This window comes from Malaclemys terrapin, chromosome 16 (genome assembly GCF_027887155.1).
Source record: "Malaclemys terrapin pileata isolate rMalTer1 chromosome 16, rMalTer1.hap1, whole genome shotgun sequence".
In the NCBI taxonomy this organism is placed as follows: Eukaryota; Metazoa; Chordata; order Testudines; family Emydidae; genus Malaclemys; species Malaclemys terrapin.
Genome location: NC_071520.1, coordinates 29,300,827 through 29,569,910, shown reverse-complemented (window position 1 = coordinate 29,569,910; position 269,084 = coordinate 29,300,827). Strand labels below are relative to the sequence as shown.

The window sequence follows — 269,084 nt, the reverse complement described above, 5'->3', positions numbered from 1 at the left end:
CTGCCTGGACAAACTGACTTGTGTGCATTACAATTAAAGTTACTCGTTGTTGTTTATATGACTGCACCTAGTTAGTATCCTAAACACATTAGGGCCTCATTGTGCTAATCATTATACAGACCCTGCCAGCTCTGAGTTTACACTCTAAATAGAGGAAAGTGACTTACCCAAGATCACCCAGCAAGTCAGTGGCAGAGCTAAGAATAGGCCCTACACCTTCTGAGTCCCAGTCTATCTCCTTATGCAGTAACCATGCTGCCTCTTAAGTTGTGCCCAAGACACTAGGGGCCCAGAACACCATGGCCCTGTCAGTACAACTGTGAATAGCACTTGCACCTGTTTCACTCTATGCATGCCCCTCTTACCCTCCTCTCCCCTGTCCCCCTTCCCTTTGCATTTTGCCAATTCCCTCCTAAATACATCTACACCAAAAATAAATATAATTTTTTTTTAAATGTGGTACTAACATGGCATTTGCTATCATTCCATCATTCACTCTGCTGTTGTGTTCTACCCCTTCCCCACCCTGGATCTATCTGGTCTGTTTAGATTGTAAGGTTTCTGGCATAGGGACTGTCTACTATTCTGTGTTTGTACTGCACCTGCCTATGGGGCCCCATTCTTGATTGGCCCTCAGGCACAACATTAATAAAAATGATTAATAATATAACTGATGTGAGATAAAGCCCTCATTTGTTCATTTTGTTGGCAAAGGAGTGAACATGCACCTGTGACATGGATCCTGGAATGCATGCATGAAATCCAGCCTTAAATTTGCTAGGCCAGAACATTAGGAGCTAAATGCTGTAATGAGTGTTTACTAAGCTATGAACATTAGGATAAAAGTGCCCTAATTGAGTGCCTGATTGCTTGCCTTATATGAAGCCCTCAAAGCCATACAAAATAAATAACATTGTTTGGCACAGTCACCTGTTAAACAGGACTTATGATGCATATAAATGTGGTGGATTCAGTAATCAGGCTGCTAGTGGTTTCTAGTCATTTATAAATGCTTCTAAGAAGATCCAGTAGGTGGTGCCAGGGGACCTTGCTACAAGCCTTACAGAGCAAAACAATCCGCTTGGGTGGGAGGGCTGAGCAAGGGTGGAACATTTGGCTCTGTGTCTCAGACAGGAAGTGGTGGGAGGGAAGTAGCTATTGCTGCTGGAAATGAGGCCTGCAGGAGCTGTTTCTGTAGCCCAGATGCCTTTAGTGAGCTGATAGCCAGGCCAGTTTCAGTGGAGTCCTAAGTAACGATCTGTCTGGCGCTAGGAGCATTGCCCAGACTCTGAGGATGACCCTGGAATGACTGAGTGCGTTGGAGCCGGTACTCCATTCCACAGAGGTGCAGCGATCCCCCATCTGTTAGGAGTCATATTAAGGTAGTTTTAAGTCTCTGTTGCTTGGGAGCAAGGATTTTACAGGTGTTCAACGAGGCATTTAAAATTTCCCAGGCCACTGTAGTTCCACGCAGCCCAGAATCTAACAAGAGTGAAATCCCATCAGGCCTTTTAGTTGCAGGCTGATGACTGTTTCTTAGGGGCAGCTAGGAATGGATAAGTTCTTGGTCAAAAGGCCTTCCCCAGGCAAGAACAAACAAGAACCCTTAGAGATGAAGGGAGGAGGGCTGGATTGCATGAGAGATGGGGGAGAGAAGAAAAGGCCCCGGTCAGAAATGCCAGGTGCAGATGAGTCCTTGGTGCATTCTCCATGGAAGCAAATCCGGGCTGAGGGTCTGAACTGCGATTACAAGATCCTGTTCGGCAACACTGAGGCTGACAAGATTTTCCAGGAGCTGGAAAAGGAAGTGGAATATTTTGAAGGTAAACAGACGAACAGACCTAATGTCTCTCCATCTCTAATTGGCATGACACATTCTGCCTTATGACTTCAGTGCAGGATTGGATAGGTGGGAGGAAGTTTTTACGCAGAAGGCCCAATCCTACATACAGTCTGCACACTCAGACTCTTACTTCTACGTGGATTCCCATTGGCTTTAATGGGATTAAAGGTCCCAATGGGTAGATGTGTTTGCATGATCAGGCCCATAGTGGGTAAGTGGCAAACTTAGGCTTAGATCCTTCAAATATGCATATGCGTAACATTAAGCACATTAATTCAGTGGGCTCACTCACATTCTTAAGTTTATGCATGATCAAGGCCACAGCATGAAACATGCAAAACACATGAAAGGTGAAAGGATTCAAGTTTTAGTTCTGTTATTTTACAGTTATCCCCGCCCATTCAATAACGGAGTGATGTGGGAGAAGCCCAGAGCACGGTGCTATTTCCATCCCTCATGAGGAGTCTCATACATGTAGATCTCTAGTGTTAGTCAGCTTCCTGTCATTGTTTTTGGACAGCAACACTTTTAAAATGGACAGGTTTTTAAGCTAAGATGTGCAGCACCATTTAGTGGCATTGTCATTCTAAGTCACACTCAGAGCGGCTGCACAGCAAGGAATATGTTATACTCTGCTCTGCAGTGGGAATGATTGATAATTGCACTTGACCTAACTCTAAACTTTAAAAAAAAAAAACACTGCTACTTATCTGTCTAAAAGGAGGGCAAATCGGTCTTGACTTTCCCAAACTCTTATTCAAACAGGTGATCTTACCAAAGTGCAAGTGTTTGGCAAATGGCACAACATCCCAAGGAAGCAGGTGACATATGGAGATCCTGAGTTAACATACACTTACTCAGGTGTTACCTTTTCTCCTAAGCTATGGATTCCAGTTCTCAACTGTATCAGAGAGCGCATCACCCTGGCCACTGGACACACTTTTAATTTTGTTCTTATTAACAGGTAACATTTGATTTCTGATGGCAGTAAGCATCTCTGTTCAAACAACAGTTTGATTGTAGGACATTTTACTAGTCAGGTATCATTAAGCAGTTATTCGCCACTTCATTTTACTCTTGAAAAGGGATTTGTGGATACGCAACTTCCAATGTGGAGTTAACTAGCTAATAGAGTACTGGAAAGCATTCAAAAAGCTAAGCTCTTTCTTTAGTGCCTCTCGTAGTTTTGGCTGAGGGGTGAAAACATTATCTAAATGGAGATAGTTCTGTTACTGCTGAATGATTAAACACCAGGGACCCAATCCTATGATCCTTGCACACCTGTTGAGACAAGGAGTAAGCTCAGCTGAGTGGCATCCCAGTGATTGCAAACCAAGCACAGAATTGGTGTTTGAACTGGGTCATTTTTGAGGAGGAGAGAGAGAGAAGTTAGGGACGAACCTCTCCCCAAGATGCGCGTTAGTCTGGAACACACTATGTGGCACATTTTCAGTGTGTTCTGCAGAAGTATAACGAAGTCACAGGAAACTCTCTTCCATTCAAGCCCTGCACAAAATGCAGATTTGTCTACGAGGCTAAGGTGGTTAAATTTCAAGCGAGCCCCTCCGTCTTTCTCATCCAGATAACCAACTCGCAAGTGTGTGTGTCAGTTTTGTGTGGTAGAAAATCATCCACGAGGGTGAGAATGCTAGACTCATTTGTGACTAAATTAAGATTTGATTTCCCGTAATAGTCTCTGGATGTGTATAAAAAATAAATATGCTGCAGTAAAGCAGTGTCTTGGCATATGCTTGTACAGTGGATGGAAGAGCTAATTTAATCCTCCCCCTCACAGATATAAAGATGGCTGTGATCACATGGGTGAACATCGAGATGACGAGAGAGAATTGGTTCCACGGAGTCCCATCGCATCAGTGTCCTTTGGAGCCTGCAGGGACTTTTTCTTCAGGCACGGTGCTTCCCGAGGGAAAAACGCCTCATGCCACATTGAGCCAGTCAAGCTACAGCTGGCCCATGGCAGTTTACTAATGATGAACTACCCCACCAATGTGTACTGGTATCACAGCCTGCCCACCCGCAAGAAGGTGCTAGCCCCAAGAATCAACCTGACGTTTCGGAAAGTAATGGCTTTACCAAAAAAATGAAGTTATTTAACAACCTAAGGTCTAGCTTGAACAGCTCCTTTTACCTCTGAAAATGAGAACTTTCTTTCCATGTCATAAGTCAATTTCTCTTTCAAACACTGCCTTTTCCTTTGCATATATAGCAAGAGATAGGAACCTTGCTGTGGTGCAAGCTTTGTCACATGAGTGTATTTAAATTAGGAAAGCAAACGGGGAATAACATGCAGTTGTTTAGATACAAATACGGCAACCATTTGATCTTGGATGTCAAAATTATTTTCCTACAGCCAAGCGCTCTTGTAGCCTGATGGTATATTTTTCTACAGCTATTCTCCTTGGTTCAGAAGGGAGGTTTATTTTTAAGTCTGTGGTAGTCCTATCAGTGAGTATGCCTTGTTTTTTGTTTTTAAGTCTCTACTAAATACTAACGTAGCATAGAATCTAATAATTCAGTAAGTCTGCAATGTATGGGAGCGCATGACTGCTCTACAAATGAGTCATGTATATTTTTTTAAATAAAACAAGATTCTTCTACGAGAAGGGTATGCTAATTGTTTAAATGACAAACTTCCCCTTCATCATTTACAATGTGATTGTAACTGGTGCAGGTTTGGAAACAGGACTACACAGTTCTGGAGCGTCTGAAGATATATACCAACAAAGCAATAAGAACTATTACTTATCTTACAGTAACTATGATTCTTGGAGATGTATTGCCCAGATGGATTCCACTGTTGTTGCGTATGTGCCCGAGATTGAATTCTTTTGGCCAGCAGTGTCCACTGGGATTGCACCTACTCCATAGATAATCTCACCCACCCACCACTTGAGGGCATAAGGGGCTAAGCAGGCCTTCCTCAGTTCCTTCACCAGTACAGAATCCAGGCAGTATAGGACTAATCATCATGAAGCCCTGCACATCAGTGGCAGTAGTCATTGAATATGCTGCCATATTAGATAGGTCTAGAGCTGCCTGAAGAGATGTTTGGCCCATTAACTACCCCTCAGACAGTAGGGGACTGTGCTGTGGAAGCTTCTCTATGAATTGAGGCACTTTGAGAGCAGTGCCTGATACCTGGAAATGTGCATCTGGAGACTAGCTGAGGAGTTAGACCTTCCTGCTGAATAAGTCAAGCTTTGTAGGAGTCTTTTTCCTACATTGTGTCTTTGGCTGCCCCTGTTGCTTAGATCTTTCATCTATCGCCGCCGCCATCATTAGTGATCAGGGAGGGAGAGGGGGGTATTGTAAACATATTCTAATCTAAGGGGGTACCTGATAGCACTTGTCAGCTCTTTTGGAAGTGGATGCCACTGATGCTAGGATCTGTCACAACTCCTTAGCTGGTTCTAACAAGTAATGTACATGACAAACCTACCAGGCAGGGAGGAGTGCAGGAGGCCTAGTAATGTGTGACTTTTCTTGTATCACCTCCACTAGAATCTCTGAAGTATCTACCATGCATCTTGGAAGGCCTTGAATTATCTGGCTGGCTAGGAGGAGGAGGAGGAGTGACTGCCTCATCTGGTGAGGAGGAAGAAATTTCTGTTGGGAACAACTGATCTTTCTTATCCTGCTGCTATTCTTCCTCACTGCTCTGTTCTTGTTGTAGGCTGTGGGTTTGCGCCAGCTAACCCTGTTGAGTAGATATCTCTTGTCTTGAAGGGGAGGGAGATTAACTCTAGAGGGAGTAGTAGAAGGTGATCCTAGGTTACATATGCTAGGGAGCCCAAAATGGCCAAGATTGCATGCTGTTATGATACAGGGTTGGACACCACGTGGGTGGAAACCATAATGAATGTTCTCTATGAGATCCCAGGGGCCTGTGCTTATTAGGGTGATCGATGACTTTCTATCAGACCAGTGATGCTCAGAAGTGTAAAATTGAGGTGCAGGGGGAGACCATCTTCCTTACTATGTGAAGGAGAGAAAGAAAATGAATACTCTTCCTCATGCAGGGGAGCTACCCTGTTAGGTGTCATAGAATCCTCCTGCAACCCAGACTTAACGGGGGAGTTTATAGGTACCGTGTCACATTAGAAGTCGGTACCAAGACAGAAGCACCTCTACTGGCCAATGAGGATAGTAGGGGTGAGTCTCGTTGCATGGTTAGCATAAGATCACTTGGGACTGAGAATGTCTTCAGAGCCCAGTAAATCTGTGCTGGAAACATCTGCACCATGGAGTCTGGTGTCAGAAGCAGGCGCACCCAGGTTATCCGTACTGAGGAGTTGGTAGCTGGGAAAGTACAGACCAGCATTTCAGGTGCCATCTCTAGTACCTGATGATCAGCTAGTGCTGAGGTGTCAGAAGGACCCAGTCCGGGCTGTGAACTGCCTTTTGGCTGAAGGCATGAGCTGATTCAAAACCATGGTGGGTTTTGTGTCTCTTACTGCGTACGGGGGTGGGTGACCCTTGCCTGTGCTTGTCCCTGGAGCAATGCTTCTTCCTACCCGTTTCAGACAACGGCTGGGTGGAGGAGTGCTTGTCTGCTCTGCCATACCCCCTAGCAGAGGGGGACTGACTCTTGGACAAAGAATGTGCCTGGGAGCTCAACAGGGCACTTCTCAAAAGAGACAGAGGAGGCTTAACAGGATTTTTAAGCCCAGGCTCTGAAGAGGCCCTCCTTGAGCATTCTAAAAGGAAGAGCTAGGAGACTTCCCTGGTTTTGTTATACTCTTGGAAAAAGAGCGGCAGATGGAACCTTTATCAGAGAAATATACCTGAGACAGAAGTCTTCAAGAGTGTCAATCATTGAGCTGTACAGCTTCACAAGAGGGACACATTTTAAATCCTGAGGATTTAGTCTCAGCCACAGTGGCTATGTACCGTGGTAGCTCCTAAGCATACGTATAGATGTATTGCCAAAAGGTGTAACAAAAACAACTATTAACTACACTAACTAATGAATTATACTAACCTCACAACCATTGCTCAGTGTGCAGAGTATGTGGATGCTACGGGGGTTCTGTTCCACTGCCATGGACGGTAAGGAACTGGTTGGGCCTCAGGTTGTAGCTGCAGGCATGTCCCCAAGAGACAATGCTGGCCAAAAGAATCCAAACTCATGCTTAGGGGGTCTACACACACAAACACTTCAAGGACTGGTTGTCTTTACATGTGTGCTGGTGTAGCCCTCACGTTGATATTTTACTGTGCGTATAGAGGATCTGTTACACTAACTAAAAACTCATCCTTTGAGTACTACAGCCTTGTCAGTGTCCTGTGTTCAACCATGGAACAGAGAAAATCAGGAGCTCACAATGGCCGGTATTGCAGGCCATTGCATTAGAAAAGGAAAGACATCACTGCTGCCGCTCACTTGTCTTTTGTTTCAATCCATCACCACATGCATCCAGATACCTTTTCTAATAAGTTGGTTCTTTTATTGCTACTGAACAGGACAGGTACAAAAACTCCCATAAGGAAATAGGCAGTTCAAAGACAGCAGTGTTGGAAATGAAGTGCAGTGGTTTGGACTCTAACATCATACCTTTTTATTAACATGTGCATTAAAACAAGAATAATTCAATTAAAGAGCTGTTATCTTAGTTCTACCAGAGTAAGCAGAGGTCAGTTTTCTATATCGTTAATGTTTCATATCATTCCTTTATTCCATTCATAAGCACCTTTTCAACAACTTTAGCCTTTGAGAAATTAAAATGCTGATATTGGCTGACAGAGACTAGCCCCCCAATCCCACAAGCTGGCTGAGCCATTTGGGTGTACCCCTCCGCCTGAATAGAGACGTATTGCTTTCAGAAGGTATCTGCCCATGAGGCTCAGCTGGCCAGACTGTGTCCAGGGTCTGATCGTGAGGGGTGCCAACCATCTGCACGTCTCTGAAACCAATGTAAGTTGTGGGTGCTCAGCACTTCTCAGCATCACGACCGAGATGCTGACACTTCTCCACAACCAGGGCTAAGAAAAGAACTCCTGTTCCTTTCTTGCACTGAAGCTAGGAAGAGCTTCTGCCCAACACTCATTCCTACTGCCCTTTGCTGAAGATGCCACATGAAACTTCCAGTTCAGTGGCAGTATGGCAAACAAGTACCTTAGTGATGTGTGACCGTGAGCAGCCTTTCCCTCACCCCAAACTGGCACAGAGAAATGTCGCTAGTGAAGAGCAGGTTTATACAAAAGGAAATTTTCAGAAAACATTACACACACACACACACACACAACTTGCAACAGCGTGTGGCTTCACGCAATCATATAGAGGCTGATGAGTCCTAAAGCCTACAGTCCTCCTAGTGGGTAGTATCTGACACACCACACATTACTGCATAATAAAGTGACTTGTTCAAATACTATCAATGAGCAGACGCTCCCACAAAATCAAAGGAGTGAAAATTTCAAAGCACACCCTGTTGAGCCTCGCTATGGCAGCATATGCACTAATGTCAGATGGAAATGGTTTGAAGGTCAGAGGTACAACTGGCAGGATTTCTGTAGACAGATGCTTTGCATGCATTTCTTGCCCCGCTGACAACCAGCACTGCTTTGCAAAGCCCATATTGCTCACTTGTATCTATCTACAATAGAGAAGCTCCAGCCTCAGGTATTCTTTTTTTGCTTTTGTGGGTCACATGCTGAGTTTAGATCTTATTTCAATGGTCACAAAGTTCATTGGTATTACATATGTTTTTAAATAGTAATAAAATTAGTAAGGTAAAAAAAGGGCTTCTAACACAGAAGCCAAGGGTTCTTTGGACCAGACAGGTCAATGGATTTATACAGATTTCTCTGGGTTATGAGCATTATTCTGAGTAGGGATCATGATTCCACACTCTGGAATGACTTCGGCTAAGTGTTATATACATTCATAGCCTATGATCTTCTGGCTGTTTTTTTCAGTCTCCTATTAAAAAGCTCCGAATGCATATGAACAACATTGGGCAGTTGAATGATATGGATCCAAAATGTACAAAGTTACAATTAAAAAAACTTTTTGGAAAAAAAGCTACTTTAGAGAGGCAGTAGATATTGTCTGAAAAGTCAGTCACTGTTTTACACTGAAAAGACCTAGTCTGACATTCAGACTTCCTCCCTCACAGACACTCACCCCGAAGTACATAAATAGAAAAGAACGCCCACGTCTGTCCATTTTATCCCCATTAATTTAAAAACAGCCAAAAGGATTTCTTGCCTCTTTCCCCATCTCTTTTTTTACACACCAAAGAGCCCAGAGCAGCAATATACGGTTAATATCAAACTCTTTAAAAATAGCACTATCTAGTGCAGTGATACCAATCTGTTCAGGCTACTGGACAAAGTCCCAATCACTGCCCATGCAACTGTGTGTATTCTAACCCACCATGACACATGTTGCTTCAAGTCCCAGGCTCACAATCCCAACCGGTTCAAGCGCCATTGCAGATCAGAAGGCATTCATTAGAAGGGATGATAGGGAATGGCAGTGTTCATTGTTAAGGTAGGAAAGGTGAGTTTAGAGTACCAATCAGTCACCTTTAAGATCAGCACTGAGAGGCACAGTCTACCTGATGATCTAATGCAACAGTATTGAATTGTTTTATAGAGACAGACGACATTACCATAGCGATTGCTAGCAGATACTGTTCTCTCTTAACATCTCTTATAGTATGATGATATGGAGCAACAAATCAGCGTCTCAGTTCTAATTGATCAACTATTTGAGTATTTCCCTGAAACAGAAAACTGCAGTTTGTATTGACATAAGTACTTCTATGATGTACAAAGAAATGAAATATTAGGGAAAAAAAGATACAAATAGGAAAGGGCTTTTTTGGATCAAGCATGTTGGGTAGAGACAACTTGTTTTAGTTGCTTAGCTGGGGTTATGACAAAAAATGTGATTCAGTTAATAGTTCTTCATATCACTTTGATATAGATGTTTACCAGAATGTAATCCACAGATTGTAGATGTAGACAATGGTAATTTAACCATTTAAATAATCTCAAGGCACTTCATTTTTTTAAATCATTGCCTTTGATCACAGTAATTTCTCATCAATCACTTCTAGGGCTCCCCAGCTAAGAAATATCTTAAGGTGACACTAAGCAGCTCCATCTGAAAACATGCATACAGGTCAGAATAAAAAGATGTGGCCCTAGGAAGTCCCTGTTTTAAATTCCCTGTTTCAAATCTGTGATGCAGAGAGAATATTATCTGAACAGCAAACATGCTTCTCTAATGCAGACACACTCTGGAGTGCCCAGCACTAGCAGACCAACTTTGGACAACATCGTTTTGGTATGAAACACTAGCTCCCTGCAGTAGCCAGGCACCATTGCCAGGAAGGAATGGAATATCAAAGGGCATGTAGTGGGCTATTTGCATAACAGTCAGGAGGTGCAATGTACATCTCACAAGAGCAGTTTTCTCAAGTTTTATCCTTCTCCAGAGGTCCAAGTTATTCTTCAGCCCTGAAATCCTGAGTTTGGTGCTGCATTCTTGAGTGAACACGCTCATAAAAGAGCAGGTAAGCACTAGATGAAAGCACTTCTTGCAAACTAGCTTTGCGCACAGTGTCATCTGAAATCCACAACCACTGGTTACTAACCGAGAGTGCGGTCTTGGGAGAAGGCGGAGAGCGGCGATATGTCACAAAGTGTCCAGAATGCATGTCCCCATGATGAACTACAACAGCCATCAGACGGTAGAGGTACACTGGGGAACTGAAGGGCAAATGAGAGAAAGGAAGGGGTCAGCAGCACTTGTGTATCAAACACGTACCTGGAGAATCCCCAGTCACTTTATTTTCAGTAGCTAGTTCATTTTAAAGCATGTTTTTCATTCCATGGACCCCCTTCATAAGAGATGCACTCTCACAGCAGCACATTCCCTCATAACACCCCAGACCTTCACTGCAATTGTCAAAATCAGTGGTCCCCAACCTTTTTCGTCTGGCAGGCGCCAGACGACGAGCCACAGAGGACCGTGGCGGCGGACGAGCACCTGCCGAAATGCCGCCAACATGCGGCAACGTCAATAGGCGATTTTCGGTGGCGACACCTCTGGATGACGCTGCTTCTCGGCGGCATTTTGGTGGATGCTCGTCCGCCGGCCAGTAAGCGGGCACACTTAGACGCCATGGCGCCCGCGGGCACCGCGTTGGGGACCCCTGGTCAAAATGCTTCACTCTTCTCCAATCAGGAGAATAGAACTGCTGCTCTGAGTAATAATGAAAACAGTTTCTGGAATGTATTCTAGAGAGGGCCACTGCATACTGTGCAGCACACTGGCTCTGAATTTTGCAGTGAGGCCCCCCCACCTGTTTCCTTTAGTATGTGAATGCTAAGTTCTACAGCAGTGTTAATGGTAAAAGTTATCCCAGGACACATTATAGGAACTGACAAATGTATTAGAGCATAAGCTTTCGTGGACTCCACGAAAGCTTATGCTCTAATACATTTGTTAGTCTCTAAGGTGCCACAAGTACTCCTGTTCTTCTTTTTATTATAGGAACTATATATCAGCCACATGGGAAAAGTGAATATTCTCAAACTAGGAGTGCTCTGGGGAAAATATTTAACAGGACAAGTACTAGGCCTGATCATCACAAGAGCGAAGTGTCCACTGCTCCAACAGAAGTTGCAGGGAGCAGTGAGCACACAGCTCCTCTGAAAAACAGGCTTGTACAAAGTCTACAAGAAATGACAAACACTCGTTTGTTCTCAAAAGTCAAGAGAAAAGAAAAGGGAGATATCAGCGAAGAGGCAGCAGTTATAAGTTGATGGCTCTGCAATAAGAAGCTTGCTGCACTCCTGATTTTTTTCCTGCAGCAGCCATCAGAGCAAAAACAACCAGAGAAAGGAGATTTTGAACTCTTCACTTATAATTCACACAAGTCCTTTTACTAGCTGCGGACACAGGGAGCAGAGTAGACCTGCCAAATCACCCAAACAGAAAGGGACAGAAATCCTTTGCTAACGAGGAGGACACTTGCAGTAGCTGGGATAAATGGTAAATTCTGTGGCTACCGAATCACAGTAAAGATGGAATAAAGGAAACTATCATCTACATCAGTTTTAAGCACGGGTAGAAATTATGAAATAACTTCAAAAGTCTGACTTACCTGCAATCGGAAACCACTGCAAGTGGGAAAGTTATCGGGGATGTTAATAATGAAGGAGAGCAGGTGCCATTCATAAAGAATGATTTAGTGCTACATGTCTGCTCCAGATCTGCCAGAGAAATTATACATTCAGTGATTTAACTGATCTGCAGCTTAACTATTCATATTACAAATAATAGTCCTGTGCTCTCTATGGCACCTTTCATTAGAGAAGCTGAAAGCACTTTACCAACATTAATTAATTAAACCTCACAATCCCCTAATGAGGAAGGGGAGCATTATATCCAAGGACACCGTTAACAGCTCATAGTAGAATGTGGCTGCAAGAGCCCTGCTCAGTTTGGGTTATTTGAAGTAGTAGTTAGCCGTCGATTCAAGTAATTATTTGAAGACTTGGGACCAGCAGCAACAAAGGAATTAAGCTCTAATGATGTGATACAATATAGCCATATAGACTGGGAACAGTTTACTCGAGTTTGTGAAGATTTTGTTTATTTCTTTAGGCAAAAAGTTGTGGCGTTATCAAGCAAGGGCACAGTTTGCATGCCTAACACCTCCTCAATGGCTGTTCCTGCCAACAAAAGACTTCTTTAGAGCTGAATTCTGACTTTAATGGGCACCCTGCACACTGAAGGCTGACTGGATCCAGGGCCATTTTCCCTAATGCACAGTTTTTGACACATGAGCCTATAAACTCTTGCCTATGTGAACAGGCCTCCTGAACGCAATGGGATTCCTCGCATAAATAAGGGTTTGTAGGATCAGGCCCTTTTTGTTAAACACTGTATAATTTACACCTCGAACTGCCCTGCAATTTCAACATTAGTTTTGACACAGGGTCTGATTGTGACCACATTACATGAGCGCTCCAGGGTCTGCACTCGCCTTGCAATACAGCCATAGTTGGAGCTCCCTTCGTTTAAAAGTGGTGGTCTACTAATGAGACATTCTCTGTGAGGGCCTATCGACTTCAGAACTCACCCATCCTTTGGGGCTAACGCAGCCCAGTTCTCCACAGCCCACCTATGCTCCAAGTATTTTGGAATGGGAGTGAACAGTAAATTTGTAAGAACTGTATTTTAAATATATGTCAAGGGGCCAAAGCCTGCTGGGAAAGGGGATCTTTCTAGGTTTTAGTATAATTCAAAATAAATATATTTTTTCTTATACACTGACAAACTACCTGATATTTTTTATTTTCAGATCAAATACCTGAGGCTTTTACTGCTGACCCAGCCTTTGTTTCAGACGACACCCATGGATTGCCTTTCTGGTTTAGATCATGCTGGCTTGATTTATGGACAGGGAGGTGGTATTTGTAGATGTCCATGATCAGGAACTCATTGAACTGCACATGTTCATGACGTTTCAGAGGCATGCCTTGGTCTGACCAGCTCAGCCTTTGCAGATGGATACACAGACACTGAGGGAGCTTCAAGCACATTCCACAGAAATACAATGTCAACAGACATATTAAAAATAGGAAGAAACGACTGCTTGATTTAAAAGTATATTCTTGGAACTAGAATTAAAGTCCAAGAGAGTGAATGGGGAAGTGGATTACTAAACTGGCTTCTCATCTGCTACTATATCCACATTAGAAGTAATACCTACGGGTACGTCCAGACTACCCGCCGGATCGGCGGGTAGTGATCGATCGATATATTGCGTCTCATCTAGATGCAATATATCAATCCCTAAACGCGCTCCCGTCGACTCCGGAACTCCACCAGGGCGAGCGGCGGTAGCAGAGTCGACGGGGGAGCCGCGGCCATCGATCCCGCGCCATGAGGACAGGAGGTAAGTCGAAATAAGATACGTCGACTTCAGCTACGCTATTCCCATAGCTGAAGTTGCGTATCTTACATCGACTCCCCGCCCCCGCCCCCGGTGTAGACCAGGCCTAAAATACAAAGTATAAAGCCTGACAGTCAGAAGAGAGGTTTCTAATAACACTACCATAATTTATTAGGTAGATGGACAAAATTAACAGGGTTTGCCACAGGTGGGAAAAGTCAATAAAAACACATGCATGTTTCTAAAAGACTCATCTAAAATCTTTTTAAACTTGTCCAGCGCAGACCAAAGATTCTGATCAATATAATCCCTTGGGGACAGAGGATCCGGGTCCCTGGCAGTTAGTGCTACTATACTGTAACCAGAGCTAAGTTTCCATGTGCAATGTTTTTGTGGCTGGTCAGAGTGAATCCAGCAAGCGCCATAGAAACCGGAGTCAAACAGTTACATTGTTTTACACCCAAAGTGCAGCACAAGGTTTTACTGTCTCTTTCAATTAAGTTATTAGTATAACTGTCGTGCCTAGGAGCTCTAGTCATAGACTCAGATCCAATTGTGCTGTGTGCTACACAAACACAGAACAATCTAAGTTGTTTCAGCCGTTTATTACCATGTTCACCCACCCAATCACCTGCATTCAGAATGGGGCTTATTTATTTATTTTAAGAACATGCCATTGCTTAGGGATGGCAAAGTGTTTAACAAAATATATATAGGAATTACTTAATTCACCACTGAAATACGGAATCACATATTTTTATTGCTGAATCTCAAGGGACACATAAGCCACAACTCAGCAATACATATGTTTACACACACTGTAGAATTAAGGTGAGATTATTCATGTGTTTAACGTTAAGCATAGGCTTAAGTGCTTTGCTGAGTCAAGGTGTTATGGCATACAAAACTGCCAAATGAGTTCACATTTAAGTACAAAATAGAATACGAATGGTCTCCAAGCTCAGTGCCAAGAAGTGGGTATCAAAATAACAGACTGAAGAGATAAGTCACTGGATTGTTTTAGAAGACACTACTGTAGAGGCTTTAAAAATAAATTTACCATATCAATTTGTCTCACCTTCCCTAGCTTTAATTGTTTAACAAACGTTGTTCTCTGGTTTTCTGTGGTTTGCCCATTCAGTGTTCCTTCTGCCTGAATCTGAAATCAAAGGAAACATAATTATAGCCATTTAATTATCCATAATATTAAATTACACAAACTAATACTAGGTGTGTGCATATGCCAAAAAATAGTAGTTTCTTATCGAGGGCTATACGCAGGTTTAAACAGTTTGTTTAGGTTTAACCATTTCCCAGCTGTTTGTAACCTCAGAAGTGCAGAACTATATCAGTGCATGAGAATTAAGAAGTGAAACTAAATAGAAACATTTCTAGAAAGTGCCGCACTCCGGTGGATCAAAGCAAGTTCGATATAACGCGGTTTCACCTATAACACGGTAAGATTTTTTGGCTCCCGAGGACAGTGTTCTATCGGGGTAGAGGTGTAGTTGTAAAACAGTGTTTAAAGATCAGAAAAAACCAACCCACCAGGATATTATAAGATTTAATACTTGGCAATCACTGAGTATTCCAGGATCTGTAAAGTGCTTTACAAACTACTCAGAATTTCAGACTCCTAACACTCTGTGAGGTAGTACCCTCACTTCAGAGGTGAGGAAACCGAGGGTTCAGCAAGTCAGCAGCAGTGCAAGGAGTAGAACCGAGGAGTCCTGACTCTGAGTCACTTGATCTAGAAACTGGGCTGGAAGAGTATATAAATTAAAAGTACATACTTTAGTGCAATTGTCACATACAACATCCTTTACTGATTCAGAAGAGATGAAATGGTGGAGGCAGTGGTCCAGTGTCATAGGACGACCCTGAGGGTGAGAAAAAACAACTTTGCACTGATTTTATGATGCACACAATTAAATTCTGTTAAAGGATTTTAGTTATCTATTTAATAGGAATTAATACATTCTGAGCTAAATCCTGGCTCCTCCACAAAGCTAGAGTAGAAGGGCTTTGAGCAGAGAACATACACAAGGTTGGTGGGGGCATGGAAGCCTCCTCCTTCCACCCAGTTCATCCTTGGGAGCTGTTATAGTCTATGTGCAGGAGTAGTAGCCATAGGATCATAACACTGGAAGGGACCTCAAGAGGTCATTTAGTCCAGTCCCCTGCACTAAGGCAGGACTAAGTATTACCTAGACCAGTGTTTCCCAAACCTGGGACACCGTTTGTTTAGGGAAAGCCCCTGGTGGGCCCGGCCAGTTTGTTTATTTGCCACGTCCACAGGTCCGTCCGATCGTAGCTCCCACTGGCCGCGATTCGCTGCTCCAGGCCAATGGGAGCTGCTGGAAGCAGTGGCCAGTAAGTCCTTCGGCCCGCACCGCTTCCAGCAGCTCCCATTGGCCTGGAGCAGCGAACCGCGGCCAGTGGGAGCCGTGATCGGCTGGACCTGCAGACGTGGCAGGTAAACAGTCTAACAGCAGGTAAACAGGGGCTTTCCCTACACAAGCGGCGTCCCAAGTTTGGGAAACACTGATCTAGACCATCCCTGACAGGTTTGTCTAAAATCTGTTCTTAAAAACCTCAAGTGACAGCGATTCCATTACCTCCCTCGGTAATTTGTTCCATTACACTTCCTGTGTCACCTTCTTAGTGGGGTTTTGAACCAATGGATCCCCGGCCCTCTTACAATACTTCCCTCCACAATTACACAGTGCCCCATGAAACAGCTTCTGCAGCCTGACCCCTTGCCCAGCAGGAATGTGGCTTTCTGGCTGTATTTTACGTCTCATGCATTAGTTGCTTTCTTGCTATTTTTAGCCATCTTTTCGATGGCAAAATCTATACTGCTGGTGAGCTGGGGTCATCTTCAACTTAGGTATAAAAATAGGAAACTAGCACAGAAAAAGTGTCAAAAGCCTGGTTCTGTTCTCCCCTAGGCACTGGCCCAAAACTATGAATGCAAATGGCTGTTCCATGAACACACAAAGGGGATAACAGTTAGACCCCTTGTCTGGAGACACAAACTAATAACACACAGTATATGAGGGGCCCAAACTTTGCAATACTAAGGACCACGCAAATTTTGCATACAGGTGGACTATTTGTAATCTAATAATAACTTTGCAAACAACCATAATATTTGTCCGGACTTGTATCTCCTTTAGAGCAGTGTTTCTCGACAACTGCTACGTGGACCGGCACTGGTCCCCGAGTCTACCTGACAGAGTTTAGGAAGGCAGCAAGCTGGTCCCTTGTATCAAAAAGGTTGAGAAACACGGCTTTAGAGATTAACAGAAATGGCTTCTTTATTGAAATCACCGGCTCTAAAAGTCTACAATTTGGCACCTTTGTCCTCATTCTAATCATCGGGAGAAAGCAAGCAGAAGCACATACTAGGACTTTGCAGGAAACACACAGCCCTCAGGTTGCACTTTGGTATCTCTAGATATGCAGACAGGGCCAAATTTATTACTGGTGTAGGCAGACAACTCCATTGATATCAATGAAGTTACACTTGGTTAGCTAAGCTAGAAATTTGCCCCACTGTGTTCAGAGTAAGATACTGAATCAGGAAAATCTACTAAAACAACAAAAATTAATAAAATGTAATAAAATTAATTCTAAATGACTGATTTACAATTTCACCCCATCATTTTAAATTCAGGCACAAGACTCGAGTCTAGAATAAAGCTTTGACCATAAGGCAGCATGTAGTACAGAATGGATCATGCTTCAGCAGAAACCACATACCCACATGGCTGCTGGAATACTCAGCGAAAGACTGTCAAATGTATCACACCTCACAGGACTCTGAAAGAAAACATTTCACATGTCCACAGGGTTACAGTCCACCTTCAGCCTAATGAAAACAGGCCCGAGCACTCTCTACTCCTATGGTCCTACGTGGTAGTTAAGGGTACTAACACCTAACAGGACTGGACTCTAACTAGATATAATCTGATCTGGATTTGTAGTTCTAAATACAGCAAAATTAGTTACAAACAATTCAAAGATCTGGTCAAAATATCTTCTGGTTAGTTTACTGGAGGGCAGGTTTATTTTTTTCTGCAAAGAAAGAGTTTTGGAAATTGTTCTGTAAATATTTGAGTAGAATTTTTCCATGGCAGCAGAAGATATTCTGTAAGCATTAGATACTGTTTCCTCTGTCCAGCACAGAAGTCAACACTCCCGGCCCAATCCCACATTTACTGCACAAGAATTAACAGGAACATTGGCTGTTTGAAGACTGAATGACCAAGTCTTAAAATGCTATCTGTGCTACTGGATTTCTCTTATAACACGAATGTGTCTGCAAGTGAAAGTCAAATACTAAAAGCAATATTTAAGTTACAATCACCACACTTATAAAACAAAGCATGGTCACAATTTTGTATTTTTCATTATTAATTATTATTATCACATATTTGTACAGCACCAATGCTGTCCTAGGCACTTTACAGACAAATATGAAAACAAAGTTCTTGCCCTGGTTTGCTTACAATATAAGGCCCCAATCCTGCAAATTTTCAGGATTGCACAAAATAAAACAAAAGATGGTTCTTGTCATTAAAGAATCCCCTTTGATTAAGCTTTCCTTTTTTATTTGTTTATAATTAATCTCAAACACACAAATTCTGGTACCTGCTGTTTGCAGTGTTTGCAAAGCATGTTACTGGTCAGCCTTCCATGAAAAGGATGTTGAGACTTCCAGTGACTCAACATGGGGTGAAGTGACCCTAAAATACGAAGTTGGAACTGTCTTTAATATTTAGTACTTCCACGTTCATCATGATCATTATAATGCCCGGATTTTTTATTTCTTTGGGGTTGTTGCTTTTTTACAGATGTTAAAACCCAGTTTTTTTAAGAACACTTCACTTTCTGTTTACAAATCTTTAATTAACATGGTCTTTGGAGACATTTAAAGATGCATTCCTGGTCACTAGAAACAGATGAAATAATAGGAATATTACCTCCGTGAGTAAAACAACTACTGTTGCCATGTCTGTAAGTAAATATGCACATTTCACATGTTTTCAAGGGAGAAAATGTTACCTCTTGTCCTGCAGCTTATTTGCTTTTGGGTTATTTCTGGCTGCTACACAGGAGGGAAAAAGATTGTATTAAATCTCACCTTACAAAATACAAAATCTTAAATATGCTCTTATTTGAGTCTAAAAATTGTACCTTTAAAAAAATGAATATATAGGGACAACCAATGAAACTAAAAAGCAATGAATTTAAAATAGATAAAAGAAGTGTTTTTTATATAATGCACCATGAACGCTGGAACTTGGAGCAACAAGATACTGAGCGCTTACAACAATTGATAAAAGCTTAATAGACAGAACATCCAGTTATATTAGATAGAATAAAAATGTATAAGAGATTTAAACCTTCATGTTTCAGAGAATAAGTCAACTGCTAATTGTGGAAGGTTAGAAGTTTATTCCATAATTGTCCATTATATAGTTTCTTGTATCTCCCTCTGAAGCACTTGGTGTATTGACAACTGTTAGATACCTGATTAGATGGACCAATGGTCTGGGTCATTATGGCAATTCCTATAGTCCATCCATACAGTATACTGAGATTCTCAAATGGATGGTGCTGTGGGCCCAATCCCATGGGATGCTGAGTGCCCTCAACTCCCACTAATGTTTATGGGCATTGAGGACGCTCAGCTCCTTGAATGACTGAGTCAATATAAATGCAAAGTCCTAAAATATTACATTGCTTTGAAAAGTTCTCTTTTTCAATTTGCTAGTTTTATTAATTCATTTTTATCCAAAGATGGAAGAACAGCATTGCATATTTAGTATCTAAACAGGCTCTATCACTTTAAAGGAAAGGGAAATAACATTTTTATACAGTTTTACCTCTAATGAATGCACATCAAACAAATGTGTGATCCGGGGCTGACGATCTCGCTCATCTTCCAACGAAGATGTAAGGACATGGAATAGTTCATGAGCATCCTGTTAAAGGGGGATATGCAACTTAGAGGGGAATCAAACAAGACAGCATCAAGAAATATACCAAGAGCGTGTGTGCACATAGGAATCTGTCATGGCAAAATAAGGTGTTCATTTTTCCATTAAAAAGAAATTATTACACTTTTAAGACCCAGTTAATTTAATAATAACCACTTAGGCTGAGAGGAGATATAATTGCTCTCTCTAAATACATTTGAGAGTAAACACAAGAGAGGAAGAAGAGATATTTAAGCAAAAGGACAATGTTGGCACAAGAACAAATGAGTATAAATTGGCCGTGAATACATTCAGGCAGGAAATGAGAAGATTTTCTAACCATTAGAGTAATTTCAGAGTGGTAGCCATGTTAGTCTGTATCAGCAAAAAGAACAAGGAGTACTTGTGGCACCTTAGAGACTAACAAATTTATTTGGGCATAAGCTTTCGTGAGCATTCGATGAAGTGGGGTTTAGCCCACGAAAGCTTATGCCCAAATAAATGTGTTAGTCTCTAAAGTGCCATTAGAGGAGTGAGGTTCTGGAACAGCCTCCCAATACGAGTAGTGGGAGCAAACTCTCTTACTCATTTTAAGATGGAGCTAGATAAATTTATAAATAGGATTATAAGATGGGGTTCCCTGCAATTGCAGGGGACTGGACTTGATGATCCACGAGGTCCCTTCCAGTCCTATATCCCTATGCTTGTGCTACAATTTTGCCAACAATCTTTTCTGCAAAGCTAAGCCCACAACAATGTATAACATTTTTTTTAAATGTATTTGTGGCATATAACACTGAAAGAATACTGAAGAGTGTACACACACACACAAAATATACTCACAATAATGACCTGTAGTGAGTCGGTGTGGCTCCCCTCCTGCCCGGAAGAGGGAGCCCACGTGCAGGCACCAGAGTGGGTGGGACCACCACCGCCTGTCCCCGCCCCCCGGAAGTCAAGGGGCGGGACAGGAAGTATAAAGGCCGGCCGCCAGAGCTCAGTCGGCAGCCAGCCACCGGAGGGAGCAGACGTGCGGCCGGGAGCTCCCGGCCAGGAGACCGTCGAAGACTGAGGCCTGGACCCTAGCTGGCCTGAGCTACCCCGGGCCCGCTACGAGGAGGAGCCGCCGGAGCCCGTTCACGCCCGCTACTGGGAGAATCCCTGGGAACCGCACCCCACTAACCCTGAGGGTGAGACTGGACCCGAACCCCTTCGCCCCTGCTGCTATCCAGAGGAGCCGCCTGAGGACCATTGGCCGGACTTCCCGGCAGAGCTACCAGACTTGCCGCCGAGCCCGGGCAGAGAGGAGCCCATGCAGGTGGACTGGCCCGATCCCGGCGCAACGAACGAGGTAGGCTTTGAGGGGGATCACGGAAGTAGCCCGGGGGTAGCCGACCCCGGTCCGGCTGCAACTGAGTGTGAGCCTATGTCAGTGTGTTGCGGTCTGGATACCCCACTGACCAGCAGCGGCAGCAACCGCTGTTAGGGCCCCGGGCTGGAACGCAGTGGAGTGGGTGGGCCTGCGTTCCCCCCTGCCACCCTCCGCACGGGTGGCAGGCTTCCCCCTCACCCAACGCTCGGCTACAGAAGCCTAGGCGTACCTTATTGGAACTATTTGCTCGCTCAGCCCCTGCAACAAGGGCCTGAGCCTAACTGTGTTTGCCCTGCCCTGATCCAGGGCCTGGGCTTTGAACTATTTGCTCGCTCAGCCCCTGCAACAAGGGCCTGAGCCTAACTGTGTTTGCCCCGCCCTGATCCAGGGCCTGGGCTTTGAACTATTTGCTCGCTCAGCCCCTGCAGTCAAGGGCCCGAGCTTTAACTGTGGTTGCTCCGACTCTGCACTAAAGAGCCGGAGTTTCGGGACTAACTGACTGCTTGTTCCCACAGTAGTGAGTCGGTGTGGCTCCCCTCCTGTCCGGAAGGGTCGAGCCCCGGCTAGGACCTACTACATGACCCCAAAGCCTGCTTTCCACTGAGGTCAATGGTGAAATTGACTGACTTCATTGAGAGCAGAACTGAACCCTTAGGTCATTTGTTTTGGATATGAAGTATAAAATATACAGCCATGTGTATAGAAGAGACAACTGAACCAATTTACTGACCCCAAACTTCACACACTTAGGAGCAGAAAACATTTTTCAAATACAATAGATTCTGCTTATTCTCCGCAGTTGCCATGAAAAAGTTGCCCTTATCCAGCAGTTGCTAACAAGGAGAAGGCATGTTGGTGAGGCTACAGCGAGGAAAGGAAGTGCTGGGATATGCCTTCCCTGGCTGCCCCCCTGCAAACCAGCAGGATGATGGAGTTTCTATTGGGAGCTGGGGGCTCATGGGACTGCATCATATGCTTCCCTGTGCTCTCTGGGGGTCAGAGCTTAGCATGTGCCACCACTTCCTTCCCTGGGTGCAGCCCCCCAGCAGGGTACAGCCTGGAGAGTGCAGGGAAAAGTGCCATGCAGCTCTGGCATGTGGGCTGCAGCCCCCTTCCCCACTACTGCCCTGTCCACAGCCTCTTACCTCCTGTGCCATCCCTGTGTGGCAACAGGTTTGTGAGCCTGCAACCCCAGAAGGAAGCCCTGGGATGGGCTGAGCACCAGCCGCAGGCAGGTTTGTAGGGCTGCGGCCAGGGTAGGCACTCCCCAGCACTTCCTTCCCTGGCTGCATCCTCACAAAGCTGCCGACAGCTGGGGCCTTTCGTCCAAGACTCAAAGAAATGGTGTTATTAAGCAGCATGCCGTTGCCAATATCCGCATCCCATTAACATTAACGTCAATGTGATGGGATTGGTTCCTGGCAAAATTCTGCTTTTAACAGGAAGTTGTCAATACCTATATTGCTATTAAGCAGAATCTACTGTGTTGGGTTTGTCTGCACAGCTTGCGCTTGTACACATTTGTGCTGTGTACAAGATCTAGAAGCCCCATCGGTTACGTGTAACTAAATCTGGGAGCCTTAAGAAAACACAGGGAACTTCCTTAGAAACAGAAACCAGGGCATTTTATCATGGCCCTGTTAAAGTCAATGGCAAAACTTGCAATGACTTTAATGGGACTAGAATTTTACCCCCCGGGACCTTGTCACTCCTGGCAGCGTCAGACCAAACGCTGACAGTTGAAAGGCATTAGAGTCTGAATCAGGCGTCTCTAAAACAAACTGAAGATGTCATGTATTAATCACATTGCTGCTTTCTTTTAGTTACTAAAGATAACGTTTCACCATGCTGAAGAGGATTCAGATTTGATATTCAGATCTATAAATACCTTATATCACATAAGGCACCTATCGTCACAGTATCCAAGCTCAAACATATACTATAATCTAGTTCGAATTTTGTAATCACCTGCTCTTCAAATGACGAGATCTGCCACCTGTACAGCCTTAACACTTCTAACAAACAGCTGGCATCCAGGACATCATCTTCTGTGACCTCTTGGCAGGATAAAGCTGGAGGTATTAAATTCAAAATGATAAATGGAGCCACTGAGATTGGTTAGATCACAAAACCTGGATATACTGGGCCTAATTTCTTTTCGCTTACAACGGTGGAATGACTTGTTAACACTGCTTAAGCACAAGAAGCTGGCCCAGCCAGTCTGGGCGCAGGGACGTTTTAAACCCACTGATCCACAGCTGTGCAGTTATTTCTTAGTTATGTCTGAGAGGAACGATTTGCAGAATGCCTTTTTTCCCCCTTCCTCAACAGCTGCACATGTTTGTAAATCCTTGTTCTCAGGGCCGGCTCCAGGGTTTTGGCCGCCCCAAGCAGCCAAAACACACACACACACACAAAAAAAAGCCGTGTTCATGATCGCAATCGCGATCTGTGGCGGCAATTCGGCGGGAGGTCCTTTGCTCCCAGCGGGAGTGAGGGACCATTCGCCGAATTGCCGCCGAATACCTGGACGTGCCGCCCCTCTCCGGAGCGGCCGCCCCAAGCATCTGCTTGAGAAGTTGGTGCCTGGAGCCGGCCCTGCTTGTTCTGCAGTTATATTTATTTTAAAACCTCGCCCTCTGACCTCTCCTTCAGCTTCCATAACAACAATGTAGGTGGGGGCAGGGAAAGGGGCAAGACCCTGGCACCTCATTCACCTTTACAACAACTTGGAATGGAAAAATCCTTTTTCAAGGAAAGAGGAGAGTAGAGGGGACTTGGAAAATGAATGTAAACTAATATTACGTATCGTGGAACTAATCCTTCCTTCAGCAGTAGAGGTTTGAGAGATTCCTTGGTGGGACTTAGGAAGCACACTAATAACCTGAGGGTGCTGCATTGACTGTAATGAAAACCTGGGCAAATAAAAAACCCTCAGCTTTCAGCGGAGTTAATGGACCCAAGCTACAGTCATTTCTTTGTACACAGAGAACACCATCAAGTCAGCTAATTAAGTTTACCTATTCGATCCCCCAACCTTCATTAACGTAATAAGAAATTTAGTTTTCTGCTCTTTTTAACAAACATCACATATGCTCTCTCATGCATTTATTTGAGAAATTTCCACCTTAAATGATAGGAAATGAAATGTATTTCTGATTGAATTCTGAGCGTGACAACAGCTGGGAGACATCTTTGTGAGATTAAAAATAAAAGATTTCTCAACTTTCTCATTTAGACTAAGCACCGTGCAAATTAATTCCTTAAAACCAGTAACACATTAGGGTTTATTAATTAATGTAATCTAACCCCTTAGAAGTTTAACAACGTGATACCTTTCAGAAGGCACAGCAAAGTAAGGGACAAATATTGGTGCTCCGATGATTCATTCTGGGCTGTCTTGTATTGGGCTGTAAACTCCTCCAGCCACTTGATGAAAGACGGACAAGCAGATAAGCCTTGCAGCAAAGAGTTCATGAAACAGGTGTTTCCTAAGTTGAGAAGGCCAGGCACAAGCCCTAGAAATATGCATGAACAATTTACATTCTAGAGCCTAGGACAGTTTTTTTTTTACTGAAAGTGATATGATGCATGTGATTTGGATTTCGAGCTTCTATCTTTTATTTAGTGTTTACAACTGTTGTTTAAGAAATCAGAAGACACTCAAACATGCAATAGTGTTATGGTCTCTAAGGATCATGCCCTTGTAAAAAAAAAAAAAAAAAAAAAAAAAAAAGTAAACTTCCTCTGAAAAATGTTCTTGACTGAATTTCAGAAAGCTATACTTTAACACTATCAAGCATGGATTACTGTGGGATTATCTGCACATTACCATATAAACTGGAATTAACAACTGTAATGTATTTAATTTTCAATTTGTGACTTGTAATACTATCTGCAAGGTTGAAGGCCCTGATTCTGGGGTCCTGCCTCATGACTGCAACTCCTAGGTACTACAATAATACATATAATAAGTAGCAATAATAAATAATAATAATCCTAACATTTACATATGTGCTTAATTTTTACACATCCGAATAGCTTGTATGAGTCTATTCAGATGTGTGAAGTTAAACACATTCAAAAGCATTTCCAGGATGGGGGCCTAAAGTATGTGCCTTTGCACACCTGGTCTCAATTTAGTGAGATCTCCTTCCCTGAGATTAGTATTGTATTAGGGATGCTCTCCAGTTTTCAAAGATTTGTGTAATATATTTCTTTATTCTAGCTATTTTTAGTATGAATATTTACTTTCCAAAGCAGAAGACATTCACTTATCCTGTGCTTATGTTCAATCAGAAGGTGTTTATTTTGTGTATTTGTTTAAGTTTTATTGAATTTCCGTAGGTAATACAAACATATTACAAAACACATACAAAAGCATGCCTAATATATATTATAATACTTTTTAAATTTTTAAACTAACATAACTAGTATATATAAAGATCAAATCTACATAGGAAATAAAAATCTTTTATTGATACAGACTAATTCATATAGGAGGCAACATGATTCACTGACCAAAATTTATATTTTGCTATATAACAAAAGGTTTTACAAAATCTAACGATTAAAAGAAAAGTGGCAACATTTCTAATATCCAAAGTCTTAGCTCAAAAGAAATTCAAACCCACAATAAAATGGAAATTTTACTATTCTCTCATCCTTTCTAGAGAACATTATGAGAATTCATTCATCATTAGCACACATTTTTCTGTTACTGGATATGGATAATGTTGGTCAATTTAAAACTTTCCCCACCTTTCCTGCGTTTCTTTCTTTCAGTGATGGGACCCCAGAGAACATATATGCCAGCTGCCAGAGCAGCAGCAATTCCACCAACAACACCCCAGTTCTTCATTACTTTATGCCTAAAAAAGTAAGGGGAAAAGTCTGCTTGCTGTTTTCTACTGGAAAACCAGTAATAACATTAACACGTCATATAGGACTGATAGGCAAGACACTGTAATACACAGAACACCGATATTTTTGTCCGGTACGATCCTATTTTTGTGTGTTTTTATCCCCAATCATGTCTTTGGCAATTGTTACACCATCAATACATCTCTCATGTAAACAAAGGAGCCGAAGTTTGCAAATCATAGGACTAGCCTTCAGCACAAGCTGCTAACATATGGTCCTTCTGAGTGGGGTGCCGAGCTCAGTCCGGTCGCTCTTGGGCTGGCAGCATTATAGACACAATGCCGGCTGTTCCCTGGGGGGGGGGGGGGGAGGATCTCTCTAGATACATGGTAACATGCAAGAAATAAATCCTGGCGCATGGTTAAAGGAAACCCGTCATATGACAAGTCAGTACATTCAAGTTCAGAATAATGCCAGGCAATCGCATTCCACATGTACACACAGCCCCCTCCTTAGCTCCGAGTGGGGTGACCAGACAGCAAGTGTGAAACATCAGGACAGGGAGTGGGGGGGTAATAGGCGCCTATACAAGAAAAAGACCCAAAAACCGGGCCTGTCCCTACACAATCGGGACATCTGGTCACCCTAGCTCCGAGGCCAATTATTGTCTGGATGTGGAACAATGGACAGTTACCCGGGGCAGGGATCTTTACGGCATTCATCACCCGGGAAGGGTTTCAGACTGTCCAGGCCCAGTTCACAGGCGGGCTTCCTGCTGGGGCGACCATCTCCCCCCCTCCCAGGCCCACACTGCCCCGTGACCGACTCCCCCCAGCCTCCCCTCCGGGCCTGCTCTCCCCTTGGCCCCCGCCCCGCCCCGCCCCTCCGCTCGTCCTGCCCAACCCCATGTTTCCTTCCCGCCCCCGCCGTTCCTGACCTGACCGCGCCTCCGGCCCGCAGGAGCCGCCTGACCGCCCTGTCCGTCTCCCCGGCCAGCATGCCCCGAGCCCTTCCGGCCGCCCGCCGGGCGGAACCAAAGACACCCAGAAGCGCGGGGTCCAGGGGGCGGGTGATGGAGCGGACCGGAAGTAGCCGGGTCGGACCGGGTTAGCGCACGGACCCCCCTAGCAACGGGCTCCTGGGGAGTGGCTGGTTGCTACGGCCTGGAGGCGGGCGACAGGATTCCTCCCCTCCCCCCGCCCCAGCAGCGCTCGGCGGAGCCGGGTGTGTAGTGGAGGCAGCTGCCCTGAGCGGATTGTCGCTGAGCCGGTGGGAGGTGTGCTCCTGGGGCGAGACTCCCAGCTGGCACTAAGCGAAGAGCCAAGCGGCTGGCTGGCTGGAGAAGAGCGGGAAAGCACAACCCGGGAGGCCAACAAAGAGCCCGTAGTTACTGCTGTCAGAATGGACAGTTACCATTAGTCTCACCATTTTAGGGGGCCTGGGTCAGGCTTTTGAATGCTTGGGGTGACTTCTAACCACGCTGCAGCAGCCACTCAAAACCGCCTTGCAGCCTCGCGAAATGTTGCCAGACAATGTCTCTGCGGTGCCACAAAGTGTCACCAGGAAATGTCACGGTGGTGCCTCAAAACGTTGCCCCGAAATATCTCCGTGGCACTGTAAATGTCTCTGCATTGCCACCTGCTCTGGCCACCTTTCCTCTCATACAGCAGCGAGACTGTGGTGGCCCTGGCATGACTCTGTTTGTGTTCCCCAAGCTGATGGGTGGATTTCACTCTGAATACATTTCAGAGCCAGCTGACTTAATTTACAAGTTAAAAGGTGAGTTTTCTAGCTACCATTGCTGGAAGCTACTCAACTGGGATCTGAAGACAAGCTGGGTTCTGTCTATCTCATGCATCATTGCTAGTAGTAAAGATGTTACAGTTGGAAATTACCTGTCCGTGTTGATTAATGGCCTCCAGAATAGAGGTTCCAGCTCATTGTCCTGTAATGTGATTGGCTCCAAAGAGCTGACGAGCAAAAATTAAAAGTCACATCCGCTCACCTTCCTCCTATGAGTAGTTCCACTGATTTTAAGAGTGAGTGCCCTGGAACAGAGTTACTCAAGTGAGTAAAGTGAACATGATTTGGCTTTTGATTTTATCGATACTGTAAGTGGATGTGACAAAGTATAGGCCAATTTAACGAGTAAATGGTTTTTTTAAACTAAATCTTGAAAACACGAGTTACTGAAACATTAATAGAATATTTCTGAACAGTTAAAAATCACAGAAGGGCATACACTTGTTCACAGACTTCAGTGTTTGTCTTGCAAGTCAGGGATGTCACAAATGTCTAAAGCAGGGCAGGAGTTACTTTCCTTAGGCTGCTTTAGGGGTACATGATGTTTATCATCCACTTTAGCAAAGGTAAAATAGAACTCTGGGCTCAACAAATCAGCCAGAGAGAAACTGATACAGAACACTTTTCTTTCAATACATATTTATTGATGATTTTGAAATCTTCACGTGTATTCAGTTTAGGGTTGCCAGTTTTGGTTGGATGTATTCCTGGAGATTTCATCACATGATATTAATTAAAGATTAATCTTTAATTCCTGGAGACTCCTGGACAATCCTGGAGGGTTGGCAACCGTAATTCAGTTAGGCCCAAATCCTCTCTGCTGTGCAAAGCCAGAATAAACAAGCATGCCTGGCACAGCAGCCGTAGGAGAGAAGATAGGGGAAGAATCCTCCCAAGCTGTGGAAAGGCAGTGGATCTGTTCAGGAAATGCTATTGCAGTCTTGAGACTATTCCTGTCCAATTTATCTCCCCAGGGTCAGGGACTTATGCTGTGCTCATCAGCACAGTGTTCCAAGTGCCACTAGTATCTCCTGCTCCCCAGCTTTGCCAAGGACAACAACTGGTAGCCTACCATTCCACCTCCAAGCCCATAAGTATGGGGATGCTGGAGAGGGTAGAAAACTAGAAATTCCTGCCTCCCTTGCAACTGCACCCTACTGCACATCTACTAGTGAAGATGACAGGTTTCAGAGTAACAGCCGTGTTAGTCTGTATCCGCAAAAAGAAGAACAGGAGTACTTGTGGCACCTTAGAGACTAACAAATTTATTAGAGCATAAGCTTTTGTGGACTACTTCTCAAGTGGGCTGTAGTCCACGAAAGCTTATGCTCTAATAAATTTGTTAGTCTCTAAGGTGCCACAAGTACTCCTGTTCTTCTTTTTTCAGTGAAGATGATTCACTTCACTGCTATGAAAGAAGGTAGCTGGATGGCGCCTGTGACTTTTGAGAGCACCTCAAGACGGCAGCTGCCACTCATTATTAGGGGCCTTGGCAGTTAACAGTCCTTTTCATTTTCAACTAATTACTAAATTGATTCTAAGGGCTTTTGGTAGCCAAATGTCTGGCATATTAGGTGTCTTTCTGGCTGAGCCCCTGTTTGCCTGAGATCATTCCGTGCATGGCAGAATGACAGAGGAACAGCTGTTAGAGAGAAGGAGAGCAGCTGGAAGGGTAGGGGGACTAGACAGCAGGGGTTTGATAGAACCAGGGGAGCATTAGAGAGAAAATGGAAAGAAATTTAAAAAAAGAAACAAACCTAGGCCTGGCAGCTGTAGGACACATACTGAATGTATCATTCTCATAAATGTCTAATGCCTATTAAATGCTTAGTGCAGGAGGAGAGGGACAGTGTAGGGAACCTTATATTGCTATTTTAGACCTTTAATTTATTGCATAATTTGTCTTATCAAAAGGCACCTGGCTTAGTAAAGAAGTAGTGTAGTCACTGTATTGTTAAAAAAAAAAAAAAAGTTATCTGCTACAGAATGACCTTTTTCAAATAGGACATTAGTTTAAAATGCCATTTGCTACCAAGATCTTGGAAGAAGCTGTAGCTACATACAGTTGCTGTGATCTCATCTTGTCAGAGACAATTTTGTGGATAAATTTCACTCTGGGATTAGGTCAGTCTGCCCTGCTGAGCCCATTCTGGTTAAGGGCTGTAATGTAACTGCTTTCCCTTAGCAGTTTCAGTTCAATAACTCCCCTCATTGTAGTGGATTTATCTGCAGCATTTTACTCTGTGGAACATAGCAGCCTTCTTGAATCATTTAATGAATCAAACTGTTTGCCTTAACCTGGATTTTCTGAAGAGAAGACACAAATCTTCTTGAAATTTATGATTAAATTTTGTTGGGTTGTCAAGGTCAATCCTATCTGCTGAAGACTCTTTAACTCTGTATGTTCTGCCTTGAACTATTATCTTTTATTAAAATAAATGTATGCCTTGAAAAAACATTGAGAATCTTTCTATTCCCGGGTTATGGACCTCTTTCATCTCTCTGTGCTTAACCCAGTAACATTGTGCCACCCTTATTCACTCTGAGTAGTAGTTTGCTCAGTGAGTAAGGGGGCAAAATCTGCCTCTGAATGTTTCCAGTATTCAAGTGACATGACAGGGATGTGTGGAGGGATGCTGGCTCCTGGGCTTGCTTTACCTAATGCTGGGGGTGGCATCAGACCTTGGAGCTGCCCAGAATTATGGAGATGGGCTTAAAGTCACCGTCACACCTTTTCCACCTAGGCTCTGACTCCTGTGCTGCATCTTGTCAGACATGCAGGCTAGAATCTAGCCCATTGTTTCCCATGGAGGAGAGGGGAAGTCCCAATAGTTTCAGTGCACAGTGTGCAAATTTGCCAATTCTGGTTATAGTGAAACCTCTGAAGTTATTTTGTAGGGATAAGTGACTTCACAATAACAGAGTCCCTCTGCGAATTAGGGAGGAACAGTGTCATCCCTAAAGAAGATGGGAAATGTATCACATGGTATGTTCTCATGCTATATAACTCCTGGCAGCCCTTCTGTACCAGCAATGCACATGTTAAAGTATGTGCACGGTTGGAGGGACTGGCTGGCCAAAAAGCAGCAGTGCTAGGGAGCAGCTGCTTCCCATAGGATTCTCCCACCACAGCCACATACAACCCGAGTAGCAAATTGCTGCATAGGTTAGTGCTGTTCCTTGCAGTATAAACTCCCTGTCCATGGCTTTCACCACACTGGAAAGATGAAGTGCCAAACAGGCATGGAAGGGGAGTCAGGAGCAACATGGCCACTGAGTCAGCCATCCAAGGGGTGGGAGGCTGGTCAGTACACTGAAGATAGGCATTCAACCTGGATGTTCCTACATATGCAGGGTTGGGACTGGGATTCTCCATAGATCCTCCGAGTCAACATTGTTCAGTGATCATGTCCTTGCTTCTTCTGCTACACAAACCCTGTCCAGGGGAGAAAGCAATACTGTTTCTTCACCATCCGCCTAACACTTTTTTCCTGTAATTTTCTCTGTTGGGTCTTTCAGTGGAAAGGAATAATTGATATATACAGTCACACACAGCTAAATTACCCTTTCCATCTATAGGAAAATCCTGTAGAAGGAGAATATCAACAGGAAAAAGTGTGCTAGGTTGATGGTGCATTCTCTCAGATAATGAAGTTACATATTTTGCACAAGTTCACTCAAGTAGAGGTGCACACATGTGTAAACACTATAAGACCTCTACAATAGATCACCTTTACTAGGCAATCTCTTGCCTTAAGAGACTGCTCCAACGTATCTCCAAACTAAGGGCCTGATCCTGCAAGCTTCATTCATGTGAACAGCATGCAGTGAGTTCACACACATAAATGTTTGCAGGCTCAAGGCCTTAGGTTGTAATTTTCAAAAGTGCCTAGGTGAGTTTGGCACCTAACTCCCATTGATTTCCAATGAAGGTCAAGCACCCAACTCCCAGGGTCACACAAAATAGGTTTTACTCTATCTAGCCTCATAATTCTGTGTGTCAGTGTTGTCTGTCATTTATCTAAATTAATTTCATTTTCTGAGAAATCCCCATTAAAGCAAGCAGCTCTGTAGCTCGGCCAGTAAATAGCTAGTCATTTTAAGGACCCTCTGCTGCCCCTTTTGTGAGTAGATTCACCCCAGAGAACTTTAAACCTCCTTCTGTTTGTGACTCCTCATTAGAATGTTAACTGCATTTTCCTACAGTGTTTAATAGTCCCTGAGATGACATCTTCCTAAGAAGCAGATGTTTTTGCATTAAATATCGATCACAGGGACTGCAGCTGTATAGGATAAGAATCTGATCAAATACTAGAGCAAACATGCAGCAGCCACCCTCCTGAAATCATAGGAAGGAGCCTGTGAGTGTCTGTGGCCAGAGCAACCTCCTACCCTGGACCTCCATCAGCAGTTCCTTCTCTCTCTCTTCCCAGGTCTTTTCTTCCCCCTCCCTGCCCCCGCTCCCTCTTGGGAGCTTCGTTTCGGTGGCTGCTGGTGCCGCTGCTGCTGCTGTAGCGAAGGGAGCTGTCCAGCAGCCAGCGCTCCTGAAATCCCGGCATCTCTCCATTAACCACAATGTAAGAGCAATGAGAACAGCTCTACCAAACCCAGCCCGGCAATGGAGGATGATTTATTCCAGCTAAGACAGCTGCCGTAAGTAGCAGGGGGAGACCGAGACACACAGGGATTTTTTTTAACACACTGCAGGGTGCGAATCCTAGTGATTTTTTAAATTGAAACTATTCCTGGGAAATGGCTCAGGCCACAGGAAGCAGGCCATTTTCCTAGTTTGTCTGCCCAGGTTCAGCATCCTTGACTCTCTGGAGCTGCTGTAGGGAGCTGTTTGCTTTATTAACTCACCCAATTTTTATTTTTACTTGAACTTCGGGTGGATGGAGGTGCATGTGGGAGGTGGTTATATAATCTCGGAGGGTGCAACGCATTCTAGGGAGAGGAAACATTAGCAATGCATTTGCAATGTGGATTGCATCTGTAAATAACATCGTGCCAAGGTAGGCATCTTTCCTAGCCTTCTACTTCATGCAGCCAACTGATTGCAGATCACAACATTTCTTCAAAGGGTATGTTTGCAGCGAGGGTCACTGGTGTTTGTAAACTGTGTGGTTTGAAGAAGCAGACATTGCTGCACAAGGAATGCTTGTGCATGACAAACTCCTTGCTGTTTGTACCTAAATGCTAGATCTGTGTGAAGAGCTGATAACCCCGATTGCTGGCTTTGTCATTTTGAAATGCTTTCCCTTCTTCTGAATGTGTGAGGTGTCCTTTAATAATTACATTTTCTCCATGCTTTGTTGCCTGGCTGCTTAAAACACACCCATATTTATAAAACATTGACTCACAAAGGCAGAGAATAAAGGATTGAACAGAATTAAAAATATTATTGAGATGAAGTAAATTAAATAATTGAGTTAAATGTTTAATCAGTTAGGCATATGCAATGACATGAACTTTAGGCTGTGTTGAAAACCATTTGTTATGGTGCATTCTGCTTTTCATTACAGAGAAAAGATGCATGTTTTCATTAGGCCATCTTTTTTCTATTCTGGTATTTTAATGTACTTAATAATTATCTACAGTGCCTTACAGTATTGTGGGGTCTTGCACAAAAATGCAGCTCTATAAGGTGCTTCAGTAGTGAAGAATTTCCGAGGTATGCATCAGTAAACTCATCACTGTGTTTTCCTTCTGTTTCAAATCGTTTCACAGGTTCTTTGTTCAAAAGCTGTGTTTTATTCCTTACAGTGAGGTTTGGGGCCAGGTTCTTCAGTCTTTACTCAGGGAAAACTCCCATTGAAGTTAATGGGATTTGTAGATCATTTACAATATGTTTGTACAGCATCTAGCACCATGATGCCCCAAACTGGTCACTCTTTAGGTACTACCTCAATATACTTGTTAAATAATAATAAATAATTATTAATATGTGGGGTTCAAGATCAGGCCCTTTATTAAGAGACAGGTATTTGTTAGCATATATTTTTTGTATGCAACCTTAAATAATACACTGTAAAATAGTGACATATGTTGTATGAACAATTTTCATTTATAACCCCCCCCAAAAATTGGATATGACAGGCCAGATCCAAAGCCCACTGAAGTCAATAGAAGTATGTCCATTGACTTCAGAGGACTTGGGGTCATGCCCTGGGAGTGCTGAAATTCTAGCATGTGGATTTACTATACAGATAATCGTGCTGCTAAAAATAGCAAAAATATAACAGAAAACAAGTCAATTCACTTCCCACATAATTAAGTCTGATGTTCATAAAGCTTTTGTACATAAAATATGAATGAACATTCATATTAATTGCCTTTTGATAATAAAAATCTTACTGAAGTACAACTTTCAGTATGTGTTTGCGAGCATACATGCTTTGCAGATCATATGATGACTACATATGCATTCTGTTGACAAGCTGACATTGTTATAATGACAATTCTCAAGAGAATGTAAGGAAGTTGTAAATTATTTCATTCATCTTTTAGGGCCAGCAAATGGAAATTCAAAGCAATTCTGGTTTTACTGAGGTAAAAATCCATTTGGGAGAATTTAGAATTAAATTTGCAAATGGAGTTGAGCATAAACCTGAACTGAGAACCTTTTTTATTTCTACTGACTGCAAAAATCCTTTACATATCCCACATCATTAACTGAACATGTGCTAACTCCTATTCAACTGAAGTCAATGGGAGTTTTGTCATTAACTTCAACAGGACCAGGATTTGGTCTTATATAATTAGATTTCAAATTTACAAATGCATGTATTTTAAAACAAAAAATGGATGAACATCTGTACTTCCTTTGCTTACCTGCCAAGACCTGAATCCCTGAGACCAGATGCTCTGTTTCTCCTGTTGCAGCTGTTAGCATTACTAAAGAAGTGTAAAGAATGCAAGGAATTAATGCAAGGGATGCATTATCTATGCAGTGGATCAAATCCTGGGATACCCTGAGTACCCAAAGAAGACCCCAGAATGTCTAAAAATGTTTTGCAAGTCAATTGACCAAGCAATAGCAGTGATATTTCCACACAGGTGGATGCTGGACCTTTCCACCACCCATATGCAGCAAAGATCTTAGTGATGAATGACTACAGGTGTAGTGGGAGAGATAATGTATGTGCCAGGATGGGTCAGCAACATGGTATAGTCTATGTACTGCATGATTCCACTAAACCAAAACCCTGTGCTATAGGGAAACAGCAGGCCATGTTCACTACTCCTCTCCATGGCCCGTATTAGTGGCTGTGGCCCAGTTGCACAGACAGTCTGGTGGGATGGGGTTGAGGCTCAGCCCCTGACGTTTTTTTCATGGATCAAAGTCCTTTTACGTGAGCTTTGCTGCTTCTCCAGCACTTTGCCCTGTTTTAGGTATAGTGGTATCATCAGCTCTTGCAGGAGAAATACAGAACTCGGGTCTTGCCAAATATAAAGTCTTTCACTTCACCTTTTAAAACTGTCATATGTGCATGTCAGACTGCAGCAGCTGCAGGATGCACGGATACTTGGTAGGTATTTGATGTTGTTGTCCCTTAAAGATAAGGAAAATGAAATTAAATAAGATAAAGACCATCACAGCTAATCTTTTTTCTAGGCTGAAAATATTAAGTTACTGAAGACCAGAAGAGACACAATCAAGGCTAAGATAATTTCTCAAAAAAACCCAAAAAAAACCAAAACAAAAAACCCATATTGCACTGAAATACAAGAGGGTGTGAGAGACTAAGCTGTATAGGTTACACAGGTGTTACAAAGGGTGGGGATAGAGTAAAAAGGGGTTTGAGGACTCTGTGACCTTAGATGTGCATTTTGAATAGAACTATTACAAAATATTTAGCCTTTAGCTGTATCCTGATTGTTTGGCACACACGTGAAGGTAAAAAGATGGAAGATGGATAGCTCTTGACTCTAAGTTATAGAGAGACCTGGGATACAGTTGTGACTACAGAGAGTGCCATTATGAAAATGAATATGGAAATGCTTGTGAGCAGTGTTCTGACATATACTGCAAATCCCAGTGTGATGGACTTTTACATAGGTAGACACCACAGTTTTAACTTTCTATTCTCAATTATTTTTGGTGCCACCTTGTATATAGGAGGAAAGGTAGGATAACCTTCCACTTTCATGGTAGCATACAGTGTGCATCTAAAGAGTAGGAGGCACACCTGGTGATAAGAGAGAGAATTTTGATTCCTTAATAAGTATTTGGTTGTCCAGCAGTCCAATGAAAGAAAAATGCACGAAATCTGAGACCAGGGCCATAAAACAATATCTATTTGCTAAATGATCCCTCTCATCAGAGACCATATCTTTTGAAAATACTTGAGCTTGATTCTGAAAGTTCTTTAACAGTGCACAGCAGGATGTGCAGGTTTTTTAAACTAAGTGCTCACTGCTCCTTCAGCCTCTCTCCTACTGCTGGGCAGGAGTAATTTGGCAGTTGGGCAGCAGCACTCTCATTAATGCAGGATTGGGTTCCCCTCTGCTCCCTCCTCATCACTTGATACCTTGTGCTTATTCTGCAGTTGTGCTGTGCAGGGCCAAACACTTAATGACTAGGGCTGGGAAGTGATTATTGCACATGTTAGATAATCACCTTGTACACTGAAATCAGAAATAAGTGCTGTGGCATTATGTTTTCTTTAAAAAGACCCAACTAAAATCTATTCCCCAGGATAAGTCCAAAATAATTTCCAAGAAGAGTGCAAAAAAAGTCTTTTTGATTTCCAATGGCTTTTGCCTACATGGTTATGTAAATAAGGAACTTTACTAAACATTTCCTTCTGTTTTTTGTAAACAGTGTGTAAATCACAAATCTATAAATCCGGAGATAGCACATTTATTCTTCATTTGTTTTACTACAGTTACACGTATCTCCATTTTGTTGTGTGTTGTGAACATTTATAGTCCTGAGCAAGTCTCCTTTCTGAAAGCAGCTTTATCCCAATGGGATCTATTTCTAAAATAATTGTACATGAATAAAAATGCCAAAATCTTGACTGCTTTTCTTTGGGGAAAACCTGAAGAGGCTAAAGTTCAAAATGGCAGGCAATTATAGTAGTTTCTCATTGCTATATTTCTCAGTTGTGAATTTATCTTTTCTGGGGCAGTCTATAGGAATCATCTAAAATTATGGATCAAGGGTTCAAAATTTTTTCTATGCATATAACAACAGCAAAAGAAGCTACCATATATTTACAACGTCAAACTTTCTAGAAATGAAGTATTTGATTGTATGCAAGAAAAGTAAAATACTGCTTGATATCTGTTAACATGCAGAGACTTTCACTGTGGTTCTTTGCTCTGCTGACTAGGCTCACAAATGGGGTTACTTTTTAGGGAGCCAGGATGAGAGGAAACAGAGGGCCAACTGCATGAAAAACTTTCTGGACCTGTTTCTTTGCTGGTTGTTGGTGTGATCAAAATGCCCAGTAAACCTTTACGGCAGTGTTGTAGCAACCTGTACAAGCAGTCTTAATCCCTAGAACAATCTTGTTCTGCTGCTGCATCGAGTAGAAGAGGCTACTAGGCTCTCTTCCCCCCACAAGTAATACCTGCACAACTCAGGGAAGATTTTGTCCCATCAACTCAGCGCAGGGCCAAATACTCAAGTCCTTACTTGGTTTTTACTCATTCCTTACTCAGGCGAGTCCCTGGAAGTATGCCAAAATAAGGAGTGAATAAAGACAGAGTGAAAAACCAAGTAAGGACATCTGGATTTGGTAAGTAATGTTTGATGTTTTCAGCCTAACTGTTTACATTGATTATAACCCTACTATCCACATAAATTAAGATTAACAAAATGACTGGCCAACATAAGTGTGCCCTGAATCCTCTGAGGTGCTGAGATCTCGTACACTTCAATGGGAGTTGAAGATTCCCCACACCTTGAAGGAGGTAACCAGTCACAAGATTGGACCTCCATTCCATATATGTGGTCTAACTTAATAAAATTACAAGTGTATTAAAATAGTTTGCTCCCTGTCACAATATCAGAAGATGAATCTGAAGAGCAACCAAATGAATAAGTATTTTGCTTTACATATAGTTGTTCACGTTAACAGCACAGAATTGATAGTTATTTTCTGCTAGGGATTTTCTTTCTGGCTACCTGTCTGTCTGTCTACATGCGTACAGGCACATGGATTAAATAAAGTTGTGTCATTTAGTTTCAAATGTGTTGTCCTTGTTGTAGAAATGGGCTGCATTTAATTTAATTTTCTGTATTGTTTTCAGAAGATTGATTTGTGTCCCAGGGGACAAGAAGAAATCTTGAAATTTGGCAGGTAGCTAAACATTACATAATGAAGCAGGATTCATAAAATCATTCAATATTAGAAAACAACTGGCTAATCTGCACAAAATTGACTACTTTCTTTTTTCTAGATGATCACTATGATAGATCTGTGACTACAAATCTGATTGCTTTTACATGCTACTGTTTTAAATTGAGTTTGTGTCTTTAGCATTATGAAATTGATTAAAGATTTTTATTCAAATAAATAATTTGAATTAAAGTAGTTGTGTTATTTGTGTGCTTCTGGAACCTCAATATAGTAGGTGAAGTGATGAATGATAATTTTTAAAAATGAACCGAGGGATGCTAAATGGCTAGCGAGATTGGTAATGTGACAGCCTTTTACATTTGGTCACTACCTCACATTCATCCCAAGTCAGTTGTGAAAGTGAATGGATATTGTTATTCTCTGATGGCTGTAAGGTACCCTATGTGAAATAACTTGGTGATTCTCATTTTGGTTTCCAGTAGTCAAGTGTCTGTATTTGCCACCATAATCACTTCTAGGTGGGTCGTGCCTTGCTGGCAATCTCAGCAATAAGGCTGAGGATTGAATGAGTCCTGAAAATTGAACTTCCTTCTCACTTTCAGAAGGTGGTCCTTCCAGTTCAGGGTTGAGATCAATTTGTAGGAGATTGTGGGGATATTTTCCCTTATGCGACGCATGTTACACCTACTCTGTGAACAGACGACTTCAATCTCCAGTGCGGTCAAACGGGCACTTTTTTGCCTGCACTAGGTTCATACACTCGTTTTTGTTTTGTCAAAAAGTGACTTTATGCAGTGTTAACTGTATATGCAGCAGCCCTATACTTTGAGTCAATTGGCATTAAGAAAACTTTTACTTTGCTGCCTATAAGATTAAAACTTGTAAATGGTTAATACAAACATTGAATTCAAGGCATCACTAATGGTCTTTAAAGCCTTGACTGATATGTGATCTGGATATCTGATAGCTCACCTCTTGTTTTCAGATCGGCTGGGAAACATCCACTTTCAGAACCTAAATATGAATGCTTAACATTTCAATGGCCAACTCTGTGATTTCAATCAGGTGGTTAGATATCCAAATGCTCACCCATTGTAGATGCCAAAGGGAGGGAGACAACAGGAGCGTAGTTTTAAAATTAAGGTCTTCCATGTCTGGTGGCTGGGCTCACACCTCAAAGCATGATACAAGACACATTTGTTTTGCTTAGTATTTGATTAATTGGCTTTGGTTTGTGTTTTAATCTCAAAGAGTCCTGCTACCACAGCAACGGGCACTATAGAAGTTAGAAAAATAATAGTTAATAATAAAGCAGAACTAAATGAAGCTTCAGCAAATCCTATTACTATCAGAGAAAAGACCCACAGGAGCCTTTACTCTCATTTCTCTATTCTTAGGGTGGTCAAGTTTCGCCGCACAGGGGAAAGTTCCAGGTCAGACGAAGATGCCCTTTCCGGAGAGCATGAAATTCAGATTGAAGGTGTTCGGACAGAGCTAGAGGCTGTAGAGCTAGAGGATGGAGCTGCAGTGCCAAAGGAATTTGCCAATCCAACTGATGGTAAGCAGGACTCTTGTTCTCCTCTTAGAAAAGAGATGTGGCTTCTACATTTCTTTCAGACTGCAGCCAAGCCTGAGCCTACTGGGTTTAGAGAACTAGAAAACCTGCAGGTCAAAGTGATAAATAACAATAGGGATTCATTATGAGACAGCGGATAGGTCACCAATTAACTAAACTGTCTTCTGAGGGGGTTGGATTGTTTGCTTGTTTTGATGTTATCAGAACCGGAGCCAAAGCAAATCTCACACCTAAATTTAGGGGATGGTCCAAGTATGAACCCAGAGCTGGATCCAAATTTTCCAAATCCTTCCTGTCTTCATAGCTTGCCAAACCAAAACTCTGGATCCAAACACTCCAAAATTATGGACTGTTCAAGATCTGGATCTGAATTTGGGATCTTCAACCCATATCTAGATATTGTAGGTTTCAGAGTAGCATCCGAAGAAGTGGGCTGTAGTCCACGAAAGCTTATGCTCTAATACATTTGTTAGTCTCTAAGGTGCCACAAGTACTCCTGTTCTTCTTTTTTTGTAGATATTGTAGGTTATATGGCAATACAACTGATATTCTTATAAGCTCAGATGAGTCAAAAGGTCAAATAAAAGCATATTTAGGATTTATTGCTTGATCCTGATCAGTGGGTTGGACTGAGCCCTCGCAGTGCTGTTTCAGGAGGATGGAGGATAGTTAACTTGGTATGTTAATTTTGTAGAATATGTTCAATACGCGATGGCTTAAAGCTGATGGATCTGACAGTGGTTTGGTAGCCTGCATGACACGAGTTGATGCATATAGTTGAGTACTGAGTGGAATTGCTCCTTAGCCTCTTTGTTCGGGGCATTTCAGCAATGAATACTAAATGTGCACATTTTTCTTTAGGTACGTGATTATTACCTTTGGATAACACAATATAAATGTGGCTAATTTAATTCAAAATGTTCTGTTGACCTAGTATTAACAATCACAGTGTAGCTGGATATTTTTTGCTCATCCACTTCTGTTCAGTATTTTTCCTTGCCCTTTCCCTCCACATCTCTCTCCATATCCATAATGGGAAGAACATATCACCAGTCAGGAACACCATGGCCTCAGGAGGGGAAAGACTGGAGAATTACCTGTTTGCTACCAAAAAAGCACTTTTACTGCCTTTGTAGCCCTCCATCCTCCTTGGAACTGGGTCTTGGGTCACCACATCTTTTCTCTGTTTGAGAGGGCTGGATAACTTCCCTTTATAACTGATCACTGCTGCTCCTAAATCATCTTGCAGAGCTCACTAGAGCAGTAACACATAGCCTGAGGATGAAGCCTCTGCAGTGTTTCTGGCTCCCACTGGCCCAAAGGGAGAAACTGAGCTGAGCATTCCAGCTTTTGTCTGCTGGGACAATTACCAGCCAAGGGGGCTTATTTACTTAAGAGGTTAATGTAATTTGAATGCAGTATACCGCTTGGAGTGAGCTGTAGATTGATTTCATAGTATGGGCTGTGTTTCTTTTCCCTTTTCTGTTTCTTCTCATTCAGTTATGGTGGAAGAATGGGATGCAATTATAATGTGATATGCCCTCCCTCTTTAGAGTACTTTATTTGGGGTTTTCTGGCTCCCTGTGCATTTTCTCTGTTGCACAGTTGTGCCTTGCTATTCATTTATTTTACTCTAACTTTCCCAATATAATATTCAAACTTGGGTGAATCTCTCCAAAGAGCTCAGTATACTGGGGAAGGTCTGGGACATCCATTAATACGGAGAGAATTTCTGCTAGTGATCAGCCCTAAAGGGAAGCTCAAAAGCATTGCAGAGACATATAACATACTGCAACACCGTGTATCTCAAACACACGGATGTGAAACCACATACTGACTTTCTGAAAAATCTCAGCACTGGCTTATTTGGGACCTGACTTCCAGCAATGTATTACAAGACTAGCTGAAGTTTTACTTTTTCTTTAATGATGGTGTTTTAATGGAGAAGTTGACTTTATATTTACTGATAGTTGGTATTGGTAAAACTTTGAGACTTAAACTGATTTCAACCACTACAAAAATAAAAATGCATTTATATTGACATCTTTTTATTCTAAATTTTAGACAGATGTGGTTTGTAATGTCCAAGATAGTAAATTGGAGATGTTTGATAATCTTCAGATGAGACATAAAACTGTGGTCCAATGCATGACCCTTTGCAAGATTCAAAACCCTAGGGGCATTTTTAGAAACAGTATCAGTGATCTTCCACTTGTCCTGGCCAAATTCTCAACTCAAACCATTACATTCTGCCTTCCTAGATTCCCTCTGTAATTTTAATTGGATAAAATATCCTTCACTTCCTGTCCTCTTGTACAGTATTGCTGTGTGCTGTTAAACAACGGTTGTGCTTCACTCCAAAGAATGCTGCATTTCAGTGGTGGGTGAAGTGTCCCCCTTAAACTTAGCATCAGAGCTTCAGCTGGTACAAATAATTGGAACTCCTCCAAAGTCAATGGGACTACACTGATTTATATAAAAGTGCTGTATAAATGTAAGACATTATATTAATATTTAGAATTATTGTATTTGGGAAAATCCTGGAAGAAAATGGAAGTTGGCCTGAGTAAGAATTGAATAAAAGCTAAATAAAGCCCTAGGGATTTAGCCCGTAATTAAATTACTATGATTAAGTAGATGTATTATTAGAAAGCTCTATCTTAGAGTATGGCTCTTATAGGAGGGAAAGGAATGCAGTGCTGAACCAGAATTGTTGATTCTTTTCTAGATACTTTTATGGTGGAAGATGCGGTGGAAGCCATCGGGTTTGGGAAATTCCAGTGGAAGCTCTCTGTTCTTACCGGATTAGCGTGGGCAAGTAATTGTTGGCAAGGGCAAGGGCAAGGGCATATCAGCCCCTCGAAGAATCTATGTAATACACTAATAGCCACAGGATGTATTCATGCTTGGGGACAAGCACAAACAAACAAAAATGAAATGAACAAAGACTAGTGCTTGAAATGTTAACTACTACCAGAATCAGACCTAGCAGGTGATGAGAAAGCTGGTTAGGCTTTTTCTGTATGTCTTATAAGACAAGGCTGGAAGGAACCATTTGGATCCTATACTCCAAAACTTTGCTTCAGGTAGGAAGGGTCCCAAATTACACCTACCGTAAATTGATCTCACTTTTCTTTAAAGACAAGCTAGAGATTTTACCATATTTATCATATTAGGCAAAGTGTTCTATATTCTCTGTGAATTCATCATCAACATGGTTTTCCTGATAGCTGAATATATCCCTGTTGCACATCAGACCAGTGCTTCTAGGGGTTGGTATCCAGGGCAAATGATTCTGTTTTCTATTCTTTAATTGTCAATTTGTTACTTATAAAGAGCTATAATGCCCCTCCCCTCTAATATTTTTAGGCCAAACATGTCTAGATCGTTCATTTTCTAGTTATTGTCTATATATAGGATTACAGTCTGCCCTGATTTATTACCCAGTGGGTAACTGAGATAAATTTTGGCCCATAGATGTTTTCTCAAAGTATTTGGACCAAATCCAGAGGTGATGTATACGAGGGTATAAGTTACATGGTATTAAGTAGGTCTAACTCAGTCTGCTTTTAAGGAAGTCTAAAGCTAACACAACTCTTGCTAGGTAACCAGAAAAAGGAGTTTAAACAATTTAGACTCCCTGAGACTCACACCACCTTATGCATCACTTCTGAATTTGGCTCTTTGAATCCTACCTACTAAAAATTCTGAGATCTTGTAGGCTTAACTACTTTAACATAGCAGACCATCCCAAGTCTATGGGGGCAAAGAGAAATGAGTTTTGAAGTGCTCATATCCCAATGCAAAGTTAATGCTCCAAAAATATATTGCTTATTTCACTGCACTGTGCAAATCTGCAATACAATACAGGCGAGTCTCATCTTACGTGGGGGTTCCGTTCTGCGGTTAGTGCGTAAAGCGAAAACCGCGTATAGACAAAATTACATTGAGTTGAATGGCGGGCAAAATCGCCCGCACTACAGGTACAGTATTAAAATTGTTATTTTTCTCTCTTTTTTTGTTTTTTCGTTTTTGTTTTTGCCGACCGCATAAAGCTGAAATCACGCATGTTAAATGTGCGTAAGATGCAACAGACCTGTATCTGTCTTTCAAACTGCACTGCCATGTTTTACCTCAGCAGCAGGAATGGCTTCAGCAGGGAGGGGTTAACTTAAAAGAGGAATATAATCGGCTGTGATAACGATAATATTCAGGCAGTCATTATTGTTTCCTTATTGCCCTTCTAGATGGCAGATGCAATGGAAATGATGATTCTAAGTATCCTAGCTCCTCAGCTTCATTGTGAGTGGCGATTACCAAGCTGGCAGGTTGCATTGCTTACATCGGTAGGAAAAATAGCTGACAGCTCCTATATTCTGTAAGGTTTTTCTACTCATTGCTGTTCAGACATTATAGTTTATATCACAATGATAAATTCTGTTCATGGCCTTTGTAGAGTGGAGGAGACTAGACTAGTATAGATCTCTCTGACTTTGGCTCACTGGTGTTGTAGGAGCCTTTCTTTAAGAGAGAGAATTTGAAAATATGAACTCATCCAGAACTGCAGATTTTGCCTTGTGTGGGTTTCTCATTAAATGTAATTTCCAGCCAAACTTATAAATTCACCCAGGCTCAGCCCAAAAAAACTTAGGACCCCCCCCCCCCCCCCCCCCCCACACACACACACACCTTGGCTCACAGAAAAGGTTTGTAAATTTTGGTTATCTTTTCAAAGAACCTTTTTTTGACCCTGTTGGGAAAGCCTAAGCTCCTTTGTACATGGAAGGAATAGGAGCCCTGGGGTAGAGTGGGATTTTGCTGTTTGAGCTGGGCTCTCTAATAATCCCTGAAAGTAGGAGGCCTCAGAGAATGGTGCAACAGTGCTGGAAATGCAGATGGGCTTTAGGGATGAGAAAACCAGAGTGTAGGACATGGATGGGTGTGATACCTTCTACTTATAATTGTTGCTTCTTTGTGTCCTACAGCTTAATTGTCAAATTCCCATAACATTTTTCTCTGCCATGGCCTTTGATGGCATTTTTTAATTATACTGATATTGCACAAATTTGTAAATATGCTAAATACGTTTAAACCAAATAGCCAGTGTAAACATCATGCCTTTCACCTAACTGAACTCAAACCAGCCCATCTAAAGGAGGACTTTAGCCTGTGTTTCAGCATAGCACAGTTTTGATCTCAGTGTGTAAAAGGTCTAAAGGATGGAGTATCATCAAATGTGACATGAAAGCTGGTAAATGTATAACTTTTAGAAGTGGACACTTTCTTGCACCACATAGTGCTTGAGGCTGCAGTTCTTTCTTAGATAAAATTCCCATTGACTTCAATGGGATTTTTGGCCATGTAAAGACTGCAAGATCTCACCCATGGGTTAAACCTGGCAGTTTTTGTCATTAACTTCAATGGGACAGGATTTTACCCATATGTTTATTTGTGGAGTATGCTATATTTCCTGTAGTATCACTATTATTAAAGGTATAGTTTTTTCTTTAACATTATAATCTTTTTTATTGACTTCTCTGAAGTGTAAAATCTAATTATGTCTCCATTCAAGGATGATTACATAACTAGTGAGACCAAACCTCACACAAATTGCTGGTAAAACTGTCAGAGGCAAGAGAGGAGCTGAATGAGACATACCTAGTATCACCAGGCATCCGGAGGAGTTCAAAGCTGCAAGATGTTGAGCACTCTAGCCTGATCCTGAAAAAAACTTAAGCCCATGTTTACTTTTAAACACGAGTAGCCCCATTGAAGTCAACAGGACTGCTCATGCACATATGTTTCGATGCTTTACAGGATCTGAGCCAGAATGCTTAGCATCTTGCAGAATCGAGCCTCAGATGAGTAGGATGCCAGCATGCACACTGTAACATCAGTCGCAGATTATCAGGGCCTTAATGACCTTTCATTTATTAGCAACTTTCAGTAACTAGTCACTGTCTCATAATTGATTATCACTCCATTTATCAAAAATATATGCGTTGGGTTTTCAAAAATACTCAGCATCAGTCTAACTGGTCCCATTGAAATCAATAGTAAAACTTCCATTGCCATCAGTGGGCGTGGAGTTAGTCCATTGGTGAGTAGTTTTGAAAATCCTACTTTGTACATCTCTACCTTGATATAACGCTGTCCTCGGGAGCCAAAAAATCTTACCGCGTTATATGTGAAACTGCGTTATATCGAACTTGCTTTGATCCGCCGGAGCACACAGCCCTGCCCCCCGGAGCACTGCTTTACCGCGTTATATTCGAATTCGTGTTACATCGGGTCGCGTTATTTCGGGGTAGAGGTGTATATGTAAATCTCCTTTAATAGAAACTGGACCCACAGCACCTTAACATAATACAGTAGTGACAATGAATGTTTGAATTTTCTGGTTTGATGATAAAGTTGTGCAGCTTTCTCTTCTGAGCTCTTCTCTGGAAATGTATACGTGCTGTTAAGAGGAAGACTATTTCTAATTTTCCACAGGTGGTGTTTGTGGGAATGATGTGCAGCTCTACACTCTGGGGAAACATTTCAGACCAGTATGGCAGAAAAACTGTAAGCCTCCAACTTTTACTGGAATAGGTGCCATTATAACACTGTTACAGTGCACTCTACTTCAGTGCATAACATTGCTGAATTGCATAATCCACATACTTGCACAAGCAGTCCCAAGCTAGCCCAGTTTCTGCTCCCAGTGAGGGCAACAGGGTTATAGCAGTAAATGAGAGGTGAGAAAAATAAAGAGTAAAGTAAATAGCTGTCTGACTGTGTTATAAAATGAAGCATGTTTTCTTTAAAGAGAGTCTTTATGAAATTCTGGGCTCAGGTTCAGCAATGCATTAAAGCAAATGGTGATTGTCCATGTTGCACACACAGTATACTTATTTGCTTGTGCAAACTACAGGGATTTTTGCCTAATGAGGGCCACAAGCACGCAACATTTGCACATACAGTTCTGAAGTCTCCTTTAACTATTTTGAGCCTAGCGTTATGAAACCCTTGGCTCCCAGCTTCACAAAACTATTCTTCTAGAGTACTTTCTATGCTTCCTGATTTAGGAGATCTGGGCATTAGTCTATAATTTTCTAATCTGTGTTACAGCATCATCCTTTTTCTGTTGTTCGTTAAATGCAGGGGCTAAAGATCAGCGTGTTCTGGACCCTGTACTATGGGATCCTCAGTGGTTTTGCACCAGTATACAGTTGGATCCTTGTGCTCAGGGGACTGGTGGGCTTTGGAATTGGAGGGGTACCTCAGTCGTAAGTAAATATTCACATTTCAAAATACTCCCTTTTCCATGTTTCTTAACACAGAAATCAATGCTCCTGTGGAATTGTGTATGTCACTCTGTGTAGGGGCCTTCTGAACCTAAGTTCCTCTAAAGATGTTAGCATGGATGTATTAAACTCTAGTCAGACTTTTGAAATGCACAGTATTTCTGGGCAGAGGCATTACATACTTATAAGTTCTATTGGATTTTCTTGTACTAAACTAAGGCAATTAGCCATTGATGTTCAGTCTGTGGATCTAGAGCATGAGACTTTAAAGCAGTCAGTGAGTTAGATCAGCCGCTTATTTTGGTGCTTTTACACAGAGCAAGTGGAGCGTTAATCACTGGAGTTCTGCCTCCTACAAGCAGACAGAGCAGAACAGACAGGATCCTTCTCTGGCCCTTCAAGTGTCCAGGAAGTGGGGTGAAGATAAAAGGCACTAGTATCCCACTCTTGCAGCAGCAGAGAAGAGAGAACAGATAGTGTGAAACTCTCAAAGAGATGCAAAATAACCTCATAGCAATGGCTTGACATTGCATTTCCATGTTTGTATGATAAAATTCAGTCAATAAGTGATGATGCTGAATTGTGATCATACCAGGTCATGACATAAATACTACTAATTAGAGGTAGGGCCAACCTGGAGCCCCCTTGAACTTTGTGAAACTCTGGATTCCTATCCAAATCTGAGCCTAAACTTTGAGCCTCAGGCCCATCTGTGTAATGGATCCAAACTGGAATTCCAAATCCAAACAGCGTACAACTTGGAACAGTTTGAATAGCTTCATGGATGGGGCCCATCTCTGGTCAGAACAGAGAATCAGAACGTAACTCCATGACTTTGAGGCTCCCCTCACTTAGGAAGGGGCTCTCCAGATTTTCAGGGGGAATACCCCTGCTGATCCCTGCTGTAGGCTTTTAGTTGTCAATGGAAGGGAATGAGTGTAGCCGTTTACTCTCCCCTTCCCATTTACTGTATTCTCATTCATAATTGATGTGTTGCACCACGAGAGGTGCTATTTCAGTGCCAGAGGAGCTGGACTTCGATTGATGGCTCATGGATTTGTTTATGAGATGAGTCAATATCCTGCGATGGCTGCAGCTTTTCTAGTGCCATTTCCACAAATCCAGATAAAGGAACCACAGCTCTGAGAGGCTTCTGTAATACTATTATTAGTATATTTCCATTGCTCTTTAGCCTCCCTCCAGTAAGACTGCTAATAAGAACAGAATGTGTGTAAACTAGGAAAGTCATTAATGTGCCACGTTTATTAAGTGTGAGCCAGATTGTGCCACACAACTCCCAATATGTATTACTAGAATGGGGCAGAAGAGCGAAAGAAGCAAAGCATCAGAGTTAATGCTTGGCACTGCAAACATTTATTAATAGATAAGTCTAAATTAATGCCATTTTACCGAAGAAGAAAGTAAGGCACATGACTTGCCCAGGGTCACAAAGTGAGTCAGCTACAGAAGTCCGAATAGAACCCAGATCTCCTGAGCCCCTGTCCCTCGCTCTAATTCTGAGTGGTCTGATTGGCAAAAGGAGAAATGTACTCAACATGGCAGAAAGAGATGGTTTTTTTTTAATAGTCTTGGGCAAGCTACAATATTGCATATGAGCGGCAGAATTTCTGTAGAGTGATTTAGTCTGTAGAGTCGTGATTGTATTATTGCATTCTGTAATGTATTTTGGGACAGAGTTTTTATGAAAGATGCTGTTTAAAATAATGCTTTGTACAATTTTAAATTAACATATTACATGTAGGAGCACATTTATCTGCATATGCAGGAGCTGTATATAGGAATCAGTGGCCTCCCAGGGAATCTTACTATGACACTGAGTAGGACATAATTATTAGCATTCACATCATCCAATAGATACAAAAGTAGGAGATGCAGCGCATTCCCCTGAAAAGAACAACCCACACACAACTGTAATCACTGTACTCTATTACATTGTATGGGGAAAACTCTGCATTTCATTACACATGACTCTATTTCCTCCTGTTTTTTAATCACTGATTTAATATTTGATATTTGCAGCATTATCCACTGATTAACTGAGCTCTGTGAAGTCACTGAGAGCTCAGACCTGCACCTCCGAAATCAGTAGGAGTTTTGCCATTGACTTCAAAGGTAGCAGGATTGGACCCTAAAGGTGTTTCAGAAGCAGAAACAGGGCCTGGCAACTCAATGGAATGCAAATATGGTAGGAGCAGAGAAATACAAGTCCTTCCTAACAGACTGTTTGAAACAGACAGGACAACCCTTTGATTGGCTTCTGTCCCTTGCATTAATCCTCAGGAAACACTCAGACAACAACTGTGCAATTCAAATATATTGCTCTTTGGCACAATGGGGTACAAAGGCATTGCAGAGAATCAAGTCAATTTTTAAAAATTCCTGCTTAGTAAAAGAGTGCAAATGATTTTATACGAGCAATAACAATCACAGCCTCGGGGTTTTCATCTCCTGGAGGACTGAAACCTAGCAGAGATGAGTGATCAGCAGTGAAATTCTCATAGCCAATTGTTAAGTCCTGGGGAAGTACCCTGCCCAGCAACTGTAGGAGTTATGCATTGAATCCCACTGTGTGAATGCCTGTGCAGACCAGAGCTCTGAGCAAATACACATTAAGGTCTGCTAGATCTAGCAGGTTTGAGTCCAAGGTTGCAAAGCCACAGAGAGGATTAAATTCTCTCCTCCATTACACTGCTGCAATCCATATTAAAGTAAATGAGATTGTTCTGGTGTAAATGAGAGAAGACTCTGATCCAGTGTCTGTAATACTGCTGCTGTGTGGGCTGGGAAGGGTTTTTATGTTGTCACTGTGGTTTGGCAGTTCTACTAGGAAACAAATCAAATGCCTGAGTATAGCTCAGTGTGCTAACATGACATTTTTCTCAATGTTTGTCTTTACAGAGTAACCTTATATGCTGAATTCCTTCCAATGAAAGCTAGAGCAAAATGCATTTTATTAATAGAGGTAAGCGGTGTAGCCAACTGTACTTGGTCCTTAGACGTAGAGGGCCAAATTCTGCTTTCAGTTGTGTCCATTTAATCCCACTGACCTTAGAAAATTCAAAAGCGGCTATAACAAATAGATGGCTGAATTCAGCTCTCTATACCAGTGTCAGAGAGAGCTGAATGTAACCCATAAAGTGTTAAGATGGAAAAAAAGCATGACTGTTCCATTGATGATTGAAGGCAGCCAGGTGTTACTGTTGAGAGAGCTGTTATTTGATCTTCATTCAGTGGCTTTGAAAGGGCTGTGAAATCTTGTCCTCCCTGAATTCAAATAGACTTTAAACAAAATTAATCTTCCAATATAATTGCTGCCTAGAATTAGCTTTCATTGCCTGACCTTCACGAAGTAGAGTTCAGTAGATGAGCAACTCTCTTTCATGGTGCGGGTAGTCTTTTACCCTTTTCTTGGTCTGGCTAATTCTGAGCATTCTGGATCCATGTAATTACCCAGTGGAATCAGAAATTTATCCTAAGCATTGACTAGTTAGTTAACAGAAAAAGGAAATTAGTCCTTGAGGGAACTAAAAATCAAAGGGAAGAAAATATCAGATGGACCTGGGTGGGTTTCACGACAGTGTCCCAGCTCTGGCCTTACTAATAAGAGTCTCAATTCCTTCCTTCATTTGCAGGCAAAACTCCTGTTGGTTTTGATAGTTGTTCCTATATAAGGAGAACAGGACTCTAGATCTCACAGCAGTTTATAAGAATTATATTTAGAGAGAGATTATTATTATCCTAAGCTAGTTTATCATGTCTGGGTATCTACTGAAGGGGATCTAGAATCATCTTAATCATTCACACCATAAGGAGTTTGCAGCTGTTTTGAGGAAACTGTAGGCGATGTGAAATATATGTGGCCAAAATCTACTGTCAAGTGACATCATTGAGGCAGCACCTGTAAATCGGAGCAGAATTTGGCCCATCAACCACAAATTAAATCTGACTCATTATTTACCTGTCTGCAATTCTGCTGTAACAAATGTATACAGCACATTGATCTTGCTGAAGGTGAAATTTAACTGTTTGAAACCACCAACATGAGTAGCAGAAAATATCCCATCATATGAAATCTTTTTTTTTTTCTCCTTAGCCAAAGTTTTCAGTCACCTGAGTTTTAGAATGGAATATGGACTTATGAAATGCTTGGAACATAGGGAGAGTTATGGACAAAGTCTGAAGACAAAATGTATACCAATATAGAAAAGCCCTCCCCTATATGAAATATGAGGCTATTTTAGATAAGAAGCTGCCTCTAATACCAGTTTATTCATCTACATTTAAACATGGCTTTCCAGAGAACATTGATAATACGTTTTCAGAGCTGAGCTCGTGGAGCATGACAAAAAATTTCATTCACAAATGGCTGGATTTCTCTTGGCTTACATCTGTGCACATTGTACATGTCTCATCCCTGATTCACCACCAGTCGCTACAGTACAGAGTTTACAACAAATGCTGTATTTTGGCAGGGGTTTAGACTGGATGACCCTTGCAATCCCGTCTCACCCTATGATTCTATGATTGTAGAACTTCCGGTTGAAGAGTGCATTAATAGAGATGGTCCTTCTCCTTTTTAGTTTCTGTGCTGTTATCAGCCATGCATCTCAGAATGATTTTATCCCCCTTTGTGACCATTTCCTTTTCGCTTTTGCAGGTCTTTTGGGCCATTGGGACTGTATTTGAAGTCCTCCTTGCAGTGTTTGTGATGCCCACTCTTGGCTGGCGTTGGCTGCTCATTCTTTCTGCTGTTCCACTCTTGCTGTTTGCCATCTTATGTTTTGTAGGTATTCTTTACAAGAGAGATGTTTGTGCAGCAAATCTCGCATTTCACTATAAAAGTCTAGTTAATATGGATCTTGATGGAGTGGAATCATGACAGCAATGAGTTCCCTGATGGTACCCTGTTAATAAAACTGAAATTATGATGTAAATGATACTGCTTCAAATGATGCTGTTTCAACAGCTAGTAATAGTAGGCTTCTCAATGAGAATTGTTCTGATGATGTAATGCTTGTAATCTGATACTGTAGAATGCTGGTCGTTTGGAGTACTGTGAAACCAATCAGAACTGGGATTCTCTCACTAATTTACTCATGCAGTTTCAGTCAAATTCAGTGGGATCAACCTCTCACTCTTATTAAAATCAGTTATTTTCTGATTCATTTTGGGACTCTTAAATAATTTTACTGCAAGTCACAGCTTCCATCTAATCTGTGGTTAATTAAAACCTCTCAGAGCTCATGGCAACCTCAGCATAATATGCTATCTATTTATTACAGGTCAGATTCTTAAACAGATTCACATATTTGGGACACTTGAACTTGTGTACCCTGTTCGATGAAAGTATATGTGATAGCAACCCATTCCCTTACAAGCTATATATACGCTCCTGTCTGAATAATAATTTGACTATTCGGCTGCTGTTATTTTTTAGCCATTGTCTTTTTTTCAGGAATCTCTCCAGATAATTACACAGGTGTTTAAAATCTTATGTATTGAAAAAAAAAACTTTAAAAATGGACATTTTTGAATATCTTCAGACTCCTGCTAACTAATTGACCATTTTACCATTCCTGCTGTGAATGTAACACCAAAACATTCCAAAGATATAGTCAAATCTTTTAAGAATAAAAAGCAAGTAATGGAAGGAGACCTCTTGCGGGATAGGTTTAGGGATGGATGCCTGATGATAAGATGAAAGTGATATCTAGAATTTCTTAAAGTCTGTTGGAGAAATTGACACTTCATAGGCAGAAAGACAAATCTGTAATTCATCAAGGGCTGGTTGTATAAGCCTTCTCAGCTCATTGCAATTAATGAGACTACTCACATCTGCCCCAGTCAGTTATTGTCCTGTCGTTGACAATATTGTGTCTGATCTGCTCTGCTCTGCTTTGCTTTGCTTTCATAGTGGCTGCCAGAAAGTGCAAGATATGATGTATTATCTGGAAACCAAGAAAAGGCTATTACCACTTTGAAACGGATAGCAGCAGAAAATGGAGCTCCAATGCCTTTGGGAAAATTAATCATTTCCAGACAGGTGAGTACAGGAAACAGACATATTAACAATACTGGATATAAGAGAAACTGTGCTACTTTCACAAGTAATCAGTGTTAAGTTTAATTTTGGCATCTCAACCAGTAATAAACACTAATGAGAAGTGATCACATGTGCTAAATTAATGGGGAATTACACTAAGGGCCTCATTCTGATTTATGCTAAAAATGGTGGCAGTGTAAAGGGGCTGTAAAATGGGCATAAATTACATTTATACTCACTTTTAGGCCTCTTTATACTGAGACTCAGACCATGAGAATACTGAAGGGCCCAAATCAGAACCCCAGATCTGAACACCTTAGAACTATATGTGGAATTTTGGGTTCCAAGTTGAATCTGAATTTTGCAGCTAGCCCCCATCTCTGTGTCGGACAACCCCAAATCCCAGAGCACCCCCAAACTTTGGGGTAATTCTGCATAGGCTGGCTTGCTTCTTTGTCCTTCAGAAATTCTTGGGCCAGCCAAAATTCTCCTGCTGAGAAGTGCAGAAATGCTTTGCTTGCTTTGGAGGTTTGGTTTTTAGGGTAGGATTGCAAAATGTTTTTTCTAAACCACAAGACTATGGGTCAGATGCTCTCCTGCTCCAAGATCCATCCTGCACAGGAGATGGGGAGGAGAGTCATCAAGGAGCTGCTTACAGCCCCTTGACTCTCAAGCTGCCTTGGCCTCAGCCCCAACCTAAATTAGAGCTACCTAGAGGCTGTTCTAATTTACAGCAGCTACTAGCTGTCATCCCTAAGAGATCATACACCACCTGTGAATTGGCATAATAGAGCTGTGTCCTACATGCTCTCTATGCTGACACTCTCTCTCCCCCCCCCCCCCCCTGCGTGCTGGGGTAGTATGAGCCAGCTCTGATGACTTTACACCAGCTGAAAATTCCCTCTGGCAGGAGAATTCTTAACTTGGCAGCTGCGACCAGATTGTGGCTCCTTTATCCTGCTCATGTGCATGAAGAGGCCTGAACAGCGACTGAATAGCTGGCCCTAAGCTGTGTAATGTATATCAGATGGCCTGACATAAGAGCGGAAGCATGTCATTCTATGCAATCAAGTTTCCTCTGACTCTTTATGGCCTGAAATCAATTTTAAATAGAAACCAAATCAAATAGCTGTATTTTTGTTTGTTTCAAAACAGGAAGACCGGGGGAAAATGAGGGACCTTTTCACACCCCAGTTTAGATGGACAACATTGTTGCTTTGGTTTATATGGTAAGAGGAGATATAAACTGTTCAGTGCCAGCATGCTTATGTATGTTTTTCAATGGATGCATTTACAATATCACTAAAATGGAGCAAATCCCACTCCCCTCAAACCTGCATTACACTGTAATTTCTTAAACCACCAAATAACATTCACTCAAGATCCAGTGGCCTATTCATTTTCTGGATGGAAGTAGGAACCATACTTTCAGAGAGTATTTAATGGAAGTCCTCACTTCCGTTCGGTTCCATTTTGATTCACATTGCTTATCTTATATGTCTGACCATCTCAGACTTCCTCTCTCATTTCCTTCCTCGCAGGTTTTCCAATGCCTTTTCTTATTATGGGTTAGTTTTATTAACTACAGAGCTCTTTCAAGCAGGGGATGTCTGCAGCAGTGAGTATTAGCCCTTCTCTTCTTTCTAAATATGCCCTGTAGATGAGAGAAAAAAGGTGGGATTCCTTTTATTGGACCAGCTTCTGCTGAAGACTTGGAAAGGGTCACAATTTCTAGCACACACTTTAGGAAACCTTGTTACGAGTTTGTTAATTTTGAACATAAATCAGCTCCCGTACCCTGCTTGCTGCTTGAGGCATAGGGGTTCTGTGGTGGCCACATCCAAGTTGTGCAGTAGCAGTGGAGCCTGCAAAGGAGGCTTATTAGAGGCAAGTGTTTATTCTTCTTGAATAAAGAGTGATTCCATAAATGTGACTTTCCAGATTTGCCACTGCCAGGCCTAATTAGGTCTGAAATCGAAAATTGCCAGCTGCCATAGGGCTTCTGGGTGCTTGAAACGTAAAGAACTGCTGGGGGAAAGATATTGCATAGAAATTCAGCATCTTTTCTGTTGCAGTTTGTTGTGTTATTGTCAGTGTTTTAACTGTATAAAGAAGAGCTTTAAAACTCCTTGAAAATTAGATTCCCCTAGGGAGAGTGTTACTGTATTCTGAACACACTCAATTATGGAACACACCCTGCCGGTTGGGAAATTATACAAAGGGGATGGGTATTGCTATGAGAAGGTATCAATTCAGAGCTTGTCTAGCAGCCTGGGAGTAGAATGAGAAATCCAACTTTGGATACTAGAAAAATGTGGGTAGTTATTGGGAGATACTGTGGTCTAGTGGTTAAAACGTAGGTCTGTGGTGTAGGTAAGGTATTGTTATCCCCATTTTACAGGTGGGGTTACTGAGACACAGAAGGCGACATCACTAGCCTGAGATCACAGAAGCCTGTTCTGATTTTAAAAAATAGTGTAAATCATCAGTCTTCAGGTCAGGGTTGCATCCTACTAGAAGCAAGACTGCTTAGGAACTGTTTGGCTTTGGCTAGGTGTTCTGGGTACAATACATTCAGGTAAAGTGCACCTGCTGTGCTGCTGAATTCCAGCCACATCCACTCCACTGGTTTCAGCAGCAAGTTTACAGAATCACAAAAGCACAGCAGGTGTATGGGAGAATCAGCAGAGAAGAGATTACTTAAAATATCACAAATGCTTCTTCTTTCTCCTCCCCCAGTTTCCAGTAGAAGGAAAGCAGTTAAAGCAAAATGCAGCCTGGCCTGTGAGTATCTGACAGAGGAAGACTACACTGATCTGCTCTGGACCACTTTATCGGAGTTCCCAGGTAAGTGACCGTATAAGTGCCAGTGCATCACTGCATGGAGGCTGTGACGGGTTAGATCACAGAACCCCCCTTGGAAACTGCCAACCGATGTGCCAGGCCTACTTCTGCCCCTGCTTTCTCTGCCAGCTCGGGACCCCAGCATCCTGTCTTGCTGAGCCAGACACGCCCATCTGCGGCTTTGGGGCAAGTAATTCAGACCCTGGGTCTGTGCTGGAGCAGATGGGCGTGTCTGGCTCAGCAAGACAGGGTGCTGGGGTCCCGAGCTGGCAGGGAAAGCAGGAGCATTGCAGGTGGCAGCTCCCAAGCGGGGGTTCTGTGATCTAACCTCCCACAGAGGCTTACTGCAGAAGCAGTCTCTGGGAAGTGTCTTGAGAAGCCACAGTGGCCAATCTGGTTATGGCTCCAGTCCAAACCACAGGCCATGTATTCTGAGGAAGAGTAACAATGCAGTAGGATTTTATCATCCAATGAATTTCTGTTGAAGCAACAGAGTCATATAAACTTTCATCCAGGCGTTGGCTTTCCAGAATTATTTGTAAAGGATCCTGGGGATGGTTACTCAGGGTTGGACCTTCCCAGCCTTGTACACCATCAGAGCCATGACTTTTAAAGTCACAATTATTTAAATGAGCAGTGTGACAATAGAGCAAGAAAGATAGGTGACATATGGTAGCAATATGAATATTGTTCCATTAGACTTATGACTACATCCCTAGGTACTAATCGGCTTGAGATGGCCTATCACAAGGCAGTGATTCAGGATATTATCACTGCTCTGGATTGAAATCTCAGTGACAAATCCAGCTCTGGTGTGAGTGCAGCTCCAGTGCCTGTGTTGTACATGTTTTGTCCGTAGGGAAACCGCTTCCCTTGGATTGCCAATCTGGCTCCTTTCACTTGCAACAGAGTCACACAAAAAGGAAATAAATTACAAAGCCAAATAACATTGTGTGGTAATTGCTGGATGCTGCAGCTCGATCTGAACTCATTCTACAGATGTGGGCCAATCAATTTCTCTTCCCATACAGGTGTTCTGGTGACCCTCTGGATTATTGATCGGATAGGCCGTAAAAAAACCATGGCGCTGTCCTTTTTTGTCTTCTCGTTTTGTAGTCTTCTGTTATTTCTCTGCGTTGGAAGGTACGCAGCACAAAGTAAAAACTAAACCCTGATCCATTTACTCTTCCATATGGGACAATAGGTTGAAAGTGATGGTTTTAAGAGCCAAGAATTGACCAAGTTAATTTGTGAAAAGATTTCAAAAGAAAAGTTAGGCTTTTCTCTACAGAGTGTTTAGAAGAAAAATAAGAGAAGCGGGAGGGGAGAAAGCCTGTCTTCTCCAAAGTCCTGTGTTCAGAATACACCAAAGGGGATAATAGTTGACATCAAAGTAGGAAATAGCTCTCTGAAAAAAGTTCTAAATCAAGTCTTGTGCAGTGGGTCTCAACTACCAGTACATGTAGTAATGCTGGTTCCTCTAGTTTTGCAATTAGTTATCTAGTTATCCACTTGCCAAATGAATGATGAACCTCTGGGCTGCGCTCCACTGCTGTGTACTTGCCTCCCATTCAGTTACTCGTGCCAATTTGCAGCAGAGCTGGGCCTTTAACTGTGAGACTGGGGTTCAGAGCAGTCTAAGCTGTGTTATGGATTAGAATGTGCAATTACAGGGCAGGCGATGGGCACTGACTAGTGAAGTTGAGGTCTTGGCCTGGAAAATCGGTACATTTGACCTAAGAATCTGGAAATTACTGCACTGATGGAAGGAACCTGTATTTTGACATTGCAGCCAGTTAGGGCCCAATTTTCCAAAGAGCTCAGGGCTAAATTTTTGACCCAGAGGCCAGATTTTCCAAAGTGCACAGTACCCAGCATCTTCCATTGTGACACTTATGGCCAGATTTTCACAGGAGCTGAGTGCCCACCATTGACTCAGTGTGCTGAGCAATTTGGAAAATCTGCCTCTGATTACGAGTGTTAAGCCTTTTGGAATATTTTGGCCTTCCTGTCACTCTGGGGCTGGGGTGGGAGGGGGCACAGAAATGGCATCTTAGTTGTTGCTGGACTGTCTTGTGTAGTAAGAGCTCCTAGAACATTTTCAGGCACTGTATAAATAATAATAATAAATCCTAAGAATATGAATAAATAACCAAGTGTGTCCAATTTCACACCTTTACACAGGAAACCCACAGCCTGATTCTGATCTCATTTACTCCAATTGTACTCCAGTTGAGTTATCTCAGTGTCAGACTAGTGTAAGGTCAATTATTTAGTGCATATTTTCCTCATCCGAATATCTTTAGGCTGGGACTAGTACATGTAATTTACTTCACTGGTCACTGGCTGTTCATAGTGTTCCGTCGAAATGCAGACTCTTAGAAAAGCCCAGGTGTCTGTAGTGATCACAGATTTTTTTGAACCGTCCTTGTATTAAAGGTCCAGAAAAACGGAGGAGGGTCAATAAAAACAAAATGGATCTAGCTAATAAAATTTAGCATCTTTTTTTAATTGCTACTTGTCTCTAAATTCAAATAAAAACTGTACTGAACAATCCAACCCCTGCTCTCCTTATTCTCACAGAAATGTTCTTACTGTGCTGCTCTTCATCGCAAGAGCTTTCATTTCAGGAGGATTTCAGGCTGCTTATGTTTACACTCCTGAGGTGAGTAAGGTCATTTTTGTAACAAGAAGCTTTAATGGGAATGAGGCCCTGGTGGGACAGCTGAATTTTATGATCTTCTCATAATAGGCCTTATACAGGCTACAATTTCTTGAGCCATTATGTTGTCTGAGTGTTCTAGACCTGACAGAACTTACATGTAGTATCGCTCTTTGGTCAAGCGGTGTAAGGTAGGAAGAGAGCTGTATCCTGGGGTTAACGTGGTGATGCTTTGTCTACAGGTTTACCCAACAGCTACTCGTGCTCTGGGCCTAGGAACATGCAGTGGAATGGCCAGAGTGGGAGCCTTAATAACTCCATTTATTGCACAGGTAAAACTCCCTCTCTTCTGAACATTTTAGTAGCACAAGAATGCGATGGAGAAAACAGCCTTTCTGTATTAAGGCCAGTTGATGGCAGTCCTCACCCAGGGCCGGTGCTACCATTAAGGCAAACTAGGCGGTTGCCTGGGGCGCCAAGATTTGGGGGCGCCAAAAAGCAGTGCCCCCAATTTTTTTTTTACAGCGTTCCTACGCCCCCTCCCCGAGCACGCAGTCGCTGCTCCACTTCTTCCGCCTCCCAGGCTTGCAGCGCCAATCAGCTGTTTGGCGCAGCAAACCTGGGAAGGGAGGAGAATTAGAGCGGGGGCGGCGTGCTCGGGGAGGAGGCGGAGCAGAGGTGAGCTGGGGTGGGGAGCTGCCGCACGGCTCCCCGGGCCAAGGGGGTGGGGAGCTGCCGTGGGGGTGCCTCAGGGTGGGGGGGCGAGCTACCGCAAGGCTCCCCACCCCAGCTCACCTCTGCTACGCCCCCTCCCCAAACACGCTGTCGCTGCTCAACTTCTCCCGCCTCCCAGGCTTGCGGCGCTAACCAGCTGTTTGGCGCCACAAGCCTGGAATGGGAGGAGAATTAGAGTGGGGGTGGCGTGCTTGGGGAGGAGGCGGAGCAGAGGTGAGCTGGGGTGGGGAGCTGCCACATGGCTCCCTGGGGGAAGGAGCTGGCACGGGCGGGGGGGCACCTCAGGGCGGGGGGCGGAGCTGGCGCGGGGGGGGTGCCTCAGGGCGGAGGGTGGGTGGGGAGCTGCTGCAGGGCTCGGGGGGGGGGGCGCAAGGTGGAAGTTTCGCCTAGGGCGCGAAACTTCCTTGCACCGGCCCTGTCCTCACCCAAGTATGTTGGAGTGGAGGAAGTATGTTGGTGCCTGTCAGAGGGTGAGCTAGCCCTTTAAGGGAGAGCTGGACTCAGCCTCTCCTGTGACTGATTTACCTTTCAATCCAGGGATCACATGATGGGAGCATGTGAGTAGGAATCAGGCCTGCTGGGGGATGGAAGGACAGTCTGAGGTCAGTTGTGGGAGTCTCAAAGGGTAAAGGGGCTGTGTTAGTGGTTCCATGCAGGTGGCTTGGGGAGTTCAAACCTGCAGGGAGCAGGAGCTGGCTAAGAAAGGTGGGGGGAACAAGCCTCAGCAGGGACAGGACTAAGAACCCTGCACCAAGGGCCGTGCCCTCACAGAAGGCTGCGTGGAAGACTTGTGGTGCTTTGAACTTTATGTTAATGAATCAGACTGCTGAAGGGGAGGGTTATTGTGAAAATATCCACAGGGAGAGGTCTGACTAACTGGGGAGGAAGGGAAACTGAGGCAGTGGGGGTACCTGAAGCCAAACCAGGTTAGCCCCAATGTAGTGCCCTTTTCCCACCATTGCTCCCACACAGTAGAGACCATACATGACAGTGTAGGGTGCCATTAACACTGCTCATAGTGATCAGTAACTCAGGGGGATGTAGGCTACAAGGGTAGGGCCTGGCCATTACCCCATTATCTCTACACATTGGGAATTGACTGGAGATCTGTGCTAGATGTCTGCTCTCCTCACTGCATGCCAGGAGCACTGCACCTTCTTGAGTCTCCATAGGCATAATGCACTCAAAAACCCACACTTGGGTGGCCGACCTCTTCCCATGCTATCCCAAGGGATGCAGATTCTCAGAGTGTCACAGAGCCTGAAGTGGATTCCATCTGTAGTAGTAGTCACCATACCACTGAAAGGGGATTGTTGCATTGGAGAGGGTGTGTGCAGGGCAACCAAGATGGGAACAGGCCTCAACTTTTTTCTGATCTTTGAACCTTAAGAGAGATGATCAATTTCTCATAAGAACATAGGAACAGCCAGACTGGGTCAGACCAACTGCCCATCTAGCCCAGTGTCCTGTCTTCTGACAGTGGCCGGTGCCAGATGCTTCAGAGGGAATGAACAGAACAGGACAATTTCGAGTGATCCATCCCATCATCCAGTCTCAGAGTCTGTCAGTTGGAAGTTTAGGGACACTGAGGGCATGGGGTTGCATCCTTGACTTTCTTGGCTAATAGCCATTGATGGACCTATCTTCCATGAACTTATTTAATTCTTTTTTGAACCCAGTTATACTTTTGGCCTTCACAATATACCCTGGCAATGAGCTCCACAGCTTGACTGTGCATTGTGTGAAGAAGTACTTCCTTTTGTTGTTTTAAACCTGCAGCCTATTGATTTCATTAGGAGATCCCTCGTTCTTATGTTATGGGAAGGGGTAAACAGCACTTCCCTATTCACTTTCTCCACACTATTCATGATTTTATAGACCGCTATCATTTCCCCCTTAGTTGTCTCTTTTCTAAGATGAAGTGGAATATCGGAGACTTTAAAGTGATGTAATATTAAAGTCCATAAAGAGGCATTTTTCACACTAGCCAGAGGATCAGAATAAGCAGGGAGCTCAGGCAAGATTTCTTCATTCAAAGGGCAATAACAAAAACAAATGGAATAAGCAGCCACAGGGGGTGATTGAAGTAGAGACTATTGATGAGTTCCAGACACTGACATATATTTCTGTTAGCAATGGATCTGAGCCACGAAGTTCAGAGCTGAACCTTCCCAAAGCAGGGATTGTTCAGCGATGGGGTTTTCATTCCAGTGCATCAGGACTTGCTGGAGAAGGAAGAGACTGAAGGACTCATTGAAAAGGGAGGGAGTCAGTAAAAGTGAGAGAACTGACAAATGGGTCAGTACATGAAGTCTGAGAAGCAATTTTCTGATCCTCATTTTATTTGTATGGTTGCAAATCACTTTCTTGAGACTCCTTAGAGAGAGGGTAGCTAGTGGCCCAACTACAGGACTGGGAGCCAGGAAGTCCTAGCTCTGACACTGGACTTGGGCAAGTCACTTTATTTCTCTGCCACGGTTTCCCTATCTATGAAGTAAGGATAACATTAGCCTACCTCAGATGGGTGATGTGAATCTTAATCCAAGGTATTTTGTGTGTATTTAAGGGATAAGTATTATCTAAAAAGAAAGAAAAGTATGTAATATAGTGGCTTTTAAAAAGTGATGTTTTCCCTTAAAGGAGTTAACATTTCTACTCCAGTCTCAAAATTTTTGTTTTCTTTTGCAGTGGATTCAGTTAATCTTTTCTTACCTTTTCACTTACTTTCCCCTAGGTGATGCTGGAATCTTCAGTCTATTTAACTCTGGTGGTTTACAGTGGATGCTGCCTGTTGGCAGCCGTGGCTTCCTGTTTTTTGCCCATTGAAACAAAAGGGCGTGGTCTGCAGGAGTCCAGCCACAGAGAATGGGGACAAGAGATGGTTGGGAGAGGATCCCACAACATGGGAGTCACCAGGTCAAATTCTGGATCACAGGAATGATAGGACATGAGCCCCCCCGGCCCCTTGCAAGGAAGGATGAAACAAGCAAGAATTGTATTTTTAAAAACCAAGCGTATAAAGCCAACCGTGCAGTCACTGCCAATGTCAGGTGTTAAAATGCAGGAACTTTTGATTTGGACCTAAGCAAATTGTGTCTTTACTACTCTTTGCTCACACTCATAAAAATTTACTTGTGTAACGAGAGACATTTGATCAGGATGTCATTTGAAGTTCAGAGAGAAGGGCTTTTTTAATAGTCTGTTGTGCTTGCATGGTCAGATACTGAGCTTAAAATGTCCTGTGTCAAGCAAATAGCTAACTGAATGCAATTCAGTATCAGCTGTAAAATTTAAAAAAAAAAACAGTACTTTTGATGCCTAAAAGCAAAAGATTAATATTTACTGTGTACCTGGCATAACACACGGTGGGTTCCATACACTACAGAATAGGGTTATTAAATGAGATGCCTGCCTTGCACTTTTTAGTCATCAACAACAACATGTTGTAACAGCAAACCAACCAATGCTTTCCAGTTCCCTTGCCTATAAGTTCTGTTCCTTGGAAATTACCAGGCACTGAGAAGGTTGTTTGGCACGTATCTTGAGCGTTTGCTTTCCTCAAGGCAGAGTAGTTTGAGTCTGTGAAGAGTGCTGTTGGATGCAGAGATGGGACACTATATGAGAAATGTAAATTCTAGCAGTTTGGAACAGAATTTAACTTTTCTAACATTGCCAGAAGCATTGAGCCCTCTGTCTGTTGCATTGGTGAAGACTGCTTCAGCTGTCCTGATGTCTCTGTGTGTGTGGAGATGCACGCTGTGGTTTACTGCATGGGTCCAGGTATGTTTCTGTTCAATTTGCATAAGTACGTTCCCATAGTGATGTAGCCAATGCCTATGACACACATGTCTTAATCTGAACAGCTGCTTGTAGCACTTTCGATGGAACTGCCTTCATGGGTCTCCCAACAGGAGCAGGTTCTCTGTCAGCTGGGCAGAACTCTAGAGTAGCTGCCAGTTGTACATGGAATGTAATGGCAAGTTATGAAGGAATGTAATTGGCATCACATCTTAAATGAGAAGTCGTCCTGGGAAGAGCTATACCAGTGTCATCAGCAGAAGATTGACTCTCCCCCAGCAATTTTGATGTAGTCGATGCAGTTCTTTCCCTCACCACAGGGAGCGGTATAGTTCAGGTGAGGACAACTCAATTCATATGTACTATCTATATAGCCTTTTGGTTTGTAAGGAATCTGTCCATAAATGGGGATTCAGATTTCAAAACTTGATGGATGTAAAGCAAAGAAATGTGTAACAAAATCAGACAGTTATCGTCCATGGGTCTTGGTATTTTTCCAGAAATCCAGCCTATGGAATACACTATCAGATGTAACTGAAGGTACTTAATTCTAGTCACTAGCCCATGGGAAGCAATACATTTTCAATAATATGTGTGGTCAGTCATTTCACAGAAACATAGTGTTGTGCATGCTATGGATTTGCACAAGACCATATTTTAACTACATGGTGGACCAAGCCGTTCCCTATAAAGTCCTTTTCTCTGGGGCTGGAATAGTTCATTGTGTCTGCCAATGGGTGCAAAATAAGAGAACCCAATCTACATTCAACTTTCACTTACAGAAATGCAGAGCTATTGCACAGTATAACTCTCCAAGATGTACTAGGCTGTTTAACTTATACCATTATATGAAATTATATATGGGAAATTCCTTAAAGGAATTTGAAGATCTTCAAACTACCAGGAATGGCCAAATCAATTGGTGGCATTCTGCATGGAGGCATCTTATGGTGCAGGAGGTGTAAGACTGACAAGGGACCCAAAGTCTATATAGTCACCTAGCATTAAAAGATGGTGTTTACAATGAAGCACTCCAGAAATAGCGGGCTGGTCTGAACAGGTGAATGTGACATTTTCATTTAAAATGTAATTCAGTTCAGAGATATCCAGCTTTACATGTTTGATGGCATAGGAGAATGTTGTCCATTTCTAGTACTAACACTTTACATTGGTATGAGTATCTCTGCCTGTCTATTAGTTCTGTATTCAGTGTTGACTCTCCAATATGCTAAAAGTTCCAATCAACCTAAAGCAGGGGTTCTCAAACTTCCTTGCACCATGACTCCCTTCTGACAACAAAAATTACTACAAGACCCCAGGAGGGGGGACCGATGCCTGAGTTCGCCCAAGCCCCACCACTCCGGGCGGGGGGCCAAGCTGAAGCCCAAGGGCTACATCCCCAGGCAGGGGGCCTGTAACTTGAGCCCTGCCACCAAGGGCTGAAGCCCTTGGGCTTCGGCTTTGGCCCTGGGCGGTGGGGCTTGGGCTTTGGCCCTGGGTAGTGGGGTTCGGGCTTCAGCCCCAGGCCCCAGTAAGTCTGTCAGCCCTGGCCACCCCATTAAAATGGGGTTGCAGCCCACTTTGTGGTCCCGACCCACAGTTTGAGAACCGCTAAAGGTGAACAGAAAGTACTCTTAACTAGCAGACAATGGGAATAGTTCCTTCTCATCTCCTCACCATTCAGATTCTAACTGGATATCCCTCCCTCGTGTATTATGCAAGTGGCTCAGTGCTGCCCTCAAACTCATGTGGCACACCTGCTTGTTTACCTGCCGCTCTCACCTGGGGTAATGCACACAAGATATACAGCATGTTTCTGAGGGGAGAAACAAGCCCTGAATGGTTTTAGATTGCATATTGTAACATTCAGATAGCCAGAGTGCAACTCGTATTAGCTTTTGGATTCATGAGCACAGCTGTGTAAGGTGGTCCCTGAACCTTACAATGAAAAGACTAGATAGGGCCTGAGCCTGGTCTGTAATTTGGTACCTGTAACCAGTTGCAAGCACAAATGATAGAATTTAGATCCCTACCTGATGGGAAGCATGGTTAGACAGCCAACTTCTATCATTTGTGCTTGCAGTTAGTTGGATGCCCAGAACTGGAGACTCTTTTGAAAACTCAATTCATTGTAAGTATGTGTTAGAGGAGAGAACATATGCATGAAACCTACAGGCTCACAGGATTGCTGTGTTAACAGGCTAGCTAATGAGCCTTTTAGCTTGCGATTGAGCTCCTCCTCTACTTAAAAATCGACTTCTGCCTTTCAAACGATCATATGCACACACTGCTTTGATTTTTGAGTCAGCATTCAACAGTTTGAAGATGTGACATTGCAATGGCCTTCAAAATGTGCATTCAGAAAGTTTTATGTGAAGTGTATGTGTGTGTGTGTATGTGTGTATTTATATACACACACCTCCAATAAAATATTTCATTTTAATAGATATTTATAGGCTATGCAAAGGCTTTTAATCCTGTTGAGAAGCTGATACCTGTTTAACATATGACATTTACAATATTATAAAAAGCCATTTAGAGGCATTTTTGCTTTTCGTTTTATATAAATGCTGCATTGAAAAATGTACCTTGTTATAAAAATACCAGGATCGGCCCTGCTGAGGTAACTATAATTCATAGGCCTTCAGTCAAGAACAGCAGTCCCTACTTGAGGCCTGATGGAAAGCCCATTAAAGTCAGTAGGAGGCTTTCCACTGACTCCCATGTGCTTTGAATCAGACTCCAGGTAAAAGGGGACAGGATCAGGCCCTTAAGAGCTGAATCTGTGTCACTGAAGTCAATAGGAGTTTTGCTACTGACTTGAGTGGGAGCAGGATCTGGCCCTTAAGCAGCTGAAGTGAGTGAGTGTCCCTGAATGATGTTGTTAATAACGGAGAAGGACGTTCCAGCGTGTCCATTGAGAAAAGCTGACTAACATTTGGGTTAATGCACTATAGCCTATAAATAGTCACGTCATATTTTGTTAATATGGCAACATTATTAATGTATATAATTAAGCTTCCAAAGATTCTGTTTTAAACACTGTTGTGTATTTTTCACTGGGGAAGGAATTAATATAGCTAGTTCATTTTAAAAAATAAAATGAGATCCTTTTGAATTAAACTTAGGAGCAAACAGAATTCTGGGGCTCACAGATATGTTAACTGTCCAATTAATTAATGTGCAGAGCTGTTGTGGGGAATGTAATTCTCCAAGCATGCTTTGACGAGTGATTTAGTATTCCTAAATGCTTGCTGAAAGAACACTGAATGTTATCTTGTGTTTGAATGTACAGTTTCTAAGCTGGATACATTTTAATGTTTAAAAAACTTTGTGTATATTGAGCTTGTTGTACAATATTCTTTTTGTTCCTATGTTAATAATGCAACATTGGATAGTTTGATTCCACACTTGATATTTTATGTTGAATAAATTAATAGTTTTTACAGTAATGATGCTTTTGCTGCCCTAGATGTGTAATCCATTATGGGACCTTGATAACTGCAGCTGTTATGAAGGGTCAGTCGTTTCACAGGATATTTGTCCTGATTTTTAGACATCCTAGACATCTGAAACTCCCACTGATTTCAGTTGGATCTGTGGGTTCTAAAAATTAGACCCTTAATTGTGTATTTGTTTCACACTTGAAGGGATACTGCCAGGTGAAAAATTACACGTTTTCTTAACTCCTTTATAAATAACCCATAGCTTATTAAAACTGAAAGGGCTTTAAAGACTTGATTTACTATTCATTATTTAAGATCTTTGTTTACTTTTTGAAATTCACGTAGCTTGCGCAATGAGAATAGACTGTCTGTTTGTCTGTAGTAACTTTCTAGCAGGTTCCACTGTCATGTCCTCAGTGGCGCATACACTGCAAAGGAATGTTTATTTGTTAAACCTTCCCATTCAGATTGTATTTGATGGAAACGTACTGGCTTTAGATTTTGCAAATGATTATTTTTATAAAATTTCAGGCCATATTTGACCTGACACTGTCCCTTTAACCCTAAAATGATTTATTCTCCTTCTGATGTCCGGTAATTCATAGATGGAATTTCCTTCATGTCTGGGTCAAAATGACCAATGGGCTTCAAGCACTCTGTAACCTGAGGTTGTACATACTTAATGTGCAGCTACAGTGAAGCCACAATCCATCTGGAAGGAGACATCTATCTGTTGGTGTAGGAGTAAGCAATAGCTACAGAATGGGACTGGGTTGTGACAGTAGTGTCTGGGCGTGGGCAGGAGGTTAAGCTTTTGGAGGTTTCTCTGAACTTACTGGACTCTCAGGCCATTTCTGAGGCTCTCACATCACTTCTTCCAGCGCAATATGACCCTCCTTTGTTCCCAGGGGACATATTTATTGACCTTTGACCTACTTCTGGCTTTGCTTCATGACAGGGTGTAATTGTTGTGGAGAACTGAGAGGCAAACAGTGCTGATTGGCAGCCCCAGGAGATTGGGAGCTTTCGTCTACAGAGCAGGTACAAGGTGGACCGTGGCAGTGCAAGCTTCCACCCCAATTCCCCTGCTTATGTGCCTCAACCCTGATGTAGGAAGGAAAATCTCCAGTTCTGTTCAGTCCTGGGAATCTCTGTTGAGACTGTTAACAGAGCCTAGAGTTTAAGTACTGATGCTTTGTATACACTGAAATCAACAAATTATCTCAATTACACAGGTTCCAAATTGTGCCAGCTGGGATTGTGTTTTTAATGGTCACTTGCCCACTAGCAATAATATTTAGCCAACTAGGTAATTTCACGTTATACATTTCAGAACTTTCTGTTTGTCCAGGCCCTAGAATTGTGGCAATTCATCAAATTTTAGTTACAAATTGATAGAGCTAAAATACTGGAAACATGGAATGAAGATCTGGAGTGTTTCTGTTAAATTAGCACTTCCGACCTTGTCAATCCCATCACTAACAGGAGAAGCATCATGTGTGGGCACATTTAGATCTGACCTTTAGCAGGCACAAATATTAGAAACTAGCCTTTAAGCCATTAGACTGCAAATAGAATCATACACCTAATCAGCTCTGTTAATATTTTTTAATAGCCAATTTAGGAGCACATTTGTCATCTCAAGCAATGAAGAGTAATAGCTCCCGTGTGCTTTAAGCTCTGATGAACCCAACGTTTACTTAGGGCTATATGATGATTTGTTATTGCAGATTTACATTGATGTAACTCTTCTGAAGTCAAGTGAGTTAGTTACACCAGTCTGAGGAAGAACAGAATCTGGTCCTTCAGCTCTCCTATTGACACTAAGTGAAATTGAGTAGATGACTGCTTCATTGGATAGTTTCTGTGGAAGTGGTATCACAGATCATTAGGATTCACATTAACCAGTTGTAAACTTTCATTTTTTTTAAATCTTGTGATATTACCCTTGTGATTGTGATTGACAGTCAGTTGGAGCTGAGCACTTAATGTCCATTTGTGCCTTTGAAAATCTCTCCCTTATGAATTATAGCTCACAACCACCCCGTACTGTACAAACGGGGCACTCGTAAAAGTAAAATGACTTGTCCAGAGGAACGGAGGGAGTCAATGTCAAAGCTGAAGTTCCTAGCTCCCAGGCCTATGTTCAGACCTCCTCACTCTTCAAAGGGAATGTTCCATCAAAGGCATCTTTTATTACATCCAGCTACTCACCACCACCTGGGACATGTGACTGTCATGCACAGGCCTTTAAAAGAGGCAGAGAAGGAGAAAGGGCCGTGGCCACATGCCTTTCAAATTTTCTGGTGCATCCTCCTTAAAGCAACTGGCCCTGCATTCGTCAAGTGGCACAAGCCTAACCAGCCTCCTGAACAAGCTGTGTTGGGTGGGATGGGAGCTGGTGGCTCTGAGATTTTCTACTGTTAAGCGAAAGGAGGTAAACGGTGACTCAGGAGACTCTGGCCCACACTGGGAAGATGTACGTGAAGAATGAAACCCAATGGGCTAGGCTTGGCAGTCTGCAGCCTGACAGTGTTACGGTGAGAAGAGCCCCACACTCCTAATGGGGTTACACATTACCATGGCAACCACTGGGAATAGTCTTGAAGATGGGAAGGGCCCCATATTTGTAGACAAGGCAGCAGAACTGGGTTCTGAGGGGACTTCGCACTGTGATGCTGAATGCTGGACACAGCCTTCTTGGAGAGTGCTCTCCTTTGAGGACTCTCTGGTCTTTTGAGTTGGGGGCATTTTCTCTTGACCACTGGGTGGCCAAAAGGTAACTTTCCTGCATCTTATGCCTCCTGATCTGGACCCTGACCAGACCAAACTGAGGGAGGAGAGACCAGGCTGGAGCAAGCCAACTCATTGCACAACACCTTGCTGATGATAGCCCTAGTTCTGCACAGGCTATACCCCACCCCAAGGCCTTGTAACCTCCTGGCAGCCCCATGTGCAATCTGTACAGCAGGTGCAATTTAACAAGAGTCAGACCTTTTCACAAGCTAATGTTTCCAGTGATGTACCAAGGTGAAAAGAAATGAGAGACTGAAGTGCCAACGTCTATTTTAGGTGTAGGTGCAGCAACTCTGCCTATCATCTCTGCTATATGTAGAATTTGGCAAACACAGAGCCTGAGTTCCCTTAGGATGTTCCCTTTGCTGCTATATAAATTATCTGAAAACCCGGTCTTTGGGAACAACGTGTCTAGCAGTAGAACGTGTACAATAGCCAAATGCTTTAGTCCCAACTTCAATGTAAGAAAAACTGCTCTGCCTTCAGCATGTATCTTAGGGTACATCTACACTACAGCGGGGAGTCGATTTAAGATACGCAAATTCAGCTACGTGAATAGCGTAGCTGAATTCGACATATTGCAGCCGACTTACCCCGTTGTGAGGACGGCGGCAAAATCGACTTCTGCCGCTTTTTGTCGGCGGCGCTTACTACCACCTCTGCTGGTGGAGTTAGAGCGCCGATTCGGGGATCGATTGTCGCGTCCCAACGGGACGCGATAAATCGATCCCCGAGAGGTCGATTTCTACCCGCCGATTCAGGCGGGTAGTATAGACCAGACCTTAGACCCGCTGCTACTTCCGCAGGAGTTCGAGAGCCTCTTTCCATTAAGGAGCTTTTATCTCTTGGGCACGGCTTACAAATCTAACTATGTGCTGGCTGGCTGAACAGCAAGCTAAGACCTCAGCTGACATTGGATCAGCTTCAGGTCCTGACCAGCAACGCTAACACATCTCAGAGGCCAGCGAAGAGTTAGCTGAACTCCGTCTGCCCTTTGGAGACTGACCTAGCAGTGTCTGGGTGCTTCACTGCAGGGACCATCTACAACAACACAGGTTTGATTTATGTTTCCATGGTGTAGTTTATAGGAGAACAGAGCAAGGATGAGCCAGCCACCTGGCAAACAGTAGCAACAGGGAGTTAATTGGTAACAATCCAAAAACTGTACCCTAGAGACCAGTCTTGGAGCTGCTGAGGGCATCAAACAGAGAACATGCATCACTGAGTTATTTCTTTCTGCCTTTGCCCTGCGACTTCCTAGCTACTGGTGTTATTGTTAGACATGTGACTGCTGCACACAACCAACAGTTTCTTCCCATCCATCCTCTACTATTGCTGTGGGCCTATCGCAGATTTGCCATGGAAAAAATGTGAATGATCATTAGAGTATTTCTGTTAAATCAAAGGTGGGACTGTGGTGGTCGGGCCAGCTTCTTTTCTTCTAGAATCCTTCCGAAGATCCTGGCGGCCTCCATGGCACAACCCCAGTGGATGGTGAGTCCGAAACCACCGTGGCCGTAGTTGTGTATCACCTAAAAGAGATGGAAATATGGATGTGGAAAAGCCACGGCAACTGAACGAACGCTGGGGTTCAAATGCCACAATGTAACCCTGCAAAATAGTAAACTGTTCAAGAGGATTCCAATCAGCAGCTACAGTTCTGAGGCCAGGAGAGCTTCACAGCTGGAGGACGACAGCACACGACAGGCTCTGGACTACATCAGAATGCACTAGAATTGGATACTAGGTTGTTTTTCTCTTTCTCCTGTCATCACCTGAAAGCGATTAAGCCCCCAATGCTGCAGGCTGGCCCTATGGCCTAGCGCAGGGATGACTTTGTGCGGCTGAGAGCTACTGTGGCAGTTTGCCAGGAACCTGGGGCCTGTACCGGATTTACATAAAACGGAGCAGCTTGCAGCTGCCCTTGTCTTTAATCTGGAGAGAGATCCTGCACAGGCCAGAGCCTGCATGTCCGAATCACCTTCCTGACCACAACTGCTCTTTAAATCTGGGATGCACAGTGAATTCACGCCTTGCAAGTTCCCTCCCTCCCCATGTACTGGGCCAGCCTCTGGCTTTGGGCAGGGAAACAACTGATCTTTGCGTGGTTCACAACAGGTAGCTCTGTTTTCGGTTTTATTCAGCAAGCTCCCGGTTGAAGTCACGACAGCCTTGGCCACAGACAATCAGGGCCTGGTCCAAAGCCTACTGAAGACAGGAGAGAGTCCCATTCTGGATTGGGTCCTTAACAGCTACCTTCCGTGCAGCTCTTCACCATTTAGAATCACAGTAGCAGCCCTGGCGCTTACGGTCGTGTTGCTGCAAGTACAAACTGTGATACCCAACTTCTTATTTGTGCCTGCCAAGGTCAATTACTTCGTTTCCGCAAGAGAATGACTCAGGATCAGGATCAATAACCAAACGTCTGTCTTCTACCAAGATGATGTAGAGAGGATGTGATGATAAAAGAACAGAGTGATCTATAAATTAATTTTAATACTGCACTGCTTTGCGCCATGCTAAGGGTCTCAATTAATAGGCTGGTTTCTTTCCAAGAATCCTAACTTGGAATAATCTCCAGCTAAATTGAATATATTTTAATCAAATTTAATTACATTTCACAGTCGCCGTCTCTATTAGAGCTTTAATCTCTTCTGCAGAGCTTTGCACACATACACACCCAATCAAATCACAGAGTCCCAGTACAGGCCTGCTAACGGAAATTAAAATGAAATCCCTGAGGAGTGATTGGGGCATAAACAAAATGGGGCTGCACCGAGGGCCCTGAGAACGGATGGCACATATAAACTTGGATTCCTAGAGCTCCTTCATCACAAGATGCAGATAAGCAGGTACATTTCAAGGGATGTTATCCTGGTGAACTTTTAACACACAGGACAAATTTTAGAAACTAGAGTGCCCAAAATTAGACACTTAATTCCACATTTAGGCCCTTAAAGTGGTGTGATTTCAGAGGTGCTAAGTAACCACAACTCTCATTCATTTATTTTTACAATTCGGTGCCAGATTTCAAGTTACTAAACTGGGTCCCTGTCCACTCAGCCACTAGATGTGTTTTAAACTGGGAATCATTGGAATAAATCTGAGGGTGGCCGATAATTCTTACGACTGACGTTTCATGGTGTTTAAGTTGGTAACATGGATAATGATCTTTGAGACCCTGAGAAGCTGGTTTAGGGTCAGATGTTTCTGACGGGGGACAAAGGCTCACTTTCAAAAATGCCACAGGCTTTGAGCTCCAATTTTGTAAAATCAGCCCCTTAGTATACACACCCACTTTCAGCACGAAGGGAGTAGATTCAACACAAAAATATGAACAACCCTGCATATTTTAAGCGGAGCTGATCTCTATAGTCTGCATGAAAACAAAGCAATGTGAGTGGAATGTTGATGCTTCGTTACCATCATCCAAATGAAAGCTGCTAAATCAGTTTTGCACTAACTGGTTATTCTATGGTAGAGGAGCCGCGTGATTGATCTGACAAAACGTATTGCTTCAAGTGCCATTACTCAGACTCCAGTGGATTTCTACCTACAGAATGCTGTGTACCTCTGATTTTAAAGGTCCATGACGAACTGCCTCTCTCTCCAACCGAACTGCGTAGCGCACAGGGCGGAAGCCACTCCATTCATCCACAATCTTTGCCTTCTGGAGACAACAACAGGTCACTGGTTTTAGCAGTTAAATGTCAATAACACAACCGCATTAAACAACCAATTGGGATGAGGAATTTTGTGGACTCTTGGCCCCTGGGCACAGAACTGAATCTTACCTGCTAACTCAGTTCACATAGTCCAGCCAAAGGCCATCCAACAGGAATAACATTTGATCAGGACCAGCCTAGGCTGCGTGAGAGCCAGTTTCACAGAGGCAAAAGGCTCTGGGTCCTGTTACCAATTGTGTGAGTCAGCCAGTGCCCTGAGCTGTTTTTCATGCTGTCCGTCCCTAGGTAATTTGGCAGCATCATTGTCAGTCGACGCAAACTGCCACATCTAAACTTCAGACTTTCCTTAACGCAGCACCGCAAAGGGGCATGGGGGATTGTAACACAGCTATCATTGTGTAATATCAGAGATGGGCCTCGCATATCAGTTTAAGCCTGTGAAGTGCTTCAGAGCTCTGTGATGACAGGGGCCTGTAGCGGGGTATATTACCCCTTTAAGGGCCAGGCGGGAGCTGATCGCCAAGACAGCCTGGGTGCAATCAAGGAGCAACCTGTCCTGCCTCTGGGGCTGGGCTCAATAAACAGGAAAAGGAGGCTGAGCAATGAGAGAGCAGAAGCCCTGCAGGCTGCTATGGGTGGCAGGCCCCAGATTACTGGGCTGACCTGGGCCTTAAAGACTTTGAGTTTTGACCATATGTTTGGTTGCTCTGACTCAAGGCTCTGTGGAAAGGGCCTTAAGAACAGGGTTAAGCTACTCCCCAGAGCTGATGCTTAAGGGAAAGGGAGAAAGTCTGCATGCCTCCTAGAGCACTAAGAGAACCAAGATCTCCACCTGCTGGGGTTGGTTTGGAAGCCTTCTTAAAGGGGACATGGGTTTTTTTTGTTAGCTTGGTTTTGGCCTCCTGCTTCTCAGATCCTGTACAATCCCGTATACAAGTATAATATTATGATATGCCCTCAGGCAATATCAGACACTGACCCAGGGTCTCCACGGTACGACGACACTGGACTGATGAGTTTGAAAGTAAGATGGCCATGACTTTATAAGGGGAGATCACCTGAACAAATCCATCCAGTTTGCTGAAGCTGGAGCTCTGATAACTTGCATTACTGAGAGGTTCATCTTCAGAACACTTTCCCAGGGGATTCTGCTGAGCTACGGGGGGAAGTTCTCTTTGGCCCATTGTCTAAGACTTACATCATCCCCATAAGTCACAACACATAAATCGGCGTTCTCTGGCCACAGCTGTTCTATCAGCGTCGGACAATACAACGTACCTGGAGACTAGGGAGCAGCTTGCAGCAGTTTTCCCAAATTGTTTTGTGATCCTGGGGGCTGTTCTCTTCGTTCCAGTTTCCCAGCTGAAATATCCCTCCCAAGGTCACTAGCTCGCTCCTGGAACAAGGGCAGAGGGAAAGGGTTTACAGCCAGGGCGCAGCAGTGCTCTGGTACCACAGACAAGGATGCCATCCATATTACTAGCAACTGCCCCTCTCAGCTTCTACAGCTGGTGCAAGGGACACCAGACTGTCCACACCAGGACCAGATACTGAGGACTGTTTAACTCAAATGTTGGTTAGTCAGACCTGGTTCTCCTCCAGACTCCCTTCCCTACCAGCTGCTCTGTCCCTTTGCCAGTGTGACAGCACTTAGTCCCAGTTCTTTCGCGACGGTGTAAACTGTGTCCCCTCCCTGGAACCCGCACCTGCCGTTCAGAGCTCCACAGTCTGCAGTTATTCTTAGTTTTTAAACCTGTGCTGTTTCCCTTGGAAGTCTGCCTTGTCCCCCAGCTATCATGGCTGAGAGCTGAAATAAACCCACTAGAAGGAATTACATCTGCAGCTGGTGATAAGATACCATTTGGAAAACTTTACTTGGGAGCTACAATTGTTCAAAGTTCATATTTACATAGAGGTTTTATGGGTAATCTTGAAATATTAGAGCAAAACAAAGTGCCCAGAAACATAGCATTCAGGTTACAGCTAAGAAAACGCTCCTCTCCCAAAGCTGGGCCAGGTCTCTGTTCTCCAGCAGAAGTGGAGATCATGCAGCAAGCATGTGTTTGTTTATCCTGAGGCTTAGTTCTCTCTCTGTGTGCAGCTTCCAAACTCAAGAAATTAGCTTCCAAATCACATGAACACTCCACTTCAGGAGCCACACAGGAAGTGCAGGTTACATGCAGGAAACTAAGATTTTAGATGTGTAACGCGGCCAAGGCCTGCCAGTCACTGAATTCAGCAGCTTGGCTGAGTGGTGACTGCAGGATCAGGTGAAGATTTCAGAACTTCACACTAATGTGGAGACGATGATACGAGCAGGGTTTCTCCCAAGGGCTCATTTCTGGTCCTGCTGGTAGTTAACAGGGAAGCCAGTTACGTAGGCTAAGCCAATGGCTGCCAGTGGTGGAAACCCTTGGGGATAAAACAAATGGCCAAAGCTGCAATTCACACCTTGCAAAGTCGACTGGCATGGAATGGATGACCTTTCTCCATTGCAGTTGGAATGCAAAATTCTAGGGAAGTCAATTTATTAACCAATTAAAGGCCCAAACCTGCTCCCACTGAAGTCAGCGGGAATGCTGCCAATCCTGCCAGTGATGTCAATGGGTATGGGAAGCGCTGTACAGAAAACGAGGACCCCGGGCACAAGTGCTGAATGGAGTGTAGAAAAAGAACAGGCTCCACACAAACGTGCCTGGCTTCGATGGTGCTCAGCACGTCTCAGGATCTGGCCGAGGTCTGCTGACGTAAGGACTATGGACGGCAGGGTTTTGGCAAACAGCAGGGAAGGCGCAATGAATGCTCCTGGGTGTTCCCAGCTCCTACCAGCCCAGGAAGCTCCCGAGCCAAACCTGACCCTTGCTAGACCCAGGGGAGTAAACTGTGAACTTGTGCAAGCAGCCCTCTGAGTCGTGCAGACACTGAGAATTGTCCTGCTTTTTTCCATGCATTAGTGTGACCAGACAGCAAATGTGAAAAATCGGGACGCTTGTGGGGGGGTAATAGGCGCCTATATAAGAAAAAGACCCAAAAATCGGGACTGTCCCTACAAAATCGGGCCATCTGGTCACCCTACCATGCATGCCCACTGCTCTCCTCCCACACACCTAATAAAAGGAACATCAGGCAGGGTACAAATCCTAGCCCTGGTTTAATATTTAAAGTGCTCCTGTAAGAGCAAGCCTCTGAGAAGGTTTCTGCATTATAGATGTCAGTGGGAAGCCATTTTAGAGTCTTTGTTCTATAACATTGGTAGAAACATTACTGATACCTGATGGATCCCAGGACCAGGGCTGGCTCTAGCGTTTTTGCTGCCCCAAGCAGCAAAAAAAAAAAAAAAAGCTGCGATAGCAATTGCGATCGGTGGCAATCCGGTGGCAGCTCTACCGCTGCATCTTCTACGGCGGCAATTCGGCAGCAGGACCTTTGCTCCAAGAGGGAGTGACGCCCCACCGCCGGATTGCCGCTGAATAGTCGGACGTGCTGCCCCCCTCTTCATTGGCCGCCCCAGGCACCTGCTTCCTATGCTGGTTCCGGAGCCGGCCCTGCCCAGGACAGTCTGTTAACTGTTACTTACCCAGGTATAATGTATGGTGAGTTATAGATTCCAGATTCAATATCATGAGTCAGGACAAAATGCTTCACCCAAGGAGCCAGGACCTAAGAGATGAAGAAAACAGAGCAATATAGATCCACAGATATCAGAATTGAACATCTAGGGATTTCTTTTCCCAAGTGGAAAATTGAATTGGCCAAAGAAAGTCAAGCCCTGGCCCAGACACACAAAGGAAGAAATGTTCACTCATCAGTAAACACCAGGAGCAGGGGATCTTGCCAGGCAATTTCTTTTGTTACATCTATATTATGTTTACACCGCATCATCAGCATTTCTCCTAATGCAGCGTCAAGACAGGGGCGGATGGATGGTAGGTAGGTGGGAAGATGAGTACAAGGGCTTCCCACCTCATATTACTGGGTTTTTTTCAGAATAATAATAATAACAACCCTTCAATACTTTGGCCAAGGATTTCACAGCATGTTACATATTACATATGACATACACATGTTCATGTTACATATGAACAACTGAGGCTCAAACCCACCACCCACATGTTACAGTTGGGGAAAGAGAGGTTTAGGGACCAGCCCAAGGGGGCATCGTGAGTCCACAGCAGAACCAGGTCTCTTAATCCTGTGCTTCGGCCACCAGACCACACACATTCATACATCCCATGAGCTGGGCCTAGTGAGTCCAATCATCCAGCAAAAGAAACAAAATCTGGCACCTGCCCCCCCAGTGCCATCCTCACCTTTATGATTTGTCCTCGGCCTGGCATTAACCCTGGGTCTGGTTGCAGTTCCCCTGCACGGACCCCGGTGCAGTTTATTATAACATCCACGCCCTTGGCAACCATCTAACAAGGGAGAGATGCACAGCCATGAGCAGGACATGCAATCTGGGGAGGCAGAAGACCCACTTGGGGAGCACCCACCATTGGTTCTGCAGTTCTCTTCCAGGTGTCAAAGCCAAGCTGAGCACCTGAACTGCCACCCTCAGTCAGTAATTAATGTGCTAGTCCATAAAGCAGAGAGGGACAAATCCGGCACTCAGATCCTCGGGCACAGCTCCCACTGAAATCCCACCTGTGCACCTGAGGTCGGGATCTGCCACCGTCTCCTCTGAAGGGGACACCAGGATGGCTATGCTCGCTGCCTGAATTCCTGTCCGCAGGTAAAGGGATAATGAGATCCCAGCACAGCCAGAGCACTCGGCTCATTTGATATTCTCCTGAGTACTGTGCCAGCCCGTCCTTGCAATGCACGTAGCACAGTCCAACGATTGAAAGGCGTAGGGTCTGCCTGAAAGAGGCTCCTGCCCAGGGATAGTTAAGGCTGCTTCTCTGCCCTGACTGCTGCATTCTAGTAAAAGCAAAGAGTTCCCCACAGCATCTCATCGCTATTACTAAGGTAATCATGCTGTGTGGCGTCTCCCCTGCCCTGCCTCTGCACAAGGCAAATGCTCTCCCTCTCCGCCTCCCCACACTAGGAGTCTCAGACTCGTCTTTCTAAATGTCCAGCCAGCCCTTCCCCGGCAGATTTTCTCCAATTAAATTCCCCGCCAACCTCATGGAAGGATTCAACCTTCTTATGAAAAAACTTGACTCCTCTCTGCTTTAACCTGTAAGAACAAAGTTCATTGGTTAATGACAACTAACAGCAACTGACCAATTCAAACCAGCCACCAGGGAAGGGTTATTACTCTTCCTGGACTACCATATACCCAAGTCTTTCTCAATGGCTCTTAAATGGTCTCCAGTCATTACCTCATTTCTTTAATGCACTGGGGACACCACTAATTGACAATCATACTGATCATGCTAAACCATACAGCATATTCCAGACTTTCACATATATTGTAAATGGCTCATCAGTTACACATTTTAAAACAAACAAAATCCTTTTCTGTAGCGGAAAGCCAGAGGGGCTGCAATGACGCCCCATTTGCATCTTGCCTTGCTAACTTACTCCATTTTATTTCTTTTCATATACAAAATATGAAGTTAAATCCTAGTGAGGAAAATAGAAAGGAGCATAAACTCTGGCAAATGAAGTGTAAAAATATAATTAGGAAGGCCAAAAAAGAATTTGAAGACCAGCTAGCCAAAGACTGAAAAAGTAATAGCAACATTTTTTTTAAGTACATCAGAAGCAGGAAGCCTGCTAAACAACCAGTGGGGCCACTGGACAATCGAGATGCTAAAGGAGCACTCAAGGACGATAAGGCCATTGCGGAGAAACTAAATGAATTCTTTGCCTCGGTCTTCACGGTTGAGGATATGAGGGAGATTCCCAAACCTGAGCCATTCTTTTTAGGTAATGATGTTGCGGAGTGTGGGGGAGTCAGGGCCCTGCACCCCTCTTCCCGAGATTCACTGCGACTCTCAATCAGCCAGTAAAGCAGAAGGTTTATTTAAGGACAGGAACACAGTCTCAAGCAGAGCGTGTAGGTACGACCAGACCCCCTCAATTAGGTCCCTCTGGGAGGTTCAGGGAGCTTAGACCCCAGCTTGGGGTTCCCTGCGTTGCACCACCCAGCCCAAACCGAAACTAAACTCCCAACTCCTCCTGCTGCTCCTCTCCTTTGTTCAGTCTCCCGGGCAGAAGGTGTTAATTCTCCCCACCCCAGTTCCTGGCTCAGGTTACAGCTCAGGTAGCTTCCTTCAAGGGAAGTCCCCCCTCCTCACTGCAATCCCCCTGCAACATTCCCAGGTCAAATCTGCCCTGCTCCGTCACAGATGAATCTGAGGAACTGTCCCAGATTGAGGTGTCATTCGAGGAGGTTTTGGAACAAACTGATAAACTAAACAGTAATAGTCACCAGGACCAGATGGGATTCACCCAAGAGTTCTGAAGGAACTCAAATGTGAAATTGCAGAACTACTAACTGTAGTCTGTAACCTGTCATTTAAATCAGCTTCTGTACCAAATGACTGGAGGATAGCTAATGTGACCCCAATTTTTAAAAAGGGCTCCAGAGGTGACCCCAGCAATTACAGGCCGGCAAGCCTGGTTGAAACTATAGTAAAGAACAAAATTGTCAGACACATAGATGAACATAATTTGTTGGGGAATAGTCAACATAGTTTTTGTTAAAGGAAATCATGCCTCACCAATCTACTAGAATTCTTTGAGGGGGTCAACAAGCATGTGGACAAGGGGGATCCAGTGGATATAGTGTATTTAGGTTTTCAGAAAACCTTTGACAAAGATCCTCACCAAAGGCTCTGAAGCAAAGTAAGCTGTCATGGGATAAGAGGGAAGGTTCTCTCACGGATTGGTAACTGGTTAAAAGATAGGTAACAAAGGGTAGGAGTAAATGGTCAATTTTCAGAATGGAGAGAGGTAAATAGTGGTGTCCCCCAGGGGTCTATACTGGGACCAGTCCTGTTTAATGTATTCATAAGTGATCTGGAAAAAGGGGTAAACAGTAAGATGGCAAAATCTGAAGATGATACAAAACTACTCAAGATAGTTAAGTCCCAGGCAGACTGCGAAGAGCTACAAAAGGAGCTCTGAAAACTGGGTGACTGGGCAACAAAATGGCAGATGAAATTCAATGTTGATAAATGCAAAGAAATGCACATTGGGAAACATAATCCCAACTATGCATATAAAATGATGGGGTCTAAATTAGCTGTTACCACTCAAGAAAGAGACCTTGGAGTCATTGTGGACAGTTCTCTGAAAACATCCCCTCAATGTGCAGCGGCAGTCAAAAAGGCGAACAGAATGTTGAGAATCATTAAGAAAGTGATAGATAATAAGACAGAAAATATCAGATTGCCTCTATATAAATCCATGGTACGCCCACATCTCGAATACTGTATGCAGATGTGGTTGTCCCATCTCAAAAAAGATATATTGGAATTGGAAAAGGTTCCAAAAAGGGGAACAAAAATGATCAGGGATATGGAACAACTGCCATATGAGGAGAGATTAATAAGACTGGAACTTTTCAGCTTGGAGAAGAGTCGACTAAGTGGGGATATGATAGAGGTCTATAAATCATGACTGGTGTGGAGAAAGTAAATAAGGAAGTGTTATTTACTCCTTTTCATAACACAAGAATGAGGGGCCACCGAATGAAATTAATAGGGAGCAGGTTTAAAACAAACAAAAGGAAGTATTTTTTCACACAATGCACCGTCAACCTGTAGAACTCCTTGCCAGACAATGCTGTAAAGACCAAGACTTTAACAGGGTTCAAAAAAGAACTAGATAAATTCATGGAGGATAGGTGCATCAATGGCTATTAGCCAGGATGGGCAGGGATGGTGTCCCTAGCCTCTGTTTGCCAGAAGCTGGGAATGGGTGACAGGGGATGGATCACTTGATGGTTACGTGTTCTGTTCATTCCCTCTGGGGCACCTGGCATTGGCCACTTTCGGAAGACAGAAAACTGGGCTAGATGGACCTTTGGTCTCACCCAGTATGGCTGCTCTTATGTTCTTCAGCCTGAGGCAGACAGCCATCATGGAAAATATCAGCCCAAACAGCTAAAGTCTGGCAAAGTTATGAGCAACTGAAAACAAGGTCTTATAATGAAAATTGTCAGTCAACATTTACCATAGGCAGTACTACCATCTAAAATACATCAAGCAACTTTGTGTTAAAGAAGACTCTTGAATAATATTTGGTGTTTTCCCCCTTTTGTGGAATTTTCAAAATTATTTATAAGTAGGCTGATGGGTGAACTGAGTAAAAAAAGCTGCTTTTTATTCACCCTTAAATCTACAGATTACGGCACAAGTCTAAAAATAGGGGCACAACCCAACTGTAGCAGAACAGAAGAAAGATAATAGGCTGGCACTCACCTCTTGGTAAGCCAAGGCAAATAGCTCTTGCCCTCTAAGATTAGTGCCGTGTTAAACCAACCATAGCTGAAACAGAGGAAGAGAAAAATGGACGTGCAGTATCATTTGATCTAGTCTTGCTGGGACAGAATTGCTTTCACATCTACTCTTTTTAGGGCATCTGCTGAAATATTTTTAGCAGAGGAAGGAGCTGAAAAACTCCATGTGTCCCTCTCTTCTGTCTTATCTGAGCTGATTCCAACTTCTTATTTATGTCCACTGACTGCTCTATAATAAGGCAATAATGCTTAGCACTTACCTAGCAACATCCACTGAACCTGTTCATAGAATCACAGAAGATTAGGCCAGGAAGAGACCTCAGGAGGTCATCTAGTGCAACCCCCTGCTCAAAGCAGGACCAGCCCCAACTAAATCATCCCAGCCAGGGCTTTGTCACATTAATCTGCATGACATCCCTGGAAGGTAGGTAGTATGACTGTCCTCAGGGTGGGAAGTGATGCATGGAAAAATTAAGTCACATACTAGGACAGTAGTAAAGGCAGGAATGGAACCCAGGAGTCCTGAGTGTTGGTAACCTGCTTTTTGCTCTAGATCATGCTGCTTCTCACTGTCTTTATGTCTCGCATACTATACCTATTGTATGGTGCAGTGCATGGGACTCCTGGAGGTGTATGTATATTTATCCATGAATAATGCTATGCATGTCACTAGTTCCTCTAAGGTAATATGCATTGTATAATACCTGTAACCAGGGAAGAGTTCAAGCTCTTTTGCTGTCAGATTCCTAAATCCCAGGACAATGTCCTTCCAAGGTGGGTCCTGCAGAGGGGAAAATGTTCCAGGCTCGTTAACGTTATTTAATCACTATAACACATTCCCAGAGTCCGTGTAGCTGAACATGGGAAGGATGACATGGGACACCAGCGCATGGGTCTCTTTGCTACACTGGCTCAGTCCAGAGGAATGGAGGGCCAGACCCTCTGCTGGTGGAAATTGTCATTGCTCCACTGAAGTCAACAGAGCTATTTCGGTTGACACCAGATGATGGCTAGCCCAGCATTTATGTTTACATATCACTGGAGAACCAGCAAGTGCACAGTGCAGACAAACTGGTGACAAAATTAACTGTCAGCTGATCTGGAAAAGCTTTATACATCGGTAAATCAAAAACACAAGTTTGCCCAGCAAGACTTGAGCCATTGACCCTTGGTCCCTTTCGTCCGTATCTGCTTACCGGCACTGGCTGTGTAAAGAGATTGTAGCCAGAAATTGGGAAGAGTCCCATTTCCTCTACTTCCGGTGAGTTCAGGTGTCCACACAGGTAATCAAATGTCTCTTTGTTCCAGAGCCTAAAATATAATATCACACGGATTTATCTTTCAGAAAGCATCCTAATAACATCCCAGCTTCAGTGCTTGTACCGGCACACCCTTCCTCCCAGGTCTCTTCAGCTGATGGCAGTCAACTCACCTGAGTAAGGGTTTGCAGGGCTAGACCATGCTATTTATCATCACGCCTCTAATATGGATTTACAGTTCCAGAGTCGTCATTAAATCACAGCAGAGGGAGAGAGAAATGAAGAGGCCCAGTCAGGGGGATGGGAGGGGGGAAGAGATGAACTCCTCTGGGATTGTAAATGAGTGAGGAGGCAGGTGGTGGGAGCTGCAGAGAGGCAAGCTCTCGCCCTGAGGCTGGTGAGGTTAGGTAAAGGCAGGGAAGAGGCTGGTGCTAGCCATGCAGGGAGACAGGTAGGAGGCAGGCAAGGTCCCTGGAGGTGGGAGATGCAAGTCCACAAAAGGCTTTATTAGAACAACTGGCAACCTGCCCCCAGCTCCTGGTGGAGTTTAGGAGCAGTGAGTCAGACTGGGGGCAGGGAAGGGGGGGGAGGAATGCCTCCCGTATATGGGGAAGCAGCATCCTGCATGGGCTGGAGTCTGGCGACCTGGGGCTAGGGGAGGCTATTGGCACTCCAGACAAAGGAAGTTCTGCTCCATCAATGCCCTGACCTCAAGTTGAGTAACTAACTGCTGTGGGATTGTCTATCTGTCTGCACTGTGCCCCTTTCAGAGCTCATGTCTGAGCTTAGAGCACTTATATTCACGAGGCAGAGTGCTGGCGGAAGGCGGGATTTCTATTTTCAGCTCCTCCAAGCTCATTTCTTGCAGGGGGCTGCCATCAGTGCAGTGGCAATTGGCCTTGTCTACACCAGGGATCCGCACTGATGCAGCTAAGCTGGGGGCTGAAACTCCAGCGCACCAAGGCCTTAGAGACTTTCCAGAGACTGGTTTCACGCTTAGCTTGCCAGCCCCTTCCAATCAGTAAAGAGCTGGCAGAATGTAGAGGAGCTAGGTTTCCTTCCAACAGTTGATCAGTCTTGTAACAAGCATGTCTCACATTGTGTGGGGGCATATCAGATTCTCAATAGCACCGTGCCAAGAGAGCGCACCTGCAGAAGGCAGAGCTGATGGTCTTGATTACACAGCAGTGGTTTCGTCAGGGCCGCTCAACAGCCATCAAGCTGAACAGCAGGGAGATGAAATGAATGACCCTCCAGGCAGACTGGACCCAACTGATTAAGAGAACTGGAAGCAACCCAGAACATATTTGCCTTTAAAAGCATTTCAGCCTGAGCAGACAGTGGTTTGCAGATGATGAGGGGAATTGATTTGGGATGTAATAATCATTTAATTGCTGTCACTGGGGCACCTGAACACTGGTCAGTATCACCCACTTCCTTGTGTGCCGGGCACTGACAGAACAACATTACAACAGCATGACAGCCAAAGCCGCCTTTCTTACGTTTCTTGAGTATTTCTCTTATCGTCCACATACGGCTGCCAGAGCCCGGCTGCTCCATCGCTGGTGGTGAGCGGCGTATACTGGTCAGCATAGACCTCAATTTCCAGGGGCTGGACGACCGAGTGATATTGATCATAGATGCACAAGGCTGTGGACAGCCCGATCACCCCTGCTCCAATCACCGCTACGCGCATGGCAGTCAGGTCCCTCCTGCGGGGGCAAGACAAATTAAACCAAACCCCCAAGACTGTGCCCAGGAAGGAAATGAAGTCCGAGTGCCAGGGGAGCTGCTTGAAGGGGCCTGGTGCATCCCAGAGAAGGTTTGCACCTACAGGGATGCTGAGCGGGCCGGGCTGTCCTGAAGTCCTCTGAAGATCATGGGACAGAGCCAGTCTGCAAGGACAGCAGGCCCAGCAGCAAAGGGACTAAGCCACATCTCAGGGTTTATATTTAACCTCATTTCTCCAACGGTAAAAGCAGCTGGTGACTCACCTCTCCGGCCCAAGGGAGGAGGAATGCCCCAGGCTTGGTAAGGGAGCGCTGTGGAGGCTTTCCCCACTATTAGCCTGCAGGTCTTGTGTAGAGTGGATCGCATCCCCAGCTATCCCCACCGGGCTGAGCCCTAGCGCATTATTCCCTGAGACACTGCCCGGGGTCAACACACTTTGCTTCTCTTTTAAAAGCTATTTGTGACCGCCCTGGCCATTGCAATTCTGAAGCACAATGGGCATTTGGCGAGCTCCTTTGCATCTCAATACCCAGGATGCTGTCTCTTCCAGCTCCCATAGCACTGCTGGCTCGGACCTCTGGCAGCAGGCAAAGACTTGGGCACACAGGCATCTCTTTCCTCAGGGGGGAAGAACCGGGGGCTGGTGCTTTCTGGGCCAGTGTGTCACACTCACCACGTCCCACTTGAAGGCTTCAGCCTGCTTTACAAACCCAGCAAATCCTCCAGCCACTCAAGCTAGCCTCTAACAAGAGAGCTCTCTGTGCTCTGGAATGGCTCAACCCAACTCCCCGCCCATGCTCTCTAAACTCTGCTCCCACATGCCAGCGCTCTTGGCACCCCGACGCTGGGCTCTGAATCCTTGTCCTAGCACAGCAGATTCTTTTGTAGAAAGACAACCCAAAAAACCCTGGAAACGTTCGACATTTACCCAGCAAAACCAATGCCAGAAACAACAAATGGAAGAAAGGTTTCATTGTACTGACTTTGCAAACTTCCCCACTTAGCTCTGCTAATGTACCTGCAGTCTGACCGGCATATCCCAGCCCTGGGGAAGCTCCCACAGCTACACTGATACCCTGCCGCTCAGAACTACAGCCTCAGAAAGGCAGGATCAAACCAGTCATTCCTAAAATTTGTGCCTCTTCCCCTGTATAAGCCTTAAGCCTCACCCTCCCCTTAAAATGCTGCATCGATGACAGCTCAGGGATCAAAGGGTTAAAGTGCACGTCTGTCCATTCACTATTGACTGGCACAATGTTCCTCTGCTTCTCATGGCCAACATGCAGCTGCAGCTCTTCCCACGGGCTTACCAGAGCAGCTGTTGCTGCTAAATGCATCCTGGCCAACAAACCCCTCTGCGGGGTCCTGTCTGGCCAGCTCCATTAGCAGCGGCTGCTCCCCAACCTGATACTAGTGAGCTTTCCAGCACAGATGTGTGAGCAGGTGAGTGCTCAGGTGTGCTTGGGAGGATCTTTGCCTGCACACACACCTGAGAGCGCCGCTTCACCCTTTTGAAGATCGGCCTCATATTTTTAAAACAAATGTTAATTTACTCTGTTACTAACCCCCGTAGCATGCATGGAGAATTAAACCCTTGCATAGCGTCCTGCTGCTTCCATTTCTGTGACTGACGATCTGATCAGATAACAGAAATTAGAGTCAGAAGGGCCTATGTGCCCCTTCCAGGCCCGTCCCCAGCGGGAGGAGAGACTGCCCCTGATGGCTTTCTCACCAGTTCTCCAGCTGGTCAATAAACCACAGAGACAAACACATTCCCCAGACTAACCTGCACAGTGACAGGTCCCCAAGAAGGTTCCTCGAGCTGCAGGGAGCTCCGCACAGAGCTTTCTGCACACAAGCTGTTTATCGCTAAGCGCAAAACATACAGTCTGAAGGTCATTCACCAGGGACAGAAAGAGCAGCATCAGCAACTCGCTCTTCCTAACGACTGGGCAGTAGATCAAAGTCTCCCAGCCAAGGTGACAGTGGGCGGGGAGATGGCGTTTCACGGTCCTGGCAGACTCGCTCTGCCCAGAGAGCATGACTTGGATCTTCCCCAGTGCAGGGCAGAGCTCCACCCCCCATTACTGCCAGTGAGCTGCCTTGCCTGAAATTAGGGAAGGAAATGAAGTGACAGGGCCTCCCGGGACTCCTGAAAGGGTGGTCACTGCTACTGGTCACCATAAACATTTTTCGTTCCTCTGACCCCAGAGAGAGGGAGTGGGGTCTAGTGGGTAGAAGCAGAGGAATGGGTGTCAGGACTCCTGTGTTCTCTTTCTGGTTCAGCCACAGGCTTCCTGCAGGACCCTGGGTGCATCATTTACCTTCCACGCCTCAGTTTCCCCTTCTGTAAAGGGGAATAACTCTTCCCTGCCTCACACGGGGGCTGCGTTTACAAAGCATTCTGGGAGCCCAGCTGAAAGGTGCTGCAGGGAATGCCCTGTACCAGCATTCCAAGCGTTAGTAGCTGAAGGAGCTCTCACACCGCTGGGGTCTTTGTGCCTGGCTGTCCCCTGGCAATAGGCTGGGAGCCCTGCAGATGGTTTACTGTATCTCCATCCCTCCTATTTGTAGCTGTGCCTGGAGCTGGAGTAACTCACCCATGCAACAGTGCAGGTGCAGCTGGGAGGACTGGGAAGCAGCCAGGATCAGGCGCTGAGGGAGGAGAGCAGAATGAGGTGACTTCTTTACCTCAGGGAAGTTGCTGGGAGTATTTACTTAGCTATGGACCTCCACTGTGTGGACAGACCCCCTCCTCCTAACACATCAGCTTCCCATGAAAGAGCCAGGACCTCTCAGCTTCTAGGGCAGTGGTTCTCAACCTCTTTACCATTGTGGGCTGCATATATGTGGCTCTCTATGTGTTATGTGGGCCGCAGCCACGCTGTATGGCCCTGATGATGTCACATGGGCCGCAGCTGTGTACTGATTTGGCTGCAAGCAGCCCGCGGCCTGAGAACCACTATTCTAGAGTTTGTGCAGCCGGGAAAGCTACACACATCTGCATATTCAAATCCATCCTGTTTAATCTCTTGACACCTACATACATACAGTAAAATCTGCCCTAAGTAACCACACAAAGCAACTGCCTAGTAAGAGTGAGTCCTTACCGAACAGTCAAAGAAAATTGTCCTGGAAATTTTGGGGAGATTTCCAAGTGGCTTCTAACAACAGGAAGTTGCCTGTAGGAAAGGGATCAGTCCTTAGGGCTGGTGACACATATTTATGGCATTTGTATATTTCTGTGGGTTTATCCTATCCCAAAGGTCATCTGAACAGCCACCAGTAGTAATGTGAGCTGGAGTGGCATGTTCCCTCCAAACATGGGCAAACAGCAGAAGCATATTGTATTTACAAACAAATCCCTTGTGTAGCCGGTTTCTAGCAGTCCTGGGGTGAACGCTTGATTACAGCAAACGGGACAGTCTTACCTTAGAGTGGCTGTACTGCTGTCCAGGGTTCCCAGTTTACATGTAATACTTTAAAGAAGGGAGGTTCTGTTGCAATGAGGCTCATTCCCCAGTGGAATGATACCCCAAAAGGGCCTCCATGTCTCCTAGAACCCGGTGAGAAAGGGTCACCAGCTCGCCAAGCAGATTTGAAATGGTGCAGAAAAGTGCCTCTTTGACTTCTAGAGCGTGTTTCATCTAAGGATCTCCGCGCTTTAAAAATGTCCGTTAATTTGCTAACCCTTGTGAGATAGGTTAGCATTAGCACCCGGTAGTGAGTCGGTGTGGCTCCCCTCCTGTCCAGAAGAGGGAGCCCACGTGCCGGCACCGGAGTGGGTGGGACCACCACCGCCTGTCCCCGCCCCCCGGAAGTCAAGGGGCGGGACAGGAAGTATAAAGGCCAGCCGCCAGAGCTCAGTTGGGTCTCAGCCACCACAGGGAGCAGATGTGCGGCCGGTAGCTCCTGGCCAGGAGACCGTCGAAGACCGGGGCTTGGACCCTGGCTGGCCTGAGCTACCCCGGGCCCACTACGAGGAGGAGCCGCCGGAGCCCGTTCACGCCCGCCACTGGGAGAACCCCTGGGAACCGGACCCCACTAACCCTGAGGGTGAGACTGGACCCGAACCCCTTCACCCCTGCTGCTATCCAGAGGAGCCGCCTGAGGACCATTGGCCGGACTTCCCGGCAGAGCTACCAGACTTGCCGCCGAGCCCGGGCAGAGAGGAGCCCATGGAGATGGACTGGCCCGATCCCGGCGTAACGAACGAGGTAGGCTGTGAGGGGGATCACGGAAGTAGCCCGGGGATAGCCGACCCCGGTCCGGCTGCAACTGAGTGTGAGCCTATGTCAGTGTGTTGCGGTCTGGATACCCCACTGACCAGCAGCGGCAGCAACCGCTGTTAGGGCCCCGGGCTGGAACGCAGTGGAGTGGGTGGGCCTGCGTTCCCCCCTGCCACCCCCTGCACGGGTGGCAGGCTTCCCCCTCACCCAACGCTCGGCTACAGCAAGCTTAGGCGTACCTTTGAACTATTTGCTCGCTCAGCCCCTGCAACAAGGGCCTGAGCCTTACTGTGTTTGCCCCGCCCTGATCCAGGGCCTGGGCTTTGAACTATTTGCTCGCTCAGCCCCTGCAACAAGGGCCTGAGCCTTACTGTGTTTGCCCCGCCCTGATCCAGGGCCTGGGCTTTGAACTATTTGCTCGCTCAGCCCCTGCAACAAGGGCCTGAGCTTTAACTGTGTTTGCCCCGCCCTGATCCAGGGCCTGGGCTTTGAACTATTTGCTCGCTCAGCCCCTGCAACAAGGGCCTGAGCCTTACTATGTTTGCCCCGCCCTGATCCAGGGCCTGGGCTTTGAACTATTTGCTCGCTCAGCCCCTGCAACAAGGGCCTGAGCTTTAACTGTGTTTGCCCCGCCCTGATCCAGGGCCTGGGCTTTGAACTATTTGCTCGCTCAGCCCCTGCAACAAGGGCCTGAGCTTTAACTGTGTTTGCCCCGCCCTGATCCAGGGCCTGGGCTCTGAACTATTTGCTCGCTCAGCCCCTGCAGTCAAGGGCCTGAGCTTTAACTGTGGTTGCTCCGACTCTGCACTAAAGAGCCGGAGTTTCGGGACTAACTGACTACTTGTTCCCACAGTAGTGAGTCGGTGTGGCTCCCCTCCTGTCCGGAAGGGTCGAGCCCCGGCTAGGACCTACTACATTTGGCGCCCAACGTGGGGCACGAGCCCCTGCCCCTGTGAGAAGGGGCTAGAGGGGGAGTGGCAGTTGCCCCCCCCCCCCCCCCCCCCGTTCTAAGGAATGGATATGGAGCGGCTGTTTCAGCTGCTCACGGAGAGCCAGGAGCGGCAGCAGACGGCCCAGCTGCAGCAGCAACAGCAACAGCAGGCTGCTCAGCTCGCACAGCAACAGCAGCGAGATGCCGCCCAACTCCAGCTGCAGCAGGAGCAGCACACAGCCCAGCTCGAGCAACAGCAACAGCTGGTGCGGCAGTTGGGAGTCCAGCTGCAGCAGCTGCTGGTCACGCTCCCTCGCCCCGCACCGGGGCCGGCAGGGGAGGCTGCAGAGATGCCGCGGTTAGCTGCCCCCCTTCGCTTGACTAAGATGAGCCCAGACGACGACCCGGAGGCATTCCTGGTCACGTTCGAGCGGGTAGCCCTCGTCGCCGGGTGGCCCAAGGACCAGTGGGCTACCCTCTTAGCCCCCTACCTGACGGGGGCGGCCCAGGTGGCCTATCGTGGATTGGCGGCTGAGGAAGCACGGGACTACGACCTGGTGAAGGCCGCGATATTGGACGCCCTCGACGTCAGTCCCGAGACTTTCCGACAAAGGTTTCGGGGCCAGACTTACCCCACCGGGGCCCGACCGCGGGTAGTGGCCCAAACCTTAAAAGAGGCTTGCCGACGGTGGCTACAGCCCGGCACCCGGACGGCGGAGGAGGTAACCGAGCAGGTGGTGTTGGAACAGTTCGTGCACACCCTACCCTCCCGAGGGCGCGCCTGGGTGCTTCGCCACCGGCCGACGACACTGGCCCAGGCCGTGTCGCTAATGGAGGACTTCCTGGCCGCCGAAGATGCAGTAGGGCCCACCTTCCGCCACCCCGGGCCCGAACCAGCCCGCGGCGAAAGGAAAGGGGAACCCCTGAGCGGACCACGACCCCCCGCACCGAGGCCCGACCCCCGCCGCGAGACCCGGATCCGGCACGCGGACCCGACTCCTCGGACCGGACCAGTGGCCCCGGGCCAGGGGCCCCCAAGGGCTCGGCGAAGCCCCCCCCGGAGCCCAAGCCGGGAAGGCCCCCGGAGCGGACGACCTGAACTCGGACCCTGCTTCAGTTGTGGGAAGATGGGGCACCTCCGGCGAGACTGTCCGGAGATGGATTGCAGCTATGGGCAAGTGTGGGCGGGCCACACTCGAGCCAGGCCAGCCATGAACCCCAAGCTGACCGTCCCGGCAGCCGTCGGAGGGCGGACTACGCGGGCCTTGATCGACTCGGGTTGTGGCCAGACGTTGGTCCGTAAGGACCTGGTACCGCCGGGTGATACCCGCCTCGGATGTATTCATCTGCAATGCATCCATGGGGATGTCCGACCATACCCCAGCGCCCGGGTCCCCCTAACCATCGCGGGGATCACCCGACACCTGGTGGTTGGGGTAGCTCCCCATCTTGCATACCCTGTGATCCTCGGTCGGGACTGGCCGGCCTTTGAGGAAGTCCTACGGTCCATGCCGGCCCTGGGGGCTGATCGGTTGGGGTCCTCCTCCGAGACCCCCGAGCAGGGTCCGGCGACCGAGATAGACGACACGGACGCAGCGGGACCGCCACCGGAGCCGGCCCCTCAGCCCCGCTTCGATACCGATTTCTGTCGGGACCAGCGAGAGGACCCCACCCTTAGCCGCTTTTACGAGCAGCTCGCGGCAGTAGATGGGAGTGTTGTGGACCCCCAGCGGGCCACCCTGTGGCCCCATTTTGAGCTGCGCCGGGACCGGCTCTATCGCCTGGACCGTGACCCCCGCACCCAGGAACCACAAACCCAACTGTTAGTGCCCCTGTGTCACCGGAGGGCGGTAATGAAGTTGGCCCACGATGTGCCAGCCGCCGGGCACCTGGGGCGAGAGAAGACCCTCGCTCGAATCCTGGCGCGCTTCTTTTGGCCAGGAATCTCTCAGGAGGTGAAAGAATATTGCGCCTCCTGTCCAGAGTGTCAGAGGGTCGCCCCGCCCGGGATCCCCAAGGCACCCCTGGTCCCCATGCCAGTGATGGAGACGCCCTTTGAACGGGTCGCCATGGACCTCGTGGGCCCCCTCCCAAAAAGTGCCGCGGGGTTTCAATACATCCTGGTCTTGGTGGACTATGCCTCTCGGTTCCCCGAAGCCATCCCCCTGCGAAGTATTACCGCCCGGTCTATCGCGGGGGAATTGCTGAAAATCTTCGCCCGAGTAGGACTGCCTAGAGAGATACTGACCGACCAAGGAACGAACTTCACGTCCCAATTGTTGCGACAGGTCTGTGCCCTCTTAGGCATCAAACAACTCCGGACGTCCGTGTACCACCCGCAGACGGACGGGTTGGTGGAGCGGTTTAACCGCACTTTGAAAAGCATGTTGCGGAAATTCCCCGCAGAGGACCTCCGCCACTGGGACCAATTCCTTCCACCCTTGCTGCTAGCCATCCGAGAAGTCCCGCAGACCTCAACAAAATTTTCCCCTTTCGAGCTGCTGTATGGACGCAGACCGCGGGGCCTCTTAGACCTGATGAGAGAGACCTGGGAACAGTCAGCGTCCCCGGCCCAGGGCCTCCTGAAATATGTCATCCAGTTACAGGAGTACCTTGCCCAGGCCGGTGCCCTGGCCCGCGAAAATTTGAAGACGGCGCAGGAACGGCAGAAACGGACCTACGATCAGGGAGCCCAAGTCCGGGAGTTCCAACCAGGAGACCGTGTCCTACTCCTCCTCCCGTCTAGTGAGTCAAAATTGTTAGCCCGGTGGCAGGGACCTTACGAAGTCGTGCGTAAGGTCGGTCCCGTCACCTACGAGGTGCGGCAACCGGACAAGCGGAAGGGGACCCAGCGGTATCACGTCAACCTGCTGAAACGGTGGCAGGACCGGGAGGGCCTCTTGATCAACCCATGCCCGCCCGAGCCGGAATTGGGACCCCAGGTACCCTCGATGGATGACCCCCCGGCACCCCAATTAGGGCAATCGCTCACAGAAGAGCAATGTAAACAGACTAACTGCCTGCTGCAAACCTTCAAGCGAACCTTCACGGCCGTACCGGGCCACACGTCCCTGGTCAAACACTCCATCCAGACCGAGCCGGGAAAGGTGGTTCGAGAGACGACCCGGCCCCTGCCCTATCGGATGCGGGGTGCGGTCGAGGAGGAAGTAAGAGCCATGCTGGCTCTGGGCGTCATCGAACCATCCCAGAGCGAGTGGCGTAGTCCGGTGGTCCTGGTGCCCAAGCCGGACGGTACCCGCCGCTTCTGCATCGACTTTCGGAGGGTAAACGCCATCTCGCGCTTCGATGCCTACCCGATGCCCCGTGTAGACGAGTTACTGGGCCGCCTGGGGGAGGCCCAGTATATCACCACCTTGGATCTGAGCAAAGGCTACTGGCAGATCCCCCTCGAGGAGACCTCAAAAGAGAAGACCGCCTTTGCCACTCCAACGGGGCTGTACCAATTCACACGGATGCCATTCGGTCTCCATGGAGCCCCGGCCACCTTCCAGCGGCTGATGGACCAACTTCTGCAGCCCCATCAGGACTATGCGGCGGCGTACCTAGACGACGTGGTCATCTATAGCCGCGGCTGGGAGGATCATCTGCCCCGGGTTGCGGCAGTCCTAAGGTCCCTACGACAGGCGGGCCTGACCGCCAACCCCAAAAAGTGCCGGATTGCCTGGCAAGAGACCAACTATCTTGGCTATACCGTCGGGGGCGGGCGGGTCAAGCCCCTCGTCGGGAAAGTCCAGGCCCTCCTGGACTGTCCCACCCCATCGACCAAACGGCACGTTCGGCAGTTCCTGGGCCTCGTTGGGTATTACAGACGGTTCATCCCCCAGTTCGCGACCATCGCAGCACCTTTAACTGGGCTTCTGACGAAGGACAGCCCCCGGCAGGTACGATGGTCCCCCGAATGTGAGGCGGCCTTCCGGACACTGCAGAAGTGCCTCTGCCAGGAGCCAGTTCTCTATAGCCCGGACTTTAAACGCCCATTCATCTTGCAGACCGACGCCTCCGGCGTAGGATTAGGGGCAGTCCTGTCCCAAGAAGTGGAGGGAAAGGACCACCCCGTAGTATATCTCAGCCGGAAGCTGTTCCCCCGTGAGAGGAATTACGCAGTGGTGGAAAAAGAGGCCCTCGCGGTGAAGTGGGCCTGCGATGCCCTGCGCTTCTACCTCCTCGGGGCCCCATTCACCCTCGTCACAGACCACGCCCCCCTCCGGTGGCTAATGCGGATGAAAGATAATAATGCCCGCATTATGCGGTGGTACCTCGCCTTACAACCCTACGCATTTACGGTCCAGCATCGAGCTGGTAAGGACCATACGAATGCGGACTTCCTATCCCGCATGGGGGAGATGGCAGGACCTGGCCCCGACAGGTGGGAGCCAGTCTTAAGGGGGGGGGTGTGTAGTGAGTCGGTGTGGCTCCCCTCCTGTCCAGAAGAGGGAGCCCACGTGCCGGCACCGGAGTGGGTGGAACCACCACCGCCTGTCCCCGCCCCCCGGAAGTCAAGGGGCGGGACAGGAAGTATAAAGGCCAGCCGCCAGAGCTCAGTTGGGTCTCAGCCACCACAGGGAGCAGACGTGCGGCCGGTAGCTCCTGGCCAGGAGACCGTCGAAGACCGGGGCTTGGACCCTGGCTGGCCTGAGCTACCCCGGGCCCACTACGAGGAGGAGCCGCCGGAGCCCGTTCACGCCCGCCACTGGGAGAACCCCTGGGAACCGGACCCCACTAACCCTGAGGGTGAGACTGGACCCGAACCCCTTCACCCCTGCTGCTATCCAGAGGAGCCGCCTGAGGACCATTGGCCGGACTTCCCGGCAGAGCTACCAGACTTGCCGCCGAGCCCGGGCAGAGAGGAGCCCATGGAGATGGACTGGCCCGATCCCGGCGTAACGAACGAGGTAGGCTGTGAGGGGGATCACGGAAGTAGCCCGGGGATAGCCGACCCCGGTCCGGCTGCAACTGAGTGTGAGCCTATGTCAGTGTGTTGCGGTCTGGATACCCCACTGACCAGCAGCGGCAGCAACCGCTGTTAGGGCCCCGGGCTGGAACGCAGTGGAGTGGGTGGGCCTGCGTTCCCCCCTGCCACCCCCTGCACGGGTGGCAGGCTTCCCCCTCACCCAACGCTCGGCTACAGCAAGCTTAGGCGTACCTTTGAACTATTTGCTCGCTCAGCCCCTGCAACAAGGGCCTGAGCCTTACTGTGTTTGCCCCGCCCTGATCCAGGGCCTGGGCTTTGAACTATTTGCTCGCTCAGCCCCTGCAACAAGGGCCTGAGCCTTACTGTGTTTGCCCCGCCCTGATCCAGGGCCTGGGCTTTGAACTATTTGCTCGCTCAGCCCCTGCAACAAGGGCCTGAGCTTTAACTGTGTTTGCCCCGCCCTGATCCAGGGCCTGGGCTTTGAACTATTTGCTCGCTCAGCCCCTGCAACAAGGGCCTGAGCCTTACTATGTTTGCCCCGCCCTGATCCAGGGCCTGGGCTTTGAACTATTTGCTCGCTCAGCCCCTGCAACAAGGGCCTGAGCCTTACTATGTTTGCCCCGCCCTGATCCAGGGCCTGGGCTTTGAACTATTTGCTCGCTCAGCCCCTGCAACAAGGGCCTGAGCTTTAACTGTGGTTGCCCCGCCCTGATCCAGGGCCTGGGCTCTGAACTATTTGCTCGCTCAGCCCCTGCAGTCAAGGGCCTGAGCTTTAACTGTGGTTGCTCCGACTCTGCACTAAAGAGCCGGAGTTTCGGGACTAACTGACTACTTGTTCCCACAGTAGTGAGTCGGTGTGGCTCCCCTCCTGTCCGGAAGGGTCGAGCCCCGGCTAGGACCTACTACACACCCCCATTTTATAAACGGGGAAACCCCGAGGCACAGAGATTTGCACCTGAGGTCAGACAGTGAGTCAGTGGCAGATTGGGAATAGACCCCAGGAGCTCTGACTCCCGGCCCACTGCTCTAAGTGACAGACACACTCTTTCTCAATCCTCCTCTAGCTGGAGAAACCCATAATTTCATCCTCTGCCTCAAAGATAGGTTTCTTTGAGATTGTGTCTCTGTGTAGATACCCATAATGTTGAAGACTGAGGGCAGCATTGGAAGCATACAGTGCATGGGCAGGATTGTTACAGATAGAATTTTTGGTGAGTATTCCATGAGTTGTCAGTAGCTTTTTAAAAATAAGTCCAGAGGAAACAGAAATGTGGACTGTTCTCCTAAGTACTGAAACTTAACAGACGTATATGGACTTCTGGGCCCAGGATTTCACTCTGAGCGGGTGGATGAATTTTTTTTTTTCTCAACACAAGGGGCTGATCATTTATTTATTGGTTACCGTATGAAGGAGCCATCTTGCAAAAGTATCTGGGATGCTGTACACACACTAAAATGAAACCAAGATGGGTTTGGGACCCGGAGGAATCCACCTCCCAACAGTGTGAACAGAGGAAAGGATCCAAGGAAGGACAGAGGTGATTAAAAGAAAAGGCGCAAGGGGGTCCGAGGCAGCTGTCAGGAACAGAAAGGCCTTGCACTTGGCGAGGAAGGAGGCATGCAGCCATGTGTATATGCTCAGTCAGAGGGAATGGCAGAGAGAGTCAAACCTCCAAGCTTCTACGTCTTGATCCCCCTGCAGCCATTGATGCTGTTGACAATCAGGTGCTGTTGCGCCTCATGGGCCCTGGCGCAGTACTGATGGGGCCAGTCGTGATGGACAAATGTCCACCAAGAGCCTCCACGTGGAGTGACACGGGGTCCCTGCTGTCTGCCCTTCTCTCCAGCATCCATATGAGACAGCTAGTGAGTACGCCGAGATCAAGAGCATGCTGACAACACCGCTCTATGCACCTCCTCTGTGCCATCACCCAGGAGCACCAGTTGGTGGATGGATGGATGACAAACATTTGGTACAGGTTTGATCCAGGTAAGACAGAACTGATGACGGAAAGAGGGAAACACTGGGAGGAACTGAGGACACTCTCCAGCCCACAGTCATCCAGGCAGGGCAGAGCCTTGAGGCCGTGCTTAGGGTCCTCACTGCTCCTGGACGCATAGCCTGCACCAGTGGTGAGGGGTGTTTTCCACCAGCTGCAGCTGGCCCAAAGGCAGGGAAGCACCGAGCTGCTGCCTTTGCTCATTGCCCAGCCCTTGGCTACCACAGGGACAGGTAGCTTAGCTATGACATCGGACAGACTGATCGGGGCCCTGCACCAAGAAGGCCTGATTCGTATGAACCCTTAAGCTTCAGATGCCTTGGAGAGAGATAGGGGGAGAGGCAGTTTCTCAAGGGCCTAAATTATTAAGGGCTTTCTATACAATCAGTAAAGCCTATTATACTAATTACCCTATTACTTGTCTGCCTCTTGCTTTTGGCACTGCTGACCCCTCACACTTTCTCCTGTCTGGGAATTATACTTTTCCCTTGCATGGTGCCATGCCTTTGATGCGGTCAAAATGATTTACAGACATGATCTAACTCAAACAGCAGCAGCAACCTTTTGGGGGGGGGGTCAGAATTATTACCCCATTTCACAGATGGGGAGGTGGAGGCTCAGGGAGATGGAATGATCTGCCCCAGGTCACACGGTGAGTCAACAGCAGAGCTGGGAAGAGAGACACCCTCTCCAAACTGCTAGACTGCACCGTCCTCTTGCCAGGTTGAGTCTTCAGCCAGGAAAGACTGCACTGTGTAAAAGAACCCAGCATATGACAGTACTTGGCTAATGGCAGCTCCTGCTGCTGCCACTTCTGCTCTGAGCACATGGGAAGCTTCTTCTTGACCCGATTATGCAGCTGTTTAAATATTTTGTGCAGCATTTTTGTAGCAATTCTCTGTTGGATCAGTTCCCTCTGACCGCCCACCTAGCGCGCCAGAGGCAGCTGTGACTCAGGTCTCATTAGGGAAAGGCTAATAGTGACACACATGACAGGGAATAATTTTCATGCCTGTCTAACATGGTCAGATGCTCTAAAATACCTTTTGTACACTCGGTAGGTATAGATTGCAGGGTGTACAATTTGCACACTGAGTCCATCTCCTACAGGGCAGTTCAGGCTCTGCCTGTTTCATTTTTCAAAGCATCTGTGATTATTACTACAGATCTGCAGAACTATGACTAGTCACAGCAAACTGGTTATTCGTTGACTTTAGAGCCTCCTTCTGTTGACAAATTAGCTGTAGGCAGACTGATCGCTTACGAATTCGTACATTAATAATATAAATACTAACAAAAAATAAAAACACCTAGCTCTTGTACAGTGCTTTTCATCCATAGCTCTCAAAGCGCTCTACAAAGGAGGTCTGTATCATTATCCCCATTTTACAGATAGGGAAACTGAGGGACAAAGCATGGACGTGACTTTACCCAAGGTCACTCAGCTCAGCAGAGACAGAGTTGGGAACTAAACGCAGGTCTCCTAAGTCCCAGACCAGCGCTTTATCCATTAGGACACACTACTTCCCCATTAGTCAACACTGTTCAGTAAGTTGTTGATGTGGATGTACTTCAGTTTATGGGCTCCATTTGCCAGGATTGTTATAATTCACTATCCGTGCTATGTGTCTGGTCGCCTGAATCACATGGTATGGTTTGTGCTCCATTATTGGATGACTCCATAAAATGTTTCAAGATGACGGTCAGGTGTTTTCGCAAAGGCACGTTCCCACGAGCATCTGTGATGCTTTCTCAGTTCACAAACAAATTGCTCATGCAGATATTCACAGGAAGTGAGTAAAAGGAGCCGTGAATACTGTCCAGATATATTCACAGGGCTTACTTGAATGAATGCTTGTGGGTGCTTTGGCACAGTATTTACCCAGGTCTAGCTAGGACCAGGAAGGTTTTCTTTCTGAAAAGGGCCCTCATTTGGAATTAGTGGCTCAAATTCAATCCTGGTTTAACAAAATCCCCTAAATCATAGGGAGTTGCATCTGGTCCTGTGCCTATGGGCTCAATCCTGCAGTTCTTACTCAGGCCAACCTCCTACTGAGGTCAGTGTGTGGGAGTATTGCCTGAATAAGTCCCATGTGTAGATCTCAAGTTGTGCCACTCCACGTTTGCCCTGTCCTTTCCTGACAAAGATGGAGCCCCAGCCTCACCCTTTATGCTTATTCTAGAAATTGATTCACTCTTAAAAATAAATAAAAAGCATATTGGTCCCCCAAGCCTGTAGAACTGACCCGGTCCTGGTGCAGGACAGAAACCGTAACGAATTACTGCCAGGAACAGAGTGAGAGTCTGGAACTAAAGCCAGTGTAAAGGCAGAAAAACAAAGGGAGCATCTCTGATGTTTACAGAGATGTATGCAGCACGGATTGTCAGGGGTGGCGAGGGCTACTCTCCAGAGAGCATAGCTAATATCCTTCCATCTGGACACCAATTTGGTCCCGCTTAGTGGATTCTGAGGGCGAGGGCTTGTTTGCCAGTCCCTTTATTCTAGAAGGAAGGTCTTTCTGCAGGACACTCCCTGGAGGCCTGGGGCACACACAGAGAGGAGCCCCTTTGCCTTGTCTTTGCTGAGAGTTGAGGGGAGCCAGCCCTCCTTTATTCAGTGCTTCCACATAGTTAAGGTGAAGTATCAATGTTCAAACACTATTAGAGAAGACACATCAGTGAGGTACATGTCTCCAAGACAGACAGATGTAATAGGCTCCCAGAGGGACTGCAATACACTCTTTGGTCTAGTCTGATTTTAATAAATGCCCCTGGCCATAATTACTCCAGATGACAGTCCTGAGTATTCACATTAGCAATAATGTAGAAGGAGAGATCTAATAAGCTACGCTCCCCTATTCCCCGAATATCATTATTCTCCTTACTGACACGGACCATCTTTATAAGATGAGACAGATTATGCCCATAAAATTGTAATTGACTTTTGTCTCCTTAAAATTCCTTGGCTCTTTCATTTGTGAACTAACAAGCCTTCAGTGCCTTTGTTCTATACAAATGGAATCACAAGTATTCTCCTCCTCCCTTTCTGCCCCATTTGCTTCTACAATAAACCACAAGAGTGTACCCCTCGTTTGCACCTGTGCAATGGCACTGAAGTTGGTCAACAGAATGGGTAGGATTTGCTCCATTACTTGGGAGATTCTAATAATTCCCTGTTTTCACAGTCATAGTTACTTTTTGACTTTTTGGGGCTTTTTGACATTCCTGACAAGGAGCAGAGATGTAAAATGACCCACATTTCATTCATTGAAGAAATCCCTTGTAATTTATTTTGCAAGTAACACCATTAAAGAAATCAGTATTGCACTTGTCACTGAAAAGGATTCTATGCAGTACCTGTTTTCTAGCACAGCCTCCAAGGGACAGACAGAAGGTTGTCAAGTGCCAGTCAGCTGAGCCAGCTCCTCCCTCACCAGGTGTCACACAGGTCAACAGAACATGAGAAAACGGTTTTGATTTGCACTGAGAACAGTGCACCTGACGCTCCTCTCCCGTGCGCCAGTCACTCTCAGTGGGGATTAACACCAGTGCAGTCCAGGCAGTTACCCCAGTGACCAAACCAGACCCAACTCTGCTGTCAACAGGCCCCCTCCCGTGCAGATATGCCCTCAGCTGTGCCACGCTTCCTTTGCAGCTTCCCCCTCCCATACATGCACCCCTGCCAGAATGCACTGCTAGCCTGCTGCTGTCCCTCCATCCCCAGCCTGCACCCCACCTCCCCCGCCGTCCCCTCCCGCCCTCGGCCTGCGCCCCCACCTCCCCCGCCGCCCCCTCCCCTCCCTCGGCCTGCGCCCACCTCCCCCGCCGCCCCCGGCCTGCGCCCACCTCCCCCGCCGCCCCTTCCCCTCCCTCGACCTGCGCGCCCACCTCCCCCGCCGCCCCCTCCCGCCCTCGGCCTGCGCCCCCACCTCCCCCGCCGCCCCTTCCCCTCCCTCGGCCTGCGCCACACCTCCCCCGCCGCCCCTTCCCCTCCCTCGGCCTGCGCCCCACCTCCCCCGCCGCCCCCTCCCCTCCCTCGGCCTGCGCCCACCTCCCCCGCCGCCCCCTCCCCTCCCTCGGCCTGCGCCCCCGCCGTCCCCTCCCGCCCTCGGCCTGCGCCCACCTCCCCCGCCGCCCCTTCCCCTCCCTCGGCCTGCGCCCACCTCCCCCGCCGCCCCTTCCCCTCCCTCGGCTTGCGCCCCACCTCCCCCGCCGCCCCCTCCCCTCCCTCGGCCTGCGCCCCACCTCCCCCGCCGCCCCCTCCCCTCCCTCGGCCTGCGCCCACCTCCCCCGCCGCCCCTTCCCGCCCTCGGCCTGCGCCCCACCTCCCCCGCCGCCCCTTCCCCTCCCTCGGCCTGCGCCCACCTCCCCCGCCGCCCCTTCCCCTCCCTCGGCCTGCGCCCCCACCTCCCCCGCCGCCCCCTCCCGCCCTCGGCCTGCGCCCCCACCTCCCCCGCCGCCCCTTCCCCTCCCTCGGCCTGCGCCCACCTCCCCCGCCGCCCCTTCCCGCCCTCGGCCTGCGCCCCCACCTCCCCCGCCGCCCCCTCCCGCCCTCGGCCTGCGCCCACCTCCCCCGCCGCCCCTTCCCCTCCCTCGGCCTGCGCCCCACCTCCCCCGCCGCCCCTTCCCCTCCCTCGGCCTGCGCCCCACCTCCCCCGCCGCCCCCTCCCCTCCCTCGGCCTGCGCCCCCACCTCCCCCGCCGCCCCCTCCCCTCCCTCGGCCTGCGCCCACCTCCCCCGCCGCCCCCTCCCGCCCTCGGCCTGCGCCCCACCTCCCCCGCCGCCCCCTCCCCTCCCTCGGCCTGCGCCCACCTCCCCCGCCGCCCCTTCCCCTCCCTCGGCCTGCGCCCACCTCCCCCGCCGCCCCTTCCCCTCCCTCGGCCTGCGCCCACCTCCCCCGCCGCCCCCTCAGCCCGCCCCGGCCCCCGGGCCGCTCTCCCGCCGCCCGCTCGCCCCTCCCCGGGCCGGAGGCTGCGCAGCAGCAGCGGACGGAGGCGGCCGGAGGCCGGGAGCCGCAGTCGCTGTAGCCGGGCCCCGCGCTCCGCCCCGGCCCGGAGCCGGCAGCCCCGCGCCCAGCCATGGCCCTGGTCACCCTGCAGCGCTCGCCGACCCCCAGCGCCGCCTCCTCGGCCAGCGCCAGCGAGGTGAGCCGGGCGGGCGGGCGGGGAGGCCCCGGGCCGGACCCGGGGGAGGCCGCGCCAGGCCCCGGGCTGCGGGCAAAGGGGGATGGACCCGTCCTGCCCCCCCCACTACCGGCAATACCCCCCCGTGACCCTGCCCCCCCGCAATACCTCCCGTGCCCCCCCCGCCATAACCCCTGCCCCCCCCGCTACACCCCCCGCGCCCCCCACCCCGCTACACCCCCTGCCGCCCCCACTACCGGCAATACCCCCCCGTGACCCTGCCCCCCCGCAATACCTCCCGTGCCACCCCGCCATAACCCCTGCCCCCCCCGCTAGCAGCAATACCCCCCGCCCCCCACCCTGCTACACCCCCTGCCGCCCCCACTACCGGCAATACCCCCCCGTGACCCTGCCCCCCCCGCTACCGGCAATACCCCCCGCCTCCCCACCCCGCAATACCTCCCGTGCCCCCCCCCGCTACCAGCAATAACCCCCGTGCCCACCCGCCCCCCCACCCCGCTACACCCCCTGCCGCCCCCACTACCGGCAATACCCCCCACCGTGACCCTGCCCCCCCGCAATACCTCCTGCCCCCCCGCCATAACCCCTGCCCCCACCGCTAGCGGCAATACCCCCCGCCCCCCACCCCGCTACACCCCCTGCCGCCCCCACTACCGGCAATACCCCCCCGTGACCCTGCCCCCCCGCAATACCTCCCGTGCCCCCCCCCGCTACCGGCAATACCCCCCGCCTCCCCACCCCGCAATACCTCCCGTGCCCCCCCCCGCTACCAGCAATAACCCCCGTGCCCACCCGCCCCCCCACCCCGCTACACCCCCTGCCACCCCCACTACCGGCAATACCCCCCACCGTGACCCTGCCCCCCCCACAATACCTCCTGCCCCCCACCCCGCTACACCCCCTGCCGCCCCCACTACCGGCAATACCCCCCCGTGACCCTGCCCCCCCGCAATACCTCCTGCCCCCCCGCCATAACCCCTGCCCCCCCGCTACACCCCCCGCGCCCCCCACCCCGCTACACCCCCTGCCGCCCCCACTACCGGCAATACCCCCCCGTGACCCTGCCCCCCCGCAATACCTCCCGTGCCACCCCGCCATAACCCATGCCCCCCCCGCTAGCAGCAATACCCCCCGCCCCCCACCCTGCTACACCCCCTGCCGCCCCCACTATCGGCAATACCCCCCCGTGACCCTGCCCCCCCCGCTACCGGCAATACCCCCCGCCTCCCCACCCCGCAATACCTCCCGTGCCCCCCCCCGCTACCAGCAATAACCCCCGTGCCCACCCGCCCCCCCACCCCGCTACACCCCCTGCCGCCCCCACTACCGGCAATACCCCCCACCGTGACCCTGCCCCCCCCCACAATACCTCCTGCCCCCCACCCTGCTACACCCCCCTGCCCCCCCGCTACCGGCAATACCCCCCCGTGATCTGCACCCCCCCGCAATACCCCTTCCCCACCCCCCGCAATACCCCCTGCCCACCCCGCTACCAGCAATACCCCCACCGTGACCCTGCCTCCCACCCCGCAATACCCCCTGCCCCCTTTGCTACCGGCAATACCCCCCCGTTAACCTGCCCCCCCAGCCCGCAATACCCTCTGCCCCCCCGCTACCGGCAATACCCCCCTGTGACCCTGCCCCCCGCGCTGTACACCCCGTATCCCCCCGCCCCCCACCCCGTAATACCCCCTACCCCCCCCCCCGCTACCGGCAATACCCCCCCCCGTTTCCCCCCCTGCTACCAGCAATAGCCCCCGTGACCCTGCCCCCCCGCAATACTCCCCGTATGCCCCCGCCCCCCCGTGCCCTCTGCCCCCCCACAATACTCCCTGCCCTCCCCGCTACCGGCAATACCCCCACCGTGCCCCCTGCTGTACACTCCCCGCACCTCCCACAATACCCCCTGCCCCCTCCCGCTACCGGCAATACCCCCACCGTGACCCTGCCCCCCCATATCCCTCCACCCGGCAATACCCCCTGTGCCACCTGCTCCCCCGCTGAACACCCCCCGCCCCCACACCCCGCAATACCCTTGCCTCCCCTGCTACCGGCAATACCCCCCGCCTCCCCCGTGACCCTGCCCCCCCACAATACCCCCTGCCCCCGCTACCGGCAATACCCCCACTGTGACTCTGCCCCCCCACCCCACAATACCCCCTCCGTGACCCTGCCCTCCCCATACCCCTCAACCTGGCAATACCCCCCGTGCCCCCTGCTCCCCCGCTGTACACCCCCTGCCCCCACACCCTGCACTACCCCCTGCTCCGCGCAATACCCCCACTGTGACCCTGCCCCCCCGCAATACCCCCCCGTGCCCTCCGCCCCCCCACCCTGCAATACACCCACCCCTGCAATACCCCCCCGTGACCCTGCCCCCACACACCGCAATACCCCCGTGCCCCCTGCCTCCCCGCTGTACACCCCCCGCCCCCACACCACCCCCTGCTCCCCACAATACCCCACCATGACCCTGCCGCCCCGCAATACCCCCGTGCCCTCCGCTCCCCCACCCCGCAATACCCCCTGCACCCCTGCTACCGGCAATACCCCCCCATGCCTTCTGCCCCCCTGCTGTACACCCCCTGCCCCCCCACCCAGCAATACCCCCTGCCCCCCCCTGCTACCGGCAATACACCCCCGTGCCCCCTGCCCACCCACAATACCCCCCGTGCCCTCCGCCCCCCCTCACCCCGCAATACCCCCTGCACTTGCCCCCCTGCTACCGGCAATACACCCCCGTGCCCCCTGCCCACCCACAATACGCCCCGTGCCCTCCGCCCCCCCACCCCGCAATACCCCTGCACTTGCCCCCCTGCTTCCGGCAATATCCCCACCGTGACCCTGCCCCTCCGCTGTACACCCCCTGTCCCCCGCCCCCAACACCCTGCAATACACCCACCCCTGCAATATACCCACCGTGACCCTGCCCCCCGCTGTACACTCCCTGCTCCCCAAACCCCGCAATACCCCCTGCCCCCCTGCTCCCTGCAATACCCCCCCGTGCCTTCCGCCCCCCCGCAATACCCCTGCCCCCGCCTCCCTGCTGTACACTCCCAGCCCCCCACACCTTGCAATACCCCCTGCCCCCCGCTATACACCCCCTGCTTCCCACAATATACCCCCTGTGCTCCCTGCTCCCCCACTGTACACTCCCTGCCCCCCTGCTCCCTGCAATATACCCCCCGCTGTACACCCCCTGCCCCCACACCCCGCAATACATCCACCATGCCCCCTGCCCCCCCTGCTTCCCATAATATACCCACTGTGCTCCCTTCTGTATCCCCACTGTGCTCACCACACACCGCTATACCCCCATGCCCCCTGCCCTCCATCACCCACCGTGTCCCCTGCCCCCATCCCCGCTGTACACCCCCTGCCCTCCAAACCCCGCAATACACCTGTCATGTCCCCTGCCCCACACCCCCAGCTATATGCCCACCGTGCTCCCTGCCCTCACAACTGTACACCCCCTGCCCCCCACACCCTGCTGCACACCCCCACCCCTCACACCCCACAATACCCCCCTTGCCCCCGCCCCCACAGCCCGCACTACCCCCTGCTCCCCGCAATATCCCCACCGTGCATCCCCCCTGCTGTACACTCCCGCACCCCACACTCTGCAATATACCTCCCGCCATACAACCCCTGCCCCCCACACCCCTCGATACCCCCTGCTCCCCGCAATACTCCCACCGTGTGCCCTGCCCCCCGCTGTACAGCCCCCATGCCTCCCGCTGTACACCCCCCACCCCCACAATATACCCCCCTACCCCCCCCAACAGTACACCCCCTGTGCCCCCTGCCGCCCACTATACACCCCCTGCCCCCACACCCCGCAATACCCCCTGCTCCCCGCAATACTCCCACCGTGTGCCCTGCCCCCCGCTGTACAGCCCCCATGCCTCCCGCTGTACACCCCCCGCTGTACACCCCCCACCCCCACAATATACCCCCCTACCCCCCCCAACAGTACACCCCCTGTGCCCCCTGCCGCCCACTATACACCCCCTGCCCCCACACCCCGCAATACCCCCTGCTCCCCGCAATACTCCCACCGTGTGCCCTGCCCCCCTGCTGTACACCCCCGGCTCCCCACAATATACCCCCTGTGCCCCCTGCCCCCCCGCTGTACACTCCCTGCCCCCACACCCCGCAATACACCCACACCCCGCCGCTCCGAGCCAATGGGGGCGGCGGGAAGCGGCGCGAGAGGAGGGATGTGCTGGCCACCGCTTCCCGCCGCCCCCATTGGCCTAGAAGCGAACCAGGTCCAGTGGGAGCCGGGATCAGCCGAACCTGCCGACGTGGCAGGTAAACAAACTGGCCCGGCCCGCCAGGGTGCTTACCCTGGTGAGCCGCGTGCCAAAGGTTGCCAACCCCTGCTATATAGCCTTGCCTCTACAGAGCCCATACTCTGCTATATCCCTCTGGCCCATACACCTGCTGTATAACTCTGCCCCACTCTGTCTCCTGCCTCTGTACAGCCCACACCTGCTGTACCCTCTCTGCCCCAATCACTCCACTATACCTCCTTTCTCTGCACCAGGCCCCACACCTTACTATACTCCTCTGCCTTATTACCACCACCATATGCCCCCACTTGTGTTATCTCCTCTGCCCTGTTCCTCTTCTCCTGCCCTATACACTCCTGTATCCTTCCCCTGCCTTATAAGCCCCAAAGACAGGCCCTGTGTTCCCCTACCCTAACCCTCCTCGCTCTCCTGTGTCCTTCCCTACACCCCCACGCCTTCCCTTTACGCAGCATCCCACTTTCCTGGGCCTCACTCCCATATACTTCTCCCTGTGTCCCTTCTCCTATCAGGTTAACAGTCCTATTTGTCACCTGTCAAATCCCTGTCACTCACCCGTATGGGAGGTGATGGGGAGTGGCTGGTAAAAATCTCATTGACTGTCCCCAGCCCAGGGATGCTCTTTGTTTACTTTGTTCATTCCAAACTGTGGACCTGGGACTCAGCCTTTACTTCCCTGGGGGCACTGCCCTAGCTCCAGGTTGTGAGTTTGGGTTTACCAAGCCACGAGACACCGTTTATTTTCTAACTGTGTTCACTGAAAAATGCTGAATGCAGTGTTGTAGCCGTGTGGGTCCCAGGATGTTAGAGAGACGAGGTGGGTGAGGTAATACCTTTTATTGGACCAACTTCTGTTGATGAGAGAAACAACCTTTCAAGCTGCACAGAGCTCTTCTTCCTATCAGAAGAAGAAATCATAGAATCTCCGGGTTGGACGGGACCTCAGGAGGTCATCTAGTCCAACCCCTGCTCAAAGCAGGACCAATTCCCAACTAAATCATCCCAGCCAGGGCTTTGTCAAGCCTGACCTTAAAAATCTCTAAGGATGGAGATTCCACCACCTCCCTAGGTAACCCATTCCAGTGCTTCACCACCCTCCTAGTGAAAAAGTTTTTCCTAATATCCAACCTAAACCTCCCCCACTGCAACTTGAGACCTGAAGAAAAGCTCTGTGTAAGCTCAAAAACTTCTCTCTCACCAACAGAAGATGGTCCAATAAAAGATATTACCTCGCCCGTCTTGTTTCACTGAAAATGTTATAAAATCATGAAAATATTTCTGTTTCCATAAGGGTTTTTAAAATCTTTACTTAAAAAAAAAAAAAGTATAAAACCTAAATTTTGTACATAAACTATTGATTGCCCTGTGAACCTGTGAAACAGAGAGACCTGATTCTCATCTCATTTACACAGTTATAAATCAGGAGTAATCCCACTGAAGTCAGTGGGGTTACACGGGTTTTAATCTAGTGTATGTGAGAGATGAATCAGGCTTTTGGTGTGTCTGTCTTGTCTTTGGAGTGTTTCTGCATTATGTCTATTCAGCATCATATTATGTAAGGGTATAAAGCTTTTTTTCAAGGAAGTGGGGGTCTCCTTCTGTGGTACACAGTATTGGCTCACCTGTGCCATTTGATGCAATAGAGTGTATTCCAAAGAAGGGCAATTCCTTTTCAAAAGCATCTTTTTGAGCCAGGAACAGAGATGCTTTAAGTGGCACATAGAGAACGGCGGAGGTAGGATATCTCCCCCTACTCTCCATCCTAATGGTCCCTTCTGATCTAAAAGTCCATGAATCTGTGAATCACCCCTGGAAATTTAAACATTTTTGGTTTGTATAATGTTAATTAAAAACAAGTAATTTCTAGCCAAACTGTGTCTTTGTTTTCCCTGATCTGTTAGACTCTTTCTTGTAAATATGGATTTACAGGCTCTACAAAGGCTGAGTCTGTAGCAAGTATGTATTTAGAGATTTTTTAAAAAAGGGAATTATTGACCCAAAAGTTCTTACTGACTATGAAAGAGCTCTTACAGCCTGCTTCTTAATAACACACAAACAAGTATGGATTTATAAAATGGATGCTAATGTTGTCTTCAGGGGAGTTGTCATAGTGTCAATATGGCATGTCAGAAACCCTTATGAATTTTTTTCGGAGAAGAAAATCAGTTTGCACAGTCGCTAATTTTTTATAAATTCAAATAGCTCCCTTGACCTATCAGATCTCCAGCAACTTTTCTGCTGTAAGCAAAGCCCCAATCCTGCAGGCTCAGCTGTCTGCTTGGGCAGGTCACGGTGCAGAATCAGGGCCTAAAGAGCAATCTATCCTTCCGCGATGCAGACTTCAGCATGCTCTCACGTGAAGAGCCATGGCTTGACATCACTCAGAGTGCCTGGGACATACTGGGGGATGAGTGGGTGCTTGAAATGGCATTGCCAGTGATGGGTCCAATGCAAGACAATGATATTTTTATATAACCCAGCAAATACCCAGTCGAGTTGCCAGCCTTGTCAGTTCGCATAAATGTTCTGTCCAAAGAGCTAAAGCCAGTTAAGAAGGTTTCTGTCCTCTGTAATGTCGAACCCTTAATTCTTCCTATTGTGCCTATTTTTGTTTATTTTTAAAAAAGGTCAACTTGAAACCTAGTCTGTTTGAAAAAACGAGTGTCAAGTAGCTTCAGGTTCTGAATCTCCCTGATGATATTTGTGGTTTCACACACATTTTTACAATCACAATTTTAAAAAAATGTTTGTATGTTCCCCCATTGCTGTGTAACAGACAAGTGGGGGAGCTCACCAAGTCCCCAACACTGCAACTGAATCCAGGCAGTTGGACCCTGCGTCCAGTGATTTCAATGGATTTCTTGAAATCACTGGGACTCCACATGGGTCCAGGGGGTTTTCTGCAGGAGTCTGACTTCAGGATAAGGACCCAACTGATAGTACGCTAAGTGGTGGTAAATGCACAAAGTAAACAAACTATAAAAATAGAGGAAATATATTTTTCTTCAAAGCTCCATCAGTCACAGTAATCTTGCATTGCTTTTTAATATCTCCTTTCCACTGAATAGATGTACGTCTAATATACAGATTATGCAAAGCTGTAATAGAGCTAGTGTATCATCATTTCAATGTCCAATAACAAATTAAGACCCATAACTACTAGCTATGAGCAGCAAATTCTTTGGCATCATTAACTCTGACCTTTTGAAGTCTGAACATTTAAAACCCGCCTCTAACCTTGAAAATTTTGTTAAAACCCTTTTTTTTAGTTGAGGTCCACAAAAAACATTTAAGGGCATTGTACATTGTACAGCAGAAGGACGCTCCAACTGGTTGTGGCCATTGGCACTACTGCAATAGAAACGTTAATAAAAACCGGTAGGACACTTATGCTTTTTTAAGTTTCAAGGCCAAATTAACGTCTGCTGATTTGTGTAAAAGCCACATTTGTGCTGAGGCTCACCAGCTGTGTTAGGTGTTACTCTTGCTTCGAATGGCCAGGTGACCTTACCTTGGTCGGTGAAAATACTTGCAAAAAATTCAGAAAAACAAATCCATGGCCGTTTAGGAAGATGATATTTATCAGTAGGCTGCGCGCGTTGAACTGGGGAGAGAGCTCAGATCTTCCTGGCCTAAACGCAGAGGCACCTGCTAGAGATCAGCAGCATAAGGTTTATGAAACAGAGTTGGACAGTTTTGATTCCATCCATCATAGTGACACTCTGCCCCATTCCTTGAAGGATTTACGTACGCCCCGCTCTTTGCTAACATTCTGACTTCAATGGGAGGGCTGTGTGCACATCCCTTGTGATGTCTAGGCAATCCATCCGCAAGCCGATCTGCCCTCCAGCTTGCAGGGTTGGGGCTTAATGGTCTTAAACTCCCTGTGAGCCCCTTTGACATCCTGCACCGGGTGAAATATTTTATGTGGCTGGATAGCACTATGTTTCTGTGGACATTGAAAAAAAATCATTGTTTTAAAAAGTGTGAGGAATTTTTGATGATAAGGAGGAAACAGCCAGTGCATAACATGTTCTCTATCCCTCTTTTCCCTCCTTAGCTGGAGGTTGGCAGTGATGAAGATCGCAAATTAAACCTGAGGTGAGCAGAACCATTTAATTCATGCTGTTCTAAACATTGTTTCCAGCACCGTTGAACTTCTGCCATGTGATTTCCTAGGCCCTGATCCCACAGTGAGCTTTGGGCAGCCAGACTCTTGCTCCCATGAAGACCCCAGGGCCTCTAGTGAGCTGAGGCCGATCACTGAGCTCTCTCATTTAGTTATTTTATTTTTGATCTTGGCATTTAACATTTAAAAACTAAAATGAGGTTTAATTTTCTTGTCAGGAAAAAGGTGGAAAATTGTTTATGAAATTCATCCACAACGCTTATTAATTATCATAATGTGTCTTGTCTCTAATGGTTTGGGCTTCTTTGGGGGGGAGGTTATGCCCTTTTTTGAGGGGTGTGGAGAAATGGTGGAAATGGAGCCCTTATCTGTTCGCTTTTGACTGTTTAATGGTCAATGATTGAATTCATTTCATGTTGGAAATAAGAAGTTGCTGTTATCAAGTGAGGAAGGGAAAAGGAAAGGAACAAAAGAAATAAGCGAAGAGAGGGCTGAGGTAAGTAACCCAGAGGAGATGGGAGAGGGCTTTCATGCAGAATCCGTTGATGCCCCACAATCTCCAAACGTAGCTGTCTGAAGGGAAAGCTTAGAAACTCTGCAGTATCTTAGCAGGCTTGTTCTTTCCATTTTCTCGTCTCCTTGGCCCAGTTTTAATGTCCATTTAGGCAGTTGGTTGGTTTGTTTTCTATTTGTCATTGCTTTTTTCATAACTTCGGGCACACTGAGTTCATGCGATATTGCATGATGTGTCTGTGTTACATGCTATTGGAAGTTCGATTTCCCTTTACAACCTGATACACCAGCGGATTCCAGCCGATGCATAGATATGTTTTGGGGCTGGGATGGAACCGGTATAATTTTCTGATTTTGGCAGTGGATGGGGTTTTGAGGAATGGATTCTTTTCATTCTGCATAAAGTGAAGTTAGAAAGCCGAGTCTTCTCTCTAAACAGGTGAGGTAAGCTGCAAGCAGCTGTATTACAGCCTTTGTTGTTTGGCTCAAAAGTGATTTGACTTGAGTTACAAATCTCTCTCCCAGGACTGACTCTACATCAGAGGCACTGGGCATTTGATTTTGCCAAGCAGGACTCTCTGGTTCGTACGTTCTGATTACAATTTTTTATTTTTATTTCTCAATCCTTATTCTGTAGAGGCAGTGGTGTCTAGAAGTTCAAGGAGAATTCAGGACTCCTGGTTCTACTCCCAGCTCTGCCACTTATTCACTATGTCAGTGGTTCGCAGTCAGGGGTCTGGGGCCCCTTAGGGGGCCGTGAGCAGGTTTCAGGGTTCCGCCAAAATAGACCAGAGAGCAGGGCTGGCATTAGACGCGCTGGGGCCCAGGGCAGAAAGCCGAAGCCTGAGCAACTTAGCTTCGTGGGGCCCCCGGTGGCGTGGGGCCCTGGGCAATGGCCCTGCTTGCTACCCACTTACGCCGGCCCTGGCTTTTAATCTACTGCATATGCTGAAAACCAGTTGTTGTGGCATAGGTGGGCATGGAGTTTTTATAGCATGTTGGGGGGCGGGGGGGGAGGGGCTCAGAAAGAAAAAGGTTGAGAGCCCCTGCACTGTGTGACTTGGGGCCACATTTAGCACCCACTGAAGGCAATGGAAAGATTGTCATTGATTTACCATGGCCCTGGGCCCATGCCTTGATCTTGCTGTGCTTTTGTTTACCCTTTTGTAAAACAAATAATACGTAACCTACCAGGAGGGTCATGAGAACTAATTCATGTCTATAAAATGTTCCTTTGCTGAAAGCTGCTGCAGACGTGTGGATTACTGTTGTTGTTCTTTATAAAGGGGCAAAGTGACGATGCAATCATAGGCCCATAAGTAGTTGGTCGGCGTAGACGCAAGGCAGCAGAGTTCTAAGAAAGGTGTGTCAAACGACCCGTGGTTTCAGCCTGCTTGGTAGATTATCTGGTTGTCATGACAGATAACGATTCTGCAGAATGCAAAATTTCATTTGCAAAGAAGTATCAAGTATCTAACCAATATGGTCACAAAGAACCTTCTGAATGGGGCCTGATGTAATGCTGCTTCAGGGTATGTCTGTGCTGGATCTGAAAGGTTTAAATTATGTGTTCAACTGATCACCTGCATTACTTAAAAATAAAGCCATAAAGCCTCTTCATTAAGTTTCAGAGCTAACATCACACTGAACTGAATGAGATGGTGCACCCTTCTCAGAGCCATTTCAGGCTTAGGATTGGTGGAGTTCGAAGGCGTAAATTCCAGCTCAAGGAGTCACACCCATGCTAGCTCTGATCGAGCGATTGCACCAAAATAGAAATGTAGCTGTGGTGGGCAAGCGGCAGGAGAGGCTAACCGTCCTGAGTACATACCTAGGGTATTGGACAGGATCGTACTGGGGTCGGCTAGTTCCTCCCACCGCTCGCACCACCATGGCTACACTTCTGTTTTTAGTATGCTAGCCTGATTAGAGCTATTGTGGGTATGTCTCCTTGAGTTGGAATTGACACCTTCCAGCTCCAGTGTAACCAAACCCTAAGGCAGCTCTGAGAAGTGTGCATGGTCTCATTCAACTCAGGGCCTCTGGATATCTATGCACAAGTCAGGCATTTGGACTCACCAGCAACCAAATAAACAAAAGGGGAGATTAATACCAGTCTTAAAAGGGGGTTGTGTAATTTTTTTTCACTGAGTGATGCTGCGAACAGCAGTAACTTTACGAACTAAGGTCTGATTCCCCGACCTCTCAGAGCATAATGGGGCTACTTGTATGTATATTTGCAGGACTGAGGCCTAATAATTAGTTGCTACCCTTGATCTTTGTCCAACCCTCTTGCTATGATGAGTGGGAGCTGTGCTGAGGATTGAGGGGTGTTTATGTGGCACCATGGCCTATGAAATCAAATTTAAAAATGGATTGTAACCCTCTGCACAGAAGTTTGTCTTCATAAGGTGCCTTCTGTGGAGTGATTTACTGAGACTCTACCTTGTGCCCATAGGGTGGCAGAGTTGTTCAACTTCATTGTTCTTTTGCTGCAAAAGCCATCAAAAGCCCGGGTTGTTCGCTGCAGGAAATGCCGGCATTGATTGGTATGGCAGTGAGAAATTTTTGTCTTAACTTGGAGATTCTGGACTGAGAGACTGACATGACAGCAGTGCTCTGTCACGTGCGGTGGGCATAGGGTTTGGTAGTGCGTGACTTAAAAGACCTCATAGGATCCTAGAAGTCAGAAAAAGGAAGAGCTGTTGGAACATAAAGTCCATCTGTCTGCCAGTGCTGGGTGAATTTCCCTGATACAGGATTTATCAGATATTACACATTTATGGCTTTTTCAGAAACTTTTCAGAAACTTGCTGCAGAAAGTCCCAGAATTTTTGTTTGTGATAGGACAGTTGGCTCAGTGTGTTCATACCATCAGGCTCTTTCTATAATTGCTGAAGGTTCTCGTCTTCCCCCGACGGCCCCCGTCACAAAGAGCTAGCTGCTGCATCCCTGACTCCTCTTTGGAATTACACGACAGCTCCATGTATGCACTGTTGTTGTAGCTGTCTTGGGCCCAGAATATTAGAGAGACAAGGTGGGTGAGGTAATATATTTTATTGAACCAACTTCTGTCACAGCTAAATTCAAGATGGAACAGATTGTTTAGCATAGATAGTTAGCACATATTGTAAGGGACCATTCAAGGTGGAGTGGCCCATTAACACCTCAGCAGTCATAGGACAAAAAATGGGGAGATTAGTGGGTTACAGATTGCTGTAATAATGCATAAATCCAGTGTCTCTGTTCAGTCCATGATTTTTAGTGCCTAGCAGAGTAATGAATTTAAGTTCCCAGCTCATCTTTTGAAAGTGTTGTGCAGGTTTCCTTTGAGGATGAGGACTGAGAGGTCAGCTGTAGAGTGATCGCTTTGTGAAAAGTGTTCGCTCACTCACGATAGGTTGTTTTTGTCTTTTCTCATTTTCCTGTGTGCATTCATTTGAGAGTGTAGGGATTGGCTGGTTTCACCCACTTAGTTGTTATTGGGGCATTTAGTGCACTGGATGAGGTACACCACATGTTGTAATTAGCATGTCTAGGACCCATGGATCTTGGAAGGTGTCTGGGATTGAGGATTTGATCATTGTAGCAATGGAGATATGCTAGGATACTCGCAAAAAGAACAGGAGTACTTGTGGCACCTTAGAGACTAACAAATTTATTAGAGCATAAGCTTTCGTGGACTACAGCCCATATGCATATGCATCCGAAGAAGTGGGCTGTAGTCCACGAAAGCTTATGCTCTAATAAATTTGTTAGTCTCTAAGGTGCCACAAGTACTCCTGTTCTTTTTGCGGATACAGACTAACACGGCTGCTACTCTGAAACCTGTTAGGATACTCATGTTTTCCTGGGTATATTCCTGTAAGCCATTTTTGCCATCAGATATGTAAAGACAAGCCCCAGTGCAGGCAGAGGGAGTTGCCAACTCTTGTATGAATTTGATTCAATGCCTATGATACCTTGGTAAGGTCTCAAATTGCTGTGTGTAATTCTGTCTTTAGGGTTGCCATAGTTGTTGAATGCTTGTTTCTTGTATCCTGGTCACAGGGCATTTGTGATTTGATTTTTTTCAGAGATGCTATACACCCACAGGATCCTAAAAAGATTTGTGTGCTCACCTTTACCCACAAATGAGTTCATTAGTTAATGGGACTACTGAGATGCTTAGAGTTTTTGCATAAGATTTTTCAGGACCAGGCCAGTTGACTTCAATGGCCAAGTAATGGGCGCTCAACATCTCTGAAAGTCAGGTGGCTTTAGAGCCAGATTCTGCTCTGTTACCCTGAGGCAGGCACTCTCAGTAAAGGCAAGTGTTCAGCTGCTCTGGAGGACACGGTTAGTTTTTTCTTGGTACAACTCACCTAACTTCAAAACTAGAATTTACCCTGTTGTGACATGACAACTGGGAGAGTTTGTCACTTGGAGAGTCATAAAGTGAATCCTGTAATGTAGCTAATTAATCTAATTACACTTCACCTGTTCCTTTTTATCATCCATGATGATAGGTTGTCTTGTCCTAAATCAAGGAGAATGTTTCACACCTAGCCAGTTCCATTATGAATATTGGCTATTGCTCAAATACACTCAGCCAATACATCCAGATAATCACTGTCTTAATTACAAATATACAGTAAGTTTGTTTACCCAGTCATTCCATAATGCTCACAATTACAGGGTTTTCAGTCACATTCTGAATGTGGTTGAAGAGAGACAATGCGTGGGTGCCTTCAGACGCTGATTGCCTGCACAGACGATGACGTTAGAGCCATGATGTGTTGAGGTCTAGGGGATACCTATCCAGACCTCTGATCTGGTCTGAAGGTCTCTCTTGAAAGAATTGGTTTTGTTTGACAACATTAAAGACAGCTGTAGGAGGTAGCTCCACTCTGCACTGAGCGAGCTAGGGTCATTGTGGAGCACCTCAGCCTTGGAGGGGCCAGAGGGAAACCCCACTACCCGCTAGCACAGTAACATGGTCATGCTCATGTGGGTTAGACTGCCACAGTTTAACTCACCCCATGCTTAGTGTGCAGCAAAACAAAGGCTGAGAGGGGACCTTGTTGCGCTCTATTAATACATCAGGTGGTAAACACTAGGGACGGAGACGATCTATTTAAGCTGAAGGACTGTGGTGATACTGGAGTATAAGCTGGCCATGAATGAATTTAGGCCAGAAATGAGCAGAAAGTTCAGAGGAGGGAGGTTTTGGATCAGCCTCCCAATAGGAGGAGTTGGGTGCAAACAACCTAAGTAGTTTTCAGGGGGTGCTTGATAAGGTCTTGGATGGCATTGTGTCCCTGCTGTAGTAGGGACTGGACTTTATGACCCAGGAGGTCCCTTCCAATCCTAAGTCCCTGTGTTCCTGCAGCGTCTAGTCTCAAAGCAGTCTCTGCATTGTGTCTTGGCTTCTTCACAGACTGAGGGGTAGGAGCCATGTCTGAAATGGTTATGCGATGCTTCTGCAGCCCCATAACTCCTTTTAAGAGCCATGTGGCTGTTCGAGACTCCACTGAGCCTGATGGCTACATACAGGAATTGTGTTGGGGTGGCACTGGGCATGGGAAGTAAAGGTAGACCAAAGACAGGTCTCCCAGTGGGCAACTCTGAAACCATCCTGTAAATGGGCTTGGATCCTCTGCCCTCCTCCCGTTCCAGTTATCCTGAGCACACATGGGCACCTCCCACATCTGTACCAAACAGTAAACCGGACATGGTGCTTTTATGGAGTGTCCTTGGGAGAAGGGGTAAAGCTGCATGGGTCTCTGTTCTCTTTGTCAGCTGTGCGGCTGATGGAGCTCCGAGGCTAGCTGCTCTACTTTGCTAGAGACAGAAGATTAGAAAGCTAAAGCAATCAAAATGCAAATTAAATTTGTCCACAGCATGGCAGAGGATTCTGACTGGAAGAATGTGCCTTTGGGGGAAGATAGCTCTGAAGTTGTAAACACTGAGAAACTGGTGCTTCTGGGAGCGGGGAGCAGGGCAGGCAGGGAAATAAGCTACTATTTTTTTTTAAAAGAACATTATATTAAACATTTATGACCCAATCCTGCATTTTCGAGCCTGCAGGACTGGGTTCTTAGAGCTTTTTAAAATAACAGTTAAGGGGCAGATTCTGCAAATGGGATTTGATGTGTAAATAAAGGTTTGCAGGATTGGGCCATGGAGCCTTTGAAGAACTCCTGTTGACCTATATTGTATCTACAGTACAAACTGTACTGTTCAGGATGACTTTAATTGAGTGTGCAATGCAATATCTATACCAGTGAAATGCTACACATTTGCTGGCAGTGTGGTCCAGTTGATAGAGAACAGGACAGGGATTAGAAAGACCTGAGTTCTTCCCTTCCCTATCCCAGCTCTGCTACTGACTCACTCCGTGACCTTGGCCAAGTCACTTAACCCACTTGAGCCTCATTTACCCATCTGTAAAATGGGAGATAATACTTTCTCATCTTTGTAAAACACTCTGAGATGCGAAGTGATGTGTAAGTGTGAAGAATTATTGCTTTCATTCATTACCTGTCAGCTGTCTCATTTATAGGACTTTTTATCACCTCTGAAGCTAGCATAAGTTGATCTATCTTTCAAAATGTAATGAGGAAGTAGTATTGTTTCCCTTGTCTTGGCCTTTCAGTGATTTCCATGGCTGAGCACTCACTATCCCAGTGGGTTACCTGGTCAGAAATGAACATGCTCTGCTTTAAGAGACCATATTGGTTAGTAACTAGCTGAACACTCGCTTTTGTTGTTGTTTAATAAAAGTTATTTTCTGATTGTGGTTTGGGAACCATTGAAGGCAGTGGAGTTACCCCGGGGAGAATTTGGCGCCTTCTGTACTTCGGCTTTGTGTGTCTGATGGAATCTTTTGATTTACAGAAGTCACCAAACTACTCTGTAATCAACAGCAGAAAAAATTGCTGCAAGTAAGTTCCTTCCAATCGTGTTCTCCCAGCTTGCATGGGTATAAACTCTCATGCATAAACAGGGAGATGATTAAATTAAAATAATATTTAAGAAATTCTTCGCCGTGATCCCAATAGTACCTTAAGTAACTGAAACTCAAAGAACTTTCAAAATCCAATTGACTGTTCTCCATTCTGCTGCTTGTTTACTTTTTGCCCTTCACTGATCTCTGGTAGTGAAAAGAAACGGCTTAGTTTTAGCTTGCTGTTCTCCCCTGCTAGTCTTGTGCTGTGTTTACGATCCCAGCGTAGCACAGGGATGTTTATATACAAACGGACTTCCATGCATACACGTGTATCTTAAATATTTTATACACCCCCACCCCACACACACACGCACCTTTTTAAATGTAATTGTTTTGTCCAAACTGCCTGACAAATGTCCCTTTAGGTGTGTGCATGCAGTGAGGGGAGAATAGACTAGTTGTATTTTAACAACAGACCTGACTGACTCTGAGCCTTTGGGCTGGGGAGGATGTTGGGGCTCGGGGAAGTCAGGGTGGCTGTCTTGAGCATTTATTTGGGAAGACAGTAGCCTCCCTGTGTTCTTGTCTAGCTACTTCACTACACTATTTATTGCCTTAAAGTGAGTCGGTGGGAGATCCAGAGGCAGAAGTTGAAGAGTGTATGAAATGTTCAAAACAGGATGCTGAATCATATCCTGACATGGCGGCAGCCGCCTGCCTTAGCGTGCACCATACAATGGGGAAATGAGTTCTCAGGCCCCTGACCATTTGTAACTGTCTGCCCTGTGGGTGTGGCCTTGGAAACTGGCAAAGTTATAATTAGGGCTTTACGTTCCGCACTGTCTGGTGCAGGAACATTTGAAAAATGTGGAGTAGGAAAAAGCCCCGGCTTAAACAACAGCAGGGAAGGTGGCGTCTCCATCGGTCGCCTGCTCGCAGCTGAGCAACGCTGTGTGGTTATATAGACGCAGGCAGAGTCTCAGAGGCTCCAGGCTGCCACTCCATTGCCAGTCCAGAGACCTGGTATTCAGACATCAGGTGTGGCGTGTGTAGGGAAGGTGATGCATGGCTACAGACTCCTCCTACAAGCTCACTTCTTTCATGAAGCCCGTCCCGGCGACAAAAAATATGGTCACCATTTTTCAAAAAAAGCTCTGAGCTAGGCTTTCTAGGCTTGGTCTGCACCTTTGTCTAACAAATAGTGTTTTAAAAGATTTCAGAGTAGCAGCCGTGTTAGTCTGTATCCGCAAAAAGAACAGGAGTACTTGTGGCACCTTAGAGACTAACAAATTTATTAGAGCATAAGCTTTCGTGGGCTACAGCCCACTTCTTTGGATGCATAGAGAGTGAAACATATATTGAGGAGATATATATACACACATACAGAGAGCATGAACAGGTGGGAGTTGTCTTACCAACTTTGAGAGGCCAATTAATTAAGAGAAAAAAACTTTTGAAGTGATAATCAAGATAGCTCAGTACAGACAGTTTTAGATAATCAAGATAGCTCAGTACAGACAGTTGTAGAAAACATAATGCAGACAGAGAGTCTTCATGGATTTTGTTTAATTTAAATGAAAAGGGCGTTGTTGGGTTTTTTTTCTTTAGACAAGATTTAAAAATCCCTCTGCTGCCTCTGAAACAGCAAAGCAACAGCACCATGCTAGTGCATGGGATCAGAAAGTGAAACAGGCCAGTCAGGCGCTGCCTTTAATAGGAATGAAATGCTAAAAGGAAGCAAACTGCATCCATTTAGTTATTCACACTTAAATACAAAAAAAGACACCTCTCTGCTGCGCTCGCCCCCCCTGCCCCCCAGTTCATTAGAATCACAATCCACACAGAAATCCATTACTGTGCTCCCATTCAACAAAAGTAAATCAGTGTAAACTACCTATAATTTGGAGCATAAAGTACGCCCTGACCCCTGACACTCAAACCCTATGGCTTCCCCCAGAGTCTTAACAAATAGTGTTTGCAGCAAGCCCAGGAAGTGAACAGATTTGGGCAGTTTGTATTGGCCGGCTGGTTCCAGAGGCAAAGAGACCTCATAGACAATGCCCTGCCTGTAGCTGATTCTCTCCTATAGGGCTTGCTCCTGAAGACGCTGTATGTACTGTTCAGTGGGATGCAGAGTGCTCAAGCCCCTTGCGGGATTGAGGCCACGGTGAGGGGCACCAGTCCCAGCGAGTATGCTGATAAGCGCTGTGGTACACAGGGAGTGACTGAGTGGTGAATGAAATTAGAGTGGGGATGGATAAAGTTAGAGTGTTTTAATGATAGATAGTGCAGATCTCAGGTGGTGGTGGTAGGAAAGAACTTTCCTTTTGAGTAGTTGATACCGTAAGCCTGGTTGTACCCCTTTAGGGGAGCTGTTGGGCAGCTTGAGACGCTCCAGCAGGGTTGGTTTGTAGGGTTGTGAGCATCCACATACAGTCGGAAGAAGAACCCCCTGTTACGGTTGCTGTTTACTGTCTGTACTACGTTGACAGAACTGCTACAATCACAGCAGCTCATTTTTGCTTTTTTCCTGTAGAAATCCACGTTGTAAAGATCGCTAGCAAAGGCACCTGCTGTGGGATTAGGGGTCTGTGTGAGTGACCGAAAGTAGCCACTAGGGCTGGGGTTCTCAAACTGGGGGTCGTGACTCCTCAGGGAGTTGTGAGGTTATTACGTGGGGGGGTCACGAGCTGTCAGCCTCCACCCCAAGCCCCGCTTTGCCTCCTTAATGGTGTTAAATGTATTAAAAAGTGTTTTTAATTTATAAGGGGGGGCGCACTCAGAGGCTTGCTGTGTGAAAGGGGTCACCAGTACACAAGTTTGCGAACCACTGCACTAGGGAGTGTGCTGGCCTGGGATGATCTAGACAAGAGGCTTTGTGGCTTTTGCTTAGTTACTCTGCCTGGTTTTGCTGGGTTTATTTTGTACACATCACCGATGTGTTAAATATGCCCTGGCCTCTGCTGCCTTTTTTGGAATCGTTCTAAAACCCATCAGCTCTGCATTTTCTGGGCAGATGAACTGCCGGTGTTGCTGGGGTTTTCAGTCACTCTCTGCACTGTTGTCTGTCTGTGTGGTGGCTGACCACTGCTCATTCCATTTGTGGGCTTGTTTCTTAATCCTGGAAACTATTATTCACCTTCCTGTGCTCGGCCACCCAGCCTCACCTTCCCCTTCCCAGCGGTTATGGGGGTGTGATGTTGGGAGCCACCGGCAAAGGGCAGGTGACGAATAAAATAGTTTAAAGCTTTAAAATAATGAGTTTGGGAACAGAATGGAGGCAGATTGGTCAGTATGCTGGCAGCTTGGCTGAGAGAGGAGCAGACGTCGCTCCTGCATTCCCAAGATTCACTCTCTGAGGCACTAACGCGCAGCGCTATTGGCTAGGCCAAGCGTTCCAAACTGTTCTCTAGCAGGGAGCAATGTAACAGCTTACATGGCAAAACACTAGGAAAGCATTGAATGTTCTTTCAGTTCTTTTAATGCAGTCTGGAGCTGGAAATGAGGAGGCAAGCCAGCACCAGGTGACTAGCTGGCTCGCTACAGACCACCAGTGCATTGGGGAGCAAAGTCTGCACTAGGCTACAAAGCTGCCCCACAGCATCTTGTTTTGTTTAACTCACTGATAGTCCCCTTCCAATAGCTGTGCTGCCACGTTGTATCCAGGATCTCTTCAGATCAGTCTGGACTGTGATACCATGCAAGGGACAGCACCGGGCGGGTGTTTTGCCCCTATGTACCTAGCAATATAAGCAGGTGGGTAGCAGTTAAGGCAGCTGCAAGAAGCAAAACCATACGGGTCTATTCTGAATTGTTGGATGGTTAGGAAAGGATGATCTTGTGGCTGAAACACTGGACACGGGACTCTGGAGTCCCCTTTCCCCATTCTGTGTTCACACCCATGCCAGAATGCTGGCGCTTTGCAGATGGCCAGACAAATGAATGCTTTGGTGCTTGTGGCCGTAGGGTGAAATGTCATCTTAAGGGTTAATGTATAAAAAAGGAAAAGCACCGCTTGTTTATTATTGTTTAATGAGCACTAATGCAAGCAGAGACACTTTTAAAATATCTGACACTGGACTCTGAGACAGCTGCTGTCACAAATGATGTCATTTTTCAGCGGGAAGCTCAGAAATGGTAATTGCAATTAAAAACATTCGTTCCTAGTCTGTGGCATACTTGCCTGATGCTGTGATGGGCCTCTTGCCTTTTTGAACTGTGTTATTAATGGGATGGGCACAATGCACAGTTTTTATTTTCTTGTAAAACAGTCTAGAATTTTGCTTGGCTTTTCACCCTCCAAAGTACTGGGGATTCTTAGAATTTTCTCTTCTCTAGCCATTTGTAGTCGCTCTGCTAGCTTATTTTTGTGTCTGTCTTGGGATCCCAAAGGTTTTTCCACCTTCCCTTTCCTGCATTCAGATACGATTCTAGCTTGAGGGGCCTACCAAAGCTGCTGCTTCATTGCCTGGGGGAGCAACCCAGGCTGCCCCGTCGTGCTAGGAGCTGATTGGGCCAGCTTTGCTGCGCTCACCGCTCCTCTGGGAGTAAAAGGGACAGAGCTGGAGCACAGAGCCCTGGCTCACTGATGGGGCTGGGAGCTGGATTTTTGGAGTCACTTCTCTAATCCCTCTGAGCATTCTGGCATTGCACCTGGCCAGCAACGCTTCTTCCTGTGAACGATTCAGGGCGAGGTTCTCCTGGAAAGCAGCAGGAGAGTGATGTGTGCCATTGAGGCTGACAGGGAGCCTAGTCAGGTCTGCCTGCAGGATGATTATTGTTTTTTCCTTACATAGCGCTATAGATGTATATTCTATACCGGGGGTAGGCAACCTATGGCACACAAGCTGATTTTCAGTGGCACTCACACTGCCTGAGTCCTGGCCACTGGTCCGGGGGCTCTGCATTTTAATTTAAATTAAATGAAGCTTCTTAAACATTTTAAAAACCTTATTTACTTTACATACAACAATAGTTTAGTTATAGATTATAGACTTGTAGAAAGAGACCTTCTAAAAACGTTAAAATGTATGACTGGCACGCGAAACCTTAAATTAGAGTGAATAAATGAAGACTCGGCACACCACTTCTGAAAGGTTGTCGACCCCTGTTCTATACAGTGCAGATGGGGGCAGAGACCCTGCCCCAGAGAGCTTGCAGCCAGCGAGTTAAGACAAGAACAGTGCGAAGGGATAACAAACCCAGGGAGAGGTCTGGAGGAAGGCTGAGAGTGAGGCCAGTAAGACTATGCCGCTACCTGTTGGCTTCCTGGAAGAAATGTGTTTTGAGGGGTGGAAGCCTGGCAGAGGGCAGCATAAAGGCAAGTATGGGGGGAGGACACAAGTGGGGTGCAATTTGTTGAGGTGCTGGGAATGTGGAGGAAGTGGAAGGAGGGAAGTTGGAGGAGAGGAAGGTGATCAGGAACAATCAACATGGATTCACCAAGGGCAAGTCATGCCTGACCAACCTGATTGCCTTCTATGATGAGATAACTGGCTCTGTGGATATGAGGAAAGCGGTGGATGTGATATATCTTGACTTTAGCAAAGCTTTTGATATGGTCTCCCACAGTATTCTTGCCAGCAAGTTAAAGAAGTGTGGGCTGGATGAATGGACTATAAGGTGGATAGAAAGCTTGCTAGATTGTCAGGCTCAATGGATAGTGATCAGCGGCTCGATGTCTAGTTGGCAGCTGGTATCAAGTGGAGTACTCCAGGGGTCGGTCCTGGGGCCGGTTTTGTTCAACATTTTTATTAATGATCTGGATGATGGGATTAATTGCACCTTCTGCAAGTTCGCAGATGACACTAAGCTGGGGGGAGAGGTAGATACGCTGGAGGGTAGGGATAGGATACAGAGGGACCTAGACAAATTGAAGGATTGGGCCAAAAGAAATCTGATGAGGTTCAACAAGGACAAGTGCAGAGTTCTGCACTTAGGATGGAAGAATCCCATGCACCGCTACAGGCTGGGGACTGACTGGCTAAGTAGCAGTTCTGCATAAAAGGACCTGGGGATTACAGTGGACAAGAAGCTGGATAAGAGTCAACAGTTTGTACTTGTTGCCAAGAAGGCCAATGGCATATTGGGCTGTATTAGTAGGAGCATTGCCAGCAGATGGAGGGAAATGATTATTCCCCTCTATTCAGCACTGGTGAGGCCACATCTGGAGTATTGCGTCCAGTTTTGGTCCCCCCACTACAGAAGGGATGTGGACAAATTGGAGAGAATCCAGTGGAGGACAACGAAAATGATTAGGGGGCTGGGGCACATGACTTATGAGGAGAGGCTCAGGGAACTGGGGTTATTTAGTCTGCAGAAGAGAAGAGTGAGGGGGGATTTGATAGCAGCCTTCAACTACCTGAAGGGGGGTTCCAATGGATGGATGGAGCTAGGCTGTTCTCAGTGGTGGCAGATGACAGAACAAGAAGCAATGGTCTCAAATTGCGGGGGAGGGTGTCTAGATTGGATATTGGGAAACGCTATTTCACCAGGAGGGCGGTGAAGCACTGGAATGGATTACCTAGGGTGGTGGTGGAATTTCCATCCTTAGAGGTTTTTAAGGCCCAGCTTGACAAAGCCCTGGCTGTGATGATTTAGTTGGTGTTGGTCCTGCTTTGAGTGGGGGATTGGACTAGATGACCTCCTGAGGTCTCTTCCAACCCTAATATTCTATGCCTCTAAGTTGTGGAGGGTCTTGGAGGCAAGAGTGATGAGCCTGAATATGGCGCAGAAGGCAATGGGAGGCCAGCAAGGGGATATCCCGAGGGGCCGAATGTGCTTGGCGGAGCAGTGCCGGATGTATGGCCTTAGGTGTTGCATACTAATATAGGGACCTGGTGTCTCCTGGGTTCAGTTCCCTGCTCTGTAACTGACTCACTGAATGATCCTGGCCAATTTATTAAATTGCCAGTGTGCCTTGCTTGACTCCTCTGTGGAATGGCTGTGACCCCATCTCCTGGCAGGATTATGGGGCCTAATTAACGTGGGTGAATCCTGTTGCCGTCTGCAGGTGACGGGTGCCATGTAGCTGCAAGGTATCTGAATGCACTGGGTTAGGATGAGCTCTGCCAAGAGTCACTTGTTTACTAAGGAGCGGGGGGAGGCTGCCTCAAAGAAGAAGGTGATGAAGAACTTCCAGAGACCTCCAGGTCAGCGTGTCAGCACACATGGAAGAGCATGTGTCCAGCTATAGAGTCCAGAGGAGAGTTGGGAGGGTAACACGGGAGACAGGCGGGACAGAAGGAGCAGCTAGGGGAGTATGTTGCCAGGGAGGTCTAGGGAAGCCAGTTTAGGCAGAATTTGGTGGTGGTGGTTTGGGGGTGTGGGGAGGAGCCAGGAGGATGTTCCTGAAATAATACAGTGCTCAGCTGGGTCGTAAGCTTCTTGCCGGCCATTTTAAAAACACAGAGTAAAATTTTCAAAAGTGCCTAAGTCCAATTTTCAGAAGAGATTGAGGTGCCATAGGGTGTGTTTACAGTGCAACTAGACACCCTGACTTGGCCATAGGGTGTGTTTACACTGCAGTTAGACACCCTGACCTGGGCTCACGGGGCTGTTTAATTGTGGTGTAGATGGTCAAGCTCTGAGACCCTCCAACCTCACAGGGTCCTAGAGCCCACGCTCTTGCCCGAGTCCGAACGTCTACAGTACAGTTAAATAGCCCCTTAGCCCCAGCCCCATCATTGGAGATTTTAAAGAGCAGGTTAGACAAACACCTGTCAGGGATTGTCTAGATCAGCGGTTCTCAATTGGGGGCCGCGGAGCCCTTTCAGGGGGGCCACAGAGCCCCGTGGCTGAAACCCGGCACATGGAGCCCCAGCACTGAAGCCGGGAGTGGCTGGCACGGGCCAGCCGCCGGTGTCTAATTGAAACGCAGACATACCCTAAGTCTCAGTGGAAGTCAGGCTCCTAATTGCCCAAGTCATTTCTGAAAATGGGATGTAGGTGCTTTTGAAAATGTAACCCCTATTCCTTCGTGTCCATAATGGACGGACAGACTGACTGCATGAGACACACTCATTTGCTCCAAATGGGGGCGCTTTAGCACTGTGGTAAACATGTGTTTCCTTGCACTTCCCCCTCCAGTGGCTCTGGCGTCCGCGGTTCAGTTTGGGGTGAATATGTGAAGCGTGATGTAGCAATCTCGAGGTACACTGGACTGACTTGAGGCACGTCACTGTAGGTCCATTTATGCTGGGGAATAAGCTTTGGTGGGTTTAATGATTGGTTTCATTTTTCTTTTTCCTCTTTGTGCTGAAAGAGAGTTTGTATCTGGCGCTGTGAATGGCCTACAGTGTCTGAAATGCTTCTTAGCATTCTTGTGCTGTGAATGCAGCCTACGCCTTTCAGCCAAACAATACAGGCTCAGAAACTCCTTTTGTTGCTGGAGTGTTAAAAACATTTAGAGTGAAGATTGCCAGGATTTCTTGCTCACTAGCCCCCTTTTTGACTTGAAATGCACCAGAGGGCTGGAATTTTCTTGCATTCTCTGATGTGAGTTGCTGATGGGGGTGCTGGGGAAGCCCTGCTGTTCCCCGCACACATTGGATCTTGGGGTACAGGATTGTCCGTCCCTTGGAAAGAGAACCTTTGCTATTGTGGCCAGGTTGGTGCATGTAGGAGTGTATTTCCAGTAAAGTGAGGGGGTTCTCTCTGAAGCAGGGCTTCCTTTGGTTTGGAGCACCCCTCACACCGTAGGCCCCTTCATTGTAGCAAACTGTCTTCAGCTTGGGCGGTGTGGGTAAGACTTGCTTTAGCAATCTCTAGTTCAGCCAAAGAGATGGGAAGAGCTTTACCAGCGCAGGAGCAGGCAATGAAATGCACAAAGACAAAATATTTTCAAAATATTCCTGAATTTCAAGTGCCTGGGTTTCTGGATGACCGATTTGAGACATGTAGGTTCTGGGGTTTTTTAGAGGTGCTGAGCACCGGCAGTTCCCACTGACTGCAGAGGGAGTGTGGGTGCTCAGTGGCTCTGAAAATCAGGCCTTAGATGTGTCAAGTTGGGCATCCAAGTTATGGCCCACTCTTCAAAGTGTAGGTCTGAGTGTTCTGAATGTCCTCTGGAGGGAGTTCTATCGAGAGTGCTTCTGTGTGCAGGAAATAGCCCTTTGTAGTGCACTGTTCACAACAGGAGCTCAGGTGTGCCCGTATTTGGAGAGTGAAAACAAACCATGGTGGATTTTTAGCACATCTTGCGGTGTCCATATTTCTATAGTAGAATCTCACTTGTGAAGGATAAAACACAGATTGAGATCGGTCCTTTGAGCATTCCCTTTTCTTTTGGTCCAGGAAATTTAACCAGGTCTTTTGCATGGCAATGCAGATCATTAGGTACTGGGTCAGTCCATAACACATTGTGTTTAAGCAGGAAGTGGGAACTACAGTGCTATCAACTAGCTTTATAAAGGAGACTCCATTTTATTTTATTTTATTTGCTGAGGCATGCCAGGCTTTCTGTACGACTGAGATGATGGTATGTGTTACGCAGAGCGAATAAACATTTTAAATGTATGATGCACTTCGTTAAAGTAGGAAAGGTGGAGAAATAAGCTGCTGTTGCTTTAAAGGGTTCTAATGTCTATTTCACAGATTTTACAGGAACATAAACGAGTAGTTATAAAGTTAATTTTCCACCAGCTCTATTGTGTCACATAAAACCCCTTCCAAAGGCCCCTATCTTGGTCAGGAAGTGTTAGCTGATGTATCTCATATCAAGCCAAAGCAAGCAGTCAGTGCACTTTAATTGTCCTCTGGGCTGAAGAAGCAGGAACTGTATTGCTACACGTTTATCTTCCTGATGCTTGCTTCCCTGAATCACCCCTTATATTTTGTTTGTATTTCAATATTTCAAGAAGGCTGCAAGTTTGCTCCTTATCTGGCTTCGCTAATGGGACACTTCAGTAAGAGGCTAACTTGTGAGATGGTTCAGCCATTTGGAAAGAGCCCCATGAATGTGCTGTGAAGGGGGCCTGGGTGGTATCTCACATTTCTAGGAGTGCAACTGGGGAAACTAAGCAAAGAGCTAGAATTGCCTTGAGATATTTTGGCTTTTCTGAGCCAATGACAGGACTGAACAGAAAAGGAAAGATAGCTGGAGCCTCCTTTGCCAAAGGCATAGTTACAAAGCAAGTGGAGCCTGGAAACCGATTTCCCTTGAACTAATCAGCTTGGGAATGGTGACTAGAAGAGCATGTGAAGATAGGGTGCTGATATTCTGCGGGGTGTTCTCAAGTGTAACAGGGTGGGGGGTGGGATTGGTAGAAATGTGTATTTGTTTCATCTAAAGATGCTGGGGCGAATTCTGCCCCGGCGCACAGGGCACAACTACCATGCCGGGAACAGGAGCTGCACCAGTGAATGCTACGGTTGGGTTTGGCCAGATATTGTCAAATACACCATGTAAAGTCCTCCTGTTGTTGGAAACCTTTTAATTCTCCTGGAGCCAGACTCTCCTTTAGATGAATCTGCCCCCTCTTGTATTTTGGAATGAGGAGGCAGACATCCTCTGGTGTTCGGCAGCTCTAGGCTCATGATGGCAGGGCTGCCCAGAGGATTCAGAGGGTCTGGGGTCTTCGGCGGCGGGGGTCCTTCCGCTCCGGGTCTTCGGGGCACTTCGGTGGTGGGTCCCGGAGTGAGTGAAGGACCCGCTGCCGAACTGCCGCCGAAGACCGGGAGCGGAAGAAGCTCCGGGTCTTCGCTCCGGCGGCACTAAAGGACCTGCAGTTGAAGACCTGCCGAAAACTCTTGTGTGGGCCCCTGAAAACTCTCGTGGGGGCCAGGGGCCCAGGGCAAATTGCCCCATTTGCCCCCCCCCGGGTGGTCCTGCGTGATGGTCGCTGCTAGATGAGATAGGGTGCGAGCTTGCTGATCCACAGGTAACTGGGAGGGGGGAGCAATGGGGGGCAGAGCCGGTTGGAGAACATGGAGAAAGTGCTCATTATTCTCCATGCTGTTAGGAGCAGCCTAGTGATTGCAGCATCAATGGTTGCTGAAAATGCTTTTGACCGTGTGGAGGGCACATGCCCGTTCAAATGGCTGTGGTTAGAGGAATTGTCTGTTCAGTGGATCAAGGCTGTGTGCCTCCCTCCCTGCTGGGCTGTGGGCTAGCACTAAAGGATTGATGTCCTTCACCCCCATCCCACACGTGCACATGTACACATCTTAAAATTGGCCAGGAGGCACTTAAGAATCTCGATTTTGACAAAGAGATAGTGCATTGGAAAGAAGGCGTGGCTTTGTGCCTGTGGAAGGCCTGGTTACAGAGTTTGTGTGGAGCAAAAGGCTATCCAAGCTATACAAGTACATGCCAGAGGCTATAGAGGAGCCATTGCCCATGATTAAAAGTTTTACCGAAATGGAAAAAGACCATCCGGGGAGTTTCTCTGGGCTCAAATTTGGGAGGAGGCCCTGAAACTGTTAGGGACATCCAGAATACAGGCTCCTTCACGGAAGCTGACACCCTAAATAAGAGAGCCAATTAGCCGTCATTTACAGACCTTAACTTGAGGGAGGCTCAGTGAGCGCAGTTCCTTCAGTGGTGCTGCAGCCAGGACCCAGAACAATGGGAGAGAATTGCTGACCGGGTGAGCAAGGAGCTGGAAGGTTAGTTATGTGTGATTTCTCCCCTGCAGTTTCCTATCCAGTGGAACAAAGCTTCTCTCTCTCCATTTCCTGTGGCCAGAGCATGCATTCTCTGCGGGGAGGAGGATGGTAATGCTTAGCCAGAAGGTGTGGAAGGAAGTCTGCCGCGATAGTTCAGAAATTGGGAAAATAAAGTTTGAGACTCAGAATTTCTAGTATTCTTCTAGAGACTAGCTTGGACCACAATTCTGAGTAACTGAATCTGAACTCCAGCTGCCCTCAATGTACTCATTAGATGTGATCAGCCGCAAATGCAGTGATAATCAGTTCATCATGCCCCAGGAGGCTCTGTGATGCTAATATGCTTTATTGCAGTGAGACTTCAAAATGAAGTCCCTGACCATTACGTTCATTAAAGATCCCATGGCACTTTTAGCAAGAGTCAGACTATCCTGGGCAAACGTAAACTCTGGTGATTACGTTCCGCCGTCTTAAATTCCTCCTGCAGTTTCAGTTCAATACGTTTTTCTACTTCCTGTCCTAAACTGTTAAGGCGCTGCTGCTTTCTACCCTGGAGGTGCCTCTCCTTCCTGAATGAAATGACCTCTCTGCTGTGTGTGGACATTTACTGCGAGATGAAGGGAGTTGAAGATACGGTGTTGTGCTGTATCCTGTAATGCACAGCCATTACCAGTATGCGAGCTTTCCCGTTAGAAAACAGAGAACTAAAACACCCTAAGCATGCACGTTTTGTGCCCACTGTGCACCACTGCCTGAGGCATGATGTCAAAATGAGCGTGTCAGGGAACGTTATGCAATTGGGCTATGCTTCCAGCTGGGACGCCCATTCAGGAACATACGTTTTGTCGTGACGTCAAAGACGAGGTATTTTTAAAAGATTTAAACTGCTTTTTTTTATATTTGGGGCCATAGGAGACAGGTTTTGAAATGATCAGAAGCTCCACAAATTGTCTCTTTAAACAACTGGAATGTAATTGCAGTGTGTCTGCAGCCATGTCCTTGTGAGTAACTTTTTCAAACAGCAGTAAATATTTTTCTGTAAAATGTGACTGGCAGTGTGGGTCAGTGGTTAGAGCCGAGGACTGTAAGTCGGGAGAAACTGGGGCAAAAGTACTGAGTTGCTTTGTTTCTGTAGTTTAAGCAACTGGCCCTCTGTGCCTCAGTTTCCCCACTTGCAACATGGGGATGATCCTACTTTACCAGGTTTGTAAAATGCTTTGAAATGTATGGATAAAGGCCCTGTACAAGGAGGGCAAAGTAGCATAAATATCACAGAAACTACAGAACTTGGACCTGCAAGTCCTCACGCTTGTAAACAATGGGACACATACGGCTCCCCCTCTGGTGTAGATCTGGAATAGCTTTGCTGACTTGAACTTGCTGGAATTACCCTGGATTTGAGCTCTTGTGACTTTAGCGCAGGATACGGGCCACCATGTCACAAGGTTCTTTCATAGAATCATAGAATATCAGAGTTGGAAGGGACCTCAAGATGTCATCTAGTCCAACCCCCTGCTCAAAGCAGGACCAATTCCCAGCTAAATCATCCCAGCCAGGGCTTTGTCAAGCCGGGCCTTAAAAACCTCCAAGGAAGGAGACTCCACCACCTCCCTAGGTAACGCATTCCAGTGTTTCACCACCCTCCTAGTGAAATAGTTTTTCCTGATATCCAACCTGGACCTCCCCCACTGCAACTTGAGACCATTGCTCCTTGTTCTGTCGTCTGCCACCACTGAGAACAGCCGAGCTCCATCCTCTTTGGAACCCCCCTTCAGGTAGTTGAAGGCTGCTATCAAATCCCCCCTCATTCTTCTCTTCTGGAGACTAAACAATCCCAGTTCCCTCAGCCTCTCCTCATAAGTCATGTGCTCCAGACCCCTAATCATTTTTGTTGTAGAACCCCCACTTTCCTGACGGAGAAGGTTACCAATTGTAATACATGACATGGCAGCATCTTCACGGTGGGGCTCTCAATGCATTTTACAGACACTAGTCAATGTCGCCTCACACCTCTGTGAGTAGGGTCATATTCTTATCCCCCAATAACAGACCGGGAAGCTGGGGCACAGAGAGATGAGTGAATTTCCTGAGGTCAAATGCCAGAGGTCAGTGACAGAGCTGGGTATAGAACCCAAATTTCCTGACACCCTCAAAACCCTCTCTGCCCCTCAAATGTCACTTGGGCTCTGAGCATTGCATTTAGTCCGGAGTCTGAAGTGACTCCTCTTGGAAAGGGACAGAATTGGTGAGAATTTGGTGTGTTTCCTAGTTGAGCGGGGCAGGCAGGGCAAAAAATGTACAGAAGCATCTTTTTCCTTTGGTTAACTCAGTGGTACTTGCTAAATGTAAGCATGTGATTATGGTTCATGCCTGTAGAAAAACCCTGGATAATTAGTCAAGGATTTGTAAGACGCCTTCTTCAGCGACTTCGGTTGTGACCAGCTGCGAACAAACAACAATACTAAACTGTCTGAAAGGCTTCATTTTACTAGAATCTCAGTTACTCATGCTTCACCCTGTAAAAGAATGAAGCAAACTTTGGTAGCCATACTGTAAGCAAGGAAAGACTTAAATTGATGCTTTACTTATAGCTACATTGCTGTATTGGTATGCAGTGTATTGTTATTAAAAACAAATAGTCATCAGTCAATGTGGCACTTTTTATCTAGTGATGTCCAAATGAATTTGGAGTTTATTTGGAGCCCAGCTGTTTTGCTTTGCATTTTCTGATATGTGCTGTGTTGCTTCCAGAGTGTGCAAGGGGAAAAAAAAAGTCTGTAGGAGGGAAGTGATTAAACAAGCTTCAGCTGTTTTTTCCCCCTTTGAATGGCCCTCTTTCATCAGGATATGTTAGGACAAGTGCTTTTTCAAGCCAGGATATCAGTGGAAGACAGAGTGTTCTCTAAAAGTCATCCAGTTCCTGGGTAGCATCAACGCACAAGAGATTTCTCTGCTCCTCACAGACTATGCGGTCTATCTATCTTTCTTTCTTTCTTTTTTTCTTTTTTAAGGGGTTAGAAGCAAAAGGATGTGAGTTTAACAGTTGGTTATGAATCTTTTTGGTTTTACTGACTTCTGCCTGTCTCTTGGGCCAGCACAGTGCTTCTGCTGTTCAAAGAAATCCAGTCCAAATTAGTATGTACATGCCACTGGTTTTTATTCTGCTACCAAATGTCGCTCGCTAGAGCATTGCCAGGGCTGCTCAGGGTCAGCGGGTTAGGGTTTGTTGTGTAGTGTGTGGGGGGGTATTGTTTTGTGGGGTTTTTTTAAAGATATATTTTACTGAAACGTCTAAAAAATCGTCTTTGTCTTGCAGAGATAATGGTAACTGAGGTCCGGAAACGAGTTTTGTTGCTTTTATCAAAATAACATGATTGAAAAAATGTGCTGCTTTTTAAGAACCAATGTAGAAATGAGTTGGAATATTCTTTTTTTTTCTTTCTTTTGTTTTCATTTGTTAGCTGTATTCCGGAACAGTTGCATGAAATGTTAGAAGGTACAGAAAAATCTCTTTTGCAGGAAGCCCATGTTCTTAGAGTGTATCTTTGGGATAGCGTTGGACAGCATTCGCATTTTAATAAAACTCCTAAAATAAGAGCTTTCACAAAGGGGAGCTTTGACATGCTGATGTATTGGATCGCTGGATATTTGAAAGCCACTATAGAAAAGGATGATGTGGGGACATGAGATCCGTTAGTGGTAGGGAAATATGTACTGTCTGCTTTTCAGAGAGTTGTCTTTTGTGAGGTTGGGCCCACTGTCCGAGAAATGTGCATGTTTTTTTTTTTTTTTTAATTTCTTGCGTTCAATGAGTTGTTTGACTTCTCCACCTTCATTTTCATGTAGATGAATACATGGCCACAAAAATCATTGCCCTTTTACTATGACTTCACGCTGGTCCTGAAATGCAGGATGATCTCACAAACATTAGATAATGCAATATGCTCATTTCCCTGCAACTGGAAATTCTCCTCTTTATTGTAAGAGATGGATTGACTGCCATCACTACAGCAGAGGGAAATATCAGACAAAGATGACCCACCCAGAGCTATAATTACTAATGTGGGGATAGAGTACTGTCTTCATCAGTTTATCTTTGTCTCAAATAGAGATTTCACAGTAATTGTTTGATTAGGGGTAAATTATATTGTACTGTGGGAAAGGGAAATGTAAAGGAATTTGATTCGGAGACTATTTCCCAAGTTTCTCGAGACAAGGCCACTGCTAAGTATTTAGCTGTAGGTTATTTTAACAGTTCTTTCCTCTTATGTACAACTGGAGGAGGATGAGTTACAGTCAGAAGCATGACTATAAAGGTGGTACGTTACTCAGCAGATCTGCTCCCAGAACATATTCAGAGTCAGAGCTGTTCATGTTAGTGATGCTATTCTTCTATAACTCTCTGCCCTTTTTACTGCTTTACTCTCCCATTAGTGCAGCAGAACCAATGCAGTTATGGGAGAGAGAGCTGTATTCTTCTGTGATGCACACATGATGAATGGAATTAACTAAATTCCGATTGCAGAATCTCTTCCTGGTGGTGTACAAGTCAGAAAGATCACAGCTTGAGTTTCAGATCCCAGGCACAATTTGTATGGCTAGCAGTTAGGAAAAACTTTGTTTTACTAGTAAATTGAACGAGTGTGATACGGAGTCACTGTGAGAGTAAATGTAGAAATGCTGACTTCGGTCACTTTTCAGAGTATAACCATGCCGTAAGGATCTCACTTACTGCTCTGAGAAACATAACCTTGGAAACCTTAAGTGACAGAATTTTCGCCAACTTTCAAACCAATCAAAAATGAAGATTTAAACCTGATTGAACTAGTCTGGGCAGCCCCCATGCACCTGGAAAGAAGGGGTTCCCAGAGAGGGAAGAAGTGGAATGCCATAATTCCATGTCTTAGAATTGAGCAGTAGAGTGTGAGCTCCTCCCCAGGGACAAAGACCCAAAATGAGGCCAAGGAAAAAAATAGGGCAGATAGGGCAGGGAGCTTTGACCTGAGTGGGGTTGATTTCTGTAGCATAAATAATTTCCTCCAGTCCCAGTCTCATAATGCAGTGTTTTAGCTTAGTAGACAATGGACAATAATAAAGAAAGATGAGAACCTCAGGTTCTATGGTATGAGATGGAGGCAAATTTGGGTCTAAAATGAAGGACCTGCCTTGTAAAGATCATTACTAGATGTCTCGCTCTTTAGAAGAAATGCAATGTGAGCGGTAACTGCGGTAACCAAAAAATAGCTTAGTGGATACTGATTTTCAGTGTTGTGGGAAATGCTAACTTTAGAAATGGACACTGACACAAATGGCAAATGCTCCCCAGTACATCCTGATACCGTGTAATTAGACTTGAGCTGACTCTTACTGTAACTACTGATTTTGTTAGTTATGTTCTCAGATCCACGTTCCTCTCAATCTTGGGGAAATACACTCGCATCTTTGCACATATTGGGGCCTGGCCTGCTGTCAGCGGAAGCGTTACACGCACGAGGACTGCAGGGTCAGGCTCACGGGAAGCAAATAAGCCATTCTTTATTGGTGATGTTTCCAGGCAGTTTTGTTTGACTTGTACAGTTTTCATTTAGAAAGGATTTTTTTTTTAGCCCTCTTGTAACTTAAAAAAATGGTGTATAATTTCAGTTTCTTGGTTTTTTGTTTTTTTTTCATTCCTAAGAAATGTGTGCCGTGGAAATAATGATTGGCTCAGCACTTTACATAGTACCATACCATCTTAGTGGCAGAGTTCTTACAATTGCTATTTTTAATTTGTAGAGTTTCATAATCAAATGATGTTGCATAATTACATGGAAATTTACTTCCAGCTCTGTAAGAACTCATGCAAATAACTCTTGTAGTGACCAAGCATTGTAATCCGGTTGAAAAATGACATATCCTCCAGATGGAACTCCCATGTTTTTAAGCAGTGCAGTTGCTGGGTTGTAATGTCCGACGTTATACCCTGTAATGTCTGAAGCTTGGGACTTTCCATCTAAATGTATCCTGACCCTGAGAGTGTTTTGCTGATGTTTTCTTTGGGTTGATTTCCTGTGTCTTTTGTTTTCCAGCTTAAGTGAGAGCTTTTTCATGGTGAAAGGAGCAGCGCTTTTCTTACAACAGGGAAACAGTCCACAAGGCCAGCGGAGTCTGCAGCATCCTCACAAGAATGCAGGTTATTGATTAAATCACTTATCGAAATACTTTCTTGCATTTGCTTGTGTTGTGCCCGGTGACAGACTAATAGTGCAAGCGGGGAAGTGGGGGACTCCCCCTCGGCATTAGAGTGTGGGCCATTGTGTAAACCACTGAGTAAAACCAGATTTCCACCCCACTTATGATGGAAGAAGTTGAACTGGAACATATGAGTACCGTGTCCCCATTTAAATGTCTGTAATTCTCTTGTAATTGTCACTCGCTGAACTAGAAAATAGTTCGCTATGAACATCATAATATTCAACACAGTGTCCTTTAGTCTAGGGCCTTTGAGGAAAATCTGCTGGGCCGTATGAGGTTCTTTTGAAATGCCATCCATGTTTTCAGCCTTCTTGTGAGAAGAAATGTCTATTCCTTCCGCTTTACTAGTTTGACTAAACCTGCTTTGCGTTCCCCTCTCTTTGCATAGCAAAAAGATGAACCCATTACACTGGGCTGTTCCCTTTTCTTGAGCAGTGGTTTTATCATCTGTTTTGTGGGCACTGAAGCCCTGGTTCAGTAAGGTATTTGTCAGCTGACCAGGATGAGGGTGCTGTAGCCTAGTGTCCGGCGTGTGCAGCAGGCCTAGCGGCTGGAGTCAGAGCCATAGTCAGTTGCCAGAGTCAGGATCAAAACTGGAGATCAGGAACTGGATACCAGAGCCAGGTGGTTGAGTCAGAGTCCGTAGTGAGGAGCCAGAGCCAGGGTTAAAACCAGAGATCAGGAACTGGAGCGAGCAGGGTATTAGGCAAGGAGGGGCTCAAGGCAGGGACAGGCCAGAGGCAAGGCTGGGTGCAAGGCAGGAGCAGCAGGAACAGGGTAGCACAAGCGCAGGCACAGTGGCGGGCATGAGCGTTGAGAAGCCAGGGAGCTGCTGCTGTTGCTGGCTTAAGAGCCAGCCTGCTGGCCTTGGCAGTCATTCAGGTCGCATGGCTATCAGGCAGCTGCTGCAGGCCAGCTGTGTTGATGAGGCTGCCTGGGGACTAGCTCTGCTGCAGGCCCTGATTCCTGGCAGGTCCGTAAGCATGGGCCTCACTTTAAGTGCATGAGTAATCCTTTTGAAGTCGAATATAGTGCTTAAAATTAGACATAAGCCTTGCTGAATCAGGGCCTGAGATGGAAATCATGTTGAATTCATTACTGAATTTTTGTATATCAGGTAAGATTTTATCCCATCTAAACATCCTAAGCCAAATAAATACATAGTTACTATGTTTAAAGAAGTAATTTTTAGTTAAATCAATAAATTTTGTTGTCCCTACCTTGAAAAAATAGCTCATCAGTAATGGTTTCTATATTTTTATGCTATGTTATAATCTTGACTTTTAATAAGAAAGATAACCGGAGTGCTAGCGGGAACGCATGAGAGATGTATAATAAAAATAATAAAAAGCAACAACAACAAAACAACCCCACTCCCTTCTGCAGATTTGTCCATTGTAGTTTTTGTCACTGGGCTGTTGCAAAAAGCCAGTTTTAACAATTACCCTTTGAAATAAAAATAATTGACTCTGTTGTTGTAGATGGAAAATGGAAAAAAGCTAATGGCAAAATTACGTCACCCAGTGAAAACGGGTCATGGGCAAGGGTTACCAGAGCTGCAGGTTACTCTCTCTTTTACTGTCTTTGATGTGTAACCAATCTGAGCCATGCACAGGGGCCAGCTCACATAAGGGTTTGAGTAGGCAGAACGAAGGCTTTTGCGCAGCGCTTAAAGTCCCCAAATGAACCATGGGCATAACACAGTCCTGAATGGAACTGTGAAGCCTTATTTGCAGATCAGCATGCCGCCTTTGGCATGTGCATCCTTAGGATTCAATCTAAAAGGAGCATAGCATTTACCAGCGACTCCGACTAGCCATTCCAGTGGCCAATGCCTGATGTTTCAGGGGATGGCAGCCCCTTTACCCTGTTAATTCAGCTGGCCAGTTTTGGAGGGAAGGGGAAGAATGACTTCTGGCCACATTTCCATCATATTTATTTAATGGAGACTAATGCAAGGATACTGCTTAGTGAGGTTCACACCACAAAAGACAGGTGACTAGCCCGCTTCAAGCTGCTTTAATGTGAAGCAGTCTGTAGTGCTTTCGGCTAAGGAATAATTGTTGAAATTGAGAAATAGACCAGGAGTAGTTACCAAAAATCTCCACACCTCAGGGTTCTTCTAAAGCCCTCGCTTAATATTTTGGTTATTGTAGCCTTACATAAACTTGAATAAACCCCATTTTCCTGTGATGTCCAGCTTAATCAAGACAAACACAAGCACAATCTTAAGAACACAGTTCAGGCCCCACTCTTGCAAAGATCTCCAAGTGAGTGCAGAGGTGAGGAGCTCCTTATAGGATTGGGGCCTAGGATATCCATGCCTCTTAGCTCCATATATTTCCTTTCTTGGCTTTAGGCAGGAAATTCTAATTTAGATGCTACATCTAGACATAGCTCATAAACATGTATAACATTTTAAGAACATGTATAGATTCTGATTGTTTCCAGTGTGCTAAAAGGGAGAAAAGAGACAGTAGAGAATTTAAATTAAAAGTACACTAAGACTGGTAAGTATACATAGGGTTAAAGAGACTGAGCCCCATTGCGCTGTATTTTTATGCCTTCTGTCTTTGACAGCTTTGGAATAAGTGGTTAGCTTAAAAAAAATCGCCATCAGGGCACGTTGCGTGAAGAAGCATGTGGGAAAGGCACAGTGTGGTACTGTATGTCTGCTTAGTAAACACACCAGAATAACAAAGAGCATGTTTGAATGCCAAGCCTGGCTTTTGGTTTCTCAGACTGTCAGCAATTTCATATGCCCAGCAAGTATCCTATGGGAGGAACTGTATCTTGTATAGAAAGTTATGCTTGCATTATCACATTATTAGACAGGGTCTTGTTTTATTTTCACATGTATGATTTCATCCTATAACCCATTTTTACCGAACAGGAATGTGTCTGCTTCTGTAGATTCCAAGTATGCTATTGCATGAATGGTGCTAACTGCGCATGGGTAAAATGTTCCTGTAACCTCTGCCGGGTCCAGTCCTACAGCCTTCACACATGCAACATTCCTATTGTGTTCAAAAGGAAAATGCCCTGAGTTAGGCCCACAGTCTCAGGCCCATTGACTTGTATGAAATTCACAAATGTATTTATTTATTATAGCCTTAATCTTTCAGGAATCTTTAGTTTCCCCATTCTCCCCTCCTTCCCAATCCCTTGCCCACAAATCTTACTGTTCAGTGCAGGATGTGGTAGCTATGAGACAAATCTTATTGGTTATAATTTGAACCAGTGGCAGAGGCTTTCCTTATGTATCTAATGCCTGCCAAATGCCAAAGTGTCCAGGTCTCATGACAGACCAATTAGTCTTGTATCCAGGGAAATTCAGTTCTGTCGTTATCATCTTAAGAATTCTCTGAGAGTATGAGGCTTGGATGGCTTCCCAAATATTCTCTACTTACAGGAATTTAAGTTTCTCTATACATCAGGACATGCACAGCTTAGTGCACTAAGAAGGGACCATAGCAACATCTGTTGATTATTTCCCAATCATCTCTGCAGGTGACTTGCCCCAGCACCTTCAAGTGATGATCAACCTTCTGCGCTGTGAGGACAGAATCAAATTGGTAAGAGGGTCTGCAGTTTCTGCCCTTCTTTCAGCTGGAGGAGTATGAAATAGCTCTGTAAAATAGCACCATGATCACTGGTATTTCTAACAGGGCCGTGCTTCCCTTTTAAAGAAGGGTTTTATTAAAACCCTGCCTGTTTGAGTAATGCAGACAGCCACACATCTGTAGAGGATATGAAATGTCACATCAGAAGGGAAAGGCCTCCTGAATTACCCCAGGTAGGGTCACTGCGACACTGCAGTGTAAGAATCATAAAAGGAAAAGATGGAAGAGTCCTCTTAGTATCTTCCTATACCCCAATCCAGTGCAAGATTGATACTTTTATCAACTTCCCTACTTAACCTACATTTTTAAAAAATCCCAGTTTATTTTCCCCTCAGACTTCATCTTGTAACAAGTTTCAGAATGGGGACTGGTAATCTAGGCAAAGAAACTGCACTCCCACTGTGCCCCTTCCCTCCCCTCCTATAGGCTTTTGGTTAAACTAGCGCTAAATGTGTGCAAGGAGAGGATGGACTGTGTCTTCCTATGTGTTTCTGCAGCAGCTAACGCCATGGAGCCCTATGCTGACTGGGGCCTTTGGGCCCAACTGCAATACAGATAGTGAACTCTAACAGTAATGGCAATAATGGTCATTGACAGCGGGTTTGCAGAGCTGTGTTGCCCTGTTTTAGGCTGTGCGCTTGGAAAGCATGTGGACAGATCGAGTCAGATACATGGTGGTCGTGTATAGCAGTGGGCGGCAAGACACAGAAGAAAACATTTTACTGGGAGTGGACTTTTCTAGCAAAGAAAGGTATGTCTGGGAGACTTCTCATGTGCCACGGTGTTGCTTGAACAGGACACTCTCTCTGCCGTACTGTAAAGTCACCTGATTCCCATAAAGGTGAAGGACCTGATGTTGCAAAGGCCTTCAAGTCTTTGGCTGCATTGCAGCACTGCAAACAGCTCAGGGCAAAGTACTGTATGCACAGTCCTTTTATAGCACTGTGGCATCTGACTGATCTGCAGCCAGATGTCTAATGGCCCCAAAACATGTCTGCAGCTACTTAGAGCTGCAAAACTGGAGGCCACTTTTTCAAATCAGGCCCAAAATGTTGTTAATGTCCTGGAGCTGGACAGTGATAGATCTGCATGAATTTCTAAATAGCATAAAGCTCCTGCAAAGGACAAACAAACCCAAACCGGTGAGAGATCAGGGATTTATGTCAAGCTTTTCCCAAATTTGACTTCTCTGTTCTGTCTGGGATACAAACCCATCTCCTGATAAGAGTGCTTAATACTTCCAAAGCCCCATAAAATATTAAGTAACCCTCAGAATCCTCATGCTCTCCCTATTTTATAGATGAAGAAACAGAGGCAGAGAGGTCATTACTTGCCCAAGGACACAGGCAGAGTGTGTGGTAGAGAGTCAGGATTTCTAGGCTCCTAGTTCTGTATTCAGACCACTAGCCCTCTATCATGTTACACTTGACTATGCCTAAGGAGTAGCCAAAATGTAGGGATTTTTAAAATGTTTTCTCTTGTCCTCTAATAAATCAGAGTGGATTTTTCTGTACTATAAGTGAAGAGAGTAGATGTGTGCTGGGAGGGAGTATATATACTAATATAATATACAGAAAGACAATGTTTTCATTGACAGTAAACCCACTGGCCGTGCCTGGTTATGAAGTTCTTTCTTAGTTGGTTTGGTGCTACACTTCCCACTGTTGTTAAGTGCTGTCAGAGGGGTAGAGGAGCTCCTAACCCAGCACTACAGAATGGAACCTTAGTCTGCATTATAGAAAGTCCAGGAATATTTGCTACGTCTTGTCCAAAACTAAGATGGACTGGTTTTGAAATAATTTCTACTGGTGGTTACTAGTGCAAAATGAGGGGGTAACCTGGGAAATAGCTCTGGCAGATATCCCAGAGCAGCCCTGAATTCTGGGTAGGGCGTTGTCTTCATTTACAAGGATCCCTGCGAGCGTCAGGGAGCTGACAGAGCAGCACATGTAGAAAAGATCATCAAAGAAAGAAGCCTCAGGGTGGCAGGGACATGTACATCGTATGGGAGATGGGAGCCATGCTCAGCAAGCATTGAATTGGGTACCCAAGGGAGGGAAGAGAAAGCGAGGAAGGCTAAAGAAGAACTGACAGAAGACAGTGACAAGAGGGAATTGAATGTGTTGGCATCACCTGGGAAGAAGTACCACAGCTAATGAGTGACCATCATCGGTGGAGGAACTGGTGTGCCCCATGTGTCAACGGCACAGGAGGGACTAAGGACCTTATGTCTTTGTAGATTAGATTAAAGAAAACTTTTCAGTACAAACCAGTGTCAGTCAGTAATGGCAGTTTTACCTAAGCCCCCCTGGATCCAGTGTTGAGGCTGGAATGAGAGTCTGTGGCTGTCACCATTCTGAGTTACTAGCATGGGGCCTTTGTACTGATACACCCGTTTTCTTGGAAGGCTCTGAAGTGCGCACTGCCCACATGTGCATTGAAATTAGCCGGTTGGCTGCTTTGGTCTGTTGTATCAATGGTTATGATTTAAAAAAAAAATCATTCTGAATTCTTTACAAACTGGTTGCTGCATGCATGCTCATTTCCTTTAAAAGTTTAATATCTTGGCAGCTTAATTATTTACCAGTTAAAAATGTCTGGTCCACATCATGGTCTAGTTTTCTGGACAGATTTCTTCTTTCATACTGAAGTACTTTTTTGGATTAGGTAAACTCATAAGACCCCCTTAAACCCTTCTTCCAGTCAAAGTGATTCAATGAAAACCCCACAAACTGCCCATTAAGGATCCTGCGTGCCTGATTTGTACCTAGCACTGGTGGGCGGAGGTCTGTGCGTCCAGACAACTGGACACACGGGTGCCAGATGGGCTGGAATGCCTGCTGTGTATGTGCCACTCATTTAGGGAATTGTCCCTCTTTGGGGCTTTTAGTGGGGAAGATGAAGTAAAGGTCAGCAGTGGCCTATGATAGGATACATGACTCCTTGCGGGAGAGGGAAAGAGATGGAATTTGTAACCGTTGCTTCTAAAAAGTTGCTACTCCATTCCTGAAAAACAGCACACTGCTGTCACAGCAGCCCTGAAGATTTTCATGCATGGCTGTACAGTGTGTGTTTAGACACTGTATGTATAAGCATAGAGGTTGCAGTGAGAGTTGCTAGAGAGGAAGGTGAGGTTTTTAAATAAAGATACATCGTATTCAGAATCTACTGGGAATTAACAGTAGAAAGTAACCTTATTGTGTCCTGCATTTGAATTCCTTATAATAATAGCATTGAATGCTGTCACTTCTTTCCTTTTCCATGGTAGTAAAAGCTGCACTATCGGGATGGTCCTGCGCCTGTGGAGTGATACCAAGATACATCTTGATGGAGATGGGTACGAAACAAAAACATTTTAATGTCTAGAAGGACGAATTTGAGTGTCAGAGAGAGCAAGATCATAATAGCTCAGGTTAGAGCTCAGAGGATATTAGAGTTGATTTATTTTGCCCAGTTAGCGGGCTGTTTTAAGAGTGTCCTCATTTTTAAAGTTAAAGAAAATTCAAATTTAGGTTCTTTCACTTCAGTCCATTTAATTGATCATTTATTTTTGCTTCTTGCTACCTTTGTGCTATGTGATAGAATGTGTTAGATCTTATTAGTGATTTCTGTAAGTAAACAAATATGCAATATTTTAATTACCAGTAATTGCAGATAAACTTTTCCCTTCACATTCTTGTTTGCAAGGACATTAAGAGCTGTGTTAGATAATCAGGTTGCATAAATTCCCATTTCTGATTTTGGTGAACTGTCAAATGCCAGCCCACACGTACTGCAATGGCTATGACTTGTTTTGCCTTGCAGCATGGGCATTACTGTCTTAGCAGGAAAACAGTGGTGGTTTGCTCAATGGAGGATCTAATGCAAAAAGGGGCACTGTATGACTTTTTCTTCTCTTTCTGTTAGTGGATTTAGTGTGAGCACTGCAGGGAAGATGCATATCTTCAAACCAGTTTCTGTGCAAGCTATGTGGTATGTATATTGGTGGTTTAGTTTTACTAAAAAAAAAAAAGATCATTTATATTAGTTTTTTTTTTTAAACAAACAAACCTGCATTTAGCCTTTTACATAGCTGTTATTTAGTACCTTAAGAAAAAAATTCCATGTCTAGAAAGCTGGTTGTCTCTGCAGGTAAGTATGCTGAAAGGAATAAGGAGTGTGCTGTGCCATTTTCCTGATGTAAATTACATTCTTCTGTTCAGAGCAACTATACACTCTCAAGTATATGCACTGAGGGAAATGACATGAATAAGGTTATTCAATATGAGACCCGAGTTGAACATGAAATTGACCAGGCTGCAAACCCCATGCTGGCTCTCTCTGTATTTTTGTAACTAGCTGAAGAGGGCATCTCCGGATCTCTTGCCAATCTCGTGGAATTTCCAGTGCTCTTTGTTGCTGCAGTGTTGCCCTGGAGTTCCTGCTGTCTGATAACTTTCCATGAAGCTCAGGGTTTCACTTTGCAGCTTTGATTATGTTGGCTGAGCTCTTATAATCACACTCACCCACATACACACATCCCAAAACAGCAAAATGGGGATATCTGAATATCATGAAATCCCTGACTGCTCTGACCACAGATTGCCTTTAACCGTGGTGATTTTTAAGGGACTTGTTCCGATATATAACAAATTCCATAGATTTTAGCACATACGTTATGCTGACAGCGCTGGAGTTTATGAAATCTGAGCTCTTGTAACATTTAATAGGGAAACAATGTGGATATGGAAGAAGATGTAATTTTAGGGATTATTTGGTACACAAACAAACAACCCCCTTGTTACTGCCATTTTAAAACTCTGCCCCTCCGGTTAGCAGCTTCTGATGTGGTCAGTGTGTTCAGTGTAATAACATCTACAGAACTGAAGGATTTTTTTTTAAAGTTAAATGCTATAATTTGCACAAACAAATTACCCAATCTGGGCTCTGTTCTTGGTGTGTGCCAGAGGCTAGGAATGCTGTAAAATGTGCCTTTCGACTCCTTGGTAGAGTAGTTTGAAGTGTCCACATTCTTACGGTTTTTGTCTGAGTTTTTAAGTTAGCTAATGATTAAGTCCCAGCGGGACACAAGTGGTGCATAGGCCTTGTGCTGGTCTCTTGCATGGAGTGAATTTCGTCCTGTGTTGAGTGGTAACCAGATCTTGAGATGGCATCCAAACCATACTGTTTAGTTTTTGTGACACCTCTATCTGAAATTGGAAAAAGCAAACCTTCTGCTGCCAAAACAAACAAACAAACAAACAAACAAACAAACCATAACAAACTAAGTTGAAAATAAGTCTCAGCTGAAAATCTCTAGGGCCCTGGACTGCTGTGTGCTCTTACTCCCTATGATGCTCAGATTCTCCCCTTCTTTGCTTTTGAACATGTAGGTCTGCCCTGCAGATCCTCCACAAAGCTTGTGAGGTCGCACGGAGGTACAATTACTTCCCAGGTGGAATGGCTCTGGTCTGGGCCACGTACTATGAAAGCTGCATCAGTTCGGACCAGAGTTGCATCAATGAGTGGAACACGATGCAGGACCTGGAGTCGACACGCCCCGATTCCCCAGCGTTGTTTGTTGACAAGTCAGTTCTGAGTTTTATTTTGAATGTCTTTGTTCACTTCAGAAATCCCACGTTTTCCCTTTCATTTCTCCAATAGTTTGATCTCCTTTCAGTTCTTACATAATTTTGTAAAGTTTTCCTCTGTCATCAGTGTCAGTTTAATTAACTTGAATCCTTCCCATCCCTTCTCCATGTAAGGGTATCATTATACTGAGAGAGCATCGCTGAGGCCTTCTGCCCCAGTGAAATGCCTGTCAAGATAGTTCCCTTAATTTTCCTTTGCAGGCCAACTGAGGGGGAAAGAACAGAGCGGTTCATTAAAGCCAAACTCCGAAGTATCATGATGAGCAAAGACCTGGAAAATGTGACCTCCAAGGAAGTAAGCAAAACCTACCATTTGCTGGCCTGTGACCACTCGGTTCCTGTCATTGTCCAGAGTATGGGAGGTAGCACTGGGTAAGGGTCAGAGAAGACTGGGAGTCAGGACCCTTAGGATATATATTTCCATCTGAACTTACAAGATTTACTCCATGTCCTTGGATAAGTCTTCTGTTCTCTGCCCCTCAGTTTTCTCATCTGTAAAATAGGATAACATCAACCTCACAGTGGGCTTTTAGAGTCCTTACAACAAGTGATTGAAGTACTCCAATGGGAGCTCCTATAGGGGTCCAAGGTATAAGGATACCTGGAAACTGACCCACAATGTACCCAGAGTGTGGACTTGCCTGGAGCTTTGTGCCGTGGTAAAAGCCCTACAAATTGGTTGCCAGCATTTCTTCTTCGGCTGCCCCGAAAATGCTCAGATTCTTCTGTTTTAGTAGAGTTACTCCCATGCAGTGTTGTAATGCAGAAAGCTGGGGTAGGTTTGGCTTTTAAAGGGAGGGGATAAAGAAGAAAATCTATATACCTTACAAATGTTTCCTACCTGCCACCTTACAAGTGAGAGACTTTAAAAGATCTAATTCCCTTTTCACAATGATGCTGCTGGTTTTTACTTCTTGTTTCTAGTGGGTTTTGCTTTGGTTTCTCCGGTGCTAGCACAGTGCTGGGTGTTCAGCACTTCAAGGGAATGCTTCAGGATGAAAAATACCATAACAGTTTTTGTGTTCATATTGGGTTTTGCATGAAGCCTTATTTACAAAGCCTGAATTTGGGGCCTCACATGATCTTTTACTGAAGTTATTTGTCTCTGAAAGCATTTATGTACTTCTCTGCGGACTGTAGTCTCTCTCGCTCTCTAATGGATGGATGTATAATTTATTGGCACTCTCCTTTCATTCTGCACAGCCCACCATCTAGGTGGTATGCTGTCATTTCCTAAGTGGCATACTTTGTCATTTTCTGCCCCACAGATACGAAATGAGCTGGAGAAGCAGATGAATTGCAACTTGAAAGAATTCAAGGAATTTATAGACAATGAAATGCTGCTTATCCTGGGGCAGATGGACAAACCATCTCTGATTTTTGATCATCTGTATCTGGTAAGCCACAGAGTCAGAAGCTATGCTGAGCATGAGAAGGGGGCATCAGTCAAACACGAGCAGCCACTGGGCTTGAGGCAAGCTGCACTGGGTGTAAAGCCTGCAATGGGGAGAAAAACCAGCAGGTGATATAGCCTGATGTTGAACCGTTTATACAAGGAGACTGTAGGCCTCCTTTCCTTCCTCTCCCCATGTCGCTTCCACAGTCCCACAGCCCAGCAGCCCTTTCTCCTAGCTGGGCCTTCATTCTGAACACACAGAGCTGTGCTGATGGGCTGGCAAGAGGGGCCGGGGGCCTTCCTGATCCTTTCTCTCCCCGTGAGTGAATGTGCTCCATCAGTGGTCCTCTCCTGGCCAGCTCAGCTCAGGAGCAGAACACATGGTAGGCATGGCGTGGTGGAGGGTTCTGTACGTGGTGGCATGCTGCGGGGGGACGTTTGTTTCACCTGGCCTTTGAAGAGAAGTAAAGGAGCTGAGGAGCAGACTAACGTACAGGGGTGGTAGTGTTTGATTAGGACCTGCTTCTAGGCAGGAGGGTGACTTGGGTGAATGGCATTTTGCTTTTGTAATTGTAGATAATTGGCAGGGGCTAGAGTCTTAGTATGGGAGCTTTTATTCTAATGGAAAGAAAATAAATAAGAGGTTGCCAGGGGTTGATACAGTATGCGGGAAAACAGCCTTCCCCCACGTCCTGAGAACTGCTCTGAGGAAGTGCTTCGTCTTTCCCTTTTCCCCATTCATTCCTGCTGCTGTGACTTTCCCCGTGGGCACAATAACCGGTTGCCCTGCTTTGGAAGCTAAGTCGATTTAATAAAATGGTGTCCTGGCCCTGATGTTAGTGCTCCTGTTTGTTGGGTGCATTGTGCACAGGAAAGGCTGCCCTTTATCCATTTATTTAATATGTCTACAAATAGGAGTCGTTATTCTTTAAGATGGGGTAAAGACCTAGATCAGGACACTGTCCAAGTGTACCAGTTATGTGCCCTCTATTTTTGCCTTGCTAAATCAAAGGTAATGATAATACACTAAGAGAGTCAAAGTGCCTACCATGTGGCTGGCTTTATATAAATAATCAGTTTGAAAGGTGATTCGCTCTTTCAGCCTGTGAACAGGCTCAGAGCGGGGATGAGTCTCTTGTAATCTCTTGCCACTAGATGGTACTCCAAGCAAAACTAGAAGTTGCCATCCAGAACAAAGATTTAATTGAGATGGGAGCAGTTCTGCACTTTGCTGCAATGTCATCTTTTCCATGATAGACTCTGAGGAAATAGGTCTCTGAGACTGAATCATATTTTAAAATCCTCTTAGTTCTCCTTGCAATGTGTTGTGCATGTACCTCTACAGTAACCTCTCCCATGGCTTCTAGGGGCCATCTCGGGCACTCAAATAGCTGGAGACTCGGTGGTACTAGCATAACAACCTAAGTTCCCTCTAAGCCACGTGGCTGTGCAGCTGCATATTAAGCCCCACGCAGGGAGTCAGGGCTGCAGCGGGGAGAGACGCCTCTCCCCACCAGCCAAATCACGGACCTGCGGCGGCGGGGAGAGGTGCCCCTTCCCGCTGGCCCCAGCTGCTGCGGTGAGAGAGGGCTGGGGGGGGTCCTGTCTCCCCACCGCAGCCCCGGGGCAGCCTGCACCCCACCCCAGAGCCCACACCCCCAGCCAGAGCCCTCATCCCCCCACACTCCAACCGTCTGCTCCAGGCCTGAGCCCCCTCCCACACTCGGAACCCCTCAGCCCCACCCCCCACCATATGAATTTTGTTGTGTCACACATCGCCTCCATATTGGTGCACATAACAAAATTCATTTTGCACATGGACTTAAAAAATTAAAGGGAACACTGATAATGACCACTTTATTTTGCAGAATGTCTGAATGGTTTTCCTATGCAATTTATATTTGTTATTGAAAACAGGGAATGTTCATTTCTGGTGGGTTTTGTGATGTGCTAGGAACTACCCTGAGACTGTCTAACTCACTTCATGCAAGCAAGCGAGCAGATCCAGTGCTGCTCACCACCAGCTCAGATTGGATCTGAACAGGCAATCTAGAGATGCATCCTCAGTGTCCCATAGCCCATCGTCTTTTCCTTTCGGACCCCTTCCAAGGATCATTTTTTGTGAGCTTTTCTGATTGAAATCCTGCTGAATATTACTTTGTAATCTGGGAACTTTCCCACTGTGCTCCTAACACACTGCACATATGTTGTCCAAATGTGCCATCTCTTTGTGGTTTTCTTTAAGTAATAGGGCTAACGCTCCCTCAGTTCAGAGGAGGGATGGTTTTGTGGCTAAGGCACAGCTTTGGGACTCAGGAGATCTGGGTTCTTTCCCTGGATCTGTGAAAGCTCCACTCTGTGATCTTGGGCAAGTTACTTAATCTCCTTGTGCTTCAGTTTTAGGGATCTATAGAATATTCTCTGTCTCTCGCCCTTTGTCTGTCTTGCCTGTTTAGGCCTGTTCAGCCAATAGTATGATGCAGTTGCAAAAAAGGCTAATATCGTTCTGGGGTATATTCACAGGAATGTCGTATGTAAGACCTGGGAGGTCATTGTCCCACTCTGCTTGGCACTGGTGAGGACTCAGCTGGAGCAGTGTCCAATTCTGGGTGCTGCACTTTAGGAAAGATGTGGACAAACTGGAGAGAGTCCAGAGAAGAGCAACAAAAATGATCAAAGGTTTAGAAACCCTGACCTGCGAGGAAAGGTTAAACAAACTGGGCCTGGTTAGTCTTGAGAAAAAACAACTGGCGGGGATGAGGGCTTGAAAACAGTCTTCAAATATGTGAAGGGCTGTTATAAAGATGAGTGTGATCAGTTGTTCTCCAGGCTAGTAGCAATGGACTTAATCTGCAGCAAAGGAGATTTAGGTTAGATATTAGGGAAAAAAATTCTGCCTATAATGGTAGTTAAGCTCTGGAACTGGCTTCCAAGGGAAGTTGTAGAATCTCCACCACTGGAGGTTGCTAAGATCAGGTTGGACAGTGCCGCCTGAAATTACCTGAGGTGCAAAGTGCACCGGTCACAGCTGACAGATTCTTTCCCTTAGTGGTTACGTAAATTATTTAACAGGTGGGATTGATGAATCACAGGAATATGAACATAAAAGTTTTATTTATCATCCAGATTAACCTAAGCATTAATGCTACTGGACAAGAAACAGATACATATAATAAGAAAGTCCGTAGTGCTGTCAGACTCTCAAACTCTTGGGACCCATGGAAAATACCGCTAGAAGAAGGTAGTCCATGAAGTACACTGTAAGTGAGAGGTGACGGTCCAGTCCAGCCTCTCATCCCAAAGTGCCCACCAAGGGTCGGGCACACACCTTGTTTATACTCATCTCCTCTCTTACACCCGCCTAGGTCCAAGACCAGATCTGAAGCTATTCCAGCCCCTTCTCATATGTCGTCTTCTGGGAAATGTTGTTTGGCTATTAGCCAGGATGGGCAGGGATGGTGTCCCTAGCCTCTGTTTGCCAGAAGCTGGGAATGAGCGACAGGGGATGGATCATTTGATGATTACATGTTCTGTTCATTCCCTCTGGACCAGGCCACTGTCGGAAGACAGGATACTGGGCTAGATGGACCCTTGGTCTGACCCAGTAGGGCCATTCTTATGTTCTTATGATATCCCAGCTATCCATAATTAACCTTCCAAGGCTGGCCTACGCTATTTGCATCAGCCCCATTCCCAGTACTTTCAGTAACTCAGTGTGGTTAGTTCCCTGGACACAAGTACCCCCCAAATCTTCCCAAAGCTACAATTTTAACTTGTTTTTGCTTCTTTGCAGTTACCTTTGTTTGTCCGAACGTGCATATTGCTCATTATACTCTATGTTCCTCCATGTGCCTTTCAGCAATGTTGATTTTTACTCTTTCCTGTTAAAAGCACGTACTAATATATATTAGCCTAAAAGCTTCCTATGTCATAAATCAGGTCAAGAGCCATAGGTTAACAACAAACATCTGTCAGGGATGCTCTAAGTTTAATTGGTCCTGCCTCAGTGCAGGGGGCTGGACTGGATGACTTCTTGCGGTCCCTTCCAGGCCTCATTTCTATGATTCTGTGATTGTAAGCTGTTCAGGGCAGGGACTTTTTCTGTGTGTATGTACAGTGGTGCTTCCATTTTGTTTGGGGCCTATATGTGCTCTGTGATATAAATAATAAACCTCAGCCTGAGCTTCCTAGGGTTTCTACCAGCAGATTGACCCCTCTATCTCTCCCCCTACCTCCCTCCTGCCTCAGAGAGACTCTCAACCTTTTATACGCTTGGGTTATAGCAGTGGTTCCCAAACTGGGGTTCGTGAATCCCTGGGGGGTTGTGAAATGTTACAGGGGGTTCTTGGGGAAAAATTCCCTAATGGTGGACAGAGCTGTCCCTACGGACCCCAGGCAGCCCAGAGCCCCTGAACTTCTAAGAGCTAAGCAGATCAAAGCAAGCATATCTATCACACTCAGGAGATTTAAACTTCAAGACTCCTTATAAGAAATGGAAAGGGAGGTGGATATTTTTTGCTATTTTTTGCTATTTTTAAAATTAAATAGGCAGCTAGTATTGTTTTAAAAATTATTATGAAGAACAAGTTTAAGCTTTGTTGTAACGTGCATTGTTTGCCTGGACTGCTCAATACCTGAATGCTTGTGTAGGAGGAACTCTTTGAGCTTCTTAAATACCTTCATGCTGTTTCACATCTGATACTCCTTGATGAAACATAGGAGCCTTGTTGTATAACAGGCTTATTCAAAGTGATACAAGCTACAAAAGTGAGATCTTGGAAGAGTGTTGCCGTTTTCATAATGTAATAAAATACTGTAATGATAAATAATAATTAATAATAAATAGTGTAATAAGCATGTCATAAAAACAAATTTCATATTTCCAAGATCACTGCTTTTACAGTTTATACTCAGGTAAAGGAGAAAATCCCTGGAAATATTCATTTTTAGGAGGGGGTTCGCGAGACTAGACATTTTAGTGAAAAGGGTTCACAGGTTGTTAAAGTTTGGGAACCACTGGGTTATAGCTATTAGGACCAGTCTGGCCTAGTTGCTAGGCTGAGTCAGCAGAATACCTCTGCATTGTTATGCAGGGCCCTAGAACCTCATGCCCTATTGTACTCTTTTCAGAAACCATTGCCTATGTTTTAGTTTAGTGCTCCTGAGAAAATATTGTCCAGATAGCAAAGAGCACAGTGACTGTACAGTGCCCAGCAGAACAAAGGCTTACTCTGTGTGTGTGTGTGACTTGTATCCTAGGGGTCTGAGTGGAATGCCTCCAACCTGGAAGAGCTTCAAGGCTCGGGGTGAGTACTGGCCCTTTCCACAACTTAATGTCGGCTATTACACGTTAGACTCTTAAAATCTTCAAATCACTTGTTTTCAATTGCATGTTTGGGTGTCTTGTGAAATGAAATATAATACTTTCAGGCCATACTTCAGTGGATAGGGCACAGGACCAGAATTCTATTCTCAGTAGTGACCTTGGACCAGATGGTTCCTCTCTTTCTATCTCAGTTTTCCCACCTGTACAATGGAGATTATATTTGTCCTCGTTTGGGAAGACCAATCCTATGTAGGAGTCTAGTTTATACTGAGCAAGCTTATTGTTGTCTGAGGTGTGAATTCCCAAATACTTCAGAAGATTATGCATTACAGTATTTGGGGTAAAGCTCTTATCCAAATGGTGCAAAACTGCCTGAAGATGAGCAGAGTTGTGTGAATTGTTCTCCATTCCACTAGTGCAGACAGGTGGCTGCCGTCTTGTCTCTCAGTGAACTCTCATCACTACAGCACTTCTTGGCTTTAAGTGTTTTAGGCCAATGGGAATTTTGTGTATAAATACTTGCTGCTTGCCCAGGACACATGTTGGCCCCTATAATGACGCTCTGAAAAGTTACTGCTCAACAGCAGGAATAAAGATGTTTAAACTGTAGTCCTTGGGAACAGCTGTCTGAACACTTTTGAATAAGTAAAACAACCAGCACATTAATCCTTTGATCTGTAGTGATGGTATCCTTGAAATGCCATTTTTAAAAGTCAAAGCTGGACAAATCCTTCAATAAACGTCATGTGCTATTGATTTGTCTGAATTATATGAAATAATAATTTAATATGGGCATTCATTTCTCCTGGTATACGCCTATTTTATTATAAAAATCCGGCTGCTATATCCTTCAGAAGTAAAGTAAAATGATGCAACTTTCATTTCATATTTCTGGTTGGAAGAAAGAAGGAAGGATGATCTTGTTGCAAAAGCACAAGGCTGAGATTCAGGACTCCTGGGTTCTATTCTTAGCATTGCCGTTGATTCATTGTGAGACTTGGATCAAGTTTCGGCACCTCTCTCTCCCTCAGCTTCCCCATTGGTAGAGTGGGCAAGTCACTTTCCCTCTGTTCTCCATCTTTACATGGGACAGTGATAGCAGAGAGAGATGAGTTAGGGAGCTTGATTCAGCCAGTCCTCCACATGTAGAACTCCAGCTGATTTAATTGGAAGCGGAGGGCTTACAGGTTTGGGGCTGCTGATCGTCCCATGCAGTAAGAGCACCCATGTTACACTGGGTTGTGTGTGGTTTATCACATGAATTCCAAGTCCCCTTCCAGGGCTGTGATAATTAAACTCTCCTCCTTTGTTTCCCTTTGCATCCTGCAGCGTCTACTACATTTTAAATGTCACCAGGGAGATTGATAATTTTTTCCCTGGTCTATTTGCGTATCATAATATCCGGGTGTACGACGAGGAGACGACAGACCTCCTGGCTCACTGGAATGAGGCATATCATTTCATAAATAAAGCCAAGTAAGTGGACAGAGATGAGCGAATCAGTGCTTGGGGGCATCCGAGGTCGGGATAAGAACCCATCATCAGAATCTGTGGAGTGAGGTCAAGTCCTTGCATGACGCTGAGGCACTTCCTCCAGCAGGGGGCGAGGGAGCGCCCTCACCAGTACCGTGGCTATTGTAAGGATAGTCATACTGCCGAATAGCATATCAGCAGAGGATATGGAACCATTTACAGAAGCTCATTTTAAAACCTGCCTCCCTCTGAATGTCCTGTTAGTCAGAGAGCTGTGGTTCCCACTTCAGGGCAGGGGCAATGAGAAGTGTATTCAATAGGGAAGTAACCATCCCCGCTGCTATTACTGGACAAGTCCTGAGAAGTGTCCGTTCTGACTTTGACTCTATCCCCAGCATCCAATTCCCCTGGACTCCTTCATGCTCCCAGCTCGCTGTCCCCAGGTTTGGCACAATAACTCATTCAGTGTCTTTACTGCCCTGTCAGTTAAGTAGCTCTACCAGGCTAATTAGTAGCTGTCCCTTTGCTGCTTAATTGCTGAGCTCTTTGTGAGGCGATGAAGAGGTTTCTGGGACCCCTGCTCTCGCCAAGGCCTTTGAAAAGGGAGTTCAGTTGGGCCCCTGGAATGCCCAAATACCCCGACTGTTCCCGTCAGTGGTTAATCGTTAACCCCTTCACAACCACTCACAATTGTGCTGAGATTTTATTTTCAGCGCCTTGTTCAACTTGCTTTTTTGTTTCCCTTTTTGTTAAACGAAATGTTCGTTGGTTTCCAGTAGCGATGCTACATTCTGTTCGTGTTTGCACCTAACACCCTAAAAGATGGCAAGAGCCCCGAAGGGTCCTTCTGATGAAGTAAAACATTTTGAAATCCTTGAATTTTGGAATAAGCAGAGCAATGGCTCCCGGCAACAGTTAGTGACATGAACCACTCACATTCTGCTGGGGTGTCAGCATGTGGCTTGGAACCTGATGGGCTTTTCTTCATTTGGATCTGCATGGGGCAGCTGGACAGTGACACCTGGTTAATTTGGCCTCTTTCATTAGTCGGCCAAATCCCGCCCTAAATTAGGACCAAATCATTAGGATTGCAGGGGTGTAACTAGCGGTTGAATTTGACTTTGTCCATCAGCCACAATGCTAGAATTAATAATGGGCTCAAAAAGTAAGGGGCTGCATCTGAAGTTGTGGAGGTCCCATCCCTGACAGCTTGTGGCACAATTCTGCCAGGTGACGTAATGGGCGTTGAGGTTCCTAAATACGTCGCAGGAGACGCTTATTCCCACGTGTGATCCTTCATTCAGTTGCCTTGCCTCCACCTTTGAAGATGGGGGCCTGGCATAAGGGCCTTCTTGCTGGGCCTCCAACCCTGTTACTTGCTCTTCAGATTGCACGAACGTCTCCGAGGAAGCCTCTTTATTTGTGAGACTTCTTGCTCTGTGATTTTCATCCAGTCACTCCACCCTCCAGGGCACAGGTGATAGAGAAGCCCTCATGTGCAGTGAACAGTGCAGGGGGCCCTGGTAGGGAACCCATCATGCCTGCTGGGTCCACATCTCCAAAGACAGGGACATGCAGACAAAGAGAGCTTTGGGTAGTATCTGAAATAGCAGTGCGGTTGGGGTGAGAGGAGAGTGGTTAGGGGGTATCACACTTCTCCAAATCCTAACTTTCCTAGAGAGTTTATTTTCTTGGACCCTTTAACCCAAACCAATTAACTCCCTCTGAGCTGTGACGTTGGCTCGGTCTGGAGAACAAATGACCATCCATGCACCATATAAAACTGTGATAGTAAAACTTAATAAACAAAAGGATTTGAGATACAGTTTTTCTTATTTTTTGCCTTCCTCTCTAGGAAAAATCACTCTAAGTGTCTGGTACACTGCAAAATGGGTGTTAGCCGGTCTGCCTCTACGGTTATAGCTTATGCAATGAAGGAATTTGGCTGGTCCTTGGAAAAAGCCTATAATTACGTGAAGCAAAAACGCAGCATTGCAAGACCAAATGCAGGCTTCATGAAACAGCTGCTGGAGTATGAAGGGATTTTAGATGCAAGGTAAGGTGATGGGTGGAATGAGAAGGTGACTTGCAAGGAAACAAAAAGAGCCTGTTGCAGACTAGAATTAGCAATTTGCAGTTGTGTGTACACACATGTGGGGCCTAAGCTGGGCAAAGGACAAATAAGTTAAAAATGATCAGAGAGTTGCTTGGAAAGGGGGAACACGATTCTGTGAAAACTGGGAAAAAAAGCAGGTTTTGGTCAATGTTTCAGGCGTGGGTCGGAGCTAGAGCAGGTACAGGAAGCAGGTCTGGCACAGCTACTGGGCCAGAACGCGTCGAGCTGCCACTGTGCTGCTGTTGCTACAAGGTTTAAATGGGGATCTGTGGGCTCTTCTGTCCACTCAGGGAGCACAGTCCCTGAGTAAGGGGTATTGGGCCCAGCGGGCTCATTGCGTGGCTGGGCTCCCATGCCTGGAGCCGGCTGAGTTCCTGACGCTGCATAGACATGCAGAGGACAAAGTCCTGAAGTTGGAGAAGTCTGCCTGAGTGAGGACAGCCGGCTTCAGCCCTTCGTTGGTTGTTGCTGAGCATCTTTTTAAAGTTATACTCGCGTGACTCTGATACATGTTTTGCGTGCGCTTGATCCAGATGCTTTCAGCTGGGAGACTTTGTTTCTGTTTCTTCATTAGGTGCGTATCGCCTTCATTTCCACAGCAGCCATCACAGCTAACTACAGAGGTGGTCAATGCCTTTTAAATCACAGTTACCTGATTCTTGAGGACTTTGGTTGCTGTTGTTTTTCTTCCCTTGAATCTTACGTAATGACCCAGCCATTTGTTCCCTGTGTTTAGACCAGAGCCTGATGGCTTCATACATCCTGCTCCTCTGCCCTGCATTGCCACTGTCCTCTGTAGTGGGTGATCTGCTTGGATTGCATGTTTCCTCCAAAGGTTTCTGAGGGGCGTGACTTGTATGGGGCGGGGCACTGTGATGTATTTACATTCGACAGCTGCTGAGTGTTTTATTGTAGTAAGTTGTGCCTTTTATTTTTCTCCCCAGCAAACAGCGTCATAACAAGCTGTGGAAGCAGCAAGCAGAGAGCAACCTATCCCAGAATGCAGATGATTCTACGGGGCCCAGTGACTTCCTGCTCGATAGCTTAGACATTGATCTAGAAAACCGCCTCTCTGACCTGGACGCGCCTTCACAGTCCACGTACTTGGACAACAGAGCCAATATGGAGGCCGGGGGGTTTCACTACTGCTTCCGGCGCCTGTCCGACTCGCTGCTGGAGAACAAGCTGCCTGGTGACAGGGAAATATTTTTCCAGGTGGAGGATCTAGAGCGAGACGTGCTTTCGGAGCAGGCCAATTTGCTGGTGGATCAGCCTCCCCCAATCCCTCCTGAGGCTGCGGCAGACACAATGAAGGCCAAGGAGAAAGTAGAACCACTGGCAGAGCTGAGAAGTTTCTGCGAGAAGGAAGTGAAGAAGTTGGAGTCCAGCATGCCAAAGGGGAGGAGTGTGCACAGTCAGGTGGATCCGGGAAAGGAAAGCATCAGGGAGGAAAATCCCGTGGAGAGGTGGAAGCGGCGCTTGTCTGTACACAAGGAGGAGAACTTACTGAACAGAGAGAACTTGAATAACAACAACAGCAAGAGGAGCTGCCCAGAGGAGTTCGAGGTGCGTATGGGCTTAAACGTAGATGATTAGTAACACCCGACACCGTGTGCATGAGACAACTCTCCGCATCCTAAGATTATGATGTAATTTGGTTTGGAAGTGAAGGCTCCTGTAGTAGTGCCTGTCTCCATGCTGAGCCTTTTCCTTGTAGAAGTGCTTCTGACCATCGCTTTGCTTGCAGAAGTTGTGGAGCCAGCCACCAAAGAGAGCATGCAGCTACATGAACATGCTATAAACCTCTCAGGGGAGCCGCCTTCCATGACCATCACTTGAAATGGTTGGTTTCTTCCAACTCCAGACACTGTCAGCTGGGAATCCTCATGGCTTGACTCCCACTGCAGAGCCCAGACTTCAGCAGTAATGGAGAGAGGCTTCCTTTAAGCCTTGGAGTCCTTATAGATAAAATGTTTCCTATTGTTCTGTGTCTTGTTTTAAACTAGCCTGACTCTGCTATTCTGCATCCACATTGAATTGTTTGTCTGACTTCTTATTGCCTATTCTTTCCTTTTATAGCGCGATGCCATATTTGGAATCCTCAGTAAAGTCAAGCCTTCCTACCAGTCATGCACTGACTGCATGTATTCCTCAGCCAGTGCCTCCGCTGAAGCCTCTAGGGAGCAGTGTGAGACGCTGAATCCAGCTGCCGCTTGCTGCAGTTCTACAATCTGTACTCAGCCTTCGCTCCTCTCCCATGTGACTTCGAACTTGTCGGACCAAATGCCTAGCAAGTTGCAGGCTGAGGAAATAATCAGGGCTAAAAATGATGTTTTGCCTCCATTGCTGCAGGGAACTAGTGTTTTGGAAGGTGGCACCTGCAAATCTGTGGCGGATCAGCATTGCAATATTTCTGAAAAGCCAAAAGATGCACCAAAAACACCTGTCAAAGCACTGCTTGTCAGGAGAAATTCCCACTGTGAGAAAAGCCCTCTGAATACAGAAGTGATGAAGGAAGAGCCTCCATCCAGAAAAGATGTCAAACCCACGAAGGACCTGAAGTACTTGCTGTTTAGTAAAGATTTGGAAAAGCCAACCACAAACAGTTATTTGATGCAGCATCAAGAATCTCTTATTCAGCTTCAAAAAGCTGGCTTAGTTAGGAAGCATACCAAAGAACTGGAGCGTCTGAAGAGTGTGCCGTCAGAATCCTCATCACTGGTAAGAGAGAGCTCCGTGAGCAGAATTGATGCTAGTATACCAGAGGAAAACCAAGATTTGGCTTTGCACCAAGACCCAGTATCTCTTCTGGGCCCAGCACCTTTAATATCTGAAGACACAGAGAATGATGTGGAGAAGTTAGAGGCCAAAAACCCCTTACAGGGACTGTCTCAGAAAACCTCCACGCCTGTCCTGTGCAGGCTGGAACACATGAGCAGTTACACAAAGGACTTTCTGAAGACCATATGTTATACGCCGTCATCTTCCAGGAGTTCCAACTTGACGCGCAGTTCTAGTAGCGACAGCATACACAGTGTGCATGGGAAACCTGGCCTGGTGAAACAACGAACTCAGGAAATCGAAACCAGGCTACGACTTGCTGGTTTGACTGTTTCTTCCCCTCTGAAGAGATCCAATTCTCTTGCCAAGCTAGGGTGTCTTAACTTGTCCTCCGAGGACTTATCGAGTGACATGGATGTGTCAACACTAATGAACTCAAAAGAGGCCAAATCGAGTGAGTCTTCCATGCTTTGCGAGTCACAATCCCCTCTGAGGAGCGTGGACGTAAGCTCCAAACTGCTAGCAAATTCAGCCACAGGAAACTTGAAGAGCACACTTTGGAAGGGCAAAAGCTGACACGTTCTGGTGTATGTTTTTTTTTTTTTTTAAATCAGCATTTATTGCCTGAACCCAATAGTTCATCTGATACAACGTCTTTACCCCCTTCCTTGTGCAGTAAGTGGGGAGAAAGAGGGACATAACTGACATGGGTGAATGGCACAATGAAAAAAAAACATTGCATGGCTTGGAAGAGTACATAGTGTGTGAACTGCCTACTGTTCCTATAGGACAATATTCCCAGTACTGTTTGCCAAGTATAGTAATGTTACAATACATATAATGTAAAAAAATGCTGAAAATATTGTTTCAAAAGTCTCAACAAAAGTCATGGCATTTTTTAATTTTTTTATTTCACAAAACGAACATAGCACAAGTCTCTAGTTTAAACATCCACTTGTGGAAAAACCTGTAGATGGCAACATAAACTCTACCTCTGTTCTTGATGATTTCTGTGTTGATTTTTTGTAAGGTTTATTCCAGGATATTTAAAGTTTTTGGAAAGCATTCCTACAACATCAACTGTAAAGACCTGAAAGAGTGTTGAGGTGTAGGCTTTACTGTACTGAGTAACTCTAACTATGAAGTGAAGTGAAAAAGTGTGGAGATGTTTTTTTATTGACTACGTGATCTGCTGACCTGATAGTTCCTCTTTCCTGTATAATCAGGGTTAGCTGTCATAGTGTCTTGTGTTAATAACAAAATGACGTCTAGGCTGTGTGTTTTGAAGGCTTCTGTAAAAGTGGAGAGATGTCTTGTTCTTCAGGTATTGTTGCTCTTGTTGTGGTTTTATAGTTATCCCAGTAATAATGACAAGCCTGGCCAGTAGGTGACCATGAACCATTGTGAAATGTGTGTGATGCTGGAGTCAGTGGTGTAGCACTTGTGTTTTGGAAGCCCTGCTTTATCAGACTGTTGATGGCATGCATTGCAGATGAGAAGGCGACTGACCTCTCTCCTGCTACAGAGGGCAGACGGTTGGCTTTATTGTCATTCTGTACATTTGAAACCTGGGAAGATGATAAGTTAGTTTATTTTTGGTAGAACATTTCTCGCATCCTGGAGTTTGCAGCAGAAATGCAAAGCAGCAGCAGGTTATCTCAGGAAGGTATCTGGTTGTCCCTGAGCTCTGAAGCTGTTTACAAGTCCCCACATTGAGTAACATCCAAAGGGTTTATTATTTCATCATCCGGAAGCAGTGGGGGAGGATGAGTATTCCTGCTCTTGTTTGTTTATAGTACATATTGTCTGGGATGCACAGGTTAATTTCAGTGATGGTCTCCTCCTGATGACAATAGAAGTGCACATTCTGCTCTCGGATGAACATGTGGTGCTCCTCTGGGCTTCACTGATCTTACACACCCATCCAAGGGCAGAGTTTGAGGCCAGTGCAAGGAGGAGGCAGTAGTTTTACTAGCCTAGCCTAAATGGAATATTGCACTATCTCAGAAAGGAAGGAAAAGTGGAGAGCTAGATTAGTTTTCACAGTGTTAAACAACCATTAAGTCTTCTACATGGTACTGCTAGCTAGATTTCTGATACAGTAAGGCATTTAGGGCTCAGTCCTATAGCCTCTGAAGTCAGTGGCTTCAGTTGTGCAGGATTACCTCCTGGAACAGAGCCCTTGGCTGTAGGCCGTTCTTTTTTTCATCAGCTGTTTTGTACTAGTTTCTGTCAGAGGTTTATGGCCAATTCAGAAACACTCCGTTTCCACTAGTTCTCATTCAGGCAAGTGGGAGTCTGTTGCGGAAAATCTTGGGCACAGACCTCAGGATTCAGCCCTTGATGATAAAACAGAATTCAAGTAAAAATGGGGTTGATCAAAATGAGTGAATGAGATGATAAGAAATCTGCTTGAGCCACTTCCCGAGACAGGCCGGTTGGACACACAGATAACCCAGTTTAGCTCTAAAATGCTGTCCCTCAACAAAGGGGCAGTGACATGGCATTCACAGCATCATGGGTAACCAGCCCCATATTCATTTGTGGGTCACTGTCTTCACACCCAGTGACCATTTAGTACAGAACAATTTCAGATAAATATTGTAGTACCATTGCCCTCCCGCCCCTGCCAGGTGCAACATGCGTCAAAGGAGGCCCTTTGCCTCTGGGGTGTGTAACATATTGTGGTAGAATGCATTGCCAGCCTGCTAGAAGAAGCACGTTTAAAAAAACCTCCAAAACTCTGGGAGATACCTTTTTGCCAAATGAAGGATATAATTTTCAAAAGTGCCTCAGTCACTGAGGAGTCTGAGTTCCATTGCGTATCAGTTGGATTTAGACTTAAGTGACTTAAGCACTTTTGAAAATGGAACTTAGGCTCCTGAATTTTCAAAAATGCCTGAATTCCATGTGTTAGACTAACTTTGGTGTCACGGTGAAATTTAAAGCTTAGTGACGACAAATGATGGATTTGTTGCGCTCCGTGGTTTTAACAACCAGGTCCATGTGAGTCTGACCTGTTTTTTAAACATCTACGTTTGCAGAGCTGTTGTTGGATAAAGCCTTTCAGATGGGGATGGAAAGTGAAGAGTGCAACTTTGAACAGCAAATCCTACAACCTGCCATTTAAAATGTTTGCCTACCCATTTGGGAAATGTCCCTTGGTTTCCACCATTTAGAATACCCGGGATTCCTTTTTTTTTTTTTTTAAAGTAACTCCCCCAATTTTGTACTAAAAGCAGGAGAAATATGGGCTGGGAAGCAGTAGATAAATATTCTTCCTTAAAGGGGTCAAAAATGTATATACATCTTGAGCATATGGCAAATTTGCCATTTCATGTGTGAGAGAAGCAAAAGCTTCTCAAGCAAGGCAGACAATGGCAATATCTCGGAGGACGTGAAACATTTTGTAATCCACGTTTTCTAGTGTCGGGAAACCGATGTCATTGCTAGAGTTGGACCTTCCCTTAGCTGCAATGTTTGTGTTATTGTCTGGCTATAAACCTTCAGAAGTGGATTTAGCATGGACACTTCTTTTGATGCTGTGATTGTCGTTGGTTCTTGGTGTGGTTCTTTTCACTGAACCCACCCTTTGGTGCGTCTTGGAAATCAATACTGACTAGATCACTTCAATACACTGTGAATTCACTGACACATGCCCCCCTTCCCTCCCCAGTTGTGACATTTCAGTTTAGCTGTATCTGGGGTGTGGTGGTATATCTAAAATATTAATGTTGTTATGATGTGCCTAATGTCAAAGCATCATGGGTGCGTTTCCAGGTCCATATCTACTGTAGTGTATTCCAAATATTTTTATTACTTGTCTTTTAGTTGTTCTTACTTAGGTTTTATTTGTAAAAGATGGATTGGGGAGGAGGGGTGGTAGTGAGCATGGGTAAAGCCATTGCACTGCGTGTTTGATTCCTGCATGGCGGGATAGGGTTTCTTCAGAGCCTATTAGCCCATGCTGAAATTATCAGCGAAGATATTTTTGAAAGCTGTTAATCTGTTCACCAGCTCCATCCAAACCACAACATTGTGCTCAAGGCTTGAGTGCAGCACAACAGCTAGTATAAAGTCACAGTGGTCACAGCCAGTTGCACAGTTGTTCAGATTCTCCCTGTCTGCAAATCTGTGCACCTGTTCACACTGACAGGGAGAGGCCCTTTCCCATCTGACACAGTTGGACAAAGGCTGCCCTTATTTACATCCATACTATTCCATTGAAGCTGGAGCTGCAAGGCAGAATTTGACCTAGTTATTTTATTTAATTTCTATTTTCCCATGGATTTTTGCTAGCCCTCTTTATCCAGACAACCCTAAAGGATCCCTAATAGTGTTACTGTAGGATAAAGCAGATAGTTAACCCCTCATGGCTAGGGGACTGCATAGTGTTATTAAGTAAGATCTTGTGCTTCTCCTGTGGAGAGCTGGTCACTTAGGTCCAAATTTTGCATGCAAAAAGAAGAGAGAATGGTAATATTTGTAATTCTCCCAGTTGTGTGTGCAGATCACGCATGTGTGCATACAACACATGGGCTAGGTTAGATGAAGATTGTTGAAAGTGCTGATCTCTTGTCTAACTGCTCCCACTGAAGTCAATGGGAGTCTTAACTGTTGATTTCAATGGGCGTAGAGGCAGGCCAATGATGAGTGCTTCTGAAAATCCCATGTAATTGCCTGTTTCCAAGAATGGAAGGAATGACATCCACAGATGTGGCCATTTAATTTTGTTTCTGCAGGTTGTTTTGCACCTGTGAGTGGGCTGCTGCCTTTTGAAGATGCCTTACCACCTGTTGTTCCCATCCCCAATGAGCTGTGATTCCATCTATTTGCTTGGTGTGGGGACGTGCACTCCTCATAGCACTAACTGCCAGTAGGGAACCAATCCCAGGCAGTAAGACACTGCAGTATATTAATACACATTGCCTTTGTTCACAAAGTCATTGCCATGTACGCCCAATTTGACATTTGTTGGCCAACCCATTGTACCTTGTACTAAGATAGAAGCTTAACAGGTGCTTAGACTTGAAGAACTTCCGAAAATTTCCAAGTTGTTTTAACAATACAAGTGAACAAACCTATTTCCTTCCTGTTTTCTTCTTCTATGACCTGCCAAACTCTGCTACATACAAACTACTGCTTTGGTAGTTTAGTTTTCAGTTGACTACAATGCCCATATCGTGATTGGGGGAAAAAATCACACAGACTCCGTTATTCTGTGGAACATAACTGTGTCACCACACACACAATGTAGCTTATCAAACTTGAAGATCCATTGCTGCTTAGTGCAACACAATACTGTCGATACATGTAGTTTATTTTTAATTTTTTTTAAGTCAATGTATGCGTAGAGGCTCTAGCATGCCAATTCAAAGTTTTTGTAGCCAAAAGATGCACTGCTTGCAGGGTTGTTAGTTTCGATGCATGAAAAGATAGTTGTTTTCTTTCTCTCCTATGTATTGTAATTGTTCTTTTACAATTGAGTGCCTTAATAATAGTTTACAAATACTGTGTATTTATGCTGAGCTGGTAAACGCTGCTGTTTTGCTGTTTTGTCTTGGTGCTTTGATGTTTCAGTGTAAGTAAGACCATTACTATTTGCATGTATGAATCCTGTATAACCCTCATGGTCCCTGATCTCAGAACTGCTAACCAGTTTTCCTTTGCTGCGTGTATTGGTAAAACGATGGGCTTTGTAAATGGATCCCACATAGATTCCAGCTTCTGTTGTCCTGACCCCACCGCTTATGATTTATCTCTGCATTGCTGCAGACAGTGCAGGCAAGGGAGGGCTTGACAAGACATTCCAAAGATGGAAGGCCATCGTTACGCTTGGAAGAGTTACAGGCATGATCTAAGCCAAGGAACACTCCAACATCAAATCTGAAATGCACAAACTGGCACCTTATTTCCAGCGTATGCTTTTTTTGTTCCATGTTTTAGAAATAGCACCGTTTCGGTCACCATTTCTCAATGTGTTCTTTAACTAAATAATATTCCTTTTCATGTCGCAGACATTGGGCTGCTCTCCTCGCCTCAGAGTTGACCCAAGGCTCGTGGATAGTTACCACCCTTGTTAGATAAACTGCGGACATGAATAACCAGTAGCTGTTTCAGTGCATTGCTGTACTCTTATGATAACAGTGTTCTTTTTATTTCATTGTATTTCTTAATTCTGGTTTTTATATTTAAATATGCAGTATCTTTTGTACTGTACATTTGCAGTAGGGGATGCATAATGCACTTTTTTTTTACTTTTGTTGGTAAAAGTGTACTGTACATTACATGTGCTTCTTGTGAGGAAAATAAACATTTTTTTGTTTACAAGAGAGGTTTGCACCATCTCTTGAGTAACGTCCATACATAGTCAGCTTGTGGTCAGCATTTCAAAGCAGATGACCGGCCAGGTGCGAGCCTCCGAAACATTGTGTACAGTATATTACAGATGAGTCAATGTCAATAATCAGCTGTCGCTGAGAATGGGGTACTACCTGTGCGGCTGACCTACAGAGCCAAACTCGGTGATGATGAATGTGGGAATGTATGTCACATGTCACGAGCCAGATTCTCATCTAAGTGGCCACCATTGCATTGCCAGCCCATCAAAGCCAGTGGAGTGGTGCTGGCATAGCTGAGATCAGAATCTGCCCCCAGAGTAAGTGTGCATGAACAGTCAGGGAGGGTAACTAGCACCAATCTCTCTGGTATTCGGTGGGGGCGCAAATGCATGTAATGTTTTGTGTCAAGTGATAGGAATGGTGTGGGAAGCAGGAAAGAGAAAAAGGAGCCAGCAGGTGGGGGTGATATCAAGCAGCCTTCCTCTCTCCCCCCCACAAGTTTTATCTCCTCCACGCCTCCTTTTTGTTACATGCCCTCTTTCTCCCCTCACTGCATAAGCCAGGCTTGTGTTCTACAATCACCAAAATCAGATTGGCGCATGCTTACACCCCGTGCCACCTTCAGCTGTTGTGCCTCTTACATTACCATTGCTGAGTTTAGCCAAGGGGGAACTGTGCCAATTTACATACAGTCTGAATTTGTCCTTAGTAAGATCTTGTTACACCAGTGATTTGCTTTCTTCCTGAATCACCTGACCCAGGGAGTGCAGAGCCCAGGGGTAATGAGGAAGGAGATACAAAAATGGGGACTGGGTTAGAGAGGCAGCAGACCCCAGAGGTCCAAAAGAAATTGGTCCTTGAGATGACCTAGCAATGCTGAGATAACTGGTTTATGGTGCAGCTTCTCCAAGCTCATGGTGCAGTTTCGCCAATATTCTTCACTGTGAAGAGGTTTTAGCATCAGCATTTGACTCTCATCTCCCAGTGACTTTGCTGTCTTTTAACTTGGAGAATGTTTACCCCTTTGTTTGCTGGGTTTATTTAATCCCATTTATTTAATTTTTGGAAATAAAGTCTGAACGTGAGCTGCAAGTCTTTTTTAGTTTCTTTTTGCAGAGAGGGGGTTATTTGAAATAAAAATAGAAATCTGTTTAATGGAAGACAAACAGGAATTAAATATACAATGGCAATAGATTTTTTTATGAGACTGGAGTTTGGATTTAAGGAAACTCTTTCAGACTCTGAGCATCTCAAAGCATCTTACCCAGTAATGAGTTGATTGCCAATAGCATGCTGTCTGTGCAGGCAAATGCAGCAGCTATTACATGCTAAGCAATATTTTGTCCACAGCACGGGAGAATTTTTTTTTATTTGAGAGGATACATGGCATTATCTGACAGTGCCATGGGCTCTTTAACTCCCAGCAGACGTAGTGAGTCGAAACCTGGGTTTTAATGTCTCCTTCAAAGAACAAATAACTAGCATTAAAGCAGATTAATTGTAAGTTACAAGATGTAACTGGGAAAATAAAGACTTTTTCGTGATGAGTCAACTCTGCTCCAGACCAAAGTTTCATAGGACGTAGGATCAGCCCTTCCAGTATATTCACCAAATTTTGCCTTTAAAGGCAAACAGTGAGCCTCTGTCTCTTGTGCCTTTAAGGAGTCTTGTTACTGCCTGGAATTGTTCTTGCTCTCTAAGCTGCTTCGGGGAAGAAAATGTCAGTGTTTACCTTGGCAGAGTAACAAAGCACAGGCCGAGGATGTTCTTCAGCTTTGGCATACTTGCTAATTGTCTGGGAGAAAGTCGTTAACCCCAAGGAGTATTGTTTTAAAATTACATTTTAAAAATGGCTTCAGCTCCGATTTGACAGGAGATTGGCATCTGTCATTTAGCCATTGGTCAGGAGGAGCATGGGCAGTGCCAACCCAGGCCTGAACCCCACACTGCACTGCCAGTTGGTTTCACTGACCTCCGGGAGAGCTTCAAAGAGGAGCTCATCTCCGTAACCCATTGGGTCCTTCAGCAGAGGCTGCCCACGCAAGCCCCAGTTAGTGCTAAGATGCTGTGAGGATGCTGGGAAATAATTGACACGTCCACACGTAGTTTAAACTCATGCCAACATTAATTTGCCAACTTCTCAAAATACTAAGTGTGAAAAGAGAAATGAATCAGGCATCCAACACCTTTAAGCCTCTCTGGAGCTTGGTGTCATGTGAGTGATGGTTTGATTCAAATATTAACACACACGGCTATTCTCTGCAGAGAGATTAGGGACAGGAGGGGATGCAGGAAATATTTCAAACCTGTTCTTACTTTATGGGTTTATAAAGTATCATCCTGGAACCACAGCTCTTCGTACAGCCACATGGATTTGGCTTCTTTGTTTAGCCAAATGGCACGCTTTTGAACTATGCTAGTGACCTTATAAAAAGTCATCTGTGGAGAGGAATTCATCACCTGGGGGAGCAGTGCCTGTAGGGAAAGGTAGCAGAGACAAGCCCTGTGGCCAGTTCTTGGGAGCCTGGAGGAGAGAGAGTTTACAAGTTGTATGTGAGTGAGTAAGAGAGAGAGAGTGCTATGGATTTTTATTGCACTTCTAGGGGTGAGACTGTGTGTTGATTTTGCTTAAGAATTGTCCCCCTCTTCTTCCCCGTTCTCTCTTTCACCACCTGCCTGTCAGAATGGCCAGTCCTTGTAGGTTTCATGCTGATTACAACCCTAGTACCACATTCTGTTCTCATTAATGCCAGCATCAATCTAGAGTGGCTCCATTGACTTTGGTGGCATTACTTCAGATTTACACGGATGTAAATGAAAAGGGAATTTGGCCTTGGATTATTTGACACCAGTCCCAGGCCCCTACAGCCTAGTATAGTTTCAGTTTAAACGGAGGAGGAAGAAAGTCCATTTTGGTGATAACTGGGCAGTGAAGAAAACAATGCCTCAAAAGCTGAGCCCTTCCCATGGATGTTTTGACAAGAGGTGACTAAAGGCAGCTCTCCACTAAGTGAATGAGCCCCAGCACTGGTGTCATTATGAGCTAAATTCTGCTCTCAGCCAGCAAATGAAGATGGCTCCAAAGTGGGCCACTGAACTTACCGAAGACATTGCTGAAGGGTTGTGCAAAGGTGGGCTCCAAGGCAATGTGTACCCCACATAACTCCGAGATTGGGGTCTGATACGGGCTGTATTTAAACAGGGATAGGACACATTTCAGGATGCTTCAAGACTAATGGCCGATAAAACTGGGCTACCTTTTGAGAATTATACCATATGTGGATCCTTATCTTCAGCTGCCCTTTGTATAACGTTTTCCTACCAGTCAATTGTTCCTAGTTAGGTAGTGACATAAGATCAAGGTATGCACTGAACACATCTTTTCTTGGACCTGCATTAGCTCTGCTGCCACATATGTAACCAGCCGGTTGTTGGTTACCCATAGCCATCCTATGCATATGCAGGTAATGAGGACATTAATTCAGTCTCTTGGTGCCTCATCGTTAGTCAGTGTTATGAAAGGAGAGGAAAATATCCAGTGTTGGAGAAAGCCATCTGGCATGCTTGGAGAGCAGCCACTGAGGTAAATTCCCATTCTTGTCTGAATGTGCCAGTTTAAGGTCAAATGTCTTAGAGCTGATGGGAAATGACTGCCTAGGCCAGACTGAGGATCTTTGATGAATTTTTTATTCTGAACTGTTGACATCCATGTCCACCCTTGTGAAACTTGTGTTCCTTTTATGAGCGGTTCCTTTTCCTATTGCTTTTGAAACTCTTTGCACAGGCCCCCATGTTGCTGCCTGGTATTTGTCTGAATTGTGCTCACTCCAGATTATTGGGGAAACACAAGGAAAAGGTGAGGCAGTGTGATTGCTGTAGAGTTAAACAGAGCAGAAATTGACCGCTTTCATATTTAGCAATGGGGAAAAATGTACCACCCAGGAAAACATCTTGATTTTCAATTCTCTAATGATCCAAGCCTTGTATTTATTTTAGATGTTTGAATTCAATTAGATAAACTTTCTGTCTTTGTGGGTGGTTGAATGGCTCAGGACTAGTAACAAAACATGAAGTCTGTCCTGTCTAGATCATGGATTTGATCCCGGCCCAGGTCAATGGGGGCTGAAAGTCATTGCCACATGACAGCTGCTCAGCAGTTTATGTGAAAGGAATTGGTTGTCTCAGGTCAGTTTCTAGTGGCCATCTCTGCATCACAAGAACTACTATCGCAATCTGTACAGTGCAGGGGTGTGGTGGTGAGACTGTTTCGTTGGTCCACACTGCAGCAGAGCAGAGCAGGCGACCTAGCTGTGTCAGCGTTTGCTGCTGATTTGACGGACTAAACGAAATCGCAGTACAAACAGAATTAGAGCTAAGCCCTGCCAGGAAGACCTGAGTGGAAATCTCTGCAGCCATGAAAACAGGGCCTTCAGAGGCGAACTGTTTTCTCATAAACATTCAGCCCACAGAAAGAGAGAGCCATGGAATAGCTAGATGAAAAAGGAGTGTTTAATGCCAAGCAGGGAATCCCTCGTAATGAAAATCTGAGAAGGCAAGTGTCACGGGCTGGCTGGCCCTTTAAGGAGAGTAGGGCTTAGCCAGGCCTGGGATGAGCAGCTACCACCCTGCCCCCTGAACTGATCCTTATGGCCCAGGGATCAGGTGGCTCGGTTCCCAGAAAGGGCTGGGGAGGGGAGCTGCAGGAGGGTGGTTGTCTCCTGGGCCTGGCCATGAATAGAGAGAGTGGCAGGGGAGGAGGAGGCTGCTAGGGCAGGCCTGGGGAAAGTCCACCTCCCCCCACTCCCCAGGCAGATGGCTTGGTGGCAGACTGGGGGAAGGAGTCCAGGGAGGAAGCCCTCAGGCTCAGCGGCTCGGATCAGAGCTGGGCCTCCAGGGAGAAAGTCCCTCCACCAGTGAGCAAGGCTGAAGGGTAGCCCGGGAGGGGCAGCAGACCCTGTTGTTTTTGAGACCACAACGTGACAAAGCCTCCTGAAAGAAGGGGTAGGCCTGTTGGAGGGACTAGGAGGGAAAGGCAGGGACCTGCCAGGGGGTGGAGGGAGGGTGTGCTACAGGGGTGTAAAACCTTGCCTGAGTGCTGGGAAGGGGAGAGCAGCAGAAAGCTGATCCCAAGGAAGAGAGAGAGCTCAGTACAACACAGTCTGCCTGCTGCGCTGCTCTGCACTCCCGAAACTGCCCTGTGCTGACTGGCTGTGTACTCCATCCTGCCCCTCTTCTCCCCTGCCCTTCTGTGTCCCTCTCCCTTGCCTCTAGCTGATCCCCTCCTAACCAAACCCTCTCCTACCCAAGAAAAATGGTGGCACGAACATGACATTTGCCACCGTTCCATAATTCACTCTGCTGGTGTGTTCTACCCCGGCCCCCGCCCAGGCTCTGCTGGGTCTGTTTAGATTGCCGGCTCCCAGGACGGGATGTCAGCTACTCTGTGTTTGTGCAGCGCCTGGCACCATGGCTGGCTCTGGGTTAGCCCTTAGCCACTACCATAATCCATGTGATTGATAATAAAGGAAGCAGAATTCTCTGAACTGAAGTCCTGAGAACGAGGTTATCTGTAAATCAGGTTTTTACAGCCCTGCCACAGTTCCTGACCTTCCTGATATTCTTGCATTTCTCTTTAGATCAGAATAAAATATTACATCCTGTGGAAGTACAATCCTCCATCCTAATCCCCCGTCCTCTGTCTACCCCGTGAGCCTGGCTTGTACCATAGCGCTTTGTGGGGCAGCTGTCAAGTCAGCTTCCGGCCCTCACAGAGCAGTGCATGTGTGAGTATATCTAATGAGACCCACATCTGTTTGTAAACTGTCCCCTTACTGTAAACAAGAATCCTCCAATGACACGGTAGATGTCCAGTTTTAGGGAAGAAGACAGACCCTGTACAGTATGTGCTCGGTGGGGAGTTCTTGGCTTTCTGTCAAGCCTTTTATGATTTGCCCAAACCTACTCACATGCTGACGCTCATAGGAAAACTAATGCTCCAGGGAACATGCACTTGTGTTCAGTTTTTACACACAAGGGCCTGACAACCACTGAATTCACTTTGAGTTGGGCGTGTTGGGTCTTCTGAAAATCAGCCCTGCAGTTCTGAAAAACAACAGCTTTCCCTACATATGTGCTTCTGGGGCCCCAGCCCTGACCTCCATCTCTCAGCAAAACCATGTGGAAGCAGGTGTCTGTACGTGAAGGAGCTCTGAGTTGTTGGTTATTTACTGATTAACCCAAACGTTCTCATTACATTAATCCTGGAAAAAAACTTCCCTTGCTCGTCTCTGGTCTCCAAAGATGTGCTGAATGCCTTGATTCAGAAGCTGCTTGAAGGTTTGCCTCTTTAGGCTTTTGCCTAAATAATAGAAAAATAATTTCTAAGCAGTCATTGCGAGACAGGACTAGAAACCTGATGAAAGTCCTTGCTACTACTGCCGGTAAGTTAATATTTTTTTCTTGTTATGATTGAAAGTTATATCCTGTTATGATGTTGCCATGGCAAAACCAGACAACATCTGGAGCAACACAAATTCCGCCTGTTTTTGATGACTGGCATGGAATTTATTTCTAGGCTTGTTCCCAAATTGTGCTGCTTGAACATAAAACACCTAAGGAGTCCAATACCCAGTGTGTGACTGGGGGTCAATATGTAAGGTGGCCTGAATGGAACATTCCCTTCACTTCCCTCTCGCTGTGATACCTGGAAGAATGTGAAACATTAGGACAGAATAACATAAAGTGAAGTCTCCTCCGCTTACTGTGTGTCCCTGGTGGTCCATTAGTCTTCATCGACCAAATGCTATAATTGAAATTAGAGATGGGAAATCTCGGATTGGGTCACGTAGCCCATTCCCCACCACCCTGATCCCAAGCACCGCAGGATTGTTTGTTCCTCGTGGCATGTTTTCTAGGAATCTGTCCAGTTTAGTTTTAAATGATTCATCTGACTGGGGCTTTCCATCACTTTCCTCAGGAGGCTGTTGCACAGTGGGAATGGATCTGAGGAGTTAGCACATTTTTTCCTGACGTTCAGCTTATATTTTCCTTGTTTATTTCAATCCCATTACTCCTAGTTATAAACCTTTGTGTGTCGCCCTGGATATGTTGACATGTGTAGCTATGAAAGCAAAGCTAGCAACTGTTTTAATAAACTGGAATGTGGTGAACACACTGGTATATTAGGACCAGGCAAGGGCAGGGGGATGACTAGTCCAAGGCCAGAAAGGACCACTGGCCTCATCTCGTCAGACCTCCTGTATAGCGCAGGCCAGAGAATTGCCCCATAATAATTCCTAGAGCAAAATTGTCAGCGATGGGGAATCCACCACCCCCCTTGGTAAATTGTTCCAATACATAATTACTCTCACCGGTAAAAATTTACACCTTATTTCCAGTCTGAATTTGTCTAGCTTCAACTTTCAGCCATCAAACCATCTTAGACCTTCCTCTCCTCAACTGAGGTGCCTAGAAGACCACGGGGTGATGTCTGGGGCTGTTTGGCATGATTTTGTTACCGTTCTAAGGAGGGCACTGCACATAAGGGGAAACAAGCTGGTGGTGTTGATTTAGCTCTCATGGGGTGTTAAGATTTGTCTTGGTTTTCATTGCCCCTGCTCCTGGAAGCAGTAAACGGAACAAGTAAATAAACGCTCTGGGATGTGACTAGTTCTGCTGGGTGAGCAATGGGAGGGGAGAGGGAATAAAAATGTAGCCACATTCCCAGCCCTTGTGCTCCCTGAGCCAAACCGGGCATGGATGGGTGGGGGCGAGGTTCCACACTGTCCCCCTGGGCAGGGCCAGCTCTAACTTTTTTGCCGCCCCAAGCAAAAAAAAAAAAAAGAGCGCCGCCCCACCGAAACACCCCCCCAGTGCCGTGTCACCCCACTAAAACACCCCCCGAGTGCCACGCCACCCCACGAAACACCCCCCCGAGTGCTGCGCCGCTGAAACACCCCCCCCAGCACCGTGCTGCCGAAACACCCCCCCCGAGCGCTGCGCCGCCCCGCCAAAACACCCCCCCAGAACACCACGCCGCCAAAACACCCCCCCCGAGCACCGCCGAAACAAAAACAACAACAACAAAACCTCGAGCACCGCCCCGCCAAACCAAAAAAAAACAAAAAACTGAGCCCCCCTGCCACCCCAAGATTGGCCGCCCCTTACAAGGTGCCGCCCCAAGCACATGTATGGTCGGCTGGTGCCTGGAGCCAGCCCTGCCCCTGGGGAACGGAGTGCATGCTACACCCTTGGACCGTGTGTGGCAGAGGCCATGGCAGATTGCTGGGGTGGTGCCAGCTTGGAAGTCCTCTATCCATTAATGAGTAAAGCATGGGTAGCAGCAGGGAAAGCTTCCCTCACATGCTGACCCCTGCCAACATGCCTTAGTCCTGATTTGTAAAGATCACAGCTGGCAAGAGGCAGGTTCAGTTCCCAGGGGCTGTTCCATCCTTGGCCCATCTGCTGAGTATCCCTCATGCTATGTGGTGTTACTTAAATTCACTTTATTTCACGGGGCCTGTAGATTTTCCATTTTTGCCACGAGTCAGGTTATTGTATTTTTGTAAGGTATTTATGGTGCCAATCACCACAGTATCTGAGCACCTCTCAACCTTTACTGTATTTGTCCTCAAACACCCCCACTTAGATAGGGACTTGCTTTTATCCCCTTTTTATAGATGGGGAAACTGAGGTACGGAGAGCTTAAGTGATCTGCCCAAGGTCACATAGGAAGTTTGTGGCAGAGCAGGGAATTGAACCTGGATCTCTGAAGTCCTAAGCTAGTGCCCTAACCACTTCCTCAATGCGCAGCAGTTTTGTAGAAGTTGTCAGGGAGAAGCTGGAGGCTCTGGCAGCTGCATAGAGGGACACTTGGAGCTTTTGGAACCTGTAGAAAAATGGGAGGGTGGTATGGGATTGTGGGATAAAGATGAGGTAGAATATATAGTAGTGAAATAGCTAACTATATCGATATGGCAATGACCAGAACTAAGTTTCTGGGTTAACAACCCATTGCGATGAACAGGGCAGCCTCCTCCTCTTTGCCGATTACTAGTTTCAAGCTGTCTGCAGACTCCTGAAGACAACTCTGTATCGATTTACTCTCCGGTCACATTTAGACAGCTTCCTTGGCAGCCATAAGGGCTAGACATGTAAATGTTCTTCTAAATGGCAGCTTAGCTTTGGCGTCAGAGTTCTGAGGCAAGGGGTGGGTTTCTGCAGCAAATTGCAAGGTCATGAAATCCCAGGATACACTGGGCCCGGTTTATGGTGATCAACCAGCTGATCTTGTTCTTTATGGAGCCTTTTATGAGCCTGTCACTTGCCGTCTCTGACTGCCCAATGTGTGTTGCTGATTACACTGCGGGCGGAATGGGGGTGGCAGAGTCCCAGCCAGCATGTGTACACAGATCTCAAATTGCTAACCCCTCTGCTTATTGCTCCAGCTTTGGGAAGCTAGCTGGGTAAGCAAGTGGTCTGACAGCCGATGAGTAGCCTGGCCAATCTGTGCCAGCCTCAGCCCTCGCCTGGCATGTAGCATAGTCCCTAAAAGTAGTTCACTGCTGCCCTGTGCGCTACAGTGAATTTTCCAACCATGTGGAGGCAAAGTCACTGCAATAACAATGTCCTTTTATGCATAGATTTAAAGGGGCAGCCACCGGCTCACGTCACAGGAGTCTGCCAGGTGCTTGATAAAGAACTCTTTGAAATAAAACACTTGATGTGAAAGGCCTTCGACTGGGGACACTCGATGTTATGTCATAATGTCACTTGGCTTGTGACACATTGACCATAAGCCTTTAGGGCAATGGGGTTCGTCTTGCAGGGAGTTGCTTTTGCAAATTCAGCTGGAAACGTTTGTTTTGTGTAAACTTCCCGTCATCCCTAGGAAGCTGCAGATAACACTAGTCCTTCTTCCCTGATTTTAAAGCATCAAGCTGTATTCACCTTATTGTGCAGATCTGAAATCAGTTCTAGGGGTAATAAAACAACTGTGTAGATCTAGCCAATACATGGATATGTTATCTCCTGTTTATAGTAGGAAGAGATATAAAGCCCCACTTCCCAAGGAGCATCTATTATTCTACTGGGAGCTCTATGGCTTTAGTACTTTTGAGAAATTGGGGACAGGAAAACGATAGGGCTTGCAAATGTTTTAGGGATGGAGCATGCATGGCTCGGTGGAAAACAGTCAGCACCATAGGCATGGCCCTTCGGATGGAGGTAACTGTCATGACAAAGGCAAATGCATATGAATCTGATGTCCTTACGTTGACAGGAAGCAGCCTGGCCTTAAGGCTTGTCACCCCACCACCTACTTTCTCCAAATATTGCTCCAAAAGTGAAGATGGGGTGGGAATGGGGGAGAGGGAGATCTGTTTAAATCCTCTGCTCAGGAGAGGGCTGGCAGCAGCTCCTGCACCTGAAGGGATGATGACACAGTGTTGTTCCAAGGGTGTAGATGGAAAACACTGCTGCAGACCCTTTTGCAGCACTCCGCGTGTGAGCCCGAAGTAGGGCAGTTGTTTGTTTTGGGCAGCCTTGCTGTGGATGTAGGATGCTGGGTTTTGTCTCGCTGTGTGCTGATGCTGTTCCCCACAGTGGGGCTAGCTGGCGCAAGGGGCTGATGATGATGATGATGATGTGGAGCCTTTCACTTCTAGGTCATTGGTTCGGATCTGGCTTGGGATGGCGGCGATGGGAAGTTAATACTTTTGATGGCTGCCGGGTGGCTTGTGTAAAGGGGGTGGGACAGCTCTGTTTCAGGTCCTAGTGGACAAGTGGCCATCTTGCAGAAGTCACTGGCACGAACTGGCCCTCTCATTGGCAGTTTCAGCTCAGAGGCCAAAGATTAAAAGGGACATGGAGAACTAGCTGTGCTCCCACTTCTAGAACTGATCCCTGCCGGTGAAGAGCAAGGCAGGTGGCCATGTGGGGGAAGCTTTCCCTGACCGGTGCCTGATCTGGGGATAAACTCAGGATTTCAGCCTCCAGACCTGTCAATCTGGCACCTTTTGCCAGCAATCAAATCATTTTTAAAAATTCCCCTGAACTTCCACTGTTAAATAAACATATCTTGGGGCCCTATTTCCAGACCACTCGTGCTTTGCATTTGGCCGACTTTCAGAGGCACCTCTACCCTGCTCTTCGGCTTAGCCTCCAACAGTAAATAGGCACAGTCAAGGAGGACAGAACATATAAGTCTCAGCCTTGCCCAGCCATAGACTGAACATACCACGTCAGCAAGTAACTGTTGAGGGATATGGAGAGAGTTCGGTTTGCATAATGCACAGTTGCTCACACAGCTACGGAACTGATGTCTTTCTAGTGCCTTTTTTTAATATTCCCACTTGCGATTCTGAGTGAGATACAAATAGAGAAGCTCGACACTTAGCACACCCTAAAAGGCAAAGAGCTGGGGAGAGCCTATGGGATGGAAATAGGTCATTGGTGGCATGCCATGTTCACCATTAGTGAAAATGTCAGGCATTTGGGACTGTATATAAATGGATTAGGACTCTTTAAAAATCTCTCCTTCCCCTCCCTCCTGCCTCATTCTCAGGAGAGCTTACAGGCACTTGTTTGGCAGAACTGTAATCTGGAGAGAGGAACTTTCTGCATGAAGGTTTGTTTAGCAATGCCCAAAACTTTAGTAAGGGTTTTTTGATAAGTTGTGTGTTTTTTAGTCTCTTAATGGAATCTGGTGTTGGGCTTCTCTGTTTATCTCTGGAATACTTTGATGACACAGTAATTCACTTAACAATAACATATTCCTGCAGATAACTCCAGCCAATCTGTCTCTGCCCTAAATACTTTGTGTACACAGTATCTTTCCCAAGTACGCTGCGATCCAGACCAAGGTCCCAGTATCAGTGTGCACTGCACACAGCTTCCAAGGAAGAAGCGTTTGGGTAGAAGGGGGTTGTGACAGAGGCTCATGTTAAAGCACTAGAAAATGAACCAGGGGTGTGGACGTATATTTCCAAGATCTCTATAAAAGCCACAGAACAGTTGACAGAAGATGATCCAGCACAGATGAACTACAACAAATTATGTGACTGTAAATAACCATGAAAACAGCTGTGGGGATTGCAGCAAGATCAGCCACCAAAGGGAAACCGTAGGGAATCGCCAGAAATTACTATCCCAGTTGGGGAAAAGAGGGAGATTAACTGGAGGAGAACACAGATATAGAGCAAAGCCTGCATGTCAAGTGTTATGCACCAACAAATTAGAAGCCAGTGGACTTTGGATGTAGTTGTGCCTGCTCAGGTAGGATAAGTCTGGCGAACGTCAAGTGTAATATCAATCCTGACCCCCTCCATCGTCAGGAGACGACATCCTGCCCTGCCACAGAGAATGGACTCCATCGTCCCAAAATGTGTTTTCCACCTCTAGCGTCTGTGATTCTGAATAATGCTGCATCCCATAACCTAGTAACAGAGGTTTCCAAGCTGCGTCCAGTCTCACTGAGGAGGTGGTGGTGAAAACTCTGGAGACTCAAAGTGGGGAGAGAGCTCAGTCTGTCAGTTTCAAAGCATTTGGATAAGTGATTAAAAATACTGAGCTGCTAGTGATGGAAGCCTCTACCTGGCGCCGCTCTGGATATTTACTTGATGACAAAGGTAAGATGAGAAGGAGAGACTCTCCTCTCTCCAGCAAAACCTCCAAGATGAAGTGCGAAGATTATGTTTTGCTGAGTAAGAAGCAAGTTGGCTATGAGGGCCTGGGACTCCAGACGGAGAGAGATGAGCCCAAGGGCACTGATTATGATGTGCATGTTTCCACCAAGAAGTTACAAATAAGAAGAGGAGTGTGTGAGAGAGGGACCCAGGGACTGATGGCAGAGGAGTCATGCTCTAAAAAGCGAACCGTGACCAAAGCAGGTGGGAAAGGTATGGAAGGTGAAGTCTCTTCAGAGGTGTTTGAAATGCAGTTTGGACAGCAGTGTTTGGGAGATGAGGCTGAAAGCAGGAAGGCGAACGCTGTTGTTTATAGGCTGGAGAAAGCTGAAATCAATATCTCCAGCCAAGAGGGAGAAATTCATCCATTTGTCCACACGGAACCTGAAGGGAGAAAGGAAATGACAGAATACAAGTTGCCTCTGATCCGGAGAAATGCCAGCCACCAGGAAAGTTACCAAGGGACAGAGCAAGCTGCAGCTGGAAGGGTAAATATGATCAACGCTTTTCAAGGAACACTGAAGACGCAGATAAGCTGGTCGGACTCAGAAAGTAGCATAGAGAGCAGACAAGTTAACAAGCTGACACTGAACTCTCCCTCGGAGGAAAATAAACCCAGCGTCCAGAGCAGGTCAGATAGCAGGGAGCGAGAAGCCATGGTGATGGATTGTACATTGCAAAGCAAAGAGGCCAGAACAGTGCAATCTGCTTCACATACCTTTTGGGAAAGCAGCAATCCAGGTGGAAACTTTAGGCAGACAGTTAATTTTTCCTCTCCTACTGAAAGCTCTGCAGACCATTGCCCCAATGGTCAGACTGGTGAAAAGGATCCAGCAGGAAAGCTTGATAAAGATAAGCAGGTAGTGAAGAGCCTTGAGATAATGGTCTCAGCAATTTCAAATTGTGCTCTGATTGCCGGAGATTCGAGAGAGAATGACAGCCACGTCCTTCACCCTGAGAGTGGAGAAGACCTCAGAAGTGAGGCAGATTCAGTGGTATCCGATTCAAACAGCCAGCAAAACTCCTCAAAAGCCCCTTCACCCAGGTTACAAACTGAAGGTTTGGCAGTGAGTTTCAGTGAGACTGTAACAATGTCAGAGGTGCTACAGAAACCACATGATAGGACTGCTTCTAGCAAAAACCAGCCGGAAGCTACATTTCCAGATAGTGCAACTAAAATCACCGGAGAAAGGATCCCAGGAGGGGGCCCAGCTCAGCAGGAGCCAAAGGGGGAGGAAAATCAAGAGGATGAAAAAGTGCTTAAAGTTGCAGATGTGAAGAAAACTTTCGAAAGGCAGAAGTCTGCAGAAGGCAAAGCGTCAGCACCTCCGCACAGTACAGCCAGAAAAGGTGAGCCGTGGCAACTCTGCTGGGGGGCAGGATTTCAGAATACTTCTCTGTGTTTATAGCTTTGGATTGCAGTGCTCAGTTTAAAATAAACCCCAGGTGGTGGTTCCAGGCTGAGATGAGTCTGATGAAATGTGTTGGTGACTCCCTTCAAGAAATAGCTATCTGATTAATATTGAGCAACACATAGCGAACTGGGATCTAGCAAATCTCTGTAGTAAGGTAGAGTGAAAATCCCAAATTGTTTCAATGCAGAGTTTAGTAAAACTGCCACTTACAGTTAAGTTGTTTTGTGAAAAGGGGGTTTACTATACAAAGGTTTCACTGAATAATAATACCTAGCTCTTATATAGTGCTTTTCATCAACTACATGCTCTTTGCTGCAGTTCTTTCACTCACTTCCCCATGTTCACACTTGCTACTGTCTCTCTGGACCAATATTTTGATTAATTTACTCCTGTTGATATAAGATGCAGTTTTTCCCCTTAGGTTCTTTTACTCTTGTGGTGTGACTTGGCTGTATTACTCTCTTGAGGAGTAAGACTATACTAGCCTGAAGCTGTGCCAAGCTGTGGGCAAGCTTACATTGTTAAAATGAAACCAGTAAAACTGTAAAAACAGACCTGGGTCAGACAGACATCAAACTAAAAGTAAAGACGTATGTTTGTAGGTGTGTTGTAGACCTATGCTGCATAGTTCATATAACCAGATTACTGATGATCTGGTAGGTTATTGTACATTTTCCTATGGGGAAAAGTCACATTTTAAGACACTGGAAATCTATGTTAACCTTGAATATTTTTCAATTAATAAATGTTTAATTTAAAAATCGGTCTGGATCTCCCTCGCCTTGCACATTATATTGTCACTTAAAGGGTGGAAACCTGAATCAGAATGGGAACGAGGTGCAAAGCTGGGGAGAACAAGCTCATACTCTTGGGAAGTAATGGTTTAGTGTTTATAGCCACATCATGCCAGGTTCCAGGGAAAATATCAGACAAACAGTTGCAAAATGAAATGTGTATGCAACTGCTAAATATCAACAACTAGAAAGACTTGGGTTAAGTACACCAAGCATCCCTGATACTGATCCCTCTCAGGGCACTTGGGTTTAAAGACCCAATCCACCACTCCATGGGAGTTTTATCTGACTAAGGAATATGGAGCATCTGGCTTTTAAATTCATTCCGAAATAATGTTTACATCAGCAAAGAGGCACGCAGCATTTTGGGGAACAGAAACTGCTGGTAGATGCAATAAGTTGTCTTACAGGAATACTAGTTTTAGCTATGGATATGGAATAGTGGCCCTCCATTGTGCCATATTCATGATCTAACTGTTCCAAAATCAAAAATAAACAAACACACAGAGGAATTAATGTTTAAAAGAAATGCACCCACCTGACCCAGGCAGGCCCTGGCTGATGGCAAGGATTTTGGCTGCATTCGTCTCCTTTTTCTGACTCTCTTGCAGCTTTTGTAATGGGACCTTTAACAGAAGTGAGTGAAAAGGGAGGAGATGACAAAAGAATTCAAAATAGGTTGAATAATCAGGATGTAGATTTCAAATGTGACAAATGTAACAAAAAATGCTACGGGAATAACGCTGTTAAATCCACACATTACTGCTCATTTCCAAAAGCCTGTGTTTACAATGCAGAGCCTGGCTGAATTCTTTTTACTATTCAACACAAGAGGAAATTTTGATCCCAAGTTATTCATTTCATAGATAGAATTCTGCTTTTTCTCCTCTTTCTCTCTCTCTTTTTTTTTTTTTTTTTTTTGGTTCTTCTTTCTGGCCTGTCTCTTTATAGTTAATCATCTGCTATGTCTGAGACAGGCAACAAAGAAAACCCCATCTGTTGCAATTAATTGCAGCTTTTTTATTTAGTGTCCTAACATTTTAATTAGGAATTAGAACTGAAACATTATAAAAAGGGAAAAGAAATCTTGAACAAACCACTACAATGGAGAAGGTGAAACAAAAATATACTGAATATATCTATATATCTCTCTATATATATCTGTAGATAAATATTGTGTGTGTACATAACATAAAGCCTTTTTATATAATGTACTTGTAAGTGATTTGGAACAATAGTCTTTCATTAATAAATACCCTGAACACAATTACTAATACTCTGTTTATTGGTACTTTGCACTCTGCAGTACTTTCCATCCAAGCATTTCCCCTTACAAGCAATGCATTAATTATATTACTCAATTCACTGCAACAGACTGTCATAATACCCTTGTAAAGCAGGTCAGTATTATTATCCCCACTTTACACCTGGAAAACTAAGTCACAGAGAGGTGAAGGGACATGCCCAAGGCCATGCAGCAGGGCTGTAGCAGAGCTGGGAATAAAACCCAGCACTCATGACTCCCAGTCCTGTGCTTTAGTCCACACATTCATCCTCCTTCCCTGTCCTGAAGGACACACACTATTGTGCACGCTCCTGAATCCCTTTTTTAATCAGATCAGACTCTTATATTGCGCTAGTTATTATTATCGGCATTGCATAATTCTATAGCTCCCCTTTCTGGCCAAGAACTGAATGAATCATAAGGCCAAACAAAAGAGGTTTCTCTCTCACTGAACAAATGCTCAGCTAGGTCTGGGGAAGAGATCACCACAGGACAGTGTTTCATTGAGATGACCTTGGGCCAGGTCACTTATGGTTTGATTTTTTTCAGAAGTGTTGAGCACCATAGCCATTAGTGAAGTGTGGACCATATACCTTTCCATGCTTCAGTTTCTCCACCTGTAAAGCTGTGAGGCATAGCAAATTAATTACTTGTAAAGCACTTTGAGATATTCGCATGAACAAAATAGCATGATTATTGTGCTGGTAGAATAGATATGTATTTGCAAGTTAGCTAAATTTAGCAACTGACATGGCTTTCAGAGTCAGGGGTTAGTGTGAGGATTGATGATTCACTCTGCTCCCTTTCCGCAAAGAAATTACAGGATTTATCATTTGGAGCATGTGTGGGAGGCAAGGGGGGGGAGATAAAACTGTGAACAGCTCAACTTGAAGGAATTCTATACATCCCTTTTGTCCCATGCCAGCGTGTAAAGTGAAATTTCTAGTCATCCTGGTAGTGGTGAGATGATTTAGGAATATAAACTCTGTTGTGTAATCTTTTTAGCTACATTAATTTACTAATAAAACATAAACTTAATTGGGGGAAAATCAGCCTTTAATGTGATGTTTACAAATATTTTTGATAGATATATTGTCAGGCTAATATTGATATGCTTTGTAATTGTAAGCAACACGGTAGTTAGAATAGTGCTAGCCTACAAATAGTGAAGATGACTGCCCTGAAGAGAATTGAAGAATTTATATAATCTTATACTTATTTTTCTATACTTTGATGAAGACACTCTATAAAGATTGATGATGTCTCGGCATGTCTGCAGCCATACCAAGACCTAACTAGCTCATTGTCCTAGGTCAGAATTTGGGTGATATTTGGCCCTTTCCCATCTAATGCTGGAGGAAATGGTGCTGAGGATTGATAGGCGTCTTCCTTCCTTCTAAGTCGGTACTGAGTGAATGTTCCAGCATGGTTTCAGGGGGAAACTGTGTTACAGTGTCTTTTGGTTGAAATGTAAAACAGGCCCTGTTAGTTGTGGTCATTGAAAATACCATGGCAGTTTTTGGAGACAAGGTTACCAAATTTCAGCTGGGTTCATTACATCCTCCTTATCTGAAATGTCCAACTGAAAACTACAGGGATGCAACATTCTTATTCACTTCCTGTGCTACCTACCCTGTTGTGTAGTGTGCTATAAAAGTAGCTGTTATAGCCCAGTGATTGGCAAAGCAACTCAGGTGTATGTTTCCTAGCAGATTTATAGCAAGGGGACTGGCAGCCAAGATGCCCAGGTTATAGACCCATCTCTACCGCTGACTCACTGTGTTTGTCCTTCACCAAGTCACGTGTATGTGGAAAATATGAATCACAATTCAAGTCTGCTAAGATGAAAAAATTAGCTGCAATATTACTTAGGTAGTACTAAATTGCTTTTGTAGTTTTTCTTATTTTTGATGATAAAGGGATTTTTGTAGATGAGGGTGGAGGGGAAATGTGCTAGGCTGGATTTCAAAAGCAAGATTTTGCTCCCAAACTGTTAAGACACTGAAGGCAGCTCACAGCAGGGATGTATCCAATTTTAAACCTAATTTTTCAGTGGAGTAGCTACTGTATTAGCAATATGGTGGTGTTTACAATGAGGGAGACCTTTCCACTTACTGAAGCTGTGGTTAAACTTTTGTCAGGTTTTATATATTTGTTTGTTTTGGTTTGGAGCTACTGTATCCCCTGGGGTTTCTGCCAACTGTGACCCAGCCAAGCCAGCAGGAGTTGTGATAAATTCATCTCTGCTGAGACTCTCTTTGCGTGCCTTACACCTTTATCTGTCATGTACCATGTATATAATTTACAAATAAAACTCCTGGGGTCTGTAATATGTGGCATAAAATGGACCACTTTATTTTACAGTGTTCTTATCCCAGTGCATCAGTGAATTAAGACATTTTTCACCTTGAGTGACATTAATGAGAATTGGGTGGTCAGCCCTTCTGAAAATCAAATCACTTATTTAAGTGTCTAATTGTAAGCAGCCAAATTTGGTCAATATATTCCAATGATATAAGGAGCCCAAATTGGTCTTTTGTTTTGGAGGCATTCTGAGCAATGTAAACACCATAATTTGTCTACGCATAGCATGCCTTGCAGTAACAGAAAAATAAAACCTTGGAAGTTATATTATGTTGGGAGCCCTGACATTTGTTGTTTGTCTGAACTGAAGTCAGTAGTGTTGATCTAGTAAATCTCTATTCTAGGCTATTTCATTGAACAACAGAGATAAAAGTTCTGTACCTAAGTGATGCCAACATTCAAAAAATGTGGATTTATTTTAAGGCCAGGAGGAGGAAATCTTTGGGTTTTAAGACAGCTGGCTTCCTTGTTTCTCACTGCAAAGTGTTATCCAATAGTCATTTGGGATCTGTGAGCATCTCTCAGATCAGTTTATTTTGATTCGATTTGATAGAAAGCTACTTCCTCAGCCACCATATGAAGAATTTAAGATGCTTGCAACGTTGTATAGGGCAAAACCAAGTAGAATTACTAATGGAGTTAAATTTTCTTTTAATGTGGAATAAGTCAATTATTTTTATCTTTCCCTTTGCTGGGTGTGTGTGCTGGATTCTCTGCATTGGTCTGTCAGGTTTGGATAGTTACAAGCATGGGTCCAGTTATGTGGGTTATTGCATGCAAACATGGCAGCAGCCAGAGATGGCATGGATGTCAGTGATGCACCTAAAAGTCAGAAGATGCCTGCAGGACTGGGGCCCAGGTTTCCCTTTAATGGTGATCCCATGCGTGTGTGTGTCCCTCCTTGGTGTGCAGTCATTGCTCTTAGAGGCACACATCCAGCGCTTCTGTGTGCGCGCCTCCATTGCCGTAGGGTGTATGACCATCGGTCCCAGGTGCGTGTCCGTCCCTCCTCTGGGGTGCGTGTCCATGGCCATTGCTCCCGGGGGCACATCCATTGCCGTGGGATGTATGACCATCGGTCCCAGGTGCATGTCCGTCCCTCCTCTGGGGTGCATGTCCATGGCCATTGCTCCCGGGGGCACATCCATTGCCGTGGGGTGTATGACCATCGGTCCCGGGGGCACATCCATTGCCGTGGGGTGTATGACCATCGGTCCCAGGTGCGCGTCCGTCCCTCCTCTGGGGTGCGTGTCCATCACCCTGGGGTGCACGTCCATCGCCCTGGGGTGCGCGTCCACCCCCCCAGGCATTGTGTCTGTTGCTGTGGTGCACCTGCCAGTTACTATTTCTGTTGCTGTAGTGACGGGCCCGGCCTTCAGCGCCAGAACCCCGCAGGCGGGCACTGGCTCTGGCCCTGGCCCTGGGGGCACGGCGGGCAGGGCCCTGCACCCCGGGGGCGGGAGGGCGGCGGTTGGGCACAGCCAGGCGGGGCCGGGGGTGGGGCAGCGGGGGCGGAGTCTGTGAGGGGGTGGCCTGTCAGCAGAGCCGGCTACCCCCGCGCCTGGCAGGGCAGAGGGGGCCGGTTGGGCCGGGGCGGGGCGGGGGGGGGTCCCTGAGGCGATGGGAGGCCCTGAGGGGGGGAGGGGTTGCTGCCTGGCTCCGCCCCGCTGGTGGGGGTGAGGGTGGGGCAGCAGCCTTCCCTGCTCCTGCAGTGTGGCCGCCCCGCGCTGCGATTGGCCGTCCGGGCTGCCACTCTGTGTCTCTCCGGGCCTGGGGGCGGGGCCTAGTGCGTGCGGAAAGGGGCGTGTCCGGGGGCGGGGCCTGTGTCGGCGCTGCCCTCCACGCCGTGGTCAGTCGGAGTCGGGCGGCGGCAGGAGGCGGCTCCGCTGGGCTGAGGAGCGGACGGAGCGCGGGATCGTGGTGCGCGGTGAGTGGGGCGCGTTGCTGTGTGTAGCTGGGTGGGGAAGAGGGAGCTGGGTGCGGGGAGAGCAGGGTGGGGTGGGCGCTACGTGTAGCTGGGTGGGGAGGAGGTGCGGGCTGGGACAGAGGGAGCCGGGTGCCGGCCGGCCGGGGGGGACAGAGGGAGCCGGGTGCGGGGTGGGACAGAGGGAGTTGGGGGCCGGCCGGGGGGGACAGAGGGAGTTGGGGGCCGGCCGGGGGGGACAGAGGGAGTTGGGGGCCGGCCGGGGGGGACAGAGGGAGTTGGGGGCCGGCCGGGGGGGACAGAGGGAGTTGGGGGCCGGCCGGGGGGGACAGAGGGAGTTGGGGGCCGGCCGGGGGGGACAGAGGGAGTTGGGGGCCGGCCGGGGGGGGAAGAGGGAGTTGGGGGCCGGCCGGGGGGGGAAGAGGGAGTTGGGGGCCGGCCGGGGGGGGAAGAGGGAGTTGGGGGCCGGCCGGGGGGGGAAGAGGGAGTTGGGGGCCGGCCGGGGGGGGAAGAGGGAGTTGGGTGGGGAAAAGGGAGCTGGGTGCAGGGTGTGGGAGGTGGCTGGGAAGAGAGATCTGGGGGCGGGAGCCGGGTGGAGAAGAAGGAGCCGGGTGGGGAGGAGGGGGCTGGGTGCGGGTGTTGGGTGCCGGGTGCTGGGTGGGGAAGAGGGGTGCGGGGGCCGGGTGGGGAAGAGGGGGGCGGGGGCCGGGTGCCGGGTGGGGGAGGAGGGGTGCGGGGGCCGGGGGCCGGGTGGAGAAGAAGGAGCCGGGTGGGGAGGAGGGGGCGGGTGTTGGGTGCCGGGTGCTGGGTGGGGAAAAGGGGGCTGGGTGTTGGGTGGGGAAGAGGGGGCTGGGTGCGGGTGTTGGGTGGGGAAGAGGGGGACGGGTGGGGAGGAGGGGTGCGGGTGCGGGGGCCGGGTGGGGGAGGAGGGGGCTGGGTGAGAAGGTGAAGGCTTGGGGGAACGTTAGGGCTGCATAGGGGCTGGTGGGGTGATCGCTGGCTGGAGAAGCTGGATGGGTTTGATGGGGTGGGCTAGGAGCCAGAGGCATGTAAGGGTTTGATATTTAAACAGGTTGCAATTGTGGGCGGGCTGGGGATGGAACTGTCTGTGTGTATGTGGATTGGGGGCTTTAGGAGCATTCACTCTACTGTGATGGGTGAGGAGACTGATACTGTATGTGCTGAGGCAAAGCATGTCTTCCACCAGGGTTAGCTTGTATGTATTATAAGGACAAAACTGGGAATGGCTACTAGCAGGGACAAACAAGGGGATGTAGGTTCTCTGCTGACCAAGGGAAACAAAGGGAGGTTTTTGGAGACTGAACTCTGATAAATGAGATGCTTAATATTTGCTGCTGAAATTGAATGAGATCTTTCTGTGTGAATTCCTCACTGCAGGCCAGGCTGGTCTCGCTGTGATTATTGAAGATCTTTCCATATTTAAAGGTGGGATGCTGTCACAGCTAGGTGGCCCTGCGGAGATTCTGAATAGGGGAGATTTCTGAAAAGTGTCAGTGAGCTTTTAAACATCTCATTGAACACACAGCAGAATCCTTCTCCCCAGGAGAGATGCAATAAAATATTACTTAAAATTAATTCACAATGAAGGCTTTGTATAGATAAGTGAGACTTGGCAGGTTGATTTCTGACTTTCCTCATGGAGGAGAGAAGGAAAATGAGTGTCTCTTTAAGAAAGAAAGGACTATGAGGTGCAAATTCATAAACTCCTAAAGTCCAAGGCCAGAAGGGACTATTGTAATCTAGTTGGAGTTGTATAAGGCAGGCTGTAGAACTTGCCCAAAATAATTCCTAAGCATATCTTTTAGAAAAAACATCCAATCTTGATTTAAAAAATTGGACACACGACCCTGGCCCCTCCTGGTAGACAGTCCAGCCTTTTTTTCCCCTGTACATCTTTCACACATGACTTTGGCATTGCAGTTTGCTCATGATGATGCATTCTGAGCCATACATACATTAGGCTTAAGGGGTGACATAATATATGTTAGTATGTGAGAAGAAATCTGATTCTTTTGTTCTTCAAATTGTTGACTGTGTACAAGCGGAGGTATTAGTCAACTCCACATAATGTGTATGTTGCCCTGTGGAAGGCTCTTTTGTTGCTGCTGTGTAATGTCATAGAGGGAGAGAGATGATCAAGTGTAGGACATTTCCTTAAGCTTATGTTGTATTGTGTTGGTGTAGTAGATGTCAATGCCATATTGATGCCTATTCTAAATCCTCTTGAAAGCCAAGGAAAGCACAAAACTTATGTGAAGAGTGTCCCTTGGGTGTGATTCCCTTGCTAAAAGGTACTTTCTGTCAATGCTGCCAAGTGAAAGATTGGAATTTAAAGGGGTGTCAATTGTTGGCCCCAATTTCTACTTTATTAAAAAAAAGCTTCTACAAAATTAAAGCTCAATAGAAATATTTCCCATAAATCAAAATACAATAGCTACAATTTTTAAACAAAAACATTCCATTGTAGTGTTTCAACTGCAGACAATGCAGTATTGTGACAGTGCATGAGAGACTCATAACAAAATTGACTAGAAGCTGGCTGGAAACAAAAGTAAAAATGATTGGTGCACTCATTGTTCAAAACAATTGATGTACATTAGTGGTTGGATATTTTGTATTATTAATCTAAAGTCTCAATCCTGGAAATGCATACACGAGTAAAGCTATTGGAACTATGCATGCGGGTTTGCATAATCAGGCCTAAGATATTAGCAACATATAAGAGAACTTGTTTTTTGAAAACTATTAACTGATGCAGCCCATTTACTAATGCCAGTCCTTGCTTAGCCTTTGGATGGGTTATAGATAAACTATTTGAAGTTAACCTCTATTTACCTACACATGTAGAGAAGAGCATGATGGTAGAAGCCATGTGTGCACATTGGAGGTTGGGGAAAGCTGTGTGAATGACACAGTGCATGCCGTAGAAATGAAATATGCCCATATGTAATAGGGATGTGTGGCTAGAGAAAATGGCAAATACCTTAGGGGGGGTGTATGAAAGTGGATTTTAACAGCAAGCTTTGAAATGCTTTCATGCACTGAAGAGAAAATCAGGTTGCTATACGTTCGCTGACACATCTTGTTACAGCTAATATTCATGTTTGCTAAAGGTTGTGTGCACACCACAGAGGTAAAAGATCAAGTACTGTTGTGACAAAGCCAAAGCACGTTTATTTTTTGTGGATTTGCAATAGCTACAGTAAGACCCAGCAACCCGTAATAGGCATATGGGAGTATGTGCCTTGTGTTTGTTTTTGATATCACTCTTCATAATGGTAAATTTTTAATGGTCATTTGTAGCCTTGCACACAGATTGCTTTAATCAGCATTTGTGTCTCTTTTTTATGTACTGTGTTGGGATTACTCTGTCTTCTAGTGAGCTGCCTTTTCAAACATCATTGGGTTTTTCAAGTTAAATCTTCATGCTTATTGCATCTGTCACTTCTGGGATTCACTCCAAGCACGAGGCAGAGAATCCGTGTAATAGCAATGAAATGGAATGCTCGAAAGAATAAAATATCTGCTTTCCTTAGTGATATAGCACAGAGAAGTATGAAGGATATATACACTTAACAATCACTTAACTTAAAGATTTTAATGGCGACTTCATAAAATGTCCCATTTAAGCACAACCTTGCATTTTAGTTGCAAGAGCATGTAAGTGACTGTTTTCAATTTCACTGTTGCCTTGGTAGAATAAAATGAGTTTGGGTGCTGGCTTCCTATTTTGAGGACATGAGCAAAACACTTCCTGGCCTGAGTTTTCTGCTTGATGAGGTCATCAATGCACCACTCCCAGGGTTAAGAATGTCGTTTCATGCAACCTCACAAGCACATTCTTCTGATTTTTAAATATGTTTTTGTATATTTAGGCTTAACATTTGTTATGAATATTTCAGTGCCTCCTTAAGGATGTAGTGGAACAGTAAGTCACTGAGGGATTGAAGTGCCCTAGTTTAAAATCTTTAAGTGTATATGAACAAAATTTTAATGTACTGTTTCTCCTGAACTCCCTATCGCCCTCTTGCCCTTCCCCCCCCCCAAAAAAAAAAAAAAAAAAAAAAGCTTGAACCCACTTGCCTTGTGGTGACTGACTATTGAGTCAGGCTGGTTAGAAACTGCTTGTTTAAAATCCACAACCACATCAACTGTTTCAAGAATCAGAATGTCAGCTGCTCCAGGCTGGTGAAATGTGAACTGATATTTCTTTGTAGTGCTATAATTGATAAAGGGCAAGTGATGCTGAAGTTATTAGGATTAGCTCTTGATCGCAGAACTAAGATAGTACAGACTTAGGTTAACTGAAGTGACTCAGGCTGGCTGCTTTTCGAAAGTTGGTTATTCTAGGCGCATTTAGCATGCCATTAGGTAGTTCCTGTCTGTTCTCTGACCAATCTGAATCCCCTTTAGGATGAGTTTAATTCATCCCATGCTCACATTGACAAACTTAAATAAAACAATTTAAACTTTGTTAAAAATGTTTTAATTTTAGTCCTTGACTTTTGATCTGCTTTGATCAGTGATGCTCATGAAAGGTGTCTGCCTCACAGGTACAGCAGTGACAGGTCCAAGGTGCCTCACCATTGTCTCAGAACTCTGTTCTAGGGGGCTCACCTGGGCAGCTGTATCTTTAGTCTTGGAGATTGCTAAAAGGGGGCTAGTTCTGGTTTATGAGAAGTTCATAACGATCCAGTAGGAAATATACTGAGACCATCCAACTCCTTTCATATTGGCCACTGAACAGATGGCAGATAGTAGTCTCTCCTGGTCACTATTGACCAGTGACCCAGATGTGAGAGGCTCTGTAAAGCTCTGCTTACTTTTTAGAGCATCAGCAGTTGTTAGTAGGTGTGGTTTGTTACTTACAAAATGTATATATACTATATATAAGTAATGAAGCAATGCAAAGTGACTAGAATCTATGCAGGATCTCTGCATGCAATAGTGATGTGATGTCCAGTGGTGTTTGCTGAATCTTTGACATAGATGTCCTTTATCCAAGATGTTAATTCGTCATTGAAGTTAAAGGGTGAAGGTGTTAACAAAACAAAAATGTAAACAATGACTAAAAAGCCCTTCTTGACTTCTGGGGTGTCACTAGTCTTCAGTCTTCCAAGATAGACAAGGCCTTAATTTCTAATATTAAAAATAAGCAGAAAAAAACTTGAGCTGTGAATCCCTCCCTCCGCCCCCCATTTTGACTGCTGTTAATGCATCCAAAAAAATAAAAGGCAAGAGACAGCACAAGCTTGAATTAAATAAGGTAAGGTTAAATCTGCAATTTAAAGGACGGGCCAACAAGGAAAGGAATGAGAATTTCAAGGCATCATATCCCAAGGTTGAGTTGCCTGAGTTTATTTTGGGGTGGCGGGATATCTGGAAGGAAGGAAGAATCCTTTTTAATTGCACTTTTTTGGACTGTCTTAATTCTACAGTTGGAATAATTGGTCTGCAGTTCAAGAACTACAAATTCTGTTTCTCGTCCAGATTATAATATCTTTTTAAAACTATGCACACTATCTTTGCAATGGATTGATGTAATGGTTCTGTAGGAGGCATTCTGGTGTGTGGTGAAAGGCTCCATCTGGTCTGAACATAGCTGGAAGTCCCTGTGATGGTGCATGGTATTCTGTGTTTGGAGGAATCAGAATGATTTTTGTCGGTGAGCTGGGTCTCTCTTAAGCCATTATAATTAGTTTTTCCTTCTTTGCTCCTTCAGTCATCCACTTTAAAAAAAGCAATGGAAATGAAATTAAAACAATTGTGATTCAAACTGTTTAAAAACAAGGGAGTCTGATATGATTGTGTTGAGGATGGAGTTAGCAGCATTTGCCTGGAATTCTCTGGCTTTTGTTGGTTCACATCTGATTCTAAAGTTTAACCTTGTCTTTAAGAATGGATTTGTGATTCCAGTTAACCTGAGTTATAATCACTATGATCTCACTGTTTCCTTGTACTCCCCTGTCTATTTGTATCCATCTGTTCTCTCATTTCTTAGACTTAGATTGTAAGCTGTCTGGGGCAGGGACCATCTTTTTGTTCTCTTTGTACAGCATCCTGAACAATGGCGTCCTGGTCCATGACTGGGGCTCATAGACTCTACGGTATAATGTGTGGTTTCTAGACACATCCTGTAGGTCTAGTGCCAGTTTGGAATTGATGTGACTTGCCTCCAAACGATGCAATGGCTATTACCTAGCATTTTGTGGATGTTCAGTAGTCTGTCTTAAAGAGAACCATTCCCCCATTCTCCTCCCCGCAACCACTGCTTTCAAAGGCTCTTGCTCAAGATTCTTTTGAAAGCTCTTTACTTCCTTCTTCACCTAAGAAACACACGGCGCACACAGTCCCTGGGACAAGTTGTCTGTAGAATTGAGACTTCAAGTCAGTCTTGATCAAAATATTTAAAATTGTGGAACACCCCCCCACACATCCTGTCCTCTGTATTGTTGCCATAGTTACTGTGTTCTTGAGTCTTTGGAAACCCATTATGTCTCATTTGAATGTACAAAGGTGATACCCCGCAATGCTGCATTTTGAAAGATTTCTTTACCATACAAAACTAGCAAAACATTGACATCCTAAAATATTTGGAACTTGGAAATTGAACGTGGGGCAGACACAACCCAGTGCTGATAAATCACACAGTTTGTAATGGGTGTAATTAATATCAGTAGAAGTTAGCAGGAGGTAATTGGTTCAGAGCAGAGTGTGATCTCTCTCCCTAGAGAGACAAGACAGACTGGCAGAATATACAAATGATGACTTGGGGCAAGTCTACACCAGTGGTTTTCAAACTTTTTTTTCTGATGACCCAGTTGAAGAAAATTGTTGATGCCCGTGATGCAACAGCACTGAGGATGAAGGGTGTGGGAGGGGGCTCAGGGCTGGGGCAGAGGGTTGGGGTACGGGGGGGGTCAGGGCACTGGGCTGGGGGTGCAGGCTCTGGGTGGGGCTGGGGGTGAGGGGTTTGGGATGCAGGAGGGGGCTCTGGGTTTGGGGGAGCACAAGGGAGGGCACAGGCTTACCTCCGGCGGCTCCCGGTCAGCGATGCAGCCAGGGTGCAGAGGCAGGCTTCCTGACTGTCCTGGCGTGTGGACCGTGCTGCTCCCCGGAAGCAGCCAGAAGCAAGTCCGGCTCCTAGGCGGAGGCGCGCAAGCAGCTCTGCGTGGCTCTCGCCCGCAGGCACCGCCCCCCCCCAAGCTCCCATTGGCTGGGAACAGCAGAGCCAGTGCTTGGGGGGGAGGGGCAGCGCATGGTTCACTGTAACATGCGTCACTTGGAGGATGTCTTTTTCACACCCCTGAGGGATGTAAGTTACATCTACACTAAGAGCTGGTATAGACTACTATTAAGTTGAAGATTGTCGTCAACAAAAAATCAGTCCTGGAACCCATAGTAGAATAACTGATATTTTCTTCAGAAACTGTTCAGGGTTTTTCTTTGTTTTAAATACCATCAAAACCAGTGTGTTTCAGTTCATCCTAGACACTTTAACCCCTTGACTGGTGCAGTTTGCACAGTGTGCACTTATGATACGTTTACAATTGTACTTTACATTTATGGAACACTTTTCATCAAATTATCTCCAGTTAATCTTACAATTAGATCTTGCAGTATCCCAGTGAAATAGATAAATTAATCTCAGTTTACAGATTGGGAAACTGAGGCATAGAGAGGTTAAGTGACTTGCTTAGGGTCATTCAGTGACAGGGTGGGGACTAGAACATCGGAGTCCTGGCTGCTGCTCTAAACTATAGGCCACATGCCCTAATTTGCAGGTAATTTCTCTGTACCATCCCAATCACCATGGTATCTGAGTGCCTCTTTATTATATTGTATTGATTAAGAGCAACTAACTTCGTATTCAGGAAATTAAAACATGAGAAATGGTCGTTTATCTTCCCATGATATGTAACAATGCGATTATATAAACTGTCTCCCCCAAGAGGATTGGCTTATTGAGTGGAGAGAATTGCTGTGTAAGCTAGATGCCACAATGGTTTATGGTTAAAGTATTTACAGTTTCAGACATGCTGTATTTGCTTTGCAAGTTGGGGAGAAACTGGAGCCAGTTCATGCTAGCTTTAGTTGTAAGAGATAGTTAAGAAAAGTTCTACTGCCTTCGCAAAGTGTGAACCACAGGCGCTGTTCCAGCAGCACTACGCTTTCCTACCCTGAGGTATATGGTGCTTTCCAGGGGCCATCTCTGTACTGTACAGAAAGGTACAGTCACAATCTGTTGCAATGTTTTGTGTTATATCTTAAAATGCTCTGCTCAAAAAGGGGTGCACAGCTTCATTTGGCCTCCTATTTCCCTAGTCATCGGCTGCATGTGTGTACCTCTGTACTGTACACCTACACCTTGCCCTGTGGCATTGCTTTAGGACAGGGACTGTCTTTGTTCTGTGTTTGTACAGTACTTAACACCATGGGGTCCTGGTCCATGACTAGGAGTCCAAGGTGCTATGGCAGTGCAAAAATTAAATAGCAAATGCTGAAACCCTGTACTTGTCTCAGTGTAAATGGTGCTGCTCACCTCCGATGGTCTGGCCCAGCAACCCTCGTGGTACTGTAGAGAACTGTCTGAGTTTAAGGTGCAGGCTCAGTGATGTATCCGTCTAGATATGTGGTTTCCAGTTGAAAGCATGCCTTGAAGATTATCAAATCCAGGCTGTGACCCACCAAGGAGAGAAGCAGTTTCCAAAGCGGAGGGTCCCTCTGAGAACATCTTGCCTCCCAAGATCAGTCTGTGCCTACTGCAGATGAGAGCACAATTCAGTGTGCTTGCTGACTGAGACTTTGCATTCTGCAGTTGGGATGGCAGCACGCTATCGGGGACCATCCAGTATGCTCTGTGTTGGATTGCCATAAATGGGCTTGTGGGTGCAGGAAAATTCCTCTGTCTCCTGCACCTCAGATATACTTTCCTCTTGTTTGTAATGCACCATCCAGGCTGCTGTCCAAGTTAGTGTTGCTTTGTGGAATATCTTGTAGTTGTGTCACCATGTAAGTATGTTGTTAAAGGCTGAGGTAACTAAATGGCTTATGGATGCACAAAATGTTTCTTTCCTGCCCTCTGAATGAGGTGACAAATGTGCTTGCTCTTACACAAATGCTTTGGTACTTGCCTGCTTAGGTAGCTGAACTCTTAGGGTACGTCTACACTACCCACCGGATCGGCGCGTAGTGTTCGATGTATCGGATCGATTTATCGCGTCTCATCTAGACATGATAAATCGATCCCCAAATCGACGCCCGTCCTCCACCTCGGCAGGAGGAGTAAGCAGAGTCGACAGGGGAGCCGCAGCGGTTGACTCACCACCGTGAGGACGGCCAGGTAAGTCAACTATTCGCGTAGCTGAAGTTGTGTATCTTACTTCGACACACACACACACACACACACCCGCTAGTGTAGCCCAGACCTTAAGGTATGTTTACACAGCAAAGAGAAACGCACGGGTTGCCCACTGTACCAGCTGTGCTGCGGGGTTGTCTCATTGCTGTGTAGACTTCCAGGCTTGGTCAGGAGCCTGGGCTCTGGGACCCTGCAAGGTGGGTTTTTCTTTGCTGTGTAGACGTGCCCTGAGCTACACTGAACGATATCTGTCGTGTGTATGGGTGGGTTCTGTACTTCAGTCGTTCAGGATGACAACTTTGGCCTGAAATGGGAAAAGGTTTGAAGATACAGAACATCGGTAAGACAAAGGAAGCATGTTTTAACTTGAAAGCCTTTGTTAAAACAGATGCTGGAGGAACTGTAATTGGTACCACAGGATAAGGATTTAAAATCAAGTTAATGCATTGAAATATCTGGATGTTAGTTTTATTCCCCTTCTCCCCCCTCTCCCCCCCTAATACTGCAAACTGCATGTTTTGGTACCAGGACAGAATGGCAGTTTTACTCTTTGGCTTATTGGCTGCTTGGCTGGACGAGCTGGCAGGATCTCAAGTGCATCTGGAGAAATGTGTGCCAATCCCAGATGGGACAGCTGAGAAATTCATTTTGCAGCTTATTTGTACATATTAAAGTTTGAAAACACTCCTTCACTGACGCAATACTTGCATTGTCAGACTCGAGCAGTTCTTTAGGTCATCTACTGTCTTTCATACTGAAATTACTATCTTGTATCTGGCAATTAGTGATTGCTTTTGCTGCCTTCAAAATATACTGAACAATTGCAAGTGATGGTGCTTCATCTATAGATGGCCTTAGCAGTCAGGTTGGGTGGGAGTCTGATCAGTTTAGTTCCCTAAACAAGGTTCTAATATACTGAGTATTTGGATTAAGAAATTTACTCAGAATGCAGTAGTTCAAGACTGTTACCGTTTCTTAGAGTGGGAAGATGTCTTATTGTTAATTTACCCTGTTCACTGTTACAGCAGGGGTTAATTTGGCCCAATGTAACTCTAGACTGGCCAAATAGCACATTTTGGGTACATTGGCTTATGTTGGACATTTTTGGATTGCAAACAAACTGACAACTCTGCATAGCTGTAGGACTAGCCCAACAAGTTGAGGCTAGCAGCAGACATCTCAGTGGATTTCAGAGGCAGTGTGCTGGAAGGGGCGCACTCTATTCTTGTACCCCTGGCTGCCCACTTCTCCCTACCTCCCCTACAGGTGGGTTAGAGAACATTCATTCTTCCTCTCCTATTTTATTCCTCTACCTGTAGCGCTGGGTGCCTCACTTGTTGTTCTGCCTGATACATATCTAGATCAGGCAGAGCCAGTGGAGTGCTTGCTATCAGGCAGGGCTGTCTGGGGAAGTGTCTTTACTTGGTGGGTCTGACTCAGTGTTGGCTTGTACGTTTGCATGCTCTAGCTGTGCTAGATTGCTTAGGTTTCAGAGTGGCAGCCGTGTTAGTCTGTATCAGCAAAAAGAACGAGAAGTACTTGTGGCACCTTAGAGACTAACCAATTTATTTGAGCATAAGTCCCACTTATATTTGTAGTGGAGGTTCTCGGTTAGTAAAATTTTAGTGCATCAAGAGAATTGACACCTGTAACACCTTCACAGTCAGGCAGGTTCTTTTTTTAGAAATCTGCAGTGTTGCAGTTTCTTCTTGTAGACGTTAAGGCATGTTGCAATTTGGGGAGATAGAGCAGTTTGTTTTTAAGCCCTCAGCTGCTTTCTCCCTCTCATGCATTTTCCTGTCAGTTCTCAATTGGTAGCTGGAATGATTTAGTAGATTGTATAACTCAAGAAGCATTTTCAACAATACCTTAAAGCCAATAGGGTTTATATTCTTCTCTCTATGTGGCCATTACTCTTGTTAAGCTTAATCAAACTACTCACATCTGTTTCTTCACTAAGTGTTTGTAGAGTGAGAAATCCTACCCTTGTATAAATACCTCAAGAGAATAACTAGGCTCATCTCTGGTGTCTGAGCACCTGAGTGTATCGGTCGTAATTTGGCTTCAGACTTAATTTACCATGGGAATGGCAGCTAGATTAGATTTGGATCAGCAGTTTCAGATGTGGTGACTAGTGCACCTTTTTGATTAATAAGCAATTCAGGCTTTTTATAAAATGATAATCAAAATTGATGTGGGCATGTATGTTTCCTGGGAGGAGCTATAGGAGAAAAGGATTTTAAACCCTCTTTCCCTATCATGACTCCCAGTAAAGTTGCAAACAAAGTGTTCAGGCCTTAGATGATTGGCCAGAGGTAGTTGGAAAAGGTAGGGTTTGAGACTCCAAATAAAGTCCAAGGCCAGTGCCCTGGTAGGAAACCACCTTCCATCATTTGGGCCATTGGGCAGGAGTTTTTTCAACCCTAGTAAGTGCATGTTGTGGGGAGACCAGAGCCCACATTTGGCAGGATGTGCCTAACAATTTGCTTCCCAGGTAGAAAAATTCTCTGACATGCTCATTAAAAATAAATCTGGAAGAGAACCATATGCATAACCTTCAAAAGAGAAAAGCCAGCAAGTAGAGTAGCAGAATCAAGCAGATTGATACTGCCTTGTTAACTTCGTTACCCTGATAAGAAAACTAGGTCAGCTACATAGAGGAAGGCATTTTATTATCTACATACCTCTCTTGACTGGAGTCCTGGGTTTGATTCTTCTAGTAGGATTGCTGAGTAGTAGTTTTGCAGAGAGGATTGTGCACTCTGGCTGCCTAGTGTTTCACGATGGGCTCAGAGTTCTAGTCCTGAGCTCTGTTGTTGCAGAGGTGATGCATTCAGTCCCATGGAGTGTAGGTAGCACCTTCCTTTACTCTTGAGCAATGCCTCTGGCAGAAGCACAGAAGACCATTGGCTGGGTTGGGAAGGATATTGGTGTGTTTCTGGTGGGTGGACGAAGATATGGATGTGAGAAGGGATTTCCTCCTAAGGTTTCTTTCCTACACCATTTAAAGAAACAAAAACAAGACTGTAGTAGAGCTAACAAGTCTCCCACGTTGGAACAGATGGGAAATCTGGGTAAGGGCTTTCGTGTTCTTTTGTGGGTATTGGACATTTGCTGCAGGACTCCTTTTTTTCTTTCAAGTAGTTCTTTTTTGTTCAGAGTCATTAATCTGGAGGTCCTAAAGAGGTGGTTGAAGACAGTACCCCAATGGAGGGATATAGTTTCCTTATCCTGTTGGGCTTTGTCTAAATGAGCAAGCTTTATAACCATAGTTCATCAGTGGTGCAGCTCCACTGGTGGAAGCAGAAGTGGAAGTGGTAGCATAGACAGGGCTTGGGTGCTTTTACATTTGTCGAACCCAATGTTTGTGAGCATAGATGCAGTGTAACTGAATGTCTCTTAGATTTCATTGTGCGCGCAAGTGTTTGGGGTTTCATGAGTTGTTTTGCTCTCATTGCCTGGATCTTTGTTGTGGGGTTTATTGCTTTATTTATAATGCATCTCACTCCCCTCTTCCTTTATCTACTATTATATTTTTCATCATTAGCAGTCTTTTTATTCATTTCTTTGTCAAACTGAAAAATGTTACATTTCTGAATTTGTTACACTTCCTAGTTGGGATAAAATCAAATGTCCTGCTAATTTACGTGGCTTAGGTTCTCCTCACATAGCCGAATCTTGCCAGTGGGTGGTGGTGTTTTGGACAGCTGGAAATTTCACTGAGTTTATAGTCTGGCTTTTTGTCTTTAAAATGAACTGAAGTCAGGGGTAGGATCATCTTGTTCAGCCTAGACTTCACTTTACCAGGCAGATTATTTTTCAGTACACAAATAAGATGCATCCTAGGGCTGTGATGTGTGACAATGTGAAGCTTGGGTTAAATTTTTCTGAATGCCTGAAAATAAAGGTTTTGTCACTGCTGCAGTTGGTGTGAATAGTCCCTTGACATGGACAAGCCTTCTTAACACAAAATGACGAGATGCAACAGGAAGAATGGCCTTGTGTTTACAAGCACAAGACCTGGGACTCGGGATATTTGGCTTTTAGTCCTGCCTCTGCTATTGCCATCCATCCTGTGTGATCCTGGACAAGTCATTTAACCTCCCTGAGCCTCCATTGCCTCATCTGTAAAAAGAAACTAATAGGGTGAAGTGAGCCGTAAGTCATTAATGTTGTAAGACACTTTGTACTACTTCAGTCCCGTCTAGCAGAGGATCTCAAAGCATGAATCTTGGTATAGTGCTATACAAGTGTCATTTTTTAACATCTGTACATCATGCAATACAGCCTAGGAGTTCCTAGATCAAAACATTCCAATAGTCTATATTCTCAGTCTCTGATAGTGGCCGTTTTGCCAACCCTCAGCATTCAAAAATCATGAGTCAAGCACCAAGAAATTGTGTAATTAAAAAAAACATTTTGGGCTCTTCTTATTGGCTTCAGTGTTTGTTTTCAAGCTTTCCTCCACAAGTCCCGTGGGCTAAAAGCATTCTGCTTTTTAAAATGAAATCTGAGATTCTCACATATTCCCATGACTGCAGGAGCTGTGGCTTTAGGGAATCACAAGGCTTGATAAAATTGAGACTTGGCACCACTGCTTGAGTGGCCTTTGTGAGATGTTGCCGTGGAAAGTGGCGAATCCATCAGCCCCTTTATGATAAACTTAATTGTGCACAATCACACCATATGGGTGAAAGTCTTCTGACCTAGATGGTGATCAGCTCAGGCCTTGAAGCATGAGGATTGCAATCTCTTATAACTTCTAGCATTCCTAGTCTAACTGCAGATGCAGTTAACTTTTTCTAGAGTAAGCTGCTTGCTTTAATATCCTGTGGCAGTGAGCTCCCTGGATTTATTTTACTGGGTTCATTCAGTAGCAAGGGATTTCACTCTCTCCAGTGTCCCCTCTTTTCGCTAGGGTTCCATCAGTTATGCCAACCTCATGACTGCTTGTCAACCATAGACCTGCTTGTCTACCCCTCACATGAACATTTGTGCACTTTCTCCCATGCTGCCTGTTAGGCATCAGATGCCCTCCCAGAACTGATCTTGTGAGGCTGTTACCATCTCCAAATGCCTTCTCAAAGCCCTCTTCTGCTGGAATATCCCCAAGAAATCACCCAGGACTACATGGCTAGGCAGATTGGGAAGCAGTTGTAGAAAATCAATAATTCTTTGTAATTCAAAATATAAAAAGTGTGTGTGGGGGGGTGTGCGCACGCATGCAAACATGCACACACACAAGGTATTGCACACTTATGTGCACACAATGTTAAAAGAGCATTTTGGAGGTTTCAAAGTCAAGCATTCAAGCTAGGAAATGCTACAATTAAGGTTGCTTGTGCAACCTTTCCTAGGTTTTTAAAAAATGTGAATAGAAAAAACAAATTCCATCATGTGACATCATATCAACACCCACATGGTTCATCAACAGGGTTTGAACCACACAGATTTCTGCCAATGGAGTAACTGATAACTGTAGTAGGTTGTCATCCTCTGAGAGGACCAGCACTAAAAGAGGATGAGACGCACACTTTGCCAGTGAGTTTCACAGTTATTTGCTGACAGCAGTGGAATGGCGAGACTTGGGAATCTTGGGTTCCATTCCAGGCTCTGTACTCGAGTGGGCACAGCCTTTTTTACCTGTCCCCACTCCTCTCCACCTAACTTTACTCCTTCTGCTCTCTTCCTGCCAATCTCTCCTCATCCCAATTCTGTTTGTTTCCCACCCTGGCTCCTCATTCCAGTTCCATTCGTATCTAGCCAGTCTGTCTTCACTCCTTGGGTGTCTCTTCCCAGTCCCAATCTCCTTGCCCAGCCATTACTAGCTCCCCCTCTCGGCCCCAGCCTCTTTTCCTAGCTCGTTCCAGTTCTCTTCTAACCCCCCCACGGCTCCTTGTCTGGTTCCTCCCCCCTTTCCCCCCCAAATGGCCTCTGGTCAGCCCACTGCCCATGTACCCCATCTCCACTGACTCCCAGTCTCCCTTCCCAGGCTTTTTCATCGGTCCCAGCCTTCCACACACCTTCCCTGGCTCCTGGTCCCAGTCTCTTGCCCCTTGCACTGTGGCTCCTCATCAGATCTTCTCCCTCATCCTACTGGTTCCCAGTCCCATTTTCCCTCCACATCACCTCTCAGCCTGCCCCTCCCCTGCCCCCCGCCCCCCCGAAAAAAAACCAACCACCCATATTTTGTCTCAGCATATCAATTCTGCAGCATCCTCTATTGAAAGTCCAGGAGAAAGAGGCACTCTGATCTTACTGCCTGGGCCTGCCATTGCAGGGAAGTCCGGCTCAGCCCATTGTAGCCCCGGGCTGAAGCATGCTTAGTACAGATGGAATCTTCAGAGATTTTTATCTGCGGTCTAGTGAGTCTCTACTGAGCATGTGCAAACTACAGTTGTCCAAAGACTTATAACTTGGCCAAATTTGGGTGGATTTTCATGGGAATAACAAAAGACATATCCATGACACAAAGATCGCCCCACCCCTCTTGCCAGGTTTCATGTCCATGCTCTAAAGCATGGCGGGGGGGGAGAGGGTTTAACATGGATAAGACATATTTTTCCCTAGCCTCGTTCTTGGGTTGAAGTTGTCCAAACAAATTCAGCCTGAGGCAAACACCTAGGCTGGAAAAACTTCAGGCTTTATGGTTAAAATTTGGCAAAGTTGTAAACAACTGAAAACAGGGCCTTATAAGGGGCAGTATCAGGCAACCTGAGTAGTAAGCAGTGCTACCAGATTTGATTGTCTCACCACCTCCACTGTTCATCTGTTGCTCATTGCTAGATTGTAAGCTGTTTGGGTCAAAGACTGTGTCTAGCTCTCTGTGCAGTTTCCAGCACAACAGAGTTCCAGTCCTGAATTAAGCCTTTGTGGGGGGCTACCACGAAATGTTAGTTTCCTTATCTTGCTGGGAATCTTGCCTGGAAGGGAAAACACCCTCCTTTCATATCAAAGGTACCAACTTTTTATAAGGAGATTCTGCAAAGAAGCTCTTCCCGTAAGGTTGGCGTGTAAATTGTTTTTACTGAAAAGGGCCTCTGGCTGAATTAATGTTTTAAATCAGCCATTCCTTTAGAGTGTCTGGCCCTCCCAAAGGATCACATCCACGTGGGTTGAACAGGATCTAGCCATTCGCAGGGGGTTTTCCTGTAAGCTCTTCCCTAGCAGGATGTGTTTCCTCTCACATAAGCAGGCTGAAAACCCTCCAAGCCACACACTATATTTGTTGGACTTTTTAGAAGATAAGTCCTTGATAAACAGGAAGATGGGCAAATCCAGGGTAATTTTTGTGACTCTTCATGATGGAAGATCAGAAGGAAAAATTGAATGAATGGTACTGTGCAGACATGTGCAGTGTCAACTCTTAGAATCTTAGAAATGTAGGTCTGAGGCTGGAAGGAACCTTGAAAGATCCCTTAATTCAGCCCTGCCATGCTGAGGCAGGACCAAGTATTCCTAGGCCATCCCTGGCAGGTGTTCGTCTAACCTGGTCTTAAACATTCAGTTGACTTCTAAGGTCCACTTGGACACCGTTGCGAGGGGCCAGATTCTGTGCTTAGTACTCTGGGCCTGTACAATGGCTTCTGACATCAGTCAGGTTTGGATGGATGTAACCAAAGGTAGAGTTTGGCCACAAGTCTCTTAGCATTAGAAAGCTGAAGGGTGTTTATCCAGCTGCACCCCGGACAGCGTGAGTTGTAAGACCCTCTGCATTATAAAGCATTGCATGGGAGCTCCATGTATAGCTAGAGGTCTGTGAGCACTTCCATTGATACCCTCTTGGAAGGGTATATAAAGCTTCCATTTTAATTTTGCTGAGGGTTGTAACTCTAGCAATATTAAACCCCTTCCAAGTAGGCGTGGTGTCTTTAACCCTCCTAATTTGTACTTTGCTGAGACAAATATCCCATATTTAGCACACATGCCCTGATATCCTCTCCCCACTCCTCAGCAAAGATTTAAAATGAACAGTACTGTAATGAGTCGTCTCTGACGTTCTTGCTCTTAAGAGATGCTACAGTATTCTTACAGAAATAGCATTGGTAGGTAAAACTGCAATTAGCGAAGCGAGTGAACAAAGGACATTTCATGATGTGCTATCCTGCCTAAGTAATTCACCCAGGCTCCCTGGTCATTAACCTGAATTAGCCAGGTCCTACTATATTTTGCTTATTTGATAAAGGGCTGAATCCATCTTTTAAAATGGCGAATGGCTTCAGGTGCACATCAGGGTTTATCTAATAATCGCAGAGGTGAAAAACCTATCCACTTTGCCAGACAGTAACTTTTTTCCCTAAGGGTTGCCTTCTGTTCCTGCAGTCTGCCTCGTTTGACTCTGAAATAACCCCGTGAAGAGAACCAGTGGCAGTCAGACTTCAGCTGTCATTTTTTAGACGGTGGGGGAGGGGATCCTTTGCTGCACTTGACTATTGGGAAATTAATTAGGATACTAAACCCTCTTCAGGCTGGAACTGCAGGGAAAGAGAGCTCTTCATTGGCTTTCCAGGACCAAGCTAACCCTACTTATATTTTTTACCTGATTGCTTTCCTTGGTGCATTGAAGGTTCCATAGTCACTGCTCTTTATAACTAGAGCCTACACGTTTCTCCCCACCCACCCCCACCCCCAGAAAAGAACCAGATCAAAATGGCTGTGACCCAAAGCTGAGAATCACTCCTTTTGCTATGGAAATGAAGGCTTAGTGAGCCTGTTTCAGCCTGGGCTCATTGTGTAGAGAGGTTCCCGTTGAGAACAGGGCATTCGGGGTTGAGGGAAAGGGTGGCAAAGGTGTGCTTCTTGAGCAAAAAGATCTGAAATGAGTGAAGTGTGTGCTAACTCCTAAAACCCTTCCTCAAATGACTAAAATGAGGGAAATTCATACTGGGGAGAAGGGAATTTTCCAGCAGTTGGTCGGGGAGGAATAGTAGACTTAAAGGCATCAGATTTTTGAGCTGGAGAACTTGACTTTTTTTTTTTTTTTTTTGGTGGGGTCTCATTGTGGACCAGGTGAAATTTTTGTACAAGCTGTACACCGTAAACCTGACATTTTACTATCCTGTCCGTTTTCAGTATTAAAGATGACAAATTGCAAAATTCCTGTCTATGGTGTGCTGAGATTGGGTAATTTGGGGTTACTTGCAGGAACACAGTTTTAAGTATTGGCTTTACCTTTTCTAAAACATAAGATTTTTAATGTGTTGACCCACCATGGAGTGGGAAGAATGCTAAACAATGAACAGTGTTGCAAAGTCTTCCTGAAAATTTATACAAAGTCTGCCCTGCTCTCCTGTCTTACCTGGATGACTAATATTATATTTGCTCATCAGAAAAAAATACTCACCCCAGGTAAATGAGCAAGTAGAACGTTGCTGCAGAGCATTGTACCTGTGTGGTGTGTTATCAGGTGAGAAATAGTTGAGCTGGGCGTGCACACTTCCCGTTGTGTCTAGTTATTGCAACAGATGGTGTTTTTTGAGAGTAACCCTTTATCTTCTCGCCATCAACGGGTTTGGGTAATTCCTAAGTGCAATACTTGTATGTCCTGGCAAGATGTGAAGTGACTGTCTGTAGAGAGAAGGAAGGTTCATCAAAATTAAAGCAGACGGTTGTAAAAATCTGGGAAGCACAGCTGCACACTGCAGTATTGCTGACCCCAAGCATTTCAAAATCATGAGATTGGCTTAAAAATGATACTTATAAAAATAAATCAGGGGAGTTTTATAGTTACCTTCTGGTTTCTGAGTCACTAGACTTCATGTTTTAAGGCTTTTCTATGCAATCATGAGGGTTAGAAAGACTGGGGGCGGGAGCAATTGGAAAGCTGAAATCCTGTAATCACAGGACTCCAGGAGCTGAGGCTTAAAAACACATTGAGAGACTTGCAATAAAATTGTGAGAATTCACAATACTTGTATCATATCTTTCATATAAATTGTATATCAGAATGTTTTACAGCAAGTCATTGTCAGTTTAAGTGTTGAATAATAGCAAAGGGAAAAAAGAAATGAAGATACTGAGCGCTCGTGTTTGGAGAAGAAGCTTTTGGGGGCAGGAATACTCTTGTTGAACATTTTACCTATTGTGAGTTATTGTCCATTTTTAAGGTGCAACATAAATAAGCCAGAGTAAAAGCAGGTGTCTTAAGTGTGTATCTCTCCAAGTCGCTGGGATTGTGCAAATAACTGCTGATCTGGTTGACCACATGGCCTCCTAAAGGTAACTTTTTGTACTGAAACTCCCTTTGTTTGTACAGCTCCTAACACAGTGGAGTTCTGGGCCATGACTAAGGCTCTACCACAGTACCAGGTAGGGGTCTTTTTAGAAGTGCTATTGATTAAATCTTTTAGATCTGATCATGTGATTTACTAGTTGGGTGAGATACTGAATTTTTGCATGAAGCATCTTAACTGAGACCCAGACAGCTTACTCGTGCAATCCTTGGCCCTTCTTGGGGGCATTCATTCCAGCAGCTGTAAATGCTTGTGACCCTTGTGGTTTTGTCCTCACGTTGTCTGGCATAGACAGGCTAAGTGACTTGCTTGAGATCACACAGTGAGTCAGTGGCAAAACTGGGACAGGAACCAGGGTCTCCTGACTCAGTCACCTGTTCTGTACACTCCCTGTTTGGGGCCATTTAAAATTCCCATGCCACTTCTCAGGCAGTAGGCTTGCCTTCCTGTTGTCTTGGCAGAATCCCGCCTTGAATTATTACATACAGGTCTATTTAGAGTATCCCCCCTGCCAGTTCAACTTGGGATAGCTTGCTCTTCCCTTCCTCTCTGAAAAAACTGCAGCATTGTTGGCAGAGTAGCTGTGGTATTTCATCCCACAGATGAGTGTATTTCAGTGATAGGTGATGGAATATCTGCCTAGTTTGTTTCTAATGTGCTCTGGACTCCTGCTGGATGAAAACTATTCTCTATGCTACACTTCAACTGTTCCATTGACACTGCTGCACAGATCGTAACATTATCTGTCATGGCGCTGCGATGGCTTACGTATGTGAAAAATTGTTCATGTTTGTGGGTTACTTGGGTTTTTCATTCTGATTGTGCAGCTTCTATGTCAGAGGTGTGTGGAGCGTGAGATAAGGCCCTTTTACTACTCATACGGCATATTTTAACAAATGTTTGGATATTGGTTGATTAATTTTCAGTTATTTATTTGTAAATATTGAGGAGGCATAATCCCATCTAATAAAACCAATCCTTACTTTTTCTGTAGTGCTTCTTTTCTCTAATCTCAAATTCACCAGTTGTCCACGAAATTTTATTTTTAAAATGACAGCTGCTTTTCTTTTAAGCTACAGGCGTTCGTAATAAAGTGCTAACTGTGGCACTTCTGTAGTTTAAAAACCAGCTAATTTATTTTGGGAAATTTAATGAACCCCTGATGAAAACCGCCTTACCCCCTCCTGTACACGCGTAGGTGAGACCATGTGTGCTGTCTGAAACAATCATTTAGGTTTCCTGGCTGAATTGGAGAGACCTTGAAAATAGGCGAGACTATCCATGATCTCGTGGTTTGGGTTATGTTATCTGATAGAGAAGAGACTCTAGGAAGCTGAGCTGTAAATATGCCTGCGAAAGGCTAATTATTTTGGGCAATTGCATTATGTTCTTGATAGACTGCTATATACTGAATAGCTGCTTGATGCTAGTACAACAAAAATAATGCTAAAAAAAAAAAAAAAGTCTGGACTGGACAGCTCAAGAGACTTGGAATAATATATAGAGCTTTTTGCCTCTAGGTCGCTGGTTTGAACTCAGTTAAGGTCATCAGTGGCTGCAAGTCATTACCATCCGACAGCTGTTTGGCCTGTGTGAAAGCAGTTGGTGGCCTCTGTCCTATTCCTAGATAGACAGAGATCCACATTGCAGAAATCGCCACAGTACTTGGGACATATATTATTGGTCTCTGAAAGGAAACCCATGAGTGCCTGGGCGAGGAGGCTGAGCTCTGCCTTATTCCAGCAATGTGTAGCACTTTAGTAGAAGCTTCTGCTCACTGCTTTGGCTTTGCCGCGTGGGGTGTGTCTCTGAACTAGTGGCTTCCTTCTCCAGTGCTGTCAGTCCAGCAGATTTAACCAGTGCTGCCATTTCACTTTCCATTTATGGTCTGCATAATCTGTAGATTTTTAGATTTGGGGCAAATCTGCTGTGCAGATGTCCTGCTCCAGAGTCCTGGTGCTCAGTGTTTGACGTTGTCACCACAGGCGTGGGGATTTTGCAGGAAAGAGACCAATTGCAGAGAATTTCTCATATTTATGTGGAAACTTGAGGTACTTCACTGAGTAATTGAGTTTTTCTATTAAGAGTGATATAAATTTTCTTTTAATTGTGCGATGACTTGGCCAATTCTGGTGAGAGCTTTACACCAGATGTACAGACCATTAACTTTTTAGCTCCCAGACTTTTTACAGATAAGCAGTTCTTAAGCCTGTCTTGCAGTGTACTTGCGTGCAGAGTTCTGGAAGTTAAAATGGGATGTGTGTTTTGAGTAACCTTTCATAATTTTTGCTTTCAGGCAGACTATGCACACATAAGCACACCCACTGTGGTGTGCAAAAGCATTTCATCAGTTTATCACTTCACTGCAGGAATAATCAGAACCAATATTTTCTTAACAAGTAGCTTTGTGAACTGGAGCAGCATTTTCCCAGTCCTGGTGTGTAACCATGGACCTATGGAGAGGCAAACTTAGAGCAGGATTCTGATTTCTGTTGCTCAGAGATTGGGCATTGCAGAAGTCATTTTCACATCTCTAAAGGCAAGAAGGTACGTGGAGGTTCCTCACTTACCTGTGAACTGATAAATTGCGGAGGAGAAAATCTCCTACAATGGGAGGACTCCTTTGATCCCTTCTGAAACTTACCGAAAAACATCAATCTGGAAGTTGGAAATGCTAATGGAAAATATACTGCCACTCACTCCCCTTGAGACCCACTGTTCCTATGAAGTGTTACCCCCGTGTGGTCTATGCAGAGGCAGGGGGCTGGAATTTTCCATGCCAGTCAACTTCCCTCTATTCTAACTCAAGACAATTAGTATCTTAGACAGAGGGGGAGCAAAGCAAACAAGCTAACAAAGTTAATTCAAGTCATTAGCTTGCTTCCCTTCTTCCTGCTTAAGAAACACACTTAGTTTCAGTACAATTTTTGAGTTAGCTAGCTTACTTCCTACTAACTTGTGAAACCATTTCTGTTTGAGAGTTTGTGTTTTATCTACATTTCCTAGAAAGTAAATAAATTAATCAAAAACAAAATACATTTCTCATCCCGTGCCCCTAGACCATTCTTAAATTTGTAGAAACTTACCTGAGAAACCCATTGAGTTGGGTGCTTTTTTACTGGAATAAAAAGAATATAAACACAATAGGGAAAATGCCATTCTTTGTGGAAAATTAGTCTTACCATTGTTGTAAAATACAATGTTGGTTAAATGCAATTCTGTTATGCTTGGTACAAGTCCATGTAATTCTGACATCTTATTAAAAAATAGAACTTTCTTTTTAAAACCAGTTGTTACTAGCACTGTTTGAACTGTAGTGGCCAGGATCTGAAACTGGGCATCTGTATGAGTAGGAGTAATGAATGAAAGCTGCTGCGTCTCTTGCAATACCGGGTACTTGGCTGACTCTTTGAGTTCACTAGCGTACGTAGGCAGGTGGGTTCTAGAAAAACCGACCAGACAACGTGCACTTAACTGGCCAAGTTTTTCTGAAACTCCTGTTCTCTTTCTCCGCAGACACAATGAGGCGAGTGGTACGACAGAGCAAATTTCGGCATGTGTTTGGGCAAGCAGTGAAAAATGACCAGTGTTATGACGACATCCGGGTTTCCCGTGTTACCTGGGATAGTTCCTTTTGTGTAGTAAACCCCAAATTTGTTGCAATAATCATAGAAGCTAGTGGTGGTGGAGCGTTCCTGGTGCTGCCCTTGCACAAGGTAGGTGCTTTTGAAAGTTTCTCGTTATTGCCTCCATAGAGTGAAGCTATCACCTCAACTTTATTTATGAACCAGACTGAGCCTGGGAAGTCTTACTTCAGAGCTGTTTTTTGGAATGACAAATGCCAGTTTCTGATGCCATTAGATGGAATCTTGCATGCCTCAGTAATCATTCCAATGCTTCCTTTAAATGAAACACAGTAAATAAAAATGGTTTGCTTGACTAATTTGGACCAGCTCTGTATGAAAAAAGTGCATGATTAGAATGATGTGCTACCACACAGAAATTGTTTGCTATAGTGATGGTCCATCCTTTTACTGTCAGGATTTTAGCTTTCCAAGATACCCAGGTTTCAGAGTAGCAGCCGTGTTAGTCTGTATCCGCAAAAAGAACAGGAGTACTTGTGGCACCTTAGAAACTAACCAATTTATTTGAGCATAAGCTTTCGTGGGCTACAGCCCACTTCTTCGGATACATAGAATGGAATACACACACACACACACACACACACACACACACACACACACACACACACACACACACACACACACCATGAAAAGATGGGAGTTGATACCCAGGTATCTCATAGGTCTCAGTGCATTAATTACTTTCTGCATTTGACTAGCATCACCTAGGTGGCAAAATAAAGAATGAAAACTGAAAAAAGAGGTTACTGATTCTTAAAAACCCTGTTGCCTCTGGTATTTCTGTAACCTCATAAATATAGGCATTCACTTTACAAAACCTGTTGTCCCAAAGGCAAATACAGAATGCTGGATAACTGCTTAGATGGAAGGACATGGGGAGAGACTGTTGGAAGAGATCAGTGCTGGAAGGCTTCATGACCGTCTTTGCAACTGTGGCATAAAACATATAAAGCAGTAGGGTGGTGTCTCATAGATATAGCTAATGAAAATAAGGGTATGTCTATACATAAAGCGCTGCAGTGGCGCAGCTGTGCTGCTGCAGCGCATCTGGTGAAGACACTCTATGCCGACAGGAGAGAGCTCTCCCGTTGGCATAAAAAGCACCTCTGCGAGCGGCAGAAGCAGCTCTCCTGCCAACATAGCACTGTGCACACGAGCACTTCTTCATGTCACTTATGCCGCTCAGGGGGTGGAATATTCACATCCGTGAGCGACATAGGCTGTAGTGTAGACATAGCCTTAGTCCTTACACACCATCACCCCAAGGTATCTCTGCAGTGGGTCACAAAATACCTTGGTTTTCTGTGCTGGAAAGAAGTATTCAAAGCTCCCCTTTTGATGATTGACTTTTATCAGTCAGTTGGTAAGTCTTTCATAATTTCAGTTACAAATCCTTTAAATGAGCTTATCAGCTTGATCACTTCATGTGCTCTCTGTTTAAAAAAACACCACCTAAACCCTTGAATACATCGCCATTGACTCTTGTTTCAGAGCACTAGTTTCTCTTCAGAAGAGGACTGTCATTTTGGAAGAGGGCTAAGATTATGACATAACAAGAGAATATATTTGTCCAGGATGATTGGGGGGAAACAGAAAAAAGAATAGCCCAGTCTGCAAAAGTGTGTATGTGGGATCTCTCTCCAAAACTGTAACTCTGGCTTCATGGAAACATTAGTTAGGAGCATCAGCATGGCCTTATCAGCTCAGACCAGTGATCCATCTAGTCAAGTATCACATCTGACACTTAACTGAACCTGATGTATTCCTCTGCTTGATTGGGGAATGACATACCGGGCGAGAAGTATCTTCCTAACCCAAGCAGTTAATGGTTGGCATAATCCATGAAGCAGGAGGGTTTATAGCCTTTCTCATATATATCTTCCCCACTAGGCCAGTGGTCCCCAAACTTTTCAGGGTCATGCCCTCTCCTTACTCTTATCTGTGTCCCCCTCCCTCCCAGAGCTGGGGCCGTGAGCAGGGCTGCAGCCGGGTGGTGGGGTGGGGACAGGGACAGGAGTAAGCGGACTTAGGCTGGGGCCATAGTTGGGGGTGGGGCTGGTGGGCAGGACCCCGGGCGTGGGACAGAGCTGGGTGGCGCTTCCTCCCTACCCCCCATAGGAGCTGGCCTGGGCCCAGCCACGCCCCCCCAAATGTTCCTCCATGACCCCCTAGGCGGGCGTGCCCCACAGTTTGAGGATGTCTGCGCTAGGCTCAGTGATATCTTGAAGCAATGCGTTCCATAAGTTAATTGTGTTGCATATTTCCTTACTCTTCAAAATTTCTTTGTTTCATGGAATGTTCCCTTGTTCTTGTTTTAGGAGTGCCGTTTTTTACTTGTTTGTAACTCATTATTTTATATTCCTTTCATCATGACCGCTCTTGCACTTCTCCTGTCTCAACTAAACACTTCCAATGTCTTCAGTCTCTTCCTGTCAAAGTCTTGCCCATCTCTGGATCACTCCTACTTCAGCTATATCTTTTGAGATAGGGTGACCAGAATTAAGCACAATGTTCACGTGAAGTGTGTATCATACCATTGATTTACATATTCATATTATAATATTTTCACTATTCTCTGCCATTCCTTAAACATCAGAACATTTTATTTTCTGATTGCCACCGTTCACTGAGCAGAGGTTTTCACTGAGCTGTCCGCAAATGACTTCCACTAACATCCTTGCCGTTGTGTTCACTTTCAAAAGGGCTGATTTAAATTTTTTGTGTTTTGATGATTTCCATAAAACTACACTCTGTGCAATCCTGAGACACCAGGGAGGTGCCAGAGCCAGTAGAGAGAGAACCTCCTTCTCAGCTTAATTGCAACGTAACTATTAAATTCCTCACTTTAGTGTCTGGGTCTCTGCAAAGTGCTTTTAATGTGGTTTGACCTATTATGTAGGGTTAGACCAAACCCATGTTATAAAAAGTCTGTATAATCTTGAAAGTAAACAGCTTTTTTCCCTCAAATTTGTGTTTTCCTTTACGTTTTCTAAGTTTTCAATACATTTTATTTTATTTATTTTGTGATAACAGGTTTTTGGTTCTATTCAAGTGGCTATCCACAGTCTTACATGGACATTTGACATAATATACAGTGCAAAGGCTAAAGAACGTTAAATGTTGAGGTGAGATGGCTGACTTACCAATTGGATAAACCTTATCAGGGACCTTATTTATCAAGGCATCTGTCATGCCCTAGAATATCCCTCCTTTTAAAAGGAAGTGAAACATTTATTTCTTCTCCACAGCATCTCTACTTGTTGCTGTCAGTTGATAAGCAAAGCTTGTGTAAAATAACAAATCTTTTTGATTTGTGGCTTCTGCCATGGAGCATTATTTTTCTCTGATTCTGCAGAAGTCTGACTGGTTCAGGAGTAAACAGGTTTGAGTCCCAGCACCCGTGGAACATCTTACTAGCTTGGAGCAAACATGCCTCCCCCACCTTCTCGTGTATGGAAGGCCCACATTGATGATGCCAAGCTGACTCATCTAGGCCATGCTGGGAGAGCGTAGCTACGCCAACACAATGCGGAAAGCACCCAGAGGCTCAGATCCAGCATATTTGCAGCCTGCTACATTCAAAGGGGTGCACTGGCCTTTCTGCTTACACCAGCCTCTCTAAACCCTGGACCGTGATGGCTGCAGCCAGTATGGGGGTCTTTCTACCTGGCTTTGATGTGTCCTTGCCCAGTTGGGGATTGAGAATGGGTCTGTACTGCCGAAATCGAGATGTTCAGTTCTGATACTCTGAGTTAGTTTGTCACCATGAGAGAAGGTTTTCTGGGGTAGCTTGTATGTCTGTTTGCTTCGTTACCAGCATCAGAACTATTAATTGAAGTTCTCCACCAGCACAGCTAAACCAAACGCCTGCCCTGCACCAGCACAGCTAAACCAAACGCCTGCCCTGCACCAGCACAGCTAAACCAAACGCCTGCCCTGCACCAGCACAGCTAAACCAAACGCCTGCCCTGCACCAGCACAGCTAAACCAAACGCCTGCCCTGCACCAGCACAGCTAAACCAAACGCCTGCCCTGCACCAGCACAGCTAAACCAAACGCCTGCCCTGCAGCTCTTTTAGAATCGTGTCACTAGTTTGGCAAGTTCTTCAGATTTTTCAGCAGTTCTTTGCATGTGACAGGGATGTGCAAAGCTATGTGTGGAATATATACCGATTAATTACCTAAATATACTACACTCAAATTTTTGGCTAAAGCCAGGGCTGCCCGGGGGGGGCCCAAGTGGGGCAATTTGTCCCGGGCCCCACAAGGGCCCCCATGAGAATATAGTGTTCTATAATATTGCAACTTTTTTTTATGAAAGGGGCCCCCAAAATTGCTTTGCCCCAGGCCCCCTGAATCCTCTGGGCAGCCCTGGTTAAAGCACTTTGGTAAACAAATCTAAAATTGCTTATGAGTTTAAAACCTTATCATTGATGTTCTGTAAGCGGAGTATCCTATAAAATGCTTGAATTGCAGCAGTTTTATTTGCGTGGAGCACATTTTAATGCATTCAGGGCCAAACCAGAGCCCAGCTCCTAGCCAGACCATGAGTGGGAGCATGAAGAGGAGGAGTCAGCGGTTGAAGTAGCCTACATGGGATGGTGACGTGCCCTTCACTGGGGGGGAATGGGAGGATCAGTGAACCAGATCCTCTAGACCATCCACATGCTGCCATGTGAGGGGCTCCTTGAGCAAGTATACATCCCCATCCCTGCATGACTCCCCCACACTCTCATCCCCTGTCTACGGTCCTCTGTGATGGCCAGGATGGATTCCCCACCTGCTTCTGTAGAACCTCAGAAGTTGTTTTTGGCCCCTTCTGTGGGAGCTTCCTGTGGAGATACTCACAGGAGCTGAGCCCTAATGCTATTGGTGGCCAGTCCACACCCAGCACTTGAATCCTCTTCATACAGCACACATCTCTAAAGAAGTCTTAGGAGCTTTCCAACGAAACCCGTTTCATGGTTCCTCTTGGGTTTGAAGTGAAAGCGTCGCACTGGGGATGCACAGGCAGAGATTGGAGCTGCCTCCCCCCCTTCCTCGTGTGGCTGTGGAGGCTACACCGTATTCTCCCACTAGTATTAAGGTCCAAGCTGGTCATGCAATACCAATTGCATGTCTTGTGCCATAGGTGGGGGAGAGTTCAGGGGGATGCATCTGTTTTTAGCAGCACGGGGGGACGACTGAATGATTTTAAATACCTCTACCCTTCCTGAAATTACTTATTCAAATCCCAACAGGGTCAGCCCTTCATCCTTCCGAGGAGGAACAACTGAGTACCGCACACAGACTTTAAAAGCAGTGCCCCTCTGCATGAAGGTACCATGGAACTTGCAAGAGAAGGGGTTGCCCCCAAATTCCTTCTCCCGCACAGTTGTGCAGCAGGCTTTGCGTGTTGTCCTCCGCTCCCGACGCAGCTTCCTTTCAGTGGGGCTGCGTGCATGTGGATCGCGAAGCACTTCGGGATGAAAGGCAGGCGCTGCAGTGAAATAAAACGCTACTGTTAGTGAAGCGTGTTCAGCGCCCGCCTGCCCTTTGATTCTGGCTCGTGGCTCTTGTAAATCTGTCTGCGCCGGGGTGGCACCTGGAAATGCGAAAAGGATGGTGGTGGGGGTGAGCCGAGGGGATGGAGGAGGCACCAGGTGCTGAATAATTAGGAGCCGGGCTGGCTCAGTCCCAGCGCTCTCTAGTCTCATTACCATATGAAGTGCAAGCAAATGGCTTTTATATTTGCTCCCAAGGAATGTTTGCCGTATTTTTAAATAAAAATGGTCACAATGAGCCCGAAGTCCAGGCACAGAGCCCCCCACAATGTCCCCCGGGGGCGATATTTGATTATACTGCGTGATTTTGACACTGCCCTGGCAGATGAATGGCTCGTCCCTCCCCCCACCCCAGTGATGAGCGGCTTATTCTTCTTTGTGCTTCTCCTTGGCCCTGCCTCCGTTGCTGCATGTCACTGATATGTCTAACAGCAGCAGGCACTGCAGGGCTCCTGACAGTGGTTTTTACCATATATGGTCATTACAGCTCTTTGGGCTGTCAGACATCCCGAATAATTCCCACCCTTTGCTTTGATTGGCCACTTTGGGCTAGGACTGGAGGATGGTGGGATGGGGCCGTACTGTACAGAGCCAAGCCCTCTCTGAGACAAGTGTATGGGCTAGTTAACTCTTAGATTCCTGGATCTGATCACATGCCGAAGGGGTGACCGACAGCCCTGTTTCGTTTTTTGTGAGGTTTCTGCTGTTCGTAGACGAGTCTTCACATGTGACGAGCTCTTGGCAGCTCCTCTTGAAATGTAATCTGGACAGGGATTGGAAAGAAGGAGTGGAAATCAATACTGTTAAAACATCCCTGCTGGATCCTTGGCTCTCCCTACCCTTTTGAGGAAGGGAGGGATGTGGCTGATGCCTGGAATTGCAGCAAGCTCTGCTTGGAATTATAGTGTGCACTGCATCACTTAGCACTCTAATTACACTGAGCTGTTTTCAAACCCCACGTTTGTTCCTCAGATGCCTTTTTGGGGTGAATGGTGGTGCTGGCTCGAGTGGGAGCTGGGCTGGTGGTGTAACCCCTCTGTGGCGTCTGCCCCGCCTGGGTTGCTTTGCCAGCACAGTTCGGAGTGACAGTCTAACCGATGCAAAGAGGTTTTAAACCACGCTTTCCATTTTTATTTCGAACAGCTGGCTGGATGTGAAGTGGCTAGTGCTGTAGTCTCTGAGCCACGCAGCCCGGTGCTTGCAGCCAGTTTTGGGGGGAAGGGGGAGATTGTCATGAGGCCCCCTTTGGCAGCTACTGGGTGAGTGGGTGGAGGTCTACAGCTTGTCTTCATTCATGCGGTCTTCCCAGCAAAACAAATCCCGATGCTGGTTTAGGAGTAGGACTTGTGCAGCTGATTCTTTCCTTTCTGGCTAGCCGTTGAAATGCTTTGTCTGAGTTTCTTGGAATTTTTTGTGCATCCATATGTAGAGAATTCACCCTTTCCAGTGCTAGAGAGAGCCTGTTTTAGACCAGGGTTTGGTCTTTCAAAAGAGAAGCATCAAATGGAATTAACCACATACAGCTACATGCTTATAATACTAAGACTCCGATTTTTATACTGGCCATAGCCAGGAAATTATGGAACCAAACACCTTAGTTTCCCACTGCGTTGCATAGATGCTGTGTTGCCGACGCACAGCAGTGAGATGTGGTGCTGTAGGTTTTACCCACCAGGCAGACTGCTGAACAAAGCACCGCATGTTGTAGCTACCATGTCTTTAACCTTGGAACTTCCTTGCTTTTAAGAGTTAGTCCTTCATTTCCTTTGCCTCTCTTCCCAACACATCACTTGAGGTGTGTAGGAGAGGACACCTTAGATAAACGTCACTAAAGATCCCCATGAGTTAATCTCTAATTTTTAATCTTTCTTCCATGAAATCTAGCCAGACGTCATTGTCCAGAAATCTCTGTCCAAAGTCCGTGTGTGGCCCGAGCACCATGGGAGCGGATTTTTTGAGCTAATCCACATTTTAGCCTTAATCTACTGTCAGGGGTCGCTATTGAGCTTCATCAAGCCTTGTGCTGAACTGAGCATGCTGCAGCCACAGTAACTTCCGCTCCTGCTTGCTCCTCGCATGAACTGTTGGGCCAGATTTACAGCTACTTCTCCAGCAGAGCAAGGCAGGACAGTTTGTCTTCATTCATGGAATTAAGAACCAGGAAGGCAGAAAAGTGGGGAAGAAACACTCCTGTTCCCCCCCAATTGAGATCTTTGATGGGAATGGAACTGAGGTGTGCTGGGATTTTGTCTCGTTAACTTCCCGTTCCATTTGTTGGGTATTCGTTAGGAGTGCTTTCACAGCTCATTGCATAAGACCCCAGAGTCATTACTGTACCAAAGACCCTAACTCATTAAGGGTACATCTATACGGCAAAAAACAATCCCCAAACCAAAAAACACATGCAACCCTGCGGGAGTGAGTCTCGGACCCCAGATCAATGACTCAGGCTCCGGGGCTAAAAATAGCAGAGTAGATGTTCCTGCCTGCACTCTGAAACCTGGCTTGGAGGATGGGTCTCAGAGCCTGGGCTCCAGCCTGAGTGGGAATATCTACACCGCTATTTTGAGCCCTGCGAGCCCAAGTCACTTGACCCGGGCTCTGAGCCTTGCTGCTGTGGGGTTTTTGGCAGTCTTTCATAGGTACCACCATCTGTAGTTGTGTGATGATCAGCTGCTGTGGATGAAACATTGAACTTTGAACACAGGACTTGGTCTCGTCTCTTAACCACATTAGGGCAGAGGCCATGCTGCCTTCTGTTCCGTACAGTGCAATGTATTTATTTAGCTTTGTACAGAGGATTGGAGCTGAGCCGCACAGAGATCCACCTGCATCCATGGTTGCAGGCACTGGGCTGTGTGGGCTATGCCCGCCTAATCTTGACAGATGATCTCTGCTCTAGAAAAAGGGGGGAAGCTCCTATGTTTCCTGATAGACTGGGGGAAGTGACTTGAAAATATCTGGGTTTAACACATCCATGTACTCTAACGGTTAAGTCCACACATCCCCAGAGTAATTTGAGATAGAAAAAAATGTATCTCTTTACAAAAATCTTTGCAGTTTGCTTTTTAAAAAAAAAAAAAAAAAAAGAGCTGTGGCAAAAGGTTCCTCTTCTTTACTTAAACTGATCTTTCCTAAGGCGGCTGCCTACAGCTGAAATCATGTAGAGTAAGGTCTTTGAGAGGGGGGATGATGCCTGTTACTTGTGCATGTGACTGAGGCCTTACTCGGTCCCATTTGTCTAAACCTTTTTGTCCTTTGTGTGTTTGCCTTCTTATTACTGTGTTTCTAAACTGGCAGCATTTCCACCGAAACCCTGAACCTACTATTACAAATAACATAAGGTGCTTGCACACCCAAGAAATGCTGATAATCTGTCATGTTACTGTGTTTTATTAAACTGTCTGTACTGAGCTATCTTGATTATCACTTCAAAAGTTTTTTTTCTCTTACTTAATTGGCCTCTCAGAGTTGGTAAGGCAACTCTCACCTGTTCATGCTCTCTGTATGTGTGTATATATATTTCCTCAATATATGTTTCACTCTATATGCATCCGAAGAAGTGGGTTGTAGCCCACGAAAGCTTATGCTCTAATAAATTTGTTAGTCTCTAAGGTGCCACAAGTACTCCTGTTCTTTTTGTGTCTCATGATTCAGCCATGGTGTGTGTGTGAGAGAGAGGGAGAGAGAGTGTGAGTGTGAGAATGCATCAAGTGTTTCTGCTCTGGCCGAGATTCAGTGAACCCTTCCAGCTGTTTAGATGGAGTGGTGATGGAAGGACATGAATTAAAATGGGCTATGACTTATTTAAGTTATGCTGCCATTGAGGGGCTGTCAACACTTAATCTTATCCATGAAAATGTCTCGGTTTTTTAGGTTAAAATTTGGCATGCGAGATTGAAGCCCGGGAGGAGGGCTTTTCCCTCATTTTTGATAAACCTCTGTCTAGCTATGTGCCTTTGTGTTTTAGTGGGAAGAGACCAGAATTAAAGATTTTTTTTTTTCATCCACTTATTGGAGAAACTCAGGCGACTTTAAAATAGTTGGCAAGACTGTCTCACTTGCATTCAGGCAGCAGTCAGGTTGAAAGCAACTACCGACGCTAGATTATTTCAGAGTCTTAAAGTCTGAGGAACAAATGGAAATACACTGAAGGAGCTGCTCCTGGCAGTTTATGGGCACGTTGGCATGAAGGGGGACTGGCATGGTTAACTGGCACTGCTGAGAGTCAGTACATGGATACTTGCCCAACCTGGAATTATCACCTGCAGATCAGATTCTTCTGTCTCTGCCCTGCCCTCTCATATGTATTTATAGCAATGCTGGGAAAAGTGAAATCTTGAAAATCCTGGTCCAGCACTTCAGCCATTTAAAATTTCTGGTATAAGCAAACTGCAAATCCAGATTGAAAACTAGTTTTACAGAACTGGTTAGAATTTGATACTTTTTTGTGATCTGTCCAAATGTATCCTGTTCTTTCATAGAAATCATAGAATATCAGGGTTGGAAGGAACCTCAGGAGGTCATCTAGTCCAACCCCCTCCTGCTCAAAGCAGGACCAATCCCCAGACAGATTTTTGACTCAGATCCCTAAATGGCTCCCTCAAGGATTAAACTCACAACCTTGGGTTTAGCAGGCCAATGCTCAAACCACTAAGCTATCCCTCCCCGTAGCCCTGTCCTTCCTTGTCTGCTTTTTTAACAGCCCTATATTGGTCCAACCTGGGTAGCAGACAAGTAGGGTTGGATATGGCTCCCACTGGAGCATGTGAACACCACTTAATGGTCACCTGGATGGGGTTGCTCGATTGGCTTTCTCCTATAATGCTTCCAGCCAAGTTAAGAGCTCAGACGGAGTTTGGGCATGTTGCCCAAAGCCTAGTGGTCTATGTTGACTCCGAGAATGTTTTTCTGCCCAAACTCTAGATGATAAATTCAGTGATCACTTCAAAGTATTTTCGAGGTCTCCTTGTAGCAGCAGAATGGGCTTTAGAACCCCAGTCTCTTGACCCCTGCAGGACAACACTTCTTCCTCTTGCGTGAGTTTGTTTCTAAACTCCATTGAACCCCTTTTGGTGGGATAGGGGAGGGTGCAAATTTAAACAGCTGAGAGGTTTAATTCTGGAAAGTTGTGCAGGGTTTTTCTCCAGAATGCTGGAGTAGCAATCAGATGTTCGGTACCTGAACTGGAGCAGCCATGCTGAACACCGTTCATTGCAACGGGAATTAGCCCTTTGTTTTGTTTAAAAAGTCAGCGTGTGTGAGCAGCTGATTGCTACCGCTAATTTTGTGGAGGATTCTGGGGATTAGCATAGATTTTCCAGTGCAAAGCGTCTCTCGGAACTATTTTAGTTGTAGAGTCCATTGTAACCAGCCCTTATCTCTCTCTCCTTTTCTGGTCAGCTATAAGCACATGGCACAAACAATGAAGTCATCCCACTGCTTCATTTCTAGTCTCCCTGCGGGCATGAAATAAACCTTGTTACTGCTGCAAACTACACACTCCTGAAACTCTCCAGAGTACCTTGAGCACTAATACCAAATCTGCTGGGGCACAAGAATAACATGGCTTTAAAGCTCTGCATCTCATTCAGATTGATTGTTCAGAGTGGATTTGTTTTGCGAGAAACGTTCCTGTCCATTGCTGCAGCCCTTCCTCTTTGTCTGTATATCGACTTAGATTTAGACACTTCAGAGCACATACCTAGATCTCTAAAGTACCATGCACAGCTGTAGAAATAAGTAATGATCAGCCGAGCTGGAGCAGAGCATTGTATGTGGATTTCTGGAAGATGTAAGGAAAATCCAACTGCAATATTTAGCTATGAATGCTTTAAAGGTTTCACTAGCTTGGTTGTCACTGTGACACACAGTACAGTGGGCCTTTCGGGAGTCACAGTCCTCATTATGAGGATTAGCCATGGATGCCTTGGTTGGTTGGCTGGATGACTAATAGCCATTTGTCATGGTCAGGAATGAGCAATACACTTTCATTAAATCCTGCCATATTTTTTTTTTATTCTAACAGCCTCTTATGTGACCATCTGGCATGGCTATGGATGGGTGTTCGGTGGCCACAGCAGTTCACGTTAAGTTTCAGCGATAAACTCAGTCTCACAAACCTAGAACTTATTGTACGGAGAGTAGAAATAAAGTCCTGTCCCACTCTGAGCAGTGCATCTCTGAAGTAAAAAAGTTCGTGGTCAATTAGCATTTCAAACCCAGCCTTTGTGATCTGATTTCCTTCTCCAAACCCCTTCCTCAGCATGCAGATAGTGGAATCGCTTTCACTTGTGCAATCTGATGCTGCTTCCCTGTTTTCAGCTGTGATCTTACTAAGCACAACACAAAATCAGAGGAAGCAGCTGTTCTCTGCACATATTTTTACTGTAATCCATGAACGGTTTCCTCTGACCAACTGCCCTTTCCTGGCAGAGAATCAGTTGTAAGAGACATTCAAATGCTTTAATAACACTGTCACTTTTAGCAACTATTTTTCCTTGCTGCTTATCCATTTCTTCTGGACTTAATCACAGAAGTTTCTTGCCCATCTCTTTCAGGAACTTTGTTTTGGAAGGCATGAAACAGCTAGATGACTTTATTTGGTAAAGTTAACCTACTGCCTGCTAAAGGACTTGACTACTGAGCATGCAGCTCTTAGCCTAAACCATCCAGCCTGCTAAAATCTTAATCTTTTAATTCGCCTTTCTGGATTGGCTTCATTATGTACTAAATTTAAAACTACATCCATTGAACTATCATAAATTGTTACCGTGATGTATTGCTCATCCTAAATGGTAATGGATTATGAAAAGGATTTAATTTCTCGTAGTTGTACTGAGTTAATATTAAGCTGTGTATCAACACTTGAGACTTACTGTAAATCCTTAACTAATTAAAAGATTACATTTAAAAAAACCTGCTAGGATTATGGCTGGTTGAAAACCCACCAGTTTGGCATAGAAGATGCAAACTTTGTACAGTAACTCCTCGCTTAACGTTGTAGTTGTTCCTGAAAGTTCTTGCATCTGAAGTGAGGTTCTTACCCACGAAAGCTTATGCTCCCAATACTTCTGTTAGTCTCAAAGGTGCCACAGGACCCTCTGTTGCTTACCACAAAGGAAGTATCCTGTTCTCTAGCTGGGGAGACGAGGAACAAGAATTGACATTTTCAAAGCAGAGCTGGAATTAGAACTAGGGAGCTCCTGACTTCCAGGCTGCACTTTACTCCACTAGATGCAATATCCTGCTGTCTCCCCCTTTTATTTTTGGAACACTCCAGAAGAGCAGTTCAGCAGAAAGGGGATTCTCAAAGCGGTGACTCCCGCGTCATTAAACTGGACCAAAACCCCAAACTCTTTCAATGCACCTTTCCACCCAAGTGATCCCAGAGTGCTTGAGACTCCTACAAAGCTAGGCTTCTCCTATTGCTGGAATGGGGCCCCCAAGGGAAGAGGCAGCCAAGAGCATTTTGCACCAGCAACCTTACAAAACTGGTTTAGAGAGTCAGCGAAGGCTCAGTATCCAGTTGAAAGTAGAGGGAAAGTCCTGACTCCTAACAAGGTTAAGCTTGGTAGCCTGGATTTGTTCTAAAGCCCCTATCCTTGTGAATGGTGCCCAGTGATCTCAAACAGTGAAGCTCTCCTCTGAAGGTGCCTCTTTCCCACTCACCCTGAACCATGCTGGGGCACTGGCTCGGTGCTGAGTCAGAGGGACCAATGAAAGTGTTCCCAATACTAATATGGCCGTTCCTGAGTTTTCTTTAGACGGCTCCGGTCAAGCAGTAACCGTGTTTGTTCATGCTTAGCTTTTGTGACCTGCCTGCCTCTGTCCAGTGCGTTATAGCTATAAAGGAGATGTTGTGGATCTAGCTCTGAAGGATTTTGGCCTTTTGACAGCACTGCTGAGTCCATTCTTGAGGGTAATCCTTTCAAATCTAAAATAATTTTTAAAATGTCACACTAAAGAGAACGTATCTGTAAGCATTGGTGAGCACTGCTCTTCCTCTTTGACTAGGGTTTTAGGAGAATCTCCTGGTTTCCTAGGTGCTGTTCTTGTTCCTGACCACAATTCAATAACTCCTCCACCGGTGATCAGACCTCTTCTTTCATCTTAACCGTACTGTTGGACACCAGGGCAGTATTTCGTTCAGTCAACCATTATGTCCATTTACGTTGTCTTGCTTAGTTATTTTTATTTGTGCTTTTGGGAGAGCATTCTGTGTGGGCCGGAGTCAGTGACTGTATTATCCTTTCAGTCTAGTGATGGCTCAGTTACTCATGGCAGCAGCAGGGTCTTCTCCTTAAATGTAAAAATTCAGTGATCTGTGGCCATTTGTGCTGCTGAGATAAGTTTCCTTTTTTGTGTCTGCTAGAACATCTAATGTAACTGTGCAGTGTGAAGCCTGCGGCCCTGTGTTATATACGTGGGTGGCATGGTACGCAGTCACTTGCTTGTATTGTGGGAATGCTGGTCACCTGCACTTTTGCAAATAAAAACACTGCACATCACTTGCCATGTAGCTCTCCTAGCATCTCCCTCCACACTTGTTAATAATACGTAATCATTTCTCCCCTCCAGTTTGTGGCGAACAGCCCTTATTTGTTACTTCCTAGTCTCCGCTTTTTCCATCTTTATTCTCCTGCTTGAAGTGATAAGTGTTTCTGCCGTAGTATTAATCACCCGGACGGCTTCCATAAAGGAAAGGGGTATGGATTATAAATCGTAGAGAGACATTACTGTTCACCTGTAACAAAGTAACATTTCTGCAGACTTTTGACTGACCTCTTTGCTGTATAACTCAGTTATTTTCTCAACTCAGTTCGAACACTTAAAGTGCAGCTCTACTCTGAAAAGTGACTAAAAATATCCCTTTCTTACTGTCCTGATCATTGGGTTGCTGACGGGTGCCTCTGGCTGGCAAAGTCAATGGGGTCCCACAGTGCGCATGAACAGTGGTCTTTCTTCTCAATACTAAACTATACCAGAGAGTCTGTCTGCATTTTAAGGGGGCGGGGACTGCTGGCTCCCGCTCCCACATCCTTTCAGAGGAGCCCCAGATTCACTGGGGAGGGCTGGAGTACCAAATGCAAAACATCAATGGGTAGCCGTGTTAGTCTGGATCCACTGTATCCAGATGTGCCTGAAGAAGTGGGTTTTTTTACCCACGAAAGCTTATGCCCAAATAAAAATGCAAAACAGCTTGCAGTGGGGCTTGCTGGGGCTAATCTGTGTGGCTGGTAGACTGGAGTCTGCCCCCTCCTTGTAGGGGCATGGCATTGGTGAGTGCTCTTCTTGAGGGCAGTTTCCCTGAAGCTCTTCAGGGGTTCCTCTTGGGAGCTGCTGTCCATGCTCTTCCAGAGCCAACTGACTTGAATTGATCTTCCTGCTTTTAAACCCCTATTGCGCCCCTTGCATGATTGACAGGGCTGGAGGGGCGGAGTCAGCCTGGCTCACAGTAGCTCCTTAATCACTTTGTCACCATGTGTGGCGTCACACTTACCAAGAACAGCTACTCCCCTGTATTCTGGGTTATATCTAGTCACTTAAGTGATAAGAATGAGTTTTGCTACAATTTATTTGTTACATTCTCTTAGCTGCAGCATGGTTAAGATGGCTTTTTTTTCCTCCTTGTTTCCTGGGTTCCAGTTACAGAACCAGTCAGTTCCATCTCTTAATCCTCACTGAAGACCATGGGTTTGCACAGGTGTTGCTGAGATGATAATCTGAAGACCGCGGAGTTTGGCAGGAATCAGTGGCCTATTCTGGCTTCGAGTTCTGTTGTGGCTATGAGTAGCCAAAAAAGAGAGAGTCCATTTTGATTCTCAGAGCTCAGGTTGTTTGTTTGCAAGGCTGGGAATAAAAAAAAAATCTGTATTTGTAAATGGAGCACATTTAATTCACAAGTCATTGGCAGACGATAAATATGGAGACCCATCATGTCATTTTTAATGTACTCTGAAATGACGACAGCTTATTGAGCTAATGGTACTACAAGATAGCTAGTTTCAAAAATGAGCTGCGTTTTAGATAATGAGAAGCATACAGTACAGCCATTTAGTAGGATAAGCTTGTAACACACTCCCCTGTTTGATTGCAGACTTGGTGTTCAGGCTCTTTCTTGATCATACAGACAGGAAAAGTTCTATAGTTTAAGTCATTTGTTCAAACTGATATTTTTCTCCCAATAAGAATCTTGATGATGTTTGTTAAAAACCCAAATCTAGACTGGCAAGTGCTCCCTTTTCTCAGTCTGTAACTAACCATTGTAGCGCTCTCTTTTGCTAAGAAAATTAATTATAAGCCTTTCCTAGGAATAGCCATTTATTCATTTCCATGTTGCAGACAGTACCTTACATGACCATCTATTCCTTTTGATTTAGCTCTTTAGTTGGATTTAATTTGTGGCATGTCTTTTAAAACATGCTCAGTTTTGAAATATTAGACTGCGATTTTTTTTAAAGCTGATTTATTTTAAATCAGTTCATTGTTTTAACCTATTTATACGATTTACCTTGTTGCATGCAAAAAGGCATAAGTAGATTTTAGAGTTTCTGGTTTATTATTTGCATTTTAATTTTAAAAGGTTTCAGAAGCAACTGAGGCATTGAGACAGAACACCATTGTTTGTTGAGCCTGAATTTAACTTTTTAAGGAAAAGCTTGTGCCTTGTTTTTATAACTCCCTTGACTTGTACTCCCTTAGGCAGGGCCAGCTCCAGGCACCAGCCGAGCAAGCTTGTGCTTGGGGCGGCAGATTCGAAGGGGTGGCTTCCCTCCAATCCTTTTTTGCTTCGCCGCTCCGGCCACCCCGCAGGTGTGGTTTTTTTTGTTTTTTTTTGTTTTTTTTTCTTTTTGGTTTGCTGCTCTGGCCGCCTTGTAGGGGTAGGGAGCGGCGGTGCGGAGGAGGGGAGTGCCCTGCTGGGAGCGGGCTGCGTGCTTCGTCTGCCCCAGCACTGTACCAGATCTGCAGCAAGCTTGGCAGGGCAGCCCGAGTCCTTCCCTGCCCGCCGACCGGAGCGGTGCGGAGCCCTCCCAGCAGGCAGCGCGGTGGGAGGAGCCGCATGGCGAGCGCCCTGCTGAAGGAAGCCCTGGCGGCCCCCCTCCCCTCTCCCCCCTCTCCCCTGCTAGCCAGGGCGCGCACTCCGCTGCCCGGGGCACGTCTGCAGCGCAGGGAGTTCCCCTGCACCATAGCTCCGGCTGCCCTGCATGGTGGTTTTTTGTTTTTTGTTTTTGCTTTGCCGCTCCGGCTGCCCTGCAGGGGTTTTTTTTTTTTTTTCTTCGCTTGGGGTGGCAAAAAAGCCAGAGCCGGCCCTGCCCTTAGGATCTACATCTTGTTTTATTCTTGACAAATACATCTTAATGTCAGTAGTCCCCGAAAGCTAATGTCCAGCCCCTTTGCAAATCCTTATATGTAGAGAACTTTGAATTGAATAATCAGCTCCATGGGAATTCGCAACAGTCATGTGAAAGCTGCTCACGCCCTAGAGTCAGGAAACCACCAAACAGTAGAATTGAGACTCAAATTGCAGCTTTTTATATGTAAAGAAACTAGAATCTGGTCAGGCGCTTCGCTGACCCCCTTCTTATAGGTTGTAACCTTGCAAAAAGAAAGGACACTGTCAGCTTGAAATCTAGTCCGCTTTAAAGAGTGAGTTGAAGACCGTTTCAGGTCCTGCACCTGTCCAAAGCCTCCTTCCAATCTTTACCGTTTTTAGTCACATTTCCCTATCTTAAAAAATATTGATTTACTTGGTTTTGTTTGAAAGACCCAAAAGAACAAAAGAAATGGTGAGAATGACTTAATATAAAATGTTCCTTTTTTAATTTTCACTTACAGCCAGCTCAAGTGGTGTTTGCACCAATAGTAGGTAATAAGATTATCAGACAATAGAGCGATGTCAAAGCTGCCAGGGTCCTTTTGTTGTAGTACCAGTGAACAATTTGAGTAATTGAAAGAGCCATAAATTACTAGAATTCTGTCTTCTCAAATTCAGATGAACACCAGGCAGTAGCTAATTTTCTTGTAAGATTTATCCTTAAAATTGGCTTGATTTAGCAAGTGCTCTAGAGATTTGCTAACCTCTTGATAGAAATGTGAATAATTTTTGTTGCAGATAAGTGTGGAAATTGTTTTTATAGTGAATCTTGGTCCCAGTCCAGAGGGATCCGCATCACAAATGGCACTAACTGATGGTCTTGTCAGTCAGCAGTTTGGGCAAGGATTGAATGGGCTATGCAGACAGAACTCTCACCGTAGATAAACTCCTTCCAGTAGCAGGCAAAGGTGTCTCCTGGAGGGTAGGTTGGTGTATCTATGGGAAGTCTGCATGGCTGACTTTTCTTTTCTCGAAATAGAGGGGTACACTCTGCACATCTGTCAGGTGTTTTCCACAAAAACGAAAGTCACGAAAGGTGACAACAGTCAAGCTGTGATGAAGTTCCAATGTCCAGAACACCCCTTTGATATCGCTCTTTTCTCGGGTATCTGTAACTGTTGCCAGTCTCCACACACAAATTTAGGGTGGCAAAATGAGAACCTTTCAACTCTCCTTGCTATGTGGGGAACCCAACTAAGCAGGCGCCACCACTCCATAATCCCGCACATTCAGGAGAACTTGTGGGTCTAACTTCCTTTGCCAGAAGTATCTCCCAGTAACACCCGTTGGAGCTGGGCTGGCAAAGCAGTCAAGCTGCTGAGAGAAGAAAGCCTCCATGTTTGCTGCAGGTCTGTGTATGTACATGTCTCAACGTCAGAAATTGTCAGCATATTGATACGTCTGGGGCAGTGCTGCATGAAAGTCTCACACACACACACACACACACACACACACACACACACACACACACACACAATCAAGACTTATGAAATGGTTGTGTTTGGAGGAGATAGTGGAGTAGAGTGTGGGACATGTTCTTTTACCCTGTGAAATGCCACGTGTGTTGCTTGGTTTGGTCTGCACATTACAGCTCTCCCTCTTTCTCCCTTTAGACAGGCAGAATTGACAAGTCGTACCCAACAGTATGTGGTCACACAGGACCGGTGCTTGACATAGACTGGAGTCCCCATAATGATCAGGTCATTGCCAGTGGTTCTGAGGACTGCACTGTCATGGTAAGTTTAATGAAAAGTATATTTAAAAGCCTGAGACCTGGTTTCTATTTAGAAATTTTCACTTCTGTTTGATCTTCAAATAAAATTAGTTTAGAAAAGTATTGGGTGAGCTTTTATGGTACTGATGCTTCATTGACTTCAGAAATAATTCCACTAGAGAGGCTATTCCAGCTTAAGAGTTGACCATGGAGGTGACACTCTGCTTCCAAAGACAGGTAAGTGTCTCCTGTAACAGCACTCCGCTCTCAGCACCCGCCGAAAGCCTCATCTTGCAATCTGCTGAAGGCCTCCTCTTCCATTGACTTCGGTGATAGTAGTGGTCACTCTGTACTTGCGGGATCTGGCCCTGGCTAAGCAATGACACTAGTGTATCTGGAGGAGCCAATTAAACAAATTGGAATTAATAGGAGGGTGTTTAACAGCCCCATCGGTACTGCACGACAGGATGGATGAAGTCACCAAGGAACTGAGTCCCCCTTTGGGGATATCACTGCTCTATTGTAGTTAAGTGAGACACCTGAAGGTTATAAATGGAAGTATGAGACAGCAGGTCAGATAACTTATCAGCGTTCATAACAATACTGTGTTTTTTATATATGATGGTCACCCAATTATTACTGGGAAGAAACCTGTAAATCTAATCCCTGTGTGAAAACACAGTTAGATTACAGGATTTTGAACTTCGACAGTTGTCCATTTGACATCGCATTGTTCAAGAAAATCAAAGACCAAAAATCCTAGAGGAACCTTCTCTTTGTTTGAAAACTACATGGAAACTTTTTCATATTAGTCATATTAATAATTTCCCTGTCAGGGATGGTCTAGGTTTACTTGATGACTTCTCGACGTCCTTTCCAGCTCTTCATTTAGAAGAGTCTGTGTTGGAAAAAGAACATCAGTGGCAAAGACCAGCCTAAGTCCCTCCTCTGATCACTGATATTTATTAGGATGTGGTGCTAAAAGACCAAGGCCGGCTCCAGGCACCAGCCGACCAAGTACGTGCTTGGGGCGGCACCTTGGAGCGGGGCGGCGCTAGGATTTTTATTTATTTTATTTTATTTTGGTTTGGCGGCGCGGCGCTCGGAGGGGGGCGGGGGCGTGGCGCGGCGCTCGGAGGGGGGCGGGGGCGTGGCGCGGTGCTCGGAGGGGGGCGGGGGCGTGGCGCGGCGCTCGGAGGGGGGCGGGGGCGTGGCGCGGCGCTTGGAGGGGGGCGGGGGCGTGGCGCTTGGAGGGGGCGGGGGCGTGGCGCTTGGAGGGGGCGGGGCTTCGGGTGGCATGGCGCTTGGAGGGGGCGGGAATTTCGGCGGCGCTGGGGGCGGGGCGGGTTCAGCTGTGCGTCGCTCACGGGGGAGAGGGGGTACTGTGGGGTGGCGCTCTTCTTTTTTGGCTGGGACGGCAAAAAAGTTAGAGCCGGCCCTGTAAAAGACTCCCTGCAAGTCAGCCATGTGGCAAATGAAGCCCATCTAGATCATATTGGCATGTGAATAATCACACGGAATGACATATCTCCTTTTTAATACTGAGACTGTAAACTCTACAGAGCAGGGCCCATCCTTTATTCTGTGTTTGTATAGTGCTGATTACAATGAACCTCAATCTAACTGAGATCTGAGGAAATGCTATCCTGCAATGCGGATCTACTGTTTTCTAGTAAGTTACCTTCATTTTCCTGCTCTCTGACAGAAGAATGAGATGAGCAGTTCCCATCCTTTCCTCTCTGAATTGCTTTCAGAGAGACTTCCTTTAAAGTGCTGTGCTATGCAGATATGTTGGATGTTTCCTTTGAAGAATGATTCTCTTGTGCCAGCAAATGAGGAACTACTTAAATATTCATGCTTAGGAACCTTGTGAATGACTGTAATGTACTGCAGGTTTTGTATTCAGCTGGAAAATGTTTATTATGGAAGGGCTTATAGAAGATATCAAATGGCTCTTCTCAGATGGGAGGAATTAATTCTGGCATAAGCGAGCAGCCTTTTAAATAAGGTGAACTGGTAGTTTGTTTTCATGCACTGGCCCATAGAAGTTGATTTGGTAAATAATTGTATTAAATTATTGACCATTGAATGTGTTAAAAATTAAACCAGAGCTCTTGCTGTAACTAGAGGCAACAGGTAGCTTTGCTGGAAGCACCACGCTAGAAATAATGCCGATGACCCACAAGTATAGTTCTGTTAGTGTTTTTGTGACCTTTAATTAATTACCATAGTATCCAAGCCCCTCAACCAATGAATTAATCACTCAGCTCCTGTGGTGATGGGCATAGTACAAGAATCTAAATAGGACAGTTACCCTCTTACCCCCCTCCCCCCATGAAGTAGGGAAATAGTCTCCTCATGTCACAGATGGGGAAATTGAGGCACAGAAAGACATAGTGATCTCCCCAAGGTGATGCAATCATTGGCAGAGCTGGGGCTTAGAACCCAGGCCTCCTGATTCGCTCCTTTACTTCAACTACCATATATAACAATTTCTCCCAATCTATCACCCCTGAAATGTTTGTGGTAATAAATCTGTCACTTCTAGAAACTGACTCACTGAGTTTCTGTTGGGGACGTGAGAAAATAGCCAGTTATTGATACTCTTTAAGGGTATAAGGGAAAGCAACCACTGAAAAATGGTGGAACTATCCTTATTCTCACGTGTGCTTTTAGTGCAAGAAACCTCTCTTCTGCTGTTCTTCTGAAAAGCAAACTTCCTGGTGCTGCTTCACTTTCTGTATTGAAAGCTGATGCAGAAATGCCAATTTAGGAAATGCAACTGCTGATAGAAAATTCAACAGATGTCAAAGCAATGACTCTCGCAACATTTTAAGCTTTCCTTTGTGCGCCTCATTCTGGGCGATTGTCCCATGTCTCAATGTGTCTCATGTCTGGCCCTTTCGCAGGCTAAATCCTGTGTCCAAACTGGAAGCGACTTAACTTGCCCCACATCTGATTTCATCCCACACAGAAGAGACACTCCGCCCTGCACTGGAATGAGTTGGCCAGTTCACTCTGGAGCATAGTCTGACCTTTTGCTTTCCCTGTGTTTTGCAATACCAAGCAGGATTCTTGCAATAAGGATTACAGTGCTCTACAACTGCTGTGAAATGCATGTGGCTTTTCTCCCCCCCCCCGCCCCGCATAGTTCTCCCAGTTTCAGCATTTGTTTTCTGTAGTTTTTTAATTTTTCACTGGTATTTTCTGTGGGTAACCCCTGTTTACACCTGATACTGGAGCTCTCCAGACCAGTAGCAAATGATTTTCTAAAATTCACCAAGGAATTTGTTCCCCCTTAAAAATGCAAACCAAACTAGAGGTGTGGTGGGGTTTCTAATGCTCATGTTGCTGCTGGAACTCCAGGCAAGAACTTCGTGATGGGTGCAATTGGGCCAAATAATCCACCATCTGTGCATTCTCCCTCACACAACCAATGGATGCGTTGCATGCAAATCAGCTGCAGAGAAGGGTTAGTGAGTGGTTGAGTTAATTCTGATATCACAGTGGTCTGGGACGCTTGGAACGGCATAGATACATGCCTTGCTGCGGCTGTACGTGCGTGGGTGTAATTTGTAAAGTAAAAATGGCCAAGAACTTAAAAATTGGATGTTAACAGACTGTGAAATCCTGTGATTGAACCCCATGATATTCTGAACAAAAAGAGCTCTCTGCCATGCTTGTAGCTGTTTCCATTGTGTCACACGGACACAACGGACATTTTAGGCTTCAGAGTGACACACAGTGATGTTCTGGGAATCCTATTATATAGATAACGTGATCCTCTAACACAGTGGTCTAGCTGCTGCTCTTGTTGAAATCAGTGGCAAAACTCCTGTTGACTTCAAAATGAATAGGATGGGAGCCAGTCTTTGCAGAGTGAACGGGTATGTATGCAGTTTTGTAACCTGGTCAAACACGGTGGTTACTAACAAAAGCCATGTTTAAATACCATTGTTGCTGCTAGCACCGTTTCAGTGGTGGAATGAACCAGATAAAGGAGAAAACAAGATTTAAACACTCCATGAGTAATTCAAGTTACTATCAAGGCTTGAATGTTTAACCTGGCAAACAGTTATACCTAGCTCGCAGTGACTGATGGCAAAGCAAGGATGTTCAGTGATCTTTACAGGGCAGATACAGCATTCACAAAGCTGCATCAGTGAAAATCAATTTGGGGTTATTTTGAGGTAAGCTGATTTGCTTTGAGCATCTGTGTGTCTCAAAGTTGTGGGTGTTGGTTTGTTTGGGTTTGGTTTTTTTTGTTAGTGTCCATGCTCTGTTGGAGTGGAGAAATTGGGATTAGTGCTAAAATCTACACTGGCCCCACTGTGTGCATCTACCACCCCCATTTTATTTCCAAAATCCGTTTGAATCCCATCTCATTCTGGCTGACTGTGGACTTGACTTTGACAGCTTGCTTGAGGATTGTGGGCAGAATCTGACAATCCTTAGTCAATCCTTCCAAAAAAGCAAACAATAGAAGGTTGAAGCAATTTGCGGTTATGCTGCCATCTGTTGGTGGGCAGTTATAATTTGTTTTGTTACATGTAGGTCAGATTTGGTTGAGAAATGAAAAACACCATGAATCACAGAAACCACCTTTATTAAATGTCCCGTCCCGCCTCTTCACTTAACATTCCAAAGAGACATGATTGTTAGTGTTTGGGATTTCATGATCTCTGGTGTTTCCTCCTTCAGACAGAGTTCTCCAGCTGCCTGGAGACATCTTGCTACACCTCTAGCACACAAATGTGGTGCTGCGGATTGGAAGTGGAGTGAATTGGCAGCTCTGTGTGTAGAAGCTTACACAGTCCCGATCTGCACCTCTCTAACCTCCACCAGCACCTAACTGCACTCCCCATATAACCACCGACAGAAATCAGACCTTGAATTTTAACATAGAAGCCACTGTGAACATTCTTAATCCAAGTACAGCCACCTCTATTAAAACTAGGGAACCCCAGCCCTAAGATGGCTGCCTGTTCTTCCCAACAAGAACAAATGCAGTTAGGAAATGGATCAGTTTATTCAGATGCAGTTTTTGAATCCGTTTATTTAGAAGTATGTCTTGAATGAGGTGTCTCTTTGGACGTGGAAATGGGGAAGATGTGGATTAAAAATATCGCTGGCCAAATTGTGTGCCCTCAAGACACTGATCTACAGAGGTATGTTCCAAGCAGCCCAGTTGTGGCACAGACTTATTTGGGACCATGAATGAGTCCCTCGCTTTCTTGCCTTCCAGCCCAGATCAAGAGGGGTGAATTTGGACTTTTTAATGGTACAGCACTCATGGAATGACTGGTGTGTCCTTTAAAGTTGATGACCCTTCAGTAATCATTTTTACCTACCCCTTTGCAGGTATGGCAGATCCCAGAGAACGGACTCACTCTCTCCTTGACGGAGCCTGTGGTAGTTTTAGAAGGCCATTCAAAAAGAGTTGGCATCGTTGCGTGGCATCCAACTGCACGCAATGTGCTGCTCAGTGCAGGTATGATGTGTAAGCATTGCGGGGGGAATGAATGACTCTCACCTACGTTTCGTTCGTACACCAGATAATTCGGAGGGGAATTGCTGACCCTTCCCAGTTACCATTTCCCTGAGTTCCTTTGGTCTGTAGGGCTGGGTCAATCACGATACTGTTCTTGTTTTACTGTATTACCAGTCACAGACCCCATTATGCTAGATGCAGTATAAACAGAACAATACTGCTTTTTTTCTCTGCTAATGCAGAGAGTTACCATCTTCTCCGATTCTGTGCTGAGTGCTTGCCCTCTCTGATTTGCAGATATGAGACCTAGGAAATTGTCTGCAGGAAACAGTTGTATTTAAACCATTCCAGACTTTATTGATAAGCAAGTATAACAACCGTTTCAGGTTTAGCTATTCAACAATTCACCCTCTCCCCCCTCCCCTTTTAACAAAAGTGTAAATGTTTCTCTTTTCCAGGTCAGTTTCTCATATACTAACAAAAAATAACAAATGGGGGTGGTGGTCTCTTACTGATAGTCCAAGGTATCAAAGCAAAGGTGTCAAAGATTATAAGCATACATATTGCAGGCCTCCTCCATCCGTCCAGTTCCATCTTTGGTCCTGTCCACATTAGCAGAAGTTTACAAGTGTGTTGGCAACAATTTTCAAATACTGTTAGTCTTGACATGGTTTGTTTTCACACTCAGTACAGTGTGTAACTATGTGAATAACCTATGATGGAAACCTGGTAGGGGACTGAGTCTGCATTAGGTGTCTGCTAGCAGGGATACCCAGGAAAGCAAGTACCTCTGCATGCTGGTGAGAACAGTATCGAAAACCAGCTGTAGCTAGCTACAGTGTATGGTTCTGGCAGGACCCTGCTTCAAATGTGTAGCTGCTATGGTTTTGTTCCCATGTGGACAGCACCTAAGGCAGAGGTAATCAATTATTTTTTGTCAAGGTCCCAATTTCTTGGTCAAGGTATAGTCAAGGTCCCCTCCCCTAACCCCTGATTGCCCACCAGCTCCCTGCCTGAAGAGTAGAGTGACCTTATTTCCCTAACAGGAAAACAGGATTCAGAGGGCTAGCCTGAGCCACCTGGTGTTGCTGCTCTCCCCGCCCCCTCCCCATGTTCCTCTGTGTCCCCAGTTGAGCCAAGTTGCAGAGATGGGGGCAGGTGGAAGAGGAATGGGTATCTGGGTAGCGAAGCAAGGTGTGAATGTTTGTGAGTACTTTTGAGCTTGGAGCCAGGAGGTGAAGCTATTGGACTATGATCCAGCTAGTGGTGAAATGCCCCTTTGGAGGCTGGGATAACGGGGCGGGGGGACAGAAAGGAGGTTCCAGATAGTGGGAGGGACCAAGGAGATGCCAGAGAGCAGCCCTGGGGAGGCCAGGATGTGGCAGTAGTGGGTGACTGGAGGCAGACTGGGAAGGGAAAGGGGCTGGTTGCGGGGGGAGTGGCTGGGGAGGGCTCTGGGGACTGGCCCTGAAGCACGGGGTGGGGAGGAGACAAAGCCAGGGTGGGGGGGCTCTGGAGAACACCTGGAGGGGGGGGGTGTTGTGCTTGGTGTCCCAGCACAAGCGGATGCTGCAGGATCCCTTCAGGCACTTACCAGCTGGGTTTCCAGGTAGGGCCCAAGGCCCACAAGTTGCAACTCCATGGCCCAGCCAACCCCACCATCTCCAGGAAATGCAGAGAAGAATTTGAATTAGGGCCCGGACAGTGCTGCCCTCTGGGCTGCAGAATGAGCACGTTGCACTCCCATCGTTTCCTGATTGGAGCGGCAGGGCATAGTGGAGACACATTGGACTGCCTGTGGGGGCGGGGTGTGTGTGTGCAGACATGCCCTCCTAAGTGTTGCCACTCACCCCCCTGCCCCATCCCTGCACTGCTGCCTGTGGGCTGAGGCTGCACAAGCAGCCGCCCAGGGGAACACACTGCCCACCAGCTTGGGGACCCTGCGCTGGGGAGTGGACGCGGCTCCGCACGGCTCCAGCGCCGGCTCAGGTTCAGCCTGTGCAGTCTGCTGAAAAGCGCCTGGTGGTCGGGATTTGGCCCACAGTCCACCTATTGACTACCCCTGGCCAAAGGCCTTGTCTGCACGAGAACGGTACTGCTTTAGTGAAATCTGTGCAGCCCCTTGGGAAGATGCTTAATTTGGTTTAAGGATGCCGTATCAGTTTAGCTGAATTGCTATAACTTTCCCATGTAGACAAAGCCAAAGTCCCTGTTTGAGACTAGCCAAACAGTCTTGCATGTCCATCTGAATGGTACCTGCATGTGTTTGGAGAGTCTTTTCACAAACTCTCACTTTCAGTACTTACTGTCCCCTTTATTTGCACAGCCCATCCAATGGGATTCCCTTAACCTCTGTTACAATTGCATCCTTTGACAGGCGTGCCGAAGAAAACAAGATGAAGACATATTTTTGTGGTCCAAGTCAGTCTCAGTAAAAGTGGCATGAGGACTTGATTGCGTAGCCTGAAACTCTGCGAAAGTTGGCTAGGTTAGTTTTGAGTCTAGTAATGGAAACTAGCAGAGTTTCACTGGAATCTTTTCTGGGTCATTAGATCCTCTGTGCCCTCTGCATAGGCAGATGTCTTTTGAGACTTCGATTTGGTTTCGAACTGGTTTCCTAACCAAAGATTTGACTGACCACATCGTCAGCCTGCTAGGGCCATGACTGGCTGAGTCTACCCTCAGCATTGCTTGTGCGGGGGTCTTGTTGAGACTGCTTGTGCCTGGTGGAGCTCTGTATTCCCCAGTGTCAGAAACCAGGAGCCATATAATCGTTTGTCCCAGCTTTGAACATGCAAGATCCGTGCCTTTTGTTTCAGAAGGAGGCCGTCAGAGGCTGAAGGGAATCAGGGAGATTGGTGGTTCTGTTTCGCAGGTCAGAGGCCTAGAACACAGTCCAGACAGTTCACACCAGGTCTTAAAATGTTGCTTCAGTCACCTGCCTGGGTGTTGCTCTGAGTCTCACAACATGGGCCTAAAGCCCAAGTATTCCTACACAAAATGCATGGGGAGAGCAGCAACTGAGGCCAGGGCACTTTCCCTCTCGCATGTGCCTTTCAGCCGCACCTGAACCTCCTCAGCCTTCATCTTCAGCATCCTCTCTGTCAGAGACCTTTCCCCCTGTTCCACGGCCCTCTCGCGCCGCTCCACGGCCCTCTCGCGCCGCTCCACGGCCCTTGCCCTGCGTTCCACGGCCTTCTCCCTCTTCTCTACTTCCCTCTCCCGCTGGCTGGCACGCAGAGCCAGCGCCCCCATCTGCTCCATGAGGTGAGCCCATTCCCCCTCTGCGACTGGCTGGTGCTGTACCACAGGCAAGTGCGCCACTGGGCATTGGTTGACCTGCCTGTGCCCACTCTTCTCCAGCTCCTCTCTGTGCATGCTCCTCAGGTGTTTCCACAGAGCGGTGGTCCCAACGTTCAGCCCTGGACCACGGCTGACCTGTCGGCCACAGAGCCTGCAGGCAGCATATTGGCTGGGGTGGTGACCAGTCCGGGGCGGGGCAATGTGGAAGTACTCCCACACCTCAGAAAATCTCACTCCCCTGCCATGGTGTGTGTGGGCAGGCACTGCACCTCTCCGCGCTCCTGTGTTACCACCCTCTTCCTCCTCTATCCTCACGACCACCTCCTCCTCTTCCTGCTTCATCCCCTCTCAAGAAGTTCAGTACACAAAGAAGTGCAAAGTGCGACCAATGCTCTAAAACCCCTGCACCCCAAGTGTGAAACCTCTTAACCTTCAGAATGCCTCAAAGAAACACATCCATCAAATTCGTCCAGTTCACTCCGGGACCTTCTCTTCTCCCCTTATTCCTCCAATAGAGAGAGGGAGTGATTCAGTCTTATGTGACCGTTGTCTCCTTAGTAGCCGAGTCCCTGTTCAGTTCCATCCACTTGTCCCCTCTCGCCCATAGGTGATGCAGCAAAGCTGAGCAAAAGTCTTAGTTGTGTCTCGAGTTTTGGATTTCAATTAAACCAAAACTTGGAGGGTCCAAACCTGTGTGAACTGAAGTTGCTGCAATAACCAAACCTATGCTGGCTGGAATGGCAGTCTTTTTAAAGCTTTTCTTCCTCCTCTAAAGAGTCTCAGCACTTACCTAGTGCTTTTCATCAGCACCCTTCACAAATGTGAGCTAGTCCTCGTGACAACCCTGTGAGGTAGGTCACGTGTCCATACGTAGCCGGTGTGCAAGGCCTTGGAGTGCTTTGGTTACACAGCTGGGGTTACGGGTTAGAAATTGCTGGCTCCCCGTCCTTTGCTTGCCAGGCCACACAGCGTGCAAAATCCTCCGCACGTTGATTACTTGCACCAGTCTCGTATTCCGGAGCCCAGACTCTTTGTGCCCTGGCTTCTGGCAAGGCGCAGTCTGCAGCGGTGCAGTCCCAAAGTGGGCCGGGTGATTCCTCTTTCCTTTTAATAACAGCAACCAAAGCCCACGTGGAACAGTTTATGATACAGCCATGGCTGTGTCTGACTCTGCCCAGCTGGGGGCCCCCTCCCTAGTCCCTTGGGTTGCTGTAATCCGGAGCCCCAGGAGGTCTCAGTCAGCAAGGGGTGCTCTGAGTCAGTCCGTAACTTTCTCTGGTAGGCAGTACCAGCCGTGGGTCTCTCTCCTGATCTTCCCACGGTGCCTTTCTCTGCCCTACCAACCCTGGGCTGGGCCAGGCTGCTTCGCTTCCCTTCCTGCTGCTCCAGCTTCTCATCAGCTGAGACACCAACTCCAGGCAGGCTGTGCAGTCATGGAGGCACAGACTCCCCCCCCCTCTGCACAGCTGCCGGAGCCTGCCCTCTCTGCAGGCTGGGGGAGGAGGTGGAGCCGGGGGTTCCTCTCCTGGCACGCGCTCTGCCTTGGCGAAACTCTTTCTGCAGGTGGGGCGTGGGGAGCCTTGATGCCCAGATCCCTGAAGATTTGCTGGCCCCCAGGCTGGCTTCAGCCACTCTTTTCCCTCTCCTCTGCTGCTTCCTACCCCAGTTACTTCTTAGTGTGTGATCAGACCAGGAAGTGCTGGCCGACTCCTGTGTCAATCATTCTCTGCACTAGAGAAATTTTAAAGAGACAGGATCCCAGGAGGTCTGGGGCATTGCTGGAAGCAGCTGCGAGTCCCGGGAACCGGATTCTTAATTCACTGGATGGCGGCTGTAGGCCCAGCGTTACGCCTTTCAGTCTGGCATGTGGAGCAGTATAACCGGCACTTCCAGCTGTTCCGGCTGCACTGGGAGACCAGCTAGCAGGGAGGAGATTAGTGTGGCCCTGTATTTGGTGACTAAACAAACCTGGGACACCTTTTGGATGTCTCCAGCATACGAGGGTGGGAGCTGGGTGGATGATGGTTTATGAAGTTGCCTGTCTTAACCTCGCCCCTTGCTGAGCTTTGCCCGGGTGCCATATCAGGGGTGTTCAGGACATTCTGGGCTCGATTTTGCTGCCCGTGTACAGATTCTTGGTGCACTGCCACACTGGGAGTTCCCGGGATCCGTAGTGCTTGAAAAGGGGGTGGCCAGCGGGGCCAGGAAAGGGCTCTGCTGTTCTAGCAGTGCAGTGTTTGTAGTAGAGGAGGGTGCTGGGGGAAGAGGCAGAATGCCAGGCCAGGAGGAGGTGGGGAAAGCAGGACGAGCACAGGGCAGACAGGTTGGTAGGGCACAGATGAATTAGAACCAGGAGGGAATCTAGGTTTCAGAACACTACGTCCACCCCCACTAAACCTGGGATCTGGCCACTGGATGGCAGACAGATTTGTCCCCTAGTGGGAGGCTGATGAAGTGCTTTGAAGATGACAAGTGCTGTGTTTGTGCCTAGTAGTATTGCCTGTGTGGAACGGCGCTGCTGTGCGAAAGTCTCCATTCTTGCTAGCCCCTTACTGCTGACCTGGGCCATATGCAAACTGGGATTGGGGCGGGGCCAAGAAAAAGAGCTGTCTGGCTGATGAGCGCCCAGCAGAGGTGGGGGAGGGATCTTGGAGAGCCTTTGGGGCTGTTCTCTTTATCAGAGGCCTTGGCTACACTGGCAATTCACAGCGCTGCCCTTGCTGCGCTCAGGGGTGTGAAAAAACACCCCCCCCCCCCCCCCCCGAGCACAGCGAGTGCAGCGCTGTGAAGCGCCAGTGTAATCAGCACCTGCAGCGCTGCACGCTCGCTCGCAGCACTGCAAGCTATTCCCCTCGGAGAGGTGGAGTACTCGCAGCGCTGCGAGAGAGCTCTCGCGGCAGCAGCAGCGCTGTGAATCCGCGAGTGTAGCCAAGGCCAGAGTGTGGTGGCTGAAGGTCTGGCACAGGAAGGGAAGAACAGTGTAGTCTAATCTAAGTGGCAGCTAAAATACCAAGAAGTGGCTTTTTACTTCCTGCATCTAAGAAGGAGAAAGTTTCTATTCCTGGTTGCTAGAGGCAGCCTTGACCCTGCTGGAACCATGCAACAAGCCAGCTGAGCTAAGCATAAATCTGACCACAGCAGACAGCAAACCCTGCCGGCCTTTCGCCCAGTTGGCTTGTATAGTGTCGCTGCAGCAAACGGAAGTGTCCTCCAGCCTGACACCAACTTCTCAATAGCCGCCTTCTGCCACCGGGTTACCCAGATGGTCTTCAAATTCTGCTCATTAATTTATTGCAAATGTTTGTCCCCAGTCCACTAATAATCTACAGGAAGGGTTCTGTGTGAACTCTCCTGAGGCTGCTTAAAACGGAGAGTCCTTCCTATTTTATTCTTGCATTGCAAGCGCTGGGAACAGATTGTACAATGCTCCTTATCAGGCACCTAGACATTGTACCTTCTGTTCTGGGCAACTGCAGGACATCCTTAATGCCACTGACCTTGAGAAATGTTCTTCATCCCAAACACACAGGTTACGAGCAACTTTAAACGTGCCCAGGTGGTGTATCCTGGAGGGTACAGGTGGCTCTATGCTGCTTTACAGTTTTCTGACTTAAATACCCCCTTAAAATGGAAGCAGGCCTTCCACATGTTCTACCCATGGCATGGCTACACAGATTGATACTGACTGTGCATCTGCAAACCATATGAAGCGTGGGGGAGGTCTCTTTATTCTGGAGAATCTGCTTTTGTTGCTAGCACAGTGGGGTCTTGGTCTGTTACCAGGGCTCCTCGTCCTGCAGTAACACAATTAATGATGGAAGCAGAACATAGATCAAGTTTTTTCCTCTTCCTGAGAATAGAACTGGCTTTCCTTAGAACTATCCTTTGTTTTAAACCCCTCTGAAAACTGCCTGTGTGTTCTGGATGTGGGTTGACTCTAAGGTCTGGTTACTGTTCTCCTTTAGGTTGTGATAATATAGTCATTATCTGGAATGTGGGAACAGGTGAAGCCCTTATAAACCTGGATGACATGCATCTGGACATGATTTACAATGTGAGCTGGAATCGCAACGGCAGCCTGATCTGTACAGCTTCTAAAGACAAAAAAGTCCGAGTGATTGACCCTAGGAAACAAGAAATTGTTGCTGTGAGTATGCTAAAAGCAGTGGAGTGTCAGTGCAGGAGATGCTTAGCAAAAGCATGTAGACAAACTCAATGTTTGTGTTTTGTTTAATGTGGTGAGACATTTGCAAAGCCGGTGAAATGTTACAGGAAGGGTAGCAGTGCTGAGACACTCCATCTAATTTTATTCGCATTTGTGCTTGAATTATCAACATTTTGGGCCCGATTTTTAAATCTGCACAAGGGTAATTTCACGTGTAATTTTCAGGCAAAATTGGGTACCTGTAGATGCAGAGGGAGAGTTAGTGGCATAGCTGTCCATTTGCATGTGCTGTAGCTTGTTGAAACATCAGTTCGTTTCAATCTTGCTTTTAGAATGTGTAATTCTGCATGCTAGGCAGCGCTGAAAGAAACCAACTGAATGGATGCTGCTTTTCTTGTACATTAGTAATTATTTTTTCACCTGGAGCTTTGGGCAAGGACCTGGAGGCTGTATCCCATCTGGTCAGCTTCTTGGGGCAGTGGTTCTATGCAACTCGACGAATAGAATTTGGGTTAATTCATCATGAATCAGGATTTCTGAGTGCTGAATGTTTTTCTCTGCAAATCCATTTCAGGAGAAGGAGAGGGCCCATGAGGGAGCGCGGCCCATGAGAGCCATCTTCCTCTCCGATGGCAACGTCTTTACCACCGGCTTCAGCCGCATGAGTGAACGGCAGCTCGCCCTGTGGAATCCTGTATGTGCCATCCAGCTGGTCCTTAGTTATAATGCTGTCATAAGTTACTGGCCAAGACAGCCTGCTAGTTACCGCAACGCTTACATTTTATTAGTGAGATTATATTCCCCTTTTCCTCAGCTCTCTAATCCTGCCCCTACATGTCACAGCCGAGGACAGCGACAACCTGTTTAGGCCCCAAATTTGTATCTGTAAAGGAAATTGACTCTTGTATAACCTCCTTGGAGGAAGTCGTCTGTGTCTTCCCAAGAACAGTGAAGACATAACAGCAGCTAAATATTCAACGCTGCATTTATCATTGAACAGCTTAGAAAATATATGCAAAGGAGTGATGTCCTAGAACAAGCCAGCCGAGCCAAACGTAAATCTGACCAAAGCAAAAAGCAAATCCTGTAGGCCTTCCGAGAGGGCCACGTCCATCTGAAATCTTTCATGTGCCGTCACAGTGTGGTACCTAGCTTGACGTAGTCTGTTTCTTACTGTGCAATAGACTTAGTACCATGGTTGTGTCTCTAATCTCTTCCTTAACTTGGCGTGTGTTAAAAACAGCTTACTCTCAAACAATGACCGTGCGTGCTACAACGTAAGGCCCTTCAGAGAAGTGAAATTGCTGTTGGTCATTCCCCTAAACAGTAGGAATCACAAAGGATTTAGCTAATGAATTTACTGGGGATTCCTATTCTCTGATGATCTGATACAAATCTCATTTGCAGAAAAATATGGAAGAACCAATAGCCCTGCATGAAATGGACACCAGCAATGGGGTGCTGCTTCCATTCTACGACCCGGACACCAATATCATTTACTTGTGTGGCAAGGTAAGGAGTAGCTTCCGAGAGGAGCGAAGTGGCTGTGCGGCAGTTTGCTTGTGAGAGCCTGTTGAGATAACGAATCTTGATTACACTGGACATCTGGTTTATGGTAGCCATGCTAATAGGTCTGTCTGAATGCAGCAGGAGACTGAGAGTGACTAAGCAGGCTGAGATGAGGCCATTAGCCTGATGAGCAGTGAAAATTTCAGTGGAGGAAATTAACTATAAAATGTACATTACTCATGGGGCAATTGTTTCTGATGCTTCTCTCCTTTTATGTAATGCTTTTTTGAAGGTCAGATTGTTATGAGATATTCCCTTCACCTCCCATGTAATGGAAACGCCACTGGTCCCTGCATTTAACCCCGCCTTTGTTGCCTCACCTACCTGGTACATTGCGGCTGCCTGCATCTCCAGCACTGCCTCATTCACGTCCGCTTTGGACTGCGGACGTTCCAGTGCAACACGGTGTTTGTAGTATTGCCGTTGTGTTTGACGGCTGTGTAGAGGCAGCCACTGGGCTGGAGGCGGCTTGTGCATTGGCACGGTGCATTCCTTCTCCCTTCAGGGAGGAGGCTCGACAGCAGAGGTCAGCCTGCTTTTTGTGTAAAGGACACGGGGCTTTGCTGGGATGGGAGTCCCCCCACATTCTAAGCACAGTATCCCAGGGCCATGGAAGAGTCACCGTCCCTTTCATTCTCCTCCTTCTTTGTTCCCTGCAGGGTGACAGCAGCATTCGCTACTTTGAGATCACCGATGAATCCCCATATGTCCACTACCTCAACACCTTCAGCAGCAAAGAACCGCAGAGGGGGATGGGGTTCATGCCAAAGAGGGGCCTGGATGTGAACAAGTGTGAAATCGCCAGGTAACTAGGAGTGCTGAGCGGCTGGCCCATGGATGTGAGCAACACGGCTAATCGGGCTAGCCCGTTTATATTCCTGCTTTCGTACATGTCCTGGGCCGCGCCGGCCAGGTTCGTGTAGTACAAAGCAAAACAACCTCACACAAGCAAGAGATGCATTTGGTACAAGAACTGAAGGAGGTGGGAGCACTTAAAAGCTCAATTGGATGTGTGGTCTGAGACAGTGACGCAAATAACGACTGATTTAGAGACCTCGCTCGCTCTCATGTTCCGTCAGGATTTCTGTAGTACCCTTTGCTCCCTGTGACGAGTGCTAATATTTCTGCTAGGGATAATGTGATCTGAACTGAAAGTGGGTCAGTGTTTGGGTTCAGACTGTAACAGACTGATGGACAGTATCTAACACAGCAAGCTGCTGGAATCGGCCTTGCTAAAACCAAGTGTGTTCCCTCGAGGCAGTTCTGATCTATATTGGGTCAGACATAAGCCTGGTTTACTACAGGGTTTAATATTAAAGGGATATCTCTTTGATAGTCTAGCATTAATCTCCTTCCAATACTGCTTTATAAACTTAGATTAGAAACAATTTCGGTCTCTTGGAGAACAGTACAGCAGCATTGGCTTAACCAAAGATTGCTGACGTGGCTGAAAACAGCCAGCGAAAGCCATGCCAGGCAAACATCCCACGGCACCCACCATAACCGTTTAATTGGTGATTGTCTTCTAGCTCGAAATACGAGTAGAGGTGGAAGACTGGTGTGGAGATAGGCCATGTGTAATGCAGCAGCCTGGTGGCAGAGAGACAGTGCGTGTAGCCTATATTTGTATAGTGCTCATCGCCAGTCTCAGCAGCAACCTGTGACATACTGAGAGCATCGTCAGGCCAAACTGAAGAGACTGCCTAAAGAATCTTGTTTCCATACGCTGTTCTCTTCGCACAGGGTGCCGTCAGTCCACCCAGTCATTAAAGGTATAGAAGCACTGGCGCACAAAGCTTGGTAGTTTTCACCAGCCCTTAGAAAAGCCCCTTCAACTGCTGGGTGTAATGGGGTGGGGGGGGATTACCCAGCTGAAACCTCTTAATCATTCTCATTTACCGCCTCTTCCCCCACCCCTTGACCACTAGTATCCATTTGGGTGAACAGGAATCAAGCCCAGCTTCCATGTGCCGACTGGCATTTGCTCCCACTAAGTTGTGCTTTTTCTTTTTGAAAGATTCTTCAAACTTCACGAGCGGAAGTGCGAGCCCATTATCATGACGGTCCCCCGAAAGGTGAGGTGCTGCCTGCAGTGGAAGTTGTATAGCACCTTCCAGCCCAAAGCATGTGACTAATTAATTCCTTCTGACTTCTAGTCTGACCTTTTCCAAGATGACCTGTATCCCGATACGGCTGGTCCTGAAGCAGCCCTGGAAGCTGAAGAGTGGTTTGAGGGGAAGAACGCTGATCCCATTCTCATTTCTTTGAAACATGGGTACATTCCAGGCAAAAACAGGGATCTCAAGGTGGTCAAAAAGAACATATTGGACAACAAGCCTGCAGCAAACAAGAAAAGCGATCTCATTAACACCCCAAAGAAAGCAGCAGACACCTCAAACATTGTGAGTAACGTCTCACAGGCCATCAGGGAGTGGCACTGGAGTCTCAGGCAGGGGTGCTCTACGCTCTGAATCAGTAAAAAACCAAATGCCCTCGTTACACTGGGCCCATCCCTGCAGTAACAGCCTAGCTAGCTAACTAGCATGGACTTAGGGCCCAGGGGCTATTAGGGTAGGTGGTTTTCCGGACAAGAGGTAAGTCTAAGATCACTTGTAGCTATTGAAGTGCCCTGTGAACCTTTTGCACAAATGTGTGTTAGGCCTGGTGATCTGGCCACACACGTACGTGGGGGATTTACAGTCCCTCAGCCCAGTTCCCCCACAGAGCTGCACTGGGAGGAATGGTTTTGTGCTGCTAGGCAGTGGTAGAGTTTGAAATGGTTTCTGACCCTAAAAATCCTGCTCCCACCCTGGGAACTTGTTCCCACAGGAATCTGACTTTCGTTTGTAATTCCTCTGGTTAACAGAGGAACTTTGAATCCTAATTCATGAGCCCATCATGTGTCTAAAACCAAACACAGCAAATCAGACAGAATAATCCTGACCGAGTGGACTGCTGAGAAGGCGGGTGTGAAACGCCCTGTGGTCTGGCTATATTGGCTGACAGGTGCCCCAATAGTGTTGGTTATAAGAGCAGATTCAGTGTATCAGGCCATTGAATAAAGGGGAATATAAACTCCATTAAAAAGCAAACCCTGGCCCAGTGTACCCTTTACATTTGCCCTAACTCCATTAGAAATGCTGCTAGTTGCTGTGCCATTAGCATGTTACCCTGTGTCAGAAGCTTCATGTTAGCACTCAAGAGCACATGATTCCCAGCTGGTTTATCTGTAAGAATCCCCCTTTGAAATCCCTTTGTGCTGGAGCACGTTTGCTTTAGAAACCTCAAACGTCAATATGCAGAATTGCTCCTTCCGGCCAATTTTTAATGAATTCTGGTTTTGTTTTTTGTTTGGTTCCAGCAAAACGAAGCCAAATTGGATGAGATTTTGAAAGAGCTTAAATCTATAAAAGACACAATCTCCAATCAAGACGAGCGCATTTCCAAGTTAGAACAGCAGATGGCGAAGATGACGGTTTGAGAGCAAAGGGAGCAGAACTTTGAGCTGGAGCAGGGCTGGGGAGGCACTGCCGTTCAAGAAGACATTCCATTTCAGAAGTTCGTCAAGCAGCAGCGTGCAGCATTCCAATAAGAACTTTATTATTCTCCTAAATTAACTTCAGCGAAAGCCGATGATTAAAAGCCAAGCTTTTTAGTGAACAATTTTTCTGATGTTTTAATGTGTTACGTGACTTGGTCAAAATTAAGTCAAAAGAATAAGTGCTACTTTTACAATTTGTTTCCAGATGTTATGAATTTTTGAAAACAAACTATTCTGACTGTCAGTGTTGTGCCCAATTATCCTTTTATAGAATTAGGGACCAACGCCACATTGTTCTTAACCATTTTTTTTAAAGTTGCCACAAAAAAAAGCCTTTTATTTTTCCTATTTGGCACTTTGCAGTATTTGTTTTTTAAATCTAAAGGGACACCACTGTGTGTGTGAGTGTGTAGAGATTGGGGTGTGGCTGTGCATGTGTGTGTTTATACTGTGTAGAGAACAAAATGAAGCTGTTTTGTATAAATCTTCATCTTTGAACAATCTGATCAGTTCCATTTGCAGTGTGGACAAGGCAGTTCTAGAGCCCCTCCCATAAACCCATGTGAGTTGACTTTACTGCCTTTTTAACAGTGTCCCAGTCACCATCAGCACCTAGCTTAAAAAACTTGGTTGTGAGTGAAGTGACTCATGTCACCCATAACTCTTTTTTCCCTTTCTACATTCGAGAGACTGACCCCTTGTCCTGGAGCCATGCTGTCCTCTTCCAACACTCTGTGCTTGGATTATCCTAACGTTGTCAGAATGGGCATTTTGTTTTTTAAAGGCCAAATATTTTTTACATTGCAGATGTTCATTCTGTTTATCAGCTAACATAAGGTGGAAGGGTGCGCAGCGAAATAGCTAAGACGAATGCCCAGAATTCTGATTTGCAAGCCAGCGGGACGTGAGCACGTAGCCAAGTTTTCCATTATGTCTATTCCAATCCTTTGCCTATCTGTAAATTTGTGTCTCTGCATTAAATGCTGCAAGACCAGGCTCCTTTGCTCATAAAGAAGCTCTTAAATTTGTGAGCTTAAACTAATTTCTGCCCCCATTTTTGATGCTGAGGAGTTCCAGCCCCAATATGGCTTTCAGAGCAGCATTAGAAGTAGTTGGGTAACATTCCAATGACAGGGCTCCAAAATCAAAACCCTTCCAATACCTGTTCTCCCTCTGTCACTCTCTCCTGGTAACCCCTGGGATGGGATTTTACTATAGCTGGTGGGAACACAAGATTTCCTGAAATATAAGTGACCTTTATCTCCAGTCCCATTGCAGTCCTAGCTTTTCTGCCCTGGTCTCAGAAACCTTTGAGATCCTCAGGTGAAAGATTCGATTAAGTGCATGTTAATCCAAAGCCAACATCCTGACTTGGGTGTGGGGCTACGACTGCCTCAGCCCAGTGACTGTCTGCTTACCATGAGGGTCTGCGTCATGAGAGGGAGCGGCGTTTGGGCCCTGATCGGGCTTGCAAAGGATTTACCTGCAGGGGTGAGCGCTTCAGCACCTGTTGGGGCAGAGGGTGCTAGACCTCTGGTAGTCGGCACAGTTTGCTGTGATACGTGTTGAGCACCACCCAGGCCAGGGCAACTTGCCTTGGCACCGGGGAAGAGGCAGATCAACCACAAATGCAGTTAAAACCTGTCTGTGGGCCAGAGCAGTGAACCAGCTGATAAGACTAAAATACCCTTTTCCACCTGAGGTTTGATCCCTGAAGGGTCTCACTACTGCTTAATATATATACACACACACGGGGACTGCTTTCCCAATTAACTGAGGAAGTGCCAGACGAGAGGCTGCCTTTGCATGGGGCAGGTTCGCATTCCTTCATCTGGGCAAAGGAGTGAGCGCTGAATTTCTCTTCCAGTAGTTTAGCTAGAATTTCTCAAGTTCTCCATTTTCTTGTATTTGCATGTTCAAAACTTATGATGGAGTCTCTTGTTCTGGAAGGGGAGTGGTTCTGACCGAAGGTGAAGCCGTACCATTGGGACAGTTAAGTGAACTTTTAGCAGGTGAAACGTAAGAGTTGATGAGAGAGGACAGAGAAAGTGTACAGTGTCACCGGATGAAAGCTTCATAAAACCAGCTCTGGGTTATTTAAGGCAGTGAGCCAATGTTCTTGGCGTTGTGGGTTGAAAATTGAGTTTGCAGCCTAGACAATTCATTGAATGTTTGGTGTGTTTTGTACTGCGATCAATGGCTGGTGGGGTGGGGTGGATTTTGGCAGACAAAACCCAGTTCTCCCCTGGGTAGTGATCTCCTTGTTAATTTGTATGTGTGTGCTGGGGGGTCTTTGTTTTTCTAATCGGAGGGAATGAAGTTTCTGAAATGCCAGATTTAACTGCCCAACCAACACTGTTGTAAGGTAGAGTGATGGTTTAAAGAGAAGGGGGCGGGGAAAGTCCTCCTTGGTTTTTTAGTTTATTGCTTGTATTTTATTTAAATGAACTGATGATGCCTAGCCAGGCTCAAACGGAGTCAGTGCCTGAAGCTTTTTTTAGCCGTGATATCCCAGGAGAGAACCAGCAAAGCATTGGAGAGATGCGCTCTTATAGAGCGTCCGTAGTATCCTGTCCAAATATTTGCTTCCATTTTCAAAGATAAAATCCTTGATTACAAAGTTCCATTGTCTGTTGTTGTTCTTTGACACCTTGTTCCTGTGGCGTTCTGTGCTGCTCAGTTCCATTAGAACGAGTGTCCGCGGCCTGAGCAGGTAGGTAGCAGCCAATGTTTAATTTCTTGCCGGGGGTTAAGATTTGTGTAGATTAGCATAGGATACAACCGTCTAGACACAAACTAGACAGGGTGAAACTTTCAAAAATGTGCCCGAGTCCCATCTTCAGAAGTGACATAAGCACTTAATCGAAGTCCTATTGACTTGCAATGAGGCTTAGAACATTTGAAAATATTACCTGCAGCCATTTATCAGAGAATCATGTCCTTTCTTTAGTTTGACATTCTTGGAAACAAGCCCAGAACTCGCAAACTTTTTTTGTATTTTCACTTACTTCAAACATTCCCTTTTTTCAAGTAGGCCGCTAAGGCCTTTCGTTTCTAGTCAACGTCCAGCGTTGCAGAATTGACACTTCTCAAAAGGAGCTTTGTCCTCCAGTATCTTTCTTTTCTGCGGGTAGGTGGCTGAAGAGTGGGTAATGGAGCCTGGAGCTGTTCGCCTCCAGCTTGCTAATTTGAATCCAAGCCACATCAGCAGTGACTGAAAATCGTATCCGTCCCACAGCTGCTTAAAGGCTTTTGTGAAATGACTTGTTTCTCAATCCAGTTCCTAGCAGAAAATAAGTGTGTACACCACACATCCTGCCACCCCATGATGGCATACAGCCCTTGTAATGGTGGCTCTCCGGAATGCAGAGTACACACAATGGTAGAGCCACATAGGAATTCTTATACTGTGCACGTTGTGTAGGCAGAGCGTCATGTTCTCTAGGGCGGCCACTACCCCAGCACCTTTCAGATACTTTATCAAAGGAAAGTTTAAAATAGATGTGGCGCTCCTTGCTGGTAGTTACTCGGGGGATGAGAAGAGACATGTAATGTCTTCCTCATGGAGTCTGTCTTCCTTTAATTTCTTTGTGCCTGACTTGGCTTAGCACCTATCTGCTTGCAGACTGCAGTGTGATGGCTAGGGCAGACCGTCTGCAGAGCCTGGCCACTCCACTGTGTGATTTGCTGGAGGGGCCGTCTTTACAATCTGAGGCTGTTGAGAAGCTGCCCAGCCTGGAGGCTTTGGGGCAAGAGGCTGTTTAGAACAAACCGTGTTCTAACGTCTCAATAGTCCCTTACAAACCTGGACCGGGTGGAGACAAATCAAAGGTGGTAGATTCTGTAATTCTACAGGTTAAGACTGGGTTTTACAAGCTTTACAAATATATGGATTTGGGTTATCCAGCCACATGGCAGAGTTGTGTATTGTCAGGTGACCCTCAGCTCCTTTTGCCTTCCCCCAGTGAGGTACCCCGACCTCCCACACAGGCTGCTGCAGCTGGGTGTGAGAAGCATTCATCCAGCTTTGCTGGGTGAAGCCTCGGCCAGTCTCCATGCTCCAGCCTGTGCCAGCTGAGACTTCGGTGCCTAGTCTAAGTTTTATCCAAGGCAAAGTTTCTCCATTTGTGCAAGTGGGTAGGGTGACCACACAGCAAGTGTGAAAAATCAAGACAGGGAGTGGGGACATAGGAGCTTATATGAGAGAGACCCAAAAATCGGGACTGTCCCTATAAAATCGGGACATCTGGTCACCCTACCAGTGGGCCCAGCTTCTCCCCACTCTCACCAGCCAATTTCACTCCAGCCAAGCTGGTGGCTTCCCCAAAGTTCAGCTGCAAATTTCAACTTTCCCATGTGGCAGTTTCCTGACTGAGCTGAGAAGCCGGGTTGAGCGAGGGGATGGAATCCAACCTGACTCTGCATGCTGCTGTCATGTCTTTCTCCACACCACTCTGCAGAGCTCAACAGATGTCTGAGAGCGTGATTCTTAGTAGGGCTGTCAATTAATCATCGTTAACTCACGCGATTAACTCAAAGTAATCGTGATTAAAAACAATTGGGATTAATCAGTTTTAATTGCACCGTTATCAACTGAAATGTATTAAATGTTTTGGATGTTTTTCTTCATGTTCATATATACTGTATTCTGTGTTGTAATTGAAATCAAAGTGTATATTTTTTATTACAAATATTTGCACTGTAAAAATGATAAAAGAAATAGTATTTTTTAATTCACCTCCTACAAGTACTGTAGTGCAATCTTTGTTTTGAAAGTGCAACTTACAAATGTAGATTTATATTTGTTACAGAACTACACTCAAGAACAAAACAATGTAAAACTTCAGAGCCTACACATCCATTCAGTCCTACTTCTTGTTCAGCCAATCGCTAAGACAAACAAGTTAGTTTATATTTATGGGAGATAATGCTGCCCTCTTCTTATTTACAATGTCACCAGAAAGTGAGAAAAGAAGTTTGCATGGGACTTTTGTAGCTAGCATTGCAAGGTATTTATATGCCAGATATGCTAAACATTTGTATGCCCCTTCATGCTTCAGCCACCATTCCAGAGGACATACTTCCATGCTAATGACACTTGTTAAAAAAAATGTGTTAATTAAATTTGTGACTGAACTCCTTGGGGGAAAATTGTATGTCCCCTCCTCTGTTTTACCTGCATTCTGCCACATCTTTCATGTTCTAGTAGTCTTGGATGATGACCCAGCACATGTTGTTCATTTTAAGAACACTTTCACTGCAGATTTGCCAAAACACAAAGAAGGTACCAATGTGAGATTTCTAAAGGTAGCTACAACACTCAACCCAAAGTTTAAGAATCTGAAATGCCTTCCAAAATCAGAGACGTGAGATGTGGAGCATGCTTTCAAAAGTCTTAAAAGAGCAACACTTTGATGCGGAAACTACAGAACCCGAACCACCAAAAAAGAAAATTAATCTTCTGCTGGTGGCATCTGACTCAGATGATGAAAATGAACATGCGTTGGTCCGCACTGCCTTGAATTGTTATTGAGCAGAACCTGTCATGAGCATGGACACATGTCCCCTGGAATGGTGGTTGAAGCATGAAGGGACATATGAATCTTTAGTGCATCTGGCACAGAACTATCATGCAACACCTGTTCTCCCTTTCAGGTGACATTGTAAACAAGAAGTGGGGGCAGCATTATCTGCAAACGTAAACCAACTTGTTTGAGCAATTGGCTGAACAAAAAGTAAGACTGTGAGTGGACATGCAGGTTCTAAAATTTTACATTGTTTTGTTTTTGAATGCAGTTATTCTTTGTACATAATTCTACATTTGTCAGTTCAACTTTCAAGATCGAGATTTCACTACAGTACTTGTATGAGGTATGTTGAAAAATACTATCTTTTTTTACAGTGCAAATACTTGTAATCAAATATAAAGTGAGCACTGTGCACTTTGTATTCTGTGTTGTAATTAAAAGCAATATATTTGAAAATGTAGAAAACACCCAAAAATATTTAAATAAATTGTATTCTATATTATTGTTTAACATTGTGATTAATCACAATTTTTTTAATCGCTTGACAGCCCTAATTCTTAGACTTACTGTGCCAGGAGATGGAGGAAACTGCTCTCCTTTAACAGGACCAGAATCTATGCCAATGGGCGTAGCTCTTCCCACCCATTGGCCCTGCCAAGGTGCCATGCCTCAGTTGTTCCTCTCCAAATATTCATCGCCACTGAGCAAAATCCACTTGTGGCAAAAACCTATTTTGGAAGTATGTATCTCTGGGAAACTGTTTCCATAGATACCAGAAGCATTCCTGTGGATCTGTGTTGTTTCATGTGTGGGTTTGCATGTCATGGTGGAGCACTTACCCCAAGGGAGCTGCTCAAATTCGGTGGTGATGGGCACGGTACAGGGACCTAGCTAGATGGCTGCTGTGATGGGAAGATGGACCCTGAACCTCACAGGTGCGACTGGCCTGGTAAATTACATGATCAGTTTTACTCATATCGATACAGTTGTAAACATAAAACATTCCAGGGATGAGAGTGGGAGGATCCACCCCAGTGGGATTTTCCCCCCCATTTCCTCCCCTTCTTGTCCAGGAGTCTCCTGAGAGAAGAGGCTGGGAGGGAAAGCCAAGCTCATTTTGGATGTGAATGGCCCAACAACGTCCCTTTAATTGAAGTGAGCTGCACGGTGTTTTTCCATTTACAGTCTCCACTGTCGTACTGCTGGCTGAGCTGGGTTGGTGAGGCCTTCCAAAGGTGGTGGCCCCAAGGTCGGCAGAACAGTGAGTGTGAGGGGAAAGGAGAACAGAATCAGCCCACGCTCGTTTTTGTTGTGTAGAGCTAGGACGTGATGTGCTGTCTACTACCTATTTCCCAATTTAAATCTGTTTGAAATTTACCACAGGGAGAAGAGAAACCTGACACTGTCAAAGTTCAAGGCTGGGGTTGGAAGTTGTGGGGCTAGGTCCCAGTGTCGGCTATGAAAATCTCAACTTAAAGGAAAAGTCTACAGCAGGGAGCCAATTGTACGTTTTCAGGATAGCAGCTGCCATTTAGCAAACACACTGGCACTCACTGCTGGCTTTGTTCTCCAAGGACTAGAATTTACAGTAAGTTGCAGCAAAGCATTTCACAACTGCACACTTCCTTCCCTCGGATACCCTGAGCCAGCCTTGTGTTGCAACTGTCAGCGCTGCTGACTCGTAAAGGCCTGTGTCCCTTCCGGGTTGGAGAACGATGCACCAGGGACAGTATGGAGCCTTGTTAACTCTGGACACTTCCTCCTCGTTTGTGCCGAACCCCAAATTCTCTAAAGCAGATGCATGTCCTCTTTCACTGTGGCAGCTGTCCCCCAGGAGCTTGGCCTCTGCACAGCTGCGCCATATCTGGAGGGCTTACATTTCACACTAAGTAAATCCTGGGTGGGTAGAAGGAATTCAGAAACTAATGGGAAATCCCTTCACAGCTGTGTCCTGCTGTGGTCTGCTGGGTGAAGCTAGGGGACTGGACTCCTGGGTTCTGTTTCAGCCATGGGGCACTTGGTGTCTGTGTGTTAGTGCCAGCCTTTGTAAGATGGGGGTGGTGCCTCCATCGCTGAAGTGCTGAGTGAGAATGCCGGCAAAGGGTGTTGAGCTAGTCGGGGTGGGGGGGCAAGTGTCGTTGTAAGGAAGTCGGTGCATGCAAAGGCCACTCGGGAAGAACTGCTGCCATGGAAATGTCGGGCTTGACGTGACCTCGAAGTCATGTCCAGCCCTCGTGCTGAGGCAAGACCACGGAAACCTAGACCAGTCCTGACAGGGGTTTGTCCAGCCTGTTCTTAAACACCTCCAGTGATGGCGATTCCACAAGCTCCCCTGGATGCCTGTTCCAGAGCTTAGCTAGCCTTGTAGTTAGAAAGTGTTTCCTAATATCTAACCTAAATCTCCCTTGTTGCAGATTAAGTCCATCACTTCTTGTCCTATCGTCAGAGCCCATCACCTAATTGAAGATTATTCTCAGGTCCCCCCTCAGTCTACTTTTCTTAAGACTTAAACATGCCCAGTTTTTAACCTTTCCTCATAAGGCAGGTTTTCTAAACCTTTGATCATTTCTGTTGCTCTCCTCTGGACTCTCTCCAGTTTGTCCACATCTTTCCTAAAGTGTGGTGCCCAGAATTGGACACAATGCTCCAGGTGAGGTGAGGGCAGAGCAAGACAGTTGCATGTCTTACATAAAACACTCCTGTTAATGCACCCCAGAATGACGTTAGCCTTTTTCACAACTGCATCACAGTGCTGCCTCTCATTTGTGATCCGCTATAACCCCCAGATCCTTTTCAGCAGTACCACCACCTACCCAGGTAGTCCCTATTTTGTAGTTGTGCATTTGATGTTTCTTTCCTAAGTAAAGTACTTTGCACTTGTCTTCATTAAATTTCATCTTATTGATTTCAGACCAAATCTCTGATTTGTCAAGGTCATTTTTGAATTCTAATTCTGCCCTTCAAAGTGCTTGCAACCCTTCCCAGCTTGGTGTCATCTGCAAATTTTATGAGCATGTGCTTCATTCCATTAGCGAAGTCATTAATGAAACTACTGAATAGTGCCAGACTCAGACCCTGTGGGACCCCACTGTTGAGTATCTGGTCACCATTAACCTTTAGAGAGAAGACTGAAGCAAAATGTGCATTAAGTACCTCAGCCTTCTTGATGTCATCAGTTATTAGCTCTCCTTCCCTTGGAAGTAGAAGACCTACCTTCTCCATGGTCTTTCTCTTGCTCCTAATGTATTTAAAGAACCTCTACTAATTGCCTTTTATGTTCCCTGCTAGCTGTAACTCATTTTGTGCCTTAGCCTTTCGGGTTTTGTCCAACATGCAAAACTTTGATTAAATGTGAAACTTCTTGATTTGACCCAAACATAATTTTGGGAAGTGATGTATGGGCACTTCTTAAAGTTCCAGCAGGAGCTAAATTCTCCCTGCCTGCTTAGTGTATTGCATTGGAAATGTACCCAAAGATGGATTTGTTTCTGGATTGGCATGGCAACCAGCTGTGACCTTCCCTCATCTTTTTCTTGCTGTTTGCTTCTGCTGTTGTGATGTGGTTAAATAGGCTGTTTAGAGCAGTCAAAACTAGAGAGCCTCTCCCAACTAATAAACTGCTGCTTATCTCTCCACTAGGTTTGCCTCGGATGTGAGAAAGGCAACACCCAAGCAGATCTGATCTTCCCCCTCATTAAAGTAGCTGTGTTAGCCATGCCAGTTTTTTATGGTGCATATCCCCCCCCCCCCAAATAAAATAAAACCCCAACAACCTCAAAATACCAATAACACCAATCCAACCCTCCAGTTTTCCCAAGAGGGTAACTAGAGTGATTAGACAGTAAGTGTGAAAAATTGGGGTGGGAGGTAATAGGTGCCTATGTAAAAGCCCTGAAAATCAGGACTGTCCCTATAAAAGAGGGACATCTGGTCACCTAAGGGCAATGTGGGATGCTCAGTACAGGAAGTGAGCTTCAGAAGATCTCCTTTTTCTGATGTGTATAGATCTGCCCCTTCCAACGGCAGTGGGGTGGTACATGCCGGACGTGTGATCAGTATGGAAACCATTTTTTTAGATATTCTAAAAAGAGACACCCCTCTGAACAGGCCCATCCTTCTAAATGCAGTGCTATCTGCTGCCCTGCCCCATGGAGGGAATTCCATGCACCCAGCTACTGACACCATTTTTGGCCTCACTTTCAAACCTATTAAGATTCCCAATTCCCCAGCTTCCTCGTTTCCTGCAAGTTCCAGCTGCTGAGGGTGAATGTTACCAATTGTGCAATCTAGGTTCCACCCACCAGGTAAATGCAGCGTTTTCCTAGCTGCTCTCCAGGACTGTCTCCTTTCCCCTTTTTTCTACTGAGCAACACTTGAAGGGCCCCATTGTGCTAGGTGCAGCGTACAGACGGTCCCTGTGTCGGGAAATACAATAATAGCCTCAGGTTACAGATGGTGAAGAAAGAGGGAAAGGGACTTGCCAAAGGTCACACACTGTGTCTGTGGCATAGCCCCTCCCAGTTCCAGCCTCAGCCGCAGTCTTGTCCAATCTCAGCAACAGGCTCATCCCTGGCCTCAGCCTTCCCCCGAGCCCTGGGAAATCCTCGGTTTGTGCGGCAGTGACTGAGCGGGGGGTGCACAGAGGGAGCCTGGTGCTGCATTGTTGTATTCACTGGTGCTGAAGCACTTTCCAAACACGCCCTGGTTTCAGTTCCTCGTTCAGCTTGGGGATGGTGCTGCGGGTCCAGCCTCAGAGGTGTGAAGTCAGGGCCAAATGAGGAAGGTGGGTGTGGAGTGGGGAGGGATGGCACCTCCTGTGTCCTTACCAGTTCCTGCTGTTCCAGACAGCTGCCGAGATCCCGCTACAGCAACGGGGAGACCAAAACAAGTCATTTTCCTCCTCTTGACAATGGGCAAATTCCCTGCCCCCAGTGGAGTGCTGCAGAGAGACGCTGGCTTCACTTTAGAGGAAGGCGTCATCTGACCCCCTAACTCTGAGCACGGACATGTCCGTATTTCACAGCCCTCTCTCTGCGGCCAGCGCACATGCGTTGGCTCAAGCTCTAGCCCTTCAAATTATTCTCTAGTCTCACGGACCTTGTGCAGGTACGAAATGGAGGGGAGGTGGGGATATAAAGGCTTTGTCAGCATAAGCTGCGCAGTGATTGCACTCCACACCTGTAGACCATCCCACAGGAGGGCTGACGAGCCCTCCCCAGCCCCACATGTGCTGTGCATGTCGGGTGTTACACACAATCTCCGTTTGGAAGGTTTGGGAGTGTTACCGACTGGGCTGTGGGTGGTCTGGCCTAGTGGTTAAAGCGGGAGTTCTCGCTCTAGGTGAGCGGAGTCCAGGAACGAGGGTCAGTGCCAGAGGGACAGAAGCCAAATGCTACAGCTAGAGGGTAACCGCAGTCCTAGGTCACAGGTCGAGCCGAGGAGCAGGGACCGGAGCAACCAGAAGCAGGAACAAGGCCAAGTGCTGCTGCAGGCATTTCTGCACAGCCAGAGAGGAGCTGCTGGGCTAAGAGCCAGCCTGCCTGACCAGTCAGGTGGTGCAGTCACTCCGGTAGCCTGCTGCTGGCCAGCTGTTCTTGTTGGGAGCCCGGAGACTGACTCTGCTGCGGGCCCTGAGCGGGAGTTGGAAAACACAGAATTGGGTTGATTGTTTTCCCCTTCTGCTTTTCAAAGCCGGGTTCCCTTCGCTGCCATGAATCCAACCAGGCCGACTCAGAGAGCCCTTAACAGCAAAGATTTACCTGCCGCATTTCAACGGCCACTGAAAACTGGCCCCCATTCCCCATTCGAAGCCCAGGGAATGCTGCAAGTACCAGTAAATGGCAAGAAACTAAGAGCACACCCGCAGGCCTGGCTGTACGTAGCGTGTAGGGATGGTCTGGTGCCAGCAACGTACTTACTGTGCAGACTAGGAGGAGTGAGACGCTGCCTCCGTCTGCCATGGGCATAGGAGAGGCCGTAGGGTGACCAGACAACAGGTGTGAAAAATCGGGACAGGGGTGGGGGGGTAATAGGAGCCTATATAAGAAAAAAAAAACCCAAAAATCGGGACTGTCCCTATAAAATCGGGACATCTGGTCACCCTAGGCCAAGGTGTTGCCCAGTTGGAGCGGCCTCGCAGCTGACTTTGTAACACGTTAACCCCCTTGAATTCTGACTCTCCTGGGCCATTGAATCAGAGCTCAGCTGCAGGGTTTCCATCTTCTCCTGCCTCTGCCATTGCTCTTGGTAAGGTTTATCAGGCTGCTAAGCCCAGCGTTCATCTGAAATGCCCTCTGACTTGCTGGCTCCCCAGCTAGTGACGCGTCCCTTAAAAGCCGGTCCGCGGGCCTGGTGGCGATTCTCCTTTTCGGCTATGACGCGCTCTTTCTGGGAGCAGCGTCACGCGTTCTCTCCAAACCACAACTTCTCTTCCGCCTTCGTCTCTTGCTCGTACGCTGGCAGGGAGGCTTCCTGAATTATCGCAGGCAGCGTAGAAAACCAGTCGGGCTTGGAAAGGGCCACTTCTTCTTTCCGTGTTTTGCAGAGATGAGGCAGCGTTAAGCATTTCTCCCCGGCACATGCTGCATTGGGTCTCTGCGAGTGATGCCTGCGCCCATCCTTCACTGCCAGCCCTCTTCAAGCCAGGGTAAGCAGCTATCGGGGTGGGGAAGGCGGCGCTGGGTGGGTGGGCTTGGAGCTCAGTCAGCCGGGGGCATGTTAAGAGCGCACCGAGTGATCTTCCTTAACAGCTGCGGCGCCTAGAGCCACTCAGCCAGCAGCTCCTTGCGGGAGATGCATTCAGCGAGGCACAAGGCAGATCTGTGGCTCTAGTATGACGATAGGCTCAGGTTTATTTCAAATGCCAAACCTAAGACTTACCCTAGACCTAGGCTGATTTCCATGCAATGGGGTTTCATGGCTGTAGAGGAAGGCAAAAACCTCTTTCTGACCTGATGTCATTGAGTAGCTAGCATCGGGGTAGGGCTCCACTGTGGATGTGTGTGTGCTTTGCTGAACTAGGTAAGTGCGGTTCTCCCCGCCTTTAGAGATGGGGAAACTGAGGGACATGGGGTGCAAAGGCTTACCGGTGTTAAGTATATGGATTAACCTGGATAAGGTCACAAAGCAAATCGGGGCAGAGCTGAGGTAGGACCCTGGTCTCGTAGGACCCAGTCGGGCACCTTGACCATTGGAGAGCACTGCCTTTCTAGACAGGGATCTTGATGATTGATAGAATGCTACCTGGAAGGCTCTGGAGCCGTTTCCCTTGTACATTAGCCTCTGTGCAGATGTGACGGGTAATGGATTTCAAAGCAGTGCCCATGTTACCCGGGCTCTGTGGCTACCTGAGAGCTTCCTGAGTCCAGCTGTGGTGGTGGAGCCGTTCTGCTGTGACAAGGGACCAGAAAGGCAGAGTCACAGGCCGAGATTTATTATCTTTTGGCCTCAGACATGGGTGACATCCTGGTGATTGAATTCTTGCTGGCTTTGTAATAACGTCTTCGCCCTGTGTAAGAGCTCTGTTGGAAGACCCCCGGAAGGTACATCTCTGTAAGGGTCGGTGGATTTGTTTGGCCTAAATTCAGCCCCACTGTGAATGTGGAAGTTCTCTGGAAGGCTGCTGTGCAGCCTTCCAGTAAGGGAGACTGAACAAGGAACAGAGAGGGGAGGCCACGCCCAGAGAAGTCAATCTCTTAGCTGCTCATGCTGCATTCACATTATCCCCCTCCTCCTCCCCCCCCGCCCCCCACAAGACGGGAGGACACGTGAGTCCTTCCCTTGCTAATCCAGGGCCCACACTTCCCATTAGCTGGGAAGTCCAGGCCTTTCATTTTTAGTTGAACCACCTCTGCCAAAGAAACCCCCCTGGCCTTAAATTTTAGGGAAGTAATTGTTCCTCAACTCTTCACTGTGCCCCCAAAACAGCTTGCAAACGAGGGGGGGATTAAATTAGTGATTTAACTCACCTGTGCTAATCACAGTTTAAAGCAGCAAGTAGGAAAGCTTGATTTAAGTGATCAATTTTAGGCCAGGGCTACTCGCTTAGGGGTGTGAAAAAACACCCCCCGGAGCGCAGCAAGTTACAGCGCTGTCAAGTGCCAGTGTAGACAGTGCTCCAACGGCTCCCAGTGCTGTAAGCTAATCCCCTTGGGGAGGTGGAGTACCTGCAGCGCTGGGAGAGCTCTCTCGCAGCGCTGGCGCGCGACCACACTCGCACTTCAAAACGCTGTTGCGGGAGCACTCCCGCGGCAGCGCTTTGAAGTTTAGAGTGTAGCCAGGGGCCTTAGTCTGGCTTTGAATTTGTGCTGTAGTAACCTTTTTCTGATTCTTACTGATTGGTATAATTTGTTACTATTTTTTGCTAAGCAGGAGGAGACACTATCCCTATATCACTTAAGCAATTAGGTAGCTTACTGTACATTTATTTAGATTCTTAATTTTTACATTTTTGATGGTAAGAAAATGGTGAATGATGCATTTCTTATTTACGAGGTGATTAATTTTTTTACTTGGGGTTTGTGTCAAGCTGCATTTGTAGAGAAGTTGTAATTAAATTAAAAATGCACAAAACCAGCATTTTAAAAATTGTTTTTAAATAAAACTACATTAAATGTGCTTGATACATAAGAAGAAAAGTACATTTCTCAAACATTTTTTGCACTTAAAACTAAATGATTTATTAAACAAAGGAACTATTATCAGTAGTTAATAAATTGAACTAATTATTTCTGGTCACCACTTCCTTCAAGATTTTAGAACTAGTAGATCTTATCCTCTCATGCTTCATTTTTATTCATAGATTGGAATCAGAAAACAAGCTTTTGTGCTCTTTCAACTCCCAATCAGTTTCTCAACTTCAAATGAACTGGTCATTGAACTGAGTAAACTGAAATGAAGGAAGTATTCTCTCTGAACCCGCAGAAGAGATTACTGCTGTCAAAAGCTGCTTTTAGCACTTCAACGAACTCTGGTGCCAGGTGCTTAGTTGGTGACATCCACCAGTTCAAGAGTTTGACTTTCTTTAAAACTTCGGCAGCAAACATGTACTGCTTGATTATTATTTATTTAATTTACATTATTTTAATAGATTATAGTCAATTTCGGCCTTAATACAGGTTTTCATAATTTCAAATTTAATTTAAATGGGTTTAGTTTTAAAAAGAAAAAAATATTTAATAAAAGGACATTTTAAATAAATAAAAAGCTTCTCTGATTATTTTATTTTAAAAAGCATGGATTTTATCCATCATGTTGCAAACCTTTCCCCTCCCGGCATTTGGCTGCCTGTCTTGGGGTGAGAATAACCTCTCTGACAACAGGCCTGGGTCATGCTGGGTAACCCCAGGAGTTACTCCTGATTGCCCCTGGTGTGAAGGAGAGAGAGAGAGGGATCAGCCTGGAGACCTCTGTCCTGTCACAATATGTGGAACCCTAGTGCAATGCACCCCGTCTTGGTCCTGGACTCTTGTTTGCCCCAGAGACTCTCCAGCAGAAGTTCCCAGTGGTAGCTCCCAGCAGCACAAATAGACGAGGCTCCTTGCTGCTGAGATCTGCTCCTGGGTACCAAACCCACGGTGGAGCGCTCAAAACCGGGGTCAGGTGTGTGTCAAGCGGGGACGCCCCAACTCAAAGCGGGTGGAGTGCTGAGCCTTGGTTCCAAGGCAGAGCTGATGGTTTCCTCCTTCACCCTAGCCTAGCTGCTGTTTACATCTGAAACCTGGCTCTGGGCGTGTTTGCTGTTGTATAAAGATCGTCTTTGTGGTTTGCTCATCTTCCTGCCCATCCTGAAAACATTTTCTCTCTACCTCTGAGTGGAGCTGCTCTAGAGACCCAAACACACACCCAGGCTCCTTGCTGGGCCTGTTGTCTCGCTCAGTCCCTCTAGAAATGTCCCCCAAATCGCGCAGTCCTCTGGAAGACAGTGGCGCATGGCTTCCCTCTCTGCCCACAGCCTTCCAGGGCGACGGACAGCGTGTGAACTCGCCGTTGGGGCTTTGCTTGAATATTGCAAGTCAAATTGTTGCTGAGGATCAGGAACAAACAAACCGCCCCTAAAGCAGGAGAATGAGACGGGTGTCATCTGCAGGAGGGCTTAGGGTGCTGGAGGCAGGAGCGCCACCAACTTTTCTGCCGCCTCCCCCGCAGAGGCGGTGGAAGGTCCCGCCGTGGAAATACTGCTGCGGTCACCGCCCCCCAAATCGCAGTGCCCTAGGTCGCCTAGTGGGTTGCGCTGGCCCAGGCTGGAGGATCAGTCGATGGGAGAGCGTTTTCTGCCTGAGATGACAGTGAACTGTGCACGGTGGCAGGGGCTGCTGAAAGAGCCATCTTTCTGTTGAGGTGTAAAGTGACCTGACAATTGGGGGTGCTTCAAAAGGGCACTTTCCATAAGACTACAGTAGTAACCTGCGGTCCAGACCAAATTCCTCCTTGGGTAATTACAGCCTGTTAACCTCAATCCCCCTATAACGTCACTTGGATGCGAGCGTCGTCATTTCCCGCAAAATGCTGCAGTGCTTCTTTTACAAAATCACTGTGTTCTGCCCCAGAGGAGGCTGCATTTCAGTGGTGACGTGAGTATATATATATATATAATATAAAATGCAGTTTGAGTGCTTCGGGAGCTACCTGGAATGCCAGTGCTACAACAGTGCAGGCAGTTGTTATGTCTAGCCCTTTTAACACTTCTACTCGTGAGTTAACAGGACTCCAGAGCTTTTACATAGTTATTTTTTGAGCTGGTTTGAGATTCTACTTCCTTAAAGTGCATTTTCTTGCAAACTTTCTCCGGCTCCCCAGCAGAGATGTTAGCTGCTCTCCGTCAGAGCTACCTTCTCTCTCTGGGAAGGAAATCCTTGTAAGGTAATTAGCCTGTAAATTAAATTAATGACATCTGAAAGGGACATTTAAAACCACTCAGGAATAACAGCCATTTGGACTCAAAATAATCCAATTATTTGGCCTCCAAAGGCAATGATCTCACTAGCCATGCTAGAGAACCCTTCCCCCTCCCCCGGTTTTCCATTAACTCTCTTTCCACAGCACTTGACTTAAGCTTTGTCTGTACAGGGCGTTTGGCCTAGTGACTGCTCCCCAGTTAGTTGCACTGGTACCAGAACGCTCATAATTGGGTCCTGAAAGCAACCCTGCAGCAGCGAGAGGAGGGGTGTGTGTGTGTGTGTGGGGAAGATTCACTCCATAGAATGGTGCAATGAAATCTGTGCACCCCTCCACATGTCATAATCCTCTTATGGGGCGGAGGGGGGAGGAAGAGGGATGCTGCAAAACAGGACGCATGCAAACCCAGGTCAGTGCATTGCGTTTATCTGCAGTTTCCACGGGTGGAGCTGATTCCTGTTTTGAAACCGGGTTTGTGGCACTGGAGCCAATTGTAGCTGATAGTGTAGTGGTTTCCTCTGCTAGCGGCTTGGAGCAGTGCAGGTGCACGGGTAGCTGACGTGGGAGCAAATCCCTCCATGCCTGAGAGCCGCCATCCACAACACTATAAATGGCACGAATCCAAGAGACTCTTGCATGGGTGTAAGAGCAAAGAGGCAACGCCATGGGTCAGTGCTGCGGGGAGGGGACAACGCCCCCACCCCACGGAGCCAGTGGGGGGCCTGGAATTGAAATCGGGAGGAGTTCTGAAGAAGTTTGCAGGACACGAGCTCCCCGTAGGACCCCATGGGGTCATTCCACTGTCCTCCGCCAAATCCCCAGGGCACTTGGCAATGGCTGTGCTGAAGGGTGAAGGCTGATTGTGGCTGCAGCACTGCTCCCTTGAGCGCCCCACTCCTCTCCCCTGATTGTTGTGGGTCATGTGGCAGCCAGGAAGCTCTGTGAGGCAAGGCCCATCTCTTCGTAATGCATAGAACATGGGGGCCCCGATCCTCGACTGGGCTCCTAGGGTCTATCAAATAGAGAAGCTTTGCCTCCCCGCCTCCAGCTCTGAGCAGCAGCAGAAGTCATGCAAGTGACCCATGACAGGGCACAGGTAGCTGGTGTACGAGTCCCGCTTAACCCTCATCAGTTTTCCCTGAGGGTAAAATATCCCAGATTTTTGAAAGCCGTTGGAGGGGGATGGGACGGGAGGGAGCATTAAGGTTTTTATTTCCCAGCTGCTAATGAGGCAAAACCTCACCAAGGAGGGGGCCCCTCATGGAGTGGCGGATGATACAAGCCATTCATTTAAAATGCAAGTGTAACGTGTTTCCATCAGCAGCCAGAGTCTTTGGGGTTTGGGTCAGTTTCATTTGCTACCAATCAGACAGCTAGGCAGTGTTCTCTCTGGCATGGCTCCCCGATGGAGAAGCCCATTCTCTATAGCAGAGGGACTCCAACTGGGGGGCGCAGAACGTATTCTGGCAGGGCATGGGAAGCCTTAGGGGGGGAAAAGACTGCACACATTCATGCTCTTACACCCGTGAAAGCTGGGTGGCTGAAGAGCGGCAGCTGCTGGCCGGGTGCCCAGCTCTGAAGGCAGTGCCGCTGCCAGCAGCAGCGCAGAAGTAAGGATGGCAATGCCATACCACGCCACCCTTACAGAGCTGGGTGCCCAGCTGGCAGGTGCTGCTTCTCCGCTCTGTGGCTGGAGAGTGGTGGCTGCTGGCCGGGCACTCGAGGCGGAGGCATAAACTACCACAGACACAAAGAAAGGGGGCACACTCAAATAAGTTTGAGAACCACTGCTCCATAGTATAGTTGGAGGGAGGGAGAAGCCCTACAGAGCCTGGCACATGGTTAACATACCCTGGCTACCTTCTGCATATACCTGCAAACTGAAGGCCCACGCTCGTTAGGAGGCTGAAGGCGGCGGTCTCCAGGTGGCATGCTGGGGCGGCAGTCAGTCAGACTTAACTGTTTGCTAACAGCTCTCTGGTAGCTCTAGCTTAGGGAGAGGTCTCGATCCCACTGTCATGTGAAATAGTCATTGGTAGCAAACACGCCTCCTGCGGAGCTGCCTGGAGCAGTTCTCCATGCCACCTGGTACCCCAGGAGTGACACGGACGGCTTTCTGGAGCCCATGGGCTGAGACTCCATTCTGCAGCCACACACTGTTTGTTGTCTCCCCTGCCCTGAGAGTGTATGCTCCCTGGGGCGGAGACGGGTGTCTTTCTTTATCTGGACAGACCTAGCGCAGGGGGGTTTTCATCCAGGGTTGCGGTTCCTAAGTGCCATGTAATTCTCCTCCTCCTCCTAGCAACTTGCACATGCTGGAAGCAACAAAGGGGTTATTAGGCTGTGAAGGCGCGAGGTGGGGAGAAGAGGCAGCGAGTGCCTTCTGATGTAGTGACACTTCCAGCCTGCAGTGTTGCCATTGGACAGACCCAGTTAGCGTTGGTGAGACAGAGAATGGAAATGCACAGCTGAATCCTCACAAATGTTGGGACCTAATTTTGCATTTTGAGCTCATCTCTACTCGGATGTTTTATCAGCTTCTCTGACGCCTGCAGTTACCTCCTCAGCTTTTTCTTTTTTACCATTAATTTACTCTCTTTGTTTTCTTCTCCTAGGTCAAATGGCTCCAATCCGGGCCTCTCTGCTGCTGCTGTTTTCGAGCCTGCTCCAGGCCTCTGCTTACAAGCTGCCAGCCATCCAGCTCAGTGGCCAAGATGATAGAGTTCGAGAAAGCTCGGCAGCAGGTGGGCTTCCTGCGGCTGAGGGCTCTCAGCGGGGCCAGTGGGTGTGGGACACAGCAGGGGCTGGGAGCGCTGACTTCCCCATGTCTATCCGTGAGAAGAGGGAAGCTGAGGTGAAATCTTCCAATCATTCTGCTGAAGAGACCACTAACACCACCAGCCACCACAACACATTCTCCACGACTCCTTCGGAGTATCCCGTGGACGAAGCCGAGTCCTCTCCAGCTCCTGAACTGGATGACGACAGTACGTCCCAAGAAAACCAATATGATGATACTACCGCTACAGCAGAGCCATTGTCTGTGAACAGCTCTGACAACGTCTCCACAGAAGTGGCCAAAGTTACAGCGGGCAGCCATCTTGATACCTCAGCCAAGGCAGCCCCAACTCAGGGCAGCAGCAACGTCTCCTCAGAAGCGGCAGTCGCTAGAATAGAAGAAATCCTCGTGAGCAGCACAGAGAGTATGGAACATGTCTCCTCTGTCAGGTCAATGGGAGTGAAGGGGCTGGGGGAGAGCTCAGCTACTTCGCCACCTGAATCTCGGACGGAGTCCTCTGACGGAGTCCTGCTTGTGAAGGAGTTGGCCAGTTGGAGGCCTGGCCTCTCCAAGGTGGGAAAGACCCATTCTCCTCACACGAGGCCCACAGTGGGTGGCTCTGTCGCAGCGCAAGTCCCCTTGCAGGAGCTGCCCGTTCACACAAATACCCTGGTGGGGAAGTGTTTGCTGGCCATCTTCATCCTAGCTCTTGTGGCGGCCACCTTCATCATCTGCACCGCCGTCCTCGCCACCCTACTGTGGCGCCAGAAGCGTGTCTGCCGGGTGCGCCGGCATGACAACACTGAGATGGTGTGTATCTCAGCCCTGCTGCCCGACAGCGAGCCGGTGGCCAATGGGGAGAAGCCCAGCAAGGTAAAGAGGATGAAGATGCCCACGGACAACAGCTCGGAGACCGAAGGAGACAACCTGACTGTGAGCAGCTTCCTGCCAGACCATTAGACACCTCGCCACCTGCCCAGGGGTTCTCCGATTCTCATTTCCTGGGCCATCCAGCCCCCTCCTGGCACTGGAGTGACCCTATCCATCCCGACAGCTCTTGGGTGCAGTGTCCTAGGTGGCCATCTAACTATGCTTAAGGTTGCCTCCGTCTGTGTTGCGTGAGTACGGGACGTACTATATTTAGCCACGACAGGGCCCAGCCCTGAGAGCCACTGAGCAACCTCAACCCCAAAAGGCACTTGGCATCTGGCAGGAGAAAGCCTTCAGCGAAGAGCATTTGCCAGGAGCAGACACTGCTGAGTATATGGAATGGGGGTCCTGGTGACCCTGGTTGGTTTTTCCACCTGGCTTGGGGATTTTGAAACTGCTGTTCTGCCCTCTTGACCTTCACCTGCCTGCTGCTTTTGATGCTATTCGCCAGGGCCAGATCCTTAGCTGGCGTGAATCAGACAACTCCTGGGAAGCCGATGGAGTTACCCCAGCTGAGGAACTGGTCCAGACAGTGTTACAACGGGGAACTCTGCTTTAATTTATACTAATGTACAAGGGGCATGTTACTATTTTGCACTTAAATGGGTGAAGGAATCTCAGTTTAATGTTCCTTGTTCAAATGAATAACATAAAAATCTCTGTGTACCTGTCTGTGGTTAAGTCTCTTCTGTGAACACCTTCTGGCATGGCCTGGGCCCTTTAAGACAGTGGCTCTCAACCCATCTGTACAGGGACCCACCTCCCATTCAGCAATCTGGGAAAGTCTGGGTGGTCACACCGCTGACACCTCTTCAGGGGTCATGGCCCTGGGCTCACATGCCACCACCTGGAGGGGACTGGCAGGGCGGGCTGCTCAGAGACAGCCCTGGGCAACGTCACCCCCTCCGGCCCACTCTTCAGAGCCCGTTCCCTCCCCAGTGCTGCGTGACGGGCTGTAGGCACCCCACCGCTGAACTACCGCTGGCGGTAAGTGTAGGTCTCAAACACAGGCACGTACTGTTCCCAACACCCCGCACTGGGAGGGAAATGTTGGGTGGTGGTTCTCTGACCCCATTCCTCTCTTGACTGTCCAAGTCATGGGGCTTTAGGTTCCAGTCTTCGTAATGTGTCTCAGCCGCGTGGTCTCCAAACAGCTGGCTTCATGGTGACACTGGGTGTGCTTTTCTTACAGGAAGGCACAGGCCAGAGGACAGTTACTGTTTGCTGCATCTTCTCTTGTGATGAGCCTTTTGCCCTGGGGGCTGTACTGTGCTATTCACAATGAAATTGCAGGCTTGTGGTAAATGCACTGTGATGATTTTTATGCCCCATGTACCGAGTTCGCCGCTGTTGAAATAAATATTCCGGGGGGCCTCCTAGCTCCGTCGAGCAGTGACTCACTGAGCCCTATCTGATCAGACACGGGGAAGGAAATGGTTCTTTGCACAGGAAAGTCCCAGGAGTTTGTGGTTCGTTAGGGCCCAACTCGGCAAACTGCTGAGCCCCTCCCTGCCTCATGTGGTTCTTTTTTGACCCGCTCAGTGTGGCATCCTCTCTGTTTCACCATCAGCAGAAGCAGGCCTGCTTTAGCTTCAGGAAGCTTGTAAGCCTGCCCATTACATCTCTGCCTTCATCACTAGCTCACCGGCACTTGCAGCGGCTAGGGAGAAAATGGTAGGGAGGGTGGATTCTCCACCAGAGCAGCAGATGTCCATGCCGAGCCGTGAACTCCAGCTGGCCTCTCTGCGGCAACTCGCAAATGGTCCGAGCGGGCGGCCTCTTGGGTGGAGCAGGAGTCGGGAGAGTGGGATTGGAGCCCGGGGTCAGAGTTGGAGTCAGGACCAGGTTACCTGGAGTGAGAGAAGGCAGGAGCAAGGCTGGGAACAAGCCTGTGCTAACTCAGCTGTGGGCGAAGACTTTGGGCAGCCGCCAAACTGCTGCCGCTGCTTGGCTTCAGAGCCGGGCTGCTGCCTCTTCCGACCACGCTGGTCCGCCTGCTGTAGGTCTTGATTCCAGACGAAAGGATGGGCTGGTGGTTAAGGTGCTGGGCTAGGAATCAGACAATCTGGGTTCAAATCCTGGCTGTGTGTGACTGTGAGCAAGGCAGGTCATCGCTCTCTGCCTCAGTTTCCTCCATCTGTAAAACGGAGATAACGGCACTTCCTGTTACAGGAGTGCTTTGTACTGTATGTGTAAATACGTGTAAATAGCTAAGAGAGAAGGTGCTGGTAGCCAGCGCTCAAGAATAGGTTGGGGTTTTGCAGGACAAATACAACTCATGGTGGTTGTGCAACTGCAAATGGCTTTCTCTAGCAGCCCCACGTGCCCCTCCCTCACCAGGGAGCTTCAGCTGATCCAAATCAGGTTTCTTTACAAGCACCGCATCCACTGAAAACCAGATTAAACACTCCGTGCTAAGTATCAGGGGGTAGCCGTGTTAGTCTGTATCTACAAAAACAACAAGGAGTCTGGTGGCACCTTAAAGACTAACAGATTTATTTGGGCATAAGCTTTCGTGAGTAAAAACCTCACTTCTTCGGATGCATCCGAAGAAGTGAGGTTTTTACTCACGAAAGCTTATGCCCAAATAAATCTGTTAGTCTTTAAGGTGCCACCAGACTCCTTGTTGACTCCGTGCTAGTCCGTCCTTTGTCCTGATCATGGAGCAAGGGCTTGCGGCGATCAATAACAGTACGAGGAGCCCATGTCACCTGCCTGCCCCAGCAGCTGACGGAGGAGATGATTAAATCTCCATCCTACGGATATTAGAAATACTCCCCCGCCTGAAATAGGGGAGCTGTCGCCCAGGGCTGCAGCAAATGGAAAGTGGGCAGCTTGGCTGAGAAGGCAACAGTGACATCTAGAGCTCTCCCGAGGGACAGCCTGGTTCCTTGCTCACCCATCCACATAAGAGCTGTCCCGCTGGCTGACCGCCTCTCCGGGGTGCCATCCTCCCCTGTTAGTTAGTTAGTGCTCTTTCGGGCCATCCCCACCCGTGCACAGGCTCTGCTGTATCCCTGCGCTTTCCCAGGCACGCAGCAGGGTTAGCTGGCCCGCTCTAAAGGCCAGTCAAGGTGTGGCCTATCCCCTTGTCCCCTGCTGCTCCTGGGCCTCCATTCCCGCCCCACCCCTCCTTTCTAGAGCCTCTTCCCCAGGATATGGGCCTGGGTTACCACCTGGCCCATCACAAGCCCTGGGCACAGAGAGCTCCCCTGAGATTATGCCGCTGCTGCGTGCCAGCCACCGGGGCATAACCGAAGCCGATTCCTCTAACAAGGATCGTCTCCTAATGCGGTGCATGGCTCAGAGCCAGGCCGCAGGTGGCAACCTGCCCGGCACTGAACTAGCCACGCTTACCGGCTGTGTGTTGTGTATCGGCGCAACGCCCCTGTGAGGTGGGAGCAGTGATTCTTGGAGGGGGAATTCTGAGAGGCACAAGCCCAGAGACACACCTGAGATCGTTCCTGCTGGACTCACGCTGGCTTCTCTCTCTCGCAAGGGAAGTTTTGCAGCCCTGGCGCCGTGTGCTAGGTTAACTCCGCAGGGGCAGGTTTGGGGCCCTGTGTTCGAAGGGAGGGGAGAGCTTTGCTGGGACGATAACTGCTCCTCAGCCTGGCTAGCAGGCAGGCCATGCAGGGAGCAGTGAAATTCCAGAGGAGAACAGGGTGGGGGCCCAGTTGCTACACAAGGTAGGTGTGCCAGATACACCCTCCAGCAGAGACAGACATCAGCAATGGCTTCTGCACGGTACCCAAGTGGTGGTTTGGATCGACACTGACTTTGGCTGACCCGGTTCGTGCAGCTGTCCAAGAATGCGTGCAGGAAAGTCTCTCTCTTCCGAGCACAACGGCACCCAGGAAACTGCCCCTTCCAGGAACCCGCCTGGGCACCGACTTCCCACCACGGGCACCGTTAATCAGTGGCTGAATCTGCCAGCATCCTGCTCGCTTGCTTCTGAGCAGCACGTGCTTTGGCAGACAGGGACCACACGTCTGCTATGGGGGGGGGGGCACAGCTGGCCTTGCAAAAAGGACCCCTCACTGCACAATCCTTTGGCTTCTGGGGGAAAAAATGACTGGCCGGGGGGGAGGGCTTTTGTACAGTTGGTGGCTTGTCATTCCAGACCAGACGGGATGGACGTACAGGTGTTGAGGAGGACGGATGTTGGAAAATGTTTAGCAATAGCTGACTTCTGGCTGCTTGCTTGAGTGGTTAACCACAGCAGCAAGCCGGCTCCCTGAAGGAGAAAACTTGTTTCACAGGCTTTGCACCTCCCAGCATGAGTATGTCCTAGCCCCATGTTATCTCCTAGGAAGTACAGCTGCAGTGCGTGAGCCATTATGGTCTTCTGTTCTGGTAGGGACCTTTGGAGCAGGCAAAGCAGCAGGACAGAGGCCACTGAATTTAGGTGAGAGTGATGAACCAGGGGAGAGATCCTGCATATCCTGAGTAGGACTTT

General features: G+C 46.4%; 8 protein-coding genes across 12 annotated transcripts; 5 read left to right on the top strand and 3 right to left on the bottom strand.

The window, feature by feature from the left end:
* The first annotated feature begins 1,104 nt into the window (after positions 1-1,104).
* Positions 1,105-4,482, top strand: ALKBH2 (alkB homolog 2, alpha-ketoglutarate dependent dioxygenase). The gene is made up of 3 exons (XM_054006568.1): positions 1,105-1,823; positions 2,609-2,807; positions 3,639-4,482. Exons 1-3 carry the CDS (start codon positions 1,553-1,555, stop codon positions 3,946-3,948), a joined length of 780 nt encoding a protein of 259 aa, XP_053862543.1. The 5' UTR covers positions 1,105-1,552; the 3' UTR covers positions 3,949-4,482.
* Positions 4,483-7,287: 2,805 nt separating this feature from the next.
* On the bottom strand, positions 7,288-27,014 carry USP30 (ubiquitin specific peptidase 30). Its single transcript, XM_054006594.1, has 13 exons — positions 26,942-27,014; positions 25,903-26,012; positions 24,477-24,659; positions 23,110-23,213; positions 19,677-19,775; positions 18,853-18,895; positions 18,439-18,533; positions 17,548-17,607; positions 15,576-15,662; positions 14,861-14,941; positions 13,198-13,417; positions 11,986-12,094; positions 7,288-10,585 (listed from the first exon to the last, which is right to left on the bottom strand). The coding sequence occupies exons 1-13, from the start codon at positions 27,001-27,003 to the stop codon at positions 10,321-10,323; spliced, it is 1,518 nt and encodes a 505-aa protein (XP_053862569.1). The 5' UTR covers positions 27,004-27,014; the 3' UTR covers positions 7,288-10,320.
* A 5,308-nt stretch (positions 27,015-32,322) lies between these two features.
* Positions 32,323-67,092, top strand: SVOP (SV2 related protein). Its single transcript, XM_054006293.1, has 16 exons — positions 32,323-32,460; positions 39,515-39,675; positions 42,422-42,507; positions 43,941-44,039; positions 46,189-46,260; positions 46,840-46,964; positions 49,902-49,965; positions 51,661-51,786; positions 52,918-53,046; positions 54,202-54,275; positions 54,588-54,664; positions 55,786-55,893; positions 56,922-57,033; positions 58,474-58,555; positions 58,795-58,884; positions 62,022-67,092. The coding sequence occupies exons 1-16, from the start codon at positions 32,426-32,428 to the stop codon at positions 62,226-62,228; spliced, it is 1,647 nt and encodes a 548-aa protein (XP_053862268.1). The 5' UTR covers positions 32,323-32,425; the 3' UTR covers positions 62,229-67,092.
* Positions 67,093-70,451: 3,359 nt separating this feature from the next.
* Positions 70,452-100,146, bottom strand: DAO (D-amino acid oxidase). 2 transcript variants are annotated; one of them, XM_054006295.1, is made up of 11 exons: positions 99,867-100,146; positions 84,188-84,397; positions 82,623-82,737; positions 82,131-82,207; positions 81,389-81,454; positions 78,138-78,192; positions 77,324-77,428; positions 76,591-76,673; positions 74,292-74,409; positions 72,899-72,997; positions 70,452-70,859 (listed from the first exon to the last, which is right to left on the bottom strand). In XM_054006295.1, the coding sequence occupies exons 2-11, from the start codon at positions 84,379-84,381 to the stop codon at positions 70,728-70,730; spliced, it is 1,044 nt and encodes a 347-aa protein (XP_053862270.1). In that variant the 5' UTR covers positions 84,382-84,397; positions 99,867-100,146; the 3' UTR covers positions 70,452-70,727. The 2 variants fall into 2 exon arrangements, with proteins under 2 accessions (XP_053862270.1, XP_053862269.1); XM_054006294.1 differs by lacking the exon at positions 99,867-100,146 and adding an exon at positions 86,203-86,357.
* Positions 100,147-101,497: 1,351 nt separating this feature from the next.
* SSH1 (slingshot protein phosphatase 1) lies at positions 101,498-164,086 on the top strand. Of its 2 annotated transcripts, none has more exons than XM_054006621.1 (15): positions 101,498-101,653; positions 110,027-110,067; positions 135,215-135,318; positions 138,891-138,955; positions 139,633-139,754; positions 142,272-142,340; positions 142,910-142,975; positions 144,376-144,570; positions 144,835-144,928; positions 145,902-146,030; positions 151,289-151,335; positions 152,685-152,831; positions 154,684-154,884; positions 155,889-156,510; positions 157,024-164,086. In XM_054006621.1, the coding sequence occupies exons 1-15, from the start codon at positions 101,588-101,590 to the stop codon at positions 158,299-158,301; spliced, it is 3,246 nt and encodes a 1,081-aa protein (XP_053862596.1). In that variant the 5' UTR covers positions 101,498-101,587; the 3' UTR covers positions 158,302-164,086. The 2 variants fall into 2 exon arrangements, with proteins under 2 accessions (XP_053862596.1, XP_053862598.1); XM_054006623.1 differs by having other exon boundaries at positions 156,692-157,087.
* Positions 164,087-175,607: 11,521 nt separating this feature from the next.
* CORO1C (coronin 1C) lies at positions 175,608-247,116 on the top strand. 3 transcript variants are annotated; one of them, XM_054006179.1, is made up of 11 exons: positions 175,608-175,692; positions 207,662-207,861; positions 226,323-226,445; positions 231,785-231,914; positions 239,183-239,364; positions 239,957-240,076; positions 240,790-240,894; positions 241,611-241,756; positions 242,969-243,026; positions 243,108-243,353; positions 244,313-247,116. In XM_054006179.1, the coding sequence occupies exons 2-11, from the start codon at positions 207,667-207,669 to the stop codon at positions 244,430-244,432; spliced, it is 1,425 nt and encodes a 474-aa protein (XP_053862154.1). In that variant the 5' UTR covers positions 175,608-175,692; positions 207,662-207,666; the 3' UTR covers positions 244,433-247,116. The 3 variants fall into 3 exon arrangements, with proteins under 3 accessions (XP_053862154.1, XP_053862153.1, XP_053862155.1); XM_054006178.1 differs by lacking the exon at positions 175,608-175,692 and adding an exon at positions 175,721-178,099; XM_054006180.1 differs by lacking the exon at positions 175,608-175,692 and adding an exon at positions 184,430-184,534.
* Positions 233,351-237,159, bottom strand: LOC128824559 (zinc finger BED domain-containing protein 2-like). The gene has a single exon (XM_054006181.1). It carries the CDS (start codon positions 235,557-235,559, stop codon positions 234,906-234,908), a length of 654 nt encoding a protein of 217 aa, XP_053862156.1. The 5' UTR covers positions 235,560-237,159; the 3' UTR covers positions 233,351-234,905.
* Positions 247,117-256,481: 9,365 nt separating the features above from the next.
* Positions 256,482-265,291, top strand: SELPLG (selectin P ligand). Its single transcript, XM_054006595.1, has 2 exons — positions 256,482-256,666; positions 263,532-265,291. Exons 1-2 carry the CDS (start codon positions 256,624-256,626, stop codon positions 264,653-264,655), a joined length of 1,167 nt encoding a protein of 388 aa, XP_053862570.1. The 5' UTR covers positions 256,482-256,623; the 3' UTR covers positions 264,656-265,291.
* The last annotated feature ends 3,793 nt before the right edge of the window (positions 265,292-269,084 follow it).

What these genes read in the sequence shown, in the direction of transcription:
- ALKBH2 (XM_054006568.1), top strand. Translation starts at nt 1,553, where the DNA reads ATGGATAAGTTCTTGGTCAAAAGGCCTTCCCCAGGCAAGAACAAACAA. An exon ending in GGAAGTGGAATATTTTGAAG is followed by an intron (nt 1,824 to 2,608) that starts GTAAACAGACGA and finishes TTATTCAAACAG; the next exon opens with GTGATCTTACCAAAGTGCAA. An exon ending in AATTTTGTTCTTATTAACAG is followed by an intron (nt 2,808 to 3,638) that starts GTAACATTTGAT and finishes TCCCCCTCACAG; the next exon opens with ATATAAAGATGGCTGTGATC.
- USP30 (XM_054006594.1), bottom strand. Translation starts at nt 27,003, where the DNA reads ATGCTGGCCGGGGAGACGGACAGGGCGGTCAGGCGGCTCCTGCGGGCC. An exon ending in TATGTGACAATTGCACTAAA is followed by an intron (nt 14,942 to 15,575) that starts GTATGTACTTTT and finishes CTTTGATTTCAG; the next exon opens with ATTCAGGCAGAAGGAACACT. An exon ending in AACAATTAAAGCTAGGGAAG is followed by an intron (nt 13,418 to 14,860) that starts GTGAGACAAATT and finishes ATGTGCTTGAAG; the next exon opens with CTCCCTCAGTGTCTGTGTAT.
- SVOP (XM_054006293.1), top strand. Translation starts at nt 32,426, where the DNA reads ATGGAGGATGATTTATTCCAGCTAAGACAGCTGCC. An exon ending in TTCCAGCTAAGACAGCTGCC is followed by an intron (nt 32,461 to 39,514) that starts GTAAGTAGCAGG and finishes CTCTATTCTTAG; the next exon opens with GGTGGTCAAGTTTCGCCGCA. An exon ending in CACTTTATCGGAGTTCCCAG is followed by an intron (nt 55,894 to 56,921) that starts GTAAGTGACCGT and finishes CTTCCCATACAG; the next exon opens with GTGTTCTGGTGACCCTCTGG.
- DAO (XM_054006295.1), bottom strand. Translation starts at nt 84,381, where the DNA reads ATGCGCGTAGCGGTGATTGGAGCAGGGGTGATCGGGCTGTCCACAGCC. An exon ending in AAGAGAAATACTCAAGAAAC is followed by an intron (nt 82,738 to 84,187) that starts GTAAGAAAGGCG and finishes ATTATATTTTAG; the next exon opens with GCTCTGGAACAAAGAGACAT. An exon ending in ATGGACCTTTAAAATCAGAG is followed by an intron (nt 70,860 to 72,898) that starts GTACACAGCATT and finishes CATCTCTTTTAG; the next exon opens with GTGATACACAACTACGGCCA.
- SSH1 (XM_054006621.1), top strand. Translation starts at nt 101,588, where the DNA reads ATGGCCCTGGTCACCCTGCAGCGCTCGCCGACCCCCAGCGCCGCCTCC. An exon ending in GATCGCAAATTAAACCTGAG is followed by an intron (nt 110,068 to 135,214) that starts GTGAGCAGAACC and finishes TTTGTTTTCCAG; the next exon opens with CTTAAGTGAGAGCTTTTTCA. An exon ending in GAAGAGCTTCAAGGCTCGGG is followed by an intron (nt 151,336 to 152,684) that starts GTGAGTACTGGC and finishes TGCATCCTGCAG; the next exon opens with CGTCTACTACATTTTAAATG.
- CORO1C (XM_054006178.1), top strand. Translation starts at nt 176,644, where the DNA reads ATGGAAGCCTCTACCTGGCGCCGCTCTGGATATTTACTTGATGACAAA. An exon ending in TCATTTACTTGTGTGGCAAG is followed by an intron (nt 240,895 to 241,610) that starts GTAAGGAGTAGC and finishes TGTTCCCTGCAG; the next exon opens with GGTGACAGCAGCATTCGCTA. An exon ending in TCATGACGGTCCCCCGAAAG is followed by an intron (nt 243,027 to 243,107) that starts GTGAGGTGCTGC and finishes TCTGACTTCTAG; the next exon opens with TCTGACCTTTTCCAAGATGA.
- LOC128824559 (XM_054006181.1), bottom strand. Translation starts at nt 235,559, where the DNA reads ATGAAGCAGGAAGAGGAGGAGGTGGTCGTGAGGATAGAGGAGGAAGAG.
- SELPLG (XM_054006595.1), top strand. Translation starts at nt 256,624, where the DNA reads ATGCCTGCGCCCATCCTTCACTGCCAGCCCTCTTCAAGCCAGG. An exon ending in CCAGCCCTCTTCAAGCCAGG is followed by an intron (nt 256,667 to 263,531) that starts GTAAGCAGCTAT and finishes TTCTTCTCCTAG; the next exon opens with GTCAAATGGCTCCAATCCGG.